Genomic DNA, 288,358 nt, shown 5'->3' on the forward strand with positions numbered 1-288,358 from the left:
TAAGTGCCAATTTTTTATCTTCTTCACGATCTTTCCAAAGAAAATTTCTTAGTTTGAATTCAAATTTTAAGAGGGAACTTTTGGAAAGAGGAAGGCAGGACAAATGAAAGGTAGGAATACTAGAAAGAACCAATCTAATTCTAGTGGCCTTTCCTACCTTTGAGAGCCATTTGTCTTTCCAACTTCCTATCCTAGAGTCCAACTTGTTGAGTGTGTCAAGCCAAACCTTACTAGTTTTTGAACCTTTTTCTAAAGTGATACCCAGGTATTTACAAGGAAACTGACCTTTTTTGTAGCCCATAATCTTACAAATTTGGTCTTCCATTACTGTATTCATGTTTAAAAAATAGATCTCCAATTTGTGTTCATTCACTTTTTGACCTGAAGTGTCCATGTATGATTCAATGATAGCTTTAAATCCTAAAGCCTTCGCCACTATACTTTTACCAAGCAAAATTGTGTCATCAGCATATTGTTGATGTGTGATATTAGAAATGTTCCTAGAGATAGTAATACCAAAGATTCTCTAATTATAATAAGCATCAGATATAGCTCTCCTGAAAGCTTCCGCCATTATGATAAAGAGGGAAGGGGATAACAGGTCCCCTTGTCTAATGCCCCTAGAAATTTCAAAAAAACCTTCAAGTGTCCCATTGATAAGAATGGAGATTTTGGGAGAGGAAATAAATTTAACTATGAGATTAATCCATTGATGAGAAAATCCCAAGGCTTCAAGAACTTTACAGAGGAAACACCAATCAACCATATCATATGCTTGTTGTATATCCAATTTCATAAACATACAAGCCTCTTTATTTTTTGAATCAGAATGAATGGTTTCTTGAATTATAAGAATACCATCGAAAATAGAACACCTCGGGACAAAGCTAGTTTGTTCCTCTTAGATTAACTTTGGTAGGAAACTCTTAAGCCTATTAGCTAGAATCTTGGAGAAGATCTTATAGACCGTACTACATAAAGCAATAGGCCTAAAATCCCCAGGAGTCTTGGGGTCATTCTTTTTAGGAATCAAAGAGAGAAAAGAATAATTGATTTTCAAAAGCAAAGCTCCATCGTTCCTTGATGCTTCAATGGCTTTCCACATATCTACCCCGATAATATCCCAACACTTCTAAAAGAAGAAGGCCTAAAAACTATCAAGACCGGGAGATTTATCCAGATCCATTTTAAAAACAACCAATTTCACTTCTTCAAAAGTAATGGGTTTGTTTAGAGCCTTATTATCTTCATAAGAAATTAATTTTGGGATAAATCTAAGCATCTTTGCTTGAGCCACTCTATTAGATCCTTTGTAATTATTTAAAACATTTTGGAAATGTGTCACAAAGGTATTCACAATATCATTAGGCTTCTTAGCTTTTGTACTCAAATCATTATTGATACTCATTATTTTATTCTTAGACCTATTGTAGAGGGTGGAATTGTGAAAAAAAATTGTGTTCTAATCCCCTTCATCTAACCATTTTTTGCATGATTTTTGTCTCTAGAAAATATCTTCTTTGGATAAAATGTCCTCCTATCTAGCGAGTAGTTCTTTTTGTAACAAAAAACTCTTGTTTTTCATACCTTTCATAATAATTTCTAGATTTAGACTCCTTAACTTGTCTTCTATTTCTATTTTTTCTTTAAAGATGTTATTAAAATGATCATTATTCCATCTTAGGATCCTATCTTTTAGCATTTTCATTTTAGAAACAAAAAAAAACATCTTGGAGCCTTCAAACTTGTCTTTCACCCACCCTTCTTTAATATTCTTGATAAAATTAGGGTCTTGGAACCAAATTTTTTCACATTTAAATGGGTTCCTAGATGGTTTTAATGGCTCACTAAATTTGAATCAGACTAGGAAGTGGTCAGATCCAACAATTGGCAAAATGGACGATTCAAAATTTACATTATAATTATCTACATCGCCTATAATAAAAAACCTATCTAGTTTTTCAGCAATGAACGCAAAATCTTTCCTTCTATTATTCCATGTAAAATTCTCATTGTTGATTGGAGTATCTATCATATTATGCTTGTCAAACCATACTTTAAAATCCAATGACAATTGAGAAAGATATTGGATACTACCAACTTTCTCTTCTAGATTCAGAATAGTGTTAAAATCACCTCCTACTAAAAAGGTTTTATCTTGAAAACTATAAATGAAAGAGTTGATCTCATCCCAGACAGTTTTTTCCCCATCTAACTAGTTGGACTATAAACATTAATAAGAATGAAGTTCAAATTCTATTTAAGACTCTGAACACTAACACTCATCCAGTTGTTGCTACAATTTAAAAAGTTAATGCCTACCTTCCTAGAGTTCCAAATTAATCCTAGCCCACCTGATGCACCTACAGACTCTTGAAACATGGAATCCCAAATACCTAGCATCTATTTAATTTTAGACCTTCTTCCTTATTTAATTTTGTTTCCTGAATTAAAATAATCTTTGATTCAAAGGTTTTAAGATTTTGCTTTAGCAACCTTTTTTGCTAGGAACATTTAAGCCCCTAGCATTCCACGTAGTAATCTTTATGATTATTTGGGAAGGCCCTTCCCCTTCCCATTATTCAAAAGTTGATCTATTTTTTTCTGTTCTTTGCTAAGCCCTACTTCCCTGAGTTCCTTCAACAATTTCCTACCTCTTTTACCTTTTACTCTGCCACAATTAGGGGAGTTCAGACCTTCTTGATTCATCTAAATCCCTAAATGTTCTAAATCATTTTCTACATTTTGGATAATAGGAGTCTTATTAACAATATATCCTTCTAATTCTTTAGATTCAAGTTCTCTTATGATTTGATTGATTGTTTTTAACCTATCTCCACCTTCTAAATGTAAAGCTCCCCTGTTATCTTCTCCAATCCCTTTATCTTTATGCTCTGTCACTGTTATATTTTCACTTATCTATAATTGACCCTTGGTATTATCCTCCAATTCTATATTGAGAAGATCTCTTTTTAAGTCTTCAGCTATATAGTCATTACCACCTAATTTCAAGATTCTCTGGATTAACTCTTCTTTTTGAGTCTCTGTACTACTATCAATATTTTCAAAGCAGAATACCTGGACTAACTCATCAGCTAGCTATTATAAGTTCTCATCTTCTAATTTTAATGACTCTATTATTAGATCCATATGGCTATCCTTATTTAAAAAATTCTCTACCTCTTTTGATAGGGTTTCATCTATCCTCTTTATGTTGGTGCTCTTATCTGTTAGATTGCTTACTGTAGTGAAAAGAGAACTTACAGTAGCAAATGGAGTTTGCCAAAACTTAGTTTTTTTGATAGATACCTCTTTGCTGGGATTTGTGTCTCTATCTTCTATATCCCATGTTGAGTCATGTTCCATATGAATGTCTTCCTTCTTACATTTGATAGATCCATCTCTATCTGCACTTAATTCAAAAAGCAAATCATTCTCCAACTTCTCTATAGTGTCTTTTTCTGGAATTCATGATGCCTTGTTTGTATTTGAAGCTAAAACCTCTTTGTTTGGGTCTTCCATTCCCTTTAGACTTAACTGAATATCTATAGTACTATTAGGAGTAGATTTTTTGTCTTGCTATTCATTGTCCAAAGGACTTGAAGAATTTAATCACCTAGCATTGGAGGTTGATTGTTCTTGAATCCTTTTGGTCTCTATCTCATTGAATATCATGTCGTTACCTTCATCAGATAACATATTTTGCCCTGAATTACTCTTCTTGATTTTTTGCTTTCTTTTAAATTTTTGTTTAGTTGTTTCATCCTTAATCTATGTCAAATCAGAATTCTTTTTGTGTTCAACCACTATAATAGATCTAATTCTTACCTTTACTTCAGTGTTGTTCTTATTTTTTTCATCATCATCCTTATCAATACTGCGAAGATCATTTTCGGTCTCATACTATGAAGATGTGATCATATCCAAGGATCTAATTCTCAATCTTTTCCCTTAACTTCTAATCTTAGGAAACATAATCTAAAAATATGAAGTGAAAGGTAAAGATTCAAATCTAGTTTTCCTTTTGCCCTCTAGTTTAATAATTTCTAATATATCCCCTTCGAATCATTGCAAATTAAGATCATAAGCTATCTTTTTTGTCATTATTTTCTTATGCATCTGAATTGGATGATTCAACTTTGATCTAATAAGCAATTTCACATTATTGTAATACTGAAAAGAAGCATCTAGTCCTATGAGCTCTCCTATCACAGACCCTATCAATCTGAGGATCTCAATTTGATTCAACTCGGGTGGTACGGACTAAATATTGAACCAAATTGGGCAACTAATATCTAACCCCCCCATCTTAAAATTTGGACTCCATTCAATGAATTTGACAACATGACCATTAAAGAAACATTTAGAGACACTAATGAATTCTTTCTTAATAAATTCATTTTTACAATGTAAATATATGGATTTATCCAAAAAATAAGAAATACTTACCTAGTTACCGTAGATTTCTTGTAACCAATTTGAAAGAACAAGCAAGTCTTCCTTAGGGCCATTCCATACTGCAAAAATTCCCACTTTCTAACGTTCACACCGAGTGCTTTCAAATGCTTCATTTTGAATAAAGATGGAATTATCTTTGCATACAAGAGATGCCTTGGAGTCTAGATTTCCCTTAGGGTTTGATGGATTCACATGATTTTTTGGTGTTTAAAACTACTAAACAACCAAAAGTCCAATACCAAAGTGATAATACTCACATAACCTAAGGATCGGCTACTTCTTATTAACAATTAAATGTACAAACCAGTTGGACCCAACTTCAACAAAACCAAGAATGGTCTTCTACTCTTTAGGCTCTACAAAACCAAGGTGGGTATACCTAAGGGATGATTGCAGTGCTAACTGATGAATGAAAATTATCTTAGTTTTATTCTAATTCTCATCTTTTATCTTCAAATACATACACGGTCCATCCAATTCTTTAATATTTTCATGTTTATATACATCCCTCATAAGCAGATCTGGTCATAATTCTCCTAGGGTTTACAAATGTTTCTGGAAATAGCAGTTACCTAAGACTTAGAAACTAGATATAAATGAGTGGTGACCATCATTTATAACTTTGAACAAAATGGAATGAAAATGATTTTGATTTTATAATTGATTTGATATGTAATGGTAGAATTTAATCTCTCTCACTTTTGACTTATGTGACTAATGCCTTATCCATTGGGCAAAAGAGTGACTATTGGTGGGAGATCTAATTCAAATAACTTGTAAATGAATCTATCAATTGTAATCACCCATTTCCATTCTTATGAACTATCTATTTCATAAACTTATAAACTCTACTGATCTACTGAAGCATTTACTTAATTCCTTGAATTAAAAGCAACCACAGAACCAATATACAACCCATCTAGACTGTATTCAATCAATTAAACCTTATTCAAATGACTTCAAAGTAAACAACTCATAAAATGGAGACAGAAATTGGTGACACAAATCTAATGCAAATACCCCTTCGTATTATCCTTTTAGATGACTAATACAATGACCAATAGAAACTCAATGAAAAGCCCAAAATATCTTGTTGATTCTGTCATTTCTATATAGTATCAGAGAGTACACAACTGAAAGTAAACTCAAAACAACTACATACTACTGGATTGACTGTACTTTTTTTCTTGAGAGAAACAAAATTTTACAAGCCATTCGGACCCTTCACAATGCCTTGAAAACTCATTTATATAAGCATGAGTTGCAACAAGAAAAGGGCAATTGCGACGGACAGGTGTCCTTTAACAACAAGAAATACAACAATCATTTTCCAAAATATCTTTGAATCATAACAACTGGACAACTGGAGCATCAAATCTTTACTTTTGTCTTTTTCTTCAACTATCCCCTATTGGCAAAGTCTTTATCTTTGTAATTGCCTCCCATACAATGACTTCTCTCTTTGTTGGCCATTCACATGCTTTGGTTGTTGTCATCTCACCAATAGAATTTTGCCACCTGGCATTTGTAACTATTTTCCCTTCTATTATGAATTTATTCATTTCATTTTCAACTTTGAACAAATTATCAATGAGTTCATTAAAAAAAAATCATCAGTGTTACCTTCAAAAATAGATTTTAGTTGTGGAAAATTCACAATATGGTCAAAAGAACTGGACCACTCATTCTAATCTTTCACTTGGCCATCAGAGTTAAGGATTGAAAGAATTAAAGAATAAAACCTATTGATCAACACTTTCATCTTATTTTGAATAATTGTTGATTTCCCTGTAAAGAATTGCAGAAATCCTTTACTTTGTCCATACTCTCTTTGATAGGAATGACCTTATCAGGAAGGTCTGGCTTCTTGGCTAACAGAGGTATTAATCTATCAAAAAATTGCATGTAAGGTCCTCATTGCTAGAAAACAGGGTCAAGCCACCCTATAGCTTCCTTACATATTTGTTCAGCAGCCTGTAAGTTGGTGAATGCATTATGTGCATCTTGAGAGATTCTCTTCAAGATGCTTATTCTATGATTTAACATATTTAGCATTACACTCTTCTTCGTTGCAGTATCAGATTGGGGAACCTCTACTTCCACACTCACCATAGGCACTAGTACTATCACCCCTATGGGTATATCTTCTGTTTGGGCTTCTACTTCCACAATGTGCCTCTCCTCTTCCACATCTCATTGTGCATGCTCTGCCTCTATTGCAATTTTGAGTTGGTCTTTCAGGGATGCCACTTCTGCTTCTAGGCTTTGGATCTTTCCCTCGAACTCTTCTATTTTTTTTTTTTGCACATAGTTGGTCTTCAACTCTTCCTCATATAGCTTTCTAATATCTAGACACTCATTATATGCAGCAACAAGCCTATCTTCAATTTGATCCAATTTGCCTCATTCATGAGTGCAAAGTGTTTAACTAGGCCAGATATCTCCTTGCTAGTGGTGTTGTCCAGTGTCCAGACAATCATGTTGCCCTGAGTATTCTCCTTTATATCTATCATTCTGGATTTCTTGGTGTTAGGGGCAACACTCCATACTGCTAGGGTCTTTGTGTCTATACTGAATCCTAACCCTCTCTTCAGGCCTTCACTACTGCTAGCTTCATAGCTAATTGCCTTATCTTGCCTTCTCATTTGGTCAAGAACAAAGGCTCTTTCAATGTCCCATCCTGGCACTAAAATCATGCCACTCCTATGAACCAACTCCTTGGCTTCTGCAGGGGTCATTTTCTCATTGTTTGGATCATATGCCAACAGCTTATCCACCAATTCCTTATTCTTCTTAGGATCCTTTTGGCATGAGGCTCAATGTGAGCTCATTTTGCTTAATCTTATGCAAAAAACTTTTAAATTCATATGATTTAATAAAATCATCATCCTCCATGAATTTCTCAAATTGGATGAGTCTATCATCCAATCTAGAGGCCACAATCTGGAAATCAGTTGAGGCTCTTCCTACCTCTATAGCCCTTTGCTGCAAGTAATTTTGCCTGATATCAGCAAAATATTGATCATTTCCTAGTATGACCTGCAAGGCTCTACTCACTACCCTCTCTGGGATATGCATGGTTTTCTATCTTTTATTTTGTTTGGCCACCCATATGGAAGATGATGGTTGTTCTTCTTCAACATTTATTTCTAGCTGAACATTAGGCTTAGGGGATTCTATGTTTACTGTTGCCTCCTCTCCCTTTGGCTCATTTGGCATTTGGGCCATGATATGGTCAAAGTTTTCAACCATTTTTCTCAAATTTTTAGGATAAGGGATATCAATGTAAAAAGCCTTGAAATCTAGGTTAGTCCTCTTCAAGGCATCCTCTACTTTCCTTATTTCACAATACTTTCCTAGAAACTCATCAGCCTCCCCCATTGCTACTATATTAGCAATTAAGTCTTCTACAAGGATTGGTTTTCTAGGAGGAAAAATGTAACCCCTAATGGCTTTCACCTCATTTGTTATATAGTTCTCTGGGTCATACATTCTATAAGGTTCAGTAGCAAACTTATACTAACCTAGGTACTCACTTAATTCTTCATAGGCATTCTTCCCAATTACAAAATCTCCTACCTTAAAACTTCTAGAAACAAATGTAGGTTTGTGAGAGAAGGAGGAATCATTTCTTTGCTCATTAATAAAATTGCCAAAAGAATTCAACAATAGCTAATCTAGGAGAAAGATATTTAGGCAATAAATGGGGTGGTTGTGGGCATGCATAAACTCTCATCAATGTGCACTCCTGAAACAAAAATATATCACCCCAATTGTGATCTAATTTCATTTTCTCATCTAAAAAGGAAGGTCTAAGTAATTGTTTCAAAACATTGGGGGCCCTAAAGAAGGTATGATATACCATCCTCATGATAACAGAACTAAACAAATTGAAAAATATATTTGCATTTGAATAATGAAAGTTCTTATCCCAAATGCAAGTCCATAATTGTACAACCAACTCACAAATTCATCAGAAGTTTGATCAATGAAATCTTGACTAATGTAGCCAATGTTCTTGTACAGGATCAGGTGCATGAGCAATGAATAATGGTGGAATTTTAAGTCCTTCAATTCTCCCTTCTTAGCATTCACAATTTGATGGTGCATGCTATCCATGATGAATCCCACATAATCATATTCTTTGTTGTGGAAAGGGTCTTGTATATCACATGCTATCAGAAATAGTGATCCATATACACAATCCTCTGCCCCATCACTTCCCAGAACTTTATGTAATCCATACACTGTATTCTTGAAGTAGTTTTAAAATCTACTCAATGGCAAGTGATCCTCTACTTTCTTTGGAATCTGCCCTACCTTTTTGACATTGTAAAGGATGTGGGGTAACATCACATGGTTTAGATAGTAAGTTTTATTCCTCCCAAATTTACCTTGTAAATCACCAATATCAATAGGCACATCCATCTACCACCCTTCCAAACCAAAAGCTTCTATGAAAGAAGTCCTTTCAAGTGTGCACAAAATACTTCCATTGTGCCTATGGAATGACCTTGTGACTAGATTGTAAGAATTTATCAAAGCCTTTAACAGGTCCACATCAACAAATATCTCAGGGAATATCAATTTTGCCATATTCATGTTCCATGGGTTGCACACTAGTATATTCTCAGTTTTGTTTTGGTTGAAGACATGGTCATTTGCTAAAATTGCATTGGATGATCCTGGAAGAATTTTTAACCAGTCCTCTGTATGTTTTTTTGGCTTTTGGACCCTTGACTTCTTCTCTATTTTTGTTGCACCCTTCTTCTTCTTCCCTTCTACTGTAACCTCTATGACATCATCACCTTCATCTTCAACTTCTACTTCTTCCACAGGAACCTCTTCAACTTCCATGTTAGCCATTTTTCTGCAAATCTTTATCTCGACTTCTCACAACAATAACACAGAAATTCACAAAGCTATGGATGCTTAGAGAATTTTTTGAACAAAAAGCACAAACTCTTCAAAATGGAAAATACTCTAATTGTTCAGTCAAATCTTTATAGTTTAAACATGAAATCTACCAGCTTTAATAAATTCTGCATGCATGAGTTTTAATACCACCTTTCTAGGTTGTCAGCAGAGAATATCAACTATGTAATTCAATCCTAGAGTACCTTTTTGTGTTTTATTTTACTTGGCCATGGTGAATTTTTCCTTTCTTCTTAATTGGCATGACACCTTAGCTGCTCTCTTTTTCAAATTTGGTCTCTCACTTTTACGCTGAGTCAAAACCCTTTAATCTTCGTAACCCTGGGGATACAACTAGCAAACCTTTACATTTGTTTGATGATGCTTCAGAAAACTCCAAACATAGAAGCGTTAGGGTTCTTTAAGCACGGCTTTGAAATTTATTTTATTTTCTTACACGACCCCTTTTACTATAAAATCTCAAACCCTCTCAACATGCCTCTCTGTGCTTATGCTTCAACACATCTTGTACCAATGTAAAGCATTCATTACACTTTTATTTACCTTTTACTCTCCTACACACGCTTTAATTTTCAAAGCATCGTAATACTTCACAAATCCATCCTCTAGTCATACACTTGAAGCTTTCCCCATAGCATCATAATTCCCTTTGCCTTTTCTTTATTTTTCTTTATGCCCACATGGGTTACCTTATTCTCGTAGCATCAGGAACCCTTTACAATCCACCTCCCACTCTTTCATTTCATCCCCTTCATAGCTACATAAAAACACTCATCTTATTCCCCATTTACCTTTTACGCTTATATGGTGAACAAATCTCGTATCCATAGAGAAGGAGATGAAATACCTCTTCGTCCACATGGTATAATTAGAAACATAAGAGTGTAATGAATTTTTTTCCTTTTCAACAAATCAATGACCCAAATCAGATCTTACAAAAAGAAAAGAAACATCACTATTGATTTAAGCACATACGAAAAGAATGACTTAAGTTATCCTCCATGTAGGTCGGGCCCATTTGACATATGCAATGTGTCACAACTTGATTTGTTCTTCTTAGGGCCCAAGTGGCACTTCATCAAGTCCCACAACACATGTCCCTTTGTATGACATCATTTTATGGTTGCTCGCAAGCCAGAACAACGAAGGCTCCTAGGAGAAATCAAAACTTATTTCGCTCTTATGAGTCTCCCTTACACGTAGAATTGTAAAAACCACTTTATGTCTTCTCATGAGATGTCCTTTACGCCATCATAGGCCTTTATGCTCTTATGAAATTCAATGAAATATAAGTGCATGAACCAAAGCGATCCACCATTTCGCTCGTCTGCTCAGTTCGTCAATCATATCCCCATAAAACAACTGACATGGTCACCTTTTAAAAACATATTATGCTCATACACTCAAAAGGAAAATGTATGATTGGAAATACCTAAATGAATTGCTTTCGCTAATATGGTTTAACTCATCCCATAGAATCGTAAGACAAACTTACAAAATATAAAAAGCCTTTACGCTTCTCCACCCGAGGATCAATCGCATGATCGAAAAACTTGAAAGCGGACCGCTCCGCTATTACAAGATACACAACTGCATACCCGTAAACTATGAATTCCTTTACACCCTTACGCTAATCAGGAGAATGTATCCACAAAGATAGAAGCAAAAAAGAACTTCGCTCTTATGGGAAGCCCGAACATTGTAAGACTGTAAAAGAGAGGAACTTAGGCATTTTGCAAACCCTTTCAAAAATTTGAAATAACCTAGGGTTTTAAACACTTAAGGCATTTTAATGACTGTGCTGATGAAAAACCTTGAGAATTTAATAAAAAAATTATATTATAAGGATCAGGGCATGACTAGGGTAACACAAAATTTTGAAAATTTATAAAAGAGAAACCTTGATCTGCAATACACAGGGATCACATGATTTTTCACACATTTTTTGAAACTTCTTTGCACTGTGAAAAATTAGACCATCATGATCCTCTACTATGGATCACTTATGACAAGGAATATAGGTGGTCGGAGAAAGGATATGACACTCATTCACACTAGACCAATTGGAACGAAATGGGGTTGCAGACAACCTATCAAATTCTAATGTATGTTGAAGTTGCTTCCCGTAGGGTTGAGCATATTTTATCAGATGGAAAACCCTAAATTGGTTTTCCAAACTATCAATATTAAAAATCGGTTGCGGACGAAAGGTACCTCTAGAATCTATTGAGGATTTGGCTTGGGAAGTCTTTGACAAGGCTCTCCTTCCATTAAATTCTACTTGGTGTGAATTCAGTTCACAGAGATGCTAGTTTTCTTGTAATTTTTCCAAAATGGAAAACTTGTTTGTAGTTGTCACCGCATACTCTGTGTGTGGGGAAACTTTGAAGCCTATGGAAGACTGGAAGATGCCTAATTCTTTGTTCCTGCTTACAGTATAATGCGATGAATTAGGGTTTCTTCTATTATTTTGTTTGCCAAATTTATGCTTTGCTTTTTTCATGCGATTGTTGAGTTTTGCCATTTTTCTGGTAAAATTATTTATAGAGTTGATATACATGTATACATTTTATTTTATTTTAATAATTATATATGTACCATAGAAGCGTGTAATGCTCTCTCGATATCACTCAAGTTTGAATCATGCAAGAAGACTTCATTAAATGATATTCATTATTAATCAAACCTAATTAAACTAGATTTAATTAAATTAATTACTAATAATAAAATAAACAACTATATCAACATTCGATAATTATTTATTAAATTATTAAATATTAGTAAAAATTATTAATAAATAATAATTTCAATTAATTACTTTTTAAATTTAATAACGTCAAATACTATATTAAATTAAATACAATTAAAATTTGATAACATAAATAATAGTAAAAAAAACCTTTTTTAAAAAAATGCAATTGATTAAGCGTTTTAGGCCCACACGACTGACCTCAAAGATTGCTGCCACATGTAGCTCAGCTACCGTCGTAGATAGCAGTACTTTGTACTATTGTTGCATACAACAATGTTGCTACGCATAGCAAACTATCTACTGCCATAAATAGGGAAGGATGGTGGGTGGGGGGTTGGTGGCCCCGCCCACCCAAAACTTAATATATATATATTTTTTTAATTTATTTTTAATTTATTTTTATTTTTATTTCATATTAATAAAAATTGTTTTAAAAACATTTCCCCACCCAAAACATTATATATATATATATATATATATATATATATATATATATATATATTCTAGCAATAATTTAAAATTTCCATTTAATTCAAAACACTTCCCTGTTTAATTTTCACTTTTTAAATATACCTGTATGAGGATTCTAATGATATTTCAATCACCCCATATACAGAAAAAACCCACATGCATACCCGAAATGTCAAATTACAATATTGAAATATTCGTTACAAAGAAATTCAAATATACAATTCACAGTCACAAAGAAAACTAAAAACAGGGAAATAACGTAAATAACTATGTGAATCATAACACAAGAATCTACCTGGATTCTTATGCTAAAATCACAAACACCCAAAAGATTTGTGAGAGAAATTTCTTCTCTCAAAACCTTCTCCCTGAAAATTCCTTCTCTAAAATTTGCAGTCCCTCAAAAATGAACCCTCAATCGGTGATAAGGAGTTCTCTCCTAAATTCATGACACTAATTGTTCGATCACCTGAGAAGACTCCTTGCTCACCACTTTTAACTCTTTATTAGCTTTCTTTTTATGTTTTCATGTACACTTTATGCAATTATCTTTATTTAAATTCACTTGACTTCTCTTTTTAATTAATTTATTAAATTTTAATCTAATGCATACTTTATGAAATCTTAAAATTATTTAATAAATTAATATCTTTTCCATTCTGTAATTTATTTTTGAAGCGTTAATTGATAAAATATTTATTAAGTAATAATAATATTTAACATTTATTTAAAAATGATCTCCTAAATATATTATTATTAAATTAAATAAATATTATTACGCTCTAAAATTAAACTTATAATTTTATCTTTAAATTTAATTCTTTTTATTCAATTAATTTCCCAATTAATTAAATATAATTAAATATTAAAAATATCATAATAATTTTTCATTAAATTAAATCATTTAATTTGACTTAATTAATAGAAAAATCACCAAAGACCTATAGGAAAAAATATGAAAACCCATCATAGAAAAACACATACAAGAACAAACTAAAGGGTTATAACCACGAATTTATGTCATACAACGCATTTGAAAGGTAATCAACTCATAAACTTGTCCTAATTTTCTAGGACAATTGGTTTAATGGTTTAGGACTTGGACTCAAGAATTTATCTCCCCTCTCTTACCATTGAGATAATGCGATAGGGTACACTCATCTTGGCAATTTAGAGAAGTTGATACTCGATAGCTGCAATTTGCATAAAATCCACACATGTTCAAACACACATATACTAAGCTAAATAGGCAATGGCAGCAAGTGGTGCATCATGTAGATCCCAACTAGTAGGTGACTACGACTCCCTTCCTTAACCACATCAAAAATGTCATACATAAAGAAAATATACATGTACACCATACACATGCAGTATGGGGTAAGTATCCATAAGAAAACATGTATAATAATCAATCTAATTAATCGTCATCAATAACATAAATTGCAAATTGATGATATTATGAATAATATGGAGGATGGCACTAGTGCGAGAAGTTGTGACTAGAGAGGCTAGGGCCTACGTGCCCTAAGCCTGCTCTTTTTCAACATTTTCTTCCTTGCATTTGGGGATGCAGCTTCCTTGTTGTTAATGGTGGAGGGTCGTCACTATAGGGAGTGGTGGGGGGAGTGCTTGCGATAGTGTTTGGGGGTTTCTGGGTGGATGATTAGGGATTTGGGCCAGCTGGGGATGGGCTTGGAGAGTGTGGTCTCCACTCTATGGTTGTGTTTGGTGCAGGGCAGTGTGTTGGTGTCCATAGGTAAGGGGCTTTGGCTTAGAGATAGGGTTTTTTGGGTCTGGACAAGGGGCAATCAAAGATCCTTGCATCTCAGACTTTATCTGCTAATATGGAGATGGTTGATTCCTCCATAATGATGCGGGTGGGGGCTAAGGGCCAAACTGACAATCTCCCATCTGGGGTGAACGCTTCATCATCAAAGGCTTTTTTCCATATTAAGAAGATGAATGGGCATTTGGAGTGATCTGATGGTCGACCAATATTGGTTATTCAACTAGAGCATATTTTAGAGGATGTAGAATACTGGGGCAAGCATGTGCTCATGTGTCTCTATCTTTCTCTTCCTATGTTGGAATCATGGGCGCATTGGATTTGGAATCCTGAAGGATATGGAGATTCTTCTGGCAGTGAACAACTATTTTATGGTTATATTTTCAAATATGACAGATAGGAACAAGATGTTTGAAGGTGGTCCATATTTCTTTAACCAGGTTGGACTTTTTATCAAACCTTGGCACATCGAGTTTAACTCTGCTAAGGAGATTCCCTCTCAAGTCCCAGTCTAGGTTCGTCTTCCACGACTACCTCTAGAATTTTGGAGAGAGGATATTCTTCACTCGATCTTTATTTTTCTTGGGAAACTGGTAGGGTCAGCCACACAAACTCAAGATCGAAAGGTAATTTCATATGCATGAATTTTTGTAGAGGTTGATCTTAATAATCCGCTACCTAATTCTATGGAAATTTGCTTAGGCTCTAACTCATGGATTCAACAGTTGGCCTATGAGACTTTATCTTTTAGATGCAGGATATGCTGTGAGTATGGGCACTTACAACGAAAGTGCCCACAAAATAATTTTTCTCAACCATTGGCTTCTACTGAGCCAACGCCTAAGGATGATAAGGGTAAGGCTCCTATGCCAAAAGGGTCTATAGACAAGGAGGGTTTTACCCCAGTTAAGTCGCGCAATAAAGGAAAGGGGCAGAAGAGAACTTGGATGGACAGACAAAATGATGACACTTTTAATAGATTTAATGTTCTAGATAATTTGGTACAAGAGGAAGGCATACCAGCTAAGCTACCCTCGAGAGATGGTTCTCTTTAGGGGCCCCAGGTGGGGGAGGTTAGCAATCTAGCCTAGGTACCAGAAGAGGAACAAGGTCAACCAATTCCTTTGGATGAATTGGATCAAGAGAAAAATTGTGATGTCCCTGGAGGGTCACATCCTAGGGACACCCCAAATATCATAGCTTCTACTCTCACTAGCCAAAAAGGGATGCCAGACATCACAAAAGGTTCTAAAGTTGCACTTCTTTAGGCTTATAGCAAAAGCCCTTTAAGAAAGGGCCCTCAAAGAAGTCTACTAAGAGTGGAAGGAAGACTAATCAGGAGAAAGTTAAGATGATGGTAGAGACTTTAGTTGAGGCATGGTTTTTGAAGCCCATTGACTCCCACTTCTCACAATCTTCCAAATGATTATTCTCTCCTCAAATGTGAGGGGGTTGAATAACATCCCTAGACAAAAGGTTGTTTGTAGATTGATAGATTATCATTCTCCAGATATTATTTTCATTCAAGAAACTAAGCTTATAGTTGATGAATTGGATAATTGCGAGCCAAATTTGTGGCCCCATGGTAGCTGGCAAGGAGTGGGTGCTCAAGGTAGCTCGGGTGGACTTTCCTATCTCTGGAATCCTAGGAAGGTGACTCCTCTATAGTGGATTTCAAGTAGGTCCTCTATCTCTTTGATGCTTCCCACTTTGAGATGGGAGAAAGGTGCATGTTCTCCAATACCTATGCTCCTAATGCTTTGGTGGGTAAAGCTCTTGTGTCATCACATATCACATTTGTTCACTCCTCAGATCCTTTCCTCCCTTGGAATTTAGCTAGAGACTTTAATATTGTTACTAGTTTAGAGGAAAAGAGAGGTGGGATTGCTTGATTGGACCCTTCTTCAAGTATGCTTAGAGATAATATTGGTTATTTGAACCTCATTGATGTTAAACCTAGCTCTGGTACATTCACCTGCAATAACAGAAGGAGTGGGACAGAGGCCATTTCGAAAAGGCTAGATAGGTTCCTAGTTTCTTATTTTTGGATGGATATCAGATGGTCTACCAGATAAAAAATTCTTGATTGGAGAGGCTCTAACCACTGGCCTGTTAAGCTCTTTGTCACTCCTTTTAAGGCTTCTAAAAATCCCTCTTTCAAGTTTTAGCTGATATGGTTGAGGCATCCCTCTCTGTAGGATTTTATGGTAGCCTAGTGGCATGAAGGAAAGCCTCCTCATGGAACCTCCATGTTCTCCTTTGAGAAGAGGCTTCAGCATGTGAAATTTAGGCTTTAAAAATGGAATAAATAGTGCTTTAGGAATCTTAAAGACCAATTGAGGGCGGCCCAGGCTAGGCTGGATAGTGTCACTTGCCAGATCAGGGACCAAGGAATGACTCTAGATTTAATTTTTGTAGATTCCTTAGCTCTAAGGGTATTAGAGGAATGGGAGCTTCAGGAGGAAATATTTTGGAAGCAAAAGTCTTGTGTGGATCGGTTGTAGGAGGGAGACAAAAACATTGCTTTCTTCTATAACATAGTTAAAGCTTGCAGGTCTGGAAATTCTATCTCTTCTCTCGTTTATGCTTTTGGAGATCAACTCTCTTCCAAAGAGGTGATTTCTCTAGAGGCCATTAGATACTTTTCTCAACTATTCTCTAAGGAGGAACCTTGTTCATTGGTGGAGACAAGGACTATTTTAGATTGCATTCCCCAACTTGTTTTTAGCAATATGAACATGAATCTATTAAAAGGCCTATTTTTCTTGAAGAGCTAGAGAAGGTGGTTTTTGGTATGAAGAAAGGTAAATCCCTGGGTTTGAATGATTTTCCAATTGAATTCTCCAAGAATTTTGGGAGATTATTAAATTTGATCTTCTTGAAGTAGTCCAGAAATCACATCATAACAAACAAATGCTCAAGTCTTTGAATGCTACCTTCTTGGTTCTCATTCCCAAGATTGATGGGCCTAATAGTTTGGATCAATTCAGACTTATTGCTTTATGCAATGTCACTTACAAAATTATCACCAAATTGATTGCTGAAAGGCTCAAGACTTATTTGCCTACTTTGATATCTGAGGAACAAGGAGGCTTTGTTGGTGGTAGACAGATTCTTGATGGGGTGGTTATTGCTTCAGAGGCTATCCACTCTATGACCACGTTTAAGGAAAAGGCTATGTTTATTGAGCTAGATTTAGCAAAAGCATACAACTAGGTTAGTTGGGAGTTCTTGGGTCGTGTGCTTCTAGCTTTTGGATTTGATATGGAATGGGTTGATTGGATTCTCAGTTGTGTGACTTCCCCATCTTTTTCGATTCTTATTAATGGAGAACCTACTGAGCTATTATCTTCTTCTTGGGAACTCTGATAGGGGGATCCTCTCTCCCCATATCTCTTTATCATTATGGTAGAGAGCTTAGGTAGATTTTTAAAATTTCAAGCCGAGTAGGGGCATGTCCAAGGGTGGAAGTGGCACAATAATATTCCAGCGTACACACACCTCCAATTTGTGGATGATACTAGACTGATGGGCTTGGCTACTATAAATGAGGCAAGAAATTTTAGAATGATTTAAGACACTTATTTGAAAGCTTTTGGGCAGAAAATTAATGAAGGTAAGTCATCTATTTATTTCTTTAATACTCCATAGCCGATCCAACTCAAGATTGCCAAGATTCTCAATTTTCAAATTGGCTCTCTTCCTTTGATTTATCTTAGAGTCCCCTTAGCTTTGGGGACTCAACTGAAGGAATATTGGCAAGATCTTTTGGACAAATTTTGTAGCAAGGTGAGCCATTGGATTCATAGGTAGCTCTCTTCCCTTGGGAGAGTTATCCTCCTCAAGACCATGATTTAGGTTCTTCTCATTTACAGGTGTCTTGTGCAAGCTCCTCCCATTAGGGTTATGAAAGAATTTGATGCTCTATCTCGACAATTCCTTTGGTCGGGCAATCTTCTCTCTTCTAAATGGAGCTTAGCCAAATGGGACATGGTTTGCTTCCCAAAGTTTGTTGGGGGGTATGGGCCTTAAATGTATGGTTGTTAGCATCAAGGCTCTAGCTGCTAAGTTATACTAGAGGTGGTACAAGAATCAAGATCAGATTGGGCTAAGATTCTGGCCCAAAAGTACTTTCTGGGAGTGGAGTATCAAGATATTCCTAGATTGGTTCTAGATGAAAAGGGATCCTTTATTTGGGATACTCTTAAAAGGGGAGCTCTTCTTATCAAGGAAGACCTTTTTTGGATATGTAATGAGGGATTGAGTAAAATATTTTGGCAAGACTTTTGGGATGACCATCCTCCCATTCTTTCCAGTTACCCCCACTTCCAGCCTCTTTGTTAGATTTTTATTGTTGTGGGATGGACCAAAGTGGCTCACTTCGAGACTATCAAATGCTGTGGATCGATGAATGTGGCTTGTTGGAAGGATCCATGTGAATGGCCTCTAGGGGGTTCCTTGGAGATTCAGGATGAGTTGGATAGTCTCCTCTCTAATAGGTTGTGCAGCTCCTCTAAGGACGAAGACATCCTTGCTTAAGGTCCATGTCCTAAAGACAAGTTTAGTGTGGCCCAAGGCTATGCTTGGTTGGATAATCAATGTCATGGAATAAATTAAGTTCCCTGGTGGAAGAAGGTTTGGAATAAATTCTCTTGGCCAAAGTGTAATTTTTTCTTATGGTGGGATAACCTTCAGAGAAGAGGGTTTTAGGGCCCTTCTCTCTATTATCTTGGTATGTTGAATGGAGAGAATGTTTCTCACTTATTCTTCTCATGCCCTCTCTCTAGAGAAATCAAGGATAAGTGGTGGGAGGTGTGGTGTCATGGGTGCATTCATTTTGAATTTCTTATTGAATTTTAGGATAGCCTTGGTAGACCTCTGGCAAAAAAAACATTCCTCTAGGTGGCTTGGGCTATAGGACCTACATTTATTCTTTGGAATCTTTGGTTGGAACATAATCACAAGATTTTTTGTAACTCTAGTTTGGGAGTCACTAAACTGTGGCAAATGATTCTGAGTAGACTCCAAGAAACTATCTATGCCAAGTGTGATATGATTGAACCTATGGATCCTGGTGACTACAATATAGTCCAGAATTTGGGACTGGTGGACAAAGGATTGGGATGCACAAGTGGTAAGAGATCTCAGCCGCTCAAGAGAAAAGTTTGTAGGGTGGGGAGATAGAAACCGCCACCAATGGATATCCTTAAAGTTAATACTGATGGATCTTTTCGCGAGAACCTTGGGCAAGTAGGTGTGGGGGGGATTGGGAGAGGTATAGATGGTAATGTTATCTTTATGTTCTCTATTTACAAAGGAGTTCATTCCAATAACCTGATGGAGGCCCTAGCCATTAAGATAGCTATTAAGTGGGGATGCTCTTTAGGTTAGATGAAGATGTTGTGTGAGTCAGATTCTCAGATTGTTGTGGATATGATAAATAACCAGAGTGTGGATGATGTTAAATGGCAATTAGCCTCTATTATTAGAGAGATTCTTCATCTAAGCATCTTTTTGGATTGGATCTCTTTCTGTCATATTCTTAGGGAATGGAATAGAGTGGTTGATGTTTTGGCAAAATGGGCATCAAAGAAAGGAGATGGTTGGGATATTTCAGGAAGGGATGAACTTCCTACAAAGTATATTGGGACTTTTGAATAGTTAGTTGAAAAGGATAGAATTTAATTGTTCTTATGTTTGTGTTTGGTTGTTTTGAGCCTGAGGCCTTCTGTAATTTTGGCTTTGATTGAATAAATTTTTATCCCTTTTTCCAAAAAAAAGTTAAAAACTAACATAAATCACTGTAATAATCATCATGCATATATGAAGTAAATAGTGCCAAGTAGCCTCATCATAAAATCAACTGAATATGAAACAATATTTGATAATCTCAAAATAATGCTACTAATCATCAAGCATAAAAATGGCCTAAAAGAGTTCAAAAATGATAACAAAATGTAAACTAGAGGTAGGCATTATAGATATAATCACCCTTAAGACAAACCTCCACAGCTTCTTAATTGATGTAGGTTCATAGTAGGCACTAGTCTCCACTAATTCCTTCAATCTCCTTAGCGTCCTTTACAAAGTCTTTCACCAGATTTAGGGATATTTTCTTATCCCTATAGAATTTTATGCCTTGATTAGGAGAGCCAATGACCTCGACTATGATCCCTTCATTGACTTGGAAGTCGATACCATCAATTTTCATCTTCCTTCTTTCCATGACTTAACCATAAGGTCAATAATCTTTGAATCCTAGCCATGAAGTTTTTCAATGAAGGATGAGATGTCGCCTTTCCTCCCTCCAGCTCACTTCGATACCTCTCCCCTACCATTATGTTACAGAAAGAAGAATCAAAACTTTGTGTTCTCCAAGCACTATGAGCCAAAAACTATTATTTCTCACAAAAAATGTAATTGCCTCCTTCTTCGATAAAGTAATAGTAATAGTAATTACCAATCACCTAGAAAATCACCCATAAAGCATGCCACAAAGCTGCCCAATTATGATACCTCTAAATTGGCCCGTGCCAATCTTTCATCACTTCAAAAGTTTGATTGACAATATTAACTTCCATAATTACACTTTATGTTACCCATCCTCCCCTAGATTCTCTCAATCTCAATTAAAATTTTAGCGACCAAACCCCTCAACACTAGGCCATCTATGTGATGTGTCCCTCCTTACTACCCCATTAGCCATCTAGTTAGCAACCACATTTCCCTCAAGGTAAACATGTGACACACAGACCCTTTCGAAGGAAAGTAGATAATTTTTTGTTTCCTTCATCATATTCTTAATACTCCATGATGGAAGGTGTTCACCCCTTAGACATTCAATAATATTATTTGAATTACCCTCCAACTATAGGCTTTTGAACTGCCACTATTAATGATTACTTTGCAACACTTTTCTTCAGCCTTACATCTGGTCTTGAAAAGAATTTTCCTCGAAACAATTTCTCCATCTAGTTGCTCATTCCAAAAAGTTCTTCTAACCATCAGGTTCTCTCCTTTCTCAAATTCATTAGGTGTGTCAATAGCTTCTTCTTGAATCAAAGCACTTATGCTACTACTTCTTGTCTTCTTACTATAAAATTTACATTTGAAAGCTATGTCCTTCTTCTCCACACTTAAAACAAGTACCTTTAAACCAATATATATATTCTCTTTTACCAATATCATTATTCCTAGAGTAACTAGAATAATTACCTCCAGTGTAATTATCTTTTCCTTTTCTTCCACCATCTTCTTTCCATTCAAATTTTCCTTTGTCATTAGGTGTATTTATTACCAATTTAACATACCTCCTAAATTGCTATGTTACGCTTACCTTTATACTGTGCTAGGTGTTTTAAGTTGGTAAGTATACATATTATAGAATAAATGGATGCAGAAAGTAAAGTACAAAGATAAATAAACAAGAAAAATTGATCATTTTTATACAAGTACCAAAATAATACAATTTATTGAGATATTCAAAACTATTTTGATAAGGTACAAAGTGTTCAAATTTAAAAAGTACTTAATACAATGCACTTAGATACCACACAAGCATTCTCAACTCCTAACATAATATCTGAATAAACACACTATATAAACAAAAAAGTACTAAAAAGATAAGGGGAAAGGCCTCCATTTCTTAAATGGAAGGATCATCGATATAAATGTTGAAGAAGGTTTGAGCCCACATCTCCATCTGGGAATAGACCTACAAAAATGTAAAAGAGGAGGGTCAGTTCATACAAATTGAGCAATGAAAATCATTTCGATTATCTCTACACTACTTAGTGTTCCTACAATGTAATCATTTAGAAAATTGTAGTAAAAGATGTGAAGGCAAGAGAAATATCTGAAATAAAAGCAAATTTTATACTAATAAATTTGTTTCATGTGCAGATACAGGCATGAAGTTTGGCGTTGTTGAAGAATCTTGCATAAATTACATGAATGAAGCTTTTCAACTAAGATTTTTAGAGGTGAAGACTAAAGGACTGAGGAGACTATCAAAGGGACAGGCATAAATTACAAGTGTGAAACCTTTTGGTCAAATCATGTAGAGGCAAAGACTAAAGACATGGGGAAACTGTTCATGGGGCATACATAAGTTACAATGAGACCTTCTAGTTGAACCATAGCAGAAGATTGAACACATGAGGAGATTGTCAAAGGGACATACATAAATTATAGGTATGAAAGCTTTTAGTTGAATCATGGAGAGCACATGGAATTCTTAGTCTAAAAGTTGAGGGAATAGCAGCAAGTATCTTAGAACAGAGATGGTTTTAACTACAGAGAAGATAACATTCAGAAATAACAAAATAATCAATATAGGTAGCAAGCTACAAGTGGACTCAAGGATTGATTAGCAAGGTTGTAAAGACATGAATGTGAATATGAAAATAAAAGTGCAAAGGATAAACATAGAGTGAACTGGTGATGTTAGAGAACACAAAGGAAAAATCTATTGACGAAACTAAAAGCATGTTGCAGCAACCATTTCAATTGCAAGCTATATGGTTCCAATTTAGGATTTTTTGTATTTTTATGGAAAATAATGCTTTATTTCTTGAAAGATCTAATCTGTATTTTTATGGAAAATAATGCTTTATTTCTTAAAACATCTATTTGGACATGGAAAATGTCTTCATCAAGTAATCGTATAGCAAAGCAAAATGATGTTGAGACTGCATGAATATCAACAAGATTGTAAAACAACAAACATATTCCAACTTGAAGAGGAATAGCAAATCATGATGCAATTAACAAGAGCTTCAATCAATTACAGTGGTGGAAGATAAAAAGCAATATTACTAGAGCAAATTGTAAAAAACTCCAAAATTACAGTAGCTTGGTAAGAAAAGTCTCATCTTTAGTAAGGAAAAATCAAGATAAAAGTGGGAAAAAGATGCAACAAAGAAAGCTTTAGAATGTATTAATGTTTCTCTTCATAGAAACAAAATGCAGGCCTAAGTTTTTTACATCAGATACAGAAGACTTTTTAAAGCAATTATGACATAAAGAACAACAAGATGTAAATATTCATGCCATAAAAAATGTTCAGCTATAGTAGCCATGGCATCTAAAGTAATAACAATAACAAATAACTTACATCATAGTCATGGCACAGAATGGAGGTAAAAGAGATTACATAAAATACTGGTGATCACCCATGTCTGAAGTAATAATAACCCAACAAGAAACCCATGAAACTCTTGACTAGTGTAAATGGAGCCATGAACAAAATGGGAGCCACAAGAAGATAAAACATGGTGTTCAATATAATAGCAAGGAAATAATCCTTAACATTATAACCAGTCACGACTTTGAGAGTCACATAATAACATGAGGAAACCTACAAAATACCAGACGTCTAGCTCACGACTAGTGTAAATGGAGCTGTGAATGAAATGAAGAACCAGTAGATATGACATCCAGCAAGAACTCATGAAATGCAAACAAATCGCCCATGACATCCAAAGCCTCAACCACAAAAGGGAGTGAAAGAACTCATGAGGTAAACACAGAGCACTCATGGCAAATACACCAGACATTTAGCCACGACAAGAAGAGGAGAAAGCATGGAGAAATAACCCTTATGACATCCAAGAGCCATGAAATGGAGTCACAACAATAACACTTACAGTAGAAATAAAGGTTCACGACTCACACCATGAAGAAACCTGATGAAACTCAAAAAATGTAGCATGAAAGCCATGACTTGAACACAAGTAGATGTCCATCCAACCGAAATCGAGCAAAACAAGGAGAAATTGAAGGTAAAAGGAGTAGAACTTCCTCATGTTGGCTAGGATTTAAAACCCTTCTTCTCCTTCCCAAAAAAATGCATCGAATGAATGAAACCAAAATAATGACTTCCATCAATACTTTTTTTTGCATTGATCAAATTAAGTTTGATTTGATAGACTTTTGGGTCCATATGTAAAGTAAGTGTGTGAAACATTTTATTAACTTATATACGTATTGAATGAAGATATATATATATATATATAGAATGCTTTATTATACCCCACTTTTACCATATTTACCAATATTAATATGTTTAAAATTTAGTAAAATAAATGGCATTGATTATTAAACACATGAATATTGATAAATCTAATAAAATAAGAATATTTGTATAAACATTGTAAAATTAATATATCAAATGGCTATAATTATAAAGCCTTTGTTATTATTAATTATTATAAAAGGGGGAAAGAAGAAATTGAAGCAATACAAAGTTGGAAGTTTATTTTAAGATCTAAAGTGATATTTAGTTAAGTCTTTCAATAAAGGAAAAGAGTTCTATTTTTAGCATAAATAGACCATTTGAGTTAACTAAATGTTACATAAAGTTCATTCTTAGTTAAGGGTAGTTTGAGATTTCCATGATGGAGCACTTTACTCCTATTTTTGGCGATATATGGATCAATTAAGGCCAATTTTGCATGTACCTCATTATGGGAACCTATTTTAAGCATACTTTACATATTTTTGATGAGTTTCACATGCCATTTTTTAGTTTAATTTTGAAATCTAAGTTAGGGTTTTATGCATGATTTTGAGGAGTTGGAGGCAGTTTTCCAATTATCTATCAGTTGGACAGGTGGTTGAGATTAGTTTTCAGGGGGTTCTTCATAGTTTGGATAAGTTTTGACTTATTTTTTCTATGCATGATTTTGAAATACAAATTAGGGTTTTGAGCTCTATTTATTGTACATTCACCTCATTATGAGGATCTTCTTTCGGATTTAGATTTTTGCACATTGCAAATTTTGAGTTGATTGTAAGAGCAATTTGTAGCAGAGGTTTTTCAGCATTGGTTATACAAATTCAATAGTTCCTTCTCATTGATTCCTATACAATATTGTGGATTCTTTACTTTTATGTTGTGTTTGTCCTTCATTTAAGTTATATTCCTTATTACATGTTGGAAACTTGATACATGTGATTGTAGGTCTTTATTTGTGTCCTCATTCTTTTTTGCAAAAAATTGGTAAAGCCTAGATTTTCCTTTCAAAGCAGAAGATTCTGGGTCCTTGCATAGAATCACTTTTGTAGTTGCATATTTGTCTGAGTATTGTGAATCATTATTTCTTGGGTAATTTGTGTTGATTCGATTAAAGTTACATACAAAATTATTAGTTTTTCACCTCATTTAGGTTAGTATTCATTATTTTTCATTCACTTCTCATCCTTTTTCCTTCTTACAATTTAGTTTTTAGGTGATCACTATTTAGGAACCAACCTAGCTTCCAGAGATTCATCTCTCATTTTAGGACAACCCACAACCAGAGAGAGTTTCTATGTTTCAACAGGATAGCTAGATTCTACATCTTGTTATAGGTGCAATCTTGGTTGACAACCATTTTTTGGCATGCCCAATGGGACCTCGAACTGCTTCACAGTTCTCTGAATTATAAGATTTTACTATTGTTTTGATGTGGACAACAATATTCTAGCCTTTTTGACGGTATTTTATCAACACCTGGCAACTCAGTTTTAAAGGTTTATTGCAGATACAGTTGTAGTTTTGGTGATTCTCTTAATGATAAGAACTCCCAAAAGATCAATAAGAGGAAGAAGAACACCATTGGTTTCAAAAGGAAGATTTGCTTCATTGTCTAGATCAAATTTTTCTAAATTTGAAAATCTTATAATTGAAGATCAACCAAATAATTATGAGGAATCTGAGATAGTTATTGAAGATGTTAGTTTTCCTGAAGATTTTAGTGTTCTTGACAATTTTGAATCTAAATTGCCCATTTTTTAGGAACTACCAAGAGATAATTTGTTTTTGCAACACCTGCAAGTGGTACTACAACTACTATTCAAAGTGTGAAAACATATCAACAAAAGGTAAATTAGCCTAACCAACCTTTATTGCCACTTATAGTACAACAACAAGTACCACCAATTCATCAAATAGCCTTAAATTTGTCATTTGTAGCTTTTAATGTGTAGCCCTTTACAAATTGTTGCTCACCATGATATTCCACCAGCAACATTAAAAAGTGTGCCATATTTTATTGGTGAAAATCATGTTTCAGTAGTGGAACATATTAGGGATATAGCTACTCTTTGTGGGTTGCATCAAGTTCAACATGAGGATGTGGCCATAAAGTTATTAGCAGCCTCTTTTAGAGGAAAAGCATTCATTTGGTTCTAAAGTTTAGCGATAAATTCAATTACTTCATGGGATGCATTGGGAAGCTTATTAATCAACAAGTTTGAAGATAAGTTTGATAATCTCTCCTTGGTTGAACAGTTGACTACCATCAAAAGGCATCCTAATGAGCACATTTCTGATTTTAACTTTCATTTTCAGCAAACTTGGGACAGAATTCTAGCATCTTTTAAACCTTCTAATGATTATGCATTATTATTTTACTTGAAGGATTTTAACAGTGATATTTCAATTATGATACAATCTATGGGAGGGCGTACTTTTCCTAATGCATAGCTTGATACAAGCTGACGAGTTACCTCCTAGGCCTCCAATGCCTTATTTTACATAAATACAACCAATTGTACCATCGTTATCTGTCATTCAACCTATGTGAGCATTACTAGCATTTAATGTGCAAGTTGCAGTTGAAGAACATATTACTACAACTCCTATCAGAGAGTTAAAAGAGCAAAATTTGGACTTAATGGAGAAAAGAGACAGTATGATGCAAACTTTGCAGACTTATGGAAATGAAATAATGAATTTGAAAATGCAACAAGGTTAATACAATAGGCCTAATCAAGCTTCCTATCAACAAAAATAAGCAATCCAATCAAGCTTCAGGATCAAACTAGCAAAGGCAAGCTCAAGGACAACAAAGAAACGATGGTCAAATAGCTAATCAACCCTACAATTATGCAACACCAAGTACTTCTAAAGAATTCGTAGTTGTTCCTCAAAACAACTATGCACATGATGAGGAGTGGTGCAATGCTTATAACGCTGGTCATTTTTGGCTTGATTGTGCACATGCATTTGACGCAAGAAGACAAGATGTTCTTAAATGGTAGGAAATAACTACTCAATGAGAAGTTCATCATGATCAAGTGCAGAAAAAAGGTAACCCAGATGTTACTCTAATGAATTTTAATGAAGATGAAGCTATTATAGTAGTAAAGTTTGATCCAAAGCAAGTTTAGAGACCTATATCAGCGAGCATAAGGTCAAAGACCTAGGCTACAAATGTTCAACAACAAGTTGATAAGGCAAAAAAACAATAGGTTAAGACGAATAATACCCAATTAGGACCTTCAAATGTGCAAAAGACACAATATGTGCCAAAAGGACAACAAGGACAGCAAGTGCAAGTGCAAAAGGTAAGTTTACAACCATCACAATAGCAAAAGAAGTCTATTGTACCAAACCATCAATCCAAGGTTAGTACAAAAAATTTCAATATCGTTGAGCATTTGAAGAAGACTCGTGTTTTTATTTCCATGTGGGACATTTTACCACTCCTAGGTCAAAAGGATATGCTACAAGAAGCATTACAGTCACTTACCTTGGCTGATGATGCTTTAGCATAGAAAACTCCTAGAGTTCTAATGGATGCGAATGTTAATACATCACAACAACCATCCAGGCTAGTTAAACCACCACCTTTTTACATTACAGTCATAATAGGCAAGTACCTTGTTCATAATTGCATGATAGATTCAAGTGCTACTAGCTCAGTTATGCCAAAGAAAATTGTTGATTAGCTAGGCCTTAAATATGAAACACTTGAAAAGGGGTTAGTTCAACTAGACAGGATAGCTATTGAGGCAATTGGAGTTATAAGGAACATGGATTTGACCTTGTATTTTTGTCCTAGTTTTTCAGTCTCTATGGATATTTATATCATTGACTTACCTCCCTATTTTTTCATATGTTTATCACGTGATTTCACTGCCAAAAGGAGGTTATATATTTGTAGTTTGGTCTCATATGCTTTTCTGCACTAGGTATGGCACTAAGATCACAATCCCATTTGAACCTATTGCTAAGGATTGCATTGAACATAATATTGTTACTACTAAAATGAGACGGCAGCTATTCTATTTGATCAAGAGGAAATTAATGTTATTCATGAGTCCAAAATGTAGATAGACAATATTCTTGATATATTATTGGATGATTGGGCTGCTAAAAATGTTGAATTTACAGAAGAACAGGTTGAAGAGCCAAGTTTGGGCAATTATGTCATTCATGAAACTACTAATTTTCTGCCAAATATCATGAAGGGTGCGGATTTAAGCATAGAACAACAAGGTAATGCTATTTGGAAACTATTTTTTGATGGTTCACATAGCAAAACAGGCACAGGAGGAGTTTGTATGATGATTTCACTAGCAAATGAAAAGTATTATGCTTCTTTCAAATTTACTTTCAGTTGTACTAATAATGTTTTTGAATATGAAGTTCTTGTGAATGGATTAAAATGGGCCATAAAGTGAGGTATCAGTTGTCTACAAGTTTTTAGTGATTCTAAATTGATTGTTAACCAAGTTAGAGGCATCCATGCAACCAAAAATGATTTGTTGAAAAGTTATAAGCACATTGTGTGGGATTTAATTGAAGGTTTTGAAACATTTAATTTGTAATTTGTACCTAGAAATCAGAATAAACATGGTGATAGACTTGCTGCAATTGGTGCACAATATGATATACCATCTAAAATCAGTAAAAATAAAGGAAATACTCATGTGAAAGTTATTATTAGACCTATTGTACCAAATAATGTTGAAATTTGGCAAGTTTTTGAATCTGATTAGCATATTGTTAATTTTTTAAGAGAAGAAGCTGATTTTTCTCAGCCTAACCAGCAAAAATTATAGGATCAATATGATTATTAGATTATTTAATTAAGGACAAATAAGATTCCTAAATGTTTAGTAACTTTAGAATCTATTTTTAATACTGATGTTCAGTTTAAGAAAGATAAATCTAGCTTGCAGATCAAGGAAGAACACTATGAGGAAATTGAAGTTACAAAGGATAAAAAGCTTAAACTTGGAAAGGTATGTACTCTTGAAGAGTGTCAAACTTTTGTTAATTTATGTCATGAATTCCATGATATTATTTCTTGGAATTATTTAAATTTGAAGCAAATTGATCCTAATATTGCTCAACATGCCATTGAACTGGACCCTAGTGCAAAACTAGTTAGACAAAAAGAGAGGCCAATAAATCCCAAAGTTAGAGCCTCTTATGATCAAAGAATTGAATAAATTAATAGGGAGCAATATTATATTCCATATTAAGCATACTTCTTGGATTTCAACTTTGGTTCTAGTTAGAAAGAAAAATGGAGAGATCAGATTGTGTGTTGATTTCAGTGTTTTAAATAGAGCTTCATTGAAGGATATACATTCTTTACCTTCAATGGAACAAATCTTACAAGTTGTTTTAGGTTCAAAAAAATTTTCATTGGTGGATGGTTTCTCTGGTTATAACCAGATTTTGGTCAAGGAAAAGGATAGATTTAAAGCAACATTTACTACTAAATGGGGAACTATGGCTTATTAGAAGATACCATTTGATTTGTCAAATGTAGGTGCAACCTTCTAGAAAGTAATGGATATGGCTTCCTAAACTTAATGTATAGGTCTATGCTTGTTTATCTTGATGACATTATTATTTTTTCAAAGAATGTAGCAGATCATTTTCAGCACTTAAGGGTGATATTTGAGAGCTGCAGGGAATATGGTATTTCTTTGAATCCAAAGAAGAGTGTTTTTTTTGTTCATGAAGGTAAAATATTAGGATTCATTGTTTCTAAAGAAGGTATTACCATTGAAACTAAAAGAGTAAGTGTGATTCTCGCTCTACCACTTCCAGCTCATAAAAAATGGCTTCAAAGTTTCCTAGGTAGAATTAACTTTGTGATGAGATTCATTCTGAATATTGCTGAAATATTAATGTCATTAATAGTTATGCTAAGAAAAGGTATGGTTTTCAACTAGACAAAAGAAGGAAAATGTAGTTTTGAGTTGATAAAAGAAGCATTAACTACTGCTCCTACATTATTAAATCCATATTTTTCAAAATATTTCATACTATATGCCTATGGAAATATTAATTCCATTATTGCCATGTTTGTACAGCAGAATGATGAAGGTTTCGAATAGCCATTAGAATTTTTTAGTTAAGGGCTTAAAGAATATGGACTGCATTATACGTTTGTTGAGAAACATGTTCTTGTTGTTATAAGAAGTTTGAAAAAGTTCAGACATATTCTTTCAAATAATAAAATCAAGTTGATGGTTGCTACCCCTTTTGTTAAAGATTTCCTGCTAAACAAAGATCTGAACACTATAATAGCAAGTTGGATCACAAAAGCAATGGAATATGACATTGAAATCAATGTAACTAAGTTGGTAAGAGGCAAAGGTTTATGTGAGCAACTTGCTGGAAATGAAGATAATAACTTAATTAGTGATGATGATGTTGTTTTGGCCTTACTAGATGATGAACAACCTATTGTCCACAATATTCAGAATGATTGGGTGGACGATATGATAAAATTCTTGCAAAGATAATGTTGTCTTGAAGATTTGGAAAGGTCAAAATGAAGGTATTATAGATTGCAAATCATTCCTTACCGTTTAATGAATGGTATTTTATTTAAGAAAGATTTGCAAGGTGTGTTGCTAAGATGTATTAAACTAAATCAGATTGTCCATATTTTACATCGATTTCATGAAGGGTCAATTGGAGGTCACTTCTCACCAAGAGCTACAGCTCTTAAAGTGATGAAGGTAGGCTATTATTGGCCAAGTGTATTTAAGGATGCACATTTTTGGGTAAGAAAGTGTAGGCAATGTTCAATTTTTCTCGGTAAAGAGAAATTAGCAACACTTCCCTTACAGTCTATTCAGGTGGACCAGCCATTTATGAAATGGGGTCTAGACTTTATTGGTGTCATCAACCCACCATCAAGTGTAGGTCATAATTGGGTATTGACAGCCACTGATTATTTTACAAAGTGGATTGAAGCGATGGCTCTTAGAGATGCAAATGAAACTGTTGTTTTAAATTTATATGAAGATTTAGTTTGCAGATTTGGCATACCAGATTTGATTATTTTAGATATCACACTTGCATTCACATGAAATAAAATTGTAGAATGGGCTATCAAAAAGAGTGTGTATCTGAATACTTCATCAAATTACTACCCATAGGGTAATGGGCAAGCTGAATCCACTAACAAGAACCTAATTTGTATTATAAAGAAGACATTAGAAGGGAATCAATATTCTTGGCATGAAAAGTGGAAATCAACATTGTGGGTTGATAGGATAACTCCTAAAAGATCAACTAATATGTCTTCTTATACGTTGGTTTATGGTAAACTTATACATTGGTTTATGGTAAAGAAGCTAGATTACCTATCTTAGTTGAGTTACCGGCATTAGATTTTATGCATCAGTTAGACATGATTGATGAAGAGCCTATGAATGTAAGGTTGGCTCAACTCATTGAATTAGAAGAGAAAAGAAGGGGTGCTTTGCAAAAGATTAAGCATCATCAAGCTAAAATGAAAAAGATTTTTGATAAGAAAGCATCTCCTAAAAATTTCTAGCTAGGAGACATATTATTAAAATGGGATGAATTGAAAGTAGACCTAGGAAGCATACAAAATTCGATGTCATCTGAGCTGGTCCATGTATCATAACGAGTAGTACACCACACAATGCTTTCCATATATATACACTTGAAGGAGAGGAGTTGAGAATCATGGTTAATGGGATTCACCTCAAGCAATGCTTTTGAGGTATTTTTTAGATTTCAAGAAGTGCCTTCACACAATAGAGTAGAGGTGTGATTTAGTTTTTAGGTTTCAATATGTGTTGTTTCAACACATTCATATTCAAGTTTTGGTATGTTAGTTGTTAGTTGTTAGTTGTTAGTAACAAAACTGAAAACTACAACAAATTATTATCAATCTGCCATTAATGCATGAGGTACATATCACACAAAGCATGAAATAGATTATGATGCCTTGAATCATACATACTCCATGGGTTTATAATAGGTTCATGATGACATGGTATAGTTTTCAACCATTCAGTTATAAGGAAACAGAGAACATTCATGCATATTGCTAGTACAAATTCTTTTGAAACACTCTTAGAAAAACAAGTACTAATTCTAATTTTTGAATTATAGTTGACTTGAATAGTATCTTGTGGCACAATAGTAATATGATGTATTGTTCATCATCATATTAGACTGATATACCATTGTATAAAAACATAAAAATACCTAAAAATTAGGAGGTATGGTTACTCCAAGACAACTGGCATATCACCTTAATACAATAATAAACAACACACTAGACTGTTGTTATGGCACAATAAAGAGATCATAAAATGAAACCATATACATCTCTTTGTTGTGATACACCTACATCATGGTTATCAAAATGAATAGCTATGGGATTCTATGGTAGCTTACAAATTTGGTTCAATTTTCAGTTTTAGTTTGGTGTGGCGAGGTGTGTTTATTTCAGCAAGTGTGTTTCAGTTTGATAGTTTGACAGTTTTATAAATTTTTGAGAAGTTTCAGTTTTTTTTTTTTTTGGGTTAATGCTAAAGATAACTCTATGCCCAATGGATTTGCGTATGGCAGTTGGTTTATTACTATTTAGCAGGCAAACACCTTTGAGAGGTTGGCAAAAATGTTACCAATTTAGCATACCTCCTAAATTTCTATGTTATGCTTGCCTTTGTAGTGTGCTAGGTGTTTTAAGTTGTTGAGTATACATATTACAGAATGAAGTGGATGCAAAATGTAAAGTATAGAGATCAATAAACAAGAAAAATTGATCATTTTTATACAAGTACCAAAATAGTACATTTTATTGAGATATTTAGAATTGTTTCGATAAGGTATAAAGTGTTCAAATTTAAACGGTACTTAATACAATGCTTTCAGATACCACACACATATTCTCAAATCCTAACATAATATTTGAATAAACACACTATATAAATAGAAAATTATTGAAAAGATAAGGGGAAAGGCCATCATTCCTTAAATGGAAGGATTGTTGATCTGAATGTTGAACAAGGTTTGAGCCTGGATCTCCATCTTGGAATAGACTTGAAAAAATGTAAAAGAGGAGGGCCAATTCATACAAACTGAGCAATGGAAACCATTCTTGTTATCTCTAGACTGCTTAGTGTTCCTACAATGTAATTATTCAAACAACTACAGTAAAATATGTGAAGGCAAGAGAGATATCTGAAAGCAAAACATGTTTTATTCTAATAATTTTGTTTCATGTGTAGATAAAGGTGTGAAGTTTGAGGTTGTTGAAGGATCTTGCATAAATTACATGCATGAAGCTTTTTGACTAAGATTTGTAGAGGTGAAGACTGAAGGACTAAGGAGACTATTGAAGGGACACACATAAATTACAAGCATGAAACCTTCTAATCAAATCATATAGAGGTGAAGACTAAAGACATGGGGAGACCGTTGAGGGGGCATACATAAATTACAAGTATGGGACCTTCTAGTTGAACCATAGAAGAAGATTGAAGACATGAGGAGATTGTCAAAGGAACATACATAAATTATAGGTATGAAACCTTTTAGTTGAATCATGGAGAACACATGGAATTCTTAGTCTACAAGCTGAGGGAATAGCAACAAGAATCTTAGAATAGAGACAATTTCAACAACAAAGAAGACAACATTTAGAAATAATAAAATAAGCAAAATAGGCAGCAAGCTACAGGTGGACCCAAGGATTGATCAGCAAGGTTGTAAAGACATGAATGTGAACATGAAAATAAAAGTGCAAAATATAAACACAAAGTTATCTAGTGACGGTAGAAAACATGGAGGAGAAATCTATTGATGAGACTAAAAGCATATTGCAACAACCATTTCAATTGCAAGCTACATGGTTCCAATTTAGGATTTTTTGTATTTTTATAGAAAATAATGCTTTATTTCTTGAAAGATCTTATTTGTATTTTTATGGAAAATAATGCTTTATTTCTTGAAAGATATAATTTGTAGATCTATTTGGACATGGAAAATGTCTTCATCAAGTAATCATACAACAAAGCAAAATGATGTTGAGACTGCATGAATATCACAAAGATTGTAAAACAACAAATATATTCCAACTTGAAGAGGAATAGAAAATCATGATGCAATTAACAAGAGCTTCAATCAATTATAGTGGTGGAAGATAAAAGCAACATTACTAGAGCAAATTGTAAAAAAACTACAAAATTGCAATAGCTTGGTAAAGAAAGTGTCATTCTTAAGTAAGGAAAAATCAAGATAAAAGTGGGAAAAGGAGATGCAACAAAGGAAGCTCAAGAATATATTAGCATTTTCTACATCAAATATAGAAGACTTTTTAAAGAAATCATGACATGGAGAACAAAAAAATGTAAATACTCATGCCATGAAAAATATTCAGCTACAATAGTCATGGCATCTGAAGTAATAACAACAAAAAATAACTTGCATCGCAGTCATGGCACAGAATGGAGGTAAAAGAACTTACATAAAATACCAGTGATCACCCACATCTTAAGTAATAATAGCCTAGCAAGAAACCCATGAAACTCATGAATAGTGTAAATGAAGCCATGAACGAAATCAGAGCCACAAGAAGATAAAACATGGTGTCCAATATAATAGCAAGGAAATAATCATCAACATTATAACTAGTCACGACTTTGAGAGTCACATAATAATGTGAGGAAACCCATGTAATACTAGACGTCTAGCTCACGGCTAATGTAAATGGAGTTGTGAACAAAATGGAGAACCAACAGATATGGCATCCAACAAGAACTCATGAAATGCAAAAAAATCACCCATGGCATCCAAAGCCTCAACCACAAAAGGGAGTGAAAGAACTCATCAGGTAAACATAGAGCACTCATGGAAAATACACTAGACATCCAGCCACAACAAGAAGAGGAGAAAGCATGGAGAAATAACCCTTATAGTGTCCAAGAGCCATGAAATGGAGTCACGATAGTAACACTTATAGCGAAATAAAGGTTCACGGCTCACACCTTGAAGAAACCCATTTAAACTCACAAAATGTAGCATGAAAGCCAAGACCTGAACACAAGCAAACGTCCATCCAACCCAAATCAAGTAGAACAAGGAAAAATTGAAGGAAAAAGGGGCGGAACTTCCTCATGGTGGCTAGGGTTTAAAACCCTTCTTCTCCTTCCCAAAAAAATGCATCGACTGAATGAAACCAAAATAATGACTTCCATCAATACCTGTTTTGCATTGGTCAAATTAAGTTTGATTTGATATACTTTCGGGTCCTTATGTAAAGTAAGTGTATGAAACATTTTATTAACTTTTATACATATTAAATGAAGATTTCTATTTTTATCATTTAATATATATATAAATTTATAAAATGCTTTATTAGACCCCCCTTTTACCATATTTATCAACATTAATATGTTTAAAATCTAGTAAAATAAATGGCATTGATTATTAAACACATTAATATTGATAAATATAATAAAAGAAGAATATTTGTATAAATATTGTAAAATTAATATATCAAATGGTTATAATTATAAAGCCTTTGTTATTATTAATTATTATAACAGGGGGAAAGAAGAAATTGAAGCAATACAAAGCTGGAAGTTTATTTTAAGATCTGAAGTGATATTTAGTTAAGTCTTTTAGTAAAGGTAAAGAGTTCTACTTTTAGCAGAGATAGATAGTTTGAGTTAACTAACCGTTACATAAGGTTCATTCTTAGTTAAGGGAAATTTGAGTTTTCCATGCAGTGATGGAGCACTTTAGTGCTATGTTTGGCAATATATGGAGTAGTTAAGGCCAGTTTTGCATGTAGTTCATTAAGGGAGCTTGTTTTATGCATACTTTCCATATTTTTGATGAGTTTCACATGCCATATTTTTAGGTTGATTTTGAAATCTGAGTTAGGGTTTTATGCATGATTTTAAGGAGTTGGGGGCAGTTTTCCAATTATCTATCAGTTGGACAGATGGTTGAGATTATTTTTCAGGGGGTTCTTCATAGTTTGGATCAGTTTTGACTTATTTTTTCTTTGCATGATTTTGAAATCTGAATTAGGGTTTTTAGCTCTATTTATTGTACATTCACCTCATTATGAGGATCTTCTTTCGGATTTAGATTTTTGCACATTACAAATTTTGAGTTGATTGTAAGAGAAATTTGTAGAGAGGTTTTTCAACATTGGTTATACAGATTCAACAATTCCTTCTCATTAATTCTCATGCAATATTGTGGATTCTTTACTTTTATGTTGTGTTTGTCCTTCATTTAAGTTATATTCCTTATTGCATGTTAGAAACTTGATACGTGTGATTGCAGGTCTTTGTTTGTGTCCTCATTCTTTTTTGCATAAAATTGGTAAAGCCTAGGTTTTCCTTTCAAAGCAGAAGATTTTGGGTCCTTGCATAGATTCACTTTTTTAGTTGCATGTTTGTCTAAGTATTGTGAATCATTGGATCTTGGGTAATTTGTGTTGATTTGATTAAACTTACATACGAAATCATCAATGTATCACCTCATTTAGGTTAGTATTTACTATTTTTCATTCACTTCTCATCCTTTTTCCACATACAATTTAATTTTTAGGTGATCATTATTTAGGAATTGACCTAGCTTTCGGATATTCATCTCTCGTTTTAGGACAACCACCACCCAAGAGAGTTTCTATGTTTCATCAGGATGACTAGATTCTACATCTTGCTATAGGCATAATCTTAATCGACAATAATATTATCAGATTTGCTACTTTCTCCATAAGATCTACCTCTACTTCATTGAAATCTTCTTCATCTTTCCCTTTGTCTATGTTCTTATTTCTTTGCCAACTTTTCTTCATCCTTCAAGGCATACACCTATGCTTCCTCAACACTTCCCATCTTAAGAAAAATGATTTCATCTTGTATTGAAGTTTTGAATCCATTCAAGTATCTTGCAACCTTTGCAACCTCATCATCAACATGTCTAAATGTAATGTCCAAATTATAGACTTTTCAGTATAATCTTTCACAATCATGTTATTTTGTCTCAAATTTGTCATTCTTCTCAACAAATTAAATTGAGATTCAATGAGAATGAATTTCTTTTTCAACTTACCAACCATTTTCATCCAAATCTTGATCTTTTTTTTTCCCTCTTCCCCTTATCTATCATTTTGCAAGTGTTCCCACCAAAAGATGCATGTCCTTTCAACTTTGTAGTTTCTATCTTCACCTTTCTATCTTTAGGGATACTTTCATAGTCAAAGTACTTCTCAATCTTAGAGATCCAATCCAACAAAGCATCATTATCAAGATTTCTATCGTAGGTAGAAAGTTCAAAATTAGGCCTTGAATTTTCTCTTGCCAAAGCTTTAAAGAGCCCTTCTTGTCTTATTGTTCTTCAAGTTTAGGTTTAGGTGTTGTTGCTTCTTCTTCATCACTAACATCCTCAAGAGCCACTTCTCTTCTCTAGGTTGTTTCAACAACTTCAAGTCTAGTTGTAATATGTCTTAACATGTCCATAATAGCATTGTCCAAATTTCCTCCACCTCAAACCATTTTGACAATAGTTCCTACAAGAATTATAACCATCTACAAGTTATAGGTCAGAAACAAAGTTTTCCACGCTGCGACCAATCCAATCAAGGTTCTCCACAATCCCAAAACTTTGCAAAGAAAGACACTAGGCTCTAATACCACCTGATGTAAGGTAGGAGCAAAAGAAATCCACTCCCAAGAAACCATTTCAAAGAGTTACACGCAAAAGTCAAATAATATAGAGAAACCAAAAGAAATTATAGAGATATCAATGAAGAGGTGATGAGATAGTCTTCATTCAACATGTCAGGCATAAGGCCTACTTGGTTGCAGCCATATACTTTCAATTTACAACCTAAAAGCTTAGAAGTTTGGAATTAGAGAGCCAAATCTTTTCCATTTTCTTCTATCCAACTTCATTCTACTTTTCCTAATACTAGATTTCTAATTATATAAACAACAAGGCCACAAGTTGGTTTATCAGACAATTTATTACAAAATATAGATCTTGTCCCAAAGGAGAAATCAAAGACCTTAAAATTTAGCAAATTAACTTTCAAGGGGATAAAGATAGGTCCACATGATACAAGAAGCCTATCCTAAGGCCGTAGAAAGCCTCAATGCCAAATAAAACCTTGTCAAAGCCAAACTTGCACACTATTGAGCTATTAGGAAATAAGAATGCCTCAAACGAGGAAGATAACACTCATATATGATGAAATTATATTTTTCAAGATTATGTACATGATCCATCGTAGGTCCTAACTAAATAAATAACTACATGGAAAAGAAAATATGAACAACAAAGGTCATTCCTCAAACAGTAGACATGAACAACAAACAAGAAATATTTTTCAGTTGATTCAAGATTGCCAAAGTACCCAAGATGCTCATGCATCAACACAACTTTCTCCTTCATTCAATGATTCTAACTTCACCCATATGTCATGAAAAGTCTCCAATTCCATGATATTTATATATTCTAGATCTAATAAGGCATTGTAGAAGGATTCAATGGCTCTCACGTTATTTGAAATTATTTTTTCACATCAACACTAGGCTTAGATATATTAGTAGGAGGCTTGTAATTCTATTTTTTAACTTTCCAAAATTTAATTCCAATGTAGATCAAATGAGTAATCATTCTTCCTTTCTATAATTAATATTTGGTTTCATCAAACTTCAAGTTGTCCTTCTTAAAGGGTGTCATCATAGATTTCCTCAAGAAGTCAAGCTTCCAAAAGAGGACCACCCTTTTATACCAATGGTTAGGAATAAAAAGGAAAAAATTACAACTAAGAGGGTGGGGGTGGGTGGGTGAATTAGTTTTGTAATAATACTTGATCCATAAAATCATTTACCACCAAAACATCTAAGTTTAGAAACATAAGCATTAAAGGTAAAGAAAACAATAACACCATAACACATAAGGCTAGGTCTTTTTACATTAAAACTCTGTTAGGGGAAAAATAATAGTGGGGATTAAACCCATTGGGTAATGTACAAGCACATAAACCATGTTAAAGGTACAATAAGAATACACATGATTTTAGAATTACTACCTAGAGCTCACTGCTCAAAGAAATACAATTGATAAACAACCCTAAGAGTACAACAAGGGAAACATACCTAAAATGGACAACAATCCACTAAATTATTAATTGACTAATATCATCTCTAATATGACAATATAGATCTAATGAAGTACAAAAAATCTCCATCTCAATAGATTCCACTCATACTTATTCTCTTAATCGCATATATAACATGCTCACACACCTTTGCATCTCATGTACTCATTGCACCATCCTTCACATCTAAATACAAAATGTTTTCATCCTTTTATACAACACATCAACATAAAATTGAGTTGGCCAAGCTTTATATCATAACCACAATTTAATATGTCATAATAACCAACAGTATTCAAGATATGTCCATTAGGACATAGCTAAGACATAAATAAATAATCTCCAACATGCTTAGATCATGGCATGATCTATACATCCAAATAGACACCCTAACCAACCAAGTCATCCAAGAATAAATCAACAGACTTCATCAAATCTTCCAAATCTAATTACAAAAACTAATGTGAACTAGTAACATGAATATGAAAACATTAAGAAACAATAATAAGAATCATTGAATATCACAACAAAAACATCTCTGTCTTTGAATGTATGAACAACATTGTACTGTTCGTGCTGAACATCACTCAGGCAATCTTTGTCATAAAATAAATATGGCTTTAATGTAAAATCATGAACTAATTCATTCAAGGACACACATATAAGTCTTAAGCATATCATTAGGTTAGAAATAATAAATATCACATAACTAATCCAGACAGACCCAAATACATCAACACTGTCATTACTAGAATAACCATAAAATGCATATAACTAAAAAATTAATTAACTCACTATAACTCAAACAAATCTCAACATCAATAACTTTAATCCAACAATGATAATATATAAACATTCTTGAATCCATTGAAAATTGCACATAATTAATAATATATAAATCATACCAATTTGATCTCTCTACAAAATAAACTGCCAATATTGTCAAAAGAAAAAAAATTGATACCAATGACAAAACATTGATGCCAAAACATATGATGAAATTTCCTCTACAAAAAAACCCAACAACATCTAAAAAAAGAGGCTATCCATTCTATTAGACAAGAAAAAAATCAAACATGTGATGATTAAGCTAGATATCAGCAAAGCTTATAAAATAGTGGATTGACATTTTCTATGAAGGGAAATGGAAAGGTTTGGCTTCTTAGAGGAATGCATTTAATTAATTAGTTGGTAAATATCTTATCCTAGATTTTCCATCTTAGTAAATGGTTCATTGCATAGTTTCTTTGAAGATATTAATGGTCTCATACAAGGAGATACCATCTCTCCCATTTAATTTGTTACCAAGGCTAATGTTATCTAATTTTTACCTTGTAGGCTCAATCAGGATGATATGCTTCATAGGGTTGCATTCAATGAGAAATATAAGTGTAATTACATGAAGTAAAAATGGATAAGCAAGAAAAGCACATTTTGTAGGGAATCTACAAAATGAAGAATGAAGAAATTTGAAGTTATCAGTTGCTATAGGAAGTGTACAATCTTACTAGTTGTTGATTTTGACTATTACAACACTTTGCACTAGTGGTACAAATATATATAGATACTTGAATATGAATATCATATTCAAATGAAAGGTATCTAATTTTTCTTTCATTTAAATAAAGTTTGAGGAATTTTTATGAAGAAATGAAAGAGTTATGTTCATATTAGTGACAATACTTTGCCCATAATTTTTTCTAAGCTTGCAATTAAAAAATTAAAAATTTGGTACGACCACATATGGACTCATATGACCCTATAAATTGGTGAGGAGTTAGATATTGATTTAGAAATAAATGTTGTTGTTTTTAGAATTTTTTTGTATGGATGTTTAAGTTGTCACATAATCTATTTTCTAAAAACTATCCTATTAAAATGAATGTTGAAGCATATTTTAAATGTCTAAATATTATAAAAAAATTAAATAAACTGATATTTTATAAATCATTTTATTTAAATGTCATATTCAAATGCAAATTTGGGAAGTTAGCAACATAAAGTATGCAAGTTTAGAAGGGGGCTTTTTTATTTTTCCATTTGCATTTAATGTGAGTTACATTTAAATGGATGATATTCCTATGAATAATTCCATTTAAACATATTTTTGAAATGCAAAAAATGAGGGAATTATTTGATTTGATTATTCCCAAGTCATGGAAGCTTGGTGATTAGTTTTCTTTGTTGTATTCACCTATCAATTGATTTGAGGGGGATTTTAGATTTTAAATTTTAGCATGATCCACAGAGATGACAAATTATACCTAACAGTTGGTTTGAGGGAAATAATGGTTATGCTTCTATTTTGAGGAGATGATGCATTTGTGGGTTTCAAACCCTGTTATATCCCATTCTTGAGCATTCTTTGAAGTTAGCTCTTACATTCTACCTCCTTGCGAGTTCTTGAATTCTACCTCCTTGGAGAGATAGCGTTGTGTAGCTCATTCCTTTTGTAATGTAGTTTTAAGCATTTTGGCTCCTTCTAAATAATATGAAGCAGTGATCCTTTTTGATCTTATCTATCTTTTCCTTGTCTTTTACAAGTTTTACTTCTAAATTATTATGATCTTTAGGGTCCTTTACAAATTCTCAAATAGTTTTGACGCATGCAAGAGTGGATTTTTTTATTTTAAGTAGTGTGACTTGTGTGCTATAAAGTTTAAAGATTATGAATATAAGTTCCTTTTCTTGCTAATCAACACCTTTTTACATTACATGCATCAAAATTCAATAATGTCAATTAGTGAAAGGCTATTGTATAGTTTTTTTAGTTGTTATTTTTCCCTTAAAAGCTATATTACCTTCATAACATTGGTGAATCACCTTAGGTTAAGTTCAAGTTCATGTAGTGTTTACTCTCTCTCCCCTTTTCCTACAAAATTCAAGTTTCAAGAGGTGATTCAAGGGAAGTTGACCCTTTTATACCAGAGGTTGATCCTTAACATGGCATACCCATAGGCCAAGGATCATCCCATGTTTCACTAGATTGTTAGAAGTTACTTTTCAACACAAGGTTGCAATCTAAGTGACAATGACTAAATCATTAGATATGTATATAAAAAAAGATGAAAGATGAAAGGGTTTCTAAGGGCAGAATAATGGTAGAGAATATTACATTGTCGTACTTCCAATTTTTAGGTGACACAAACCTCTTTGTGGAAGAAAACTTGAAGGAAGTAGAAGCCATCAAAGATGTTCTATCTAGAGAAGCATCAAGTTATATTCTAAAATTGTCAAAATCATAAGTTTGTTTTTTTAATGTTGGTGAAATTAAAAGAGGATATCAGACCTTTTGAGATTTTCCTTTTTAAATTTACTTACTAAATTTCTAGGAGCTCCATTGATTGATGGGAAATGTAGAATAAAGTATTAGGAGAATGCATTACTAATTACAAGGGTTGAATTTTACCATGGAAAAATTGATGATTGACACTTGTAGTTAAGTTCATAATCATAAAGCTATCTTTTCAACAGTCCCTATATTTGTCATGTCATGTTTTAAATAAATGCAAAAATGATTGATATAGTTAGAATGAATGACATAGAAATTTTTGTGGGAAGGTAGACACAAGATAATCTAAGTACCCTTGATTAGATGAGATAGGGTCTATCTTTCAAAAAATGGAGGAGTTGGATTGCATAAAATGGTGAAACAAAAAATAGCATCGCATGCAAAATTAATCTAAAAAATTGTAAAGGAAGAGAAGCTATATACCATAATTATACATAAAAAACACTTGGATTCTATAGAGCCCTAGCGAATCCTCACCATGGCATATGCATGAAGAAGATCGACAATATGGAAATTCATGTGTAGCAATAAAGAGTTAATTGCAAGTCACACCTCTTGAAAAGTTTGTTATGGGGAAATAACAAGGATGTAGATAAACTCATGGAATGAAGAAGTAGCTCTCATTATTTTGTTGGATCATCTACACTAGATTCCAATGATTGAAGAAACAATGGGTTCAAAAGTAATAGGTTCTCTTATAAGGGTCTTGGGAAATATCTGTGTGGATTGGAGAGCACTAGAGGATAGTGGTACATTGGAGGAATATATGATTTCTATAAGGGGAATTCTAGAAGAAAGGAATATTATCATTTCAAATAAATAAGACACCATTATTTAGATAGTAACAAAGTGGGAGTATGTTTGATAAGATTGAGATACAGTTTGCAATCAACCATTAATACAAATAATAATACATTATGGATGAGAAATTTTTTGCTTGCATAAATACAATCTCCCAAAGGTAGGGATACTTATATGTGAAACCCTTCAGGAAAGGATTTTAACTGGGCATAGACTACATAAATTATAAACCCAAGGATCATCCAAGTGTCCTCTATGCTTGAAGGATAATAAAACAATAAATCATCTACCTTTGAATTGTTCAATTTTAGTTAGAATTCAAGATAGGTTCTTTAATTCCTTGGGGGCAGAGTTTTGCCAGACAACACGATCGATTAGAAATCCTTAAAAGTTGGCTAAGTGGGGACAAAAAGAGCACTTGGAGTGATGTTTCGATTGTTTCTGTAGCCATCCTAGTATGAAATATTTAGAATGAACATAATAAGAAAGTGTTTCAAAAAAAAATTTAAAAATATTGGTGATTTGTTTCTCGTACTAGAAGTAGGCATTCATGAAGTAGCCAATTCAAAACAATTGTCTAATAAAAGATTATGCTTCACTTCATGGAGTGCAAACTTTTGAAGTAGATGAGGAAAATTGAAAAACCCATCATCATTAACTCCTATTAATAACCTTAAAATAAAAGGATTAAAATAGGTTCTACCCAATAAAGGTAGATCCAAACTACATTTTGATGGGACAAATCAAAAGAACCCAAGAGTAGCAAGAGAAAGATGTACTATTGGAGATGACTTTGGAAGATGTGCATGAGTAATGATAATTCAAATAGAACAATGTGACAAATAAAGAAGCAAAATTTGAAGTACTTGTTAAAGGCTTACGTTTATGTCTCCAAAAATAAATTAGAAACATTGATGTGGAAGGGAACTCCTTGATATGCATCTACGTGGTAAATAAATACTTTGTACGTAGTTAGAGGCTATAAAAGTGGTTATTTATAACAAAGTGTATATTGGGAAGGTTGGAAAACTTCTCCTTCTCACATATTTACAAGGAAATAAATAGAGAAGCAAATATTTTGGCAAATAAATGAGTAGAATTTAATGCTCTAGAGATTATTTGGTTGAGCTTAGATATTGAGGAGGACATAGGAGATAATTATTAGAAGAGACTGTGAGGAAATAAACAATTAGTTGTAGAGATTTAGAAGTGTAAGATAATAGAGGAAAGTGGTTCTCTAAAACAAAAATGGCATATGAGGGGACATATTTGCAGAGAAATGCACAAAAAAAGGATGCTTGGCACAATGAGAGCCAAGTGCATATCTATGCTAAAAGGATTTGAGATGAGTTAGGGTGGATTTGAGCCAACCTCAAGAAATGTTAAAGATGTAATATCCCCATCATAAAATAAATTATTAATCAAATCTTTGTTAATGGGCCGATTGATGTAAAATATCTCAGACCCATTTTAGTTTTGTTTCCATAAGTAAGTGTAGTTGTCGGCTTTTTTTTTACACCCTCAAAAAGTTTTCTCGAGGGGTATTTAAGCACGACTTGTAAGTAGTCGTACACATGCAATTTTGGATTATTTTCTCTATACTACAAATTCCTATTGGAGTTCTCTGTTGTTCACCATTTCAAAAGTGAAAGACCTTCCCTATTTGGCTTTTCAGTTTTGGTGGGCTTCAACCCTCACCCTATTATGTTATGCATTAATTTCTTAGATCTGACAAATCTACTTACCATCTTTGTTATAGATTCATTTATATATATAGCTATATATCTTTGAGTTCCATTTCTCTGGCATTAATTGTTTGGCAAATACATGTTCTAATATCTCATTGTAACTCATTCTGCATTCATCATGTGGCTCTTGCACACCCTGTGGCATAATAGAACATACCATACGGCCTCCAAGAAGCAACCGTACAACCTCTAGAAGCAACCGTACAACCTACAAGAAGTAACTATACAATCTCCAAGAAGCGATCGTACGACCTCCAAGTAGAAATTGTATGACCTCCAAAAGCAATCGTATGACCTCCCAGTAGAAAACGTACAACCTCCAAGTAAAAATCATACAACCTCCATAAGTAATAGTACAACCTCCAAGTAGAAACCATACGACCTCCAGAAGCAATCATACAATCTCCAAGAAGCAATCATACAACCTCCAAGTAACTGTACAACTACTAGTAGGTACCATTATTCTGGTGTACACCCAGAATGGGACATTATAGTCATATTAGAGCTTTGATCCTACTAGCCTATGGACAGTAAATGAGAGTTTATTGCCAGAAGAGAAGAATAACCCATTCAGTTGATAGAATGGTTGTTGAACTGGAACCCACAACTGTTGAACTTGTGGCACTACTGAGAGAACTTGCAAGGAATTAGGAACAGATCAATGATACTCAATGATTCATGGAAGAAACTCTCAAGAAGTTGGTAGACAATAAAATATCTGGTGAACAAAATGGTCACAATGCAGAATTTGTGTCAGGTAAAGAAAACCCTCATCCAACATGCTCTTGACCTTCCATGTCATCTTGTCCACCATGGATGGAAGCATCACATAGAGGGAAATAAATGACCTTTGAAGAAATACAAGAACAATTGAGGGAAGATTGGAAGAATGTGAATTTGGAGAAAGATATATACTACAAAAATTATGCAGATCTAAGAATGATATACTCGAGAGGTAGAAACAAAGGATATTTTAATGATGATCTTAGGAGGAAGTTTAACACAGTAAATTTTTCTCCATTTGACAGATCTGGATCCATATCTATGCAAGCGTGGGTAATTAAGGTCGATACTTACTTCTAGCTTAATCACATGCCAGAAGAAGAAGCAATTAAATTTGTGACATTACACTTGGAGGGAGTAGCACATGAATGGTGGCATAACAACACCATCACGCTAAGGCATGATCAAATAAATACATATGTAGAATTCACTGAGAGATTGATAGATCAATTTGATGGTAGAGATCCAAAACTCAATTTCAAAGATTTGGCACAACTGAGGCAAACAAGTACATTGCAAAATTTTAGAAACTCTTTGTTTTTATCATGCACATTTCTAAAAGAAGATGGATAGTGCTCTTCATGGATGAATTGACATAACCACTAGACGGTTGGGTAAAGGGGTTCAATCCTGCCACCCTATTGGAGGCCATTAAGAAGGCATAGAGTATGGCATCATCATCAGCATCATCCTCTTGAAGTTACATTCCAAACCATCGGTATTTTTGAGGGACAAAGATAACAAACCTCTACCCAGGAAGTCGTCATTGGACGAAGCTACCAAATAAGAGCTTTGAAGGAAGAAACTATGTTTCAACTGCAAGGGACCTTGGGAATTTGGCCATATATGCCTCGAAAAAGGAAATATCCACTGCATTGAGGTCGTGTCTAATGATGAGGATGAATAAGAAGAAATACCCTCCGAAGATAACCAACATCATGACAACACCAACATGGTTAGTTTGAATCATACGAAAAGAATTACAACATCGGTATGGTGCAGAGGAACTATCGCCCCCTAGTCAATAGCTCGAGGTGCACAATATTTCCTATACGGGGAACCCTACAAGGACAAAGGGTTATGGTGATGCTCGATAGAAGAGCCACTCTAAACTTCATAAACTCATCTCTGGTAAAGCGAAGAGGTCTACCTACAGAGACACATGTAGGATTCCAGGTCAAGATTGTTGGAGGGACTCTTCTACCCTACACACACCTTGTTCCTTAGCTAAGTATCACAATGGTGAATCACACAATGACTGAGGATTTCTTCATAGTGGACCTTGATGATATGGAGGTTATTCTGGGCATACAGTGGATGGAGACACTAGATGAATACACTTAGAGCTTCAGACAGATGGACTTCACATTTGTTATCAATGGAAGAAGGTTGCTCTCCATGGAATAACAAATGAGGGTTCAAAGGAAGTTTTTGTACATGTGATGGAGGCAATTTTTTGGTGTGATGATGTTGCTTGGGCTACACATTGTTTTGTCTTGGCAAAACTTATCAAAGGGCAACAAATACTTCCCTAGGATGACGATCTTGAGAATATTTTGAGTGAACATGATAAAGTTTTTATAGACATTCCTCCTGGCATACCACCTCATTGAGGGTTTGAACATACTATCGAGTTGGAAGCTAGAGTCAAGAAGGTCATAACCACACCCTACCGCCATCCCAATAAATTCAATAAGAGATCAAAAAGTTGATTCAAGAACTATTGGAGAAAGGATGGATCTGTCCTAGTTCTATCCCCTTCGTGTCATCAATGGTATTGGTCAAAAAGAATGACGATACTATGCACATGTGTGTGGGCTACCGTGCATTGACCAAAAAACAATAAAGAATAGATATCCCATTCTAAGGATAGATGAGTTGTTGGATGAATTACATGGCACAATCTATTTTTTCAAAAATAGATTTTTTTTTTGGATACAATTAGATCTGCATGAGGGAAGAAGATGTGGAAAAGATGGCCTTTTGTTGTCACTATGGGTATTATGAGTTCTTGGTCATGCCGTTTAGATTAACGAATGAACCTGCTACATTCTAATCATGCATGAATCACATCTTCAACAAATAATTGCATAAATACTTACTAACATTTTTTGATAATATTCTTAATTATAGCAGGACATGGGAAGAGCACTTGAAGCATTTGTATGAAGTCCTAAGGGTCATGAAGGATCCGTCTTTGTTTGCCAAACAATCCAATTGTGAATTTAGTATGAAAAAATATTGTACCTAGGGCATGTTGTTAGCAAACATGGAGTTCAAGTTCATTAGGAGAAGATTCAGGCTATCCTTGATTGGCCTCCCCCAAAATCACTCATGGAATTGCGAGGATTTTTCAGACTGTGTAGTTATTACCAGAGGTTTGTTAAAGGATTCTCTCAGCTTAGCACACCCTTAAAAAATCTGAAAAGGGTTCTTTCTAGTGGAATGAAAGGTTGCAACTCACTTTTGATAAGTTGAAAGAGACAATGAGCACTTGTCTCATACTTGCATTACCTGATTTCACTCGACTTTTCATTCTAGAGTGTGATGCATTCAAAGAAGGCATTATTGTAGTACTGATGCAAGATGAACACAACATAGCCTATGAGAGTAGGAAGCTTATGAAAACAATACACTTATATTCCATTTATGACAAAGAGATGTTAGCCATCGTACATGCACTAACCAAGTTTCGATAGTATCTGGTGGGTGCCAAGTTTATCGTTCATACGAACCACAATAGCTTGAGATATTTTCTAGAGCAATGAGACTTGAATGAGAGACAACAAAATGGGTAAGCAAGGTTCAGGCTTTTGATTTTGACATTGAATATGTGAAAGGAAAAAATAATGTGGTTATAGATGCTTTATCCAAGAAACCTGCCATCAGCTTACTAACCCAAATTTTAGCTAACTAGAAAGCACATTTATTGGTAGAATATTCAAAAAATACATTCTCCTATGAGCTAATGGATGGTAACACCCAAGATGATTGGTACATAGTGGTGGATGACATCATTTACTATAAGAATCATATATATTTAGTGTCAGAGTCCAAATTGAAGTAGAAAATCTTGAAGGAGGTACACAACTCACCCTTGGCTAGACACCCAGGTTTCCTCAAAACTTATAGACATCTTAGGGAGAGGTTTTCATGGAAAGGTCTTAAGGAGATGTATTGCAGTATGAAGAGAGTGTGCGATCTGCCAGTAAAACAAATTTGAACATACTCTACCCACTAGGTTACTGCAACCTCTACCAGTTCCAAAAATTTATGGATTTCATAACTAGACTTCCCAAGGTGAATGGAAAGGATTGTATCTTCATGGTGGTTGATAGATTGACAAAGTACACACATTTATTCACCATCCCCTTAGATTTTCAGGCCACACAAGTTGCCAATATATTTTTTAGAGAAGTCTTTCATTTGCACGGGTTACCCCGAAACATTGTCAGTGATTAGGATGGGAGATTTATCAGTATCTTCTGGACAAAATTATTCTAGTTAGCAGGGACAAAATTGTCACCAAGTACTAGTTAGCACCCTCAGACAGATGGACAAACAAAGATTGTGAACAATTGGCTTGAAGGATATGTTTAGAAATATGTTTTGGCACAACAATGGGTGTGGGTCAAATGGATACACATAGGGGAATATTGTTACAATACCACATACCGCATGTCCATTGGGATGACACCATTCAAAGCTCTATATGGGTACGAGCTACTTTCCTTCATCAACATAGTTCTAGGAGATAGTTGCACACCAAGGGCGAGGGACTGGCTTAAGGAGGGATAAGGCATCCTAAAATACGTAAAGGAAAACTTACAACGAGCACATAATCAACAAAAGATGTACATTGATAGACACTAAATAGAGAGGAGTTTCAAAGTAGGAGACTTGGTCTACCTTAAGCTCTAGCCATACTTACAATCCTCATTGAAGGAAAAGGGAAAAGAAAAATTGAAGCCACAATTTTATGGTCCTTATTGTGTAGTTCGCAACATCAGTGAAGTCACCTATGAGCTAGAACTTCTGGAGGGGAGCCGTATTCATAACATTTTTCATGTTTCCTGCTTGAAGAAACTCATGGAACAAAACATAACGGTAGCTATAGACCTACCACTGCTCAATGAAGAAGGAAAGCACATATTGGAACTAGTTGAGATTATTGAAGTACGTGAGAAGACCCTATGAAATCGAATGATGAAGGAATAGTTGGCATGCTGGAAACACTTGCTGTTGGATGATGCAACCTGGAAAGGCAAGCACATTCTACAACATCCGACATAATGTTTTCTTAAGGACAAGCAAAATTTGGGACATGAGGACTGTAATATTCTCATCATAAAATAGATTATTAATCAAGTCTTTGTTAATGGGCCGATTGATGTAAAATATCTCAGACCCATTTTAGTTTTGTTTCCATAGGTAAGTGTAGTTGTTGAATATATTTGTACACCCTAAGAAAGTTTTCCCAATAAGTATTTAAGAACAACTTGTAGGTAGTTGTAGGTATGTAATTTTGGATTATTTTCTCTTTACTGCAAATTTGTGTTGGAGTTCTCTATTGTTCGCCATTTTGGAAGTGAACGATCTTCCCTATTTGGCTTTTTGGTTTTGGTGGGCTTCAACCCTCACCCTATTATGTTTTGCATTACTTGCTTGAATCTGGCAAATCCGTGCACCATCTTTGTTATAGATTCATATATATATATATATCTTTGGGTTCCATTGCCCTAGCATTAATTGTTTGGCAAATACATGTTCTAGCATCTTGTCATAACTCATTCTGCATTCACTGTGTGGCTCTTGCGAACCTTGTGGCATAATAGAACATATCGTATGACCTTTAGAAGCAACCATACGACCTCTAGGAAGTGATCGTACAAACCCCAAAAACAACCATACAACCTTCAAGTAGAAATCGTACGACCTACAGAAGCAATCGTACAACCTCCAAGAAGCAACCATATAACCTCCAAGAAACAACCATACAACTACTAGCAGGTACTATTATTTTGGCATACACCTAGAACAAAACATTACAAAAGAGATAATTAGGGAGTACAAGCTTAGTATGAGGAATTAGCTATTTTGAATCTACGCTTCAAATCTAGGCCAATAAATGCTTCAAAAAATGGGCAAGAGGTTTTTGGAAGAATAAGGAAGAGACCATGATGTTTGAAGCATTTGGTTGTTTGTGCATAGGAGCGTAGAGTCCACTATGTGAAAAAGTAGATTCAAGATTAGAGAGGATTACACATTATATGCCACAAACCAAATAATAAATGATAGTTTGAGTGACTTTCAAAAGAATGATGGGGATATTTTTAAGGCTTTTTTTATACCCTAATGTGTAAGAATTGGGCTCTCATTTGATCAATTAATATATAAGGAAGGGATTTTTTGCTCCAACCTTATGGCCATATGTGACATACAAGATTTTTGAGTTAGGAATCTTGAGGTTTTCCTATCTGTATTTTTGGAATCTATTTAGAGGAAGTGAGGGATTCAAAGGAGCAACCAATTAGACAAAACAAAGAAAAGACCATTCCAAAGATGGAGTTCCAGGACATGGCAAGGAAAAATTTCTTTGGGGAACTTTATAGATTGATACACACCAATGACTCTCCCTTTAGTTGGACAATGAAGCAAGGTTTTTGATGAATCTATGCAGGTGAATTGGTTATTTTTGCAACAAACATGTTTGATGCTCTTGGTTTATAATTTGAGCACTACTAATTGTAAGGATATAATTCTTAGGGATGTAGCGACAATGTTTGTTGTAATACAATAAGCACAATCCAAAGATGTGAAAGAATATTCATTTGTATATATTTTTAGAAATTAATAGAGGGCTCTACCCCCATAACAATGAAAAAACTCATCTACTCTCACCATAATTATGTATTGAAGAAAGAAGACATTATCTTCCTATGTAATGTCACAATTCAGATTATAAAATATAAATTTTATTTTTCTATTAGCATGGTTTTAGATTGGTCTTTAAATTTAAAAATATACAAATTATTATCTAATTTAATCTTTACTATACTTAAAATCTACTATAGAGATTAATTCTATTTTGTCAATTGAAAACATTAATATGTAATTAATAATAAATTTACAAATTATAATGGAATATGATCTTTAGTCGATAGACTTTTACATCGGGGCAACCTACGCTGGGAAAGTCTGATGCAACCAGAAAATAGGGGTTTCTCGGCATAGCGATAGTAAAAAAACAATTGTTAGTTACTGCAAAAAAGTCTTCCAGTCGACGTTTTCATGTATATTTTTACCTAGGGCGGTGGATGAAGATTATAATACAACTGTTAGATAAAAAATTGCAATGCCTATTAATCTCCACTCCACACCTATTAATGTTGTGTCATGTCATGGTTAACCCTCCTTGCATTCACCACCATTCTCAATCCCACGTCTACAATAATTTAAAAATAAATTAAAAAATTGGAATTACTCCTTATCTCATGCTTTCATCAAGATGCATATAATTATTTGTATACCCCTCTCTCCATTACAACAAGTTTAAGTATGAAAAGATCATGGCACAGAAGAAACAATACCTAATTAAGCAAAATATCCCAACATGAGAACTTATTCTTTCCTTGACAGACTCTTAGAAAAACAATATCGGTTTATTCATCAATGGGATTGTAGCATACTGACTTTTAGCCGATAGGCTATTTACTACGAGATCCTCGACCAAGAAATGTCCTATACAAATCGTAATAAAAATGTGGTGCCAGGAAATGATCAGAAATGTGTTTCAGAGTGTTTTCACGACGTGTGTTTTCCATGGGAAATCCTACCACTATGCTGATTGTAGATGCCCACTCTGTTTGTAGAGGACGGATGCCACGAAGCTGCTTGACCATGCCATTCTACATATGTGGTTCTTGTCATCTTCGGCTAATGACAACTGGGTAAGGAGATTAACATTGAGACTACTCTAAGATTTATATGGTATATGTAGCTTCAACTCAAAATGCTACGAGATTCATTACTGTCATCTCACTAGAGCTAATTTTGGGTGATGGTTTCTTCACAGTTCACAGGTATATTGGGGTTTTGAAAAATGAGGTCAAATGCATGCATTAACTTTGGGAAGCACATGATGATTTTGGGGAGAAGGAAAAGAATGAAAAAGATAGACAGAAAATACATGGTAATAACTACAATAGAGATCAGTAAGTGCAATCTCAACTTCCATCCTCTATACGATCCCCTGAACACAAGAATGAGCAACAAAATGTGTTGGCTGCCAAGCTAAGAAATAGTATTTTAGAACCAATCACGTATTTAAAGAGACCTCAAGTTTTTGCATTGCTAGTTATGCTTGTAGGGGCGACAGAAATGGATCTCCTTTGGGAAAAATATAATGATGCAAGCCAGGGATCACTATCTGAAAGGAAGGACCATGGTGGAGATCTCCAAGAAATTATGGATTCTGATGTAGAGGACTTGTGGGAAGCCTCATAGGTTTGTTGTCTTCAAGCATTGAAATTTTTTGAAGGAAAAATGCCTCTAAGAAAACCCAGCTTGAAGAAAATATCTAAGGCCTTGAAAAAGCTTGGTCTCCTACAGCATTTTAGAGCCATAAAACCTCTTGATTCTAAGTTAAAAGGTAAGAATTCTTTTATTTTATTTTATTTTCAAAAATCAAAAACATGCTTGACAATTGTCAAGTGAATTTGGATTTAGCTCACATAACATATGCGATTAATTGAAAATCTGATATGAGTTTGTGTAGCATCATCTTTTGATCTGTATTTCTATTAATGTAAACTCCTCTTGGAGAAATATTGTGAAACAGAATAAGTTGCCTACAAAGTTACCTTTGGTTTGGGCAAAGTGTACAATAGTTAGGGACTTCTTTGAGACCTCATACTTTTGCATCATGACTTTTAGTGTGGGGATGCAGCTTAGTTGAGTCCTTTTAATTGGTTTTGTAAATACAAAGCTGCAAACATTAGGAGTTCAGTTGAGTTCTTTCAATCAGTTACCTCATTCAAGTTGCAAACTATGTCTGTATAAGATTATTAAATCAAACTATACAATATGCTCATCTGCAATAATAAGTAGAGCTTGATGTATTTTTCAGGAAACTTGGATTTAGCACGTTTTGAATTCTTGAAAATGCTATATATTTGACCCAATCCTCATTGTTTGTAAGAGACTGGATGCAGGGCAAGATCAAACAATCCTTAAGATCAATTGAAATCAACCTTAGAAAAGCTGAAAATGTTCATCCTGATAAGCCTCTCCATGCTTGGCATAACTCACAACTTCAGTTCCTTGTCTGTTCAGTTGATTGTCTTTCTAGTAATAATTGTAGCCTCTCCATTATTTTGGTTTTTCATTGTTGATAAAGTCTGTTTAAATGCTTGAACTAGAAATTGCTGCCATGATCAATATTTAACACACTCTCATTATGCCCTATGTCATTTAAAAGCATCCTATTTGCTTATCCTTATTTTCATGAATGATAACCAACCACATTACTCAATTAGAACCTTAAATTTTTCTTTCTCTAATTTGTTATGAGAAAATAACTTTATATTGTATTTTTTTGGGTAATATGACAGGCTTGGGAAAGCTTTGAGATTCACTAGTTCAAAATGCTGATCTTAAAGTTCAAATTCATTTCTAAAAGCTCTTTTTTTTCGAAATACTAAGGACTGTGGAACCATCAAATCTTGGAAAACTATTTATGCCTATCTTGTTATTTTCAATGTGCTTCTGTATATATATTTGTATTAAATAAAGCATACTGTGTTTCTATTATTCTGTCTTGGCTATGAATAAATAGAAATGTTCTTGGCATGTTCTTATGTCTTTGCTAAGTTTATTGTCTATAAAGAATGTGAATTTATGAAAATAAATTATTTATGTAAGCTTGTAAGTTGTAAATTAATAACACATTTAACTATAAGATTAGAATCAAGATTGTGATGTCATGAATTGACGTAACTCTTGAACCTTCGGGGTACAAGTGCTAGTTTATTTTCTTCCTTATATTATATGATATATCAATCAATACAATAAAAAAATTTAGCATCATTGTTCTTTTCTCAAATTTCTCACATTTGTTTTTAATTAATCTATATTATTTTGGAGTACTTCCATAGTACATATTTCTTCCCAACATTTCACGATGTCCATTAGAAAACAAAATTTAAATGTATTCAATTGATATGATTATTAATTTGCACTACATTTTAATCTCTACCCAATAATTTTCACTAGATTTTAACCTTAAACTCTATAACACCTTCTACTAATTATATTGTACTATATTCTAAATTATGAATACAAACCCTAATCCTATTAAAAAATTCAAACAAGATAAACAAAGAGAAAATTATAATGAAAACCAAATTGAAATAAATTTTATAATATTACTATTTATCAGTGGTATTTATTGATTAGTTAAATGTTACAATTTTAAAATGAAATATCTCTAATCTTTCAATAAGTTGTACACATAAAATAAAATAGTTTTAATTATTCGGATTCTATTTTTTAAATATTAAAATATTTGATTTTAAATATAGCTATAATTCAAAAGAGATAGAATAATATATTATGAATAAATTCATTTATTGTAATTAGTGTAGTATTCTTAATGTTCCTTTCACAATACTTTAATAGTTTCTATTATCCCAAGTTTTAATGAGATTAAAAAAAACTTTAATTATATTATAAATAATTTCTAAATCATAATATTAAAAATTGAATATATTTGAAATGAGAAACCATGAAAATTTAGAAAATATTAGATGTTATAGATAAAAAATTATTGTTCAACAACATTAACAATATGAGTAATTTTATTTAATATGACAAAATTATATTTTGATAGTATTTCAACAATCTTTAAAAGCTAATTTGTAAGTTTTAAATTAAGTTGTATCTGTCCAACCTCATAATTACATCTATAGATGTAATAATGAGGTAGTAAAGGTACGCCTTCAGCGTAATAAATACAACTTAATTTAAAACTTACAAATTAGTTTTTAATTACATCTATGGTTGAAAATGTCCAATATGAAATGAAGACGATTGAAAACATCCCAACCATTCCTAGATATATTTAGTTTTTAAAAATCTGTAATAATCGTGGCTTATTTTCTCCTCCTTTTCGACAACATGTTGATTTTATGTCACGGTTTTGCCTCCCATGGATTAGTTGTTCACAGGTTTCATTAATACATATCGGTTGCCATGGAATTTATAGGACTTCTAAACGCTTTTAACAGTGATTGTTCGTTATTGCACTTTGAGTGGAAAATGGAAAAAAAAAGTTGAAATCAAATCATAATACAAATTTGTTGATATAATGACATTTTAAAGCTATTTTGCTCTCTGCTTTTAATAAGAATTCTGAATTTACTCTAAATTTTATTTTATTTATAAATTTTAAAATAATAATTAAAATTTTTAATTAGTCATTATTTATAAATAATATTTTGAAGTTTTATATTATTTTATGTATAAATAAAAAGTTTGATTGATAGAAAAATGTTCTCAAATGTTTTGGTACAATAGTTTTTAGAACAAAGTTATTAGAATTTTTTTATTAAAACAATTTACTTATTAAAATTAATCTATAATAATATATTATTAAATTTTATTTATTTACAATTATTTATTGTTAAGGTTATGGTTTATGTTATTGTTCGGTTTATGATTAGGTTTTATATAAAGGTTAGTGTTATGGTTAGAGTGGAAGTTTTCATTAGAATTGTAATTTAGGATTAGTATTAAAATTATGGTTATGATCATGGTTAGGGTTAAAATTTATATAATTGTGTATCATGGTTAGAATTAAGATTATGTTTAAAAGACCAGGGTCAAGGATAAGGTTCAAGTTAGATTTATAGTTAGTTTTATGGTTAAAGTATTTTCCTTCGAATTATGGTTATGATCATGATTTAGATTTATACCATGTTAGAATTTTGTTTAGATTTTGAGTTACAATAGTTAAAGGTTCATTTAGAGTTAAGTAGATGCATAACTCTTTCTTTAATCTTCAACATACCTATTGTACTCTAAGGTATTGCTAGTTTTTATTACTATTTTAAATTGTATTCAATAATCTATTAGGGATATTATTTGCACTAATATAAATATTAATTGTTCTAATATAGACATCAATTGCTTCAATATCATTAGAAAGCTCATAGGAATGAAAAATGTACTCTGCAATGGCTCTATGAATTGCTAAGCTTTAAAGTTGTCATCTATCTTTATATGTGTATGTTATAGTTAATTTTAGAATTTTCAATAATGATTCTACAAACAAATAATAATTGGTATTGTTAAATGTGAAGTATATTTGCCTTTAACAAACAACCATCTATTCTAACTAACAAACAAAATTTTCAAATAAGACACCTTATTCACCTATCGGCTATATCTTGCACCCATACTTGGTGCAAGGGCTAGTTATTATTATTAGTTCCTGCCTTTTGCAGGATACTATTGTTTTCATTCAATTCACATTCAATTTAATTTTTCAATTTAACTGACCAATCAATTCATAGGATTTAAAAGATTAAAAGAAACTTCAAATGTTTATATCTTTTTCTAATTTTTCATTATTTTATAAATCACATTTTTCATTCATTCTATTCAACTATTCTATTTTTGACAATGAAAAAATTCAATTGTCTTCAACAAAAATAGAAATATTTTTCTAACAAATCTATTATGTATTAATGAATGCATTAATTACAACTTTATCTTTTTCACATTTGTGACAAGTGGATTAATTTTTTTAAAAAACAATCATTTTTATCTTCCACCTCACAAATGAATGTCTAATCAATATTAATTATCACTATCTATTTTTCTTACCGAATTCAAATATAGAGTTAAATATTTAATATTTATTATTTTAAATATATTTATTATTAGTTTTACATTGATGTTTATTTTTGTAATTTGTAAAATGTTATTTTTTTAAGTTTACACTATATTATATTTTACTAGCTACTATTTTCCAATCTTACATTGATATTAATAAAATAATAATAATAAATATATTAATAGTTAATTATAATTTGTTTTAGCAAATACTTATATAATTAAATTAATTTAAATTCAATATTATTTTATAATTTTAAAACATATATTATATGAAATTTAGATATCATTGCTATTTAACTTTGAAAAACATATATCAAGCTTTGACACTTTTGTATAATTATTATTGAAATGGCATTGTTATTATTAAATGTTGAATATTCTAGCACTATTAAAGTAATAATTATAAGACTTAATTTTTTTACATATGAGACAACTCATAATTAAATAATGATCTATAATTTAGTCATGAGTAAATCGATCATACGAATTCTATTACATCATTTTTATAAGCTAAAATTATTATTATGTTATTACGATCATAATTATTTTTCTTTGATTTGTTGATCTTAGATTTATATGATTTAAGTCAAAAAACATATTTATTATTTAAATATTTTTTAAAATAACATAAAAAATTCTATTTTCCATCTACAATAAATTATCAAAGTTTTAATTTATTTAGTGTAATGTCAAAATTTACAAATTATAAATTTTATCATTAAATGTACAACTTCACAAACTTCACTCACCTCCTACTCCACAATCCACCACACTAATAACTTTATACTTAAAATCGACTATTATAAATATCACGCAAAGAAGATTGAAAAACAAAACCATTGTGATGTAATATCAGGATTTAACTATGTGATTTTTGAGTCAAACTCGATGACCCATGTTTCATGAGTAGTGATTCAACATGAATCCATCTCTCATGAGAATAAATGGAACACTTAGCACTCATTGGATCTAGGTGATGCTTACAGGGGTGAAGCACCGGGACTTCCCGGGAGGTCACCCATCCCAGTACTACTCCAGCCTGAGCGCGCTTAACTACGAAGTTTCCTCCACAGTTAAACCCAAAGCTTGCAACCCCATTTGCAAAACCTTCACCAAGTGTTGTGCCTTATGAATTTGATAAAACCATTTCAATACATATTCGAACCTCATGAATTTGATAAATTCTAATATGATTTAATTTTAAAAATTTGAGTACTGCAGAGCATTAAATCCATCGAAACAATATACTTCTGCGTTTAGTTATAAATATCACGCAAAGAAGATGAGAAAAAAACCATTTCAATACCTATTCGAACCTCATGAATTTGATAAATTCTAGTATGATTTAATTAAAAAAATTTGGGTACTGTAGAGTATTAAATCTATCGGAACAATATACTTCTGCGTTTAGCATCTTAATGTGAAGCAATGACGGAGAAAAAAAGGAAACTTGTCAACGTTAAAATCCGACCATGGGGAGGATAATTCATAGGTGGAGCACCAACACGGAACGGTCTATTTCTACCTCAATGTCTATGATGCCTGGTTTATTTAAGACCGTTGGTAATAATGCCCTACTGCTTCTCTGCCAATAAAGAAATTGTTCAGAAGAGCAGGATCTTTGTTTTTACTCACAGAACTATACAATTGGCTTCAAAACTGAACAGAATCGGACAAATCCTCTTCAGAAGTCGCGCAGACTCTCGAGCGAGATCTTGTGTCTTTTTAAATACCCGCCCGAAGTTATTTTTAGCTCAGCCCCTTATACAAACCAAAATTTGGAAATGGGTATCAAGAAGCAGGCACTTATTAGTAGCAGGAACATGCTAATTATTTTGTTCCTTATATCTGTAACAGCCTGGTGTGTGACAGGAGAAGCCGAAAAAGTATTAGTGGAACTCTACTACGAGTCCCTATGCCCCTACAGTGCAAATTTCGTAGTTAATTACCTCGACAAGTTCTTTACAGATGGGCTTATTGATATTGTTGACCTGAAACTTTACCCTTATGGCAATGCAAAGATTGGCCCCAATGAAACTATCAGTTGCCAGGTATGCTTTTACTTTTTTGAAACTGTCATAATTGAATAGACTTGAATTTTTTTCCCTCTTACGTGCCTGCCTTTTTATCTGATTATAATGACGGATGAGTTATACAGATTGGGTATCTTCACCATTTCACTTTTAACAAACTTAGTTATGCTACAGAAGTTTGTTTTAGAAAGTTCACTCTGATAATCTTGTCAGTTGAGTGTATAAATAACCTGAATTAGGTGGAATTAATATATAGCCGCAAACCATTCATGGGAAGAGAGTGTTTCAGTGACCTGCGGTCGGTGGAGCTTATGAATAACTTTTAATTGTCGATGAGAAGAGAGTGCATAAATGACCTGAAGACAGTGGATCAGCAAATGGCCTCGAATTGATGAGTAGAGCGGAGCAGCTGTCGAGCACGTAGTTTTCCATGGATCAGAGGGTTTTGAAGCACATGCCTTGGGGAGGGGTTTTTGTCATGTTAAAGCTAATTTTTAATCGAGAATTCATTCGAAGCCAATTCCTCTCTATATCCACTAAGCCATATTAACAGTGAGACCAATTTCAGCTTGGGGCATGCCCAATGGATGTTGAGTCTGTTATCGCTATATAGGGAGGACGCTTGAATCAGGATAATAGGAAGTTACAATGTACCTTTTTAAAATGTGGGTGTTTAGTGATGTGCAGAAAATGATTCTTGTTACAACAGATACGGTTCGAACATGGTTTTATAGCGGTTGGACTTGATAAATAACTAAATTATAACAATGACTGACACTGTTTCATGATGGATGAGTCACTGGACATAATCATTACTTCATTAAAGGATCTTCATGTTGGGAAGTGGTACATTACGATCCTCACCAAATGGTGACAAAAGAGAAATAGAGATTTTTTATTATGCCCTAGGTATAAAACATGAATCTTGAGTGTTGGACAGCTACTACAAAAAGGCTATAGAGTTCTGAAGGAAAATGGAGAGTGCATCATTTTGAGAAATATGGGAGTTCTTAAACAAGATTGCAGCAATCCAAATGACAAATGATCGGATATTTTCTCTATGGAGTTGTTTTCTCACTAATGTTTGTAGCTTCTCCTTCCATGCACATGAAAAGTACAAGTTGTACAACAACACCTCAACAAGCAGCCTTCGAGAGTGTCATCAAAAGCCCTTCTAGGCTCTGGCATCTAAGCTATGCAGACTTAAGTTATTTTGGACTTCAACTTTTCTCCAAGACCAATATGACCAATGAGATTGTAGGAGAGAGCACTAATTGTTGCTGTTCCTGGGATCGATTGATGGAAGAAACTCTCACACATTCGAATCCAGAAATAGCAACAGTTAGCATTATGGATTGTGGAAATCAAATATCATTAATTAAGAGAGACCATGTTTAGCCGGGAGAATATATTTTCATTTCATATTAAAAACTTATAAAAAATGTTTACAAATTGATTACCAAATATTACGAAAAGCTAGCTTGCTGATGTGCATGCTCTTTTTGGAGCTTCTCTGTAATGCTCTCTTCAAGATGTAAGGTATCCTCTATCTGGAGCTGCTGTGTACGCTTCCTTGTAGTAACTGCTGCTTTATTTTGTCTTCTGTATACTCTTATACCAAAAAACTGAGAACTTTCTTATGTTTTCTTTTTGTTTCTTTTGGGTTCCATCTACTAACAACAATATCCCCCAAAGGACATTCTTACTGCTCAAAATCAAATGTGTGCATCAAGAACAGAGTCTTTCAAAAGAAATGAAGTTTTTCATGTGCTTGCTCTTATGCTGAATATTCTTTGGTGGACCACCTAAGCTTGCTTTTCTCCGCACTTAAAGTGACATGAACTTCTTCAATTTTGGTTGCTATGCTTTTCTTGCCTTCAATTTGCTTCTCCTTCTATCAAGAATGAAGTTTTGGATGCAACTTCCAACAATTATTTTTAGTATGGCCATGAATTTTACAATGCTTTCAATGATTTAATGGATACTTCTTTGCATAGTCTGGATTAGCATGACTCCAATACTTCTTTTTTACAGAACTTCGTACCCACATAATTCTTATAAGACCAATGATCATTGTTGTTCTTAGATATTGAAGGCATTCAGCCTTGACCGCTGCATCATCCATTGAATTGGGCTCAAGAAGATATATTTGTATTTACAAATATGTGTGCAAAGATCCCATGCACATTTTGTTTTTTCAATAATCTCCCATGTACTTGATAAGCAAATCAGGGGCCCTTGTAGAAGAATCCTATCAATTAATCTCTAAATTTTTTGGTGTGCTCCTGCACAGTTTGTAATGTCCCCTTCTCAAAGGCTGTCCTTTCTTCATTTGAATTATTTTGTCCTTGATCAGTGTATCGTCCATTGAATTGGGCTCAAGAAGGTTTATTTGTCTTTTCAAATATGTGTGCAAAGCTCCCATGCACTTTTTGTTTTTTCAGGAACCTCCCATGTACTTGATAAGCAAGTCAGGGGCCCCTGTAGAAGAAACCTATGAGTTAAGTTTAAATTTTCTGGTGTACTTCTGTACAGTCTGTGATGCCCCCTTTTAAGCTTAATCAGCAAGGTTGCATGGGTACTCGTACCCACACCCCTGGTACTCGTACCCACGTACCCAAGTACCGGGTACACGTATCCCACGTACTGGGTACTCGGTGGAGAGCATCATAGCTAAGGACCTTGATTAAGATTCTGATTTTTTTTTTTTGGTTTTTTGTTTTTGTATTAGCTTGTTGTTTATCAAACTTAATTCAATACCAAATCAGTTTGAAACTTTGATACTCATTAACAATAAACTTTATCACTGTTCAAGTTAAAAGTTTATCATTTGCAATATGTCATTGTCATATGGTTTAGGATCTTCTTGTTCATGTTTAAAGTCTGCCTTCTTTGTTATGCATCTAAGCATTTATCATGTATTATTATTTCAAACATATAGCAAATCTGAAACTGAAAACAGTACATTACATTTGCAAACTTTATCACTGTTCTTGTTTTGAAAAACCATCGTCATGACTCATAAAATCAGATTTTTTATAAATATAAAAGTGTAATTTTTAAGTTTGACATACCCAAGTACCTCCATCCCCAATTATGAAAAATACTTTAAACATTCAGCAATAGCATATATATATATATTTGACTTATGGCTTATATTTTCAAATTTCTTGTTTTGAATGCTCAATGTCATGACTCATGACAGATATTTTGATTTTTATATTTTCTATAAAATATTAATTATATAGAAAAAATTAGGCTTACACACGTACCCCCGTCCCCTATTTTGAAAAATATGCGTACCCGTACCCGCTCCCGTACCCGTTCCCGTTCCCGTACCCACGTACCCATGCAACCTTGTTAATCAGTTTAAGAACAATCAGCCTACTTTTCTAAGTTTTCTTACAGGCTAGTTAGTCAGCAAGGGAGAATTCCAAACTTCTTGGAGAGCACAGGATTGGTCAAGCAGTGGTTATAACTTATGCTCATGGCAGCAAGTTCAAATGGTCTTGGTGACCCCTATGATGCTTTGAGAATGCAATGCAACCTTTTGAGAGCTCTCCAAACTTTTTGTAGAAGCAAGCTATTTTTAGAGAATCACAAAGTACTTTTTAGTCGGCAAGGGAGAATTCCAAACTTCTTGGAGAGCACAGGATTGGTCAAGCAGTGGTTATAACTTATGCTCATGACAGCAAGTTCAAATGGTCTTGGTAAGCCCTATGATACTTTGAGAATGCAATGAAACCTTTTGGGAGCTCTCCAAACTTTTTGTAGAAGCATGATATTTTAAGAGAATCACAAAGTGCTTTTTTCATCCTACGTTTTTAGTGACATTATGGCATATTGGTATATCATATTTGTCTCATTATGATGCTTTTCACAGCTTAGTTGATTTATTTTTATTATTTTCCTTTTAGAATGTTATGAAAGAAGGTCTACAGCTGATTGTTGAAGTTAGCCTTTTTATTGTATTTGTTTCTACTTCACAAAAAACCTTTGTTCATCTTCAATTTTATTGAGAATGAAAATCCTCTTGAAAATAATGGTTTCAGCGACAAAACTGCCCCTAGTTGGTTTGGGTAGCTTTATACATAGATCACATTTAAGTCTGCAAGGGTCCGTTTGGCTGCAAGAGTTGACGAATGCAACATTCATCTATACTGGAATAAGCTCTCTTCTGGTATTCGTGCATTCTTAAAATAAGTTTTGGAATATCATTCGGACCTGTTTGGTTGACCCGGAAGAGGAGTCGAAAGATGCATATTCTATGTTTGGTTGCAACAATTGAAATAGGAATTGGAATAAGTTTTGTTTTAAAATTTTAATAATTAAATTATATTTTTTAGTTTGGTAATATTTTAAATGAACAAGATTTTTTATTTATAAAAATTGGCTTTTCTATTAATTTTTTAAAAGTCAAATTATTTTAATTAGCCTTTATTTTATTTTTTAAATTGACTTTATAAGTGAAAGATATACCACAACCTTTGAAATTCATCGAAATTGAAAGGCCATATTATATTGCATATTATAAATTTAATTCTAAATTAAATCAAATTATTCTAGTATGTATAAGATCAAAACTAAAATCAGTTTATTTTTAAATATATTAAAGAAAAGAAAAAATACAAATAAGTTGAGATCTTTAATATGATATTTAAATGATCTTTTAGCATAGTTTTAATTATAAGACTAAACACATGATTTATCTGTAAAGATAATTTTATGAAAGTTTAGAAAAGATATCAAATCTGATATTAGTCTTTTTTGTCATTTGAAAAAACACACTAAATTTTAAATAATGTTGACCTGGATTATATTTTATGATGAATGGAGAAAATACTCCCAAAAATGCATTTGAGTGGCAAAATACAATCAAACAACAAAGTCACGGACCCAACAACCCATCAAATTGGGTTTATTAAAAATTGGAATAAGAATAAGCTATTCTTATTCTACATTATTTTAGGAATTCCTCTATGCTCATTTTGGGATCAAATTAGGATAGACGAATTCTAATTCCAATTTTGTATTTTGCAAACAAACGTCAAATTGGCAAACACGGTTATTTAGATTTTCCTATTCCCACCCAATTCCTATAACCAAACAGGGCCTAGGTGAAGTGTTATTTTCAGTTGTTTAAGATGGAGGTATTTTGATGTTCTTGATGGGTTCAGTTTCACAAAATGTCACTGATGTTGAATGTGTGTGAGTCATTCAACCTCTGGGAAGTGTTTGGAGTTGTGAGTGGACCATATTATATGAGCTTGCTAGCTATACTTTTCCAACAGGTCATATTACTTGAAGTTCTTATATGGTGGGGATTTATATGCCCTCTTATGTTACTGCTTGATGTTCAAAAAGATATTTAAGGGCCATACCTTGTTAATACCAATTGTACTTGCTTGGAAGGGGCACGTGAAGGAGTTGAACTGAAGCATTGCCATTTTCATTTTGTATTTTGGGTTTGGTGGCGCTTGTTGTGAGGTTTTCACACCATCGCCCCTTTACAAATGGGGTCCCGCTCTTTTTTGCTTTAGTAGTAGGAGTGGCGGTCTTAGTTGGTCTTGGTAGCAATTTTCATGTCTTTGAGCTGAAGAGATAAGGTTGAGCAATTTTGGCCTATTGGAGTCAAGTTTGCGAGGATATGAGCGAGAGATGGGGTAAACTAGTCAAAGATATGGAGTTGAGACCAAGAGATTTGTGATGAAATGAATTATAATTATTAGAAAGTCCTTGTAGAAGTTTCAAATTCACCTTAGAAAGTCAGGAAAGGTTGTGGGAGGTAACACTGCTGAAGGAGTGCTGAATCCTGAAATTTGGCCAAGTCTAGATTTTTCAAAAACTATTCAAATCTAGAATCTTTATTATAACTCCTATGAAGTTGAAACCTATTTCAAAAATTGTGATAATATTTATATTAATTTAAATGTTATATTTTATATAAATCCTACCACCCTTTGAACTGAAAAATGGTTGTGTAGACAAGGTGCAAAGAGAAATTCCTTTGGGCATGGTGGATTTGACCAACTTCAAAGGAGAATCAATTTCGCTGACCCCCTCAATATTCCACCCCTTGCAAAAGCGAGCTCCAAGTCCAAGTTAATGAGAAAACTTGAGAAGTTGTCAAAGAGGAAATTCCTTTGGGCATGGCGGATTGCGCTGGCTTCAAAGGAATCCAAATTCCTCTGACATGCTAAATTTATGCCCTCCTTTGGTCGCTTTAAATTTCTCCTCCCCCTCAAACTTGCACTTAGGTGAGTTTTTAAGGAGTTCAATGAGCAAGTGGCATTGTTTTGAGATCAAAGTGTGGAAAGAAAGGTGAGAATCAGGGTGAAAAAAAGTAGAGAAATGCATGAAATCATACTTGATCGGGCTAAATTCAGATTGAAAGAATCATCAATATTACCTTAGAAATGTAATGAAGAGTTAGATTGCTATGAAAAGAGAGCTTGAGGGCAAGGTAAATGAATTCGAAGCTGCATAAAGAAGTGAGGAAAATGCATGTCCAAGAGGAAAATTCCATTGAGCATGGGGTAATCCACCAGTTCTAGATGAATTAAAATTCCTCTCACACCTCTAATACTGCCCTCAAGTTTGGCCTTGAAAGGGCATCCTATGGGTGAGACAATTTCATTTTGGCATAAAGGCTGTGATTTTGAGGTGGGATCAAGGTCGTTGGACAAAATAGAAGTGATTGAAATACGAGGGAGAGAAAATTCGTCTCCACCTCCTAATTTTTGCCTCCATATTGGAGACAATTAAAGGCAGAGGTGAAGGCATAATGGAGGAAAAATCACTAAGGACAGAAGCCAGTAGTTGGAGAGTTCACGGAGTGCAAGTGAGATGGTTGAAAGGGCCAAGAAGAAAATTTGTCAAGGCAAGGCAGAATCTGCCTGGTCTTGAGGAATCTAAATTCCTCTCAATACCTCTATTTCTGCCTTGACCTTAGATTGACAAAAATCATGGATGCAGCCCCAAACTTCATGAAATGGAGAGTAATGAACTTGAAAATTATAGAGGATGTCAAGGCATTGGCGAGTTCTTATGTGGAGTTTGCAAATTTGAGAAGTTTGAAGTGAAACAATTAAAAATTCTTCCCCATGTCTCCTTGTCTGCCTTGCATGAAACATAGTCAAACTCAACCAAATTCCTTAAAACTGCAGATGAATGGGGAGACAATGAATCAATGAAGAATTCCAGAAGGAGAAGTTTGAGGTAAGAAGCTGAAACAAAGTGCAAGAGGTGTTTCCTCTAGGCATGGAGGGATCTACCAATTCTCGAGGAATCCAAATTCCTTGCCCAGGCCCAAATTTTGCCCATAAAAGAAGTTTATTAAATGTAAATTTGAGGCCCTTAAACTTTAACAAAACACTATTTGAGGGCAATCTGATCCTAAGAATGAGAAATCAAGATTAATTGGGCTGAGTTTCTTGAGGTGGAAATTGAGTTGAAGTGAGGAATCAAAATTCCTCTCTACCCCTTGATTTCTGCTTTGTGTATTTATGGCATGAAAGCATGATTTGAGGCCACCAAAATTGAGAGGTGATCAATGAAATGGAGGACTTAAGTGATCGGGCAGGCTTTATGAAATATTGAGTATGGAGGAAAAATGAGAGACAAGAGGAAAATTCCTCTTAAGAGTAGTGGATTCTGCCACCCTTAGAGGAATCCATTTTCTTGTTCATGCCCAAAATTCCACTCCTTTATAAAGAAGGTAGGGATGAAGGACTAACTTGTTGTAACATATGAATTTTCATTACAAATTTTAATCTCATATCAATATAATTTTATAAGTAACTGATTCCGTTTCACATGACAATGATTTCTACCAACTGATTATAACTAAAAGAAACTCTAATTGTATTTCATATTCAGCTGATTTCATGAGAAACAAAAGGAACTATTTATGCATTGCTAACAATTTATCTACTTCTAACATATTCAATTGAAAATAAAATAATGGATAATTATATAAACTAAAATGCTTACTCAACATAAAAGTAAATGTTTTCTCCATCTAGAAATTAAAATATCTATCTATTCATCTAAGGATTAAAGGTAAAAGAAACATACAACAAATATGAAAGAGTCCATTCATCTCATTGTCCAAGCCTCGGCATTGGTGAGAGGAGAAGCATTGACATAGGCTTAACCTCCCAACCGTGGACCATTACTTATCCCCACTCATCCTAAATTAATAGAACGACCCTCCCTACCTTGGGGTCGGGCTTGGGATGTTTATAAGCCCAGCATCTGAGTAATCAGGTGGGTTGAGTGGCCCAACAGTTATTCTCCAAGATAATTGGAGCATCTGGACAAACAACAAAGATCACATGTTCGGCATATCTGCCTAATCTCTACCCTGGTAAAGGATTTCAAGTTGGGTCTACAAACCCGATCTCCACCACTTGACTTGACAACATATTACATAACCGGAACATGCATGAGCTATTATAGTTTTTAGCATAATATTTATTTGATATGTTTCCATTCCTATTTGTGTAGACTCTCTACACCTCCTCACTATTTTAGGCTACCATGCCGGTGATTCCTAGGTGCTTGCGAGTTTGTATCCATTGCTTTTGCTTTACACCTCTTCACCTATAATGGCAACATTGCCGGTGAATTCCTTGGTGTTCGGATTACATGATATCATTTTCATCTCTGTGTGATATAAATGGGTGTAATAAATTCTGAGCTGAGATAATTGTTTACACATGATTGATACACTATCATGATTAAGTAACATCAATGATATAAATTGACAGATTCCATATTCTAAAATCTATATAATATCCCCTTGAATTCGGTTTGAAATAAATAGGCATCAATGTTATGGATTCTATACATCAAGGGCACAAAGGATACATGACTGGTGCGATAATATGAAAAGAAATACACACAAGTTTCGGTGGTATATGAATTTGGTTTTTGTGTTCTACATGAAACTCGATAGACTTAGCATTATGAAGGAATACAAAAGGAAAAACGTGGTTCGACAGTAATCTTACGTGACACTTCTGTTATATTTCGGAATGCTTTGAGGTTGGGAGAATGGATTGCGCTACTTTTTCTGATTCCCTTGGACAAGTAACGTGAAGGTGATATGGAGAAGAACGAGAGAGCAGTAATTTCAGTCGGAATTAATCTCAGTCATTAGAGATCCACCAATAGCAAAGAGGAAGAATGAAGAGAGTGTGCTGTGATATGATTATGAGACTCTATAAAAAAATAGAAAAGCTTGACTCTACGACTTCCTTTAGTTACAAGAATCCATTCGAATGCTATTCAAAACGATTAAAGAGAAGGAGGGAAAGAAAATAAAGAAAATAAGAAGTTAAAGAGTTATTATTATGCATCCTTATCTACGTTCATGTGTATGTATTGATAAGGTGGCATCATTAGATTATAATTTATAATGTATTGGTGTCACCTTATTTTTATATACATATGTTCGTATTTGAGAGTGTATAATAATGATTAAATAATAAATTCATTGATAATTCTTTAAAGGTATGAATTATGTTTAATTTATATTATTTATTATGATGTTCCTTTTGTAGCTCATGCGGTTCCACCATGTAACATGTCAAATCCTAATAACCTTGTCAAGGTAGTTTTAGGTCAAACCTGTCGAATCTGATGACTGGACCATTCGACCATCCCTTTCCGATGACTCCATTTAGCAATGCTTCCTCTCTTTTCAGTCTTCTTTCTGCAATCACTCAAACAAACATTCTTGCCAAGACGTTAATTCAAGATATGTTAATTGCTAATTCAAAACCATTGCCGATCATCTAGTGACCGTTAGAGATTTCATCAACGTCTAAATAACTAACTCATTTCACATGGTCATGAAAATATCTCATTATCAGTTGATACAACATATATAATTCAACTAACTCATTTCACATGATTAGGAAGAAATAAATTGATACAATGGCTATAATTAACTAACTCACTTTACATGATCAGGAAGAAATAAATTGATACAATGGCTATAATTAACTAACTCACTTCACATGATCAGGAAGAAATAAATTGATGCAACGGCTATAATTAACTAACTCTCTTTACATGATAGTAATTTGTTAATCCAACGACTATGATCAAAATAAAATAAAAATTTAGGGCAAAAATTTGGGATGTAACATACCCACCCCCTTAGATTTTTCATCTTGCTCGATGAAAATAATAGCAAATTTAAGTAGTACTTAATCAGTTATATGAAAAGAAAAGAAATATTCAGTTTTCAATCTTAGAGAAAAGGTAGGGATATCTTCGAAAAATATCATGTTAATCCTCTTAGGTGGCATTATCTTTAGCATATTGGTCCCACTGGACCTTGCACTGCATTACTTCTCGATTTCGTAAGTGTAGCTTATGTATCTCGAGTATTCTGAGCGGTCTTACCTCTACCACTCCTGGTTCTCACACTTGCAGTAATTTCCAATCAATCATATGTTTATGGTAGGTAATATACTTTTTAAGATATGACACATGGAAGACGTCATGCATCCTGACAAGGGCTGGTGGTAAAGCAATCTTGTAAGCCACTAGGTTAACAACCTCCAAAACTTCAAAGGGTCCTACATATCTCGGGGCTAACTTAGCATTCTTGCCAAATTTGATAGTACTTTTCTGAGGCTTAACCCTTAATAACACTTTGTCCCCTATTGAGAATTCTCTGGGTGCTCTTTTGGCATCAGCATAACTCTTCTGTCTTTCGTTTGCTTCCTTTAACCTTTGATGAATCTGGAGTACTTGTTCCTCCATCTCCTGAAGCATTTCAGGCCTGACAATGATTCTATCTTTCAATCGATTCCAACTCACTGGAGTTCTGCACTTACGACCATACAAAGCCTCAAAAGGAGCCATTCTTATGGTGGACTGATAAGAGTTATTATATGCAAATTTTACTAGGGGTAAGTATGTTTCCCATTGGTACTGTCGGTCCATACAGTATACTCTTAGGAGATCTTCTAATACTTGATTTACTCGTTCTGTTTGACCATCAGTCTTAGGATGATAGGCTGAACTAACATTCAATTTGGTACCCAATGTTGTAAATAATGTTTGCCAGAATCTGGAAGTTATCCTAGCATCCCTAATTGAAATAATTTTCTCCGGAATTCCGTGCAACCCGAAGATTTCTTTTATGAACTTATGGGCAATTTTGGGTGCTTCATCAGATAAATTCCCTGGTATGAAATGAGCAACCTTAGTCAATCTGTTAACCACGACCAAAATAGTATTGTGTCGATTTCGGGTCATAGGTAACCTTTGTACAAAATCCATGGATATTACCTGCCATTTCCACTGGGGTACTTCATTTGGGTGTAACAGACCTGCTGGGTACCGATGTTCTACCTTTACTCTTTGGCATTCCAAACATCCTGCTACAAACTTGATTATCTCCCTTTTCATCCCTTTCCAGAAATATAAAGGTTTTATATCAGAGAACATTTTCGTTACTCTCGGATGTCCTGAATATGGAGCTAAGTGAAATTCTCCTAAAATTTGTCTTCAGAGTTCAGGGTCGTTGGGTACATAGATTTTGTGGTGGTATCTTAATAATCCATCCTCCTCTAGGCTAAACTTTGAATACTTAGGATCTTGCGGATCTCTGATAAGAGCCAAGCTGATTTCTATGTAAAACTCATCATGCTCCAGGTGTTGTAAAATTTGATCCCTCAACTTGAAGTTTACAGTAGTTATCGCCGAGATGTGCCTTCTTCGCCTTAGGGCATCTGCCACCTTGTTTTCCTTACCTTTAATGTAACTTATGTCGAACTCATAATTTGCTAAGAATTCTAGCCATCTTCTTTGTCTAGCATTAAGATTCTGTTGGGTGAAAATATACTTCAAACTATGGTGATCAGACCTAAGCTCAAAAGGTTTCCCAATTAAGTGATGTCTCCACATTTGTAAGGCATGGACAATTGCTGCTAAATCAAGATCATGAGGTGCATAATTTTTTTCATAATTTTTCAACTTTCTAGACTCATAAGCAATGACTTGTTCATCCTATATTAACACACCACCTAATCCTTCCTCAGATGCATCTGTTATAACTACGAATTGTTTTTGTGGATCAGGTACCCTCAGAATAGGTGCAATAGACAATTTTTCTTTCAGAAACTCGAAGGCTGACTGACACTTCAATGTCCAAATGAATTTCTTTCCCTTTCTTTGAAGTGAAGTGATCAGATAGGCTATCCTTGAAAAATTCTTGACAAACTTTCTATAGAACCCAACTAATACCATAAAGCTCCTAACTTCGGATAAATTTCTAGGTATGGGCCATTCCTTAATCGCTTTAATCTTAGATGGATCCACTGCTATACCCTGAGCTGATACAATGTGCCTTAGATACTGAATTTCCTTTTGGTAAAAAGCACACTTAGATAGTTTCCCATATAGCTTGTGTTCTCTTAGCCTTTGCAGAACTATTTCTAAGTGCCTTTGATGTTCTTCTTCGTTCTTAAAGTATATTAAAATGTCATCTATATAGACTAATACAAACTTGTCCAGACAATCCTAAAATATACTATTCATTAAATTCATGAAAGCTGCTGGGGCATTGGTTAACCCGAAAGGCAATACTATAAACTCATAATGTCCATACTTGGTTTTGAATGCAGTTTTATGTATATCCTCATCTTTGATTCGCAGCTGATGATATCCTGACCTTAAATCAATTTTTGAAAATATAGTCATACCCTTCATTTGGTTAAAAACATCATCTATCCTCAGCAATGGGTACCAATTTTCGATGGTGACTTTATTAAGCATCTTGTAATTTATACATAGTCTCATTGTTCCATCCTTCTTCCTTACAAACAACACTGGGGCTCCTCATGGTGAGACACTAGGTCGAATCATCTTCTTATCTAGCATATTCTGTAGTTGGATCTGTAACTCCATTAACTCTGTGGTTGTCATTCTCTATGGAGCTCGGGATATGGGTTCTGCTCCTAGTATCAAGTCTATGGTAAAATCAAATGCTCAGGAAGGGGGTAATCCAAGAAGTTCCTCAGGAAACACATCTTGGTAATTCTTCAAATAGGGGTATTTTTCTTCGAAGGATTCTTTTAACTTTTGCTTGATTTTCTTATCTTCATAAATGTAGTCATCCCCATATGTGGTTGTTTTAAATTCCCTTGTATCTTGAATCCTAACTGCGAAAATATCACAACCTTTCCTCCCATATCTCTTAAGTTGCATTGCAAAAATCTGTTTTGATCTAATTTCGTGCTTAATCCTTGAAATGCTTGTGGGTCTGCCTTGATCATCCACACAGTTTACAGTTTTGGCAAGACAATCTACTTTGGCCTTATGTTCATTGAGCCAATTAATTCCTATGATAATGTCGTATGACCCTAGCAGTGCTACATATAAGTTTAATTCCGTTGAGAAGTTTAGAAAGTCAACCTAAGCTTCAAATAGGCATTGCTCCACCTTAGCCCTTGACTGGTTTGCATACTTGACTGTCCATGGTTTTGCCATAAAATTAGATCTTTTCGGGAATCTACCTAATAGCCCAGGTGATATAAAACATTTTGATGCTCCAATATCAATTAATATGGACACAGGGTTCCCATAAATCTTACCCGGAGTTTCAATAGGGCCTATCTGTTGTTCTGCTTGTCTGTTATCCAGGATTGCATGAATCCTTTGCTGAAAGGCTTGTTGTTGCTACGACAGAGGTGGTCATTGTGGCTGGCTAATGTTGGGTTTAATGGGGCACTGTTTCATAAAATGGTCCCCTCCATAGTTAAAACATCCTCTTGGTGGTCCCTTCTTCTCATTATTCCAGTTGTTCTTATTCGTATAATAATTTCTTTTGACATCCATTGCTCAATTGCTTTTTAATTCAGATTTTTTATTCTTATAGTCCTTAAATTGCCTTTTTTGAGGTCCGAAGTCAGCACCATCCGAATTCCATATAGTTTTTCTTTTGTTGTCTTGGATGGAGTCATTCTTTCTAATCTTGTGTTCTTGCCGAACAGCCTTCTCTAGGGCTTCTTCCATGGTTCAAGGAGCGAGAACATCAATAGCTCCTCCTATCCTATTGTTCAACCCCATGATGACTTTTCTCACCTTCAGATTAGTGTCTTGTTGATAAGGTGCAACGTATTTAAGCAATCGTGTGAACCTCTCCCAGTACTTATGTACTGACATGTCTCCTTGTTTTAAGTTCTGAAAATCTAGAAGCTTTTGATCATAAAAGGTTTGAGGCAGCCAATGTTTCCAAAATATTTTCATAAATTTTTCCCAGGTGATTTTAGTGGTTCTAATGTTTTGCTCGACCATGGTATTTCCCCACTAGGTTGCAGCTTCTCCGGTGAAATGATATATTCCCCAAACTGCTTTAGAGGTCTTAGAGAAATTCCTAATCTCAAAATATTGTTCCATCTCGGTTAACCATTCTTCTGCTTCTTCTCCGGACTCAAAAGTAGAGAACTTAGGTGGTTTTATTTTCTTTATGTCCGCTGATAAATCAGCTACTATTTCTTTCTTCTTTTGTTTTTCCGATTTTTTGGTAGAGGGAGTTTTGTTATGTTCAGAGATTTTTGTCTCTGCAATAAGAGTTGGTGTGGTTTGTACTTCCTCACGGTTCTACCTTATCTGGGATGCCATTTCACTCATCCTTTTTTCCATGGTTTCTAACTTTAATTGAGTTTCTTGCAAGATTTGGAGTAGCAGTGCATTAGAAGATTGAGGGTTCTCGCGTATTATATTTTGATTTACAATATTCTCGTTGCTGTTCATTTTTATGTTTAAGATTCTCACCTGTTAATTTGCAATTGTGTCAATTATGTAGAAGAAGAAATCTAATAAAGAAAAAGTCTTACAACACATGTTTTCAAATAACTTAACTTCATTGCTTCACTAAGCAATCTTATTTACAAAATTTTCCTCTATTGAGGAAGTTTACATTCACATAATAATTAATCTTGCTTTACAACACTACATTTTGGTTTAGACTGGTACATATCTCGCACCATCCATGATCTATGAAACTGTAAAAGAGAATTGCTTTGCTGAGCATTCCAGCTTTGTATTAGCTTGTTTCTATATGCTGCTTTGTTAGCAGGAGTCCACCTGACTCTTTCCTTCTTCATCCGCTGAATTGCCTGATTGAGGGTTTCATTATCTCGGGGTACAAAACAACAGGTTTAGTCATATCTAGTCATGTTTCTAATGAGATAAAGAAAGATGGGGTGCCGAGTTTTCTTGCGGGGTGTTTTATGTACTAACACCTGTAGTCAATTCAGATTTCTATCAAGTATCAAGGTAGGGTGCCCTAGGTTCAGTGTTGAACCCAATGCTTTGATATCATATTAACATACAATTTTTCACTACAAATTTTAATCTCATATCAATCTAATTTTATAAGTAACCGGTTCCATTTCACATGACAGTGATTTCTACCAACTGATTATAACTGAAAGAAACTCTAACTGTATTTCATATTCAGCTGATTTCACGAGAAACAAAAGGAAATATTTATGCATTGCTAACAATTTATCTACTTCTAACATTTTCAATTGAAAATAAAATAGCAGATAATTATATCAACTGAAATGCTTACTCAACATAAAAGTAAATGTTTTCTCCATCTATAAATTAAAATATCTATCTATTCATCTAAGGATTAAAGGTAAAAGAAACATGCAACAAATATGAAAGAGTCCATTCATCTCGTTGTCCAAGCCTCAGCATTGGTGAGAGGAGAAGCATTGACATAGGCTTAACCTCCCAACCGTGGATGTAATGGACACTCTTGGATGTCCCAGCTAACTAAACCAAATTGCTGAAAGGAATTATGTCAAACAGTTTGCATTCAACTTCTTAAAACCCCTTATAACTCCGGAAATCAAACGTTTATTTGTTTGTTGTGTTTCATGCATGGAATTGGTATCATACAACATAAACAAGAAAGGAACTACAATAATATGCAAAGTGGAATGAACTGCTGCTAATAAAATGTTATTTTCAGCATTCATAAAACCAAATACATGGCAGATTTATCAACTCACTAATTACTTCAGCAATATTGTCATAATACTCCAGCCCGTGCTTACGAACTTGCTGCTGCAATACTTTGTCCTTCAATCAGTCCACTACTTTCGTAATACCATTCCCTCAAAGCGGCATAAGCGTCGGACAAGTAGTGAAGAAGATATGAGCAAAATACCAAATCTGCCTGTAGCCGGAAATGCAACTAAACTGCCTGATAATGAAGCCAAAAACAAAGAATTCCAAAGGCCAAACCCCAAGGGAATGACGTCTAGAATGTTACAAGAGAGGATAGACGTCCTCAAATGCCAAGAACTGAGCTGCAACTCACATACCAATTTCTTCTCATATTCAACCTGTCTAATGAAGCCACAAATGCTTCCTTTTATTCTATTCCCACGGGTCCGCTCAACTCATATGGGCAATGTGGGATAAAAGATGTGTAATATAAAACATATATTAAAATACCCCTTATGTCTCCTTTGAGTACACATCACCATAAAATAAATATTAAAGTAACACTTTAATATTTTACAATTAAATTAGACATTACTTTAATAAAACTTCAGGCATTAAAATGTATTAGCAATCGGACTCCGAATAATGCGAGTGATAGCTCATCGGAAAGCTCTCACCGAGGAGTATCGAATCCAATCACCAAAATTGACCTGCACTGTGTCCTGCCGACTTACTAAAAATAGTAAGTATGCCTGAAACTGAGTAAATCAACTTCGTTTTGGCCCAAACTGGAAATGACTAGGCCAAAACACTCCAAGATCCCATTAAACCCTTCGTTAGCCCTCAGGACCATGTAGAACAAGGCTAACACACACACACTTGGTCAACTGCTAAAATGGGGACATTACAGTGGACCATTACTTATCCTCACTCATCCTAAATTAATAGAACGACCCTCCCTACCTCGGGGTCGGGCTTGGAATGTTCATAAGCCCAGCATCTGAGTAATCAGGTGGGTTGAGTGTCCCAACAGTTATTCTCCAAAATAATTGGAGCATTTGGACAAACAACAAAGATCACATGTTCAGCATATCTGCCTAATCTCTACCCTGGCCAAGGATTTCAAGTTGGGTCTACAAACCTGATCTCCACCACTCGACTTGACAACATATTACATAACTGGAACATGCATGAACTATTATAGTTTTTAGCATAATATTAATTTGATTTGATTCCATTCCTATTTGTGCAGACTCTCTACACCTCCTCACCATTTCAGGCTACCATGCCGATGATTCCTAGGTGCTCGCAAGTTTGTGTCCACTGCTTTTGCTTTACACCTCTTCACCTATAATGACAACATTGCTAGTGAATTCCTTGGTGTTCGGATTACATGATATCATTTTCATCTTTGTGTGATATAAATGAGTGTAATAAATTCTGAGCTGAGATAATTGTTTACACATGATTGATACACTATCATGATTAGTTAACATCAATGATATAAATTGACAGATTCCATATTCTAAAATCTATATAATATCTCCTTGAATTTGGTCTAAAATAAATAGGCATCAGCATTATGGATTCTATGCATCAAGGGCACAAAGGATACACGATTGGTGCGATAATATGGAAAGAAATACACACAAGTTTCGATGGTATATGAATTTGGTTTTTGTGTTCTACATGAAACCCGACAGACTTAGCATTATGAAGGAATACAAAAGGAAAAATGTGGTTCGGCAGTAATCTTGCGTGACACTTTTGTTATATTTCGGAATGCTTTGAGGTCGAGAGAATGGACTCCGCTACTTGTTCTGATTCCTGTGGACAAGGAACGTGAAGGTGATATGGAGAAGTATGAAAGAGTAGTAATTTCAGTCGGAATTCGATAGCAAAGAGGAAGAATGAAGAGAGTGTGCTGTGATATGATTATGAGACTCTATAAAAGAAAAGAAAAGCTTGACTCTACAACTTCCTTCAGTTACAAGAATCCATTCGAATGCTATTCAAAACGATTAAAGAGGAGGAGGGAAAGAAAAGAAAGAAGATAAGAAGTTAAAGAGTTATTATTATTATTATGCATCCTTATCTACGTTCATGTGTATGTATTGATAAGGTGGCATCATTAGATTATAATTTATAATGTATTGGTGTCACCTTATTTTTATATACATATGTTCATATTTGAGAGTGTATAATAATGATCAAATAATAAATTCATTGATAATTCTTTAAAGGTATGAATTTTCTTTAATCTATATTATTTAGTATAATGTTCCTTTTATAGCTCATGCGGTTCCACCATGTAACATGTTGTCAAATCTTAATAACCTTTCCAAGGTAGTTTTAGGTCAAACTTGTCGAATCTGATGACTGGACCATTTGACCATCCCCTTCTGATGACCCCGTTTAGCAATGCTTCCCCTCTCTTCAGTCTTCTTCCTGCAATCACTCAAACAAACATTCTTGCCAAGACGTTAATTCAAGATATGTTAATTGCTAATTCAAAACGATTGCCAATCATCTAGTGATTGTTAGAGATTTCATCAACGTCTAAATAACTAACTCATTTCACATGGTCATGAAAATATCTCATTATTAGTTGATACAACATATATAATTCAACTAACTCATTTCACATCTATGTTACCTGGAAACATGTTTCCACCTCTAAGACTCAGGTTTCGGAAACGGGAATGGTTTCGGGGACGGGCGGACGGCTGGAAACGTTTCCAAGCCGTCCCCACCTAGATAGGAAAATCGGAAACGCTTCTCCGAAACACAGGAAACGGTCAACGAGTTTCGGAAACTTGTTGACTGTCCTGGGGACTGCATTTTCATTTCCTAGAGGTTTCCGGGACTTCTAAAAAAGTTCCCGATTTTTACCACAAAAATTAAATAAGCCACCTACGGACCTCGCAACTTCAAATATATTAAAAAATAAAACTTTTAATGTTTTTTATATAGACTTAGGTTTGTTAATATAATAATAACTCAATGTTTTCATTTCCTATCTTAATGTTTTATTATATATAATCATAACTTTGCGTCAATTATTATATATAATCATAACCTTGCATCCATTTATAATAATATAACTGTATACTTCTGTTGTTACATGATCCATTATCGCCATGGATATCATACAAATCTCTTTATCTTTTATGGTTTAATTTATATTATAGATCTAGTTTAATTTAAAAGTTTAATTGTTTAAGTCTTAATTTTTTAATGTTTTCATTTTGTTGAAAGTTGATGTTTTTTATTGTCTCATTTGATTCATTTCATGACTTACTAATGGTATTGTAAGTACTTAGATGATGATTGAAAGTGATTATTTGAATTTTCTTAGATAATTGAAAATGATGCTATTTAGAATTTTGATTTTCTATGATGACTCAATTAGATGCTAATTGCTATGCCCTATGATCATTGATGAATAAAATTGATAATTTTTAACTATGTTGCTGTGATGAATGTAGAATTGATGAATATTTTTGAAAATTCAGATATATATATATATATATATAGCCGTCCCTTGCCATCCCCTATTCCTGCAAAAAAAAATCGTCCTGGAAATCCGTTTCCCCGTCCCCGTCCCCTTGTCCCGGAAACTTGGGGTAACATAGTTTCACATGATTAGGAAGAAATAAATTGTTACAATGGTTATAATTAACTAACTCACTTAACATGATCAGGAAGAAATAAATTGATACAATGGCTATAATTAACTAACTCACTTCACATGATCAGGAAGAAATGAATTGATGCAACGGCTATAATTAACTAATTCTCTTTACATGAGAATAATTCATTAATCCAACGGCTATGATCAACATAAAATAAAAATTTAGAGCAAAAATTTGGGATGTAACACTTGTGTAGAATGATAACGTGTTTTTGCTTCTCAAAATGATGATTAAAAATTAAAAATTGAGGGAAGGCAAATGAGGAAGATGTTTGAAGGTGTGAAATTAGATTGAAATGATAACAAGAGGATTCCAAATTCCTCTCACATGTTCCAATTCCGCCCATGAGCAAGCAGCTCGATCAAAGGCATCAAATAGTGATTTGAATAATAAACAAGACATCCATTGAATCCCTTAATCATGTCAGCCTCAAGAGGTGATAAAAAAGGTTTAAATTAAATGATTTTATTGGCTCAAGGAAGCCAAGTCAGCCTAAATTGGAGACACGCCTCTTCATAATGTCCAATGCCTATATCAAGGAGGAGAGGTGAGCCTGTAATTCTTCTCGTAAGGCAATGATCTGTCATAAGGAGAAGAGAGAGAAGAAATATATTCTCTTGAAGAAATAGATATTCTAGACAGCTAAGAGCTGACCTCTTGCAAAAATCTGAGATAAGGAGGGTGGAAAGAATAAAATCTGGGTATATTATATTGTAAAATTTCATTTGTGTTGTGGATTTCAGTATAATTTGATTTCAAAATTTGTAGGAAGAAAAACCTTGGGCTTAATGAAGATCCATTATGCCTCCTTGTTTTGATATTGATACAATTATATTTCATGCAAGTTCTCATATTTCCTTGATTTTGTTTGTTTCCTATCAATTTTATGAGCTTAATAAAATGTTTACTTTTATTTTCAAGGTAAATCGTTCAACCTAAAGCTAGGAGAGCAGGGAGATGGTGGTAGGTCAAGCTCAAAACTTCAAGTGGATGCTACAAGGCCATGCTCAAGGACTTTAAATAAGAAGGAAGTGCAAATCAAATGATCAAAATTCAAATTCTAAGGCAAGATCAAGATAGAGTCAAGAAAGCAAAGAACAAGAAATAAAAAGCAAAGAAAATTTTCGCAAAGGATCTAGCTACATGAAGACTTCACCACTTCAAGGCATCAAAAGGGACATCAAGTTTACAATTACAATCAAGTTCAAATCATGGGAATGAGAAAGTTTCGAGGAAAGATGGAGAAGATTCGAGGAGATAAAGCAATTTGGGAATAGGCCATCACAATTGAAGGCTTGATAATGTTGAGTATCAAGAGATATTTTTCCATCATCTAAGAAATTGATCAAGTCTAAAAGATAAGAATGGTGAAGTCGCGCCTACTTCTTTTCTTCAACCAATTAAGAAATTCGAATTGCACATGTTTCAATCATATTATTTCGAGTGCACAACTTTCTCATTGACTCTCAAAACTTAAAAGCATTGTAATTTTCTTATTGGCCAACAGGGTGTTATTTTCACGTAATTGATTGATAGGGTGGTAACCCTAATTAAGGTTTCTAGTATCTTTAATTGATCTTAGTCCTTCATTGTAATTGAATATATAAAAGGCCAAGGCCTTTCTTCTGTAAAGGGTTAGACATTAGAGAAGCTAGCTAGTAGTAGAAGTAGAGTAGGAGAGGAAACTTGATGAAATTGTTGCCATAATGCTATCAAAGTAATTGATGATTCATTGTTGGTCTTCATGGTGGATTACTTAATGTTGCTTTGAGATGCTGCATGGTTTCTTCAATTCCTCACTTAGATTAGATTTCATTTCATGTTTAGTAGAAATAGAAGTAGATGAATGAACGATATTGTTGAATGGTGATTAATGGTTAAGTTAGTGTCCATAACTATTAGTACTTGCTGATAGTAAGTAATGGTACAAGGTTAGATTTGGGCCTAAATTGCAAGTGTTTAACTTGTACATGAGATGTTCACTTAGATTGCGCCTTCATAGGGTATGCATTTGCATGAATATTGACAATATCTGTAGAAGATAGCATCCTCCTCTACCTAGTTGACACTGCGAAGAGAGGACTGGTTAGAGGCTGGCTTAATGTTGCTTTAAGGTGTTGCATGGTTTCTTCAATTCCTCACTTAGATTAGATTTCATTTCATGTTTAGTAGAAATAGAAGTAGATGAATGAACGATACTGTTGAATGGTGATTAATGGTGAAGTTAGTGTCCATAATTATTGGTACTTGCTGATAGTAAGTAATGATACAAGGTTAGATTTGGGCCTAAATTGCAAGTGTTTAACTTGTACATGAGATGTTCACTTAGATTGCACCTTCATAGGGTATGCATTTGCATGAATATTGACAATATCCACAGAAGATAGCATCCTCCTCTACCTAGTTGACACTACAAAGAAAGGACTGGTTAGAGGCTTACCCCATCATCAACATTATCTTGCATTTTCAGATTTAGATAGTTGATTTGGTTCAAAGTAATTGAAGATTTAAAAGTCAAGTTGGTATCCATTGAATGAACAACATAAGTCCCTTTGTGAGAACCAACATATCACATCATAAAATTGAGTGAAAGTCCACAATAAGAAGGAACCTTGAAGTTGTCTTATTTGATTATACAATTCATCTCCATTTTTAGCATACGAGCATTCCTATTCAAGAGAGAGCTGGAGATTTTGGTATTTCATTTTGGATTACTAAGTATCTGATTCTGTATGTTTTAGTGGAACAAAACTCACACCAACAAAACCCAACCTTAGAAAATCTAAATAGTCATATTTGAGGTTTTTGTTTTTTTGAAGTGGACAAGCATGTGAGTTAATAAGCTCAAATAGGTGTTGTACTCGGTTTTATAGAAGTCTATCAAACCTACATACAGTTTATCAGTCTGGTAACGTGCATTTTGTGGCATGAAATGAACATTTAAGTGTAAATGAGACTTATATATGGACATTTACCTCTGTATACCTCAAGTTATATTTCATGTATATAGTTTTAAGATGTTTGAGATGGGTTTCGGATCTTTGGGAGTAACAGTGCAAGTTCTTGTTTGTGGAGGATCTCATAATTTTTTAGAAAAACAAAAAAAATCAGTAATCAGTATTATTCAAGTGTACTCTTTGCATGTTCAGCTCTGACTTGGCAGTTTATTAGTAAAACCAAGTTCTATCAGAGTTGCACCAACGTTCAATATCATTCATACTAGGTATTATGTTGTTTCATAGTTAAGCTGATTTATTCATGTTATTTGGTTCACTTTGGGGTTGTTGCCGTGGACTTAGTTCATGTTCAACATTTTATGTGAGCATATCACCAATTAATCTTTTATAGGATGTTTGTAATGCATTTGATCCAATCTTGTAATTGTTATACTCACACTTATCACCGAACAAATGGAGGCTACTGCGTTTTGTGATAACACTTTGTTGAACAAGTGTGAAATGTTTGCGCTTTGTAATTGCACTTTGCTGAATAAGTGAGAGGTGCTTGTGCTTTGTAATTGCACTCGGTTGAATAAGTGAGAAGTACATGTGTAGTGTAATTGTACTCTGTTGAAAAAAAAGAAGCATAGTAAAAAGATTTGCCAAAGTTGACAAGTCCTGAGGTGACTGGGTAAAAACAAGTTATGGGGACTGGGGACATGGGTACTTGGTGGTTCTTCGAGAATTACTCAACCCAATGAGTCTCGTAGGGTAGACTCGACCACAATTGGAGGATGTTTACCGTATGGATTAATTAAGCAACGCACACTGAAAACCGATACGAACACTGAACAACAATAGCAGAACTTCTATTATTATTCGCATATGCCAACAGTACATTATGCTTTTCTCATATGATATGATAATGATAAGATGCTTACAATGCTTCCCGAAGGGGTTATAAATACTTTCCGACGAACCTTCCCGAAGGTACCCGAAGGTATCCGTCGACTAAGTACATTATACCCGTTACAAACTATTCACCGTCGGCTACATAACAAGAACTTTCCCGAAGGAACCCGTCGGCCGATACAAAGAACTTTCCCGAAGGAACCCGTCGGCCGATACAAAGAACTTTCCCGAAGGAACCCGTCGGCCGATACACAATTTCTACCGACGACATCATCCCCCCCAAAAAGAAAAGTCGTCTCCTGACGACTAGCAAAATTACGAGACAATCCATACTAAAGAAGAGAAGAAATACTAGAGAGAAGGAGGAGTCCCAGAAGAGTGTAGTTGACGACGCAACTCATACACCTGGTCAGTCCGGAGGCGCAGATCTGTCTGAATCTGTGAATTAACTTCTACGGCCTCCTTCAGGAGAAGCGCAGCATCCATAGCTTGTCTCTTGGCCAACTGTAAGGCATGCTCTGCTGCCTCTTTATCCCGGATAGCTGCGTCCTTCTCCTGTACCACTGTAGCCATATCCTTCAAGAATTTTGCCCGCTCTGCTACCCAGGCTGCCTGCTGGTCGGCAAAATCAGTGGCTAACTTTTCTCTGGCCTCTTTTTCAACTGCGAGGGATCTCTGAGCTGCAACACTGTCTGCGGCCCTATCCGCCTCCGCACGCTGCCGTGCATAGTAAACTTCTTTGTACAGTCCCACGATCTCATGTGCCAGCTTCATCATTGGAGTGTCACTCGGTCCCAGCTCTGGTTCAGTGGCCCAGTCTGCCAACATCTCGGGTGTCTCAATGGTCGGCCACCCTCTATCTCCAAAACAAGTTTGAAATCGTTCAGGACAAATCCTATGAATATACGTTCGAATTAAATGCCACTCCCTTCGCCGAGTGAGAGCCTGAATGGCCACATCATGCCCCTTCTTCAATGCAGACTTCATGGTCCTGAGGTAGTCCCTGCACCTATCCTCATCCGACCCATAATCCTCCTTGGCGAAGTCCTCGAATGACCACTCGGAGTCACTATTGTCTCCCTTATCGGCGGGAGTCACGCCCACATCTGGTGCCACCTCTGCTGCTGTTGGTGCAATCCCGGCATGTGGCGTTTCCTCCTCCTGAGACTGGGGCTGTGAAAGAGGTGTTACTTCAGAATAGCTGGGAGACTGAATGGATGGGCCACGCTTGTTAGGGACGAGTTGGAACTGCTGCCTCAGAAAAATACTGGCTCTATCCATAACCTCTGGCTGTGCTGGATCCGTACAGTTCTGTGCTCCTCCATCTGATACGTTCTCTACTGGGGGTATCTGGGTTTCTGCTGACGGTGCTACTGTAACAACTGCTGCTGGCTGACTTAGGGCAGACGCCCCGGGTGGTGCTACCGGGAGAGCTTCAGGAGCTGACGAAGTCTCACGGTCTACAGGTGCGGCCAGGTGGGCGAAGCCGACCGCAAATCCTGCCCCTGGTCGGACAGGAGAAGGCCGTACCCCATGTTGCCATGGTACGGCTAGTGTAGCTGCCTGGTGGGATCCTGCAGTCATCAATATCGGTTGCCGAGTTTGTCCAAACGTTGGAATGTGAGCGATGTGCAGACCCCGAGGTGTCAATGCGGGAGTCATAGGGACTGTAGTACGCGGAAAAAGCAAGGGAGTAGCCGTGACGATCTGAACCTCTTCATCATCCTCGCCCTCCCCCTCGTCTTCTTCCATACTGTCTTGCTCAGAAGATGTCTCCTGTCGGCCACTATCACTATCTCCTGCCCTGTCTACCCGTGGCCTCTTTTGACCTGCTGAACCCTTCTGCCCAGGGATTGTGTCCAAGTGCTTCCATTGCATGATAGGAGGTTCTCCTGGAACCAATGGTCCAGACTTCGCCTCTAACTCTTCTGATGGAATCACCCGTGCTATAGCATCCAAAAATAGACCAATGGCGTAATGAGGCATATAGAATGTCTTGTGCTGGAGAGTCATGAATTCATGCATTCGCTCAGCTAGTACAGACGCCCAATTATACACTTTTCCAGTCATTATGCCGTTCATCATAGATACTTGCGGAAATGTAATATCCGATGCCCTAGAGGATCCCGTAAGCCTGCTTTTAACCAAGTCCATTAAACATCGCCATGGCCCTTCTTGAATGTCAGTTTTCTTTAAACCCCTTCCCTTGGATGTCTCGGCTAATGCCGCCTGTTCTGCTTCAGTCAAATCCCCACAAACTAACCTGATTAAAAATAGCTTCCCATCCTTTGGAATTTTTTTCGGCTGAATCTTTCTGCCCTGCTGCCCTGGAATGCCAAAAACCCGTGTGAAATCTGTTGCTTTGAATGATACTACTAAGTTCCGTCCCAGATACTGAAATGTGCTTCTGCAAGAGGTTCTGTCATATGTTTCAATCATGGTACGCAGATACCCTTCATAATCTCGAATGCAAAAAACAGGCATCTGAATGGCCCATTCCACCTGCGCTTTTCTGATGCTTGCTTTAACCGGATGGTCCTCAGGGGTTTCTTGCCACCATTTCCGGCAATCTGTGCCATTTAATCCCTCAAATTGTATAGTCTGTGGTGTGACTTCTGCTGCTGGAGGTGCTACCGGCTTACGCTTCTCCTTGTTGCTACTCGAACCCATATTCAATTTGCCTGTACCTGCCATGCTCCTCCTGGCTTCCTCAAGTCTGGCCTGCGCTAATTGTTTTTTCCACTGCCGTTTACCTGCAGACTCCATTATCTCTTTGTAATGGTCTCCCCAAATCCGTACAGTGAGAAATGAGGCCGTACGGTGAAGAGGTCCTTCAAAAATATGTATGGCAAATCCCCATCCGTACACGCAGGAAAAAATCTGCTCAAGGTAGAAGTTGGAAGAAAAATAAATAAAATAAGAAGCCGTACCTCCCAAATCCGTACCAAAGTTTCCCTCCTCAAGTCCGTACGGTGGTTGGTTTCATTACCTGCCTGTGAAAAATGCAGAATCCCTTCAGTTCCTCTCTTCCTGAAAGCCGTACACCACAGACTGTATTTCTAATGAAATCCGCACTGCCTGAAAATTGTTCAAACTGTGGAAATGCCCGTGCATACAAAAGTTATAAACCGTACAGTGCAAGAGAAGTCCGTACGGTGAGAATTAAGGCGTTTTGTGAACCGTACTTCACTTTAGGAAATCCGTACGGTTTCTTAAAAACCGTACCATTCCCCAGCTTTTAGAAACCGTACGTCTTTCACACTTGTGTTCCTCTGGAAAATCCGCATGATGCCAAAAACCGTACGGTCTCTTTTAATCCACCAGAAATCCGTACGGTAAGAAATCCGTACGGTACCTTTTAAAATCCGTACTCCCTTCAAGCAATCCGTACGGTACCTTTTAAAACCCGTACTCCCTTCAAGACAGAACTCTCAGATTCAGACAGATCTCCATATCAGGACAGAGCAGGTGTATACGTTACGTCGCCAGCAACACACTTCTGGGACGCCTCCCTCTCTGTAGTTCTTTCTGTAGTATGTAAGTTGTCTCCTAGTTTTGTCAGTCGTCAGGAGACGACTTTTCTTTTTGGGGGGGATGGTGTTAGCCGACTAGATGGTTCTGGCAGTATTTTGCATTCTGTAGCCGACGGTCCGGCGGTGTTCTGTAGCCGACGGTCCGGCGGTAAATAGTTTGTAACGGATAAAATAATTGTGGCCAACGGACTCCTTCGGGAAGGTTCGGCAGTAGTATTTATATCCCGTCTGGGATCATTGTAAATCATCATTCATCTACTATTGCGAATATACTACTGCTGTTCGTGTTCTATTGTCTGTATGCATTCATCATCTCTGTCTTTACGCTAAACAGAGGAAAAAGTTAAAAAAGATAATAAAAGAATTGTGAAGTTTTAATTTGATATTTTAGTTACTTAAAAAAAACTTGCAACCTTTTAATCTAATTTGGTTTATGATATGACCATCTAAGATTTACAAAAAAACATATAAGAATGGTGTGCCGTGAAGGTCCATGTGGTTTTTCTCTTTGTTTATCTTTGTTGGTGAGGGCTCTGCTCCTTGACCCTGCCTTGTATTGCAACAAGGAATGTGCTAGGGGCATCACCCTTGAGCTTGTGAGAGGTGCTGCTCCTTAATTCCATTGGGGCCATTGCTCCTAAATTGTCACAAGGGGCACTACCCCTTGACTCCATTGTTGTCATTGCTCCCAAAACTCCATTAAATTACAAGTCTAACCATGTTGTAGACTAATGATGAATTATGATCAATAGTCTAGAAAATACATATCCCCACTTACAAATCTTGGTATCTTCATAGTTAAAGCCTCAGTCAAGGATAATCTTGTTCCTTACATTGGACAACTTGTTTAGAATACACGGATTTCCGTAGGAAAAGTTGACATACCAAGTCATTGTACTGCTGAATACAAGTCATGTCATTGTTGGCAAGAAATGCTATTTTACAAGAAATGGTAAATGGTTGTGGTTTATTTTGACCTTAGCTAGGGTATTGTTACTTAATTTTAACACATGTTAAATTTCAGTTGTAATCAATGATCAAACGAAATTAAAGTACACATTATTCTTGCATTCAACTCATGTTTTAACTGCTAAATCATATTTCATTCAGAGTGAAAGAATAGAGAAGAATGCCTTTGTATTATAAATCATGATAGATACAATTGATATTTACAAAACTGAAATGAAATTAATGCTGAAAGTAAATCTTCCAACACAATGGACCGTGAGAATTGCCCCTAGACTGATGATACATAGTCCTTCTCTATGGAAATGCATAACATGAAAACAAGAAGAACAGAGTAAGAGAGGGTCATAGGGCACTAGTCATTGCATGTAATGACTGGTTGTTATGCATTGCTCCACTTCCATCTGTTCGCTACCTCAGATCACGTGGCCCCCCAAGCCTCCAAATCCTGCATTCATAAGAAAAGGTGTTAGATCCAGCAGATCTAAGCAATGATGAAGTGTCTCTCCTCATATATAACCATTCATACAACTGTCATGCTATGCATCTCCATAAAATAAAAACATCTACCAACAGAAACAGAAGCGAACGATCGCAGCAAATGTTTTATTACTAATATGTTTGTTTACTGTGCAGCGTCCTATCTCTAACAGGTACGCGGATATAACCGTAGGCTCCCACGAGGGTTATTAAGCCTGGCATACCCCATTAGAGACGCGACCTATAAAGCTGATCGGAACAAGTACAGTAAAGTATTAAAGGGACATTGTATTCTTTACGTGAAACCTTTTGCTTTTGATGTTGCCAAGCAACAAATGCTACAACAGTCTCAATACCAAAGAGGTGAAACATCAAAGGAACAAGTCATTTTTAGGTTTGAAACATTTGGTCCCAGATAAAATAACAAAGAAAATCTGCAACCCAGTTACAAAGATGATGGCATCGCAATTGAATATCTACCGCTGACTTTTCAGACTTAATAGGAACTTCAAAGTGAAAAATGATGTTCAGAATCAGCAAGATGAGTTGCTACAAGGGTGGTGTAAAAAGAAATGATTTTCAAACAATCAAGTGAAAGGAATAAAGTTCTTACAGCAACTACAGTGGTAGAGGAAAAGGCAATGTGATTGAGACTAATTGCAACAAATCCCAAATTACAATAGTGCCAGTTTTAAAATAGAAGCAATATTCCTGCAAAGGACTAGGTTTCAATGGATTTTAGGGATCATACTGGTGAAGATGAAAAGTGAACAGAATGATTAGAGCTGGAAAGAGATCATATTTTCCTACAGCAGAGCATCAAGAAGTTTCAAAAGATAGTCACCAAGAAGAAACAAAACAGCAGCAGAAATATTTTCAACTTTCATCTACAGGAGAAGTAGTATAAATGGTGAAAGCCTTCAGCAATCAAAGTTTTAAAAGATATCAAATCAGAGCAAGAGAGAAATGCAGTTGCAAAGAATAACAGATGAAACCCTTGTGATGTTTTAACATCATAGGATCTACATGTTTGTGTATTACTTGTGGCCCTTTTTTCCTTTTGTTATAGGAAGGAATGAGGGTTTCTATGTGCCAATGTCATTTTTTAGAAAAAATCAGAATTTTTTTTATATATGCATACATGGAAAAATACAAAAAATGACATACTCAGATTTTTGGGTTCAGTCTAAAAATATCTGAAAATAGAAACCCAAATTAATCACATTGAAATCCCCAACAAGTGGCAAAATGAAAGACAATAGAAGGAGCCCGCATTTTCTTGAAAGTTTCTCATGACATTTGACTTGAAAAATTGCTAACAGTATAGGATATTAGCTAGATACATGAAAGGAATAAACAGTGAGCAAAGAATGTGAGTTTTTCGGTCAGAACAATAGTAGCAGATTTTGAAGCAAAATGCAAATAGCTATATCCATGAATATAAAAATGAAAGAAAGCATATGCTTTTATCATGTCAAATCTATAGAAAATATGCAAACCCAGATGAAGACTCTATTGTATATCTCATAATTTTTTCATAACTATAAAATCTAGCGAAAATGACATAGAAAAATCAAGATGATGGAAACTGTAGGAGTCATAGACCAGAAAACCGTAAAGCAAGCAAGAAGGATCCGTATTTGTCTTTGTAAAGCTACCAAATATAAGGCCAATTTTTCTCTATAAATGGCGGCCAAAATAACAGAAGGAAATCTCCAAGTTTCATAGTCAAAAGAAAGTAACTTACAGCTCGAAAAAGAAAAAAATCCTTGCTGCATGGAGAGAGTAAGCTCCAGTTATAATAGTTATAATGGATGATGCAGCAAAATGAAGTCATGTTTGCCAAGAAAAAATGCTGAAAATCCTCCAACACATTCAACCCTCCAACACACTCATGGCAAGTGCCATAGCAGGAAAACGGCATCAACCCAGCAAGCACCTGGTCATGAAAGCCAAGGAAAAAATGCAGAAGAGCCCCATATGTCACGGCTACAATAGCAGCAAGTAATGGTGTTGGAGAATATAAGAAAATGAAACCATGATTGATCCAACAGAAAACTAGTCATGACAGAGCAAGGAGCAAAAGAGAATGCCATAAAATGCAGATAGAAGGCCCTGCAAATTTCCAGATCTTCCCATCATGGTGTGGCTAGGGTTTCACAACCTTATTCCTGACTTGCTCCTTCAAAGCAAAATCCAGACTTTTCGAATGATCAAATGACTTATGAATTTTGTTTTTGGCACTCTATTCATTTCTCAATCAGATTGTAATATCATTTCGGGTCCACACATAGGTTTTGGTGGAAGAATAATATTTGTGTTACATAGTTTTATAACTTATTCATTTAAAGTTATGTATTATGCGTATGAATATATTGTTATTTTGTTGAGAATATGTTGAAATGTAATTGTAATTATATTAATTGGTGTTCTATAAACCAATGATTTAATAATAAAGTTCTTTAATCAACAAAATAGTGAATAGAAGGTAACTCAAGTCATTATAGGAGTTTGTTTAGCGATTATTGCCCAAGTTTGTGGATTTTGAATTTTAATTCGAATTTGGATGTTGAAGTCTTCTTGTGGGATGGGTTAGTGCTAGCTCTTTGTGACTTCTAAGTGTCCTAGTTATCATTTTGAGACTCAGTCTTAGGGATGACTTTTGAGTTATTTTTGGAGAAATTTCTGGAGATTTTTGAGTTGTCATTGAGTGATCATCATGGAGACTTGGTAGAGGAACAGTTTGGAGGCCATTTGGCATGTTTCTCTAGTTACTAGACTTCCTTTTAGAGCAGTTTTATCTGATATCCGATCCTGATTCCCTATTTTTGAGGAGAGACGGTTGAGTCTTGAGGTTGTTATATACTTCTCTTTCATTTGGAGAAAGGGTTCAGTTTTTGGAAACCAGAGCCTTTGTCATTTTTAGGCATTGTGTTAATTTTTTTACTGTATCAGATTTATAACAGGTATTTTTAGAGACTGACGATTTATACAACATATTTGGGATCTATTTCTGGACTTGAATGTTTTGATAGCGATTGATGTTATTTTCTTGTGTTTCTTATTAGAAACCTTAAGATCATGTCTCATTCTACACCTTTTATGATTTGAAGCACTATGCACAGGTCATGGGTTATATCAAGTGTTTGAAGATATTGATTGTGATTAATTCCTTTTAATATTTTTAGGATTCTGAATTTTCCTATGAAATACTTATGTGCAAAGTATACAATCAGGAATTGTATCTGTTTAGAATGCTGCAAATTGTCAGATTGTGCTTGGAAAGATATTAGTAACAGTCAAATTAATTGGTGTATCACCTCATATTTCTGCATTTCATATGTTTTCCATTATAAGTTCTTTCTTCATCCCTTTTCCACCAAGTTTTATGGTTTTCATGAGGATAGGTGAAATCATCAAGTCAATCATATAGGAGCCGGCCTAAAACTCTAAGATTCAATTAGGTCATAGGATACCCACAACCTCCGATTGATTCCATGTTGCTCCTAAATTGCTAAAGTTTTAGGACCTTGGCGTAGGGTGCATAAATTTTGGAGTTAACAGCTACAAAAGATGCAGACTTGAATGCTTCAAGAAAACTTTAATAATAAATCTCACTTGAATATGGCTACACTATCATCTAGGACCTATCTCAAATGTTAGCATATGTCTTGTCGTAATGTTGGGATGAGTATGCAAGCTCCTCTTAGTCATATACATATTTTTAATTTCAACTATGGAGAAGGAAATTTTTCATCTGTGGAGAAGGGAAACTTTTGACCTTGAGATTGATAAAGTCCTAATGGATGAATCAGCCCTTACACCACCTCACTTGATTAATGCTTTGGTGGGCTAGGGAGATCAATTAACTTAATTAAGATTTAAGCATTAATTTGAATGCAAAATATTGAAAATCGTTATGCTATTGAAAGTAAAAATTATTTAGTCTATTGGAAACAAAAGAGCTATTGATCAAGCCCATCTAGTAGGTTCCATTAGCTCACTATCCTATATGTCTACACAAAGGTAAGGCTAGACCGTGGATTTAGGACACTAGTGTTGTGTGTGTCTTGTATGGACAAAGTATAGAGACCAAAAACCAATACATGAACAATAAATACACTAACAAAATTAAAATTACAATAAACAGAAATGATAGAAAGAAGATTAAGAGATAGTATTTACTACTTTAGAGAAAAGAAAGAGAGAAAAAGATCTTACAACCTAGAGATAGAATAATTCCAAGAAGCTACACCATTCCTTTCTTCAAACTTGTGGATACCCAACAACCAAGCTATGATATATGATATAAATGATAATGAATAAAGAGAGAGAATGTCCAAGATACTTTGCTATGCTAATCAAATGAGAGAAAAAGAGTGTGAGGTCACTCCCCTAAACCAAGACCATAGTGCTTGGCGAATTGAAGGTGACAATGAGTTTGTGACTGATAGAAGATGACAGACCAACGATGTGCGATGACCAAGTTGCAAAGAGGTTGTGACAGCTGTTCAATTGATCAAGGGAGCCAAGAGTGTCCAAGAAGTTGTTTTGAATGACTAAGAGAGGTAAAATGAAGAAAAAGCGAGAGTTCAAACTAAGTTGAAGGATTCTTGACATTGGTGGCCTGCTAAGAGAGGCATTTTAATTTTAGAAACAACAGTTGTAATGTTCCAACAACCACCTCCAATTTGTAAATTTGTATGATGGGTGCACACTGTGTGGACATCTCTATGTTTTACACATCCTAAACCAAATAGGCCACATGGGCAACAATTGAGACAAGGGATATGAAAGGTAAACAAGATGAAATGGAGGCTTAGGTGGAAATGTGATTTTCTACTAAAGTGAAGGTAATATGTGATAAAGAATTCCATGGAGTGCAATTTACAACATTACATCTTGCCCCCACTTTTGTGAGCATAGTATTAGTGGAACACAAGCTAAAGTAAAGACCGATTTTAGCGAGACATGAAGGGGAAGCAAAGTCTTCTATCCACGCATGGTTATTCCTAGGGAAAAGGCCTCAACCTTTGCGAAATTGTGCTAAGTTGCATTGTAACATGCACACTGCAAACAAACATGTTAGTTGAAAGAGAGTTGATAAAAGTGACCAATTATAGATTGTGAGATAGTGATTACTAAGATTATGCCGGTATAAGTAGCTTGTTGTGTCATGCTAGATAGCCATATGATAGGGTGGTTTTTGATTGTATTGGTACAAGTGGCAATTTGTGTTATGCTACATATTTTGAAAGTGGTTTGGCCTCTAGGAAGGCAGATGCAATAGAGGGTAGATTGTTCCCAATGAAGGCAAATGCAATACAATTTTTTTTTTTGGGAAATGCAAATGATATAGATATAACAATCTGTCCCTTGGCTGTCCCGTAAAATGAATTAAAATAATGTTTGAGTTTTGATAATTTGTTTGACTTCGACTCTCATGTGAACTCTCAATTTAAATTATTTAACACAAATGTTATATGTTAGGTTTCTATAATTATATAAGCTTGCTTTATCCATGTTTACAATTTGCCCTATTTTTTATATAGTTGTCCCCACTGCTTTCCCTTGCTCTAGGAAAAAAATTCCATCCCGAAAACCTACTTCCTCCTCCCCTTGTCTTGAAAACTTGGGTTAACATAAGTTGGAACAGATTTTCGATGACGAATCTTATGCACGGGGCCCTAGTCAAACTTTCTCATTAAGGTTGGAGGAGATACCATCTTGTCCACTATAGCAAGTTTGAGGTTCTATTGATGTGAGTTCTATGCCACCACAATATGCACAATTGAATGCCTAGTATTCCAAATGAAACACCAAATCTTCAACTCTCTTGAATAAGGAAGCACATTTGCTAAACAATCTATTTGGATTGTGTGATCAAATGAGACCACCCCAAGATTCTTTCTTATTGTCGACATTCACTCAATTTTAACGTTGTGATATGCTTGGTATCACAAAGGGACTTAAGCTATTTAATCAATTTATATCAATTGCTTCAACTCTTCCAATCAAACAAATCACAAAGAATAAGGGGTTTAAAAAGCTATATTACTCCTAGAATGCCAATGATGATGAATGCCTTTGTGAGTCTACTAGACTTAATTTAGCCACTGACACCAACCAAGCTAGTTTTATTTCCTAAGGAAGATGTAAAATGTTCAAACTATCACCATCTCATTAAGAGCATCCATCGATGCATATCCATGTGCAAGTAATAATTGAAGTAAAGCTCATAAATATGTCATTCGATCACATGAGGAAAACTTATAATCAACAAGCAGCTAGTGATTTGGTCTAAGTGAGTTCACCAAAGATGCATTCAAAATATCTTCCATTCAACTAAACACTAACTTTAAACAACATGATATAAAATCCTACTCTAAGTGAGGAAATTTAGAAACCATGCAATACTACAAAGTAACACAAGTAATCCATGATGCAGAGTGCAACAGTGGAAGGTTTAGTCCAAGTGCAACTACTCTCAAATCACCAAGTCTTCACCAAGACCTCAAAGTGTATCAATCACCTCTTACTGACTGCCTGACACCTTTTTCAACCTCAAAGTACAACAATCTAGTCCTCAAACACACCTTTCCAATTTCAATGCAAGTTTTCCCAACCTATTCCCAAATAGGGCTACAAGGTTAAAAACTGGAAACTTCTGTATCTACCACAGCAACACACACAATACTTGATCCAAGGATGGAATTAGGAAGTGTTTATGAACCCAAACAATATCCCTCAAGACCAAATTCTAATCTACTCCAACACTCCACTAATCTGCCCAAGTACACAGACCTAATAGGGCCCCTATAGGCTTGGTTTTCAAAGGAAGACCAATGAAATGGGTACATAGACAAGAAATAAGTCTTCAGGACTCTGAGGGGTAATCAGTACACTGCTAATCCACCTTTTATTTGACTACTTTCCTTCACTTATAACTCCAGCAATCAAATTTCTTCAAATTTAGACCAAATACATACAAATATTTGGCCTAGGGCTTGCAAGCATAAATAGCTCCCTTTGGTTTTCCTGCTTCTACTTCTAGAATATGAAAGTACATTCCTAGGGCTTCCATTTTCACTGGGTTTTGTGCCATTTGAACCGTACAGTCATGATCTATATGCCCATTTGCACAAAACCCTGCTGAACTTAGGGTTTCTGGGCAGTTTAGAAAGAAAATGCAATAACTTTTGATAGGAATCACCAAATGAGATCAAACCAAGTGCATTAGACAGGTAACTCCACCAAGTTGCTCTTCAGACCATTAAACCACCCTTCCCAATCCGTATGGCATGTGGGAAATTGAAAATACAGCAGATTTGAGCCAAAAAACCAGTAAACTTTATTGATAGCAGCAAATTTCCGTACATCTACCAACCTGTTCTGCTGGGAAGGTTGGATCACATATTTATAGACATGTTTAACTGATCAACTGCCTAGGGAACAGTTGCGATGGGTTCAAACTCCCTTATTGGCATTTTTGCAATTTTTAAGCAAAGTTGCTTAGCAACTTTTGAAAATTGCATAGCAACTTTTTGTTGCATTAGCAATTTTTATTGAAAATAACTACCTAGAGCCTCTAGACTATCCTAGGACCCCTATTAACTTCATTTAAGGTGTTTCCACCTATTTCCTAACTACTAAATGCCCTATAGGCCTTGAGAGCTCAAGGTTTATAGAATTGCCAAATTAGCCTCATGTTAAGTGTCATTGATGTCAAATAGACTCTTTTCTAGATGAATATCAAACCATGAAATGATTATCTCGTACATACCTATGTGAATCTGAATACTCTGTTCTTCACATTACCGTTCTGTATAAGACTCACAGCAAGCTTTGTATCTAAACAAATATGCGGTGGCTGGAAGATATCTTGTTGATATTATACATTGTGTTGCATATCAGGTGATAGAACAATGTTATACAGACTGGTTATGAATGAAGAACTTACAACAACTGTGTGACGCCTCGCTTCGACCTTTCGCAGCCTTAGTTATTAATCATTTTGATACTCACGACTCGAGATGTCGAGACATTATCTGATACTTAGAACATATTATATTATTTCATGTAATGTGATGTTACTTTCAGATATATTGATGTTTGTCATTTAATGTTTTATGTATATGTATGTTGATGAAATCGGTAAATGTACGATTGATATTTTGATTTAAGAGATTTTTTTAATGGCTAAGAATTAAGTAGGATGAAAGAAACCCTGATTGATGTATGTTTCAATTTATGTGAATTTTTGATACGTATATATGTACATGTGATTTTCGGGACTACTGATGTGTGCAATGAGTGTGCGGATATTTTAGTCGAGGAAACCGACGGAAGAACAGAACTGATCTCTATGTGCTAATTTTGGAAACCTTCTTGTTCGTAATTCATGTATTGTACTGTGAGATGTATGTATGTATCTTTCTGTGTTCAGTAAATGTTAATGTTCGTAACTATGTTCTGTTAGTGTCGCTTGACACTCGTGAATTGTTTGTGCTCCTCAGCGTGCTAGTTAGGGTTAGCTGTGTAACCCATGGACCTAAGTCGGTTTAAGTTAGTTTCAGTTTGCTAATTGGTTCTTAATTGAGGTTTGTCATCCCTAATCCAGATTAGTGCTTAATCTGCTTTTTAGAGTTGTTAGTGGGTCCTAATTATTTCTTAGCTTTTGTTTGGCTCTAAACCTTTTTCCTAAGGCTTAAAACATGATATAATTATATCCAAAGGGTATGGGTATGGGTTAGGGGTCTTTTCCAACCCCTAAGCCCCTTTTATTGACTTTTGAGGTCACTCAAAAAGTCTCTTTTTGCCTTTGTGTGAAAATTGACCATGGTTATCTTGAGTTACCTCACCTCATCTCCACTTAGGGTTTAATCATAGTGTAGGTTGAGTTAGGAGTTTCTAGAATTTGCCAGTGGGTGGAAGTAGTTATTGCTCCTTTTGGGTGGTTGAGTTGGAGGCTTATTTAGAGGCCTTCATTGGACTAGTTGAGGGGGTTACCCAATCTCTACATTTAGAGAGGAGATTTTTGAAGATTGAAGCAAGGAAAGGGAAGCTCTACTCAAACTTGTTCATTGCCATTACCTCTTTGTGAAGGTTGGAATTCTTATCTCCCTTGTTCAGATTTCATTCTTGATTCATGGTTATGCTACCTTGTTGTTGTTTCAATGTTTGTATGTTTGTGGGTATGTTGGGAAGCTTTGAAAACCATGTTATTTTTGGATTATTTCCTTTCATGTTTATGTTTGCAATTTTGAGGTTTTTCTTGCATGGGTGTTTTGGTATTACTCACCCTTGGAGAGGGCAGAAGTGACCAATTTTGGGAAAGGTCTGTTTAGTCGGACTCCAACCAGTGTAGAGTCTTTTCTTAGGATGAGAAGAGGGAGAAAGGGTAGGGTGTTATGGGCCCCTACCTGTCAGCACAAACCTTGTATGATTATGGTATGTTGAAATGGAAGAACGGAAGTTCTTGGTATATAGCCCCGATTGGGCATCTGCTTGGTGTTGTGCTTGACTTCTCCTGGTTGGAAGAATCCACCTTTCCCTAGTGTTGATTCATTGTGAATCCCTGTGTGTAAACCATGTATGAATATGTATGTTTGATTGTCTCTTGGGTATGCTTGGTTGTCACCCGATCAGATTTTGTTCCCTCCAAGGTACTAGAAATATGATGCAGAAATTGTTATGAAACCCTTGATGAGGGTCATGAAGAAAATCCAATTAAAATTGTTGTAATTTAGGATTGAAATCCTATGTAAGTTGTATTTCAAACTTTATTGGATTGGCAACGAAGCCGAGTTTTCTTCCTGATTCTTTCCCAGCTGAGCCCTTGAATCAGGTTGTTAATAAAATAAGTGATTGAGTAATTTTTGCTTCTCTTGGAGTTTTCGTATTTTATTTCGTCATATGAATGTATATCAAAGATAAGATGAAATGAGGATGTTCAATTATGCAAGTTTTCAATTTGAAAATGTATGGTAATCTCCTTTGAGTTTGATATGGTTTAGTTCATGATTGATTGTGTTGGAAGTAAATTTGCAAGAACTTTGTGTGTTAGATACTCCCTTCAAATGAATAGAACATCATCATTCTGATCTCCTTATTTTCTCAATTGCCTTAAGATTAGTTTAGTCACTATGTTATTCAATTTGTGCTCCATCAGTTATAATAGATGGTTAAATGAATATCTAGATGATTGTTCCTTGTAATGTGGGTATCATTGAAATGCATAGCATTTGGGGTTCATGAAAATTATTAACCAGGAACTCATAAGAGGTTTAAGTAGATTTTGATGATCTTGCAATAGTTGTTTTGTTGAGTATGTTGTATAATAGATGATTAGTTAATATTATTAATCATTAGAACACCAACCCTTTAAGACTCCGTAGTAAGACTCAAACCAATCAAGTAAGTTTCAAATTGCATGTAAAAAGGCCTGTAGTAGCACATTTTCATTCTGGAAATTGTATGGCAAACACAAAATTTAGTTGATACTATTACAGACTAATAAAATAATAGACTCAATGAAATAAAAACCAATACTTTATAAAAATCTTTACATCCAAGCTACTAATGTCTTTTCTTACCATATAACTCAATAATCTTAAGGGCTGCAACACAAAGAAGACTCAAAAAAAAACCATAAGCCTGTAGATGCACATAACTCTCCGGAAAATATATGAACAAAAGCAAAAAACCCCTCTCCAATTATAGACAATTAAATTATTCACATCACAATAAAATAAAATAAAACCTATAACCAAATTCAATTCATTATGACAAGGATATCATAAACTTTCCTTAGGAGGGCGGCCAGGGTATTAAGAGGTGTCAGAATTTGTCTTTAGAAAGAATAGAATAAATCTTAAACCATCACTTTAATGATGTGAAGTGGTCACATCTTACTCCATGCTCCTAGGTCGAATGGAGAGTATCTTACAAAAGTTTGCTCAAGTCAATATGGTGACATCACCTTGGGATCACATCAAACCTTCTCCTTACTTTGGCATTCACAACTTTCAAACTCACAAAAGAAAGTAGTTGGGGTTGACGTCAGCAGTCCCCACTACCTTTTCCCCCCTCTTCTTTTCATTGAGCGCTCACCTTATATTTTTCATGGAGGCTAATGTTTTGGGGGGGGACAGATCTTGTTGAAAGGACCTTTGTTCTGACGCCATTATCCTAAGTCTTCCCTTTTAAGCTAGCCCTACCACCTTTCTTGCATGTGGGAAGACACGCAGATCTCTTGTGCAGCGCGCCCAACCTTGGGGAGCGCCCAACTTGGGGTCAGGTCAACTTGGCTAGTGGCCAAGTGGAGAGGGTTAGGTGGAGGGTTAGAGCTTTAGGAGTTGGGGTATTTGTTTATTGATTGGTTAGTTAGTTGTGTCATGTTAGTTAGTATTTAGAGATAAGTTGTTTTATATCAGTTAGTATTTAAAGTTAGAATTAGTTTTAAGGTTTAGTTAGAATTGGTTTAGATTAGTTTTAGTTATGTGCTAGTTAGCCTATGTTAATATAGTCAAATGATAAATTGTTAGTTTTAAATTTTATTAAGTGATTTAGTAAAATTCTTTATTAGGAATAGTATTTATTTTTGTTTGTTAGTTATTGTTTGTTATTTGTTAAATATTAATAACTCTAGTTAATTGATTAATACGCTTGTTTTAATGTTTATTGTTTTAAAGATATATGTTAATTCAAAGAGTTTTAGTTTAAAATTTAGTTTAGTTTAGTTGCTTGTATTTTGTTAGTGTTAGTTAGGAGATTAGTTTGGTTGCTTTTAAAAAGTATTAAATTTAGAAAGTTTCTTTTAATAATTTAACATCTATAGTAGATATAATGTTAATTAAGAAATGGTTATAATAAGAAATCAATTAGTCTTAATTTAAAAATTATAGGTGTAAATTAGTTTCGATTTCGGTTCATTCAATTGTTAGATATTATGGATGTAATCGTTAATTTAGATTTGTTTTCTTTTAATTAATTTTTTAAAAATATATTTAGTTTTGGGTATTGAAGTAAGTCTGAATTTTTGAGTACTAATTGGTTTTAGATTTAAGGTTATTGTCTATCTAAAAATGTCAACGTTATTTGCTTAGTTGTTTCATTAAACTAATTTTGTAGTCATCTACATCTTTTTTTTTAAAACAACTTGTACTATAATGTTGTATAAGAAATGTAAGAACATAAGTTTATCGATATCAATCTTATAACAAAAGTTTCAAATCTTAACGATGTAATCGTCCTCATGTTTATAATCTTAAGATGTAAAGTAAGAGAACCTGTACTAAAACTATTATCAATCATTTCAAACTTAGAGCATGTTTAATTATTAATCATTATTCAAAAAAAAAAAAAAAAAAAGTTTGTGTTTTTGCCCTCGTAGTTTGGGCATGACAAACTGGTGCATCGTAGTTGGATAGCAAAAGATACATTGGCAGCCTCATGAATATTTAAAAATAAACCTTGTGTGATAATCATTCTTCAAAATGTTTGACAAAGAACTACAGGAAACAAATTTTGTTTAGAATTGCCAATAAATATATTCACAAGGCACTGCAGATGTAATTTTATTTGGTCACGTAAAAGAAAGTAATAAAAGACAAGGTTCAGAAAGGACAAAAGACAAAACTGGGAAAAGACAAAATTGGGAAAGGACAAAAGAAGTTTGTCTTAATATTTACTAGTATGAGTTGTGGCAGCCCGATGATAATAAAATAGTCCTATTAAAGTTTTGGTGAGACAAAAAAATTATTGAAATGGTGCATCGGTTTATTATTGGTGACGTGTTCCATATTAATATATTTAATGTTTGGTTAGAGGACAGTTTTATTACAAAGCAAAGGAAGTTGGAACAAATTTCAACTAAATCATCCTCTATATATATTTCGTATTATTGTGTCCATTGAGGATGGTAGAAAACAGAATATGTTTTGAAGAAGAAGCCAATTACATGAACAGAAAAGGTATTGAGAGTATATATTATTAGAAGAGCATATAGATGAAAACAAGTTTCTGAGATTGTATAAAATCAGAGAAGCAGATACATCAGGAACAGAGATCAACACAGAAGTTCAAAAGAAGATTTGTGACAATGTACAAGGGCAGGTATATTTGATTTAGTTGTATGTTGAAATTTCACACGTCACAGGATTTGAAAATTTTATGTTGAGATTTTAAAGAAAATGTCTGTGAAACAATTGTTCCTGGTTTGACAGTTATCAAAATGTTTTGATGTTCAGTAAAGTGATATCAGATCAAAGCCAAACTTTCAGAAATTCAATTCAATCTTTGTATAGAGATAACATAATGTTTTAAAGCAAATTGGATTGTGTTTTGGATTCTAATTTGTCAACGAGTTGGATACTCATACAGATTAGGTGGGTGCTCAGTTTAAAAGAGTTGTAGCTCTGAAAAAGGGGTTGTTGCTCCTAAGGGTTGAAGCCCTTGAAGTTGTATTTGAAGAAAGATTGGTGAGACTGGATTAGGACAGTAGCTCCTAGCAGTCTGGGTGTTGGTGGTTTTTCCCGAGTTGGGTTTCCACGTTATATCTTCTGTAATCTTCTTGTGGATTGTGTTTATTTGATTATTGTTGTTGATATTATGGTACACTGATGAAATATTTAACACAAGTTTAGCAATAAATTAAATTGACAAAATATTTCAGTATAATCCTAATTCACCCCCCCCTCTTAGGATTATTATTGTGTTCTGCACCTCAAGCCTTTACAAATGGGCTTATAGCAACATAAAACTATTCCTATCTTTCTAAAACCTTATTGTCTTCCTCATGAGTCCTTTAGGAAGGTGGTGTAGTGTAGGATCCTTGAAGTGCCTTGTGGAATGCCTTGTGATGCCTTGAGTGCCCTACACCATGCTACCCTCTTCTAAAGAACTCAAGTTGCTTGAGTTGGGATTGCATCAAGCTGATAACCTGTTCTTTCAATGTCTGCTTGACTCATCCATGTTGCATCTTCAGTCGGTGCATTTTTCCATTTGACCAAATATGAGTAATAGGTACCCCTCCTGGTTTGTTTTGAAATCCTCTTGTCCAATATGCATTCTATTTGTGGTTTGGTGGTCTTTGGTAACTGAGATACATCTGCATTGTTAGATTGACCTGTTCCTGCATCAAAATCATTAGTAGGAGGCTTATAAGCATAAAGATCAGAAACATTAAAGATCGGAGAGAGTCCTATATCAGGTGGAAGGTCTATTTTATAGGCATTATTGCCACATTTCTTTAGAATCTTGAAAGGGCCTGCTTTCTTCATCATGAGTTTTGTATATTGACCCTTTGGCAGCATCTCCTTTTTAAGGTGTATCATAACTGTGTCTCCCATGTTAAATTTCAAATCTCTTCTTTTCCTATTTGCATGTTCTTTGTATTTTGCTGCTGTATGCTGCAATCTGTCCATTACTTGGTCTTGAATGTCTTTCATGACTTGGGCAAAGTCTTCTGCCTGTGCACTCTTCCTCTCCATGTCATTGATGTTTCTAAGTTCCAAAACTCCTCGTGGGTGGCTTCCATAAACAATTTGGAAGGGAGTCATACCAGTACTTCTATTTAAGGAATCATTATAGGAATATTCTACCTGTGGAAGGACTGTATCCCATGATTCTCCATGTTGCTGAGTCAAACATGTTAACAAGTTGCCTAGGGACCTGTTTATAACCTCAGTTTGCCCATCTGATTGTGGCTGATAGGCAGATGAAAAGTTCAAATTGGTTCCTAGCTTTTTCCATAGTGTTCTCCAAAAATGACCTAGGAACTTAGGATCCCTATCAGACACAATAGACATAGGTAGGCCATGCAATCTAACCACTTCTTTATAGAACAACCTTGCTATATGAGATGCATCATGTGTTGTCCTACAAGGAATAAAGTGGGCCATCTTTGAGAACCGGTCAACTACTACAAAAATGCTATCATGTCTTGCATTGGTTCTTGGGAGGCCTAGTACAAAATCCATGCTGATGGAATCCCAAGGTTTACAAGGTATTGGCAAAGGATTGTATAGTCTTGCATTAGAAGTATGCCCTTTTGCTTTTTGACAAATTAGACAATTATCCACAAACTTCCTAACATCTGATTGCATTTTAGGCCAATGATAAAATCTTTTTACCTGTTCAAGGGTCTTATCTATTCCAAAGTGCTCTGACATGCTTTCACAATGCTTTTCTTTGATGATGTTCTCTCTACAAGATCCCCTTGGCACACAAAGCTGTCCTCCTTTAAACAAAAGTCCTTGAATTAGGTACTCTGCAAATTCAGTATGGTATTTGTCCCCAATTTCTTGGTATGTTTGATATATCTCCTTGAAATCTTCATCTTTAGCATACATATCCTTCATAAGTGAAATACCCACACTTTCAAGTTCAATATTTTGAACCATAAGATGTCTCCTACTAAGGGCATCTGCCACCTTGTTTACTGTCCCCATTTTGTGCTTAATTGAGAAGGTATATGCCTGCATGAATTCCATCCACTTGATATGCTTTTGACTGAGTTTGTCCTGCCTGTTCAAGAAACTTAAAGCCTGATTGTCAGTAAACATAATGAATTCCTTTGGTAGTAAATAGTGTCTCCACCTTTTAAGTGATTGTACCATTGCATATAATTCAAGATCATAGATTGAATACTTTTGTTTTGCATCATTTAGTTTCTCACTACAAAAGGCCACAGGCCTACCTTCCTGACTCAAGACTCCCCCTATGGCTTTAGTACTGGCATCACATTCCACTATGAATATCTTGTTGAAATTAGGGAACCTTAGGATGGGTGCTTGTGCTATCTTTTGTTTAAGTATCTCAAATGCTTCTGCTGCTTCCTTGGTCCAAACAAATTGACATTTTCTCCCTCCTTTTATAGTGTCTATTATAGGTGCATAGACCCCATTGAAATTTTTAACAAATTTTCTATAGAAGTTACAAAGTCCATGGAAACTCTTGACCTTTGATGGATTCTTTGGAGGTGGCCAATTAAGAATGGCTTCTATTTTGGATGGATCCATTTTAAGACAGCTTCTAGAAATGACAAAACCCAAAAATATGAGTTCTTCTTTCATGAAAGTGCACTTTTCAAGATTTATCTTGAGTCCTTCCTCGTGTAACCTCTTTAAGACTTGGTCTATGTGCCATAAGTGTTCTTCTTTGTCTTTACTAAAGATTAGGATGTCATCAAGATAGGCAACCACAAATTTGTTTAGAAAGGGCTTGAGGACCTCATTCATGAGCCTCATAAAGGTACTAGGTGCATTTGATAGCCCAAATGGCATTACAAGCCATTCATAAAGCCCCTCTATGGTTTTAAAGGCTGTTTTCCATTCATCCCCCTCTCTTATCCTGATTTGATGATATCCACTTTTCAAGTCCACCTTAGAGTAATAGTTTGCTCCACCTAGGCAATCCAAAAGGTCTTCCATTCTTAACATTGGGAATCTATATCTTATAGTAGTCTTGTTGATTGCCCTAGAGTTTGTACAAAGTCTCCAAGTGCCTTCCTTTTTGGGTGTTAGTACTGCAGGAACAGCACAAGGACTTACACTCTTTCTAATCAGCCCTTTAGACAACAAGTCTTCAATCTGCCTTGCAATTTCTGCATTTTGTTCCGGGGTCAGTTTGTATGTAGCCTTGTTAGGCAATGTTGCACCAGGGATAAGGTCAATACAATGGCTAACTTCTCTTTTAGGTGGCTAGGAGGTTGGAATACTGTCTGCAACTATCCCATGATACTTTTCTAGAAGAGCCCTAACCTCCTTAGGACCAACATCTTCCCACCATTGTCCCTTCTTGGGTTTGTCTTTGGGTTTCACTAAAATCTCCTTTTTAGGCCTGGTTATTATGGCAAAACATGGGGTATCCTTCTCCCTTAAGGTCTGCATGAACTCCTTCTCCCCTACCAAGGCAACATTACCAACTACATGGTCCAATTTCCCATCATCAAGTAAGGGTTTCATGGTATAATTTATGCCTCCTTTGGTTATAGTACACACATTGGTTTCCCCATCATGTTTGGCTTTAACATCATATTGCCATGGTCTCCCTAGTAGGTGGCAAGCATCCATATCTGTGACATCACAAAGGATTTTGTCTACATATTCTCCCAGGGTGAATTCTACCCATACTTGTTCATTGACAAGGGTTTGCTTCTCTTTAGTAAGCCAAGATGCTTTATAGGGATAAGGATGTGGTATCTTTTGCAATTTTAATTTATCAAGCATCTCCCTAGATGCTATATTATTTGTTGATCCAGAATCCACAATTAATTTGCATACCTTGCCTTTGACTTTGCAAGTTGTCTGGAATAGGGCCTTCCTTTGTGGTGGTTCCATGGGGCTGGGCACCTTCAAGAGTGTTCTTTGCAGCATTAGGCATTCACCAGTTTCAGGATCTCAAGTCTGGAAGAAGTGGAATGATAGGAGGATATGCTTTGACCATCTTCTTCTTCTTGCAGCAACTGGACTCTCCTATCTCCCTGCCTAGGATTGTCTCCAAGCTTTTAAGGGCATCTAAAGGACTGATGTCCTGTTTGATTGCATGTAAAACACTTTCCAGTGAACACATTGCCTCCCCTTCCTCTATCATTTCCACCTCCTCTACCGTTATTAGGCCTCCTTCCTCTAAAAGTGCCCTTGTTTCTGAACTCATTTTTAGTATTTTGGTTCTTTCCATCTTCTTTGGAATGATTATTCTTCCCTTGAAACCTTCCTCCTCTTCCTCTGAAATTATTTCCTCTCCCTCTATTGAAACTAGATTCTCCTTTCCTCTTTTGCTTTTCTTCAATCTTCAAGGCTAGATTAAAACATTGATGGACTGAATCAATAGCAATTAGAGTTAGTTCATCTTGAATACTGTATTTCAAACCATTTATATACCTTGCCAACTTTTGTTTGTTGGTCTCATACACCTTTGCCCTAAGAGTCAAATTGTGAAACTCTTGGGTATAGGTGCTAACATCCATATTTTTTTGTTTGAGATTATGCAACTTCTGATGTATTAGGACCTCATAATCCTCAGGGATGAATTGCTTCCTGATCTCTGGCTTCATCCTCTTCCATGTGCTGATCTGATCCTTTCCCTTATCCTCTCTTTCACTTTGTAAAAAGTTCCACCAAGGGTAGGGCCCTTAAGTTTTGCCTTTGCTTATTTGAACCTTTGACTTGCAGGGACCTGATCACGTTCAAAATGGTTGTCTAATGCTTCCAACCAATCCATTCACTCATCTGGATTCAGTTTGCCATGAAAAGTAGGCAAGTCTCCTCCTTTCACCCCTACTCTTTCCAAGGCTTGCAAGAGTGGTCTCTGATCCAATGGGATCTCTTCCTCATAGGGCTCTCTTTCAACTTCCTTTTCCTCAGACTCATCATTATCTCCTTTTGTCATCTTACCCTTGAGTTTCTCCAATACCCTTTTCATGTTTCTATTCTCTTCCCTTACTGCTCTACTCTCTGCCATCTGCTCCTTTACAAGTTTGGCCAACTCAACATTTGTGATCCTCAGAGGGATCTCCCTTTCTCCTTCTTCCCCTTCAGACATATTGCCTATATCTACATTCCTCAAGATCTAAACTGCTCTGATACCACCTGATGTAGAGTGCAACAGTGGAAGGTTTAGTCCAAGTGCAACTACTCTCAAATCACCAAGTCTTCAGCAAGACCTCAAAGTGTATCAATCACCTCTTACTGACTGCACCACGTCTTTTTCAACCTCAAAGGACAACAATCTAGTCCTCAAACACACTTTTCCAATTTCAATGCAAGTTTTCCCAACCTATTCCCAAATAGGGCTACAAGGTTAAAAACCGGAAACTGCTGTATCTACCACAGCAACACACACAATACTTGATCCAACGATGGAATCAGGAAGTGTTTATGAACCCAAACAATATCCCTCAAGACCAAATTCTAATCTACTCCAGCACTCCACTAATCTGCCCAAGTACATAGACCTAATAGGGCCCCTATAGGTTTGGTTTTCCAAGGAAGACCAATGAAATGGGTACATAGACAAGAAATAAGTCTTCAGGACTCTGAGGGGTAATCAGTACACTGCTAATCCACCTTTTATTTGACTACATTCCTTCACTTATAACTCCAGCAATCAAATTTCTTCAAATTTAGACCAAATACATACAAATATTTGGCCTAGGGCTTGCAAGCATAAATATCTCCCTTTGGTTTTCCATCTCCTACTTCTAGAATATGAAAGTACATTCCCAGGGCTTCCATTTTCACTGGGTTTTGTGCCATTTGAACTGTACAGTCATGATCTATATGCCCATTTGCACAAAACCCTGCTGAACTTAGGGTTTCTGGGCAGTTTAGAAAGAAAATGCAATAACTTTTGATAGGAATCACCAAATGAGATCAAACCAAGTGCATTAGACAGGTAACTCCACCAAGTTGCTCTTTAGACCATTAAACCACCCTTCCCAATCCGTACAGCACGTGGGAAATTGAAAATACAGCAGATTTGAGCCAGAAAACCAGTAAACTTTATTGATATCAGCAAATTTCTGTACATCTACCAGCCTGTTCTGCTGGGAAGGTTGGATCACATATTTATAGACATGTTTAACTGATCAACTGCCTAGGGAACAGTTGCAATTGGTTCAAACTCCCGTATTAGCATTTTTGCAATTTTTAAGCAAAGTTGCTTAGCAACTTTTTGTTGCATTAGCAATTTTTATTGAAAATAACTACCTAGAGCCTCTAGACTATCCTAGGACCCCTATTAACTTCATTTAAGGTGTTTCCACCTATTTCCTAACTACTAAATGCCCTATAGGCCTTGAGAGCTCAAGGTTTATAGAATTACCAAATGAGCCTCAAGCCTTTACAAATGGGCTTATAACAACATAAAACTATTCCTATCTTTCTAAAACCTTGTTGTCTTTCTCATGAGTCCTTTAGGAAGGTGGTGTAGTGCAGGATCCTTTAAGTGCCTTGTGGAATGCCTTGTGATGCCTTGAGTGCCGTGCACCAATCCACCATGAAGATCAATTATGAATTAACAATTACTTTGATAGCATTATGGAAACAATTTCTCCAAGTCTATCCCTTAGCTAATCTAATCTAATGAGTTACAAATGAGAGGGCTTTGGTTTTTTATAGTTGTTCAAATATAATGGATGGCCAAGATCGATTCAAGATCAAGGGCCAAGATTATGTCAATACTTACCTAATCTAACCAATAACTACAAGCATTGAATGCTTTCTCAATTACAATAGAGTGCCATCATGTGGGCAAGTAGGAAATATTTATTCCTTCAAAGTGCCAATAAGAAAATAGGTTAGGTATAACCACTAGATAAAGGGCACAAATTGATGGACCAATGAGAAAATCCCACACTGGCTTTCAAGAAATCTTCCTTTAGAAGATAATTTTCTTTTCTCCCTTCCCTTTCTAGAAAATTCAATAAATCTGGAAATAATATTATTGAGCCCTCCCACTAGGACACTTTACATGATTTGATTGGTTGAAGCATGTGGTGCCACCTCAACATGCTTATCCTATCGACTTGATAGTATCTTTTTGGTGATGAGAAAACATCTCTTGATATTCAACATTTCTCAAGCTTTTAATTGTGACAGCTTTTCATATTTGTACATTCTCTCCATTTCTTGGAAATCTTCCCATTGGATTTGTTTATGACCTTGCACTTGTACTTAAATTCTAGATGTGTCCAATTCATCTTGATGTCTTGGCATTAAAACTCCTGCATTTGAATATTGAGTTTGCATCTTCATCCTTGAACTGTTCTCTTAGCTGCATTTAATGACTTGCTTCTTGTTGATACTTGGAATCTTCATTTGAACTTGTTTGAAATCATGCCCATGCTTCTGAAAATCATGCTTGTTTGCCACCCTCTTAAATTCTAGCCTCCACCTTGCATTTACCTTGCAAAACAAGATAAGTTGTCATATATATATATATATATATATATATATATATATATCATTTCAACTCACCTTAACTTATAAAAATAAAATTCATTCACCTAGCTTATTCACAATTTAGAATCTCAAATAATTTTCGTGAAGTCCAATTCAAATTGCAACTGGAATTTCAAATGGAAAACTCTCTAAAATGTCAACTTTCAGAAATTCATCATGACTAACTGAAAGTTAAAATTCTTTCATTTCATGCCCAAACATTGATTTCTCATTATTGAATTTGCTTCCCATTAACTAAAAGTCAACTGCATTCATGAACTAAAGCCTCGGATTTGTTCTAATTTTTGAGACCTGATTGAACTTCAATGATACTGAAAAATGAGATTTCTGGGTTGTAAAATGCCCAGATCTGCAATATATACGCCTAATCTTTTTGATTGGATAAGATTTAAATGGTCTTCAAGTTGCGCAGCTTTATGAGTATTTCAAATTTGCTTCCAAATGAACTTTCTTAGAGCTTGAATTTCTGAAATTTATTGGGCTGCTATGGGATAAACTTGCTATGCTCTGCATGTACAATTTGATATTGGGAAGTCGATTTGAGTTGGGTGTTTGAATTCAATCCAACAGCCAACTTAAATACCTTTAGGTGCTGAAAAGACGTATCTCTTCAATAAGCCTTGGACTTGGATAGAAAAAATGAAATTAATAAAAATTTCCTCATTAAAGCGCAGCCTTTTTCATTAAGTTTGTCCCTTATATTAAATTTCATTGCCCTTGCATATTAAGAAACTTGCACTCCATTGGGGATTGAAATGGTTACAAGTTTCATTTTTTCGATATTGCCACTTGAATCAGATTGCCTTGCATTTAATTTTAGCCTCCTTTTCATTAAAATCAGACCATTATATTATTGATTCTATGTAATTCATTAAATCTCAAATCACACCTCCTTGTAATTAAGTTGTGGTTTTTAAATAAACTCAATTCTTCATTATCATTTAATTCACCATGCGTTCCCTTCGAAGTATCTCATTTTTCCTTTTTTCATGAAATTTGCAACCATTGGCATTTGACTCCAGCCCCATTTGCAAATTTGAGCTTCTAATAAATTCTCAAATTTTCAACATCTTGGTTATTGAAATTGATCATGAAATAAGGCATCTGACCTTGGAGTGGAAATCATCATTTAGTCAGGCAAATGCTAGGTGGAAACTTACACTGACTTATGCAAACTTAGAATTCAGAAGTGGAAATCGAACTATACTTGGGCAAAACCACTATGAATGAAGTCGAAACCATCACTAAGTTAGGCAAAGCCATTAGACGTCAAATGGATTGCAAAATTGAGCTTCCAATAAAATTCACAAATTTTGAACATCTTGGTTAATTTTGATGAAGGTTTGGTTGAAATTGATCATTAAACAAGGCATCCAACCTTGGACTGGAAATCATCATCGAGTTAGGAAAATGCTAGGTGGAAACTCACACCAACTTAGGATCCAAAAGTGGAAATATAACTCTATAATTGGGCAAAATCACTAGGAATGAAGTGGAAACCGCCACTAAGTCAGGCAAAACTATTAGACATCAAGTGGAAACCACCTTTGACTTGGGCAAATTTAAAACTGATTTAGTGGAAATGTAAGGCCACTTGGGTGAAATATACAATTGCTTTGTGGAAATGCTCACCGACTTAGGAAAAGTGTTGTGAATGATAAGTGGGAAACATTGTCCAATCAGGCAAACTTGAAAATGTAAAATGGATATCAGACCTGACTTAGCCAAGTGCATTCAATGTGAAGTGGAAATGAGTCCTGACTTAGCCGAACTTGTAAAATCGCAAGTGGAAATTAAGACCAAACTAGGAGGCTGGTCGAAGATTTAGCATCAATGAGGTGCGTGCCTAATAAGAGGGTGGAAATCAAGACAAAGTAAGGTGCATGAACAATGGTCAAGATCAGAATTTTGGCATGAATAAGGCATGGCGGAATAGTTATATAAAATATACCATTCAAGTTAATATAACTTATACTTTAAGCTATATTTTATATAAATTTTTTCAAGATGTTTGAGAGTTGTTTCAGATTCACAAGAGCTGTGATGGAGATTTTAGCTTTTTGGAAATTCTTAAAAGATTCCAGACTTGCACAAATTTCAAGAGTTAGCACACTTCCATCAATGTTCTTTGTCAAGTTACAATTCCATCTCTTCTTGCTTTGCGTCTTTCACTCTATCCTTTTACACCTTTTTTTACAAATCTTCGAATTTTTTTTAGACTGAGGTTCAGACTTGTGAGCAAGGCTGCCTAATAGGGGCACATGCAAAAAGCATATGAGCAAATCAGCCCAGCTATGGCAACCATGAAGAATTTTCTCTACCCAATACGGGAGCATGATTTTATAGGTTGAAATCTCTTTGGCTAAGAACCAAAGACTAAAAGAGTATCCATTCTGCCAAATTGTTGGGGGCACAATCCTGATCTCATGCCTATGATGTCAGAGTCTTGCACTAAGCAAGAGTTGATCCTTAGTGGACTCATTTGGAACCATTCAATCTCTTGACATATAATTCCATATCCTTGACTAGCCTAACCTAGCTTTCATGTATATCCCTGGTTGACTTAGACTTCCTAGTGTTCCAAAGTTGCTCAAACTTGACTCTTAGACTTAGAGACTTGAACATTGTCAGTGAACTAAGACTACCTAGGATAACTATCCTACTGCCAAGCAAAAAGAGGGTGTCCTCATCTACAATGGAGTGATGGTGTGAAAACCTCACAATAGGACCTCGAGAAAGCTAGGATGAGAATCGAAAGATGGCGCAGGCTTGACAAACATGACTGCTCTAGATGTCATCTGTGCATGCAACATGCTAATTGTTTTTGGAAATCAAGGGATATCAGGTAGAAAGGTGATGAACGGGAGGCTTTAGGGAGAGAGAGATGAAGATTGTAAGAACCCTCACTAGTTTTGCCCTGTTTTTCTGTTACAATTTTGGATGTTTGACATTTTGTCAAATGTTCTGATGTCTTGTATTATTTTCAATGCCCAATAATGAAGAACATGTCGAAATGTGAGACTAAATGCATAAAAGGTAAACATCAAGTTTCTCAATGTCTAATGTAGGTCTGATACAATTACATCGGCAGACTAATGTCTCAAATTTAAAGTTTATTACAAATCAAAATGGACATATGCATACCCAGAAGCAAGAATAGAAGCTCAGTGTTTAGAAGAAGGCCTGATAATCCCAAATGGTGACCAAAATGACTGATAACAACAAAAAATGTTATCTTAAGATCTGATCTAGAGTGTTTGACCTTCAAACCATAGCTGAGCAATCATGAAATTACTTCAGCCCATAAAATCTTGTCAAATCTTCTTGAAAATGATGCCAAAATAATGCTATAGTTGTGCCATGATCAAAAAATCAATTTCTTGCTACTACCCTCATCGTCACTGCCATCTTTGCGGAAGGCTCGTCGTCTTTAGAATCAAAGGAACTAGTCTTCTTCTTCTTCTTTGTCTTGTGCTCACTTTCGAGATTCAATGCTCTGTTATAGGGTTCCGTGTATGACGACGGCGGCACAATTTTCATTTTCTTCTACAGGTTAGGGCGTAGACCTTCCACAAACCACCTTTTTTGAAGTCCATCCGCCGGCTTATTCTCCATTTTGTTTATCAGATCTTTTAATTTCCTGGCATAAACGCAGACAGTTTCGTTCTTTCCTTGCTTGGTATTGAAGATCTCTGCTACAATTTCATTATCGTCCCGCAACAGTTGAAATTCGGCCAGAAACTCTTTTTTAATGTTATTCCAACTGTCCAGCTTCTGTGGATCTGTACTAGTAAACTAGTCAATTGCCACACCCCGTAGGGTTGCCGAAAATTGTCTCATCCAGTCGTCTTCATCAGTTATGCCATTTGCCCTCCGGATCGTTTCTCATGTTTTACAGTGCCGGATGGGATCAGCCGTACCATCGCCATCAAACTTCGGCAATTTCTCTTTTGGTAACGCCATCATGATTGGTGTCTGTAAACAAGCGTTGCTCGGTCCTGCGACACTGGCAGATTGCACTCCCACACCGGCGGACTTCACTCCCACACCAGCGGATTGGTATCCCACACCGACAGACTCAACTGCTGCGAACTTTGGTGAAGAAGGGTTTTCTGAAGTCGTCCCCTCCGGAAGTATATCTCGGACGAAGAGTTCACTCCACGCTCTTGCTCCGTCGGCACTTTGAGCCGTGCGAGTCAATGCTCTGCCGTCTAGATTCTCTTCCCTCGGCGAACATACATTCAAAAAGTCCTCCCGTGCTTCTTCCACCAATTCCACCCGTTGTCGAGTCTCCTCCAACAATGCCTCCACACTCCTGTTTCCGTCAGCAATCCTCTGGAATCTCTGTCGGCGTTCGGCTTGCTATGCCAGAATTAAATTCTCTTGCGTAGTACGGATTCCATCTTTTCCCTTGACCTTATTCCGATCCTTGTTAAGCTGATTTGGCATTAATCTTCATTCCTCCCACCTTCCAGGTTCATAAGGCAACGACGCCAAATGTTTACTGTACTGGTAAAGAAATCAACGCATATAGACAATGGAACATAATAGCAGAGTTATATTCGCATATGTCAGACATTACATTATGCTTGATAAGATGAATCGATCTTAGAAGATGCTTTATAATGATCCCAGACGGGATATAAATACTATTCGCCGAACCTTCTCGAAGGAGTTCGTCGGCCACAAACATTATGTCTGCTACAAACTATTTACCCATCGGCTACAGAAACACTGCCGGGACCATCCAGTCGGCTGACATGTGTGACCTTCAAACCATAGCTGAGCAATCATGAAATTACTTCAGCCCATAAACTCTTGTCAAATCTTCTTGAAAATGATGCCAAAATAATGCTATAGTTGTTCCATGATCAAAAAATCAATCATCATCAATTTTCGTCAAACCCTTCAAAGAGATTTCCAATTGAAACCTCCAAAACTAATAGTGACTGTAGTATTGAATTTTGGACGAGTCCATACCAAACATGAATTTGGATTTCCATCCGAATCACTAAGAAACTCCAAGGGTTTTTCATCATCAAATTTCCTGCATTAAAAGTGTAACATACCATTTTTTACGAAGCTGAAAGTAGAGAACATATTCTAAGATTACAACTGAATATCATAATGGAATGACATAAACTTAATTGAAAAACCATTACATCATACAAAAATGAAACTATTAACTGAATTTAAAAATCAGAATTTTAAGCAACGACTAAATCCATTTCATATGAAGGACGACTAATGTAACTTCCATAACTAACTTCTACGATTACATTTTAAAAGAAACTAATTAATTTAAGTTAATTCACAATTATACATTTCAAAGTAACATAAAAGTATGTACAAGCAAAAGATTTAGAATTCATACATGTACTGAAATAATTGTCAATGTGTTGTGCAAGCCTCGACATTTGGCGAAGAGGAGAATCATTGTCATAGGCTTAACCTCCCAACCGTGGACCTTAACATATTCCCCACACAATCTCTTATGAGAAAGGCCCTCCCTACCTTGGGTTAGGCTTGGGGCACCATAGTCTTGCTATCCGAGCATTTCGGGGTTAGAGTGTCAGCTAAGTAGTAGACAAGGCTAAGGAATTCCTTCATCATCAACCTTCCTTCTGTCAGCTAGCACTCCTGACCTCTAGTAATTAATTGTGGTAAGCATGCCTCTAATCTACCTTGGCCAAGGATTTAGATGGGCAAATGAACAACCCAATCACCACCGCTCGACTTGACAATTGAATAAACTTTGGACATTCATGAGCTAACTTGGACTAAACAATTTTCCCTTTTTTAAATGTTCATGTACTTTAGACACTGATTAATAGTTTATTCTTCTTTGTAGGAATACCTCTCCTCTTCACCCATTTACACTCTTTGCTGGTCTTGGGTGCATCTTAGGAGATTGCTGGTAATTATGAGATCCTTATCAATCAGATTTTGTGTATACCATTTTGATTCTTATCATAGCTGGTATATAGCAAATACTAGTGTATAAGTCAGATAAATACTTTATGCCAAGATAGTCCTTATACAGACGTACAATATTATGCATTAAACAATCATTGAGTGTTCAGTCCCAAGGGAACTATATCAGATCAGTGTCTACAGGTATGCACCCAATATGCATAGATAAGAAACTAGTTGTAAATTCTTAGTAGATGGGCAGGCGTGGTGCTTATTAGAAATTCTTAGTACTTTTGAGCCTTGGTTACAAACTAGATACGTAACCAAGCTTGTGATCATGATATTCCTTCATTCAGCGGTGATTTAAAAAAAGGTTTGCATTGAAAAAGGCATAGAATAAAATAAGAAAAGACTTGCGAAAATGGTTTCATGACCTGAGGAAACAATTCAATTTGTTGACGTGATCCTGAGGCAACAACTCCACGCAATAATACTTTCACCAGCATGGCCCAACACCCCAGATCAAGTATGGTATTATGTTCCGGAATACAAACGAAAAGAAGAGAAAGATACTTTAGTTCAAAGTAATCGTATGACAAGAAGAAAGTGAATGAATGAATGATCCTTCAGCCGTGCTAAAAGAAAATAAAGCCTCCCATGCTTCTGGTTACAAGAAAGAGCTTGATATCGGTTACAAGAACTTTATAATTTCAAATTTAAAAGATTGATGTTGATAAGGTGGCAAATGCTCGTCGATATGGGGTGATAATAAAAATATAAAGATTATACTTTCTCATGGTTTAAAGCATATATATATATATATATATATATATATATATATATATATATATATATATATATATATATATATATATATAATGTTATCATGCTATCAAATTCTACCTATAATTGCACATACATATACATATATCTACAGATGTGTGTAATTTTGAGAGTACGTATAATTCTTTTTTATTATATTCTCTCTAAGTACGCACGCATATATGTATATATACATGTTAGTGCAATTCATAGATATTACCAGAATATCATGGTGGTATTATATATATATATGTGTGTATGTATGTATGTATATGTATATGTAAAGTTACAATGTTGACCACTTCCATAGTCTCAACATAAAAGAGAGGTAATAGTTCTTCTCATGATATTAAATGTTTAATGTTTTCTCTTGTTTTAAGAACCAATCAAGCAGCTCATGACTGTCCAAGGTGTACTCTATTGCCTAGCCATTAAATCCTTCACCAAGGTAGTTAGAACCCATATCTGATGGTCTGACGATGGACTAAATTGGTGCCTCATTCCTTGAATCTTGTTTAGCAATGCCTCCCCCCCTTTGTCTGATCCTGCAACCGAAAATGCATATTTCCACAATAATAACATGTTCCTCTATTTAAATTGAAATATCAAGAAACACATTAAGTGATAACTGTCACATTGGCTAACCACCACTAACATTTATCTTAAAATATAATCATTTATTTTTAGTCGAAATAGCAATAATCAACTAACAAGTCATTTACACATGAATCAATTCGGTTAATCATAACTTCCATTTCACAAGATCATGATATCTGAGAGTTTTTAACTAATCATTACACTGGTTATAATATTATTTTAAAAGATAAAAAATTTGGGATGTAACAAAAAGCCAAATACCCAAATTTCTTAGAGAGAAATGAAATAAACCAAGTATATCAAATGACTTCCTCAAATCCCATTTTATAACCCTTGTTTGAAGTTTCCATAAACCCTATTTAAAACTACTACTTTTAATAATTTAATATTCAACTTGCATATGGGAAATAAATAATAATAATAAAGTGACTTGTCATATAATTTCTTCATTAATATAAAGTTACTTTAATATCCATATACCTCCATATGTTGGCACCCCATTTGACATAATTATTAAATACCTTATGGTATTAATATTTTAAATGCACACTTGACCCCATCTATCTCATTTAATCATAAAGTTAATTTAATTAATTATATTAAAGTCAATGCTAGATTAGATTTTAATTAATTAAATTAAATCATTAAAGTCCATTAAATCCCAAATGTTAAACCAGCAATTGATCCTGTTGACTTTTTGGATATAAATGTGGCGCCCTCTGTGACCACCTAGGTGACTTACCATAAATAGTATGAACCCAAAAGTCGATTGATTTACTAAAAATAGTGTGTATAAATGGAGCCTGAAAGAGATTTGGAGGGAAAACCACAAATAAACTGATGCATTAAGATGGAAAGTACTAAACTCGACACCCATAATCATACTCAAAGGCCCCACATTAGCCACTAGGACCTTAGAAGCCAATGCAGGCTTCTTGGCCTAGAGACAAAGGTGGATAGTAGAGGGAAGGTGAGCATAAGCTAGCTGAAAGCTACTCCCAGGTAGCTTGCCCGCATTAGGGCACTTCCAACAACATTTGTAGACTCAAACGACTAAAAATGCCTTTTTTGTTGGTTTTTGCCACCTAAAATACTTATTTAGCATTTGGGGAAAAGACTTTTTCAACCTATTTTTTTCCTCCTAAACCCTAAAATAGTCCTAAAAGAGGCCATTCAACCACTCTTGATCTCATTTTATTTGTAGGTAGACCCTTTTTTCATTTGGTCTCCATTTTGGCATTTTGAAGGCAACGTGATTATTTCAAAGAGAATCAGTCGAAGGGCAAGAGATAGCTTCCACAAATGTGTTTTAAGCATATAAGGCAAGCATTTGATCCCATTCTTGAGTTCTTTAATGATTGTTTTTGAGATTTGGATGAATTTTTTCAAGTTTGTGAAGAAAATTGTCAAGTTTTTTTTTTTTTTTTTTGTTCTTTCTTGAAATAAAGAAATAGAGAAACAAGTTTAGCTATCTAGTTTAGTAGTTTCCTATCATTTTTGGCATTTGTATGTTTGATGTTCATACATTTTTTTAAAATTTTAACTTATTTAATTTCTTATTATAGGCATATCAATCAATTAGATTGTATTGTGCAAGAATGGCCGCCACTAATAATCAAAGTTCAGTGGGAGGGCTCAGAGCCAATAGTTGGATCTCCTTTATGGAGACATACCACAAGAATCTCACAGGGTTTCAGAGGTGACTCATAGCTGGAAGTGTAATAATTGTCAAAGTAAAAATGGCAAACCATCCAATAGCTCATATTCCCGGGTCAACTTCATTTTATGGGTCTAGTTGGTAAAGGATTTGCAATGTGCAAAGGCACAAATGGGAAGGGGTTGCCTAATGCACCAATAGTTTCATTTGTAAAAGAACTATAAGCTGTTGATACGTTGATAAAAAGATCAAAACAAAGTTTTTATCAACCTTCATCCTCAAAGAAAACAATGCAATTACCCATGGAACCAATTGTATCCTCTAAACACCCATTCGACTTCCTTTCGACTTGGTGAGATCACCATATTGGTATTACGATAATAGATAAGCTTCTATTATTAGTTAATGTTTATTTATTTGTAATCTATTGTAAATATTTGAATGTTTCTAATATTAGTTAGTCTGTAGTTATCTGTTAGCTTTCTTTTAGTTGACTAGAATGTTTCTATTATTTACAATCGTTTCCTAAGGAAACATCATTTTACTCTTTTGTATCTATTGACCTCTCGGCCTCTATTAATATCAAGCAAATATTTTATCAATTACTTTGTAATATGGTATTAGAGCCAATACGTCAAATTTTTTCAAAATTTTTTAGCAAATACTTTCGAAAGAAATTATAAAGTTTTCAAAATTATTTCAAAGGTTTTCTCTACAACCCATCTAGTGTTATCGTTTTGTTTGAGAAATTCATACAAATGTGAGTTTCGGCTAGGGTTTGAGTATCTGCAAATCTTGCCCATTCAAAAAATACGAAGGTCATTTTTCCTACTTGCGACTGGCAAAAATTGTTTCTTTGCAAAAAATTGCGTGCTTTATTCGACCACAGTCTGGTCATTTTTTTCTTAGTTCGAATGACCTCTATTGGTGTTGATTTTTTTGAGTATTTGAGCTCGCGTCAGACTTGTTTTTTATTTAGATCTAAAGGAAGCCTACTGCATTTTTCCTTTTTCTCTTCTCTTCATATTGCTGCGACCTTCATCCAACATTGGTCGCTTGTTAAATCTGCCATTTTTCAACCCAGATTCTGTAATTTTTTGCCTAAATGTGCCTTTTGTTGGTTGGCTAGGGTTTTTGTTCAAAAACCCTAATTTTTGGGCTCGAAATTTTATTTTGATTATAGATTCTTGGTGGCTCATTCGAGAACTCAATTGGGTTGTCGTCTATTTTTCTGGGTGCCTTGATTTTTCGTGCCAGCGGATCCAGCAAATGACAACATATTCTTTCTAGTTTTTTAGAGCTCCCTTTTGGGTACCCCTTTAAATTTTCCGAGTCTTCCATTTTTCATGCTTTTTCATTGAAAAACGTGTTAAGACATCTTTGACTAAAATTTTGCTCGAGAGCAATTCAAAATTCAATGGTCAGAATTATGGTACTTGGAAGCAGTGGATAATAGCAATTTTTAAATATCGAAATATTGATCAGATTGTTCTGGGTGTTATATAGCGTCCGACTGCCCCTGGTACTGATCAAGATACACGGGATCTGAATAATCAAGAGGCAGTGATGCTTCTCAAATTATTTTAGATGATGATCAAATCTCTCAGATTCCATCCGGCAAGACAGCTACCGAGTTATGGGCACATCTCAAAAATCTTCATGAGACTTCTAACAAAAGTAGAGCTTTCTTCTCGAAGAACACTATGTTTTCTATTAAAATGGATGAGCGAACATTGCTCCAGGCTCACCTAAATAGGATTTAGGAAATCCATGATCAGTTGCTTGCCATTGGTCGTAGGATGTAGGAAGAGGACATTGTGGTTATCACTCTCTGGAGTTTACCCAAATCCTACAAGTATTTTATCGAGACTCAAGTTCTCAACATCACGTCTTCTGGTGTTGATCTGAAGTTCATCGATCTCTGCACACTTCTGCTTCAGCAAGATTGGTGGAAACAACAGTTCGGTAGCAGTTTTAGCTCCATGTCCGCACAGCAAGCCTTTGTTGCTAAATCCTATTAGAAGGATAAAGACAAGTCTTAGTAGTCTTCTCAGCATAAGTTCTTTGCTCTAGATTCAGAAGGCTCCCAAAAGAAGAACATTCAATGCAACTATTGCCACAAGTTTGGTCACATGAAGGTTGAATGTCAGAAACGCTTAGCTGCCCAATCTAAGCAATCAGGTTCACAACCCAAAGCGAACAGTGCAGAGCACACTGAGCAGACAGAATCTGCTTTTACACCTTCATGGCTAAAGGACCTCTAGATCATGTGACATCATTTGTCCGGTACATTGATTTAGGGGCCTCTTGTCATTTCACCCACTGTAGAGACTGGGATTCTGTTATTTTGGTGGTAGAGAAGAGTACACCGTTGTTATCAAAAACAACATTCAGATTTAGTCCGTTGGGAGGAATCTCATTTTCCTTGATGTGTACGATGTTCCAGGGATGAAACTGAATTACTCCCAGTCAGTCAGTTGCTGCGACATTCTCCACAATTGGATGTCACCTTCAGTTCACATCAGTGTACCATCATTGATAGGGCGACTTAGTTTATTGTTGTAGTGGGTCTTGAGGATCATGGTCTTTTCCGACTTACTGATTCTGGTGGTTCTCGAGACTTAGCTACGGCCGCTCGATTTTCTTTTATTAGCACACTTTGGCATCAACGGTATGGGCACTTAAATGTGCTTTATTTCTCGAAGCTTGCTTGAGTAGAGCTTGTCCTCTGTTTGCTAGAGATTCAAATTGAGCAACTTGGAGTTTGTGATGCATGCCAGGCTAGGAAACAACATTGCACACTTTTCACCAGTGGTGATTCATGGTGAGTTTCTTAGGTACTTCAACTTGTTCATGCCGACATCTGCGGCCCTATGGCCACTCTTTTTGTTCTTGGGTCTAGGTATTTATTGTTGTTTGTTGATGATTTCAATAGAAAAATGTGGGTATATTTTCTTAAAAAAGAAATCAAATGCATTTCCTGTATTTTAGAAGTTTAAACCTTTAGTTGAAAAAGAGTCTAGGAAATCTATTATTACTCTTAGGTTAGACAATGGGGGGAATTTTGTTGTAATGAATTCTCTAGCTTCTTGGATACTCATGGCATCAAACGCCAGGTAACCACACCCCACACACCACAACAGAACAATGTAGTTGAACGTTGAAACAAAACAATCACTGAGATGGCTCGATCCATTCTCAAACACAGATATGTTCCAAAGAAGTTCGGGGCAAAAGCAGTTAACACTGTAGTTTATCTTTTGAATTGGTCACCATAGTGGCGGTCAAGGGTACGACTTTGGAAGAGGCCTGGTCAGGTCATAAGCCGAGAATTAGTCACCTAAAAGTTTCTGGTTCCCTTGCTTTTGTTTGGATCCCTAATGCGTCATGCACCAAGTTGGATGCCAAGAGTCAGAAACTTATGCTTGCTCGATATAGTAGCCTTCACAAAGCCTACCACTTGATCAATATTGAGACATGTTTTCTTTTGTACAGTCGTGATATAGTCTTTGATGAGCAACAAGGACCATTCATGTCTGTTTCTTCTATTCCTGATCCCACAGATTAGCTCATGAAGGCTCATGATTTGGGAGTTAGGCTTCCATTAGGTCCACTTGATGGGAGGGCTCCAATAGCTCCTGCAGCTGTAGTTATAGTAGTGATCCTTGTACAAACACCGCTAGCTTCTCCTGCAAGATCACCCAGATTTGTAGATGCTTCACCTAAGTTTGATCCATATTCTTCAGATGAGGACCCTGATCATAGAGCATCTCTTGATACAAATGTTGGTCATTCTCCTCTCCGCTCTAAGTAGTGGGCCAAGACACTTGCTGATCTTCATGATGATGAGCTCTCTGATGGGAGAATTGGTTGGAAAAAGAGAAAACCTACAGTCTGTTAACTTTGCTCTCATGGCCAACATTCACAGTGTGTTTGAACCTCAAACATATTCCGAGGCTGAAGAATCCTAGAGTGGGAACAGGTGATGACATTTGAACACTAGAGCTTGGTGAAGAGTAACACCTGGGTTCTTTCTGATCTTCCACTAGGGAAAAAAATCCATTAACTGCAAATGGGTTTACAAAATCAAATACAAATCTAATGGTACTTTGGATAAGCACAAAGCTCTTCTTCTTAGCATCAGGGTATTGATTATAAGGAGACCTTTGCCCCTACTGCAAAGATGAGCACAATCAGATTAGTTCTAGTCATAACAGTATAGTTTGGCTGGAAGGTCCATCAAATGGACGTCAAGAGTGCTTTCCTGAATGGTAATCTCCACGAAGAGGTCTACATGATGTAGCCTCCTAGTTTCAAGGTTGCCGGTAAAGAACATCAGGTTCTTAGATTAGTGAAAGCTCTCTATGGCTTGAAGTAGGCCACTAAGGTATGATACATGAAAATTGATAAGTACCTCAGTGATTGAGGCTTCTAGAGGAGTTCTTCAGACTCAAATTTGTACATCAAGATTACTGACAGTGACATTATTCTTCTGGTTATTTATGTTGATGATTTGATCATCACTCGTTGTTAGACATTTTTGATTTAGGGAATCAAACAAAACTTATTCCAATCTTTTGATATGACTGACCTTGGGCTCATGCATTATTGCCTAGGTGTTGATGTTTGGCAACAGTCTTCTGGTATATTCAGCTCTTAGTCCAAAAATGTGCAAGGGCCCTGTTAGACAAATTCCATATGCAGGATTGCAAGTCTGCATTTACACTCATGGAGAAAGGTCTTAAGTTATCAGCCAATTTTGATTCTCCTCATGTTGATGATACTACATACAGACAACTAGTAGGAAGCCTCATTGACCTCTTTGCTACTAGGCCTGATATCAACTTTGTAGTCAGCTACATCTCACGCTTTATGACAGCCCCCAAGGCTGATCATTGGATGACAACAAAGCGTGTGCTTTGTTATGTGAAGGGAACTTCAGATTATGGACTTCTTTACTCTCAGAGTTCTAATCCTAGACTCAGTGGGTTCACAGATTCAAATTGGGCAGATAAAAAATCAACTTCTGGATATGTGTGCTTAGTTAGGGATCCGGTGCCATCACACGGGCCTTTAAGAAGCAGCAGGTAGTTTCTCTCTCCTCCAGCGGGGCTTAATACAAAAGAACAGTTAAGGTAGGTTGTGAAGTTGTTTGGCTTCGTCGAATGCTTGGGGATATGTAGATGTCACCAACAGGATCGACCGCTTTGTTTGTTGATAATGAAGGCATTATCAAGTTAGCACAAAATCTAGTCTTTTATGAATGAATCAAGCATGTGGATGCTCATTGTCACTACATACGGCAACTGGTTGAAGACGAGAGAATAGACTTGCAATATGTTCCTACAACGGACCCTATCATTAGATTTCACAGACCCTATCATGAGTACGCTCAACTTTTCTTATTTAGATCAGCCCTGTTTGGGGGATGTCTATGATGACAAGGATACAATGGTAGAGAAGGTAAAACTTTCTATACAATCACATGAAAATGACCCCACAAAATGTGAAGCCTTATGAAATTAACTAGAAACAATCATTCATCATTCTTTGGAAAAGATGAGTAGCCCGTTGCACCTCCTTGGATATGTCTTATCTGCAAGGTACTATAGCGAGGAAGTACTTGGTATGCTTGATAGAGTAGCGGCATATGTGGATGAAAAAAAGTTGCTAGTAGTGGGTATTACAAAGCTTTTGCAAGACTCTTCCTAGATGATGACATTCACAAAAAAAGTTAGGACAAAACTTGGCTTATTTTCTTCAGGAGCATAACTTAGTCCACTTCCAATAAAAGACTGATGTGACATGAGAGCTATCACATGGTGGTACCTCTATGGTCAACCATTTAAGAATCTACAACCTCTTGCAATCAAAATCCTCTCACAAGTAAGTTTTATTTGTTTTTTGTTTTTATGTGTTACTTTAATAATTAATTTGGTAATTGTGAACATGGTCTAGGTTGTTAGTTCTACTATTGAACGAAATTGAAGTACGTACTCCTTTATCCACTCAGTGAAGCGTAACCGGTTGGGCTCAAAAAAAGCTGAAGACTTGGTTTACATTTGTACCAACTCATGTTGTTTGTCTCGTAAGGAGGATGACTAAATGGAAGGGGCAGCCAAGCTTTGGGATGTAGAACTTGAGTGTGCAAACTTGGACGCAATGATTCAAGGTCTTACTACAATTACGGATGATGATGCTAATAACATCATAACACATGGTGCATCTAGCGCAAGTGGAACTGTTTTTGGTTCAAATGATCTTGAACTAGCAACAATTGAAGGAGTTGGAGACGATGAGGAATTTTTTGTGAATTCATATGATTCGAATTCAGATTGATGAATATTGAATCATGAACTATATTTGGATTTCATAATTGTGATGATTTGCTGATTTGCATTAGAATCATGAACATACACCTATATGATATGGTTTATAATCTTATTGAATATTTGAATTTCAATTTGAAAATGTATTGATGAAGTTACAAGTATCATACTATCGAATGTTTTAAATTTGTATATTTCTTTCATTTCTTAGCATATTCATAGTATGTATATTTTTCTGAATATATGTATATATATATATACACACACACCCATGCATCTATACACATCTGCAACACCCCAAAAAAATCACACATTTGTGCACCGGCTTCTTGCATCCGCCTCCAAATTGCTAATGAAAATTAGGACCATTGATATTAGGATAACCTCTGAAAATAACTAATGCTTAAGAAGGTACAACAATTGGGACATCGTGCAATTGACAAGAGTTGATCTTGGGTGGGCTCATTTGGAACCATTCAATCTCCTATTTTTTAATTCCACATTGTTGACTAGTTTGACCTAGTTCTTACTCGTACTTATGATTGACTTGACTCCCTACTGTGCCAAAGTTTCTCAAACTCGACTCTTAGCTGTAGAGACTTGAAAATTGCCATTGAACTGATTACCTAGGACAACTATCCTACTGCTAAGCAAAAAACGCGGGGTCACCATTTGCATTGGGGTAGTGGTGTGAACTCCTCACAACGGGACCTTGGAAAAGCTAGGATGAGAATCAACAGATGGTGTGGGCATGACGAACATGGCTGCAGTAGATGCCACTTGTGCACCAACATGTAAGAAATGAAGACTGTAAGAACCCTTATTAATTCTGCATTGTTTCTTTTTTCAATTTTGGACATTTGTCATTTTGTCAAACACTTCACATGCAAGATCTGATTTCTGATTTCTTGTTTTGTTTTCAATGCCCACTAATAAAGAATAGGTAGAAACACAAATACTAAATGCATAAAACATAGGCATCAAGTTTCTTAATGAAAGTTCAATTTATTAGCATTAGATTAGGCCTAATATAGGTCTGATGCAATTACAATAACAGACTAATGTCTCGTATTTGAAATTTATTACAAATCAAAATGACAACATGCACACCCAAAAGCAAGGATAGAAGACCATTTTTTTAGGTATGACTATCTCAAATGGTGATCAAAATGACTGATAACAACAACAGATGTTCTTTGAAGATCTGATCAAAAGCGCTGACCTTCAAACCCTAGTTAAGCAATCATAACTTACTCCAGTCCATAAAATCTAGTCAAAGCTTCCCCAAAAATGATAACAAAAGAATGCCATAGTTGTGCCATGATTAAAAGTACAATCATCGTTAATTCCTATCATACCCTCTAAAGAGATTTCCAATTGAAACCTTCAACAATTTGAGAATGAGTTTAGTGGTGAATTCTAGATGAATCTGGATCAAAGATGGATTTGGATTTTCGTCCAAACCATCGAGAAACTAAGGGTTTTTTAATCCTTAAATTTCTTGTATTGAAAGCCAAACTCCCAATTTGCTTAGAGAGAAAAATGAAATAAACCAAGTATATCAAATGACTTCCTCAAATCCCTTTTTATAATCCTCTTATGAAGTTTTTGGAAACCCTCTTTAAAATTCCCACTTTTAATAATTTGATATTTAACTTGCATATTTGAAATAATAATAAAGTGATTCACTATATATTTTCTTTATTAATATAAAGTCACTTTAATATCCATATACCTCCATATTTTGGTGCCCCATCTGTCATAATAATTAAATACCTTATGGTACTAATATATTAAATGCACACTTGACCCATTATATCCTGTTAATTTTAAAGATATTTAATTTAATTAGTTATATTAGGGTTGATGCTATATTAGACTTTAATTAATCAAATTAAATCATTATATTCCATTAAATGCCAATCGTCAAACCAACAACTAATCGTATTGACTTTTTGGATATAACTGTAGCGCCCTTTGACTATCACTTACCATATATAGTATGGACCCAAATGTCAAGTGATCTCTTAAAAATACTATGTATAAATAGAGCCTGAAAGAGTTTTGTAAGGCAAACCACAAATAAATTGATGTACTAAGATGGAGAGTACTGAAATAGCCACGCAAAGGGTCAGCTAAATAACCCAAAATCAATGTCAAAGGCCTCCCTAATCACGACATTAGCCTACTCAAACCATCTCTGAAAATAACTGATGCTTAAGAAGGCACGAAAATGGGGACATTACAAAGAACTAGACCCTCATAGAGTGAGGTCCACAAGTAACCCCCAAGGAAGTGAGAAGATAAATAGAGGATGAAGTAGGTGATGATAATAATGTAGTAGTAGGTACAGATGCAAGCAATGTAGACACAGGGACCAGTGACTCACTCTCTACGTTTTCAAAGGCTCATGCTCTGATGCCCTTTTGCATTGTCTACGTTTGCACAGGCACATAAATTGGTTCCATCTCAGGTTTGCTCCAAGATGAGAAGCCTACGAAGCTTTGGTAGCATCATGATGCCGATATCAACATAGACAAAGGCCCCACCAATGAGGAAGGAGGTGCTATTGGTGTGACAATTATAGACTTAGTATTGCGTACCCTTTCCCATTTTTCTCTAGGACTAGTCAAAGGAACAAGGACACATGGAGGCTAGGGGATAAGTGTTAGGAGAGAAGAGCATGTCATAATCTCCTCCCCCTACCATTGACGATAGGGCAATAAATACCCACAAGGATGGGAAGCTCAAACAAAGGGTGAGCCTTGGACTTGTGTAGCACGAGTGTTATAAGAGAAAATATAGGAGCAAGAGGCACTGTTGGAGATTAGGAAGTCTTCTATAGTACATGGATGTTTTCCTTGAGGAACATGCTTTGTCTTTAGACCCCAGTGAAGAGGAAATGAAAGTCAAAGCATGTTGCAAAGCAATGGTATGTTAAGATGGAGGAATGAAGATGGGAGGGACCAGTAACGCTACAAATCTACAGAAAGTTCCCTAGTCTTATCCTTGTTATGAGCATTGAACAATAGATGCTATCGGGGAAGCATGCGCCCTAATGATCTAGGGGAAAGCTCCAAAGGGATACCAAGGAATAAAATATAGTATTCTAAGAAAGTATGCATGACACTAATGTAGGAAATTCTAAGCATTTATGAGCCATTGAGAGGATCACTGCCATGGAGGCTAGCTAAGAGATACTGAGCTTTACTCAAAATAGTTGACTTGGGAATAATGAGACAAGTTGCAGACACTACCTTGGGTCCCTCAAGGCCATCAAGGTAGTAGACTCCAAAGGGGCAAGGGGTAGCCCATTGTGAGTGTGGATGGTGTCCTTACACTCATCGTATCTTGTGCAATGCAACCTATTAATGAGGAGGACCACCAAAATAATGTTATCGACTTTGCACGTGGGATCAACCATAATTCATCGTACAACATTTACAGTAATTTGTGTAGGGATGTATAGGGAAGAAGGCTCTCTACAGCAAGGGTTATTAGAGGTGTAAATGACATGTCCATATTATGTGTCCCATGGTTAGGGGCGAGATAGGAGTGCTAGTCACCATGTTTAGAAATAGGCTATCATTTAATGTAGGGGGAGAAGATGCAAAAAATGTTAAATTTGCTTGACATCGAGCTCACTAAAATGTGGAGAGAAGATAAGAAGATAAGATAAGATAATGATATTAATGTCCAACAAGAGACCAACAAAGGTCTATGGGACTGAAAGATACAACAATACAAAGAAGATAAATAATCAGCAGGAGCACTCAACGACGTCCAAGGAAAAAAGCACTAAAAAAGGGGAAACAACTAGAAGAAAGAGAGGAGGAGGATCAGTCCTTTCTCGGTACAAAGAAATCCCGTACAAAGGGATAAGGTCCATGATGAGCAAGGGTTTGGGCTCGACTCTGTATTTGCCTCTGTGTAGCAGTGGGGATAGGGTGCTGTTGTAGAAGGAATCCATGCTGAGTTTTGACTGATTTGGTGTGTCCGAAGATGGGCAGATGCAGTCATTTCCTACCCTTGGAAGTGGGCATGGATGGAAAGAAGTCAGCGATGAGCTGATCCAAGGTCTGGTTTTGAGGGAACAAGAGCTCTAAAGTGTGATCTCTAAGGTGGGAGGTCTCTCGGAGGTAGAGCGCTAAACACCGCTGGTCCGAGTAACTGAGAAAAGTTGAGAGGGATCTGCAATCTCTGAATAGGCAATGGAATCTACCTCTGTAGATGGGACACCTGGATAAAATGGGTCTCTATTTCTGTCTCAGATATGGTGCAAAGGTGGCACACCCATTCCTCTCTGGTCAAGTGGTGATCAGTCTCGCAACGAAGTCGGTGGGATCTGACTCTAAAAGAACCCAAGGCGATGTGAAGGGCATGACAACAACAATGACTCAAGTAAGAGGGGTGAACAATAATACCATCACGGATCTCCAAAAAGTGCTTCTAGTAGGTGGTCATCGGAGGGTGTAAACTGCTAGGAGGGCTGATCCAAGTCGTGGAGATGTACTACCTATAAATGTCAAGTCTGACATGTCCATTCAGCTCTTGTTGTGAGGGGAGGTGGGTGAGAGCATCCAAAGAGAACTGGTATTGTGGAAGATAGTCGATGTCAATCCCGATTGAGCTCAGTAAGATAGTGGCTTGGGTATACCAAGAGCGAGCCCTAGCCATCCAACTTGATCTAGCAATGTCCCTTGAGGAGCAGTAAGCAAGGTACGAGTATTTGTGTCAGACCTTAGTTGAGTCCGTGAAGCCTCTGAGACAGTGAATGAACCAAATCAAGTCAAAAATGACGCTCAGCCAGAAAGGGTGAGCCCCAAGCTCAACCACGACAATACTGTGTGGAGTGTAATAGTGGTAATGGATAATCTGGCGGAGGAGAAGTGTCTGCACTCGCTTGATCGAGGCCCAGTTAGAGTCGAGAAGAGGCGGTCCCCAAACCACTGCACCATATAGAATTGTGGGTCTAACCAGAGAGTCCAAGAGAGAAATCTTGGACTTAGTGTTCTAGAAGTGGTGCCGAAAGCATTGTCTCTCAAGGAGTGCGAGGGAGCCCATGCCCTTGGCCACTTTAGGAAGGTGGGCCAGTCTCATGCTAAAATGGGGACTGGAGAATTTGACCCTCAGATAAGTGTATGAAGAGGTGATCTCAATCTGCTGACCTTAGAAGCTGAAGTAGAGATGTGAAGTCTTCAAAAAATTGAAGGCCATAACTCGAGTCTTGCTCAAGTTCACCGTCAGCTGGCACTAATCACAAAACGAGGCCAGTCCATCAATAAGCCTCTGGAGCCCCTCCTGAGAGGAGGCCAGAAGGACTACATGGAAGCCAGAAGGACTACATCATCTGCAAACAAGAGAATGGAGATTAGAACTTGGTGCAAGTAACAACCGTCCTCGGGGAGCAAAGCCTCATGGAGGCAGGACTCTAGCTCATCAATATAGATGCTGAATAATGTAGGGGAGAGTGGAAAGCCCTGCTTCACGCCAATAGTGCTGTGTATCATATCTGAAAATCCCTCTAGAGTCCTGAATCTGCCAACCCCTGTCTCATAAAGTCTCATAATTTCTGTCACTAGAATATCTGGAGTGCCAATATCTTTGAGTCTTTGAAAGAGAGCCCCTAGAGGCACCGAGTCAAATGCCTTATAGAAGTCTACAAAATAGTAGTAAGCTTTTACAAAACGGTGTCGGGCCTCCTCAATGATAGCCCGCAAGGTCAAGATGTGATCCATAGTCTGATAGTCTACATGGAATCCAACCTATCCCCTAGTACGACACCATTTCCTATCAAGCTGTTTGGTAAGAATAATGTTCAGAATCGTGGCATAAAGCTTGGCAAAAATATGCTCGATCATGATGCCTCCTATAGTTGTCAGGGTCAGAAGCTAGCCCGCATTTAAGAATCGGATAAATCACATGCCTCGACCAAGAAGTAGGAAAACCAGTACACACTACCATGTTGAAGAGCACTAGGAGGATGGGGCACAAAATCAGAATACCAAGCTTGAAAAGCTCATCCTTAAAACTGTCTTCATTGACTGCTTTGTTGCATCTCATGAGTCTGATGGCCTTGCTAGCTGTGGAGGGAGTAAAAAGATGGAAGTGGGTGGGGGAGGTGGGTTGGGTGGGTCGCTAGCCAAGGATATCATAGAGAATGGAGGCATGTGAAAATAGGGAGTGCCAATCAAGGGTGGAAGGTGGGGGAGGATGACAGGAGAAAAAAGTGTGCCAAAAGGATTTCGGGTCATAGGTGAGGATATCGCAGAGGGATCTACATTGAGACGCTACAAACACATACTTCTTGTGATGGATAAGGTGACGATACAAGGATCGCAGTTGAGTGTACGAGGGGTAGTGGGTAGCAAAGGAGGCACGCAAGGAGCGATGGAAAGATTTGCAGTCAGTGTTGAACTAAAGATTCATAGGACAAGATTTACGACTAGCATGGCCGAGGGGGGAAGGAGGCGCGGTGGGTGATGGAGAGGAGGGTAGACTCCTAGATACCATCAATAACCAGGTCAAATAAGGATGAGACTTGGGAGGGATCATTGAAACGGTCTACGGGGAGCAACCGTTTGAGGTGGAGGGTGAAGAGGTAGTTGTTGTCATTAGAGAAGTGAAAGGTGGTACACGGGCATCGGGATAAGGGTGGAGGGTGGAGCTGGGGTAGAGGTGGGGGGGCGGGGGGGTGAAGCAGACACAAAGGCTAAGTATAGAGTGATCAGCCAAGGGGCGAGTGATGGTGATGGAAGCAAAGTAACGTGAATTGGAATCGGCACGGTCAAATCGAATTGTGAATCGGGGGTGAATTGCCGGTGAATCGGCGATGAATCGGCAAATTTGAAAAAACCTTTTAAATGTAAAGATTTTAACAATTTAAGACTTATTTCATGCACCCTTTATTGAATATAACTTAAAAACACTATAACATCATCAAATAGAATCTAACATACATAAACATGAAACATAAAATCCATCACATACGTAACTATGTTATCATTATGTACTAAAATGTAAATTGTATGCTAGCTGAAGTAAATAAAAATCAAATGATCATAATGATTCAAATCATAGAATCAGTAAGATGAAATCATGAAGATCTATAAGACATCAAATCATAAATGTATGTATAAAATTTAAATCTAAGATGAAGATCCATGAAAGTTTGAAACATATGTCTATCAGTGATTCAGTATCACTATCAATATCTATACAGTGTAAACAAAATATAAAAACAAGGCTCCAGCTCAAGCCTCATCATCCTCATCATCATCCTCTAGCTCTGTTGTAGCCTCAACTTTAGCCTCTGAGTATCCAGTTTGCCTATGAGAAAGGCGTGTAAGGTAGGTCCTAGAGGACCGCCGAGCCATGTCCCCTGCATGGGCAATGGGCTCATGAATAACATCGCTAGGGCCTGCGTCTGTGCGTGCACGTGTGCGTCTACCAATGCCTAAACGTGCTCTAGCTGCCTCCTCTGCCTTGGCCACAGCCTCAGCCTCTACATCCACCTGGTCAACACACGCGCAGTCTTTCTTAGTGAAGACTGGGTCCACGGTCTTTGTGATCCACTTTGATTCTGGATCAATCTCCTCCAGAATGATCAGAGAGGAGTCAGCGCCCAAAATCTGTCTGATCCTAAGACGCAGGTTGTAATGAACAAAGACAAGATCATTCAACCTCTGCACTGTCAACCTGTTTCTCCTCTTTGAGTGGATGTGCTCGAACATGGACCAACTGCGCTCACATTTAGAAGCGCTGCTCGGCTGACTCAGAATGCGGATGGCAATTTTTTGAAGGTTTGGGGTTGTGGCCCCAAACATTTGCCACCATCTATCTGAAATAAGGAAAAAACAAAAACAATTAGTCTCATTTACAAATTACAACTCTAAAATTAATGCATTATATAATAAAGTTTAGAATCTAGATTCATGAACATTGAATATATTATTTAATTTTTACCTGGCTGTAGTGTTGTTTGAGCATTTATGGCCATTCCGCCAGAGAAAAGTGGCCCCTCCTTATTGTTGAACTGGTCTAGCTCAACAATCGCAGCAACGCTATTTTCATCGCTACTCAATCTTTGAATCACTGTGTATAAGCCAGTGAGAACCTCCCCATCCGCCTTGAACTCAGGACGGAAACGAAATGCCGGATTCAGATAGTAAGCTGTTGCGTGGATGGGTCGATGGAGCTGATTCTGCCATCTTCTATCGATGATGTCCCAAATAGGGCCATACCTCTCCTGCACTCCTGCATATTGGGCTCTGATGGCCTCCTTGGCCCTATCCATGCCCTCATAAATGTAGCCCATAGAGGGCTTCTCCCCATCAGCAGTTCGTAGCAAAGCTACAAGGGGCTCAGTGACCTACATATAAAGTAAAACAAAAAATTTGAGTCAAAACTTAAATATAAAATAATATAACTTAAAGTAAAAGCAAAATACTAAATGTTAAATTGCAATAATTTTACCTTAACGATTTCTCTAGCAGGTTTTGTAAAAACCATCCTCATCAAATATGCAATCCGCCACATCTAACCCTACATTGGTCGTAGCATAGGAAGAGAAAATCCACTCCTGCCCAACAAACATACTCTTCAATCCATCCCTTGATGTCAACAAGGACTGCAAGGTGATGAAATTCGAGGCAAACCTCGTGATACCTAGGCGAGCTAACTCCTTGCCTTTTGTGTACTTCCTCATTGTGCTAAGGACAAATGCATGATTATAAATGAATTTGCATATGTTTTTTGCCCTTTCCACACATGACTTGACAAACTCAAGTTTGCCAATTTCCTCCAACATGAGGTCAATGCAGTGTGCCGCACAAGGGGACCAAAATATGGTGGGGTGGCTCTCCATCAAAAGTTTACCTACAACAATTTTAAGTCAATTAGAAACTCAAATTTCAAAATTCAAATAAATTTATTTTCAAAACTTGAAAAGTTAAAAGTTTACCTGCTGCAACATAATTTGCTGCATTATCCGTCACCACCTGGATCACATTTTGTTCCCCCACCTCTGCTATAACTTCCTCAATAGCCTCACATAAATATGTGGCATTTTTCACATGTGTGGAAGCATCAATGGATTTTATGAACATGGTATATCCTACAAGTAACAAAACAACGAATTATAATATTAAATGGATCATTAACGAATTAGCATTCAACAAATCAAAATTTACAATTATGTATGTAGGAAAGTAGAATGATCAATCACCTCCACAGGATACAAGAAAATTGAGGAGTGTTCTATTCCTCCTATCGGTCCAACCATCAGTCATGATGGTGCAACCCTTTGCAATCCATTCCTTTCGGTTCTCCTCGAGGTCAACCCTCATGTCCTCTACCATCTCATCCAGGAGGTATCCGCTCAATTCAGCCTCAGTTGGGGCTTTAAACCCTGGACCACAAATAGCAACCGCATCTATCATATTCTGCCAATAAGGAGCCCTGTCAAAAATAAAAGTTTAGATGTCAAAGGCTCAAATTATAAAACAAGTAGATATAATTAAAGTTTTACTTTTACTTTTAATTTTAACTTTAAAGAAAACAAAGAAAAAAGAATCAATTACCTGGCTGCAATAAATGGAATGTTGCAAAAGTACCAAAATTTGCATATCTCCTTTCTAGCAGCATCGTGAATCTCCTTGTTCAAACCCATGCCCTCAAGCATGGGTTGGGAACTAGGAGTAGTGTGGGGCACAAAGTAACTATCCATTTTGTTTTTCCACACTCTAGGCTACAATAGGTTGGTGTGGGACTCTGTCTCAGTATGTGACCGACTAGCACTAGCACTAGCACTAGCATGAGCAGAAGAACTAGGATAAAAAGGAGGCCTAGAAGAACCCTCTCCAACACAACCTACGGATGCGGACGCTGATGCAGATGTAGATGTCGATGCGGTTGCGGATGCAGGAACATGGGAGCCAATACCCCTTAACCCTTCAACTTGCATTTTCCTATTTGCTTTGTCTTTTTCAATTTTTTCTAATGCCATTAAGCAAGTGCGTTTTGCCTCAGGAGTTTGGTGAGTGCAAACTGTAACATCGTGTCCCGGTATAGCAGCAATGTGGAATTTCAATCTATAAATACCCCCGAAAGTTATTTTTTCTTTACAAAACATGCATTTTGTTTGATATTTGGTTCTTCCAGGAAACTCTTCATTATATTTCCAACATTCATCTTTTTTACCCATTGGAATTTGCGAAAAACGAGAGCAAAGGCTGCTGCAATAATTTTTTTAATGTAAAATATCAAAGTTTGAAGCTAATAAAAATTAGAAAACAACAAACCCTAGCTTGCAATTTAGTAAAAGTAAAGAACATTCAAGATTTACACTAAAATTCTTGAAAACTATAGAAATTTAACAAAAAACGCATAATACACTAAAAATTTAACAAAAAATGCATAATACACTAACATGCAATAAAAAAATAAGCACTTACCTCTTGCAAATGAGTTGAGGAGTGTTGATATTGTCTCCTTAATGCTCCCAAAGCAATTGATGGGCTCCCCAAATGGCTTGCTGATCTCTTTGGTGCTCTTCTTGCCGGTTGGAAACCTATGGCTTTTCTTTTCTCTTCTTCTCTCTCACTTTTCCCCTCTTCTACTCATGCTTAACAAATAGAAGGCCCTTTAGGGTTATAACAAAGAGAATAGGTCAAAAACAAAGTGAAAAAAACAAGTGATTTTAAAAAAAATTTCAACTTCCCTTTTTACATGCCACAGGCGATTCATACCCGATTTTTACAGGCGATTTTGGCGATTTTTACATGAATCACCTGAATCGGCGATTCAAGCGATTCATGGCCTAGAAATCAGCGATACCGATACATGATGCAAAAAAATTCGCCTAGCATGAATCTGGTCGCGGAATTGCCAATTCAGGCGATTTTTGGGCGATTCTCATTACTATGGATGGAAGCGATAATAGAAGTAGGCGCAAGAATGTAGTCTATTACACTCGTGCCACCACAATGGGGCCCGTAAGTGAAGGACTCTAAGCCCAGAAAGCAAGAGAGTCCGTTCACGATCAACAGGTCAGGAGACTCGCAGAATTAGAGGAGATGGTGACCATAGCGAGAAAGAGGCCCAAGGCTGTTTGAAGAGTGGCGCTGAAAACCCATGCTAGTTGGATCCAACTCCCTAGTACAAATTGAATCAGAAACACAGTTGTGCTAAGGGGTTTGAAGATCTCCGGTCCAAGCCTTAAAGTCTCCCAAGATGATGTCGCCCAAGGTAGAAAACTTCGAGATGCACTCATGTAAGTCAGAGAAGGGATCCCCATTGATAGGACTATGGATAGCGTATGGCGAGGTGGTCGGTAGGAAGTAGCATACTGCAATGAAGATATCTCTGGGAGGCCTCACGAAATGACTAACCTAGATCTGGATCCACATAAATCTAGCTAAGGTATCAGAGTAGATAATCGAAGTGGCATTGAAGAGGTCATCTCTAATCAAGCAAGCAACACCACCTGAACCACAGGCGCCCCCTAGAAGCACGAACCTCTTCCCTACAGATAGAGAGCCATCGAAACCTGTCAAACCCTAGGAGAGGGCGAACCAGACTCTTGTGAGTGTCCGTGACAACAAGAATATCCGCTGAACCCACCGCATCAACAAACAGATTCGGTAATGACCAAAGAGTACCATTACCATTCCAGTAGTTGACATGGAGGGAGCCAGAGGAGGTACCTCCTCCATGCGACTGTTGGCAGGACCATTGTTTGGCCAGAAGAGTCGGTCTCGGGTCCCATTTGATGGCGGGGAGTTATGAATAATAGCTCTGAGGTTACGTATCACCACCCATTTATCGACACGCCTCGCCTCCATAACCAAATTCCTTGAATGTCGCAATTAGACGACTTGTGCTCTCGTGAGGTCCTCATCTAAGATCTTCATCAGAAGAGGGAATAACTTCCTCTTTGACTTGAGGACCCGTAATCTGTTGGAATGTGAGGTGAATCTTAGAAAGAAGGTACCATCCCTCCCACCCAACATCTGTCCAAAGAAATATTAGAAATACCAAGCTGGTCAATGAGAAAGGACTGTCCAACTGTCATGGGGTCTGTAGTAATCGTAGGGAGGCCTCGTACTCTGAGGTTAAGCTCATGGGCCTGCCTCCAACGTTCCTTGGTAATCTGCCCCTAAACGATCTTTTCCACACCAATAAGAGGATTCGATATGGGATTCGTGCAGATAGAAGCCCAAGATTGCTCTGCTATTTTACGAAAGTGTCAAGGTCTCCTAGCTGATCGATGACTGTGTCAAAGTGTTTTTTGATGTCTACTGTTCGGATAAGAGAGTGACAAAAAGAGCGGAGATGGCAGATGAGTTGGATTTGACCTGAAGCTTGATTGCCGCGATGGTCTTAGTGAGTTCGAGAACAGTTTCTCTTAAACCCCGATTATTTGCTTTTGCCTTCAACATCCTATCGAAAAGTCTTTGATATGTAAGCAGGGGTGTTGGAGTATTGGCTGTCGGGATCACAAGTACAGTACCAGGGGAAGGCTTGGTAGTTCCCATTGGATAGTAACTGTGGTATCAGCCAGAATGAAAGAGTGCAAAGTGTAAAATGCAAGCCATAGTGGCACGTTGCAACCATCCAAGCCACAAGTATTTGTACATGCAACATAAACCTCTACAGACACCTGTCCTTAGTGGGGGGAAGTCATGTGATGGCACTGATAGAGCAGGGAGCGGTGATCGCGAGCAGTCGAGCAGTGATCGTGAGAAGGAACTAGCTAAGGTTTCATCCACATTTGATCATTGGCATTAAAAACTCTCATTGATCCCAAAAAAATCCATGGTACTTGTAATGTTGTAAGTTGCACTCTGTGTAATTCTTAATTACATGCCTTCACTTTAGCTGAAAATTGAATTTCCACCAAACCTTCCATTTCATCCATTTGCCTTGTCATCTCCCTTGTTTGAATCGCTGACCACATGGCATGTTTGTGAATGATGTGTGCGCAACATGGAGATGTCCGCATAGCATGCACTCATCTCGTGAATCTACAAGCAAGGGTGATCATCGAGATGTTATACTTGTTATTTCTAGCAATGTAACACCAGCAGACCATCAATGTTGGGAACCCTTCTACTTGGTTTAAACTCTCAATTTTGCTTCATTTTCACTCTCTTGATCATTCAAATCAAATTCTTGGGTATTCTTGGCTCTCGTGATCATTCAAACAACTCTAACAACCTCTTTGCAACTCGTTGGTCATCTCGTACTGTTGCTCTGCCATCTTTCATCACTTACACACTCTTTTTCCTCTTCTCCACCAAATCCGAACTTCTTGGTTTCGAAGGAGAGTGACCTCACACACATTGACATTCATTTGACTATCATTTCATAGTTCTTGGGCATTCTCTCTCTTTATTCATTGTTGTTTATCGTTTATTGGTTTATCATTTTATTTTATTGTATCTTGGCTAATTATGGAGGTGGGAACACCAAAATAGGGGTCTAACTTCAAAAAGCCTCTAAAACAAACAGCCCAACACTTTTTTGTCCCCATGCATGCAGGTTTGAAGAGAGGAATGGTGTAGCTTCTTGGGATTCTTCTACCTTGGGGTTGTAAGATCTTTTTCCTCCTTTTTGCTTTAAAATAGTAGATTTCATCTCTTAATCTACTTTCTATCATTTAGGTTTATTGTATTGTTAATTTTGCTAGCGTAGTTATTGTTCTTGTACTTTATGGTGCTTGGTCTCTATACTTTGCCCATACATCTATTTCTGTCTCTGTTGTCATATCTATGCTATACACCATCTGCCATTGTAATTGCATTCTACTCTTCCAGCTATACACTTTCTCCTATATCATATAGATCCTCCGTTTGGACGACGATCCATAAATCATCTATTATACCGAGCCAAATTGTCGCCCTTAGCATCAACGTTGTTTGTAATCTCTTGTTTGGGGCTGGGTACTAGTGTTGCTCAGGATTGTTAGAAGTTTTTACAGAGCGAGCACATAGTCAAGCCATGAACTCCTCCTTGTTTTCTTTTTATGCATTATACACTGGTACTTGGATAAGAAGGCAGCGCTATCTTTATGAAAGCCATGATTTGGAAATGATATCAAGTTTTGTTTATTTTTTCCTCTTCTTCTTCACTTGTGTAGAATGTCCATATACTCCAGACCAAGCCAAGAATTATGGCATAAGCATAGTGACACTCAATTCTAGAATTTCAATTAGTGGAAGTAAAGCCAAGAAGTGGAAAGACTTATATAGGGGTATTTGAAATATACATTTAGAGATAAGTGGCAACACCCTTTTGATGTTTAATCAGAGTTACAAGAATTTGTCTTTTCTTTTTGTGATGCCATAGGCCAGATTTTGGTAGAGTATAATGGCTGTAACTATATTTAGTGATCATTTATGCTTATGTATCCACCCAAAAATTCATCCAAGAGACCATTATGGTTGAGATGAAGGGTTTATTTTTGAGAGCTATTGAATCGTGGAATGTCCCTGCATGATAAGAGAAGAAAATTAGTAACTAATAAACAAGTAGTGTTTGAAGCAATCCAACCAAACCGTCTTCTCGTGTGATCTAAGGGTATGATTCTTGTTGTCAAGCCAATCGTGGAATGACATTCTATCACTAGGATGTTCCATGCCTAATCCCGGGTAGGGAGGGCCTTTCCTAGTTGAGATTGTGTGGGGATAATTAAGGGTCCGCAGTTGGTAGGTCAAGCCCTTGACAATGCTTCTCCTCTCCACCAAGTGCCAAGACTTGCACAAGATAGAGTTAAGATCTGCATCCGATATCTCCCAATAATGGGTATTTTACTTTTATGAATATGGAATCTCAAGTTGAAGGCATGTTAGTTATTCCCTTTAATGCTTAGAAATCGGTTTTCCTTCCCAATGTATTAGGAAATCAGTTAACTCAGTTGATTTTTCAACTGAATATGAAATGTAACTCTTGAATGAGATAGGCTTAGTTGATGGTTGTTATAATTGTCCTTGAAAGATTCCCAATTCTAGTGACTGTGGAAATTACCATTTGTTTCAAAATCTGAATCTTTGACTAGCGTTTGTTACCATTGAGTGAACTTAGTTGAATTCTGAATTCTTTTTTCTTTTCCTTGTTTTTTTTTCCAGTTTTTGGGGTTTTTTGGAAATAAAATAATTGCATAACAAATAGGAAATAAATAGCACTTTAAAAATGTAAACTCATGCTGTAAATTTTATCATTTCTGAATTCTGAAATAACACATACCTGAACCAACCAGCAACCTAATATATTAACTTCAAAGAGATAGTCACCAATATACAATACTGTCTTAAACAGGGATCAACACCAACTACAGGGAGATGCTTCGATAATGATTCAACCCTACAGAATTTGCTGCAATGAACAGTTCAATGCCAAAGGAAAACTATGGCGTCCATTGGTGAAGAAAAGACCTTCTCCAACCCCCACGTGAGTTGTTGCAATGAAATGCCTGTTGCCAAAAGCTGATCGCCCAACTGCAAGTGCCCTGCTCCACTCTAATGATAATGCCAAGGTAAATCAACCACTTCCTTTGTCAATCGGAATGCAATGAAATAAAACTCCAATCACCAAGACCTGCTGAGGTTTGTGTCCCAATAGTCTAGACTTGATGGTTTCGTCGCAAGCCACAATATCACTCTTCCAGAGCAATTTCACAACTCATAATTTTCAAATGCCAAGAGATGATCAACAATTAGGTCTTCATCTCCTTATAACTCCTCCCAAGTGCAAATCAAACCCTAAATGAAATTCACACCTTGCACTTTTAAATAAAATATAATAAAATAACATTTCCCTAATTAAGGTGTCCATGCTATAGGAAAAACATTACTTTATTAAAATTTCACAGCTCAAGGCATCGAAAAGTCTCTGGATAGTGAAAATTGTGTATAATAATTTGAGACCTTTCCAATGAGCTATAACACATAGGCATACCTGAACAAATGAAGCAAATATCCCCTTTTTACTCCAAAATGGCTATATAAATCAAAGTAACAAGAATCGGAATCGGATCGGAATCGGCAAGGCCGAATCGAATCGTGAATCGGCAATGAATCGGCAATGAATCGACAAATTTGAAAAAACCCTTTAAATTTAAAGATTTTAACAATTTAAAACTTATTTCATGCACCCTTTATTGAATATAACTTAAACACACTATAACATCATCAAATAGAAGTTAAAACTTAACATACATAAACATGGAACATAAAATCCATCACATATGTAACTATGTTATCTAAAATGTAAATTGTAGGCTAGCTGAAGTAAATAGAAATCAAATGATCACAATGATTTAAATCATAGAATGTATGTAAGATGATCCATAAGACATCAAATCATAAATGTATGTAAGAATCTAAGATGAAGATCCATGAAAGTTTGAAACATATGTCTATCAATGATTCAGTATCAATATCTGTAAACAAAATATAAAAACAAGGCTCCAGCTCAAGCCTCAGACTCATAGTCATCATCATCATCCTCAACATCATCCTGAAGCTCGGCTGCAGCCTCAGCCTCAGCCTCTGAGTATCCAGTCTGCCTAGTAGCAAGGCGTCTAATGTAGGTCCTAGAGGACTGCCGAGCCATATCTCCCGCATGTAAGATGGGCTCATGAACGTCGCTAGGGCCTGTGCCTGTGCGTGCACGCGTGCGTCTACCAATGCCTGAAGAACGTGCTCTAGCTGCCTCAGCCTCTATATCCACCTGGTCAACCCACACACGGTCTTCCCCAGTGAAGACTGGATCCACAACCTCTGTGAGCCACTCTGATTCTGGATCAATCTCCTCTAGAATGATCAGAGAGGAGTCAGTGCCCAAAATCTGTCTGATCCTAAGACGGAGGTTGTAATGAACAAAGACAATATCATTCAACTTCTGCACTGTCAACCTGTTTCTCCTCTTCGAATGGATGTGCTCGAACATGGACCAACTGCGCTCACATCCAGAAGCGCTGCTTGGCTGACTCAGAATACGAATGGCAATTTTTTGAAGTTTTGGGGTTGTGGCCCCAAACATTTGCCACCATCTATCTGCAATAAGGGAAAAATTGAAAATAGAAACAATTAGTCTCATTTACAAATTACAAGTTAACTCTAAAATTACATAATCAACTTTAAGATTAGAATCTAGATTCATGAACATTGAATATATTATTTAATTTTTACCTGGCTGTAGTGTTGTCTGAGCATTTATGGCCATCCTGCTAGAGAAAAGTGGCCCCTCTTTATTGTTGAACTGGTCTAGCTCAACAATCGCAGCAACGCTATTTTCATCGCTACTCAACCTCTGAATCACTGTGTATAAGCCAGTGAGAACCTCCGCATCCGCCTTGAACTCAGGACGGAAACGATATGCCGGATTCAGAAAGTAAGCTGCTGCATGGATGGGTCGATGGAGTTGATTCTGCCATCTCCTATCGATGATGTCCCAAATAGGGCCATACCTCTCCTGCACTCCTGCATATTGGGCTCTGATGGCCTCCTTGGCCCTATCCATGCCCTCAGAAATGTAGCCCATAGAGGGCTTCTCCCCATCAGCAGTTCGTAGCAAAGCTACAAGGGGCTCAGTGACCTACATATAAAGTAAAACAAAAAACTTGAGTCAAAACTTAAATATAAAATAATATAACTTAAAGTAAAAGTAAAATACTAAATGTTAAATTGCAATAAATTTACCTGCAGGATTTCTCTAGCGGGTTTCCAAAAACCATCCTCATCAAATATGCAATCCGCCACATCTATCCCTACAGTGGTCGTAGCATAGGAAGAGGAAATCCACTCCCGCCCAACAAACATGCTCCTCAATTCATCTCTTGATGTCAACAAGGACTGCAAGGTGATGAAATTCGAGGCAAACCTCGTGATACCTGGGCGAGCTAACTCTTCCTTCTGTGTACTTCCTCATTGTGCTAAGGACAAATGAATGATTATAAATGAATTTGCATATGTTTTTTGCCCTTTCCACACATGACTTGACAAACTCAAGTTTGCCAATTTCCTCCAACATGAGGTCAATGCAATGTGCCGCACAAGGGGACCAAAATATGGTGGGGTGCCTCTCCATCAAAAGTTTACCTACAACAATTTTAAGTCAATTAGAAATTCAAATTTCAAAATTCAAATAAATTTATTTTTAAAACTTGAAAAGTTAAAAGTTTACCTGCAGCAACATAACTTGCTGCATTATCCGTCACCACCTGGATCACATTTTGTTCTCCCACCTCTGCTATGACTTCCTCAATAGCCTCACATAAGTATGTGGCATTTTTTACATGTGCGGAAGCATCAATGGATTTGATGAACATGGTATATCCTACAAGTAACAAAACAACGAATTAGAATATTAAAATTAAATGGATCATCAACAAATTAGCATTCAACAAATCAAAATTTACAATTATGTATGTAGGAAAGTAGAATGATCAATTACCTCCACAGGATACAAGAAAATTGAGGAGTGTTCTATTCCTCCTATCTGTCCAACCATCAGTCATGATGGTGCAACCCTTTGCAATCCACTCCTTTCGGTTCTCCTCGAGCTCAGCCCTCATGTCGTCTACCATCTCATCCAAGAGGTATCCGCTCAACTCAGCCTCAGTTGGGGCTTTAAACCCCGGACCACAAATAGCAACCGCGTCTATCATGTTCTGCCAATAAGGAGCCCTGTCACAAATAAAAATTTAGATGTCAAAGACTCAAATTATAAAACAAGTAAATATAATTAAAGTTTTACTTTTACTTTTAATTTTAACTTTAAAGAAAACAACGAAAAAAGAATCAATTACCTGGCTGCAATAAATGGAATGTTGCAAAAGTACCAAAATTTGCATATCTCCTTTCTGGCAGCATCATGAATTTCCTTGTTCAAACCCATGCCCTCAAGCGTGGGTTGGGAACCAGGAGTAGTGCGGGGCACAAAGTAACTATCCATTCTGTTTTTCCGCACTCTAGGCTGCAATAGGTTGGTGTGGGACTTTGTCTCAGTATGTGACCGACTAGCACCAGCACGAGCAGAAGAACTAGGATAAAAAGGAGGCCTAGAAGAACCCTCTCCAACACAACCTACAGATGCAGAAGCTGATGCAGATGCAGATGTGGATGCGGCTGCAGATGCGGATGCGGGAACATGGGAGCCAATACCCCTTAACCCTTCAAGTTGCATTTTCCTATTGGCTTTGTCTTTTTCAATTTTTTCTAATGCCATTAAGCAAGTGCGTTTTGCCTCAGGAGTTTGGTGAGTGCAAATTGTAACATCGTGTCCAGGTATAGCAGCAATGTGGTATTTCAATCTATAAATACCCCCAGAAGTTATTTTTTCTTTACAAAAAATACATTTTGTTTGATATTTGGTTCTTCCAGGAAACTCTTCGTTATATTTCCAACATTCATCTTTTCTACCCATTGCGAATTTGCAAAAAATGAAAGCAAAGGCTGCTGCAATAAAAATTTATATGTAAAATATCAAAGTTTGAAGCTAATAAAAGCTACAAAACAACAAACCCTAGTTTGCAACTTAGTAAAAATAAAGAACATTCAAGATCTAAACTAAAAATCTTGAAAACTATAAAAATTTAACAAAAAATGCATAATACACTAACATGCAAAAAAAAAAAGAGCACTTACCTCTTGCAAATGAGTTGAGGAGTGTTGAGATTGGCTCCCTAATGCTCCCAATGCAATTGATGGCCTCCCCAAATGGATTGCTGATCTCTTTTGTGCTTTTTCTTCTTGCCGGTTAGAAACCTATGGCTTTTCTTTTCTCTTCTTCTCTCTCACTTTTCCTCTTTTCTACTCATGTTAAATAAATAGAAGGCCCTTTAGGGTTATAACAAAGAGAAATGGTCAAAAACAAAGTAAAAAAACCAAGCAATTTTTTCAAATTTTACAACTCTATACTTTATTGGCCGCGGGCGATTCCTGCCGATTTTTCTAGGCGATTCATGCGATTTTTTGCCTGAATCGCCTGAATCGCCGATTCAGGCGATTCACTTGAAGAAATCGGCAATGGCGATTTTCGACTCCAAAAAAATCGCCATTGCTGAATCTAATCGCCGAATCGCCGATTCAGGCGATTTTATGGCGATTCTCGTTACTCTGATATAAGTAGCCTTATTTTAATTTATTTATAGCTAACTTAAGAAATATTTAAAAATATTAAAATATTTCCTATATAGCCTATAATAGCCCAAAATAACCAACCAATCATGAATCTAACCTTGTCACTTGTCTGTGACTAATGCTGGATAAAATGTGTCAACTGATAGTCCCTAAATTTTAGGGATGCTCCTAAAAAATAGGAAACTCATCTTGTCATCCTAAAACTAAAACCAGGAATTGGTCCCAAGAAACCTCATAACTGGAAATTACCACATCCTCCTAAATTTTAGGGAAACCTCCTAAAATCAAGAAACTATACCAAACTGGCCCAAAACTGTCTGAAATGGCATGTTCGACCATTGAATCCCCTGTGTGAGTCTCTGTCCAACATTGCTAGCCAACGACACTCCCATGATAGGCAAACTCCCATGATAGGCTAACTCCCATGACTTTGATGGTCAAACTAAGGAGGGACATGACAATCCTTCATTCATTTGAATATAAAATGAGCATATCTTTTATTGACATTTAATTGTCCTAATTAGCAATGGGAAAAAAAGGATGTCACAGTGGTTTTTTTGCCCTAAATGGTATTGGTTATTACGATACAAGTATAAGTTTTTGTGCCCTAAGTGATGTATGTGGACTAACTTGGGTTTTATAGATGTTGCCCTAGGCGGATTCTGGTTTCAGAATTTAGGGTATTGCAAACTTAAAATCTTCAGTTTAGTTCTATTTGATTATGCCTTAATTGTAATCAAGATTATTAATTAATTATATGGATAGAACTAAATTTTAAATAGCAATGTGTTTATAGACATGGCAATGTAATTACGAGATGAAGATCTTGTTTACTAAATTGATTGTTAATGTTTAAGCACTTGTTTTGATTGAATACTCCTTCAATTGATAGTTAAGGTGATTTAGTTATTTGGTTATAATTGTTGATCTCTTTTCATATGAACATGTAAGATAACTATTTTAATTGCCTTCTCAAGCTCATGAATATGGAAATGTAACTATGTTCATTGATATGATAGTTGCGTTGGGAGGTTGGTGCCTCTGTCCCATCCTGGTGAAGGTACCATTCAACATAGACCGATGGATTTGTGACATGTGCTTAACCACCTCTTGCGGATCCTTGTCTTTGGCTGTTGTGACGTTCATTGATAGCTTGAGCTTTTGGTGCGACGGCAACAGTGATTCCAACAAGTGGTATCAGAGCGCTGGGTTACAGGTTCAAATCCTGTGGGTCATGCTGGGGGGAATTGTTGGGAGGTTGGTGCCTCCATCCCCTCTAGGTGGAGGTACTGTTCAACATAGACCAATGAATTTGTGACATGTGCTTAATTGCCTCCCATGGATCCTTGTCTCTAGCTGTTGTGACGTTAATTGATAGCTCGAGCTTTTCATGTAACAACAATGATGATTCCAACAAGTTAGCTCGGAAAAGGGGATGTTACGAGTTGGGTAGAGAGATTTGGGCTTTTAACAATTCCATTAATATTTTCTATTTGGTGATAGTTTGAGACATTTAGCATAACTATCTCACAAAAATAATTACATGATTATTTGTTTTTGATCTTTGCAAAATTATTCTTGTGTTCATCATATCTATGAATCTCAGAATAAACGTCCAAATCTTAAGCTATGAATTCCATGTTTCAACATTTATTTCACCATCATAAGGATTCATCTTTTTCTTTCAATTTAAAGTTAAGGTAGGTATAGAGGATGCATGTTTCTTACCCTTTGTGGAGATGCTAGCTTTAGTTTTCGTTGGTAGGGGCTACTTCTCCATTTCAGCCTTTCCCTCTATTTCTTCAGCCTTTTTTGAGTTTGCATTTGGGCTTCTTGCAGCCAAATTATCTAATTGAATGGTTGAAACCTAGGATAGGCCCCATCAAATCGACTTTTTATTCATCATTTGGGCTTGAGAAATCGACACGTTTTCCATAGACTTCTAATGTAGGAATTACTACTCACGTGTCATCAAAATCCCCTGCCATGGCAACTTGAGCTAGTCCTCACTTGCACAAAATCTACGTATTTATTAAAGCTCCCTCTTCTTTGGGTCCTTCCTTGCCAAGTGAGTATCATGCAATTACTATCCTGCAAGTGGAACTACGACATTGATATCAAATATGATATCTGAAACTACTCTAATAAAGTAATTCTGTAATGTCCCCTCTTAGGTTGACTTTGAATTCAGGGCACTAGCTTGAATTGTTCATTCTTATTTTTATTTTTATTCTTGATTTCATTATAATCTTATGTACTACTACTTGAAGGTCAATGATATATCAATGCCATTGGGTGTCTGATGTAGATGATTGAATTTGTAATTTAGATGATTAGTGCTTGAAAAATAAATTTATACTTAATGATCCTTATGATTCGTGATATGTAATACAAAATGACCTTTGATGGTTGCCCTTGCAATTATATTTCTATACTGGATGTGAATAATAATATACTATTTAAAGATTGATCATATCAACCTAGATTTGATGTTTAATACTGATCCAGATGTGATAGATATAAGAAATGTTTCATCTCCAAAAATTCATCTTTCACTCATGTATGTAAAAGTAATGGTACACTTGTCGGCATAGCTCAGACCTTAGTTCCCTTATATACACTTTCTTACTAGTATCCATGTATCCACTCAGTCATACCTATTCAAAAATGAGTCACAGCTTGTGGTGAACCAATTCTTTAATTTAATATTCTTTACAATATCTTAATGTAGTTGTCTCTATATTTTGGTGATTTATCTTTTTAAACATCTGTTGCCCCTGTCTGGGTATTCCCTTATGAGAATACTATTTGGCAGATTCATTTGTTTGAACTGATTCATTATGGCGGATTATTCTCTATATATTTATCTTGCAGATGTCTAGTATTCCTTTGAAACTGATCATACCCTTGACATCAGATTTTGAATTGGATATATTTATGCTCGTAATAATTGTTGGTACTGCCAATAGAGAGTATTATTGGATATACTTTTATATAGACCACTCTCTGACTGGGATCTGATTTTCTTTAACTTCTCTTTGTCAATCTATTTTGCCTTATCCCTATTCGTTGCTTGTTGCTCCTCTTAGATTGGTATCCTATATGCTTCTCTCACTTCTTTGATTCCTGATTGAAGTCCTTTATTTTGTAAGTTCTTCTCTGTTCCTCCCTGTATATTGACACTGACTGTATATTCCGTACTTGTGGAGTTTCCTGAATAAAATAATAGATTGGACGTTCTGAATGCCACTCCAATCCACATGAATGTTACTGTTGTATGCCATATGCTATGGTGATAATATCAAATGTTGGATAATCCTGTGCCAAAGAAGGTTAGAAAGCAAGTGCTGAAGGTGGATTGATATTTTTAGTTTTGATTGGATGTAAATTGATAGTGAGTCCTATTCAATATAATATAACCATGCTATAAAAAAACTACAGAGAGAGAAGTATTGTTGACGACTTCTGCTCTGTCCAAACCCTTGACTTTCTTCCTATTCGCTGATTGCTTGGCTTGTTCGCTCTCCCTATCTCTACTCCTATTCTGCGTTAATATTCATTACTCTCTCTGCAATAATTCTTTATTAATAATGGAGGTGGTTGTTCCAGATTTGATTCAATATGAGAAATGTTCTCCATCATATAGTCTGCACTCTGCTATTTCTCTTGCTTGTGTAAGACTCCTCTGCTTCCTTTGTTATTAATTCCTTTCAATGCCCGAATGCTATAAGACTCACCTCCTTTCGTCTTCAGTCTGCCACTCCAGTCCTGTGTTTTTCTTCCCCTTCGTTAATACCATCACTCGTTTAATATATGCCTGAAAGTGAATAGTCACAACTATTGATATTAATTTAATGTATTTATATTTTAATATTGGTTTGTTATTACAATTAAATATGCTTATATTTCAATAAATATAATTGTATGATATGATTTATTTATATTATTTAATCAAATATGATAATTAATATATTTATAATATATTTCAGTAGTATAATTTCATTTATTCATTTATAAGATATTATATTATTATATTAATTTAATATATTATGTTTGATTGATAATATTGGTTATATTATAATTTATATTTGTCTATATATATATATATTCTCAAGATTATTATTATTAAACTCTATTCTAGAATTGAGGAACATTATAGTCCACCCTTCCCAAAATTGCTTGTCCTCAAGCAATGCATTATTTTCTCCTTGTGATTTTCTATGGCCCTGTCACAACAATTTCATTTTGGGATTAGATAGCTATACATAAATATTTTGATGATCGCAAGATTCAATTTAAACTACTAAGAATGAAAAAGAAGGAGCTTATCTTAATTTGTTGTTGCGCTTGTGATTCTCCTTTTGGTAGGTGTTGCTTCCTTTATGGATAAGTAAGTCTTCAAAGATGTAGAGTCTTTGTCTTAATTTCTTTCTAAAACATTCATTAGAATGTTCTCTTAACTTTAACACTTACTGAGAATGCCCTTGATCCAACCTTGACAAAATGTCCTTAATCTTAACTCTTGCTAAGAATGTTCATGTTGCTCAATACTCCTTAAGAATGTCCCTAATTCTTGGCATTCACTAAGAAACATATACTAGAATATATGAAAACATAAGCATACACTATATATATATATATATATATATATATATATATAGTGTATGAAGACACGATGTAGACACAAAGTATACACATTGATGCATGAAGACATGATGCAGACACGAAGCATACACATGTTAGACCTGCATCACATGTTAGTACTTCAAAACCCATGATAAGAATATTATTCAATCTTGTAAGTCATTAAAAATATAAGATCCTAATTCCCAATTTAAACCCTTCTTAAGGAGAAGTTGTGATCAGATGCTTAGCTCCTGGGGGAGTGCTTCCTGGGGCTCTAATTAATAGAACAACTCTCCACTAAGCACCATCTTCTCATGATGCTTCTCTTTAAGACCTTATGCATAATCAATCTTGATATATCCATCCTTCCTAGGAGGGAGTTCTTCCTCATCCTAGGCCTTATGGATACCCACTCTAGCTGTATCCATCCTTACATATGCATATGATTTTCCTTAACAATATGTACTGCCCTTCAGAGAATACTCGATTCCCTGCCTCACTTCCTTAAGAATATTCAATTATAGAATATCTTGTGAAGTCATTGAGAGACGTTCACTTTCTTCCTTAATTCCATACGAGGAATTATAACATTCAATTTAGAATGTCATTACTTTAATCTTTATTTCTGATTATATGAAATCAATGCCAGTCTAAATGATGATCATCTATAGCCTTGTCGCAACTGCTCTCCGCACATATTTATGTCATCTAAAATAAATGGTTATCCTTATTATTGCTTACCCTCTGGTCTATCTCTTCAGTTTTATTGGATATTTCTCTTCTTGTTCGCTGACTATACATATCTTTTTTCCATTCTTCTTCCACATATCTTTGATGACAATTTTTGTTCATATATGCTGATCATTTTATTATTATTCACCCTACAGGATGGCAAGATCATGCTCTAATACCACTGTAATGCCCCCTCTTAGTTTGTCTATGAATTCAGGGCACTAGCTTGAATTGTTCATTCTTATTTTTATTTTTATTCTTGATTTCATTATAATCTTATGTACTACTACTTGAAGGTCGATATATCAATGCCATTGGATATCTGATGTAGATGATTGAATTTGTAACTTAGATGATTAGTTCTTGAAAAATAAATTTATACTTAATGACCCTTATGATTCCTGATATGTAATACAAAATGACCTTTGATGGTTGCCCTTGCAATTATATTTCTAAACTGGATGTGAATAATAATATACTATTTAAAGATTGATTATATCAACCTAGATTTGATGTTTAATACTGATCCAGATGTGATAGATATAAGAAATGTTTCATCTCCAAAAATTCATCTTTCACTCATGTATGTAAAAGTAATGGTACACTTGTCAGCATAGCTCAGACCTTAGTTCCCTTATATACACTTTCTTACTATTATCCATGTATCCACTCAGTCATACCTATTCAAAAATGAGTCACAGCTTGTGGTGAACCAATTCTTTAATTTAATATTCTTTACAATATCTTAATGTAGTTGTCTCTATATTTTGGTGATTTATCTTTTTGAACATCTGTTGTCCCTGTCTGGGTATTCCCTTATGAGAATACTATTTGGCAGATTCATTTGTTTGAACTGATTCATTATGGCGAATTATTCTCTATATATTTATCTTGCAGATGTCTAGTATTCCTTTGAAACTGATCATACCCTTGACATCAGATTCTGAATTGGATATATTTATGCTCGTAATAATTGTTGGTGCCGCCAATAAAGAGTATTATTGGATATACTTTTATATAGACCACTCTCTGACTGGGATCTGATTTTCTTTAACTTCTCTTTGTCAATCTATTTTGCCTCATCCCTATTCACTGCTTATTGCTCCTCTTAGATTGGTATCCTATATACTTCTCTCACTTCTTTGATTCCTGATTGAAGTCCTTTATTTTGTAAGTTCTTCTCCGTTCCTCCCTGTATATTGACACTGACTGTATATACCGTACTTGTGGAGTTTCCTGAATAAAATAATAGGTTGGACGTTCTGAATGCCACTCCAATCCACATGAATGTTACTGTTGTATGCCATATGCTATGGTGATAATATCAAATTTTGGATGATCCCGTGCCAAAGAAGGTTAGAAAGCAAATGCTGAAGGTGGATTGATATTTTTAGTTTTGATTTGATGTAAATTGATAGTGAGTCCTATTCAATATAATATAACCATGCTATAAAAAAACCACAGAGAGAGAAGTATCGTTGACGATTTCTGCTCTGTCCAAACCCTTGACTTTCTTCCTATTCGCTGATTGCTTGGCTTGTTCGCTCTCCCTATCTCTACTCCTATTCTGCATTAATATTCATTACTCTCTCTGCAATAATTCTTTATTAATAATGGAGGTGGTTGTTCCAGATTTGATTCAATATGAGAAATGTTCTCGATCATATAGTCTGCGCTCTGCTATTTCTCTTGCTTGTGTAAGACTCCTCTGCTTCCTTTGTTATTAATTCCTTTCAATGCCCGAATGCTATAAGACTCACCTTCTTTCGTCTTCAGTCTGCCACTCCAGTCCTCTGTTTTTCTTCCCCTTCGTTAATACCATCACTCGTTTAATATATGCCTGAAAGTGAATAGTCACAACTATTGATATTAATTCAATGTATTTATATTTTAATATTGGTTTGTTATTACATTAAAATATGCTTATATTTCAATAAATATAATTGTATGAAATGATTTATTTATATTATTTAATCAAATATGATAATCAATATATTTATAATATATTTCAATTGTATAATTTCATTTATTCATTTATAAGATATTATATTATTATATTAATATAATATATTATGTTTGATTGATAATATTGGTTATATTATAATTTATATTTGTCTATTAATATATATATATATTCTCAAGATTATTATTATTAAATTCTATTCTAGAATTGAGGAACATTACAAATTCACCAATTGAAAGCTTACAAAATTGTTGCTTAGATAGAAAATATGATCTCTAAAACTACTCTAGTAAAATTAATTCTTAACTTACAACTCAAATATTATCATGCTTTCGAATAACTTCAAAAGAGTAATTCTCTAAAGTGTTGCAACTTGCAAGATCTGATGAGAACCTAAGTTAGCAGTTTAGCCCTGAATCTTGATTCCCATGCAATCTTGATCATGGTTTTGCTCGGATGCTCGATCAGAATCTTGCCAAAACCCATGCAAAATCCGCAATAATCCAATGCTGTGGGTGTCTTAAAAGGGGCCTCACATGCCATTTTTTATTTTACCTTTAACCAAAAATGCATATAACCCTAATTTCGATCAATAAAGCATGCATTTGGTCACCTTATGATAATTCATTCATCTCTCAAGTATTTTTCACCATTTTTGCTTTTGTTCAATGCACATTTTTCTTCAAAGGTAAACACTATGGATTACTGAGACCCGCATCAAAGACTTAAGAATTGTTGGGGAAGGTAGATTTAGTGGTCAAAGGCAAGTGAATCTTCATTTTGTCCAATTTTATAACGATCTTTTTAAAGCTTTTTATAATTTTTTATTTATTTCTCAAGTTTTTAAAGAGGTTTTCAAAGTACCTTTTTATACTTTGTATGCATATTAAAGGGTTAGACTACTGATTTATTTTTTCAATAAATTTTTGTTGCAATAATTTGTTGAGTTTTGTTTTCCATTTGAGGTCCATTGTAGAGTCAAATAAAATGGCTGAAAGTGGAAGTGGAAACTCTAGTATAGTTGCTAAGGAAAACCCTTTTAAAATTGATGCACATTCACTGCTTTGGTGTTACACAATAATGTCTAAGGTTGTGCCTGGTGGTGGAAGTTATATTTGGAGATGTAACCATTACAATGTAGAGTATTCAAGCTCATACTATCTAGTGATACCTCACTTCATTCCCAACTTTGGAAAAGGAATGAAACCTTGTGCGAGGGCAGTTGGGAATGGGCTGTTAACTCATTTAATTCTATAATATCTTAGAAAACATGACAAAGCTGATAGGAGAAGTAATAGAGGAAAGATAGTAACTAGTCCATCCCCAACCTAGACAGGCTCGAGAAGACCTCCTAGTGGCTTAGGAAAATTTGCTGGTCTGCATCCTTTCTCGCCAATTCCACCACTTTCTTAACCACAAAATGTTCCATGGAAAAGAGGCCCATTGGATATGGTTTTCCCAAAGTGAAATTAGTGAGATTTCTGATCAAAATATTGCTCCTTTCTTATATGTGAATGGGCTTCCATTCAATCTTGTTAGATCACCTTATTGGCAGGAGATGGCGACTACCCTTTGCAAGACACCTCTTGATTATAATTGGGTATGAAAAGGTTCTTGTCAAAGGAAAAAGCCTTGGTGGAGACAAAATTGAGATTGATCAAGGATACATGGGTGGAAACAGGTGTGTCCATCATTTTTGATAGATGGAAACATTGCAAGAATGGGCCTTTGATCAATGTTATAACAGTGTCATCTAAAGGGACGATGTTCTTGAAGGTAGTGGATTGTGAGGGGCAAGTGAAAGATGCAAGTTTCGTTGCCAATTTTCTTATGGAATCAATTGAGATGGAGGGCCTAGGCTATTGTCGGTAAAATCTATATTGTAGCTGACGGGTAGAATAGTATCTGAACGGGCGCGTGACGGTTGAGTCACCTCTTCGGGAAGGTATATGTGCATTGTCCGAAATGGACTTTGGATCATCATTGTAATCATTGTATTCGGATTGTAAGCATTAAGTGCATATTGCATATATGAATAAAGTATTTTTTTTGTGTTATATCTTGCTATACTACATGTGTTAAGTATCCTTTACCCTATACGGTAAACATTTGGCGCTGTTGCCAGACGAACTTGGAACAAAGGAATGTTATGAAGATTAATGCCGAATTTTCTTAACAAGGATAGGAACAAGGTAAAAGACGAGGATGAAATACGTACAACACAAGAAGTTTTAATTTGAGCACATTAGGTAGAGCGCAGGTAGAAGCTTCAGCAGATTGCCGACGGGCACTAAAAGGGTGAAGAGGCACAAATGGAAGGAGTGCACTCACCTAGTAGGGCGAGGAGTGCCGAGGAATTGCTGGAGGAGACTCAACAACGATTAAATTTGGTGGAAGAAACAAGGGAGGAGTTTCTTAACCTGTATACGCTAAGGGTAGAGTATCCGAACAGAAGGGAAGCAACTCGCATGGCTCGAAGTGCCGAGGGAGCACAAGCGTGGAGTGAACTCTTCGTTCTTGATACACTGGATGAACGAATACAGGTGAAGAATTGAACAACTTCACTTAAAGAAGACCTTTCACTAGGCAATGCAATTATTGGAAGTAGCACGGTTGTCTGAAGCAGTGCGACTGTGTAGAACAGTGCAGGTGCTCAGAATTGCGCGGGCGCTTAGAATAGCGGGGGTAGACAAGTACCTAAGAATCAAAAGAAAGTAGTGATGGTAGGTCCCAAAGAAAAATCACCGAAGTTTAATGGTGATGGTACGACAGATCCAATTAGACGTGCGAAACCATATGGATAGCAAATGGCGTGACGGATGAGGACGATTGGGTCAGATAGTTCCCAGCAACCCTACGGGGTGTGGCAATTGATTGGTTTTCGGACGCTAACCCTTAGAAACTGACTACATGGGCGGACGTTAGAAAAGAGTTCATACCAGAGTTTTGATTGCTACGGGACGATAATGGAATAGTAGCGGAGATATATAGCACCAAGCAAGGAAAGAATGAAACAATCCGGGCCTATGCTAGAGGGCTGAAAGAGTTGGTTGGGAAGATGGAAAGTCAATTGGTGGACAGTTTGAAGAAATGATGGTTTGTGGGGGGTTTACGACCGACTCTGAAAAAGAAGATGAAGATTGTGCCACCCGCGTCGTACGCCAATGCATATAATCGTGCAATGGATTTGGAAAGTGAATAGAAGATAAGTAAGAAGAAAAAGCATAAATCATCAGATTCAGACGATTTGTCATCCGAAAGTAGCAGTAGTGACGAATAACCGAACAAGAAAGTTCGAGCATTACAGAAAGATATGCTCATAATGATGAAAGAATTTAAGAATTTGAAAAAGAATCTAGACACAGTGAAGGGAGAACTATGGTGCACAAACTGTAAAGAGGATGGCCATACAAAGGGCTCATGCCCGAAGAAACAATTTTGTGACATTTGCCAGGTTGCAGGACATTCCCTAAAGGAGTGCCCATTTAACATGAAATCAAAAGGACACTAGTAGGTGTTATTAATGCAGGAAGTGTCTACCGGAAATAACACAAGCAACAATGCAACTTCGGGAGGATATTGCAACAATAATAGACGCGGAAGGGGTGGCAATAATAACAACAATAACAATGGAGGCTAGAGTCAAATACAGTACGACTTGAGTGGACGGCCGATGATACAATGCCGTGCGTGCAATCTTTGGGGCCACTTCATTAGAGACTGTACTACAAAGGAGATGCCATAGCTACTATGCAGATGGTGTGCTCCGGGGGACCACGAAGATTCAAAATGCCCAAAGCAAGGGGTAAATCTATTAAGCATTGAAACATGTGAGGAGAAGGTATTGGCAGTCATACGTGAGCAAGCAGACGAAGCAAAATACCTTGATGCAGAAGAAGAGGAGAGGTTACAAAAAGCACGAACAAAACTGGAAAGGTAGATGAAAACAAGGAAATCACAAGTAAAAGACACTGTTGAAACTTCGGAAAGGAACTTAGTGGAATAGAACATGATAAGGCAGATAATGCAAACAGAAGTTCCTATTAAATTAAATGACCTTCTCACGATGCCATAGTTGCGAACGACTATTATGAATATGACACTGCTCTTGAGAGTGACGGAGGAAACAGGAAGGGATAGTAATGGAACAACGGCAGCAGACCCGATGCTAGTGGCACTTATGGTAGGAAGGCATTCGGTAGTAGTTGAGATGGGCATTTTGGGCACTGTACTGACAGATACAATTGTAGACGGAGGATTAGGCATGAACGTGCTACCAAAAGATATTTGGAAAAAGCTAGGACAACCCATGCTGTGGCCACCTACATTCCATTTTTCCACAGCAGATCAACATGGGATAAAACCATTGGGAACTTTGATGGCACAACCAGTAACGATTGGGACGCAACTATTTTTACTAGATTTTGTGGTCATCCCACTGAAAAGAAGAGGGTACGACGCTATCCTTGGATGGGGTTGGTTGGTGCAAGCAAAGGCAAAACATGATTGGAAACAGAACACCCTATCCATGGAATGTGGAGGCAGAAGATTCATAATTGACTTGCGTACACAAATGGTAGGGGAAGAGGCAACGTCGTTAGACTCATAAGGTGAAGGCGAGAGTGATGACAAAGGAAAAAAGAGAATGGAATCGGATGAGGAAGGAGTCCTGGTGGTTGGAAAGTGGATCGAAGGATGACGATCTGGATTTTATAAATGGTCTATTTCACTGGGAGATGGAGGATTACGAGCTCTTTCCAAGCTATAATATGTTAAGGGTCAACGAAGGCGAGAAATGAGAGAAAAATGAATGTCGGAAGGAATACAGAGAAGCGGAAGAAGGAAAGGCGGTTACGGTGGAAGTTGAAGGGAAGAACATACCGTATGAACCTAGCAAAAGGAAAGATTTCACTGTACGGTACATGGTGAATAGACTGTGTAGAAAGAAAATGTTACAACGCACCATAGATTTAGTAGAAAGGTTCCAGCAGCAAGGAAAACACATCATACGGTCGGCACATGAAAGAAAGAGGGAGGGCTTAGTAAAAACTTCAGTAGTATGGAGTGAAGGTTCTAAATTCAAGAATACAATTAGTAATGACAATGAGTGGCAACCGACGAAATTCATGGTACCAAGTTCGAGGATTGCAATTGAAAACAAGCTTGGAGATATGGAAAGTCTAAGGGAGGGATGGTGTAATTTAAATAAATTTGATGAGCGATGAATGCAGGCACAATGGGTCACGAAGGTTATATAGAACAGGCATAAGGCATGACACGACAAGCACTTGAAGTTGAATATATTTCAATTGGGAGAACTAGTGCTAAGGTATAATGGGCACAACAAGATCAGACCAGGCAAATTTAAAATAAAGTGGGTCGAATAATATAAAATCCGTGAAGTGGGCGATAACAAAGCAGTAAAATTATGGACCCTCGACGGGAAGTACCTGATGCAGTGAATGGGTCGAAGTTAAAAACTTATGATGAAAGAAATTACGCACCTCCGTAGACGAACAATTGAGAAACAGTATAAAAGCAATAAATAATGTATATATGTAAGATAACTAAATGTAGATAAAATACAAAGTTGAACAGGTTTTCAAAGTGTGGGTACAGAAGTAATAAAGAAATAAAAGACAATAATAAAGTAATAAGAGATCGGATTATTAAAATAAATGAGTATGGAAGAGAGAAATGAAGAATGAGATTATTAATTGGAGTAGTCAATTAATGGACCATACAGCCTAGAAATAGAAGGGAATTAGAACCGTACGACCATTGGAGGGAGGAATAATTGACCGTACGACTCGGGGAGAGAGGAATCAAGCATAAATTCACTATCGTACGGCCAAGAGATAATACCGTACGATGAGAAATTATAGGCAAAAGATTGTTAAAACTACACTGTACGGATTGAGGAAGTGAAATCTAGAATACTATATGAGGTAAGGCCAAGGAGGGAAATTAGCATCGCACAGTGACTTTGGAGAATGCCATACGGCCCATTTAGAACACTGTGTGACCCATCAAAGCACTTATAAAAGGCAGGAAGTACGACATTGGGAAAGCATCAATACATCGTATGGACAAGAGAGGATGGAAGGGGCACCATACAACTAGGTGAAAGCAGAGAAAAGTGAACCGTACGGCTGCACCATTGCCAGGAGTATGGCCATCATCAGACGAAAATGTATGGCCTTGGAGGTGGACACTGCACGGCTTTGGAGGTGGACACCATACGGCTGGCACATGGGTACACCATACGGTAAGAAAGGAAAGCAGGAAAAGTAGATCGAGTAGACCACCGTAAGGACACAAAAGAAGGGTGATACGAAGTTCTAAAAAAATAAAATAAAAAAAATGACGACAAATCAAAACAGTTCAGAATGAATAACATATGGTACTGAAGGGAAGGGAAAGACATGAAAAGGTAGTAAAACAAAGCGGTTGGCTGAAAGAGTATAGAATCAGAATAAAATCACAAAAATGGGGTGTTCCATGGACTTTTGTCAGTGCAGTTATTAGTTGTGGGAAGTGTGACCAGTTGATGAGACCTGGAGCTACTGCAGGCATAGAGTGTCTGTGCCAGAGGTGGAGAGAGCACTAGAGAAAGCCTTTTGAGAAGGGTGTTACGCTTTTAGGCACTCGGAGTAGGTGTTGGATGTGAGGCTGTATTGGTGGATGCATAGAGAGCTTGAGAGGAGCTGATCATCTAGTTGGAGGCAGTAGAGCGACACTTGGCTTAGCGTACCTAGGCATTGGAAGTAGAGAAGGCAGCACGGGTAGCTATCAAGGTCAACTTAGCTAAGGAAATAGTATTGTTTTAGCAAAGGCTATAGATGCAACGTGTTTTGGAGACCTGTTTGGTGCAGGCACAGGACGAATGTGAAAGTGGTGTGACGGAAAAAGATCTATCCTGTTACAGTTAGTGTATTATATTTTGTTAATCTGTCTTAGATATTTTGTAATTGTTGTCCGGAGATGACTTTTCTTTTGGGGGGGATGATGTTGTCGGTAAAATCTATATTGTAGCCGACGGGTAGAATAGTATTCGAACAGGCATGTGACAGTTGAGTCACCCCTTTGGGAAGGTGTATGTGCATCGTTCGAAATGGACTTTGGATCATCGTTGTAATCATTGTATTCGGATTGTAAGCATTAAGTGCATATTGCATATATGAATAAAGTATCTATTCTATGTTATATCTTGCTATACTACATGCGTTGAGTATCCTTTACCCTGTACGGTAAACATGGGCCTACAGATGTTGTACATGCCATAAAGGACAATGCTAAGAATTGTAGGGTAGATGGAGCTATAGTAGAGGCCACATATCATCACATTTTGTGGACACCATGTACAATCCACTCACTCAATTTTTTTCATGTAAAAGATTGACACTCAAATTGAATGGGTCAATAAAATTTACATAGAGGCTGAGAAGATTCCAATGTTTGTAACCAATCATCATGACACAATCCATATTCAAGACCTTTGCATTGGAGATGTTGGAGGTAAATCAAGTTTGTTTTTATATTTTATTTTTAAGTTTTTAATTTTAATTTCTTTTATAGTTTAACTTGATAAATGACATGTATGTTTTATGCCATTATTGGTTGCTGAAATACAATTTGTGTCTCACACAATCGTCTTGAGATGACTTGTGAAGGTGCGAGAGGCCTTGAGTGCTATGGTTATCAATACTTTGTGCAGTGTATGGAGGCAATCAAACACAAAAAGAGCCCAAAAAGTAAAAGTATTTATCCTAGATGATGAATGGTGGGATCGTGCGGAATATGTTCTTGAATTCATTGAGCCCATCATGATCATGATTAGGTTTGTTTAGTCACCCATGTTTGGGGAAAATTATGATGGCATGGACATGATGGTCGAGCACATAAAAACAATAATAGTGGGCAAGGAGCATACAGATACATTTTTCAAAGTTGTGGAAAAAATTATTGTTGATCATTGAAATAAGATGACGACCCCCTTACATCTCTTGGCATATGCTTTGTCTCCAAGCTTTCATAGCCAAGAGATGGTTTCACAACCAAACAGGTGGCTCCATATAGAGATGCAAAGGTTGCTGTTGGTTAGAAGGCTGCATTTACAAAGATTTACGATGATAGTGAAACTCAATATTGTCCTCATTGAGTTTGGCTAAATTTGTATCTTCGAATTATCATGACACTACTGCTCTTCATACTCAATATAGGATGGATGCTAATGAATGGTGGTATGTACATGTTCGATGCATCATTTTCTTGCAGCCTCTTGCAATTATAGTTCTCTCCCGAGTATGTATCTTTTTCTAATTTTTTTATTGTTATTCATTTGATCAATAATGCTATCAAATTAAATACTAAATGTATATGCTGTATGCTAACTCAATAGGTTGCAAGTTTTTCATATGAGAAGAATTAGAGTACAAACTCCATCCACACGCTTAAGTGCAATCGTTTGGGTGCCAAAAAAGTAGAGGATTTGGTCTTCATACACTCAACCTTTGCCTATTGTCACATAAGAAAACAAGGGTGTGATAAGGAATTGGGATCCCATCCCGGAGTGTGCTGATTTAGATGCCACAGTTGCACAACATGCCCAATTCTCTGTAGATGAATAAGAGGCAAATGTTCCACATGACATGAATATATTAAGTGGCACGACTATTGGTTTGAATGAAGTTGAAGTGGAACCAAATGTTGATCTTGATTCCTAAGAAGATAATGAAGATGAATTTGGATTTTAACTATGAAATATGAGTATTAATTTAAATTTTCATTGTGTAGTGACGTTTTGGGACTTTTGCAAAGTATGAATATGATATATGAGGTATTTTATTTATAGTTTCATTGGCAATTATGGATTTATGTGTATCGCACTTCTAACATATTATTTCTATATGTTTGAAGCTTTGAACCAATGATGAATGAACATTGAGAATGTTAAATGTATGAATCTATGAATATATATGCATATATATATATATTCTTTGAAAATATCTATATATACCTGTAGTACTAGAACCCACCCAATTTTTGTTTTTGATGGATCTGGGAATTGAAATCCAAACCCAAGTCTGAATCAGAACTAGGATTGGCAACTTAGATGAAAACTTCCAGAGTTGCATGATATTCTTAAACACATGAAAGGAAGCATTTGTGACACTACCATTGATACAAGTTGTCACAAGATCTATGTTGGATAGACCCAGTTTGGGATAGCTCCAACATAGGAATGAGTTTTGTAAGTTTGTATTGACCTCAATCATGGAAGAAACCAAGGGGCTATGGCTGCAATAGAGAAAAGAACAAGTCAATTCTTTCCACGGAACTTCTTCTCAACTTTCCAGTATGTTTTACACATTTTCTTCTCAGCTTCTCTAATTTTGAACTGCTTACAATAAATAAGAATAATAAGAGAAATGACCCAAGGGGACACTGCTGACTACATTTGCCTCACCTTTTTTCTCTGCATCCACTTGGGACTCTGGGAGTGCCTTCAACATACCAATAAATGAAGGACTTTTTAATGTCACTATCTATGACTACAACACTTTATAAAGTTACAACTTTAATAAGTATCAGCAAGTACAGATCCTTCTGGATCATGCAGTGATTTTATCAATAAAACATGAATCATCGTGTGCTTTTCCAAGTTTATTTTCTTCTTGCAACATGCAAGCTTTTGTTAATGGCTTGTGTTTTATTATGCTTTGCTGTCCCAATTCCTTGGATGAATCTTAATCTTATGATCACTCATGGGTCAATAATTAGCCCGTAGCCTCTGATGTCTCTAGACTGCCTGCCAGCCGATCCACTGCCATTAATAAATTTTGTATGAGAGATGTATATAGGATCTTCTCCTTTATGCATCTAAAGTAAAAATTATAATTAGGAGTTGCACAGTCAATGCATTAAGTCAGGAGGGAGAATCATTTGACACATTTTTGTTTTTTTGGTGTTCATGTTTAATTGCTCAAGTTCACTTGTCTGCGGTTGGTAGTTGCTTTCTGGGAGTGGTCATATTTTAGGAATGAGAGGACTACATATATTTTTGCCATGAACTTTTTGTTTTCTTTGATAAATTCATTTCTCCTTAATATTGGAAGGCATTGTTTGACAGTTTTTAATTCCAACAATTTGTCTCAACCAACAAAAGAGAAAACAATTTTTACACCTTCAATCTGCTTTGAGACCTATATATGACCTTGCACTGTAAAATTCAATGAATTTGTCTTATAAGTCTTTCTTTTCTTAATTGAAAAATTTGAGCCTCCCCTTTCTCTTGGGCTCATGGATAATTGATCTTCGAGACACAGTCAAGGACTGTGTAAGATTTCTTCCAAATTTGACCAATGCTTTATTCCTTAAGGTTTTGGGATTTTACTTATAGTGAGAATACATCATTGAAGTTCTTTGTGAATCAAGCAACTTCAATAGTAGGATGAAACTTGAAGTGCTTTAGAATTTTACATCTTGATGGTGCTCATTAATTGGATGCCTCTTTGGCCTAATTATATTTGTTTGTAACTCTGCTGGAAGAATGTGCAACTATCTAGAAGGAAACAATGCCCAAATTTGGGATATTACAAGTTTTGTTCCCTACAGCTTTTTAATTTGTTTTTTGGTAGATTAGATTTATATTTTTAATGTATATCTTACATTCAGGCTTATGTTTTAATTCATGTGCAGCATGGTCCGTATGAGTGTGTGCTCAATACCGTTGAAGCATGTGCAATTGATGCATGGCCTAATTTGGTGAGGACTATCTTTTCTGAAGTGTTTTTTATTCATCTCTTTAAATTTCATAGTTTTTGTCTTTGAAATGTGCTCTATCTAAACAAATGTATGCATATCTTCAAGCATCTTCAAGGAATATCTTACCATGTGTCTTTTCAATACATTGCTTGTATTAATCAGTTTTGTTATTTTTTTAAATTGGTAATTGTGGATTCCGTTGTTAATGATTCAAAGCTTGACAAGTCTTAGTATCAATCAAGTCCAAACTTGCAAAAGAATCAGATACATATAACTCAGAAACTTTACATATCAAAACAAACTTTATAACACTGAATTCTAGTTGTGAAGATGAGGTGACTTACTAATAAAACGCAGATGAAACATAACATCATTAAACTCTACATGCTGGGACTAATTTAGAATCAGCAGAAACATAGTGCTCACTTAAATTCTAATCACAGTGAGATAAATTTATAAGTTACCATAGGAGACCTTTCAAATATTAAGAAGATATTACATTATTACAGCAATGATGATTAGAGAAAGCCTTTAAAGGATGTGATGACAGAATTTATTAAATGCAGTTATGTAATGTCCCTTGATCCTTTTGGCTGAAATTCACAATCTCCTGACTAATAGTACTTAAGAGATATTCACAATTTGACACTCTTTACAAAAATGCTACTCTTGAAGTCTTTCAGAGATCTGCCTTACTCAAAAAGGTTTTTCTTTCTATCCATAAAGAGTTTGATTATTTCTTTATAAGGCTGTGAATGATGATTTGGTCTACCTCTTGTTTTCCTAACAGTAATTGTCTTTATTAGAATTGGATATCGTTTGGCTTTCATTTATGTCTTGATGATACCCTTAGCTAAAATTGACTATATATCTCAATTCTAAGAATTATTATTCTTGGTATAAGATTGAATTTTGTATTTCAATTCTGAATATTATTAGCCTCTGTATATAATGACTGAGAATTTAGACTTTTGTCTATTCTTACAGTTGCAATCGAACTGTATCTGCCTGCAACTCTAAATGGAGAATAACATATGGTGTTGCTTTCACACTAGATATCGATTCTAGAAAAAATGGGAATTCATATTTGATCTTGACACTAGTTCTTCAATTGCTTGGGCTGATTGATTCGATGCTCTAAATGAGTAATGATCTATGGTCAAATATTGTGTGGTCTAGTCTGCTTGTCCTTTATCCCACTCTTCTATCTTTTCAAAATATGATGGGAGTGTAGACTACTGTGTTCCGATTGACCATCGCCTTGTGATGAGATGCTGCTCACTGACTTACGTCCGTATGCCTATCCTTTCCGCTTACATTGACTGCCTTCCTCTTGACTTATAGTTCGATGGTTACAATTCTAAAGAGATGTCCTGATGTATATACTCCTATCTTCCTTGCAGCTTTAAATCTCTGCGACTTACTTTGTTTGACTTGTCTTCGTTCCTCGCTGACTTGCCCCTGGCTATTTGAATATGAGTTTCTTATCAAGCGTGGGAGTTATTCCTTTGAATAGCTTGTTCTATCACCTTAATTGATCTCCTAGATTCGATACTGGACATTGTCGCGTATGCTCTTGCCTTGGTAGCTGGATGCGTATCTCTGTCTAGTTGACGCAGTATTAATCAATGAAGTCTTTGGCTGACGAATAGAGAATAGGCCATCAGGAAATCTGCAAATGGATGAGAAAGAGAAGATAAGTCTTTTCCTTCAGTCATCCCTGGTGAAGAGAGATCGAATGCCCTCTTATACTTGCAGATGAATACGATGCATCCAAGAGACATATCGATTCACGATGCACCTCTCCGTAACGTATGGATTTGTTTATACAAATCACATGCGTATGGTTTAGCATCTATGTTAACTATCCATTCATATTAGGATCCATGTGTTGTTCTATATATGAATATGGGTTGTATATTGTAATTCTCTTTCTTTCCAAACTTGTAATTGACATTATTATATACTAATATTATATTATAATTAGATTATATTTGTACTATAGTTAAATATTTGATATGTAATATTATATCAGTAATTAATTAAGTATTATTATTTTAATTTTATATTTACTATTTATTTATTATATTTCAATATTTCTTATTATTAAATTCTATTTGAGGAGGAGGGGACATTACAAGTTGTTATTAGTTAAATAGATGATCCTACTGATAAATACAAAACCAAAGGCTTCCCTATCCTTGGGGCGAAGGAGTACTAAAATAATAGGTGTTTAAATTATACATACACATGTACTGCAAGGATGCATTCTTATAATTTTTAAGAAAAATAAAATTCAAATTTTTATGAATGAGTATTATAGTGAACCACTAATTAAGTGTTGATTTTTAATTTTATATAGTGGTACAAGTATGAATAGGCACCAGCATATAGCACAACGGTAACTTTTGAGCCTCTCATGTGGAAGGTCTTGGGTTCGAGTTTACTCAAGCTTAATACATAATAATAATTAATTACAATAAATAATAATAATTAATCTAGGCTTCAGCCTATTACCTATAAAAAATAAATAAAAATGGTACAAGTATAAATTAATTGCTTAGTTGTTTGAGTATTGAAAGATCCCAAATTTACCTTAAGCTCTGAGCAGTAATATTCTTCATGACATTATGTCTGGACTCTTGCACATGGCAAAGTAAAGAATGTCTCAAGTATTAAAGCTTGATTGGAAACTAATTTCATAGAGATCGAAAATGAGAAAACACAAATATATGTCAAATAAGCTTTAAATAAAAAAAACACACATCAACTAGATGTACTATCCCTGCCCAATTTCTAAAACCAGACAAGCAGAAAAGAAAATGGTGTGGTGTAGGTGTGGCAGGCCTAGGACACCTTTATTCTAGTCATTAGGAGAAAACAATGATTGGAGTTAGCAAGAATAATAAAGCAATAAGTTCATTAGACAAATAGTTCTGTCGATATCTTGAGAAAACTCCTTGTATTATCTTTATAGATGAGGTTGATAGTATACACAGCCAAGCAAGATTATTAGCAAAGTGTATGACCTAGTAATTAATATTCTAAGACCTGGAAATAGACTCTCAGTCTGATATGGAAGTAAACCATCTAAGGAAAGATATTCGTAGCCCCACAGACGTTCCTTATAACAATTAGATTAGTATTACTGAGGGAAGAAGAAATTGAGAATCGCTGCCCAAGGAAGAGATCAAATACAACCTAAAGATTAAACTAGTAATCATGCAACCGAATCATGTGAGTAAGGCACAGGCTAGATAGGAGTAGATCTAAATAGGGTAAGGTATGGAAGGGTCATTCACTTCTGATTTAGCCAAATAGGCAAATACTCGAAAAGGGGATTCAAATAGATGGACAGGGAATTAGAAGTCTTACAATCAATCAATAATACTCCCTATCCGATCTCCTATGAATACTTTCCTGTAGTCTATATAATTTATCTTCCAATATTTTCTGTTTGTTTGTATCAATACCATTCCGTACTTTTGGATGGTGGTTTGATTCTCCTTTATACTATATCTTCTCAGCAGTCATGCCTCTAGGGAACGAGGAGTCACATTTTGACCATAATTAATTTATTTGTCACTTCTCAATCTTCCTTGTTAATGTTGAATGTTGTTTAGACTGAATTGCTGGTATTAGCTATTGTGCTTATCATTACTCTGAATAGGTACCAATTTTTGTAATCATGTCATATAGTTTCTCAATATCCATACTAAACTGTAACTGCATCCTCACTGATAATGATGAACACTCATACTGACATATCAAGGAAGATTGCTTTCATATTAATTACTTGCATTGCTATTGACCAACATAATATGATGTTATCAACAGTTCTCCACTAATCTGCAGTGATACATGGTGTTGCTGGTTTAATGTCTTTTTACCCTTTCACCATTCTGAACAAACGATAGCCTTACACTGATCTCTTATGCTTTTCCTTCTGCCAGGAATATGGCATTGATAGAAAAGGATGCTGTTGTGCAGTCCACAGACTATACAGACATTGAACCTCCATTAGTGTCATTGTTCGATTAGTATTAATAGTTGATTATTATTCATTATTATAGTTAAATGTTGTTTAGACCGAATTTCTGGTATTAGCTATTGTGCATATCAGTACTCTTAATAGGTACCAATTTTTGTAATCGTGTCGTATATTTTCTCAATCCCCATACCAAACTGTAATTACATCCTCACCAATAATGATGAACACTCATACTGACATATCAAGGAAGATTGCTTTGATATTAATTACTTACATTGCTATTGACCAACATAATATGATATTATCAACGGTTCTCTACTAATCCGCAGTGATACATGGTGTTGCTGGTTCAATGTCTTTTTACCCTTTCACCATTCTGAACAGAATGATAGTCTTACATTGATCATCTTATACTTTTCAGGGCCATATCTGTAATGTCCCCCATCTTTTAGATCCTCAATGGAGTTCTTAGCTTTTCATTCTCCGAAGGCTAAGTGGAGAAATAAATTAAATTAAAGTCAATAAATAAATAAATCTAAAAGTGATTTTATATTTAATTAATTTAATTTTCTAGAAGCACAACTAATTATTGTATTGGAAAGGGGGAAGCTTTTAGAGAGGGCATTTTCTAAAAGTATAATTAATTATTGTATTGGAAATGGGGAAGCTTCTAGAGAGTGCAATTAAATAATATTTTATTTCCTTCTAGAAGGGTGAAAGAAAAGAATAAATAGAGGCGAGAGCTTCATTGTTAGGGATCTGATTATTGTCAATTGCATTTGATATGAACTTGGGAGAAGGAACTAAGGGTTTCTGATTTCAATTAGCCATTGGAGAGCATCAATTCTTCAGTGTTGCAACCATTTGAGGTGGTGAAATATCCACTAAATTTGGCATTCAGGAGAGCTTCATTGTGGAGTTGCATTTGTGCTTAAAGTTAAGGAATAACCCAAGGGTTGATAGAATAGTGAAGGACTAATGAGTGCAAAGCTGAAGATTCATCTTTGGCAGTCATTAGTAATTTTTTTTTCCTTGTTGCTACAGTACACATGAATAGTGCCGCACTATAGTATTTATGCTTGATTCTGGTTGCAACTGTCATCTCTCCGTGGGCATCGCTATTATCAGGTTCCTCTTGCAACTATTAGTAGTTAGTATTCTAATCTTAGGCATATAATTTTGTTGTTGTAAGCAATTATTCATAATCAGATTTGGCATTACTGTAGTCATTATTGCTTAGTTACCGATTCGTGCCAAGAATCCGATTCGGGCACGGGATCCGATCCGTGGATTTGGGGATTTTTTTTTTTCCAATTATGATTCGTGGAGGATTCGTGCATATATATATATATATATATATATATATATATGCATTATAATGATCTTGCATTAGGACGCTTGTTCAAATACAAATTCATTTGCAGTGGTTCCCAAATGTTGAAGACAGCAAGTGCTGTCTGACTCAGCACCAATGGGAAGATGAAGATCAATAAGGTTAACATACCTGCTAAAAAAATTCTTCCAGAAACGACTGGACAAAGCCTTTGACAGTCCTTCCAGCCATTACAGTCAACAGTACCAGTAACACCAGCAGCTGCTGTCAGTCTATGTCAACGGTCCTGCCTTCTCTTTCCAGAATGAAAGTCACATTGATACCATATTGAAAGTGCTTTGTGTCAGTGTTTGGAGTCGACACAAAATTGACTGCTAAAAGAGGTGTTGGTGGTTGAAAATGTTGGCAGGCTAAAATATGAAACTACAATTCCCACTTTTTTGCAAATTTTTTTTGACCTTGTCGTGGATTCACACGGATCCGCGCGTGGATCCTTGAGGATCCGGGCAGGATCCTTAATCCAGGGATCCTGACGGATCCACAGGCAGGATTAAGGATCCTGCCCGGATCCTCAAGGATCCATACGCAGATCCGGATCCGAATCGGACCCGAATCCGGATCCGAGGGTTAAGGCACGAATCCGGTAACTAGGCATTATTGTAAGCCCATTTGTCTTGGCAAATTCATAGCAACATTGTACATAGGAATGAATTCAATAAAGGAGATATATGTTGCATACCATTTGTTTGACGAAATGTCCATTTAATAGCATATATGATCAGCATAATAATGGTATGCCAATTGTTTGTCAAAATGTCGGTTGTAGGTATGCATTCCATATCTAGTCTCCATGTATATGCATTGAAAATACCCAAAATAATTGCACTTGCATATTAGTTCATTGTAAGAGGTATTGTGATATCATTTGTGAACATTCTAAATTTCTTAGCATTATTCAAACTATATCAAACAATCTGAAACACAAAAAAATCAGAAAAGAGAAAGACAACATACAAGTGTTTGACAATATTCCTTGAGCTAAAATCAGTTAGTTTGGGCAAGGGATATTACATTGGTATTAGAGCTTGCATGCATAGTGTTTGACAAAATGTCAAACAATTGAACAAGAGAAGAATTTGGTGTTTCACGAAGTTATAACCGGTTGGGGTTATTACAATATCTTAGACCAGCTCATCACTGCCCTTTTCTCCCCTTTGTGTCCACCATGGGGCTTGAAAAGGCCAAGCAATATAACTCATTCTAGATCGATCAAACACTGCACCGGTCTTTCCAAGTAGCGACACTCCTACAACGGTTCTCAGCGACGATCTAAGACTTTGGATCGTCCACGGTTATATCCCTCTATGACTGATTTCTTTGTAACAAGGAAGGATCCTTAATCCTTACCTTGGTTTTTCTTTGGTTTTGTGTCTTGCTTTGTTGCTTCTTAGTCACCGTTTGGTGCTCCTGCTTTGGCCGACCCTTTTTTTTGTATGCTCAATCCCATAAACCCTTGTGGTTTTTCATTGGACATTATTATTATCTTATCTTATATTATCTCCCAGGAATATGACATTGATAGAAAAGGATACTATTGTGTAGTCCATAGACTACACAGACATTGAACCTCAATTAGTGTCATTGTTCGATTAGTATTCATATGCAACATTAGTGTATAATATTATATGATATTTATATTATAGTAACTACATGTTATATTATAAATTTTATATGATATTATTGTATTAATAATAAGTTTATTATTATTAATTTATTTCTTTATATTTGAATTATTATAATTTATGCATGAAAATATTATTAATTATTTGTAACATTATTACATTATATTATTAATTTTTTTAAAAATATTATTATTTATTCACTAAAGTCATCTTTAAAATTATAAATTAAATTATATTTCGGTGGGAACATTATAGTCCACCTTGCCTCGAATTGCTTTCCCTCAAGCAATGTTGAATTAATGTGAGCCGCTTCTTCTGTGCAACCCTAATCCAGTTCTTATGTTCACTCGTATTTATCTCTTTCTTGCACATAAGACACACTTGCAGATACAAAGTATGCATGTGAATGTATGATGGCATAAAACATGCATGAAGCATATACTTGAATGCACGAAGACAAGAAGCATACGCGATGTATACACCTTAATACATGTAGACACGAAGCAAAAATGAAGCAAACACAAAGTATACACATAAATGCATGAAGACAAAAAGAAAACATGAGTTTTACACATGATAAACATTTTGTTGGATTCCTCGCTACAGTTTCAGTTGGAAACAAGCCAACGTTAGGAAACATTTATCTCCCTACTATGCTCTCGAGTCTTGACTATAGGTCCTCCAACAAGGTGAACACAATTCAGCGTATAATTTCAAAATATGATCATACTATATAGAGATCGAGTCATGATAAGTTTGACTAAGGTCCTCTCGTACTAAGCCGAAGAGCGAGACTTTCTCCCTTGATCTCGCTGACAGGCTTTAAAAATCCCTTAGCATCTTTCCTTTAACTAGTATTACAATAGGGTGCCCTAGCAGTTCTCCCTTTATTGCAAAGCAATAGTGTGCCCTCATAGTGGTTCTCCCTTAACTACTATTACAAGAGGGTGCCTTAAAGATTCTCCTTGACTGCAAACTCCATAGGAAAGGTACTTGCAATAGGGTGCCCTAGCAATTCTCCCTTAATCACAAACTAGTAGGGTACCCTTATAGTGGTTCTTCCTTAACTACTATTGCAAGAGGGTGCCCTTGCGATTCTCCCTTAATTGAAAACTTGGTTGGAAAGGTACTTGCAATAGAGTGCCCTAGAAGTTCTCTCTTATTTGCAGAGTAGTATGTTGTGATGTGGAGCCTAATCAATCTCAAATGTTTATTTGATGTAGTTTCCTCTAGATTATTTCTATGGGGGTTTGAGGGCAACGCCCTTGGTGCGCTCCCTGTCATAGTACAGAGTGGGGTTGAGGGGCAACAACCTCGTAGGGGTTTTCAGGGGCAGTGCCCTCAAAGCCAAAAATGAATTGACTATTGTAAAGGCATCGATTGTTATTTTTCTATTGGACGACTTATTCTAGCCCTAATTTTGTAAGCGGCAAAAAGCCTGTATAAAATGGCTTAAGGTTAGGGATTTCATAATGTATGATGAGATTGTAGCTTCTTGTAGCGGTATCGAGTTGTAAGGGATTGCAGATTGTAATCACTGGATAATAATAATATTGGACTTCTTGTTGGTGGACGTAGCCCAAGGATTGGGTGAACCATGTTAAATTTTTGTGTCTTGTGTTCTCTTTTGTGCGATTTGTTATTTTCTGATATTGGTTATATTTGCATGTAATTGTTATTTCTATCTGTGGTTAATCTTGACACAGTTGGGTGCCCTCATAGTTGTTTTCTCTCAATTGATGCTACAATAGGATGTTCCAGCGATTCTCCCTTAGTTGCAACACTTTTTCCTTTTTAATTAATTCATTTCTTGAATGTTTTAAATAATAATCTAAATTACATTGTAGAGTACATATATAGTTTAATCATTATTATATTACCAATTAAGACAAATTTCCAAATTGTTGTTACAACTAGGGTTGAACCTCCTTGAAGGTCCATTGGCTTGTTCTTCTTTTTATTGATTGAATATTGTTGAGGTTTCCTTGATCATATTTCATTTTATTAGGTGGTATTCCTTCTGTTTCTATGTCAAGTATTGATTCTATTCTATTGACTTGACTGCTTTTCTCAAACTTACGCCCTGATTCCCATGATTTTTCGCATTTGAAACATAACTTTTTCATTCTTAAGTCTTCTTGTTTTTGAGATTTCTCATCTTGGTATAAGTGTCTGTATTCAAAGTTTTCATTGCAGTTGAAGCATTTTTCGCTTTGGAATTCTTACTTATGCTTATCATCCTTACCATGGAATTGTCTAGTATGGTTGCTAGAGGGTCTATTGCTTGTTGATGAGGATATTGTAACAACCCCAACAAGTTATAACTTTGTCAAACACACAGTCTTCTCTAATTCACTTGTTTGGCATTTCATCAAACACTTTGCAAGCAAGAGATATATTGCATATCTAAATTCTTTTTGCTTTCTAAATGCCAAACTTTAATAAATATGCTTGCAAAGAACACACCAAACATCTAACAATGAAGATGCAATTGTTTTTGTATAACACTGATTACAAATAGGAAAATATGCATCTACATCAATAAGACATCAGGGCAAAAAAATTCTGATATAAATCAGATTACTACAGATTTTACAAACCCTACCAATGCCCTAAATATCTACTCTCGAACAATGCAAAATGTAGTAGATAAAAACCTGGAATTGCTCCAAAAATATGAATTTTCCTGTAGCAAATCACTGTAGCAGCGGTACTGTAGCAGTATCCAACATATTCCTTACTCCACAAATCTGACCCTTGGCCACAAATTTGGCACAATGAAAAGATTGATTAACAGTTGCAACCCCTCGGAAGATATTTCACCACCTTAGTTATGCAACTCAACGGGAGTGTTTGTTCCCAACGATCAATGTAGCAACTACAGAGACCATTGGCTCCACAAGTTATCCAGAAGAGTAGATGACAACACATTCGATGATCAACAATGAGGCTGCCCTCCCTATTTGTTCTTTTCCTCCAATAGATGGACCTCCTTCTAGAAGAAATAAAATAATATTTAATTCCTCCTAGAAGATTCTTTTAATTTATTTAATTAACTTTGGTTACTTTTAATTAAATTAATTAATTATAAAGTCACCTTTTAATTTTAATTTATTTAATGACTTTATAAGAAACTAATTCAATCAATTTCTTCTTATTCCTTCACTTAGCCTTTAAAGAATGTAAAGGCTAAGAACTCCATTAAGAGGTTTAAAAAATGGGGAAAATTATACATACTAAATTTAAAACTATTTCAAAGGCATCTTTGAGAGTTGTTGGTTTTAAAGAACTCACCAACCCTTTTAGTGATTCTTTTAATCCCTCTATGAATAGATAAGTAAGTCGATCATTGTCTACTCTTGTCACTTGTATTGAGATTCTCTGGAACTCATCAATATAACTCTTGACTGTCCATTGTTTCTTAATTTGTGTCTACCTCTTAAAATCCTCTTGGGGGTGTCTTCTATCAAATCTTCTAATAAGCCTTTGCACAAATTCTTCATAGGAGTTAACGTTCTAATGGTCCTGGGTATGGATTCCATGATACCATCATTCATGTAGTATGCCTTCCAAGTGGAGGATAGAAAACATATTGCATCTTCCTCTATCATCGGACTAGAGTGAGGTAAGTGTTCAATGTCTGCAGCCAATCATACGAGGTGATTTTTCGGGTCCCATCAAAATTTGGAAGGGATACTTTGTTTACTTTGTGTTTTAAATCCTTATTTGTGTTTTGCCTTGCCCTTTTTTGTCCTTGTTTTTGGCCCTCACAAAATTCCCTAAATATAAGATCTTTGATTTCTGGTTTTAAACTACCACAGGCCCTTGCATTCTCCACGACGCTATTGGTGGATTGTTCAATTCCTTTTTCTCCTCTCAATGGCTCTTCTTTTGGTAGGAAAGGGGGTTTGGTACCCTAGAGGATGAGAACCCATTATGGTTCTCAATGATTAGAGCTTATGTCCTGCCCATTATTGAAATTATTTCTAAGACTATCAATTAAGTTCCCCATGATTTGTAGTGCTTGGAGGAGCGCTTGGTTTGTTTAATTTGTGTAATAACCCTGCCTGGTTATAGCTTCAAATAACATCTATTTCCCTTTAATAATGGTTTGGCATTATGTCAAACACTTGGCAATATATTCTGATTCCAGTTTGAACTACTAAATGTTTAAGTGATTGTTCCACTGTTAGTGACATCATAAGATAACAATTTATTTCATTCATTTCCAACTCTCCAAACTTAATACCAATTCAGAATAAAATGAGAAGGCAATTTTATTTAACATTAGCCGTCTTGCACAAAATGCACTACGGAAAATAAACAGAGCATATACTGAAAGCAGTCTCAAATGAAGTAATTCCAATCATTCAATGTTTATTTGGGAACTACAGTGAAAGCAATCAAGTCTGGACTGGAATTCTGAACCTGGTAATTGACTGTAGCAGCAAAGGATTTAAAACTGGACCCCCGGAAAGCAATCGCGGCACATACAGGATGAATGCCAGACTCCCAACATGAAATATGAACCAAAAAATTATTCGTACCTTCTGCCAGTATGACCACAGGGTATCAAACAGCAAGCTACTGATCTTATTACAGATCACAGCTTCAGATAACTGCTACTGTTGTTTCTTATACAGCGTCTAGCCTCCAAAACTCCAACCAAATGCCCAGATATTCCCCACACAGGCCAGAAAAACACTGCCGTCCCTCCAAATTCTGATTGCAGGTAAAATGGATGGCTGCAGATCCACAAAAAATGAACCACAGGCACTGGGAAAGTCACATATAGCCTCCCTGAATGGCATCTCAGCCTTGGCAATTGGTTGCAGGCGTCTATGGTGCCAAAAAGTGGCCTTCTTGGTGGAAATGGTAGTCTGAAATGCACAGATCGAATCTTCAGAATGCAGATGCAAGTTGATGAAGGAAAACTCTAATTGATCTCTTCCCAACTTTAAATACCATCTCCAGCAGTTAACTTATCCTTAGCAGCAGTAGGAGAATCGGCAAAGTACTCAAAACTTGATCCACAATACCTCAGTTGTGGGATCAATGCACAATTTAGAACCAAACCCTTATACTTCAGCAAGGGCAGAAGAAACAAAACTTCAGGAATGTCACAAAGACAACAAGCAAATAGATAATCGAATAATCGGACGCTTTTCCTTTCACAATGAGCCCATATTTATAATCTCCCAAAACCACTCGTTTCTCAAACGAAACTCCACTCAGGAAGCTTCACCAACACAACTGTTAGTGAATAGTTTTTCCCTGCCATAAGTGAGTTAAACTTTACAGAGAAAATACCAGATTAACACCAAGTGTTTGAGTTCCCACAAAACAATATGGGACTCTCTGCTTAATATTGCTTTCCAATATTATTAGGTGCAGCTACCATATGAAAGATATTCGTTAATTTCTCTTTATGAGGGAATATCTTTTCATGAGTATTTTTACTAGAAAATACTTAAAAGGTTATAACAACCAATTCATCAATATGAAGAGGATATGCAGTTTGAAAAACCATTCGAATTTAATAACAACAATCATCCACATGATCATTTATTAAAATGAAATCTAACTATGACTTTCACTTTCTTCCCTTAGTTTCTTTTTACTGCAAAATAAGATCATATTCATGATAAGTAAAGAGCACTTTCACATGTAACCCATTTCCACAAGAAAATAAATCACAGTTTGAACAGAAAATAGTGTCTATCTAAAAAAGCTCCAATCATAAAACTAGCATATTTTTATAATCCTTATCATGAAAATCTTAGAGCTCAAAAGCATAGATACTAATAAAAAATAGTTCTATCTTGTATCTACTGAGAGATGACCCTTTCTTGTAGCCAGTTATTATATATATATCCTTCTAGGAACCATGATCCAAAATTACCCCACTAGGAGTTAATAGTTTTTAGTTACTTAATTGTGCTAATTGCTAAAGCATGATAAAGTAAAGAAACTAAAAATATGGCAATCTTTGCCAACTAGGCGGCTCCAGGTGTCATAAGATCCTAAGATTTCTCCATAGCAGCAGCAACAAGTTTTGCTGATTTCCAGCTCTCGTATGCAGCAGTGAAGGCAGAGATAACTGATTGATGCAGCACACAAAGATATGCAATCCTCTAGTCCTTTTTTTCCTTACGAAGTTTGCCAATCTTCACTTCATGCATTTCCAGGTGTTTCTGATTAATTATTAGCATGGCTTCCACGTGAGCTATGTTGGACAAATCCTACTTTGTTGTCGTTTTCTTTTCTTTCACCTCCAGGAACTTCTTTTGTAGGTCTTTGATAATCTCTTCAGTGGGAGTGATTGGATCTTTTCCCTCTTTAGCCCATTGTTTACGAAACCATTTTAGGTCACCTTGGATGATGTCATCAATGTCGTCAAGCCCACTAAGCAGATCTTTGATTTTTGAAACTCTTTGTATGATAGCTTCATTCCTCCATTCAATGCAATCTTTAATCACATAGAGGGTTTTGTCATCCAACCTTGTCATCGACTGTTTTGCTTCTGTAAACCATATTCTTGCACTTCGTTCATCTACGAAACCTTTTTGACCCAGTTAGCCTTTTCTTTCTCATGAACATCAACATTTGCTTCTATCTTTCTAATCATGTTAGCAGTTTCCTTTTGGGCTTCATTCAGGAGATTTATTTGCTTTACTGTCTCATCTTGGACAAACTAAATCCATTGTTCGAATGTTTTGGCAACTGCTTTGCTCCTATGTAGAGTGTCTAAAAATTGCTGGTTAACTGGAAACTTAACATCAATGATGGAAGACATCTCGTTAAGCGGCTTTGGTTTTGGATGTAGGATAGTGTTGATGTACGGGGCCATACTCTTCATTGTTTCTTTCATATCCTACTTGCCTTTAGCATCCTTCCAGAGTCTGTTGGCAATTTTCTTGTTGGAGACTTCAAATATCTTCATATCATCTGCCCTGCTCCTTTTTCTAAGGTCCACCTTTGATTCTTGGTAATCCTGAGGGGTTATCTCATCCTCGTCTTTGTGTTGAGATGGTTTGGCGATCTCTGCCAACCAATGCTCTGTATCTTTATCGAAATCAAGCCTAGATTTAGTTTTTGCTTTCTTGGCTTTGGATGATTTACCTAGGCATTTGCTCACTAGGTCATCGATGGGCAAGGATAATGGCACTATGCTTCGCTTCTTCACAACCGAGGTCTAGCCATTTTGGTGCTATGGGACTCTTTTTCAGGCGTAGTGAAAGTATTGGTAAGGGCAAGGGCATCCATGAGGACACTTGCATCTTCAACTGAGATTTGCTGACTTTTTGTGTAAAAACCCATGCTGGTCATCAACTAATAAACACTGGAATTTTCTTAAAAATTCAGTGTTTGGCATTTCGTCAAACACTTGGCAGGCTCCACAGATATCATTGAATATATGAATTTTATTTATTTTTAAATTTTGAAATCAAACCAAAGAATGCAATTAGTGCTTATAATACCCAATTCAATTTGGTCACAAGGAATTCTCATAGATGAAAGCCAATTTTTTGATAATATTTTGGAATGACAAGTGTTCCACATTTAACTTCAGAATTCTATGAGTTTTATTGGCCAATGAAAAATGGCTGCATTTAAAAATATGTGCATAAACTGAATTCAATAATAATGGAACCTGACTATTAATCACATGCGATAGCTTGGCGACTCCAAATGGACTTTCAACCACACTAGCCTGGAAAAGATGAAATCAGCACAATACCAAATCGCAGAGTTTTCAAAATGCCACAGCTGCTTGCCAAATTGTTAGCCGACCAATCCAAACAGTATACATTAGGTTTGTGATAAATTGTAGGGCACATACATGAAATTGCAGACCACAGATTTCAGTTGCAGGCCTTCTATGGCAGATCGTAGGTCCAATATAACCACATGCAATCCCTCCAAATGTCATCTCAAACTCAATAGGCCCCTCCAACAAGATCACTGTTTCAATATTCATGATTTGCAGATATAATTTGCACCCACTTTATGCAAATGCAGCCGTCCCAATACCAGTTACCTCTGTATAAGCTAAATCGCTGCAAGTAGGGAAAATGACCTCTCCAAACGCACAGTAAACAATCTCAAATGCGATCTCTAGTGCCAAAACAAACCTCAGTCAATGAATTACTTCCAATTCGATCGACTACCAATGTGAACACATTCCACCTTAGACATAGTGAGAATAATTGGCAAATTACTTTATAGCAGCAACAGTTTGCAAGCTATCCTTCAAGGCAATTCTCAGAATTCTTAGAAACTTCTCATAGTTGATCCAATACAAACTCTAGCAAATAATCTTCTTTCAAGTTACACCATAGAATGAATCTCTCCTTAGGTACATCGAGCACAGTAAGGAGAATTGGTAAAGTACTTAGAACTTGATCCACAATACCTCAGCTGTGGAATCAATGCACAACTCAGAGCCAAACCCTTATACCTCAGCAAAGGATTTGAAAATCAGAACCTCAGAAAAAGCTACAAATGCAACAAAAGCAAAAAAATATTCATGGGTGCTTTTCTCAACAAATGGGCTTGTATTTATAACCTCCAAATTCCCTTTTGTTGCCAAAATGTAACTCCACTCAAGAAGCTTCACCACCCAACATTAATTAGAAGCTTCCTTTAGATTCTCTCACTTGACTTGGCTTAACTAATTAATAAATGGTACTAACTCAACTCTCAACTTAAGTGAAATTATAATGTTAAATTATAACTTTATAATAAGCCATTTAATAATTAATAATAATTTGGCCACTAAAAATATAATAACTCTCAAAATACTCATCATTTAAATATGCCATCTGAAATAGGAGTCATACCTATTATTTCTCTATGTGACCAAATACACTTTCAAAAAATAAAAGGGGTCCATCTCGATCAACACCAACTTACCACAAATAGTAAGTACACAAAACTAAGCCCAAACGAAGTCCGATCTGAGCCAAACGAAGACCAACCTGTAGCTTACTGAAATGTGGAGAAGATAAGACCCTCCCAAGCCAAGCCACTGCCACAGAAGACCTTCTATCCACAATAATTAGCCTACAAGGATCACAATAATAGGCTAATCCTCAAAACTCCAATGTTGGGAAAAAGGGGACATTACATTCCGCCATGCTTGAAATATTGTTATTAGGGATCTGCTCTGTTCTGGGTTCGGCTTCAGGGGAATCCAACTCTATTAGAGCTTCTCCTCCTTTAGGACTGTGTCCACCCTTTTTCTTCTAGTGCTTGAACGAGTTGTTCTTTTGACAGCTTCTGCCTTAGGCTGAACTTCAACTTTGGCAATGGTTGATTTGGCTTCAACTTCTTGTTTACCTGCAATAGAATCATTTACGCCATGGTCAGAGGAAATGATTAGTTTTTGAGGGGACTTCTTTTCTTTAGACTTTGAACGTTTTTTTGATGATTTGATGATGGTTTCCTGGTCTTTCTTCTTCTTAAGCCATTCCTTTGTTCTTCTAAGCACATCTGCTGTTTGGGAATGCAAATCATCTTCCTCCCTCTTGCTTCAGTCTAATTCAGGAATTGGGAAACATTCAATTTGTTCAATATACTAGGGGTCTACTATCTCCTCTTTTTCATCATCTTTTAGCTCACCAGTGTCTAGGTTGATTTTGAAGGTTTTTAGTTGATCTAAGGTCTTTCTTGACCATAACCTTTTTCTGACCTCTAATTCATTAGAGCAGTTGGCCCAGTAATCCTCTAAATGAGGGATATGCTTGAAAGTGGATGCAACCTTGAGATTCTCTTTAGCAAATCTTACATAGTCAAAACCTTTCTTGGAGATATAAGGTTTGAAACAGAGGTTAGACATGTCCACCTTTACCATCAAAGTGTGTTTGAGGTTTGGGCATCTATAATGACCTAGTTCTATAGGGAAGAGTATTGTAGACGTCTTCTTAGTGTTCTCAGACAAATTTTCAACAATGATTAGTTGCCTGCATATCTCCAATAGAACAACATTGTCTAAACAATAACAAGGTAGCTTGAGGGGCTCACCATTAAAGGCACTGACTCTGAGATAAGTAAATTTGGGAAACTGGATGTAATAGCAACCATAGGTTTCAATTGATTGCATAGATTTTTTTGAAAGTCTGCAATTTTCCTTTCCCCAGAGTTCAAACACCAACTCCCAAAAACATATCATTGATCCTCCTAAATTCTTGAGAGGGATTTCTGGCTTGTAAGTGTTTATAGCATTGATATATTGTCATATCTTCTGTCCATGGTTCCTGAGGAAGACCTTCCCACTCTTTTTTTTTGATGAGGGTTCAGACCAGCGAAGAGGCATGAAGCCTGCGAGCTACCAACCAGCGAAGGCCACCACATAGATGATTTAGGGACCCGATATGGGCCCACTCGTTCCTAAAACCTCTTTGGCTTAGAGCCAAGGACTGAGGGGTATCCATGCCGTCAAAATCACCCAGGGCATGATCTCAACCTCATCCCTTATGATGTCGGAGCCTTGCATTCAGCAAGACGTGATCCATGGTGGGCTCTTTGTGAGCCATTCAACTTCACCAGTAGACCAAGGGCCTATTGACTCTTTCTTTCCCATTCTTTGGAAACAACTAGAATGTAAATAAGGAAAGATGACATGAAGAAGGGGCGGAGTTAGCTAAACTCAGAAGCCCTTTATACAACATCTCTACTATTAAGTCAACACAATCACTAAATTTCTTACCTCCTACAATTTTCTGGATGAAGAAGTACATCCAGTCCTCCTAGTGCAAAGCATGCTCGTTCCCTTTTTACTTTATTCAAGAGGAAATTTTTTTAATAAAATGCTCAATAGTTAGTGGCTTGGGCAATCTTAATCCTCCCGATGCTAGTTTTGAGAGCCAACTTTGCACTACCACGGAGTTGTAATCTTTCTTATTCTTTTTGTATAGCCACTTTGGTTCTTCAAAAGTCCAAGGCTCGTAAGGCTTCTTCAAGGCTTGTAAGGCTCCTTCTGGGGAATTTTTAGAGCTGACCTAATAGTTACCTTGTTAATTCTTGCCAAGATTTCTCTAAATTACTCCTACTCAGTCCTTACCAGCTTGTTGCTCCAGACTCCAGAATAGCAAGTCAAGACACTAGGCAGGAGAATGAGTAGTTAAGGTGCAAGTTTTGAGAAAGATCATGAATAGATATGGTAATGTGAAATCATCAATACACCCGTGCGAGGATTTATTTGACAGGACATTTTAGTCTTTTTCAGTAAATTGCTCTTGTCAAATCGGCACACGATCTCACACTTGAGTGATGTTAGCTGGCCATTGCACTCCCTCCAATAATGACTCGTACTTTAACACGTGCCTTCCATCTATCATTGTTATCATGCTTTCAACATCTGATCCTGTCATGGTGTACGGCTTTTAAAACTTTGTGCTTAAATATTTTTAGAAAAACCCTTCCAAAGAAAACGAGGTAAACTTGTCAGAAAATGGGAAGTTGATGTTGAACTTGAAGTTGAATCTAACAAGTTCAACTTCGACTTCAACTTGACACATTGGTGGACTAACCATTGGAGGTTCATAACAAAGAATTATTAGCTTTGAAGCCTTCCCACACAGCTTCAACTTGAACTTGAACTTGAACTGAGCAATGATAGTTCAAGTTCAAGTTCAACTTGACAAAACCAAGACACATAAAATAAGAAGGGTAATAATGAGTGTAAAAACAACATTAATTAGAAGCTTCCATATGATTCTTTTACTTTTATAACTAATTAAATAATTGGCCCCTTCCAATGATAACTCAACCCTCAACTTAAGTGAAATTATAACTTTATAATAAGCTATTTAATGAATGAAAAATTAATAATAATTTGGCCACAAAAAATGTAATAACTCCCAAAATACTCTTCATTTAAATATGCCATTTGAAATAGGGGTTTCACCTATTATTTCTCCTTGTGACCAAATGCACTTTGCAAAAATAGAAAGGATCTATCTCAATCAACACCTGACTTACCACAAATAGTAAGTACACTAAATCAAGCCCAAACAAAGTCCACTTTGAGCCAAGCGAATACCACCCCGTTACTTATTGAATAGTGGAGAAGACAAGACCCTCTCAAGCCAAGCCACTGCCTCAGAAGACCCTCTATCCACAATAATTAGCTTACGAGGATCACAATAATAGGCTAGTCCCTCAAACCCCGATGCTGGCAAAAATGGGGACATTACAATCCTCCCTCCTTGAGATTGCTCATCCTCAAGCAATCTGACAACATAGTGAACTCCAACCTCCATCTAGATCCCAAATGAAGAAGTATGTGAGTTCCTTGTCAACATTGATCTAATTGGATACCACTAACATCATTAGGATTGATGTAGAGCTTATAGCCAAAAGTACCGATGCACTCTCCAAATACCAACTTTTCTTAAAGGTTGTAGACTGATCAAAGGGGCTTCTAACAAAGGTATACTCTACCCTGCAAGTGGACTCCACTCTGCATGCCCAACCCTCAAACCTAGGGTTCTCATTAAACTTAGATCAATCACAACTTCTTAGGGACTCCCTTCCTTCAATAGGCCTAATAAGGGAAACTCTTCCTAGATGGGTTTAGAACTCAACACTCCCAATAGGAAAGGCTTCTATGGACCAAATCCATCAAGAAACTCCCAACTTTGAAGTTCTAAAACACCCAACAACTGATTTGCACAATTGTTACCAGCATTCCTAATAGGGCTAATTCTAGCTTTCTTGGTCAAACTCCCAAACTTTGCAAAGGACCAAACTATCTTCTCACCTTTTTGGACACCCCTTAACCTCCTTTTAGAGATTCCAAAAGAGTAAACTCTGGCTCTGTTCCAGCACCAACACCCACATTGAGTCACAGACCTAATTGGCCAGATTAGGCTGGGTTAACAAAGGAAGTGTAAGCAAATGGGTTCACAGACCTGACTCCACCCTTTGGAACTCTTCTTCACATCCAAACAATCCTCTTGCACCCTTCACCTGGGTCAAATCAATTGGTTTGGAAGCTTGAACCTTCTTTCTTCTTCAAATCTAGACTAGACATATGGCAATGTTCAATCTAGGGCTTGTTGGTAAAAATAGGAAACCTACACCTACAGTTCTGAATCTCTGCCATCCTAAAGTACTCTCTCCTAAGTTGCATTCCCCAAAGTGGCATTGAAATCCCATGGTGGAATTGCAAGTTAAGAGGCCATCTTGAAGAAATCCTCAGATTTAGGGTAAATCTGACCAGCCTCTACAAAAACTGATATAACTTTTTCTGTAGATAAGATAAAGACTTCAAACTAAATGCAATGAAACACTGATTGAATCCTCTATCCAACCATGTCAGACTTTCACTCCTACCAATCCGTACAGGCCGTATAGAAATGAAAAAACAGAGAAAAAGGCAGAAATTCTGAGTTTTATTTAGTGCTTGCTGTTCAACTCTCCGTACAATGGGTTTCTCCTCTTGTGGAAACCTTAAATAGATGTCCTCCAATGGTCACAACCACTTTTTGAATGGTTGTGAAGACCGTACAACTTCCTTACAGTTTGACAACTTATTTTGCAAAAATTGCTGTTTAGCAACTTTTCTTGCATTTTTGCAATTTTTGATCTTTTGACAACTTTTATCCTAATTGCCCAGCTATGCTTCTAAATCATGTCAAATGACTACTAAGGTACCTAAAACCTCCTAGGGAACTACAAATTCCTTATTCCCTTCTAAAACAACCTAGATTGACGAAAAATGACCTTTGCTTCAAATGACATCCAGGTTTATAATGGTACCAAGGATTCATTTGACCTTACATGTGGTCTTGACTCTAAAAGTCCTTCAAGATTACATCATTTAACCTATTTCTATGCAACTTTGTCTTGGTGCCCTGTACCAAGGACCAACAACATAGCACTCATAACTTGTGTTGATGATGTAGGATTAGGATATCACCAGAAGACAACTCTATAGGAAATCTTAGCATACTCTTCTTCTCAGTCACCACCCACATAATATATATGGATTGGAATCTTGATCATCAACTCCCACAAAAGATGTAGCTATAGGAGAACTTGGTGCAACAAGGGGTTCTTTGCAGATGTCAACAAATACATGCATCCCAACAATACCTATAACTACAATGGATGTAATTACATCCTCATCAGAATCCATGGCTATAAGAACATGACTAACTGTGGCTATAGGAAATTGAGCCGTGTCTTCAGATGGTGAAAATCGAGCCCAACTTCACTCAGGTGGGTGATCAACGTCATTCTCAAAAAGATTGTCATAGGACAATGCTATGTCCATGTCGAACATAAGATTGTCTGCAAAGTGAACATCAACATTGTGCTGATCAGTAGTATAACATAACTCTGTCTCTACATCACTCACTTCATCATCAATAATGTGTACTATCACTAGAGCACACATCTACAACCGCATGCATATTGCTAAACTCCTCGGTAGATGGCTCAACTGACACAGAAGTGACTGCTGATATGACAGTATCCTTGCACTCTCCTACCTCCACTATCATTGCATTGCCACCAAGCGCACAATCTTGGAGGCTCATGTCAACAATTGTATCACCTGACCCAACCTGACATGAATTCCTATCATACTCCACATTTCCCATCATACTCTACATTCACCATGTCCAACTCATGCGGTCTCTCATAAGAAATTTTTTGCACATTTGTAGCCACCAATGTATCATCACATTTCACTCTTCGAAAAAGTGATATCACTCTCTACTCAAATGTTGGATTTGAAATCAGTTACTCATCTGTTTGTGATTTTGGTTCAACTCATTTACTAACGCATTCAACTGTTTCAGAATACAAGACTATATCACAAGTTCTTCCCTAGGTGGTGAAGTATGCCCTCTGCGGGTGTCTACTCAGAATGAATCTCCAATCACCATCTATAACTACTAAATGCCAACCCAACAAATGCTATCAACTCTTGAACAAATTACTTATCAAATAATTTTGAGCCTAATTCATGCACGTTGGTAGGAAACCGCTCTGATACCACTGTAATAACCCTGCTTGGTTATAGCTTCAAATAACATCAATTTCCCTTTAATAATGGTTTGACATTATGTCAAATTCTTGGTGTAATAACCCCAACCGGTTATAACTTCGTCAAATACCACATTTTTTTATAATTCAGTTGTTTGACATTTCATCAAACACTTTGCAAGCAAGCTCTGATACCACTCTAATAACCCCAACCGGTTATAGATTAAACAAAACATCAATTTCTTTCATTACTCAACAATTTAGCATTTTGTCAAACACTTGGCAATCATTCCCTAGTATGGCTGAAACAATGATCTTATTTTTTGTTTAGAATGTAATTGGGAATTTTTAAGAATCTTCAAATCTTCTAATGGGTTAAATTCATATAACCAGATGCAATGCCAATTCCTTACTTATTAATTTTTAAACTTCACATTCATATCGACATTAACAAGATGATGAGCTGTTGAATGAAAGTTCTCTTCAATTATTGTCTTTACATAGATTGTAATTATTAAACACCATACAACTATGTGTGAACCTGGAAATGATTGTCACTATTAGCCTCGAGCTTCTGCACCAATTTGCAGGTCTGCATGTATTGCTACAACAGTCCCAAAATGATGCCAAACAATGAATGTGCTGCCTTCAACAGCAGTGATGTAAACATCCAAAATTCTGAAGAATCTAACAGCCACTTGTAGAGGAACTATGCATTAATTGGGTACAGAATTTGCAGACCACTGATAATGCCGAACAGTATATTGGGTGCCAAAATCTTATGCTAGCAGCATCTACAAACTGGTTCAAATGCCCAGACATAATGTGGACAAATATCAACAGCAGTATCATAAACTCCTCCCCATTCTCCTCCCAAAATGTCAATGCCAAGGCAAGGGTATGCTGTAACAGTAATTCCTTGCTGCCATACTCTGTGACCATAGACTCCCAAATATGCAGATATGAATAGGCTGCACACTAATATATAAATGTTAAGAATGTTAGCATTGAGTGTATCACATCTGCTGTTTAATATAAGTGACTGACAATATACACGCACACACACACACACACACACACACACATTACAATCTGTCACCACATTTTCTAATACAGAAATATTGTTTCATATTTGTTATTCTTCTTAATATGACTATCAATATTCAGATTGAATGGTTATTCCACAATCGATTAAGTTAAATGGCATTATATACAATCCCGATCAATATCAGGTGTCATTACTGATCAGTGTTAATATTATATACTCACACCGATTGATTGGGAGTCTGCTTTGGTAAATGTTTGTTAAAAGGACTTGACATCGGTTGTGATAAACATTAATTAGTTTTAGTTATGAACAGATTAAGTTGTATTATATATATATAGAGGCATGACCACGTAGGGTCATGCCCCTACTTGGTTATGTTTTGATGTGTATATATACTAGGTTTATTTCTCATCTGCAGATCATATCAATGACATTGGCATATAGATCTCAGACTGAAACCAGAATACAAGTTCACAGATTATATCAGATTAAGAAAATCAAGCAATCATATAAAGAACAAATAGGTCTGTCAAACAAAGGAAATCAAACTCAAATATCATTGCTCAGTCTCCACCAATCAAGATCTATAAAAATTTACATGGTATCAGAGCCTAATTGGTAGAGAGACTATCAAACTGATTTTTTGAATAAATAAAAGGGACAATATGTCAAATAATGTAAGAGTAGAGGACAAACTCGAAGGAGCAGCAAATTTCTTTTCTTGGAAAATTCAAATTACTACAATTCTTGAATAATTAGAATTAGAATCGTTTATTGAATCAAGCATTTCGATTTTTGAAGATGATGCATGAAAAGCTACTTGGAAAAGATGAAATAATAAAGCCGGAAAAAGCATTTTGGATTTCGTAAAAGATCATATTCTTCCATCCATATCAAACCAAACAAAGGTATTTGAAGTATTCAAGACAATTAAGGATACGTTTGAAATCAACAACCCAAGTAGATTGATTACACTAAAAAATCAACTAATGAATACTAAAATGAGTAAAGGAGAAACAATCTCATCATACTTTTGAAAGATCTCCGAAATTAAAAATCATCTAAATTCTATTGGAAGCAAAGTAGAAGATCAAGAACTATTGATGATAGCACTTAGAGGATTGCCCTTATCATGGGAAGCGTTCATCCAAGTAATCAACAGATCTTGTATACCACCTTTTGATCAATTAAAGAATGATTGCACATTAGAAGAATCAAGACTAATCTCTAGAGGGATCATATTAAATCAAGAGGGAGAGAATCAAGCTCTTTTCTTAGTTTCAAATTACAAAGGGAAAAAGAGAAAATTTAAAAGAAAGAAATATGACAAAAGCAAAGAGAATAATAATTACAAAAGAGAATAATAATTACAAAAGAAACGACTTCTCCAAAGTTAAATGTTATAAGTGGGAGAAACTCGGACATACTTTTAGAAACTGTCCAGAAAGGGAAAACATCTTAGCTTCTTTAGCCAAAACAAAGAAAGACTATTATTCTACTCTACCTTATCAAGTGAGATGAACTCAGATGAAATTCTTTGGATAATAGATAGCAGTGCTTCCTGACATATAATAGGATTCAAAGAAAAATTTGAAACCTTTGAAAATTGCCTTTCAGAAGGAGTCAAGACAACTCCACCCATCTAGTCAAAGAAATTGGGACCTTTTTTATACAACTAAGAACTTGAGCCATACTAAAATTAAAAGATGTTCTATTTGTACCAGGCATAAAAGAAATCTAATTTCAATTTCTGGATTAGTTGATGAAGGATTTCAACTCACCTTCAATGAAGACAAGGTCCTGTACTGGCCTAAAAACTCTAATCTAAAAAATGCTATCACCATAGGGACAAGAGATGGGACCTTATAAAAACTATGCAACATTAAAAAACAAGCTCTTAATCATGAAGTGACAAATTCTAATGAAGTTTGGCATAGAAGACTTGGACATATTGGATTTAGTTCACTTCCAAGTATAGGAAATATCACCTTTAGAACACTGAGCCTAAATTCTAAGCACATAGGTATCTATAAAGGATGTGCCCTAGGAAAGAACATAAAAAACCTTTTCCTCCTATTGAACACAAGTCTAAATCAGTTCTATAACTAGTCCCTTCTGCTTTATGTGGGCCCATGCCAACATTTTCTCTAGGAGGTTACTCTCACTACATAGTATTCATTGATGATTATTCTAGAAAATGATGATTAGATTCTAATGTTAAGAAAATGCTATTCTCCGTGACCATACCTTCTCCCATGATCCTGTCTTCTTCTGCGACCCTGCCTTCTCTCATGACCAATGATCATGCCCTCTCCTGTGCTTGTGGCCGTCGCTAGTTCTCCCATAACCATTCTACTGGTGTTCGAGCTCCTTCTTGCCAACAGCTGTGTGCCCTCTTCTGTCTCGCTTGAGCTTGGGTTTCTATTCTTTTCTTTTCTTTTCAACTGTGGTGGATGTTGCAGGGATTTTTGACCATTTTGCATGGGCCTCTTCTTACGTTTCTGTGTTTGTTTACTGGTTTCGCGTGGAGCTTGTTTGTTTTATTTCAGGGGTTTCTTCATCTTCTGCCCTCATGTTCGCAATCCTTTGTCTGCTATTCTTTGTGTGGGTCTTTCTCATCCGACAGCTCTGCTTACTTGATCATCTCATATTCAGATGAGTTTGTTTGTCTTTTGTGACCTTGCTTTGCTTTGCATGCATACTGTTAGCACATCAGCTTTGTGTCTTCTTTGGTTTGCTAGTGTGTAGACCTTGTCTATGGCATACAAACATCCTTTGTGTTTTGTCTGACACGTTTAGTCTCAAGGGTCTATCGGTTGTTGTAACATGACCACAGGTGATAGCAGTCTGGTACTGACTCAACCTCTGACCTATCAGAGGTTATGTGATCGTGTGAATAAGCTTGAGGTAGACAACACTTTGCTTAGAGAATAGGTCGCTGCTTTGACAGAAGAAATTTTAGAGCTCAAACAGTCTACATGTAGTATCCTCCCCTATTTTTGCCCAAATAAAGAAACTTGCAAGCTACTTTATGATATCAATTAATTTTCTTAATAACTCAACATAGCATTTTTGTCAAACACTTGGCACACATACTACAATATATAGGAAAATCTGAAACTTCTTATTTGCTAATTAAATATTGATTTTTGCCATGTAAATGTGCTCATACAATTGTTTAACATGCTGCGACAAATATCAATCTCGTATTCAACGACTACAATGCAAAAGCATAAAAATTTGAGAGAAGAAACTTGGAATTAGTTGCTGTAGTATTTTTGCAGATGTAGTTGGCAGCCTTCCAAACCCCCAAATCAGCAAGAATAAACAATAAACTTGTTGCAAATACTGTTCACGCACTGTAGCAAATTCACTATTCATGCGCACTGTAGCAACCACTATTCACGCGCATTGTAGCAAAACACTATTCATCCGCACTGTAGCAAAACACTATTCACACGCACTGTAGAAAAACACTATTCATCCGTACTGTAGCAAAACACTAAATGAAACCTAGTGTTTTTGGAAACACCGTTAATCCTCCTGATTGTGTCTTTCAACAACAACGAGAATGCTAGCAAAGAGGGATTCCGTCCTCCAAGCCCGATAATTAGATATCCAACAACATAACATTAATCTTCATCCAAGCATACTAAAAAGAAGCTCTTCCATTTCTTTTATAGTGTTCTCACAAGAGCTCAATCCTTCGTTTTCTCAATGTGGGATAAAACATAACTTTCTTTATGTAATTTATGTCTCCAATGTGTTATAAAATAAAGGGGACTCTTTTAATTTAAATATTTCCCACAAACTATAGTCTATGCATTAATAAAGTTAAATATTTAAATTTAACTTTATAAAATAGCTTTATCAATGCATAACAAATCTTATCAATGATAAACAAGTCTTCTTGTCGATTTTATACAATTACCATCGACATACTGCTGCCACTGGATGTCTGACTATGTCCAAGATGACTTACTATAAATAGTGAGTATGCCCCAAGTTGCCTCAAAACCCCTCAAAAAGACTTGCAACTGAAACTATCTAGGCCAAATGGCCTCTAAGTCCCTTTAATGTCCTGGTTAGCCTACGGGACCATGGGGAAATAGGCTAACAACAACATCATGCTATGAATGCTAAAAAGGGGACATTACACTACAGAACTAAATACCTTGCATATCAAACACTTTTCTGATACTTTCATCTCTGAAATTGTAGGCTTAAAATCCAATTTAGAGTCCATTATTGAACAACTGGATGGGCTGGAAAAAATCAAGGAACAACAAACCGAAATGGCCACCGTACACTCCTCTACTTGTTGAAACCAAATAGAAGGTGAAATCATTGGCCTCGCTCTGCACCAACACTGACACTACTGCACCCCAACTGAGCCTAGACAAGATTGTCCAAGGAAAGATTGATGATGAGTGCGTGCGACGCGCATATGAGCTCAACTTGTGTGTTTGTGGTCTTTCACTCACTTCTGACCCTCTTGCTGCTGGACACTCTTTTCTCACTGACCAGCTTGGTATCTCCGATATTACTCTAGATAAGTGTTGGTTTGGCCCATGTGATGCCTTTCATCAGGTTTTTCTCTTGTTTTGATAGGCTTCGTGCTCTTAGAGCGAAGAGAAATTTGTTCTCTCTTCCCTCTAAATTTTATCTTGATGAAGATCTCACGAAGGCACAAGTTATAGAGCTGAAACATGCTCGGGGAATTGTGGTAGATGCTAGGTGAGCTTGTAAAAACCCTTGGTTTACCTCTCCAAGTCTTAATGAACAAATTCCTCTTTTCCTTTGTTTTAGTTCTTAAAAACTATATTTCAGAATATATCTTAACAGAAAGGAGAACTCTAGGGTCATAAAAGACAACTCCAAAATTACATTGGATTTTAATTTCAAGAAAATCAAATGTTTTTGAGCAAACTTTTATTCAAAATTACAATGCTTAAATGAACCTGATTGCTGTATGTGATTGCAGGAACCACCAATCAGCAAATAATGTCCATAATGTATCCACGTGGCTTCAATATTTAGCGGCAACTACCTCTTAACTCCTAACGCCAGTAGAAACCCCAACGTCCAATGTTAAGTTAGATGAATTCCGGTCCCAGTAGTAACGTTAGCAAAAGTAATTGACATTGAAAATTGCTGATTTCAAAAGTGACTTAGCATTTTCAAAGCATTATTGTATGAAAAATGAGTACATGTAAATGCAACATGTAACGGGAGATAGAGGGTGAAATGAGATGCAAACATGAGTGAAGGATACACTTCACATGTATGTGCGAATGAAGGTCAAGATGGAAAGCATGGAAAGATGCGGAAACATGTATTCACTCATGTAAGCGCAAATACATATGAAGAGATGGAAATGGAAAATGGAAGTGAGATAATGAGTTTTATAGTCACTTTTGGGAAAAAGGAGAAGTCAAAGTACATGGGAGGCGAAAATGATGTCTTTTTTGACTTTTTAAAATGTGACTTTTAATCAAAATTAGACTTTTTAGATGCAATTACACGTAAGACATTTCATGTAATCGTATCGTGCGAATGGAAGCAAAAGGCGAGATGGGTGAAAATGAAAGTGGAAAATGAAATTACATGCATATGTGGATGGCGAATGGGTTGAAAAACATTTAATCACATTTTGTTGAGTGAGAGATGAAGTGTTGTGACATGGAAATGGAATGTGGAAGATGACGATGCTTTCGTATGTAATGAAGCAAGAACAAGTTCTTGGAAAAGAACTTGTAATATTTCCAAGTGGAGAAAACTGGCAAGCAAGTACAAAACACAGAACACAAAAGAAACGACGTATCTTCAGAAAATAACTTAAACATGCCAAGATGCAATGCACTTCAAAGTTCAAATTTGAAATTGGGACTTGGGAAAGAACCAAAAACATGAAAATGAATAAAAACTTCATATTTAAAGGAAAAATGCACTTTCCATGGCAAAGACTTTCACAAATGGAAACCATCAATTAATTTCATGCATAAAATCAGCAAGATAAGCATGAATTAAATGACAAGGAAGAAGAAGTCTACTTACATGAAGATTAAGTGCCAAAAATGAAGGCAAAAGATGCTCCAATGTTTGAAAAATTCTTCAAAAATGGTAAGACCTTTTCCAACTTTGCAAATTTGAATGGGAGAGGGCAGCAAACAAGGAGTTCTTGTTAGAAGATGCCAAAATGTGCCCTAAAAACACTCCAAGATCCAATGTTTTTGAATGTTCATGCTTGCAAGATTTTTTGGTAAAAAACGTTTTTCTTCATGTTGTAAGATCAAAACGTTTGATCATTAAACATCAAAATGTGAACTACAATGCAATGTAATCCCCAAAATATGCCAAATCGATTTGGTTGGGAGGAAAAACATGTATTAAAAATCGATTTTTTTGCAAATTTCTTCAAAAACATGATCCATTATGAAGCTTTCAAAAACGTTTTTGAGGTAAATGTATCCATTTTAGAAGTAAGGAAACTCATTGCCATCCAAGAACGTCTCCAATGGAACAAATCCCATGCAAATCCATTGAGAAAAGCTCAAGTTATGAGCAAAAATGGAGGTATTTGGAGTTTTCTTCAAAAACGTGCCCTAGGGTTGAGCTCCAAAAACAAATTTCAGCATGTTAAATCCATTCTTGATGCAAAGAAAATCATTGCCAAGTAAAAACGCCTTCAAGGGAGAAGATTTCATGCAAATCCACCAAGTAAATCTCAACTTATGAGCAAAATCAGGTTCTTGGGGAGTGTTAGCCGACTGGATGGTTCCGGCGGTATTTTGTATTCTGTAGCCGACGGTGTTTTGTATTCTGTAACCGACGGTCCGGCGGTTTTTCGGTATTCTGTAGCCGACGGTCCGGCAGTGTTTCTGTATTTTGTAGCCGACGTCGTCGGTAAATAATTTGTAGCGGATAGAATAATTGTGGCCGACAGACCCCTTCGGGAAGGTTCGGCGGTAGTATTTATATCCCGTTTGGGATCTTTGTAAAGCATCATTCATCTACTATTGTGAATATCATTCTGCTGTTCATGTTCATTGTCTGTATGTGTTCATTTTCTTTGCCTGTACGGTAAACAGGGAGTAGATGCATGCATTCTTTCAAAATCGGACTTTTTGGAGGGCACAACACATTTTAAAACATGCTTATGATCAAAATCGGACCTTTTGGAGTGCATAGCATGTTTTAAAATATGCAACAAGTGAAAATCAAACCTTTTTGGGTGCATAGCATGTTTTATAATATGCTCCAAGTTAAAATTGGACCTTTTGGAGGAGAATGCATATTTTAAAATGCCTTTTAGATGTTTAGACGTAAAAACTTCACTTTTCATGTCATAGCATAAACAAGGTCCACTTATGATGAACTTTTGATGTAATGACATCGAAAAGGTCTGCCGAAGTAAACTTTATATGCAATGGCATGTAAAAAGTCCACTTTTGATGGATTTTACATGTTATTGCATATAAAATGTCCACTTATGAAGTCTTCAAGTTATTTAATTCACTTAAAATTATAAAAATGTTACAAAATGGGTCATAAACAATATTTATTTATCATATTATAAAATATAATACATAAACATCATTTTAAAGTAACAGTTAAATAAGCATTTGATTTTTAAAACCAAAAATTAAAATGAAACTATATAGTTATATAGTTACTTTATGTGAAAAATTAAAAAGTAACTCAACTTAAAATTATAACATAAAGTGCATTATAGTCACTTGAAGTTATAAATTTAAAGTAAAAGTAACTTAAAAACATAACAAAAAGTGAATATAATGTTATATTTTTTAAAAAGTGAATGTCAAATAAAAAATATAACATTATATTTTTAATTCGTGCTGTTGCACCTAAACTGTTCACTTTTGAGGCACTAAAATGGACATAACTCTTGATTGAAAACTCTGATTGACCTCTAGGTTAGACCGAAACAAAGGGAAAAATGAAAAGCATGACATGAGCAAAACCAAAAGATTAAAAACAAGCAAACACAAACTCAAAAGAAAAGAACGGATGATGAAGGCTTCAAAAATCAAGCAATGGCTTGATAGAAAGGAAAATGAAAAAGACTTGACAAAGGCTTTCAGTAAAATGATTTGATATATGAATTGAAATGGATTGATCGATCAACATTAAGCAATTGAATATCAAATTCAAGCTTAGAGAAACGCAAAACTAGCTTGAAAAAGTTTCGTGCTATTACCAACATTTTGTGGTGACAAAATGTAGGACAACATGACAACCATGCCACCGTTGGGATGAGTATTTGAATTTTTATTCAAATTTTGATTTTTGAATGTTACTATTGGGTATGTAATATGTTACTATGTTGAATGTTTAATGATTCTAGTTCATGTTGAAATTTTTCTTTATTTGAGTATTGTTATCGTTTCATAACTAGCATTTCAAGTTCTATACGTATACTATACAACACCCGTACCTACCCCCATCCACCACTTGCCACCATCCCTTGGCCGTCCCCTTGCCATCTTGAAAATGAGGCCCATTTTCCCCCCATCCTGGAAACTCGTCCCAACCTCCCCTTGTCCCGACATACTCCAGTACTAGGGTTACACTGTTTTTTTCTATTCCACATCATCATTCATTTTTTATTATTATTTTCTTTCTGATCATTTTTCTTCTTTGATAACTGATGATTTGCAATTTTGATCACTGCTGGAACTTCATTCTCTGTGCTGACTCGATTGTCTGGTTATTGCCGCCCCTCTTCTCCAGCTTTTTCCCAACTTATATATTTATATTTATATATTGTTGGAAAGGTCATGTCCTCTCTCAGATTCATAAACTGGAATTACATGCTATGTGCCTCTTTAAATGCTAGAAGAAAATATTTTAATTAATCATGTATGCACCACTTTGACAACTTAATTCATTCCAAAATCTTATTATTGATATCATATATAATAATATTGGATTATGTATTATTACATTTACTTATTATTTATATTATTTACTAAATTATATACATGCATATAAATAAAGCTTAATTTGACTTTTATCAAATCAATTATATATATTATTTTTCTATAATATTCTATTATCTTAATTAGTATATAAATTTATATAGTTAAATGAATAATAAATTATATTGTATTTTATTTATTCATTTTATTATCATTTATTATCAAACTTCATTGAAGGAAAATAGGGGACATGAGAACAAGATATTTAATTACATATCAGATAAGACCGTTTCGTTCTTGTATTTCCAATTTGAGCAGATATCACGAATCTTTAAAACCCTAGGCATTGTAAAAAAAGAAATCCATACGTATAGATATAACAAAATTATGTACAAATCTATGTAATAAATAAGATGAACCTAAGGTATTTGTATAAGGGGATATTATGCTAGACATAAACTTCAAATAGTTTTTAGTATAAAAAGTGGAAAATGTGTAAATAACCTAGATTCCAAAATCTAGTTATTGGTCAATCTATTCCAGCTAACTGGTCTGCTCAGCGTTGCAGAGTTGAAGGTTATGTTGCATTTTTTTTTTTTCAGTTTTTCTCAAACATACTCGAATTAATTTCACATCAAAATGCAATGCATACTTCATTCCAATTATTACATAAAACCTTTTAAAGTCAGGAGTTTTGATGTGAAAGCTTTCCCACAATATATCAGCACATAAGCAATTGCATTACAATACTAAATAAATGGAAAGATAATGTATTTCAGTTGATTATTGAAAATAAAAAATTAATACATAAAACCTCTTGAAGTTAGGAGTTTTGATGTGAAAACTTTCCCACAATATATCAGCACATAAGCAATTGCATTACAATACTAAATTAATGGAACGAAAATGTATTTCAGTTCATTCTTTTTTTAGCACATGAGCAGATATCACGAATCTTTACAACCGTAGCATTGTAAGAAATGAAATCCATACATATAGATATAACATAATTATGTACAAATCCATGTTAGAATAACAGGTTTGTTTCAGTATTGATTATAATAAATAAGATGAACCTAAGGTATTTGTATAAGGGGATATTATACCAGACATAAACTTCAAATAGTTTTAAGTATCAAAAAGCGGGAAATGTGTAAATAACCTAGATTCCAAATGGATGGAGATTGATATTAAATCTAGCTATGGGTCAGTGTATTCCAACTAAATGGTCTGCTCAGTGTTGCAGAGTTGAAGGTTATGTTGCATTTTTTTTTCAGTTTTTCTCAAAAATACTCAAATTAATTTCACATCAAAATGCAATTCACACTCCATTCCAATTATTACATAAAATCTTTTGAAGTTAGGAGTTTTGATGTGGAAACTTTCCCACAATATATCAGTACATAAACAATTGCATTACAATACTAAATTAATGGAAAGAAAATGTATTTCAGTTGATTATTGAAAATAAAAAAATTAAAATGTTAATGTCAAAATGATCATATGAAATAAGTGCTCAGGAAGATTACTAGTATGGTTGAACTTGTTGACTAGATTATGGAGCTAAATCCAACAAGGCTCATTTTTACTCTTATACTTTGGAGCTGGGTATGGATTAATCTTTCAAGCTTCACAAGTTGTCCTCTCCATTTATGTGTATAGGCGTTCCATTGCAATGAAACAAATACAGCATTATAACAATGAGAAAATAGTCAAGCAACTAGCATAAACAAGACTCACATAAATGACACAAGTATATTCTAGAGAAATTTGCTGGAGGTGAAAACTCAGCAAATTAGAATCCATCCTCCATGTCTCAACTAAACAAGCAAGCTTAAAACTCAAAAACTTTAATGGATCCTTCAATCTCATTGCAGTACAACAATCAACACATACAATGAAGTAGCTGCTCATTACTCTCAGAAAATCTATTTAAAGAATTCACGACACTTCCTATGCTCAGCTGCAAATAGGCATTACAACTCTAGATGTTTGTAGACCTGAATGTGTCTATATATTATGCTTATATTGTGTTATTATACTGAAGTATACTACTCAATTGTAACAGAAAAATATTCTTGCTTAAGATGCATCCTTCTTGTATACATCTGCATCTCCACCATCCAATTTGATAGTCATTGTGATTTGAATCAGGGCAAAGAAGAAATAAAGATGATTCCACCAATTTTACAAAAAAACGTGGCACTAAAACATAAAGAAAAAACAATACCAACACACCACTGGTCAATACAAGAATGAATAAATTAAATTATACCAAGACAGATTAGTAACAATTAGAATATTTGTTTTTTGAAAGATACTTGATAAGTAAAGAGGGAATGTGCTGCCCTCAAGTCCCCTTACCTAGTCTGTAAGGCATAAATCCCTCAATAAGCATGAGACACTCAGAAGAGACTTAGGACTTTATGGTTATACTGGCATATTTAGCATATGCGATGTGCTTTCGTTAGGTTGAACTTATTATATGGCTTGGAAAAATGACCTTTTAACTATAATTTTAATGTCTAGTCCAATTTCTGAGATGGCCAAAACTGGTGCCAGCAGATCCCAAATACCATTTCATCTCTATAGTTGGGCTTTTGAAAGAATTCATTTATTTTTTGGGTGGGGAAATTGGGTGATTGTGGCTGTTTGGAATTCTTTTTTTGTGCAGATTCCTATGTTGCCAAATGTGTCTATTTCATCTTCTTGTGGTTGGTGAATTCAATAGCTTCCAAATTTGCCTCTTATGTCTAACATTTCAGAATTGAAGTGACAAAGGGTTCTCTGAGGATTAAGATCATCCTCCTTTTCATTGATATGGACTATGTCAATATTTTCTTTTTCTACAGCCCTATAGTTGTATGGAATTCATCAAGTCAAAGGCAATTTTTCATTTGAACTGTGATTATTATGATCTGTTGTTGGATAAGTTGCCTTCCAGATAACCTCAGCACATTTAATATTGTTGCTTATGTTTTTCTGTTAAGCCACAAATATTCCTCACTACCTTTTTCCTAAAGATGCAAAGACAATAAATACTTGTGAAGACCATAAATCTCAGCAAAAATATTCAAGAACTAAGATGTTATACAACAATACAATGTAATTGCAAGGGGACCTTATATCAAAGGGCTCCAAAAATTATAGTCAAGAAATTTCTATATAACATTTCATATACAATTCTATTCTTGAAGTTCTTGTTTGAAATAGGTGATAATGCACCTTGTCCATGGCTGTGTTTGTTCATTCAGCTTATTATTCATCATTTGGTTCATTACGTTGTTCAATGAAGAATCTCAACCACATGTTTTAACTACACAAAGTTAACCTTTTCACAAACCCACAAGAAATTTAGCTATCAGTAATGCCTTACATAATTAGCAACTAAAAATAGCATATAGGAGTAGTGAGATGCCATACTTCTGTTTGCATATAACACTTCCAAATGTAGATTATAATATTAACAGGTTCAAAATATTTACAATAACAAAGTTCCCTCTTTATATGTGTACATGCATTAATATGTTTAGAGTCTTTAGACTATTCCAAGCATAGGAACTGTCACCAATCAAGCCGGTCACTTTTCTCTTAGATTATTCTGAGCATTGAAACCGTCTCAAATAAGCCAGTCACTTTTAATTCCTTCTTAAGCCCCACACACACATTCACATGACTAAATATTGTTTTTACTTGTGGCCAAGATAGATGCCAATTTGGAATATTAATGAACCCTTGGAGAAGATCAGAAGGAAATTCCTTACCTTTAAATTACATTCTATTCAAATTTTGTGCTCCTATGTTTTGGCATCAGATAAAGCTCGGGATCAACCAAAACTTTCCTACTTTCTGGTTAGTGGGCAAGGTTCAATTTCTTGTAAGGGAGAGAGGATTGGGCAGAGGGGTAGTGTGGAGGGATATAATGACAGAGACAATCCACTCTTTTAGGAGCAGCCCAGGTTAAGTTCACCCCAAGATAAATATGGAAATATGGGTCCAATTTAATTTTTGTGAGTGAATTGAACCTGGGGTATCCCTAGTAGAGTATCCTCCTTACCATTAGATCACTTCTCAATTAGCCTCCCCTTCTCTTGAGTGTGTCCATGTAATGCACACAATTGAACTTGGGTCAACCCTAAGAGAATCAAGCCTTTAAAGCACACATGTATGGACACACACACACATGCAGCTTTCAGACATATCCACAAATGACATCATGATCATAACATGCGCCATGGGCACATATTGATAGCATACTTGTGACTTATAGTTTTAGCCAACCGATGGACTACCTGACTACAATAAGGCAATTTCAAATATAATAAATAATGGTAGCTATTAAATATGGTCAAGAACATTTTTTTATCATCTCTGCTTATAAAATATTTTTACTCGTGCAGAACCAGCATTTTCCATTCATTTCCTGTATTGAAAGCTTTGTGTTGGCACATGAAGCAACTGGGTGGAAAACATGTTTTGAAAAGACCAGCTTGGATCCGAAGGTTATCAAAGATTGTATTGAAAGTGGATATGGGAAAAAGGTATGCATTTTCTTTTGAAATTTGACATGATTCTTTTTATCTCAAATAATCATATATAACTATAGCATATGTTTTTCATTTTGATGGAAGATTATTAAAGTCAATCCTTTTGATGAATGAAATTATGTATTTTTCCATAATTTCTCTTCTGCAAATCATGCATAGAAAGGACAGCATAGAGTTGCTAACTTTATGCTCACTCAAATGCATTTTACACTGCCAATATGCTCTAAATTGCAAAATAATTTCGCTAAAAGCAAAGCTCTATCTTTGGACATTAAATCTTATAACTCTGGAATATCTTTAATAGAGCATTTTTCTTACATTTTCCAAGTATTCCTTTTTCCGTGAAGACATTTTCTAATCTGAATTTTAATTATTTATTAGATTTTGTATTCAGGTAAACTTCTCAACCAAATGAAATCCCACTAAAATAAAAAATGAAACAACACAATGGAATTATTGGCAGTGCATTTTATTGTTTTACAATATTCAATTATAACTGTGTAATAATTACATGACACTGTTTCATTTTTCTTTTACTTCATTAGGTTTCATAAAGGAATTAGTATTTCCTTAGGGCCTGGACTCATTTAATCAAATAAAATTTCACAGTTTGCAGTAATCAAAATAAATATGTGGACATAGTAAATTAGAAGAACTATTATTCTTTATAGTGTAGTTCTAAGCATATATCTGTGCTAAAACATTATAGCGTTGGTCAGAATTCAAGGATAACCTGGCAAACTCTATGCAGATGTGTATGTATGTATGTGTACCATTTCATCATATGAACTGGTATACATGCATACACATACTTAGACAACAAATTATCTTGCCATAAAATTCATTAGAATCATCCTTGCATTAACTGATCAACCTAAGTATGAAAATCTGAGCAGTCAGATTATTGTTATCTTGGATCAGACTGTACATCCCTGATCTACATCAATCATATGTGCATCAAGATGGATTGTGTGATATGATCCACTACAATAATCAGATCAGAGGATATGAATGAACTGTTTAGCATGTAATCAATGCCCAATAACCATTGGGTGCATTTGCAAAAGGCACAATGGTTAATCCACAAACAATCGGGTTTGTTTATTAATTAGAATTTGCCTTCGTGTCTCTTTGAACAGACATTTGCCTGAACAGTCACATCCATTCCTCCTTATGTCTTTTGATGGCACTATATATGTTGAGTGATCTCAAAGAGGAGATCATCGAAAACAATAAATGAACTCTCTTTCTCCAGATCGTGATTACAAAGAAGATCTATACATATAGATATTCAGATTTATATTACTGAGATCACATTGACAAAAGGAAGATAAACTCCATGCACTTGCAATTTCATAGTTGGAACCATAGTTGGAAAACTCGCCAAATGCAAAAACTCGCCAAGCCCCCCAAAAGTTTAATCGGGAAAAACTCGGAGATTTAAAAAAAAAACTCGGGAAAAACTCGGGAACCTAAAAAACCGCTGAAATTTAATTAAAAATACATTTATTTTGCAAAATTTAATGAGAAGATGCATCTAATAAGTTAATTAAAGACAATACAAAAGAAAGAAACAAAGTTTAGATATATATAAATGCATAATGCGTACAAAATTGCATTCTCATGCAGAATGCTCATGGTAGGAAGCAAAATAGTAAATTACTAAATAGTTTCAATCTGTCAAACTAGAAGTAAATACTAAAAGTCTAAATACATCAATACAATGTGACAATGCCAATCACATCTTCCTCTTTCCACTTGCACTAGCAGGAAAGCGAGGGGGTCTAGTCCTAGAAGAAGTGCCCCGCACTGGGATAGGGCGTGAGCTGCGTGACTGTGAACTCTGTGGCTGTGCCCCCTCGCTCGACGTCCCTACTGACTGGCTCGGCGTCCTAGAAGAGGATGCATCTCCTCCTAATGGTAATGTCTGATCCTCGCCTGAATCATCATCATCCTCGTCCTCATCCTCAATGTCATCCATAGTGAACTGAAAATCAGTGTCAACCTCCCCCTCCATGGCCTGCCTCTCCAAATCAGCGATCTCATCTGGTGTAAAAAATGGACTTGGCTCCTGTGCTGTCCAATCAGAATAAGGATCTATCTCATCTAGATCAAGCGGACCAGGTAGTTCTAAGAGCTGTGACTTTTTTATGCGCAACTTAAGATTATAGTGCACATAAACAAGGTCATTAAGCCGTTTTTGAGTCATTCTGTTTCTTTTCTTTGTATGGATGGACTCAAATAAGCTCCAATTGCGCTCACAATGGGATGAGCTACAAGGTTGGGATAGGACTCTGAGAGCAAATTTCCTTAAATTGGGGGTATTGCCACCCCAACTTGCCCACCAAGCATCTGCAAAACAAAATTTAAAAAGTTATAAAGCAATAAAAAACAAAATCAGAAGCACAACTTATCAATTAGCAAAAGTTTTAAAGTTTGACGCTTTACCTGGTGCTTGAGTAGATCTTGCTCTCTTTGCTAGCATAGAAGAGAACAAAGGACCCCTTGATTCCACATAGATTTGTTGTTCGGTCACAATAAGGTCTCTCTCCTCTTCACTTGATATCATTCTCTCAATGCATTTAGAGAGACCTTCCATGACCTCTCCATTAGGATCTGAGTAGGAATCATCAGCCCTAAAACAAATAGAAAATGATATCAAGTCTTACTACACAACCTTAAAAAGTAAAGTAAAATAAAAACTTATTAAAATCCCAACTTCAAGGACAATCAATTATCATAGTACCTGAATTTGGGATTGAGGAAGTAGCCTGCTGCATGAATAGGTTGGTGGAGCATATTGTTCCACCTCCTATCAATTATTTCCCAAATGGGGTCAAATCTGAGACTGTCCCCGTGATAGTAACTTCTAACAGCCTCTTTTGCCCTATCCATGGCCTCATAAAGACCTCCCATTGGGGATTGCTGCCCATCACATGTGCGCAAGACTAGAACCAGGGGCAGAGACATCTACATTTGAAATTTGAAAAATACAAATTAGTTAATAACATAGTAAGTTATGAATTGAAAATGAAATTTGAATAAACTAAAAATATAATGAAGTTACCTCCACAATCTCCTTAGCCTTTGCAAAAAAGCTATCATCAAAGACTATTCGTGCCACAGCTTCTCCTTCGGGCTTCTTTGAGTAAGGTGAAGCAACCCAATCAGCACACACAAACATTTGCTTCAAAGCCAATATGTGGTCAAGAATACTTTGCAACGTCAAGAAGACCGTTGCAAACCTTGTCATAGCAGGTCTCATCAAATCTTTGCCTTTAGTGGCTTTTCTCATCAAACTGAGAACCCATGCGTGATTATAGATATATTTCGTGACTCGCCTAGCATCTTCCACAACTGGACTCACCCAATCAAGTTTTCCTATGTCCTCCAAAAGAAGGTCAAGGACATGTGCTGCACAAGGTGACCAAAAAAGTGTGGGATGCCTCTCTTGGAGGATTCTACCTAAAAGATTAGCAAAAAATCAATAATCAGTAACAAACTTTCCATATTTAGTATTTACAAATTACATCAAATCTAAATTGAATAATACCATAGCATTACATTCATGATTCATATTGATTCAAATATAAAAAATTAAATCTACCTGCTGCCACATATGCTGCTGCATTATCTGTGATTATTTGCACCACATTCTCTATTCCCACCTCCATGACAACATTCTCCAACATTAAAGCCAATGTGGCTGCATTTTTCACTTTGTTGGAGGCATCGACAGATTTCCAAAACACCACATCATCTTTGCAAGCAATCAAGAAGTTAATAATGGTTCTACTTCTTCCATCTGTCCACCCATCAGATAAAATGGTGCAGCCATACTTCTTCCACTCTTTCTTTTGGTCTTCTATCAACAATCTTGCCCTACCAACCGCTTTGTCAAGCAACCTACAAAATTTAAGTGTAATATTAAATAAAGTGTAAGTGTTAGTAAAAAATTAGGAAATAAGTTATAACAATTAAGATTTAAAATATAACAATGAACTAAAGTGAATCTCAATTATTTACAATTACTAAATAGTAAAATACTAACCTTCCACTCATATCCTTGCGATTAGGCGGCTTGTACCCTTTGCCTGATATTGTCATTGCATTCACCATATTGACCCAATAGGGACTATCAGCGGCATTCATTGAGATATTGTTGAAAAACCAAAAATCAGCTGCTGCAATATCAGTTTGCTCATGCACCTCCTTAAACCATGCAGTGCCCTCTAATGATGGCTGTGCTCCAGGTGTGTTCCTGGGCACAAAATAACCACCTATCCCTGATGGGGATCTGGATGGTGATGATGAAGAAGTAGGAGATGTAGAAGAAGTGGAACCGGTAAAAGAGAAATTTTGTTTGCGGATCCGTGGGCCATAAAGAGATCCTGGTATGTTCTCAAGTGCTTCTTCTTCCTCTTGCATATCAAAAGGAGCTCCTTCAGATTCAGCTATGGCTGCCCTCATAGCTATTTTTGCCCTCTCCCTATTCAATTTTTTCTCTTCAGCAGCTGCAAGTAGGGCATGGATGAATCTTCTTTCTTCATCAGTTACCTTGAGACAAGGATTTGAGTCATGTTTCTTTATGCCTGCAAGGTGGTATTTGAGGCGGTTTATGCCTCCAGAAATAATTCTCTCACAGGGAATGCATATCACCTTCCCAATATCATTTGGATTTGGAGCTTCATAGGCATACCGCCATGCCTTATCTCTTGCATTTTTAGGCCGAGTGCCTATATATCCAGATGAGCATGGTGTTTGTGGCCACTCTTCTTGTGGGTTTGTCATTTTTTTAATGGTTGACCGCTGCCCTACACATAAATATATAGAGAAATGAATAAACAAAGTTAGAACTTAGAAGCTAGGGTTTCAAATGATTCAAACTTCAAACTTGAACCATATCCTTAGCAAACAACAAACTTCAACCATATCCTTAGAAGCTAGGGTTTCAAATGATTCAAAATGATTTTAAATGATTTGAAAACATTTACAAAAAACAACAAAAACAAAAGAACATTTGTTATAAAACTATAAAAAGTTTTCAAACTATGATAAGATGAACATACCTGGAAAGAAATTTGTCTTCTAAAATCGTTAGAATCCTCTACAATCCACTCAAATCCGCCTTGAATCACTTGCAATCAGCCAAGAATGCCTCCAAACCTTCTTCTCTTCACTCCTCAAGGTTCTAAACAATGCAAATACAAGAAAGAATGAGAAAAAACACACTCATTGCCGCTTAAATCCTCACAGGCCGCGTTCACCAGTAAACCGCGAGTTTTTAGGAAAAACTCGCCGAGTTTTTGCCGACTACTCGCCGATTACTCGGCGAGTTTTTACCAGTTTGCCGAGTTTTTAAATCGGCGAGTTAACTGGTTAAAAACTCGCCGAGCTAGGAAACTCGGCGAGTTTTCCATCTATGGTTGGAACACTCGCTGAGTACTCGGCGAGTTTCAAACACTTGCTGAGTTTTTAAGCTCGGCAAGTTTTTCGCCGTTTAACTCGTAGGTTAAAAAAACTCGCCTGGAATGCAAAAAATCGTCGATTAATCACTGATTTTTAAGGAAAAACTTGCAGTTTCTGTAGCCCGAGGGCTGTGATGGCTTAATAGGGCAAAAACTCATTTTTTTCATTGTTTGTTGCATTTGTGTTCTCTAGAGCCTTGAGGTGTAGAGAGAAGAAGGTTTGGAGGCATTCTTAGCTGATTGCAAGTGATTCAAGGCGGATTTGAGTGGATTTTAGAGGATTCTAACCGGTTTTAGAAGATAAATCTCTTTCCAGGTATGTTCCTTTTATCATAGTTTGAAAACTTTTTGTAATTTTAACAAATGTTCTATTGTTTTTGTTGTTGTTTGTAAATGAGTTCAAATCATTTAAAAGCATTTTAACTCTATTTTTGAATCATTTGAAAGCCATTCAGCTCTATGTTTCACAATTTTTTGGAGGAATATGTAAGATTTTCTAAAAACAAACCCTAGTTGTTCTAACTTTGATTATTCATTTTTCTATAAATTTATGTGTAGGGCAGCGGTCAAGCATTAAAAAAACATGACAAACCCACAAGAAGAGTGGCCACAAACACTATGCCCATTTGGATATATAGACACTCAGCCTAAAAATGTAAGAGATAAGCCATGGTGGTATGCCTATAAAGCTCCAAATGATGTTGGGAAGGTTATATGCATTCCATGTGAGAGACTTATTTCTGGAGGCACAAATTGCTTCAAATACCACCTTGCAGGCATAAAGAAACATGATTCAAATCCTTGTCTCAAGGTAACTGAAGAAGAAAAGAGATTCATCAATGCCCTACTTGTAGCTGCTGACGAGAAAAAATTGAATAGGGAGAGGGCAAAATTAGCTATGAGGGAAGCCTTAGTTGAATCTCAAGGAGCTCCTTTTGATATGCAAGAAGAAGAAGCACTTGAGAACATACTAGGATCTCTTCGTGGCCCATAGATCCGCAAACAAAATGCCTCTTTTGCCGGTTCCACTTCTTCTACATTTCCTAGTTCTTCATCACCATCCGCATTAGGGATAGGGAGTTATTTTGTGCCCAAGAACACAACTAGATCACAACTATCATTAGAGGGCATTGGATGGTTCAAGGAGGTGCATGAGCAAACTGATATTGTAGCAAATGATTTTTGGTTTTTCAACAATATCTCAATGTATGCAGCTGATAGTCCTATTGGTTGAATTTGGTGAATGCAATTTCAATAACGTGCAAAGGGTACAAGCCGACTACTCGCAAAGATATGAGTGAAAGGTTAATATTTTACTATTTAGTAATTGTAAATAATTGTGATTCACTTCAGTTCACTGTTATATTTTAAATCTTAATTGTTATTTCCTATTTTTTACTAGCACTTTATTACACCTAAATTTTGTAGGTTGCTAGACCATGCAGTTGGTAGGGCAAGAATATTGATAGAAGACCAAAAGAAAGAGTTGAAGAAGTATGACTGCACCATTTTATCTGATGGGTGGACAGATGGAAGAAGTAGAACTATTATTAATTTCTTGGTTGCTTGCAAAGATGATGTGGTGTTTTGGAAATCTGTTGATGCCTTCAAGAAAGTGAAAAATGCATAGACATTGGCTTTAATGTTGGAGAATGTTGTCATGGAGGTAGGAGTAGAGAATGTGGTGCAAATAATCACAGATAATGCAGCAACGTGTGGCAACAGGTAAATTTAATTTTTTAATGTTCAATATGAATCATGAATGTAATGCTATGGTATTATTCAATTTAGATTTGATGTAAATACGGAAGTTTGTAACTAATTATTGATTTTTTACTAATCTTTTAGATAGAATCCTGCAAGAGAGGCATCCCACATTTTTTTGGTCACCTTGTGCAGCACATGTCCTTGACCTTCTTTTGGAGGATATAGGAAAACTTGATTGGGTGAGTCTAGTTGTGGAAGATGCTAGGCAAGTCACCAAATATATCTATAATCATCCATGGGTTCTCAGTTTGATGAGAAAGACCACTAAAGGCAAAGATTTGGTGAGACCTGCTATGAGAAGGTTTGCAATGGTGTTCTTGAGATTGCAAAGTATTCTTGACCACATATTGGCTCTGAAACAAATGTTTGTGTGTGCTGATTGGGTTGCTTCATCGTACGCAAAGAATCCTGAAGGAGAGGTTGTGGCATGGATAGTCTTTGATGATAGTTTTTTTGCAAAGGCTAAGGAGATTGTGGAGGTAACTTCAAGAATCAAAACATTATATTTTTAGTTGATTCAAGTTTCATTATTAATTCATAACTTACTATGTTATTAACTAATTTGTATTTTTCAAATTTCAAATGTAGATGTCTATGCCCTTGGTTAGAGTCTTGTGCATATGTGATGGGCAACAATCCCCAATGGGAGGTCTTTATGAGGCCATGGATAGGGCCAAAGAGGCTATTAGAAATTACTATCATGGGGACAAACTCAAATTTGACCCCATTTGGGAAATAATTGATAGGGTTTGGAACAATATGCTCCACCAACCCATTCATGCAGCAGGCTACTTCCTCAACCCCAAATTCAGGTACTATGATTGTCTTTGAAGTTGAGATTTTACTAAGACTTTATTTTACTTTACTTTTTAAGGTTGTATAGTAAGACTTGATATCATTTTCTATTTGTTTTAGGGTTGATGATTCCTACTCAGATCCTAATAGAGAGGTCATGGAAGGTCTCTCTAAATGCATTGAGAGAATGATATCCAATGAAGTGGAGAGAGACCTTGTTGTGACCAAACAACAAGTCTATGTGGAATTGAGGGGTAATTTGTTCTCTTCTATGCTAGCAAAGAGAGCAAGATCTACTCAAGCACTAGGTAAAGTGTCAAACTAAAACTTTTGCAAATTGATAAGTTGTGTTTCTGATTATCTTTTTTCATTGCTTTATAACTTTTTATATTTTGTTTTGTAGATTCTTGGTGGGCAAGTTGGGGTGGCAATACCACCAATTTAAAGAATTTCACTCTCAGAGTCCTATGCCAACCTTGTAGCTCATCCCATTGTGAGCGCAATTGGAGCTTATTTGAGTCCATCCACACAAAGAAAAGAATCAGAATGACTAAAAAATAGCTTAATGACCTTGTTTATGTACACTATAATCTTAAGTTGCGCATAAAAAGGGTAAGCACTACTCGGTCTACTTGATCTGGAAGAGATAGATCCTTATTTTGATTGGACAACACAGGAGCCAGGTCCATTGTTTTCACAAAATGAGATCGCTAATTTGGAGAGGCAGGCCATGGAGGGGGATGCTAGAACTAATTTTCATTTCACAATGGATGACATTGAGGACGAGGACGATGATGATTCAAGCTCAAAGGACGAGGCATTACCAGTGCCACATATAGGAGGAGATACATCCTCTTCCAGGACAGCAAGCTAGTCAGTAGGGATGTCGAGCGAGGAGGCACAACCACAAAGTTCACAGTCATGCAACACATGCCCTATCCCAGTGCGGGGCACTTCTTCGAGGACTAGACCCCCTCGCTTTCCTGCTAGTGCAGCTAGAAAGAGGAAGATGTGATTGTATTGATGTATTTAGATTTTTAGTATTTACTTCTGGTTTGATAGATTGAAACTATTTACTATTTTGCTTCCTGCCATGAGCATTCCGCATGAGAATGCAATTTTGTACCCACTATGCATTTATTTATATCTAAACTCTGCTTGTTTCTTTTGTGTTCTCTTTAATTAACTTATTAGATGCATCTTTTTATTAAATTTTGCAAAATAAATGTATTTTTAATTAAATTTCAGTGGTTTTTTTAGGTTCCCAAGTTTTTTTTAAATCACCAAGCTTTTCCCAATTAAACTTTTGGGGGGCCTGGTGAGTTTTCCAACTATATGCGATTTTACAACACAAACAAGTTAGTAATCTTTTCTCTTCGTATTGTCAAATATATCACAGTCTGACAGTCTGATCATAAGTTTAAATTACATGGTATCAAAGCTAGTTTAAAGCATATCCAAAATTAAACTTGAGAAATCAGATGATTCATTGTAATAACCCTGGCCTGGCTATAACTACAATGAATGCTAATCTTAGTCAATAATCAAGTCTTTGCCATTTCATCAAACACTTTACAACCAACTTTAATATCAATGCTAACTCTATTATCAGATAAAGAGGCAATTATTGAACTTGCATGGCAACTCGAAGAGAGGATATTAAATTGACGATTTTTCCACTAATATCAATACTAACAGCTCTTGAAGCGCTACACTCAACTCTTAATATGTATATTCAAAGTATGCATTCATCTGCTGCAATATTACTAGAACAATCACATACAACAATAAAACTATTTCTGATTGGGAATTTTAATCGCAGCTTGTATCTTATTAAGCCAAAGAATATTTACAAAATATGAACCTATATAAATCAGCAATCAATTAATTTGCAGAATGGCGACTTGAATAGGATCACCATGAGCAACCCAGATCTACAACAATCAATCACCAATGCCAGTAATAAGGCTCAGCAGTTCCAGCTCCAAATGCCAATGTAATTGTCATTAATTTCAGCAGCCCCCTCACGCCACCAAATCAGGCACTCATGACAGGAATAATGCTGACCAGTATTCAGCCAAGCTGATGCCCTAACTTTGATGCAATTAGGTGCCCATCCAAGCTAATGTGACGCCAAAGTTGCAGGTTTCCTCATGCCAAAGACTGATGCAAATACCCTCAATCCTCTTCTTGTAGTATCAAAACGCTGCTCCCTAGGATATAATTGGCAGCCACAAATGCCCAGATCAAATCGCTATAATGCAAATACAATTTTGCTAATTTTTGGGATCGTTTCTGCAAATGTAGAATCATAGCCATTGTTATTGATGATTTCCAAATGCAAATTTGGATCTCATATAAATATGAGAGGAGACATGTCTCATGAAAAGACATGTCTCTATGATTAATCATCGCTAGTTAACAAATTTAATGGAATTACAGAGCCAATTCACTATCATGTTTGCCGACCTTTGTATTATCAAAAGAGATTACATTTATAGTTTTCAGTCATCTCTGAGTTCTGGCAGAGGAACAATCATTCATTAGAAAGAAAATAAGAATAAAACATGAAAACACCTAATCTACATTATAAAATAGACATGTGGCATCTTCCCATTGATGATTCTGAATCCATGGCACTTCTGAATTACACATGGTGACTATTTATCTTCATGCTGTCACAAGAATCTTGTGGAAATCTTCTTTTTCTTCATGTCCTGCTGTTTGGTGCCAAGTCTACATAATTCATATTCCAACGGTTTGAATTCTCATTGCCGATCTTGAATCAATGATCACGATTAAAACATAATAAACCTTCTTATTTTTCTTTATAATTTCTTTTGTGGGTCCCTCTGTGTACACATGTCCAGTGCTCGCTTTCCCACATCAGTTATCCTTTACGCATCTTTGAAAAATGAGTGTGTCGTTGAGCTTTTGAAATCTGATGACATGTCACAGCTTCGCAACTATCATTCATATGATCATTGACTTCGGTCTGACTTTGTTGCTCCTTCACAACCTTCTTTAAGAGTTGACATCAACACCTTGTGATCTCGTGCCTAGTGGTCGTCTCTAGCATTTCGCAGCTTTGCAACTTTATCTCCCTCGGGTTTTTGCATCCCCATGAAGAGGTTTGATCTCTCGCCCAGAATGCCCCCCCCACCACCAACTATATCAAACCACCCACTATGACGACCCAGTAAGGGTGTAGGATCTAGCTCCCCCACCAAATATATCAAACCACCCACCACCTCCCACCCGGGCCCAGGATCTATATAGATGTTGCGATCACTTCTTTTATGCTTTGTTGCTCCTTTGCAACCTCTCGCACTAACTTGGCACTTAATGCTGCGACAATGCAATGACTAGTTCCAGGTTGACCTTGACTTTGTTTTCGCAGCCTCGCAACTTTAAAAGTAACTGCCATTTTAGACCTCTGATGTTGCGATGACTGCGCGAATTAACTTCCGATGCTTCTCGCATCTTCACAACATGAAATTGAACGTTTGGCTAATTGCGTGTGATGTTGTGCTATTTTTAAACTTAACAGTTCATGTTCATTCCTTGCAACATTGCGACCTTGACTTCGAGTTAATGTTATTCCCTTGTGACCTTGCGAGTATTGGTTTTTTGTAGCTTCGCCATGTCAACTTTGGGTTACCTTAAATCACTTGTGAACATTTGGCGAGCGTTGATCTTTATGATTTGACGACTGAGATTAGAAGACCTTAACTCTTTTTTTTGCTTTGCGATGTGGGTCCATCTACTCCACATGTCATATGCTCGCTTCCCGCATTAGCTAAACCTCAGGCATCTTTGAAAAGCGGGAATATGCCAAACGTTGATATGATTTTGATCAACTATTAGAAATCCATCTCTGAGTGTGCCTATATAATTCCATCTTAAAACACCCGCCATTGATTTGATCTTCATCTAACGATCTGGACTTCACCTCTGAGCCATTTGATTTGTCAACTTTGCAAGGTAGATGCGCAGATTTAATACAAGCCATTGATTGAATTTGAAAATGAGTCATGCCACCTTTGTTTGGGTTCTTTCAGCATTTTTGATATCTTATCTACTTCTCCTGCATTCAGTTCATCTTCTCTGATTTCTATGATGTTCCTGTGATCTGCACCTTGGTCTTGAGCTTTGATCTTGATGTTTTCAGTCACCATCTACTCTGAATGTAGTGTAATATCTCTTTTGAATGTATCCTGCCTTCACCATTAAATACTTGATCATAGAGTTAGGGTTTCTGAACAACATTCTTCTCATCTGAGGAATGCATGACAAACCCTCCAAAACCTAATCACCTATCCTTGGACTAGTGCATTGCTTGCATGATTTCCTGCATTGGCTAGCTCAAAGGAATGATGAAAAGAAAAGTCATCCTATGGGTACTCTAGACTCAGACTCAACACATTGACACATTAGATTTGACTCAAACCTAAAGCAAAAGGAATGAACTGCAAAGAGGGCAACACAACCTAAATTATTTTGGTAATGTACTTTCATTGGTTGTTAACGTCTCTTATTCTGCTGTTCTCATGTGACAATATTAGGTAAGGAGTTGCTGCCCTTGGTTATCCAGTCAAATAAAATGATCCTTGAGTATTATTTCACTTGCATAGGCGATAATAATATCTCGCGTTGACCAAGGGCTCTTCAAGACGTGCTCAAAAGTTTTGATAGATAAGTTTGCTTGGTCTGTGGAGATAGTCCAACAAGGGGTTTTGTGCTTGATCTGCTTAGTGATTGCGCATGATGCCCTCTTAATGAAATCCAATTGGATTGGAGGGTCAAGTTTGGGCAGGCTCGTGTGTGGTAGAGGTCGCCTCTTTGCTTAGTGTCAAGGTCTTGCAAATGTGATGCATGGATGATGGAATTGCAAGTGTCGAGACCAAATCACCTCCCATGGATTTGTGATGGGAATGTCAATGTGGACAATGAGACGAGCTTGGTCTACTAATGCCACTATGGGATGAAATTTGATTAAAAAATGGCATTATCAAATTGTGGACTTGATAGGGGGCTAGTAAGTATATGTAGGTCAAGTCTCTCATTACTCTATGCAGTGTGACGATGGTATGGCATCTGAAAACCAATAATAACTCATTTGCATTGATTGGTGTCATTGTGTCAGCAAATGTAGTATTTCCATGGTTGCACATGATGATTGGATTGTGGCATTCCTTACCATGATACGTGACATGCGATAAGGACTGGTTTTCTAATAGACTTCTCCAAACTGAGTTTAGAGAACATCAAATCTGCTAAAAAAATTAGCAACGTCAGCTACATCATGTCCTAGTATTAAGTGTTAAGGCAAAAACACAATCAAGGAGGCCATTATGTACAGGTTGCGGAGATGTACTTCCATGAAAAATTTATCATCGTTGTCGAGTCCCTTGATTTTGAGAAATGATGTGAAATATTTACATGGGAACCACCACCCCCAAACAAATGTGAACTTGACGTATTATAGTCTGCATCTTAAGTTGTCATTCTGTACATGAAATGGCCATTGAATTTGGCTTTATGTTTATCAATTACGCTTGCTCGAAAGGATCTAAATCCTTTTTAACAGATCTATCTCCTAGACAGTACGTACATTTTTTCTTTGTTACATTTGCAGTTAGCTCTGATACCATGTTAATTTCTGGGATCGTTTTTTCAAATGTAGAGTCATAGCCATTGTTATTAATGATTTCCAAATGCAGATTTGGATCTTATATAAATATGAGTAGAGACATGTCTCATGAAGAGACATGTCTCTATGATTAATTATCACTAGTTATCATATTTAATAGTAATATAAATAACCATATATATATATATATATTTATCTTAAAGATGATTTACCATCAACAAGGTATCTCATGATAAAATCAATCTAATAGAACCTACAACCTTAACAAATTTGATATAATAAATTCCAATGGATCTCTTTACAATCTGCAGACAATCTCGAGCAAGCAAACTCTCCTTAAATCAGACAATTACCATAGAATAAATCCCTCCTTTAGACACAGTTAAGACAGTAAGGAGTGATGGCAGATTGCTATACAACAACATTTTGCAATACAATCTTTAGAACTACTTTCAGCTTTAGACCCTTATACCTCAGCAAGGGGACAAACTTCAGAAACTCATAAAAGCCACAAAGGCAACAAAATCAAATATATATTCAAGTGTGTTTTTCTCAACAAATGAGCTTGCATTTATAACCTCCAGATTCTTTTTTGTTGGCAAAATGTAACTTTTCTCAAGAAGCTTCACCACACCACATTAATTAGAAGCTTCCCTTAGATTCTTCCACTTGACTTGGCTTATCTAATTAATAAATGACTCTTTCTAATGATGACTCATCTCTCAAGTGAAATTATAACTTTATAATAAGCCATTTAATTATTTAATATAATTTGGCCACTAAAAATATAATTAACTTCCAAAATACTCATCATTTAAATATGTCGTCTGAAATAGGAGTCATACCTATTATTTCTCCATGTGACCAAATGCACTTTCCAAAAATAGAAAGGGTCCATCTCAATCAACACCTGACTTACCACAAATAGTAAGTACACAAAACTAAGCCCAAACGAAGTCCAATCTGAGCCAAACGAAGACCAACCGGTAGCTTACTGAATTGTGGAGAAGACAAGACCCTTCCAAGCCAAGCCACTACCACAGAAAACCCTCTATTCACAATAATTAGCCTACGAGGATCTCAATAATAGGCTAATCTTTCAAATTTTGATGCCGACAAAAATGGGGACATTACATTCACCTGATATTGCATATACATTAAATTCTTCAAAATGACAACAGTAATCAGATTTGAGGATTTCCTTGAAGGAGTGAAGACCTATACAACAAATTGCTCAAGCACTATGGCTCCATCAATCAAGTGGCCAAACAAAATCTCTACAATAGTGAGCCTCCACTATGGATTCAGAAAAGTGACTTTCAACGCAAGCATCTTAATTTAGATGTGGTGGGTATTGACTTATACTAGTGCTTAATCTTCACACTGAAAAGTGTGGCATACATTGAGCAGCCTGTAAAGTGTTATATGTATAAAGAGTTAATCCATGATGGTCGTATGTAGTCAATGCTTCCTAAAATTGTTGGAACTATATATTTTATGAACGAAATTGATTTATTGCTTGTGATCACTGCATTAATCACTAACATGAGATCGCCATTCGTTAGATATTCGTAAGGATATGGCGGGGATTTCTCGAACGTTGCAATGTACCTTAAATATGAAGCCAGAGGGAGGGTTGTGATAGTTGCATAAGAGATCAAAGCACAGAGAGCTTCGAAGCCATACCTCTGTGTATTATAGAGGCATTGTGGGAGCACTTGTTTATGACATTAGTCGTTGTCAAAACATCCAAAAATACATATCTTTGGAGCCGATGAAAGATCATATTTTTGCGACCACTAGATAGGCATATGAGTAAGCTTGAATACAAATGAGTATTTTTCCGCTGAGATCTATTGTATAGGGAGTTGTGATCTACAATGTGGAACAACACATGGGAGAGCTTGGCTCCTCTTCCAAGGCATCCAAAGACCACTAGAATTAATTACGTTTGGAATCACTCTCCAGAGAAAAGCTGAAGAATAATAAATATTTGTATGTGAACCATATCTTATTTAATAAAGGATGTGAATAAATATTTAGGAAAAGTTCATATTTAATTGAGCTTTAATGTAAATATTGAAGTAGAGATTTGAATGATATGTGGCAAGTATAAACAAAGCTTGTACTGCTTGAGATTGGGATAATGGAACAAGGCATAGACTAGACCCATTTAAAGTTTTGTTTAAGGAGTCGATTAAATATAACGTCGTAGATTATTAATTTTAAGTTTCTTGGCTTGGTCATTGTGGGTCCATCCCACATCTGCAAAACATTTCTAAGGAAATAATACCTAACATGCATCGTGGAAACAATATTGAGGATGTCTTTTCTTCATTACAGCAAAAAAGATTGTAGAGAAGTTGAATGTTTCTTACTCTGCTAGGATTGATGTTAACTATTATGTGTATGGTTCCCCAAATTAAATATGGGTGACTTATGATAAAATGTCACAAATTGATATTGAGAAGCTTCCTTTTTGTTCGCAAGGCATGCACTACAATTGTGAAACTGGAGTAGAGATTCACGGTTATATTGCTCAAAGCGGAATTAGATATTCAACAGAATTTGGATGCTGGTGAGGAAGCACTTCAATCAAACTTCAGAAAAGGAGTCAGAGAAATTTGATGAAGAAAAGAGCATCGAAGATAGTTCTGTTAATAGTTGTTGAAATAATCCTTATTGTTAGCCATCATTATTGTAAGTCGAGACATATCTTGAGGAGAAAGAGTCTATATAGATTGTGATCAGTTTCTATAAGACTAAGAATTTTACATTCTGGGGGCAATAATAATCAATGTTCTATTCCCATTGTTTGACAAATGCTTATATTGAGACATTTTCAGATTTGATGAATATGGACCCTTATTGGAAGCAACTTCTATCAAGGATGTTGACGTACGGATAAGTATTCATTAATCTTGAGTTAATGTACGGTTGTCTCTCTATCATTTGCATTTCTATATATACTATATAAAGAGCTATTTGCCTTGATCTTTTCATTTGTCTTTGGGGATGCTCTTGTAGGAAAATGGTACATTAGGCATGCTACCAAACATTGTGGAGGGATTGATCTCATGTCCTGGATCATGCTAGATAAATGATTGGGATCATGTAAGAAGTATAACTTTGTGGTAGATGAAGCATCTAGAGGATTTGTTTAAATTGAACATCAAGGATTATATTGGTTCAGAGGGAGTTTGATAATCTACCAAAGGAAACCTTAGACAAGGAGGTCAGAAGATTGATGCATTTACTTGGAGCTGTAGATAGTAGCCACACTATCATAAATGTTGGTATCACCAACCTTGGGAATAAATCCATAGTTTATTATATTGACTCATGTTACTGTGAAATTAAAAAAGTACATTTGTGTACAAGAAACTACTCCTACAAATAATGTTGTGATTAGAACAAAGAGTGTTGCTAGAAGATCTGTCAAGTGGATATTTGATCATAGTGATTCAGAGGGAGTAGATCATGGAGATGGTTTCTAGAAAAAGGTACATTATCACTAAAGAATGAACGACTGATGTTATCACCAAGTCTCATACTAAAGTAAAGTTTTTACATTTGGAGGTCAGCTTGGAGTTGTGAAAAATGAAGCCCTTGCTAAGAGGGAGTCTTGGCATTAGTGATTTCTTGAAATGTACTTTCTTTTCTGTGAGAGAGAAGCTTAAAATGGAACCCTTTTTCCACCCTCTAGGAGTAGTTGTGATAGATCTGCCCTCTAATATGGTTCATGATGGATGTCATGTATGTGACGCCATGACAACTCTTTTGTCATATGTGTGACTCTATGACTTTATGGGCCTCCTATGTACATTACTGAAAGGTGATGATATTTCTAATAATGTACATTTGTATTAAACATTGTAAGGTGACAATTTTACAATGTTTATTATCATGCTGACTTGATATTCATGGAAATGTCTTGATAGTTAATATCTCTTGGACTTATTGATAGATATCATGCTGACTTGATATTGGTTGTGTATCAATATGTTCTTAATGAGATAATCATGGTGGATATTATGTGACGTAATATTCGTGGATATGCCATGACATGTTATGGTAGACATCATGCAACATGATGTCAGTGCACATACCATAACTAGGATATACAAATATCATGTGACTTGATGTTTTGTATACTACTTGATATCACGAGTTAGGTGATATCTAAACCAGTTCATACTTAGTTATCTTACCTAGCTAAGAGGGAGTGTTAAAACATGATAGCGTCGGTCAGAATTCAAGGATAAGCTGACAAACTTTATGCATATGTGTAGGTATGTATTTATACCAATTCATCATATGAATTGGTATACAATGTACATGCATACACATACTTAGACAATGAATTATCTTGCCATAAAATTTATTAGGATCATCCTTGCATTAACTGATCAAGCTAAGTATGAAAATCTGAGCAATCAGATTATTGTTATCTTGGATCAGACTGTACATCCCTGATCTATATCGATCATATGTGCATCAGGATGGATTGTGTGATATGATCCACTACGTTGATCAGATCGGAGGATATGCATGACCTATTTAGCATGTATCATGCCCAATAATCATCGGGTGCATTTGCAAAAGGCACAATGGTCAATCCACTAACAATCGGGTATGTTTATTAATTAGAATTTGCCTTAATGTCTCTTCAAAGAGACATTTGCCTCAACAGTCACATCCATTCCTCCTTATGTCTTTTGATGGCACTATATATGTTGACTGATCACAAAGAAGAGATCATCGAAAATAATAATCTCTCTCTCTCTCTCTCTCTCTCTCTCCAGATTGTGATTACTGAGCATATATATATATATATATATATATTCAGATTTATATTACTGAGATCACATTGACAAAAGGAAGATAAACTCCAAGCACTTGTGATTTTCATCTGCAAGACAACACAAACAAGTTAGTAATCTGGTCTCTTTGTATTGTCAAATCTATCACAGTCTGACAGTCTGATCGTAAGTTTAATTTTCATTTACGATCTGTTTATTTTTTAATGCATTGACAAAAGTTAATGTTCTCCTATGTTCATTTGATATGTATAATTTCTTATTTTATAAACATCAGCGGAGGAGATATTTGGATCTAATAAGTTTATAACAACATTTTGACTTGTTGAATCGGTTACTACATTGATATTCTATTAGTAGTTTTAAAATAGTTGAGAGAATCAGGAAAATCCTGCCTATCAATGTCTCGCGGTTTATTTGTCAAAAAACTCTTCAAAACTTTGGCCATGGCTGCATATGTTGATTGTGCTTAAAATAAGCTTATTTCTCATGTTATGTTTTCTAAGCATTTTTGAGCATATGCGATGAAGGTTTGTGTAGTTTGGAAGCCTTTATTTGCCCTTGGATATGGGGGTATGTTCTTTGTTTACCGCATAAGTTAATTAAGAAACGCACACAGACAAAGAATACGAACATGAACAACAACCAGCAGAACTCTTACTATTATTTGCATATACCCACAGTACATTATACTTCGATGGTATGATGGTAAAATGAATACAATGCTTCCCGAAGGGTTTATAAATACTTTCCCGAAGGAGTCCGTCGGCCACATACATGTTGTTACATAAAAACCTTTCCGAAGGGATTCGTCGGCTGATACACAATTTCCTTCCCGAAGGAACCCGTCGGCTGATACACAATTTCCTTTCCGAAGGGACCTGTTGGCCGATACACAATTTCTATTGACGACATCATCATCCCCCCCAAAAAGAAAAGTCGTCTCCTGACGACTACAGAACAAAACTCAAACAACTAATACAACAATATTGATCTGCTATATCACTTTCACATTCATCCTGTTGCATCTATAGCCTTTGCTAACACAATACTGACTCTTCAAGCTGACCTTGATAGCCACCTGTGCTGCTTTCTCGACTTCGAACTCCTCGGTACCCTGAGCCAAGTGTCGTTGCATTACGTCCAACTGGATGATCAGCTCCTCCCGAGCTCTCTACGCATCCACCAAGACAGCCTCACGGCCAACACCTACTCTTAGTGCCTCTGGTACACAGACACTCCATGCTTGCAGCAGCTCTAATTCTTCTCAACTGGTTAGACTCCCACGACTGATATCCGCAATGACTAGGGGTCCAGGGGGCAATGCCCCCGGCAGGGTCGAGGGGCAGCACCCCTCGCCGCCAAGACCAAATTAGCACTCTAAAACCCACACAAAATTGCACGGAACACACCATTTCTGTCATTTTCTGCCAATTCTACACTCTTTCTGGCAATCGCTGATGCTTCCCCTTCCCTATGGCATCATCTGATACTCATTTTGAGCATTCTTGATTTGTCGACGTTTTTTTTTTTTTTTATATAGAAAACCTCCTGTCACCCTTCTGTGCTGCCAAATAGCAAGTAGAAGCCGTACACCAAAACCCCACTCTTCAAAATTTATAATCTTGCAATCCAAATCCGTACACATGATATGTTTGGAAAATCCGTACAATCACCTTGCATTCCCAACTGCAATTTTCGTACGCTGCTTTCGTTTAAAAATCCGTACAGAAAAATGGCTCTAAAATCCGTATGCTTAATATATTTGCTTGAAAATCCGTTCGAAACACATTAAGAAACGCACACAGACAAAGAATACGAACATGAACAGCAACCAACAAAACTCTTGCTATTATTCGCATATGCCCACAGTACATTATACTTCGATGGTATGATGATAAGATGAATACAATGCTTCCCGAAGGGGTTATAAATACTTTCCGAAGAACTTTCCCGAAGGAGTCCGTCGGCCACATACATGTCGTTACATAAAAACCTTTCCGAAGGGATCTGTCGGCTGATACACAATTTCCTTCCCGAAGGAACCCGTCGGCTGATACACAATTTCTTTTTCGAAGGGACCCGTCGGCAGATACACAATTTCTTTTTCGAAGGGACCCGTCGGCAGATACACAATTTCTACCGACGACATTCTTCTTGCTTTTTGTTTATATTCTCTCTCTTTCTTTCTGAGGGGCATGTTATTTTTAGACGCCCTGTGCTGGTAGCATCTATCAGATTATTCTAGTCATCTTGACTGATTTTTGTTTACCATACAAGGTAAATGGATACTAATTGCATTAAGGTATTGGAATGTAGCACATAATAGGATATTTTATTCATATAATATGCAAACAACGATTACAATGATGATGATGTTCCAATAGTCCATTCAGACGATGTACATATACTTTCCCGAAGGGGTGACTCAACCGTGATGCACCCTTTTGATACAACTCTACCCATTGGCTATAATATTTTTTACCGACAACATGATCCCCCCAAAAAGTAAAGTCGTCTCCAGACGACAAAATAGAGACACAACAAAACTCAAACTAAACACAACTATTTACATCAAGATTTAGACATTAAGAATAGGGATGCGTCCTTGTTGTAGTAGACGTCTGTGCTTTATGCTCATCCATCTCTGCTTGTAGCTCACGCACTCTTCCTGTCCATACCTTCAAATCTGCTTCAGCCTCCATCTGAATCTCCAAGGCTGATTGCATCATTTCAACAATCTTTCTAAGCTCCCTCTCCTTCATTGCCACCTGCTCCTCTGCTACCACCTGCTATAGTTGACTCTGTTGGGCCAAAATTGCTGTCCTCGCAGATTCCTAGGCTGCTCTCTCCAACTCCCAAACTGCTTTCTCTGTAGCCAGTTCTGCCTTCATCATTGCTACCTTGGCAACTGACTCGTCTCAAGCCCTCTTTGCCATTGCCTGGTCTGTGTGGCTCCTCTGAAGGGCATAATAAGCATCCCTGTGTATTTGGACTATCTCCTTAGTTAGAGCCTTTATGTGGCTCTCCATACCCATCTCTCTCATAGTGGCCCAATCTTGGCGCATCTCCGCAATCTCTACACTCGGCCATCCACGCTCCTCAAAACAAACTGTAAAGGCCACTAGACATCCCACCCACATGAAGGATATGACATTCTCCAGCTCCTTTACCACTGAATCCAAGGCATGTGTCTATGCAGAGGCCACCACTTGGCAAGCCTGAGTTGCTACATTAGTGAGGAATGTCTCCATAATCTCTCCCATTGCTGTTTCTAGCCCCACTAGAAGCTATTGTTGGGCACCCATGGCCGTGTCCATTGCTTCCGGAATTTGCTCAACAGTGCTATGTGGTATCCCATCGGTCCGTGTAGGGTGACCCTCCTCCACTTGAGTTTGCATGCCTACAGGATCTTTTTTCGGGGCTACTACTTGCACAGGTGTGAGAATGCTTGTCGCTTGTGGTGCTGGCGTGCGGTTAAACCTCGAACTCAAGTATGTGCTCAATCTCTGAGCTCTATTCTCTTTCTCTGGCTCCTCAAGCGTTGCTAGCAATGCTGCATCTATCGTTACCACTGAGCCTGAGCCCACTACATCCAAATGAACATCGGGTGTCCTCAAACCCTCGCCTACCGGCATCTTCATTTATAGAGTGTAATTTTTTCTGTTTATAGATGTCTGTTTTTTTGAGTTCACAACACCGATATTAAATGGGAAAAACTTGTTCATAAAGGGTGATTACAAGCCTTGTGCTTTTCATATGGATGATCATGCAACTTAAACAAAAATCTGGAGAGGATTTTCATTGTTTGGGTCACATAGTATGGCGGTAATTTATTTGATGTCATCAATTTTTCACATAATGTTAGTTTATAAAATGTATTTACTATTTACTTAATCATCATTTTATTTAACAGTGACATGAAATAAGAGCAGTTCTTAATTCTTTAGAGCGGCATGGAATTGTTTATCAAATAGTTATGAATAGTGCCATATAATCACATCCTTAGTAATGTTGGAATGTTCTATCTAATAATGTTGTTACATAAAGTCCTTTAACATGATAACAATTAGAACTTCATTGTTCATTAAACAAAGTCCTCTGTTATGTGCTGTATTATCTATTCCAGTTAATTTTAAATATTATTGTGTCCCATCTATTGATAAATTACTATTATATCTAAAGTTTTTAGTATTGAAACTAACTTAGTATTTCATGAAACTGAATGGTTTTATAATTTATTTCAAAAATTCATCAAAATTTGCCAAGCTGTTCACAGTTCTTTCTTTAAAAACATCTGATCGTGGTTGATCATTGCTTCTATTGTTGTAGGTATTTCAAATACTCTTAGGGTTTACACTGAAAGATCAAAGAACCCAAATTAGTCATTTTTATCACTAAAAGCTGATTTTTTGTGCTTACAGTTGGAGCTGAAGTATGCAGAAGAGACAAACAGTCTGGAGCCACCACATCAATATGTGCCATGGGTTGTATTGAATGGTCAGCCGCTATATGAGGTTCTTTCTTTCTTCCCATGCATATCAGAATTGAGAGGCAAAGAGAAACATACGCTTGTGTGAAAGTGTAACATGATATTCTATTAATGTCTGCAGGAATTTGGCAAATACTGATAATGCATAACTCATTACATCAATGAATGTCTTTGATCACAAGGTTAAATACTCTACAAAGATAATGTAGGAATAACTAGTAGTCTTTCTGTCTTCTGTTTTTAAGCCGCAACTATTTTATTATTTAATTTATGATCATAAAGAGAAATCCTTTGATTGAATAAGTCATGGTTACAACTACTCATGAATCTCCCATAACATAAAAGATTCTGATTTCACATTATAACAATACAGACTGCCTTCTCCTTCAAGCATGTTGTTTTGAGGACATTTTATTCCATGGTCTTTTAAGCAATATTATATGCTAATCATCCCTTCAAATCCATTCTTTAGTTTGGATTTTATCAAAGAAAAGAACCTGTCTTCCCCCTTCTATTGAAGGACTATGGTTTGTTATCACTAATTATTCAATTCTAGGCACACCTCCAAAGTCCCTTGTTCAAGTGAACCTATAGCTATAAGACTCAATTTTCCTTGGATATCTTTGGCTTATTTTTGCTAATGTTAGTTCAATTACATGTCCATCTACAAGAAAAAATAGTAAGCTTGCTAGTCATGGCACATGAAAGTTAGATGTTAAAAACCATAGCTTAAAACTCTTTGTTACTTTCCATGAAATATCTAATCCATAGATACAGTTCATTTGATGGGAAAATGATTGACAATTGGTTAGAGAAGAACCATTCCACCAGTACTCACGAGATATGAATAATAGTCCTTTTTCACACAATGATGTGTCTGGGACATAATTTCTTCCTTTGCTCAAGTCCATCTGAATTTTATTTGTCTCTTTAAAATTGTTGTTGCTTTATCAGCAAATTAAATGCACATACAAAAGTGATAATGAAGAGTTGACTCAAAAAATTTATTGAAAGTATAACCCAATACATCCGCTTATTGCTCTCCATGTCTTCTTGATAGGGATATTTCATTTTCCACAACAGTATCTGCCCTTTGTGATTAAATGTATACCAAGAATAAAGTCATCTAGAAGGTAACTGTGACATTCTCTTGATCAGACTCTTCATTGTCAGCAACATCCAATTTGCTGATGGGAAAAATCCAACTTACCTGTCACAGACCGCAGCAATTTTTCTGTTTCCAACTAAAAATTCTAGAGGATAGCATCTTCATAAGCTTCAGTTTGATGCATAAGAAAATGATCCTGGGATAATATGTTCATTAACCTAGAATTGACCCCTTTCACATGCAATATCATTAGAAGAGTTTTGAATGGGTTGACTACAATCCTATGGGGAGAGCCAAGTTGCCCTAGATTGAGACCTGTTTTGCTAGTGGTTTATTAGTGATTGATGATTGATCAGTTATGTGGAATGAACTAGGCTGAAGAAGGCTAATGTACAGGAGATTAATAGTTTGCATGAAACAAAAATAAAAGTGTAGAAGAGAGTAGCAATTCTGCAAATGAAGTGTAGAAAGGAACCTGTGACTGTAATCTAGAGCTAACTGGGCTGGGTAGAAATATTCTGCGCTAGTGTCCAAAGGCTATTGTAATGTGTGTTGATGCTGGAGATTACTTGAGAGGAATCTAGGTTGCTGTCCGAAAAAACTCGAGTCAAATGAGTAGGAGACCAGCACTAGATGATATAGGCCTAGACTCTTCATCCTTGTCTTCTTTGTCTATCTGTGTCATTGTCATAATTCAAAACCTTCAGATATACACCTACACACGCGAAAGAGAGGAAAATATTATGCAATACAAAGGGCTTGCCTAATTCAAACCCCATATTGGTGTTCCCACCTCCACAACAATAATGATAAGAGGAATAACAACTGTGTGTTCTCAAGGGAGCAAAGGCAAACAAATAACATAAACAACAACAGTTACTTTAGGCATAAAACCCTTGCTCGAATTCCGTACAAGGTGTTGACAATGTCCTGCAAATGTTAGTATCCAATCATGCTAACAATAATAAGAAAACAATAAAACTTTTTTTTGATGTAGCATCCTTAGATTGCTTATCTTCATTGACCTTGACTGATTGCCAGGTTGATCATTAGAGTGCTTAGATATTTCTATTGATGTCCAACTAGAGACCACAAAATGGGTCAATGGGACTACTGGGAATACAACAAGAGATGAAACTGGAGCAAGGGAACCAAACTGTGCCCAAGGAAACAAGAAACAAAGCAGTTTAACAAACAACACAAGGAAAATGAGAGCCACAGGGATGGGGTGGAGCACAAGAGGGACCACCCCACACCTAAGAAGGCAAAACCCTAGAAAAGAACTTGCAAACCGAGGGGTAGGACAAAGAACAATGAGTGGCCCTAGAATGTCTCTAAGTTGTGAAGGACAGTTGCTGCTAGGGGGTCCTGGAAGATGTGTATCGTTGCTGAAGGAGCTTTTGCAGGGCCTAACCAATCTGGAAAAATCTGGTAGGAGGGGGGAGAGATCAAGCTGACGCTTAGTACCCTGATCCAAGGGGAGACTTGTGAAGAAGGAAGTGATAAGCCTAGAAGAGGGTGAGTGTGACTGTGTAGGAGCCTAAAGTTGAAGCATGTGGTGTTGAAGTCTGGTAGCCTCCTAAATGTAGAGGGCAAGACACTGTTGATCCATGTATTTGAAGATGGTGAAGAGATCTTGAGACTCCCTGAAAAAGGCAGTAGAATCTCCCCCTAATCTCATAGTAGATAGGGCGACCGAAAATGAAATGATCCTCGATCTCTAGCTCTCCGATACTGTAGACGAGGAAAACCCTGTGCTTTCTCTGTAATTGATGATTTATCTAAATGCGAAGCTGATTAGAACCCACTTTGAAGGAACCAATAAAAGTCCTGAGGGAATGTGACCAATGATGAGATAGGTACGGGGGATAAACAATGATCCCATTGCAGGTCTCAAGAAAGTGCACTGCATAAAATGCCATCTTAGGGATAAGGTCTCCATTGAGGTTTAGCTAGATACTATTGATGAACTGTATGTAACTGTTGGTTGTAACAAATCTGTTTAGCTCCTTCCATGGGGGAGGAGGTAGGGTCCCCCAAAAGAGTATTGGAAAAGAGGAAGATGAGCAATCTCGATACCTATGGTGTAAAGTAAATATAGATCAATTTGGAGGAGATTGAACTTAATATACTTGCAAAGTAATTTACTATGGTATGAATCTGATATAATTTTGTATTCTTCTTTTTGAGAGACTGCTGTTATGATAATAGCAAATATAAAACTTCTATTATTTGCAACCTGTGAGAGGGATGTATTCAGATTTAATTCTTAAGACTGAGAGTATTCATTGCCTTGTATTGATGATAATCTGCAGTCTTATATGAGAAAGAAAGGGCATTCCCATGCAAGGGCATGGCCCTACGTGGTAATGCCTTTTGCCTTCCAAGTTTACTTAAGAAACTGCCAATTACAATAACCAAACAGTAGTTACCAAAGACTGCTGATAGTCAAGATATGATCAGTGATATTATGAACTGATACTATTTTGAACACCAATTCTTGTTTGAACAGTATTTCATTCAATTGGAATATATAATGATGATCAGTGTTTACCGTATTGGGTAAATAGTTTAATGCATACAAACAATAGACAAGAACATGTAACACAGCAGTACTCCTTTTATTATTTGCATATATGCTGAAGAGATTACATAGTGCTTCCAATGATGATTACAATAATGATCTGAACCAAAGAACCTTCCCAAAGGGGCCCGTCGGCTACATAACAATTATTGACTATATATAGGGTAAATAATTTAATGCATATAGACAATAGACAAGAACATGTAACACAACAGTACTCCTTTTATTATTTGCATATATGCCGAAGAGATTACATAATGCTTCCAATGATGATTACAATAATGATCCAAAGTTGTACATATACCATTCCGAAGAACCTTCCCAAAGGGGCCCATCGGCTACATAACAATTACCGACTATATGCTAATCTACCCGTCAGCTGTTTTATAATTTTACCGACATCATCCCCCCAAAAGAGAAGTCGTCTTTCGATGACAATTACAAAATATCCGAGATAGATTAACAAAACAGGATACATTAACTAACTATAACAAGATAGATATGTTTCCATCACACCACTTTCACATTTGTTCTGTGCTTGCTTCAAACTGGTCTCCAAAATATGTTGCATTTGCAGCCTTTGCTAACACAATATTGTTTCCTTAGTTGACCTTGATAGCCACCCATGCCGCTTTCTTTGCTTCCAACTCTTGGGTACACTGAGCCAAGTGTCGTTGAGCTGCCTTCAACTAGATGATCAGCTCCTCCAGAGCTCTCCATGCATCCGCCAAGACAGCTTCACGTCCAACACCTACTTCAAGTACCTCAAAGCGTATCACCCCTCTCGAAAGGGTTACTTTGTTGTTCTTTCCACCTCTGGTACACAGACACTGTATGCTTGCAGCAGCTCCAGGTCTCATCAACTAGTCACACTTCCCATGACAGATAACTACACCGACTGGGGGTCTAGGGGGCATCACCCCCAGCGGGGTCATGGGGCAATGCCCTAGGTGCGCTCCTTGTTGCGATACAGGGTGGGGTCAAGGGGCAGTGCCCTTGCCGCCAAGACCAAATTAACACTCTCAATCCACACAAAACTCCATGGAACACACCATTTTTGTGATTTTCTTCCAATCCCACACTTTTTCTAGCAACTGCTTATGTTTTACTACCTGTTCATGTCTTTCTCTTCCCTTGGGCATCATGCGTTATTCATTCTGAACATTTTTTATTTGTTGTCTTTTTTTTCTTTCTTTTTTCTTTCTCCTCTTTTGACTGCTTCCTTTTGCCTTCTCTTCTGACTGCTTCCTTCTGCTGATCTATGATGGTATTATTTGCAGAGGCCACACAGATAATACTTGTAGGTGCCTACTCCCTCCTCTTCGGTCACTTGGAAGATGTTTGCAAAACCCAAACCAAAATAGCTTTCCCAAGACGACGACCTTTGCCTGTGCATGCCCGTACAGTGGTAGTGCCGTTCATTACCTGTTATGCGTGATTGTAGGATAGTGGCAATGTATTTGATTTCCTGTATTGCATGACCATATGGTGAAGAGGTGTACAGTTGAGGACGCTTGTACGATGTGTTATTCATGTGCTCTTTTGTCCTGCACCATACAGTATTGATGCCTGTACAATATCTTATGTGTCCGTACGGTGGCCACAAACCGGTGTATTTGTTTTACTGTACAATGTATGTGAGAAGCTTAGGTGCACATACGGTCTGATTATTGTTGCCTGGAGTTGCCGTACGACAATTATATCCTCTGTCTCTACTTTACTCACTGTACTATGTCTTCCTCTTGATGTCTGTATGATCTCTGGTTGTTCCATATAGTTTTTATAAATTACTAGCTTGGGTAAGAAGAAGGCCATACGGTGAAATCCACTATCCACACATTGTACGGGATCTTTTGTTAACTCCTCCTGTGATGTGTTTATTGTACGGTCATGGTGAGGTACATAAAAGGCCTACGCCCCTTGGATTTTTAAATATTAATATTTTTTCCCTTTACCATACGGTGAATATGATCTTGTGGCCTTATGGTGACTAAAGTCTTGCTATCGTACGGTGAAATAAAAGGATGACCGTACGGTGTTAATATGTTTACCATACAGCCATGAGTAGCACTTTAAAAGACCATACGATGACTTGCAATAACCTTTTTTTTTCTGGTGGCTTTTTTTTCCAATTTTTTTTTTTATTGTTGCTCCTCATTATTTGTCAATGGGGGAACGGTTCTCATATGATATATTTTCAACTTGGAACAGTTCACTGCTTTTGGAATTTCTTTCCTATTCAATGTCCATAGCTTTATTGCTCCGTTATTGCTCACTTCGTATGGTCTAACCCATTTGACTTTAAACCTCCTCAGTTTGATTTCGTTCTGTCCGCTATACTTCAACACTAGCTGTCCCGGTTAAAACTTGTTTAGCTTTAGGTGTTTATCATGTCACGCTTTGCGCCTATTCTATGTCACCTCTATGGCCCATTGTGCCCGCAATCGTCACTCATCAAGTTTATTTAAGTTACATGATCTCTCCCTCAGGCTTTCCATATCTTCAAGCTTGTTCTCGAAACTTGGTACCATGAATTCTGTTGGCTGCCACTCCTTGCCGTCAATAGCTGTATTCTTGATTTTAGAACCTTCACTCCATATTGCTGAAGTTTTTATTAAGCCCTTCCTCTTTTTTTCATGTGCAGACCATACGATGTGTTTTCCTTGCTGCCGGCACCTTTTTACTATATCTGTGGTTCGACGTAACATTTTCTTTCGATGCAATCCGTTTATTGTGTACCGTACGGTGGAATCTTTCCTTTTTCTGGGTTCGTATTGTATGTTTTTCCCTTCAGCTTTTGTCGTGACTGCCTTTCCTTCTTTCGCTTCTCTGTATTCTTTCGAACATTCATTTCCCTCTTCTTTCTCACCTTCATCGACCCTTAACATATTACAGCTCGGAAAGAGCTCGTAATCCTCCATCTACTAATGGAAAAGGCTGTCACCAAATCCGAATCATCGTCCGTCGATCCACCTTCCAACTGTAGGACTCCTTCCTCATTGGGTTCCAATCACTGCTTTCCTTCATCCTCTTCTTCGAAATCAGATGATATGGCTTCTTCACCCACCATTTTTGTGTGTAAATCAATAATGAATCGTCATCCCCTGCTTTCCATTGATAGTGTATTCTTCTTCTAGTCATGCTTAACCCTTGCTTGTACAAGCCATCCCCGGCCCAAAATGGAGTCATATCCTCTCCTTTTCAATGGGATGATGACAAAATCGAGTAGGAATGATTGTGTTCCAATAGTCACTGGTTGTGCCATCAGGATCCTGAGAGGTTTAACGTCGTTTTGGTCCGCTATTAATAATTGGAACACAGGTGGCCACAATGTTAGCTATTCCAACTTCTTCCAGGTATCTTCTGGTAAGACGTTTACCCTTGAACCTCCGTCCACAATTATGTCTGAAAGGACCGTTCCTAATATACCCATCTCTACGACTGCCAAATACCATCCGGATGTGAGCGCTAGCAGCATTGGGTCCGCTGTACTTGCTACTCTTTCCTTCTCCCTTTCGTGTTCTCCTGGTAATTTAGCAGTTGGAGTGATGTTTGTGAGTGCCGATCGAAGTTGAGGCATTGTGAGCAGCAGATCGTTTATTTTGACTGGTACTTAAGTTTGTAATATCTGTTGTATGATGTTTTGTTTTGCGCAACTCCTTGTTGAGGTACTGGTAGTGTCCTTCAAATGTGATTTCTCTGCCTATTTTGCTTTCTCAATTTCCGCTTGCTCTTCTTCCAATCTCTTCTTTTCTTCTGTGGAGTCGAGGTACAGTTTTGCTTGTTTACAGGTGATTGCTAAGACTTCTTCGTCTGTTCCAATGCTGATCAGGTTCACTCCTGATTTTGGGCACTTGGCATCTTTATGATCTCCAAGACTACACACATCGGCATAACAACTTTGGTGTATTCGTTGATGTACAGTTTCGTGCAATGTGGCCCCACAAATTGCATGCTCGGCATTGAACCATCGGGCGGCCGTTTGCATCGTATTGAATTCTGGTGCAGCCCCCATTATTAATGTTGGTATTGTTGTTTGGCCCTCTTCTGTTATTTCTGTACCCACTCGAAGTGGCACCATCATTGCTGGTGTTTCCGTTCCCTTTTGACACGGAAGCCTCTCGTGTCAAGAGCACTTGTTGAGGTCCTCTTGTTTTCATATTGAAGGGGCATTCTTTTGTGGAATGTCCCATAACTTGGCAGATCTCACAGAACTGGTTCTTCGGACAAGATCCTTTCGTGTGACCTTCTGTCTTGCATTCTGTGCACCATAGCTCGTTTCTGTTCGTCTCTTTTTGCATATTCTTAAATTCCTTCATCATTCTGATCATATCCTTCTGGAGAGCTCGAACCTTCTTATTGCCTTTTTCGTCACCACTGCTATCTTCTTTCGAAGACGTGTCAGTTGAGTCAGATGAGCTACTTTTCATCTTCTTTTTCGTTTTCTGTTCAATATCTAAGTCCATCGCTTGATTGTATGCTTCGGTGTATGATGATGGCATCACAATCTTCATTTTCTTCCTTAACTCCGTGCATAGTCCTTCAATGAACCATTGCTTTTTCAGCTCATCTGCTAGCTTACTTTCCATTTTATTTATTAATTCTTTTAGTTTTCTGGCATATACACGGACTGTTTCATTTTTTCCTTGCTTTGTGGTGTAGATTTCTACTACGATCTCATTGTCGTCTCGTAGCAATTGAAATTCGGTGATAAACTCCTTTTTAACTCCAGCCTATGTAGTTAATTTCTACTGCATCAACAAACCAATCAATTGCTACACCAGCCTATGGGGATCGGCATCAGCAAACCAATCAACTGCTACACCCCTTAGGGTTGCTGGAAATTGTCGTACCCATTCATCTGTGTTGGTTATGCCATTCGCCGTCCAAATTGTTTTGCATGTTTTACAATGTTTGATTGGATCCATTGTTCCATAACCATCAAACTTTGGCAATTTTTCCTTTGGTCCAACCATTACTATCCGAGTTGGAGGTACTTGTTGTGTACCCGCACTGTTTTGCACACCCATGTAACTGTAAGTCCCTCTAAAGAATGATCCTGGTACCTATTACTAACTAATGAATTTTCAGATATATTCTTTAAGGTCTGATATGAAAAATCAGATTTGTTGTGGCCTTCATCAACATCACATAAGTCATCTGTATACCTTATATCTTGAGTGTTTACACAAGAGGACTCCATATGACCATCTTTCACACTTGGAGTGTGTGCTATCTCCTATATGGGCTCACCATTTGATGCTGTTGTAAAAATTAGAGCTATTAGAGCTCACATTCCATGCAATCCTAAAAAGTGGTACTCCCATCATGAGTGTCAATGCTCAAGGACACATCAACAATTTCCTTCACACCTGTCCTGTAATCAATGCCATCCATAGGACAACTGTCATAAAAACCTGAACTGTTATCCATGCTGAAAACAATTTCTTGGATGGTGCTAATGTCTGCTTCCTCATCAATTCTCACCTTCCTACCACTATACACCATTTTCCTATCACTGCGTGAACCAACTTTTCTCGCCAATAAGTCGCAAGCTATCCTGTGATATTGTTTCTTCGCATAACCAGCCATACCATGCAGCTTTGGATGGAAATCCATAAAATGGGTGAAAGATAAATTTTGTTAACATATTGAGGAAGAGTGTTATATTCCTCAGACATGCTAAGCTCTACTTTCCTCATGTCACCCATTATATCTTGTGGTGTTACATTCTTTGGACTTCTATGTTTAAGTAATCTCTTGATTATTTCCATGATTGAAACAATTGCAAGAATGTTGATCACTCAAATATCAATTGTGTGATCATTATAAAAATTTTCCCTACCCCGATAGGATAGTAGGAAACTGCTCTGATACCACTATAAGAACCCTTGCTGGTTTTTACTCTAAGAAACACCAAATTGCTTTATATTCAGATATTTGACAATTTGCCAAACGCTTTGCATGCAAGCCCAGTCTCTCTGTCTTTTATTTTCAGATTGTTTTTGCTTGCTTGAAATTGGTTCAAATAAAGCGTAGATGCTAGCAAATGATTATTAAGTAATCCAGGCAAAGAACTAAGATACAAATGCAATACTTTTTTACCATTTGAATGCATACATATAATCTCTACATGTAAAATGTGCATCTACAGCCAATAGACATTTTCAAAAACACTTAACATGCATCCTTTCAATTCCCAAATGCAAATCTCTTTATTCTTTCACTGTTGAAATATATACAAGGCAATATGAAATATGATACATGAGTAATTTTTTGAAATAACTATATAAGAAACCTATGTATGCCGACATGTACACTTGATATCCGATAATGATGGAATTGCCTCTAGTGACCTGAGATTGACACCAAGGTTCATAATTGCTGGGAACTGGCACTCAAAGACAACACATGCCTTGAAACATTAAATTGCAGCCCCTACAATTTACATCGCTGCTGCTAGAAAAATGACCCAATGAATAATGGCAGATTGTTGTGGGGTTAACTGCAGCCTATAGACAATTGCTGCAATCTGATGGTACTAAGTCGGTCCAACCTTTGCAAGTTTGTAGAGATTTTTAATATAGATTTTTCAGCACCAAAATTCCAATTAATTCTTCAAATTGCTGCATGAAACTCTTCCTCAAATTGATCGCAACTGTAGTACAATTATGGTCTCTGAACAAAACCATCACAAATTAATGCACTAGTATCTTTCAACCAATTCAAAGTTCAACAACTTAGAAGAATTTCCAATTCTTCCAGCCTTGAAATGTTGAAATCCTTGGCTTCAATGTTCATCACAAACTCATAAAACATAAGTAACATATTGTAAAAGAGCTCATGCGAATCTATTATAACTTTAATGGGAGAACTCACATACTTTTCCAGCCAATGTGGGATAAATAGATATACGTTTTCCCTTTAATACTTCATTGACTCCAATACTTTAAGCTTAAGCTTCCATGAATTAATTGAATAAATAGCCCCTTTCATTGATGACTCAACCCTCAACTTAAGTGAAATTATAAAGTCAAATTATAACTTTATATTTTATGATAAGCCATTTAATGTTTAAATAATAATTTGGCCACTTAAATAATAATAATCCCAAAATACTTATCCTTTAAATATGTCATCAGAAATACTAGTCATACCTATTAAAAGGTCCCTCTCAATCATCACTAGACTTACTAGAGATAGTAAGTACATGAAATGAAGGCCAAAGGAAGTCCAATTTGAGCCAAACAAAGACCAAACTGGAACATACTGAATTGTGGAGAAGACAAGACCCTCTCATAATTGAGCCTATGCCTCAGAAGTTCCTCTATCTACAATTATTAGCCTATGAAGGACACAATAATAGGCTAACAACTCGTCCTCTGACATTGGCTGAAAAGGGGACATTGCAGTCTTCGTTACCCTCTGATAAGTCAAAATCGAGTCCGGGAACCACCCATTCAAAGAGGTGCTCTAGACCCAACAACATATCCTCCTTCACCAATGTCTTCAATATTTATTTGGTCACTTCTACATCCTTGGTTAATTCAAGTGCTCAAGCCAGAATATTGCTGATGATGTCTATGTTAATATGTTATCTATGTTTGGCATTAACAAACTCCTCCCCCAACAACTGTAGTTTTGCCTTCAACACCCCTTTATTCTTGCATTTAAACAATCTTTTTAGTCCTTGCAATTTCACCTCCCCCAAAAATGCCTTTTGTTGCAATAGTATTAGGAGACTGAAGGTAGCCTTCATCTTTGCTACAACACCAAGAGCTGAGACATGCATTTACCATTTTTTGTCTTAAAAAAGAAATCACTACCTTTAAAAGTCATCAACACTTGCCCCCCTCCCATCACACACTTAATGTCATTAATTGAACCTATAGCCTTCCTTCTCCCTCATTAGTTGATCAAACATTTGTAATGTTGCAATTATTTTCAGGTGCAAAGTGAAGATTTCAAAAATCCTCCTTACGTGCTTTGCCTATTGCAAATGTCAGCGACCATTTGGAGAATATATTTGCCACCTCGTTACCTTGCCTTTTAACATGGGAAATTTTAAACCTTTCAAAATATGATAGGTCATTTTGAATTGCATTAATGAACTTCTGTATATGCCATGCTTGAAATGAACCCACCATAATTGCCTTTACAACAACATATTTGTACTGTCTTCAGTTCTCTTTGTTTCAATAATCAAAATATTACCTTCACTATCTCTAGCTACACAACTGATTCCCGTTCGTCTTGGGTTACCTTTTGAGGCCCCATCAAAATTTATTTTTATCCATCCTTCCTCAGGTTTGTTCCATTTAACTTTTACTTCTTGCTACTAACTGGATGCACCCAACTCTGGCCCATTAATGGGCCTATTAATATTACAAATTGATCAGTATTATATTATCAATATTAATTTTTTTATATTACAATATATTATTTTTCATTCAGTATATTACTATATTGATTCATCAATAGATAATATTATACTATACTACGTATTGAATTCTTTTATTGCTATTTTTAATAGTATAGTTAATTTAATAATAAATTATGTTATAGTATAAGTTTTTTATTACTTATTAATTAGTTTTTATTATTGAAAGGGGACATTACATTGATTCAATTTGGTCAACGTTGTTACCTGTTTGTGTGAGTAGTAAATACCCACAAGTGAATTAATTTATCCTTGAGTGAGATGCTGGATCCTACTGATCACTCCTAAAATGTGGTGGTTCTCTTCTATTCATTGTATTTCCAACCCAGGACGGAATACATTCTGGTGTCTGCAAAAGAAACGGGAAGCATAAGAAGTGAAGGAATGGCAGAAGCAATGGTGAGGGGCAGGTCTACAAATTCCTTTAACTAGTATCGAGCTATGTCAGTGATAGAGTTGTATAAGTAACTTTGTTCATCCCCAATTCTCTCTGCCAATCAAGATTCTGGGTTTGATGGAGTGTATGCACCAATCAATTTGGTGGGTTTAGAGTTAACTATTCTTCTAGGTCCCCATTGTAGTTGGAGCACTGGCAGATTTTAGCTAAATAAAACCTTCTGTGTCTTTCTAAATTCTTTCCCATTCTCATTTAGCAAGTGTCAGGTTTCTGCACTATTTGTATCCATTTGTATTCATTGATGTCTTTATCAATGTTTCTCTAACTCTCTATCTATCTATTTTTGTCCATATCTATATATGCCCGTGTTATTAAGTATGAATAAGACAGAAAATGCCTCGAAACCTTTTTGAGTGGTGGGGTCTCTTTAAGCATTTTGAGCTTTATTTATTTTCTGATGCATGGTGTGATTCTTGGTGGGACAGTGGCAGGTAAAAACTCTTTTCATTAGAGCAAGGAAGGTTTTCTTCTCCTTTCTTTTACCTGTGTGATTTTCTATTGAATGTATTAGTGGACTTCCCATAGCAGCCCTTTTGAAAAGAATTTATAAAGATCACTACCTTTTCGTTATTATTGCTTAAAAAAGACTTAAAGTGATGTCTACATCATCAGATGCTTGGCATATCCAGGTAGATTGACGTCCATAGCCTCAGCAAACTAGTAATGTAGCATTCACTTTAGTCTATGGAAATTGAGTTACAGATGAATGAAGTTGTTCATCCTCATAAACCTTATATTCTGTTATTTGTTTTACTGGAATCACTTTTTCAAGGCTGGTTCCTTGATTTTAAGATTAACGACTAATGCCTGTCATTCTTTGTTTCCAGGACTATGAGAATGTAGAAGAATACATATGCAAAGCATATGAAGGAACTCTGCCTCAGGCTTGTGGAAGTCTCTTGGAAAGCCAGTTTTCAGCAAATGGAGGAGGAAAAGGGAAAGGTAATAGGTTTTGCATGAAGGATACTCTTTTAAGCTCAATTTAGATTTCTTAATTGTGAAATGAGAAGGCTATATGTTACATTTGCCTTCCTCTTTACAAGAAGGCTTTTTTCCCTTTTCCACATCTCAAACAATTTTAATTTGATCGGATGTTTTTATGCTTCATATTCTTGCTGTAATTGAAAATGGGAAGGATTGTTATTTGTACCTGAACAAGAAACTATACATGGAGACTCTAATTTAAATTATGTTTGTTCCTTTTTCATGCTTTGGATAACCCGGTGCAAAATTTCTCCAGTCAAGAAAGATATATAACTAAATTTTAGAGAACTGCCAATTTAAGATCCCATTGTTCAACTTAATTCTACTTAGCCATGTTGTTTTGAGTTTCAATATATAAATTTAAAGGATTTAAGTTATATAAGAGAAAACCCTATAACATAGATTGTTCTGCAACATGCTGTGTCTGACAAAGGTGAAGATAAAACTTCAAGTTGTTTGAAGGTAAATACCAAACTGCAAACCTTATAGGCAGAGCTTTTACCAAACTTTAAGAGAGTCCTTTTGTTAAGGTTCATTTATCTCTCTTTGTTTCTTTCACCACATATTGTGTATATTTATTTTATCTGTAATTTCTTTTTCTTTCCGTGCCATGTCAAATGCTCATCTCCTCTCTTTGAGCTTTCTCTGGCTCATCATTATCAGCACTTCTCTCTATATTAAATTTTTTAATCCTATTTACATTTATTAAAGTTTAGGCTTAGGCCTTTGGTCAAAAAATAAATAAAAATTTACAGGACAGAAAAAATATCAACAAAAGTGTTGGCTTTGTTTATTGTGGCATGAAACAACAAACCTTGCGATCCTTATAATTTTAAAATATGTTGTAGGACAACCAATCTTTGTCACCAACTTATAAAAGATGTTGAAGGTTCAATATATAATAACTATGTAAAGGGGAAATAACATTTTTTGTTCGAATTGTTTACGCCAATCATTTATAAGATGCTCACATAAGCAAAAATCAACCTAAATTAATTAGTTAAAATAATAGGTGTGGATTATTTTGTAATTAATGCTAAAATAGGAAATCAAATGTGAAGTGGATAGAGATAGGCATTTCGATAAATAACGATGAATGATTTTGGTGAAGATTTTTGAAATTCAACTATATCTAGTCTAAGATAAGATAATATTATTAATGTCCAACAAAAGACTACAACGAGGGTCTATGGGACTAGAAGCTTACACCAAGAAAATAACAAACAAATGGAGCACCAAATGGTGTCCACGAAAGAGCAAGTACAACAAAAGAAGAAGAAAACATGAGACATCACGGAAAAGATTAGGTATCCATCCTTGTAGGGAGAAAGTCCAACAACGACTGATTAGTGTGACTACTAGAGGCCCTATGATGAAGCTAAGTGCTACGAGTGCTACGAGAGGAGTGTCATTGGTGAAGAGGTCCCCTGCGGGGTCTCACAGATCTGGTATGGCCCATATTAGGGAAACTGTACAGACGCTTCACACCCCATACTGGAGTAAAGGGCGAGAAGAAGGTCGTAATAAGTTGTGTCTGGGCTCGACTCCTGAGAAATGAAAGTTGTAAAGTATGATCATGAAGCTGCGAGGACTCACAGAGATAGAGCGCAATGCAACGCTGATTGATGTACCTAAAAAAATCTAAGAGGGATCTGCAATCTCTAAACAGAAAGTAAAATCTCCCTCTAATCTCGTAGTATATGAGGCATCTGAAAAGAAAATGAGTCTTAGATTCAGTCTCAGCAAAGGTACAAAGTGTGCATGCCCAATCCTCTCTAGCAATATGGTGATCGACCTGGATCCGGAGTCTGTGCGAGCCCACCCTGAAGGAGCCAAGGGAGATACACAGGGCGTGTGTCCAATATCTGTGTAAGTAATTAGGGCGAACAATAATCCTATCCTAAATATTTAAGAAGTGCTCAACATAGAAAGCCATCCTCGGACGTAGTCCCCCTGGAGGATCCACCCAGGTTTGTATGATATACTGCTTGTAGATGTCAAGTCTGACATGCTCGTTCAACTCATGCCGAGAGGGGAGTAGATGGGCAGGGGCGTCTAATGAAAATTGGTATGGAGGGAGACGGTTGATGTCGATCCCAATTGAACTTAGCAGAATAGTAGCTTGAGCATACCAACATCGGGCTCTAGTAGCTAGATCAAAGTCTGCAATAGTAACTGAGGAGAAATAGGCTAAATAAGGGTATCTGTGTTGGCCTTCAATTGACTCTGCAAAACCATGAAGACGGTGGAGAAACCGAGTCTAGAAATGGCATCTCTATTTGTGTGCCACCTTGGGTTTCACATAGGCATTATGCTCCATCTTGGGTTGTGTTTGTGCATGTGAATTACTTGTGTTCACAAATGTCCTCGACATACAAATTGAATTGCAAGGGATTAAGTTCTCTTAGGTCAACCTCTAGAAAAGGAGTAACTCTATGGTCTTGCAATGATTAATAATAATATGCTTAAATTGTGCAAATTCTCTTAGGATGAATATTGATCTAAATTTTAAATTGTCTAGGAAAAATCCTCTTTTGTGAAGAATGAGACTAAAAAATTGTGCAAATATAAAACAAAATGGTAAATCAAATGCATAGCTGAAGTGAAAGGCTTTAGAAGATGTGTTATAGTCCTAGAAAGAAATGAAAAGGATACAATAAATATCTAGAAAGATCGTAACTAGGCATGAAGATTCTTGCGATCAAAATGATAGAACATTTTAAATAGTTTTCCCATGCCTATACCTACCACTACATGCAGATATATATGATGTATTATGTTAGAATTGCAAAACAAGAAATGAAGTAACAATTTATTATGAATTGTTGACCTTGCAACTATCTTCTTGGTTGCACTCCTTGATTGTTGACTTGTTACATAGTCGAAGTCATCTACATATAGATCTACTATACTCATCAAGTGTCTTGTACGAAGTTGTGCATAGAATGCATGGTGAACAATGCACGAGAACATCAAAATAGCACAATGCCCATGTGTGTTGTGAATAAAAAGGTGAGACACAATGTTTTAGAAGTTTGCATGACTATTCTTAAATCATTTTCTCTTTCTTGAAGTGATAGCCACTATCACAATTTTAGTATGATATAAAGTACAACTACAATTGTTATGGTGCAAAGTATGATATGTTGAGGGGTGCTACAAGTTGAGACCTAAGATAAGGGCCATGCATTATCAAACTATGAAAATTAGTTGCACTTAGTGCTTGCCTTGTTTACATTTTTTCATTGACTTATTCTTTGATCCAAGTTAGACTCTATGTATGGCTTATCACGCAACTAGTCATAAGTCATTCTTTTGGTATTGACATTCTTATCATGCATTCAGTTGATATTATATTCTTTCGTTCATATGGTATCACTAGTTGATGTGGATGGTAGGGTATACTTGCATTTCAGTGATGATTACACATGAATGATGACTTTGTGATGATTGGATAAATTTATATTTGTAAATGATATTTTGACTATATTGATATGGTGATGATTTCATGGTGCTCGTTGATTTCCCAATGATTTGGTGAAATCTGATATTATCACTTGTGTTGTATTGATTTGGTTTAGGGAAATTGTTATATGCTTTTTGTTGTTATTTATGAAAATTGTTGTATTTAATAGTAATCAATGATTGTTGTTGTAATTTAAGTAGATGAGATTATTATTGACTATTTAGATGATGGTTATATGTAAAAGGTGTGATGTCCTAACATTCAAATACATGGAAATGATTACGTTGTTAAAATTCCATTTTCAACAACTTATGCTATTCGACAATTATATATGTGCTTCAACTATGTGTATGGATAGGTACACTTGATGTTTGAATATATCAGTGATAAAAGGTAGAAAACATTGACTTAACCTAACTTTATAGATATAATGTGCCTATATTATACCCAACTGTGGTTAGCTAGAGTTGGTCATATGACCATTCATGTTACCTAGTATAGTTATTGCTCCTATTCTTTGGTGAGAATCACCCATGTGATTATCGCATGATAATGTTTGATTGCCCTTTCATATTATTATAGACTAGTAACATGTATTTGTGCTTGACCAATACTTGTAATATTTAAGCATTAAAAGAAAATATTGATTAAATCTAGTTAAAAGTATTGTTTGATAGTTTATTATTATTATTATTGCCAAATATGATGTATGCATACAAAATTTAATTGGGATTTAATGATTTATTTGGCCTTGGATTTCAAAAGTTGAGTGTTAAAAGGTGAAACATTAACCTTAGAATGGGCCTTTGTAGCAACAACTTCAACATTCGTAGAAGCTAGTTGCACTTGACTTTTAGGCTGCGCCTTGCTCGCCACAAGTTGGTTTCTTGGTATTATTTGAACATTAGGAACCTTGTGATGGTTAGTAGTAACATTTGAAGGGCCAACATTGGTAGGACTAGACTCACTTTGCTTTCCTCCTAAAGCTATTTTTGCTAATACAAAAGCATAAAAAAATTGTTGCTCAACATCTATGACTCTTTTTACTTGTTTTATCTTCAATAAAGAGATCAACTTGATTCATACTAGAAAAAAACTTCATCTTTCCAATAAAAAAGTGTTGCCTCTTATTGTTGACCTTCCTATTGCTGCAAAAAGGCTTCTTCAGAAGTACTTGCTTGCAAACTTGGAGTGTTCTAAACAATTAGAACCTAATTTAACACTATTTGTGTTCACACTCTAATTCTATTGTTGATTGCATGGAAAACATCATTCATAGTCCTATGCTAGGTACAAACTCTTTTGGAGAGCTAGCAATATTGTGATTATAAGGTTGATAAGGCCTTGTACTAAGAATTGGTGTTTGCCTTGAATATTTGACTAACAAAAAGGCCTATTATTCTAAATATGTTGGTGGTTTGAAAAGGGGGTTGGTTTGGTCTATAGTCCTAACTCTTTTGTTTCTTTAGGTGGGCAATTTCATTCCAAAAGTTTGCAACAACCCCTCAATACTTGTAACTCAAAAGACTAAACTAGAAGAGCGTTTGTTTGTTGGACTAGGTATTGGGCATTGCTAATTGAGCTGTAACTAGGATTACAACGAAGGAGGCTTCTTAGAAAGGTGTTACTAGCCAAACTATGAGAAATATTTGCATGTGAGGCCTTGGGGCTATTTGACTAGCTTGTATGACGTGGTTTCCAAGTATTATAGCTATGTCATAAACACTTGGATGTATAACACCTTTAAAGATTGAAATATAACAAATATATGACTATTGAAAGCCCTCAAATAATATAAAAAAAAATGATTAGGAGAGGGTCTTATAGTTTGAGGAATTCTTGCCCATGTCTTCTAAAAACATAAGTTAAAATCCACGATTTGCTCATGAGGAGTCCTTTTAATTTGTAGATAGTTTCCACCAAGGACAAATGATCAGATTCGTCTTCAGTACAATGTAAATTTTAGCATCCAGGTGGTCCTATTTGGTGATTGAATTCACCCTCAACCTTTGAAACCATTGCAAGGCTTTTCCCCTAAATAATGTTGCTACTAATCTTGGTGTAACTTTGATGAAAGGCACTCCCAGGTTATTAACACACACACACACACACACACACACACACACACACACACACAAAAATAAATAAAGACACACATAGACACATACACAGACACACGCACACACACACGCACACGCCCATGCGCACACACGTACACACACGCACACACGCACACGCACACACACACACACGCGCGCGCGCGCGCGCACACACACACACACACACACACCAGATTGACTTGATTATTGTTTTATCTCGACCAAATTGTCCAGCTAACCCTCCACTATTCTTCTCTTTGATAAGGTTCTTCCTCATGGAACTCATGAAATGCACAACTGACTACTTTTGAACAACATACTATCATGGATTATAATTAAAATCCAACCATTTAGTCATGTTTAGATTAACAAGATTTTTGCAAGCTCTTTAGGCTTCACCAAAATTAGGATCCTCAAGGTATAAACTTTTGAATTGAACCCAACAACCTCAATCTGCATCTCTTTCAACAATTTTTTTCTCTTGTTGATGGCATCTACAACCCTATTAGACTTGACGCTTTTGTGGTTCAAAACATAAGTGTAACTCTACAAAAATTCGACCCATTTCAAATGTCTCTAATTCAACTTTCTTTGACTATTCAAATATTACAAAGTGTGACGATCAATTTATTAAAAAAAAAAAAAAATCTTTGAAAAAAGATGATGTCCGATTTTCCTCAATACTTTCTTGGTCATAAACAAAACATTTTCCTTTGACATCATTTAACTTTTCACTAAAATAAGAATTGAGTTTACCTTCTTGACTTGATATAGCTAAATGACATTACTAGTAGCATCACAATCTACTTGAAATACGTTCTTAAAATATGGAAGTGATAGTATAATTTGTTCTATATCTTTTATTTTCAATAACTCAACACTTTGTTGCTCTTGTAGTCCACTTAAACTCTTTTTTGTCCCCTCATTGTTTTAGTTAACAATTTATATATATTATTGAAATTTTTGCTAAACTTTTTGTAAAACCTAGCTGAACCATGAAAAGATCTTACCTCACCAACACTACTTAGAGTAGGCCATTCAAGGATCACCTTCAACTTCTTTGGGCCCATCTTAAGACTATATGAGAGAACTACAACCCTAGATACACTATCTCCTTCACAAAACTGCGCTTCCTTAAATTAATCAATTTCTCTTCCATTAACTTCTCAAAGACCCTTCAAATATGTATTATGCTTCAAATATTTTGAAATATCACCCAAATAAACAATGAAAAACTTAACCATAAATTCTTTCAGTACTTTATTCATGAGTCATATGCATGTTCTTAGTGTATTAGTTAGCCCAAAGGGCATGACTAATTGTTCGTATGAGCCCTCCTTTGTCTTGAAGGTTATCTTTGTTGGGCAGATATTTTGCAACTGGCAGTTTTGGGAAAAATCTAGTCGCAAAATAGGATGACCAGCTACCGCGTGTGAGATAGAGCCTCTCCTACTTTAAAGGGAAAGCTCTCGCATCTCACCATTTCTTGGATCAACTCAAGGTAAGCAAGAAGTTGAGAGACTTTGTAAGGGGTCTTACCAATATCCTTTCCTCTTAACTTTTAGGAAAGAATCCACTTACCTATGGAGTGAGTAATGGGTAGGGTGGGATCTCTAGCTATACTTCTATCTAAAAGATGAAAATGGTGATACTAATAAACCAACACTAACTCAAAGGCTGCTTGAAAGTGTATCGATTTTGCTCTGAGTTCGGTCATAATTCTATATGTATAAGCTTTACTATTGGGGCACAAAGACTTCTAGAAGTAAAGATATCCTTATTATTTTGTGAATCAAGGAGGAGATACAAGCTACAAACAAAGCTTCTAGTTTATATATCTCTACAATTATTCCTAGTCAAAGCTCCGGCTCCAATTGCTTCTTAACTCTTTTTACACTCAATTATCAAGAACACAAAATCACATGAATCAAAGATAGCATATACAAATCATAGACAAAACTTTTAATTCGCATAAGTAACAATTGCACTCAATCAAAGTTTAGTTTCAATTGCTCCTTTGTATTCACTTTTCTATCAAAATAGTGCTACGCAATCAAAGTTGTGCTTGCGCAGTTTCTCCAAAGCTCTCTTGCATGCAAAATAAAGAAGATTTTACAATAAGGGAACACTCCTTTATATAGCCACATGAGTTGAGAAAAAGATGGAGGAAAATGTGGGAGCAACTCAACCAACTTTGACCAATCTAACTAGAAGATAAATTATTGGATTACATGCAAGTACACATGCAATTCGCATTACATTTAATTACATGATTCCATGCAATGCATCCTCTTAGATCTATAAACAAAAAAACAAAAATAACAATCTCAAAAATTGTTCTTTAGTACCTTGAATTTGATGATAACATCACACACTGTAGGAAGATCATAAATCTCCATTGTCTTTGATATTGCCTCTATTCTTACTACATATGCATATGTTGATTGCACAACCTTGGAATTTGCCACCAGAGAATCTTGCAAGTGTTTTGCCAAAAAATTATACGAGGCAAATTTGTTCATTGCGAGAGAACCAAAAGCGTTAGAATCTAAATCAGCATTGACCCTGATTGTATATTTTGAAGTCATCCTTTCAATTGTAATCAGATTACTATGTTCATCAAGAATTTGACATCTCATTTGTTCTAAGTCACATGTGATTCCTGTTTCTGTTGCTTGGCAATCTCCATGGGTTGCCTGTGACTTTGTTATCAATTTTCTCAGTGTTTCTTCTTTGTAGCCCATAAGTCCTTGATATCTAAAAAACATTTCACAGGATGGGAGAAAGCCACATTTAACCATGGCATCTAGATCAAACTTAGCAATTGCGTCCAAGTCATTAAGAATTCCTTTCAAATCATAAGCTTCTTGAGTCAAGGAAGAAATCAAATCTTATTCCATTTCATCCATGCCTTTAATATGCCTAAGGACTTTAACTGTATCTATAATAGCTTGGACTCCTTTAGAAATGACTTGTCATACCAAAGACTTGGTAGCTTGAACTATCATTTTCTCCCTAGACGTCAAAGACACAACAACAACATTTTGAGAAGATTGTTGTCAAATAACTTCATTTAAGCAAGCAACCTCTTGTTTGAACTGATTTTTCTTTTCCCATAATTCATGGTTGCTCTTTGATATATTGGCAAGTGCATCTTGAGTATCTTGTAAGAAACTCAATTGTGACTACTTTTCGATCTCTACCTTGGTGAACTTGTAATAAGAATAGGTAAGCTTTTCAATATAGTTTTGTCCTGAGGGCTCATCAACTTCTACAAACTTGGTTTTCTCTAAATCAACTAAGATCCTTGAAACAATCTTATCTTTTAACGATTTGGACAGTTTTCTTAATAGGAAGTTTGTATGGGGGTACAACCACCTTCCTTCTCTTCTTTGTGATCCTGCTTAACCATGCATGCAAGATGAAACTTTTATTTGTGGAAGCAGGCACAATGAAGACCTTTGGCATTAATCCCGATTGTACCTCCATTGTAACTAAGCAAGATTCAGTTTGCACAATTGAATTCATAGGTACATGACAAGAGGACTCTATCACGAACAACTCAAAACCTGTTAAGGATGTATGAAGTTGAGAAACTTGACCCTTTGTGAGGGTTGGAAAATCCTCGAACACATTCCCCAAATGTTCATATTGTTCATTTGTTTAAATGGGGTGAGTTGTTGAAGATATAGGAATAACCAATGTATTGACTTCTGAAGTCGAGATGGATGGTGTGAAAATAGTGGAAAATGAATTCACATCAACATCTATCTCATCCAGAAAAGGTGCACCTACATGGATTGGTTCATGAATTTGTGCAAGTCTTGGGGGAGATATGATCATAACTTCTCCTTCTTCCTCCTCATCTTCTTCATCAAGTTATTCGTTTGATTCTTCCTCTAACTCTTCCTTTGACTTTTGAACTGGTTCAGGGGTCTCAAATGATTCAAGTCCTTTCCCACCCTTCAACTTGAATTTGAGAGATTTCTTCGCATGAGAAGAAGAACCATCTTTACCCATGATTTCCAATTGTTGCTTCCTTCCAAGAGGACCAAAACTTCCACAATCTAAACCCAATTTCAGATTAACCCTTTTTAGGCCTTTAATTTTCAACCACTTCTTGGTGTTTGCCAAAATGGATTGAAATCTATCAAGGATAGATGTACCTTCCTTCTATTGTCATTGAGTAGGGAAAGGGCATTGTTTATCAAAACCAACTTGATGATATTCTGGATCAAGAATATGGCCATCACCTTCAATTTGAAAATCATACTGGATCTCAAGCATCTTAAGATCAATGATCTGCTACAAAGTCAATTTGCAGTAGTCCATTTTTATTATATCCAATTTTGTTCGCATGTCGATCCAAACATGTTCTATATGATGAACATGTGTAAAGGCCCTCTTAATATGAGAATCCATTTCTCTGTAATCAAAGTCAAATATGGGTTTGAATCTCTTCATTGTGATCAACTAAAGTTCTGCTTCCATAGTTTTTCTTTGTGTACATAAATGATCATATAATTACCAATTACCAGGGGTTTGACAGTACCAAAACTTGGCCTATGCAAAGCATATTGATTAGATTGAACTTCCATGAGTTGTCTGGCCAATTCCATTAAAATGATCCTATTAGCATACCTAGGTAAGGTATATGGCTCTCCTTTAAAGTACCTAACCCTCAAGTAAGTAAAATTTGGAAACTGGATGAAGATACAACTGTACTGATTTACCTTCTCCCAAGCATCATCAGATTCCCTTTTAACAAACAATTGTCTATCAAAAAGACATCGAAAATGTCCAAAGAAAGCATCCTGAACTCTTCTGTAATGGTACTTACTATTAATCAAAGCAATCTAATCATAGTAATCCCAAATTAGAATTTGATTAGAATTTGAAGACGACCTCCATTGGTCGAGAGCCTAGAAAAAGATCCCAAGGTAGCAACACTATAAACAAGTTTGGAATTCATGTAGAAAGGTACATACATTGAGAAACTACTAATAAAGTGCCGTGTTGATTAGTTCTCCCCAAAAGATACATTCCTTATTATCCATGATCTAGAAAATGAACTTATACATCCATGTTTCAAAGTCATTAGAATCATTGAGACCGCACATCCTGTTGAGAAGGATAATAAGGTCTTTGTAGTCCAGCTTGAAGTTAGATTTGTGAATGGTTTTTGGCCATCTCGAGAAGTTGTTTCTCTTGGAATCCAATCAATATAGATTTACATATTTCTAATAATTTCTCTTATTCTCATTCCATATCTCCAAAGATGACTCTTTTGTCATATCTATGCATTGCATTCTACGACACTCTGAAAATATGCTCAATAACCCTCTGGATGAAGGCTTACAATAACATTGCCCGTCTTTGACTTTGGACTGAAATGTTTTGCACATCCTAGAACAAACCTTGGTTCCAAGGCAACCATGGGAAATGTAGACACCAAGTGAATATGACTCATTTTGATACGTTTCATTTCATGACTAACATGAGCTTCTACCTTTCGTAGGAAATCTGCCATGTCTACATGTCCGATATTTATATGTGACACATTGCCAAGAATAGACGTGATGTGAGATTGAGTTGCATGAGCCAACTCTTTATCAAATTGGTATTTCATTTTGCCTTTAGAATTTGACGGTGAGGGCATCTCTTGTGCTTGCACTCGACACAAAAATTCCTAAATGTGAACACATCATCAGAGGATTTTGCCATAAAGGTTGATTCAGAGTATGGTTCAGACACTTCAAGGATCCAATGAGATGATCTCAAAACGAGACATCATGCATATGCAGAAGATGGAAAACGATTCATGAACTACGAAAGAAAAGAGATGGATATGCTTTGAAACATGAAAGTGGAACGCAAGGGAATGTGGGTGAATGTAAACTCTTGACTTTTAAAAAGTGACTTGGGCTTTCAAGATGTCATTGCATAGAAAGTGGATTACATGTATATGCAACATGTAATGAGGAACTAAAAGTGATATGACTTGTGAATGCAAATGGAGGATGAGCATACATGTAAGTGTGTGTGAAGGATGAGATGAAATGCATTATGGCATGGAAAGCAGAATTACATGTATTTTTCTCATGAAGTGCAATTGCATATGGAAGAAATGGATAACATGTGCCTTGAGAAAATGAGGTGAAGTGAGCTCTTATAGACGCCGTTGAGGAAAGGTAAAGTCCAAGTACATAAGAATGCATGCACACGACATTTTTTGACCTTTTAAAGGCGACTTTTAGTCAAAAATGGGTTCTCAAGATGAAATTACATGTAAAGGAATTCTCATGTAATCATGACATGCGATTGAGTGCAGAGAGTGAGATGAGTGAAAATGGAAATAGAGAATGAGAGTACATGTATGTGCGGATGATGAATGGAAATACATGTAATTGTATGTGAAGAATGGGATGCAAAGTGTTATGACATGGGAAGATGGAGGTGGAATAAAAAGATTCTTTTGTACTTGGGAAAGAACTTGCAACTTCTTCAAAATGAAGAAAAAACGAAATGCAAACAAGCAAAAAAAAAAAACACAATAGAAAAATGTACCTTTGGCAAAAGAATTAAACATGTCAATAAGCAAAGCTACTTCAATGCAAATTTGAATTTGGAGTTTGGAAAAAAACCAATAACATGAAAATAAAATATTTTATCATTTTTAAAGGGAAAATGCACTTTTCGTGGCATCTAAATCAACAAGTGTAAAGCATCAAGCTAAAACATGCATAAAATCAACAAGATAAGCATGCATTAATTAGCAAGAAGGAAAATGTCCAGTTACTCATGGGAAATGTAGATACAAAGTGAATATGACTCATTTTGATACATTTCATTTCATGACTAACATGAGCTCTACCCTTCGTAGGAAATCCGCCATGTCTACATGTCCGATCTTTATATCTGACACATTGCCAAGAATAGACGTGATGTGAGATTTAGTTGCATGAGCCAACTCTTTATCAAATTGGTATTTCATGTTGCCTTTAGAATTTGACAGTGAGGGCATCTCTTGTGCTTGCATTGTGACACAAAAATTCCTAAATGTGAACACATCATCAGAGGATATTGCCATAAAGGTTGATTTGGAGTATGGTTCAGACACTTCAAGGATCCAATGAGATGATCTCAAAAAGAGACATCATGCATATGCAAGAGATGGAAAACAGTTCATGAATTATAAAAGAAAAGAGATGGATATGCTTTGAAACATGAAAGTGGAACGCAAGGGAATAGAGAGATTTAAGGATTCCAAGGAAAAGTGTGTTCTTGGAGGGCAAATGCATGCTCTTGAAAGAAAGACTTTGGTGTGATTGCATGTTTTAAATATGCATCCAAGACTAAAATGCACCTTTTAGGTGCAATTGCATATTTTAAAAATATGCATTTTGACCAAAAATGAGTTTTTGAAATGCATATACATCTCCCAAAGGAAAAACACACCTTTTAGGTGCAATGACATATTTGAAGAACATGCAATCAATGGAAAACACACCTATTTGGTGTCTTTGCATATAACATGCATGTCTCAACGTTTTTATGATGTTACATGTTTTTTATGCACTTACATGCATCCCCTTTCAAAATCACACCTTTTAGGTGCAATTGCATTTTTTTATGAAATATGCTTGTAGACATGTTGAACACAAGTGATGAATTAAGCACATGTTACTTTGATTTTTGATGAAATATTTACTTAAATGGGCCATACATAATAGTCACACTATCATATTAAAAATATAATGTGCAAATATCATTTTAAAAGTAATATCTGCTAGAGCATTTGATTTAAAATAAAAAATTTAAATCAAACTATATAGTAATATAGTTAAGTGAAAAATAAAACGACAACTCAACTTAAAAATATAACATAAAGTGCACTATAGTTACTTTAAGTGGAAAATAAAAATGATAAATTAACTTAAAAACATAACATAAAGTGAATTTAAGTTATATTTTTCAAAAAGTGAATGTCAAAATAAAAATATAATATGATTTTTTAATTCATGCAGTTGCATAAGGTCCACTTTTTGGGCACTAAATTGGTCATATCTTTTTATTGCCAACTCCGATTAAGCCCTAAGATAGATCAAATCGAAGGGAAAATTGAAAGCAATTACTTGACCAAAACTAAGTGACTAAAAACCAGCAAACACACAGTCAAAAATGAAGAAAAAAACATTGAAGGCCTAAAAAATCAAGCATAGGTTCGACAAACAGAAAAATAAGAAGACTAGACGAAAACCTTCAATAAAAGAATTTGTTATGTGAATTAGAGTTAATTGATTGATCAATATTAACCAATTGAATGCCAAATTTAACCCAAATAAAAGAAAAACAAGTTTGAAAAAGTTTCGTATTCTTACTTACATTTTGTGATGACAAAATACAAGACAACAATCTTCAATTAATCTCCTTCTCTAATATAGATTTGTTGACTTTAGATCTATCATTGTGAAGTATACAACTCCACTCAAATAATCCATGTTGCCATCCATCCTTGGTAAGGGAAATCTATAATTGATGGTAGTCTTATTGTTAGTTCAAGAATTTGTGCATATGCTCTATCCACTATTCTTTTTTGGTGCTAGTACTACTGGTACAATACATTTAACTCAAACTTTCTCAAATCATCCCCTTCTATAACAAATCTTGCACTTTCCTGTTCAACTCTCCACGCTTTATTGGAGTCATTGTATGTGATACCTTATTTGGAAAACTAGCTCCTGGAATCAAGTCCTTTTGGTGACTAAAATCTCTCATTGGTGACAATCCATCATGTATATTATCAAATACAATATCTTGAAACTCATCCAACAAATCTGCAACATTTGTAGGTACATCTTTTACTCTCTCTTTATCAACTTTTGAAATTAAAGAAAAAGATATATGCTCATGCTTCATGGCTTCAATAAACTTCTTTCCATCAACTAAACAAATTCTTGCATTACTACACACTTTTTCTAATGTTTCCTTTAATGGCTCCAGCTTGTGTCAGACCCCAACATTTGTCATAGAATAAGTATTTTCGTACACATTATGTTATGCATGATGATCGATTTGTCATGGTTTCCCTAACCATAGATGAAAAAAATCCATAGATACAATATTGCACAACACCTCATCATGATAGTTTCAATCTTGAACTTTACCAAAGACTGTTCTTTGGCTAAAGCCTTATGATTCTTTTGCAACCAAGCAATTAGGTAGGGACTTAATGGCTTCCTTCTTTCTAACTTCAATTTACTAACCATTTCCTTTGAATAAGGGCAACAGCTCCCCTCGGAGCCAGGGCCACATGAGGAGCATCAACCAAATCAGAAATAACATCATTTAAAGGAGGGAAAATAGAATTAACCACCACCGTAGGGGAAACAACATAAGAATCCCCCAAATCCTTACCAGCCATGGTAGAAGAACCACCACCACATGCAATAGCTCCCCCCGGAGCCAGGGCCACATGAAAAGAATCAACCAAATTAGAAATAACATCATTCGAAGGAAGAACAAGGGTATCAACCACCACTGTAGGGGAAACATGTGGAACAACAATAGAATCCGCCTCTAGAGAATCCTAAGAAGAATCACCCAACCCACCGCCAATAGAGGGAGCTTTCAGAACAGTGTAGTGATCGTCCAAAACCCCTTTCCACCAAGAAGGTGACTTATTTGATCTAACCTTTCTAGAGGAGCATATCGCTGCAAGGTGGCCAGTCTTTTGGCATTTCCGACATCTAAATGGGATGCCCTCATAATCAAGTTGATTCCAAGAGCCGCTGGGACAGACCAATTTAATCATTTCTGGAAGCCCCTTAAAAACATCTATGTCCACAAGGATGCGTGCATACATCATCTGAAACACATTGCAAGATGCAAAGTCAACCAAAAAAATATCCCCTAGGGCCTCCCCTATGGCCTCTAGAACTGAATCCAACCATAAGCGAAGGGAAAGGCTAGGCAACCTTACCCATAGAGGAATCTTGTTAAAGGATTCAATAGACAGATCAAAATTCACATACCAAGATTTAGCCATCAAGGGGAACCTCTCCTCCCAAGAGAAACCACACCTTAGGATGGCATTTCGATCCTCCATAGAAGCAAATTTCACAATGAAAAATCCCTTTGCCACAGGGAAAATCTGGACACTGTCTAAAACTAAAGGCACCCAAAATTTGGAAATCTAGGCATGCAGATCCGAAAGAGAGGGCCAGAAACCCCTAAAATGAAAGATGGCAGAAGTAGAGGAGTAGTCCTCCACTTGAGCATAAATCTCATCAACAATATCAGAGTCAAGAATAATCACAGGGTTACTATAATAGGCACAACAACATGGGTCCCTGGACACACAACCTAGCCACCAAGACCAGCCTCATAGGCAGCCACATCAACATAGGAAATGGCCGAATTGCCTACAACTCCTGGGGAATGAATATCCCCGCCAAGAGTAGGAGAAGCCCTAGCTTGAAAAGTAGCAATAGCCACAACAGAAACCCCATCAAGACCAGAAGCTGGAGCTGTTGTCATAAAGCTAGACGCATGAGCCAAATCCAGATGCAAGAGTTGGACGCGGGAGCTAAAGTCGAATGTAGAAGCTGGATGTAGGAGTCAGATGTGGGAGAAAAATTTACTATTTTAGGGAATTAATCATTTAATTAATTAATCCTATTTCCTCATGTTAATAATTTTTTTTCTATTGCTCAAGTTCATTGTGATAATTTAGCAAGGCTCTTTTCATGACTAGGACCTTTCCTCTTTCAAAATCTTTAGAATATGATGACTTGACATCTTCACCTACATGTACAACTTGTACGTTGTTGTTTGGTCTTCTATTTGTTATCCCTTGATGTTGGGGAAACTCATGACTTTTATGTCCTCCATAATGGAAACATGTCCCACAAAAACCTCCTCTTCTTGGTCCTTTGCCTCTTCCTTTTCCTCTCTGATCTATGTTATTTTGGTCACAAGAATGATAGAAATTATTCCCCTTCTAATAATAAGTCCTACTCATGTCATCATTCTTTTTTTGATCTTCATTTTGACTTCCATAAGATCATCTACTAGAGTTTTCCGCCATGACCACTTCCACTCTGTCTGCTTTCAAACTTTTTATTTAGTTTTTTTACTGCCTCTAAAGAAAATTAATATGCTTCTCTTATCATTATCAAATTTTCTTCAATACTTGGTCTCAACCCTTTTATATAATGGGCAACCTTGTCTTTGTTTGGTTCAAAATGTTTTGTTCCAATAGAGACTCAAAACAACTCTTTTGTATATTCCCAAACGTACCATTTTACTTTCTTCAACCCTAAATTTTCATTAGAAAATCAAGCTTATCATCAACAAGAATGAACCACCTCTTCAATTTCTCTACCATTTGATCCCATCTTGTTATCTTTTGTTCCGTCTTCCATTTTTTTCCAACTGAACTCATTTTCACCAAATCTTATAATAGCTTTTCAGCATAGTCTTTGTGAATTTGACGTTCTAAAGAATCTTCTACCTCTTCATGCTTTAATTACTCTTCCACATCATTAATCCAATTGATCAATTCTTTGGGATTAACATTTTTAGAAAATATGAAAACCTCATTTTTTAGCCTCTTTCTAATCTTGAATCAACCCTTAAAAACGTAATCTCCTTAGGGTCTCCAATAGCTTCTTAGTTTTCCTTAGTCTGTCCTTCCTCTTCAAATTTATCTTCACTTTCATCTCTTTCCCTAACATTATCTCCTCTATGCAACTCCTCTTGTACAATGCTTGCACTTGTCTTTGCGGGGTTCTAAAATGCTCATTTGTCACACCTACTCTTCCACCACAATCTCTTTATGGAGTCATTTTTCAGAATCATCTATCAAACCCACAAACATAGTCTTAGTAAAAATTGCCTCACGTTGTGTGATTTGTCTACTTCAAAATGTTTTGTTCCGATAAGGACTCTAGAACTTTGTTATATATTCCTAAGCAAATATTTTTTCTTGCTTCAACCTTGAAATTTCTTTAGCAAATCAAGCTTATCATTGACACAAATGAATTGTCTTTTTAATGTTTGCACCATCTAGTCGCATCTTGTTACCTTTTTGTTTCCTCTTCCATTTTTTTCCAACTGAACCCATTTCCACCAAATCTTATAATGACTTTTCATCTTGGTCTTTGAAAATTTGACCCTCTCAAGAATCTTCTACCTCATCATGCTTGAAGTACTCTTTCACATCATTGATCCAATCAATCAATTCTTCGGGATTAACATTTTTACAAAATGTGAAAACCCTCAATTTTTAGCCTCTTTCTAATCTTGGAGTCAACCCTTGAAAACCTAATCTACTTAGGGTCTCCAACCACTTCTTGGTCTTCTTTAGTCTGTCCTTCCTCTTCAAATTGATATTCACCTTCATCTTTTTCCCTAATATTGGCTCCTCTGTGCAACTCCTCTTGTGCAATGCTTGCACTTGTCTCTGTAGGGCTCTAAAACCCTCATCTGTCACACCTACAAATCTTCCACCACAATTCCTTCATAGACACATTTTTTAGAATCAACTCTCAAACCCACAACAATATTCTTGGTGAAAATTGCCTCACTTTGGGTGATTTGTCTTCGTCACCTTCAAAAACTTTTTCTTTGATGCCACCTGATGAAGGACACTCCTCTTTTTAATGCAAACACACACAATTGAGTAGAGAAATAAACAAAAAATTGCAAGAAGTGAACAATTGCTAGAATAGAAAACTTGATTACTATTATTTTCAATGATATAATATTAAAATATTTAGAAATATACACCATATACACCATCAAAAAAACCTTAGATAACCCTACAACCTTCTTATACAGAGGAATTTCAATTGCCCTTGAAGGTTCTAGAAATTCTAACCTTGAACTTTGAGCCCGATCATCCCTAAAGTATTATTATTTTTCCTTTCTTACATTGGAATAGGCCACAATGAATATTTGGAACTCAAGATTGTTTGAGGAATTTTATTTTTCTATTCTATGTAGTGCTACTTCTGGAGGATTAATTTACTATCATAACCACATTTTAAAAATTACAATTAGTGCTCTTCAACAATGACTAGTAAAGCTCTTTATTAGGAGACCTTCAGAACTGAGTTCAAGGATTTTTACCCTTCAACCAAAATAAAAAATTTCAATATCCTCAAAACCATACTCGAATCTTGCAGTGAAACTTTACTGACATGTTGATATAACCAAAGTCAACCTCCTAGGAAGAAATTAGAATATTTTGATCTAAAATTAACACCTTAGAAAAAATAGTAAATTTCCAATAATTGTAACTTTTAAAATATAGCCTCGCAAAAAAATAGATAATATTTTGGGGTGATGTAATATTTCCCTTACACCCAGGAGGCTTTTGCATCAAACTTACCTTCCATTATATGGTGCAAAAGACAAAAGTTAGCCACATCCTTTATATGATCAATTGTGATGGTTTGATCCTCACCTATAAAACATGGTAAATTCTTCAAGGAAACTAATGAAATGTCATCATTTGAGCCAAATTCAACGCGTTGTCTTGATTGAATGCAACAAAAAAGGTTGGTTCCTAGGTTGATCCAAAAGAATTGGTAGGAATTGACTTCTTTGGGAAGTAAAAGATGAAACAACAATATAGGGAATTATAGTAATAACAATAGAAATAATTGTTGAAGCAATATTAGTTTGAGCAATGATATTACTTACTATAGGAAGGGTAGACTTGGTTCTCCTTGAATAAAGATCCATGAATCCTTGGAAGAACAGTATAAACTCTTAAGGCATTGTATTAAGAGATGGTCTTTGACCTTGATTATTTGGTTGGTAAAAATGCCTATTATTCTAATTTTTCTATGTGAGGGTTGAAAGGGGGGTTGGTTTGGTCTATAAGTTTGACCTTACTGCTTCTTCAAGTGGACAATATCATTTCCAACTATCTTCCACAATACCTTAATCCCTTGTAACTCAATAGATTGAAATAGAAGAGCATAGTTTTGACTGTTTGACTGGGTATAGGGTATTGATAATTATGGTGCAGTTGAGATTACAAGTAAAGAGGTTTCTTGCAAAGGTGTTACTAGCTAAGCTATGAGAAATATTTGAATGGGAGGCCTTGGGAAATTTGACTATCCTGTATGAGGTTGTTCTCAACTCTTATAACTATGTGATAAGCACTTGGTAGTGTAACACCTTCCATAGATTAAATCATAACAAATAGGTTACTATTGAAAGCCCTCAAATAATACAAGAAAATATGATAACTAGAGGGTCTGCCACTTAGAGGAACTCTCTCTCATGTCTTCTTAAAAAAAGTTAAAATTCATGATTTTCTCATGAGAATCCCTTTTAATTGTATAAAATTTCCTCACTAAGGGAAAATGATCAATTTTTTAATAAAAAATGTAAAGTTCAACACCCATTTTGTTCTTATTGGTGTTTGAATTTTCACTCAACCTTCTAACACATTGCAAGGTTTTTCCCTTGAATGATGTTTCTACTAATCTCACTACAATTTTGTCTTCTTTTATATGGTGCAAAGCACAAAGGTTAGACACATCCTTTATTTGTTCAACTAGGATGATTTGATCCTTACCTATAAAATATGGTGCATTCTTCAAGGCAACTATAAGAATGTTATTATGTTGAGCCAAATTGTGTTTGTTATCTTGATTGAATATTGCAACAAAATTGGTTGGTTCTTAGGTTGAGCCATAAGAATCAATAAAACTTGACTTCTTGGGGTACTAAAATATGAAACGATATGATGAATAATAATAATAACAAGAGCATCAATAGTTGAAATAGTTGTTGTTGGAACAACAATATGAACTCTTAATTTAGGAAGGGGAGACTTGGTTTTCCTTGAATAAACAAAGGTTTTTTTAGGTCTCTTAGTTACTCTTCCTCTTGTTCTAGGTGTGGACATTATCAAGTACTCAAAAGATGAAGAGTGTCTTCTTGTTTTTACTCGTCTCATAATTTGTAATGCACTAATTTTTCTCTCCAAAGTAGCAGAGTCGTCAAGTGTGTGATATTTATGCCTCTTGAAGAGTAAAGTTACTTTTGTATACACCAAGTAACAATAAGAAATTATAGAAATAGATTGTAAATCAATCCCATGTCCCACTAGACATGCTAAAAATAATATCACCTAAATAGTGCAACCCTTGTAAACACAACCTACTAGTGAAACATTGGAAATCTTCCCAAATAGTGGGCTCAACTAAGCAAACGTCTAGAGTAAGGTGGTTCTTCTTGATATATATATATATATATATATATATATATATATATATATATATATATATATATATATATATATATATATTATTATTATTGAAATAGTTCTTCTTGATAGTTCACTTAAAAACTAACTTGAACTAAGAAATTTCAAAGAAAATATTAAGGAAGTAACATTGACATGAAATTTAATTCCTAAAAGGTGATGCCTCAAAATGCTTGACTAAACATGCATGGCGTGACCTTACACACAATTTGATCCACAACAAGGCTCTCAAATGCACAATTGAGATATGCATACTCTTCTACATTGTTATTTTATATCAAGGATATGAAAAACACAATCCTAACACGAAGAATGTTATCTCTTATCAACTTAAAATTGTTTTCTTCACCAATACAACTTTTAACTTGCAAATATACATATACTTCTACACAAAGCTGCTTCAAATAAGACACAATGATATGGCAAAAAAAGATTTCACAATAAATTGCACCTATCACTTAACACAAGCAATATTAGTAAACTGAGAAGGAAAGCCATTTTTAGTGATCTCTAGAAAGTGAAACTTTGCTATACATTTCAATAAATGAGTCACAAAACTCTATCAACTGTTATAAATAAAATAAACAGAAGGTAAGAACTAACTTCATAATGAAGTTTGAATGACAGCTAAGCCTTCTCCAAAAGAATTGCATGAAATTGGAAACCTCAACATCTTTGGTGCATCCACTCAAAAAGCCCATTTTTAGCTCATTAAGAGACTAAAAAAAGACTCCAAAGAGATTAAATGGTCAATCCTTGACCCTTTTATCCACAAAGGCACCAAAAAATACTCTAACTTCCCCTAAATTGACTCCCAACAACCCTATATACTCTCTACATGTTTGCAACTCCCTTGTCTCTTTAGAACTACTCATGACTCCTAGTTTCATCCATTTAACCCAACAATAAATGCTTATTTTATTTAATTTATGCATTGTAACAATATTAATAAAGCGAGTAATAATTGGATCATTTTAATAATATTTTCTTACATTTTAAATAGATGTAAAATAATAAAAGAAACATTATATACATGTATATAAACTACATATGACAAATCAATATTAGTAATAAAGAGAGATTTCAAAAAATGCCCAAGGCAAATCAATGAGGACTAGGGTAAAAAGAAACCATCAAACAAAACACATTATTTCATCATTTTCTTTTGATACTCTAAGGCACCACTAAGAGATTGTTGAAAATAATTATTCAATTGTATGTTGTCTTTGATGTTACACAAAATGTCAAGTCTTCATCGAATAGTTTGTGTTAGCAGAGATCACTTGGGCATCAAAGGCAGTTTCATGTGTATGCCAAGCATTCCAGTTATAACCAAGCACAGAACTAGTGTGTTCACTAAGTTCACTTGGTTACCAAAGGAAAGACAACACATAACTAGTGTTAATTGAGTTTAGTCGATTACAAAAGGAAAGTCAACTCAAAGTTAGTATTGACCATGTTGAATCTGTTAATGAAGGATTTTCCTATGTTGACCGAGTACTCAATTTAGCATTAGCCGACTGACATCATATTGAGTCTGCTAGATTTATTGGTTTATTCAAGCTGACTTAAGGGATGAAAGTTGTTTGCTTAAAAGTGTATTCAAGCCGACTTGACAAGGTAAATCATATAAATATAAGGTCAAGTTGAGGATTGAATGTGTGGGCATGTGGAAGGGAAGAATATAAATAAAGGAAACAAATTTGAAGGATAACAAAGTATCCAGAGTTGACCGAGCTGCAAAGATAAACCTGATGAAGAAGGATAAAGTATTCAAGCTAGAAATGAGATATGAATCAACAAAGTCAATTGCATCAACAATTAGGTCAAGCCATTGTTATTCTCTAATAATTGTAGCAGTGAATCAAATCTCTTAACAGAGTTAGCCTAACAAGTATTTTGTAAATGCTCTATCAAGGCGACATTTCTAGATTGAAGTGTCTGAAGACCTTTAACAAGGCCACTCCTAACAGGGTGAATTAAATCCTCTAATAGGATCACACCTAACAATGTGTTTTGTAACCTTTAAGAGGTTTGGCTCCTAACAAGGCTCACTTAGGAAGAGTGAAAAAAAGTAACTATTTGCAATTTGCAATTTTCCCAAATTGCGTTTCCATGTTAAATCTTGGTCCCTTGTGTTCATTCCTTTATGCTTCTACTACTAAGTTGATTAAGGTTAATCACATTAAATATCTCAAGATTTGTTTTTTTTGTGTTAACCAAGTGACAATAACTATTTTGTGTTAACCGAGTGATCATGTGTTCAACGAGTTAAAACATTTTATTTAGTTTTAGCAAGGTTTTGGTTTTATATTGTATACATTTTAAGTGATCTTGGATTTGTTGATGTGGTAACTGATTCACCCCTCCCCTCTCAATTTCTAATTTATTTTCAACAATTGGTATTAGAGATTTTGGTGCTTGTAGATAAGGTCTCACTAACCTAAGCTAAAGATCAAGATGTCCTACAAAAGAGAGATTCCCAAGTTGAACAGAGATAACTTCAAAGCATGACAGGAACTCATGAAGCTACATTTGGCAACTATTGGAGATACAATCCTGAGAGATGTAAAGAACAAGTATGTAGCACCTACTGGACCTTTAACTGTGGATTAGATTGTGGAAAAGAAGAATCATAGCATAATGATGATTGACATTGCCTCTACTCTCAATTATGTCAAATTTGATGAAGTCAAAGAATTTGCTACTGCTCATGAAATATGGATCAAGCTGAAAGATATCTATGGAGGAGATGACAATGTAAGGAGAGCTAAGGCAAAAAGTCTAAGAGCTCAATTTGATCAGATGAAGATGAGAGAAGATGAGAACATTGCACAATATAGTGAAAGAATCAAAGCAAGTGTGAGTGCAATTAGAGCCCCAGGAAGAATAATTTATGATGTGACAGTGGTCAGCAAGATACTTGGAACTCTTTTTCCTATCTATGCAATTACAGTTTCAGCTATTCAAGAAATGATATGTAATCCCAAGAATGATATAACTTTGGGTGCACTAGAGGGAAGATTGTGAGCCTTTGAGTTAGATAACTTTGATAACTATCACTAGTAAATTTTGACCCAAATTTTGATGAAATTTGGTCGAAATTTTGACTCATGTTGGTTAAAGTTGCAACCAAGTAGTTCGTCGCAATTTTTGTCGTCAAAATTTTGACCGAACCTCCAATTGGTCAAAATTTTGACCAAATATTTGGTCAAAAAGAGTGCAATGTGGATGAGCCTAATTGGTCATCAACCAAATCTTGGTGGAAAACATTCAGGAATTGGTCAAAATTTTGACCAATTCTTGGTGGAAAACCTCCAAGCATTGGTCAAAATATCGACCAATTCTAGTCTATCCCACGACCAAGATGCCATGGTCATGACCAAAGGGTTGGTCAAAATTTTGACTAGTTCTTGGTGGAAAACCTCTAAGTATTGGTCAAAATTTTGACCTATTTTGGTCTATCCCATGACTAGGATGCCATGGTCACGACCAAAGAGTTGGTCGAAATGTCAACCAATTTTTGGTGGAAAACCTTCAAGAGTTAGTCAAAATTTTGACCAATATGATTTGTTTTTAAAAAAATACAGTGGGTTGCTATGGATATTGATTGCCATCATAATATGTATGAGTTGCATCAGCAAGTGAATCCAAAAGAAGTTATTGTTGGATGGTGATTCTTTGTAGGGAAAGAATCCGATTCGCAGAGGTAGGGGCTACTGTGGCAGCCACATCCAACAACGGACCAAAAGTTTGGTTAGACAGAGCAAATCTATTGGCACCATCAACAACCACGGATGAATCCTTAAGAGCAATGTCTGAATCCATGAGCCATTAGGGGCATCACGTTTGATCTTCTCAGGGAAGCCCTTCAAATAATCAACCACCACGAGGATGCAAGCGTAAGTGGTATGCAAAATATTAGATGATTTAGAATTGCACCATTTGGAAGTCACCAATGACATCTCCCATAGCTTCTAGAACTGAATCTAGCCAACAGGTGAAGGGGAAGATTCAGGAGCTTGACCCAAAGATGCATATGAGAAAAATATTCAGATGTAGGGTAAATTTGGATAGATTCATTCAATGAGTCCTAGTCATTAATGTTAATATTAGAATGTATTAGAGAACAAAAACCCCAGACCACCAAGAAGGTCTTTTTCTTTGATTTCCTCAATTCTGTAGGACAGTGCACAACAATAAGTCTTGTCCTAGAGCAGACCCTACAATGGAAAGAAATTTCTTCATAGTCTAGAGTCTGCATTCCTTCATGCTTCCGGTCATTATTGGTGCTCACTCCCCTCATTGGGCTTATCCTCATGCCAAGGTTCATATCTTGATTGGCTTGCACTACGAGGATGAGTTCCCATCTCATCCTCACTGATTGTGGAAGGACCAAGATGGTAACCCCACCACACCAAACAAAGCTAAGAAGTCGAAGAAACAATGAACAACCTCATAATAGAGGGGTAACCTGTAGAGGTAGTAGTGGTAGTAGGAGGGTGTCAATGGTGTTGTTGTCTCTAGTGATGTCTCATACCGGTAGAGGGAGTGGAGTTGGATCTCTAGGATATCATTGACATACGCATGAAAGGCGAGCCCAAGTGCTTACAGAACTTACTTTTATAGCTTGCACAAATTAATTAATAAAAGCACTACTCATAAAAGATGGGTCAAATCTGGTGCTTCACCTCTATGATCATCACCTAGATCCAACAATTGCTAAGTGTTCCATTTATCTTATGAGAGTTGGGTTCATGTGAGCCACTACTCATGAAACATGAGTCAATGAGTTTGACTCAAAAAACTACAAAGCTGAATCTTGATAGTAATATCATAATAAATAAATAATACTAATGCAATAGATTGATCAATATATAATATGTCTACAAAACTTACACTTGCAAGCTAGTAGCTTTCACAAAGTCAATTAGTAAAAGTACTACTCATCAAAGATGGGTCATGTCTGGGTGCTTTAGCTCTGTGAGCATCACCTAGATCCAATAATTGCAAGTGTTCCATTTATTCTCATGAAAGATGGTTTTGTGTGAACCAATACTTGTGAAGCATTGGGTCAACTGAGTTCAACTCAAAAACCACATAGTTGAATCTAGATAGCAATATCACAATAAACTAATAATTTATAATTAATAGAAATGTAATAACAATATATATATATACATACATACATACACATATATATATGTGTGTGTGTGTATACATACATACATACATACATATATGTATGCATGTATGTATTATATATACATACATACATACATACATAGATATATATATATATGTATATATATGTATGTATGTAAGTAAATGTATGTATACATACATATATATATATATATATATATATATATGTATGTATGTATGTATGTATGTATACATATATATATATATATATATATATATATATATATATATATATATATGTATGTATGTATACATATATATATATATATATATATATATATATATATATATATATATATGTATGTATGTATGTATGTATGTATGTATATACATATATGTATACATACATACATACATATATAGATATATAGATATGTATATATATATATATTTATGTGTATATATATATGTATATATATACATACATATGTATATATAGATATATAGATATGTATATATATATGTATGTGTATATATATGTATATATATATGTGTGTATATATATATATACATATATATGTATGTATATATATATGTGTATATATATATACATATATATACACATACATATATATATATGTATGTATGTATATATATGTATATATATATATATATACATACATACATATCTGTATGTACATATACATATATATACATACATATACATATATATACATACATATATATATGTATATATACATACATATACATATATATACACACACACATATATATATATATATACATATATATATGTATGTATGTATGTATGTATGTATGTATATATCTATTTTTCACATAATATGATCTGAAACATCGATAAGGAAAGGCATATTTACAAAAGTAAGTATATAATAGACTAATGAATTTTTTTTATAACTTATCTTTGTAGGAGTCTTTAAAGCCCTGCCCATTACAAAACTTCTGGTGTACCCACTCAAATATCTGCAAGAAAATCCAATTTTATCCTAATTAGCTTAGCTATCATATGGAAACAAATACAGAGACATGAAGGTAATGGAAATAGGTGCATGATGTGAACAAACTCCATGCTAAGAGAGTGAAGTGAAGTGAGGAAATGAGAAAGTGTAGTTACCTTCATTGTTGAGTGACTGAAATAAGTTTTTTGGTCTTTGCCTCACTCTTCCTCTCCCCGTTGGAGTAGTTGCTAGAAAAACAATTCAATGTTTTGAGATGGCGAGTAGAACTATGTAGAGGGGGTCATCAAATCAATCTTTTAGAAACATAGGCATCCTTGTGTCTTACGCACCATATTTTATTATTCTCAAGTTTCATTTGAGACAATACCCATGTTGTTCATTTTTGTGTCTTTCATTCTCTAACTAGAAAAGATGGGAAGATGAAGTGATCATAGTTTGGATTGCAATCACTAAAAGTTGGGTCGTCAAATTAATCTTTTAGAAACATAGGCATTCTCTTGTCTTACATACCAGATTTTATTATTCTCAAGTTGCATTTGAGACAACACCCACGTTGTTCATTGTTGTGTCTTTCATTCTCTTATGTGAGTACACTTATTTTCACACCAAATGCAGTTGAATATGTCGATTGGATAGAGTCTCTAAATACATATTAGCCAATGAAATAGGAAATCTTCAATAGTAGAAATAAACCTTTGTTACCTAAAGCAAGCTGTTCATAATACAGAGGCCAGACTTTTGGATGGATGGGTGTGCACCATAATTTTTTTTCTAGCATTCAGGCTTCACTACCATCTATCAGTAATTCTAGTGGGATAAAACCCAAAATAGCCATCTAAAGACTTCAATGAATATTCTCTACAATCACACATTGAAACATCACCTAAAATCTTTAAATGATACAAAGATTTGACCTTGATACATATCGACAATATTGTAATAAGACAACAACATTTTGGCTTTGTAAATATTGAACAAACAACCAACTCTATCATCTTGGACCGGACAATTCAATTGCATGAAGATTATCTGTAGAGTCTACAATCCATTCTAAGTTTCTATTAGGAACAAGCTCTATTTCTTGCCTACACACAACTTCCACCTTTTGCCACTCTTCCCATTTCTCTACTAAGCCATCTCCTTCCAACATGCGTACCACTTTAGACATCTTTGGTCTATCCATTGGTGACCCTTGTGTGTAAAGTAGCGTGACTTGAATAAGTTGTTCTACGTCTGCCTCAACATAATTGTTCTGGAGGTCAGGATCAACCAACATATCAAGTCTTCTCTCTCTTAACAAGCCTTTGACCTATTCAATAATCAACAAAATGTCAGTGATGGATTTAATCCACCAAGGACATAAATACCAAATTTATGTATCTTAGATAACCAATCCATTAAGATGTGTAGTTTATAAAAAGCTCAACTCTCCTTCCAATTCACATTATAAATCAAAAATGCAAAAATTCCAACAATTTTAGACCTGGATAAAAATTCTACATGAATATCTTGGAATAGATATAAAGAGACCGTAGTAACACATGCATTGACAATGCAAATGTTAGATTTGATTTGATAGAATCTTCTGCTAACAAAAACCATGAATAGTGCTTTCCCAACAAATAAATGAGCATGTTGTGCATAATCATTTAAACAAAAACCTAAACAGAAATGCAACCAACACATAGTATGCAATCATTAAAGTGCTTACCACAATCAAGCTATAAGATGTCTTAGAAAATAAATGGGCTTTGTGTGCACATTATTCTAAACAAAAATTGAGAAGTCGCCTCATAAATGAAATGCAACTATCAAAATGTCACATTTAAAAAATGATATTCTTTCCATGCTTCAAATGATTGGTGACAATGTCAACAATATTTATATTATAGTAAATAGAGTTTCTAAATACCAATCTATGAAATATCATGGTAGTAGATGGTATAAATAAAGTTAAGTACTTGATGGAAGCAAGTCAGGGAGTGAAAAAACATCAAACATAGAGAAATTTCCAAGAAGCGTAAAAAAGTAACCTATTTGAAAGTAAAATTGTTTTTAGAAAGACAAGGTTTCATCCAAATTTTGGGAGGTTGCAATTGCAAGCTAGTCGGCAAGTGGAATAAAAAAGTAACCTATCTGAAAAGTAATATTGTTTCCAAGAGTACAAGGTTTTACTTAGATTTTGGGAGGTTGCAATAGTTGCTACTAATGATATCTATTCATATTTAATTCTTAAAATGTTTTCTTAAGGAGAAATGTTGGATATGAACTGTTGTATATAGTTTGATCAACTTAAGCACTATAATTATATACAGATTACTTCTTGATAAGGTTCTATTAGTTAATTAGTTATTTAATAGAATCCAAGTGTTGATTGTCCCTGTGTTGTCATAACCTTTCCACATTCCATTAACTACTTACAAGAATGCTTCAAGAAGAAACTGCATATTTTTTGTTTCAACGTTTCAAATTGCACTTACCAAACAATCATCAAAAAGAGGAAAAGTAAACAAAATTATAATATTGATTGTCCCTGTGTTGCTATGCTTATACACTATAGTAGCATGTTTCCACTTTTAATAGATTCATTCTAATAATTTTTAAATGACAAGTCTTTGTCAAGACTCAAAGCTTTAATAGTTACTTTGGAGGTCTAAATTGTGTTGAGGCTTTTTACAGGCTGTAATATTTTTTGGGAATTTGCAATATTGTAATGTTTTTTTTTATTTAGAAGTAAGTCCATTGTTAAGGATTTTTTTTTGCGTCATTAGAGATATCAAAAATTAAGTTGTGTTTTCAAAATGGTATGGCATTTGAATGATCAACACCAAGCATCACAAGAAGGGGCTAGTTGGAAGAAAGATGTTTAGGCCATACAAAAGCACTTGTTTTGATAATATACAAAATTACTTTAATACAACAACAAATTTGAAGAGAATAATGATTGCAGAGAGTACACCTTGACAACCAACATTATATTACAAAATCCAAATTTCAGATTTTTATTCTATAGCACATGTAGCAAATGAATCTTCTCCAATGATTGCACACAAAGTGCCACAAGACAGAGAAAAGATACTACTTGAATAACAACACAAAAGTTGAAGAAATCAAGCATCAGGACCATGGTAATACTTTAGAAGCATGCATTGTGTTCTATGATTCATGATTTAAGTGTCCATTAATTTTCAATACAAGGGGCTTGAGAGTTGAGATCTGCCACAATTGACATGACTGGCCACTTGAGACAATTCAACTTAATCAAATTTGTGAGAATTTGAGATATGCTCAAGCAGTTTATGATACTAAAATTTAAGGCTTGAATATCAAGTCTAAAAGCACTAACAGATTGACTGCCACATATTTTTTTAATTAAGCTGTCTTCCACATACATGTATTCAAAATTAAAATAAAATTTTGAATGCCATCGTGTTTAGTTTGAATAAAGATAAGGGAAAAAATAAAACACCAGTTCTGAACATGAAAAAATGATTTTTTTCGTTAATGCTATTACACTAGACCTAAGCACACTGATCATTATATAGGTTAATTTTCTAAATGGAATTGTCCAACTTGCAGTCCCTTAATGTATTTTATCTAATATGATAACAATACTTGTGTATATGGGTGAAAATACTGCAAAAAAATTTAAAATATGCAAGATGTAATCAATACAAGAACTTTTAAAGTGTGATTGATCAAATAGACATTTGTCAAGTGCAAGGATATGCAAAAAGTACCGATCTGTCAAATTATATAAATTTCCCTCCAAAACAATGCCAGAATTTGTGAAATCTATGCAAGACAACATAAAGGACCAAAATTCGATACTTACATGCATCTTACCTTTTTGTGAAATCCCAAAATCAACACTGCTTGCTCATTACAACATTCTTCCTCTTCATCATAATTCTCATGCATTGCTTTCAACCACTCTTTGTATTCCTTATCCAGTTGATTATTTGACAGTTGCTTACCATCTCTCTCTATGTCAACATGCATTGAAAGAGAACCACACCAAACATAATAATGTTCATCTTAAGAAAGTTTTTGTTGCAAAACTCTAAAATCACAAAAATGAAACACCTACTAATGTAATAAACAAGTAAAAAGATCTAAAAAATAAATTTAATTTCTTATAGTAAGCTACCTACTTGGAGAGTTACCATCAGGCTTGTTGCCAAGGTTTCTTAATGCAATAGTGAATCGGTTCTTGTGGACAAGGTTAGTCTGCAAAAGGAAAATACCAATAATCATTGAGATACGGTAAAGTTATGTGTTGAAAAGTTGTTATCCATTAAAAAAAAAGCAATAACCAAAGTAATGTTTGTGAGGTCTTATGGTTGCTGAAAAGAGCCTGCAATCTAGATCCAATAGGCCATGCATTTTTAAGTGCAAGGAGATATACATTATAAAATAATTTTAATTGCAAACCTAGCTAAATTGGGACATTGTGAATCAAATATGTGCATAGTTTTGGAATTTGAACCCATCAATTCCATTATGCCTATGCCTTAAAATATGGTAGGAGATATTGACATGTATTAAGTTTTATAAATATAAAAAAGAAGAAGAGAAAATTCTAAATTAGCATTCGTTTGAGGTTTCTAAATTAAAGTACAAAAATTCTCTCTAATTACATGAGTCATTATTAGACTGCAAAGATCAACATGAATAATTTTGGATTCAAAAGATGATACACAACTTACATTTGTCAAATGACTATATTTTAATTATACATTTTATAATACAGATGTCAATTAAAAGATGTGTGAACATCTTTATATTTTGACAACTTCCTGTGTTATAACAACAGGTTATAGAAGTTGTTCACTTTTGTTAGGCTTAAGCAAAATTGTGGCACTAGCTTAAGTTAAACTTCCTACTAATGCCTGATGTCAATTTTTCCTTCTCGCATGCAAACACCATCAAAATAGGTTAAAAAGGGATCCTAATTCATTCTTGAGGCAAAAAGACAATATGGATCAACCTCATCCAACACCATGAGGCTTGTCCAACCTCATCCAATACCCTCCCCAAAGAGTCTCTCGGTTTCAATGAAGGCAACAATGAAAGGAGCAGTTCTATTTCCTAGGTCATTTGTTATGATTTTAACTCTATCAAAATGGCAAACACCTACATAGTTGTAGGTGGTGCTTAGAGCAATGTCAATAGCTTTGCCTCTTGCCATACCTTTGCTTTGAAAAAATAATTCACAAGTAGTAACGTAGTCATGACATGATCAACACTTATTACTTTATAGTCACAACCATTAGTACTATATTGAACTGTCACAACAATTGAAACATGATGTGCTACTAGATCATTTCCACTACTACCACATCGAAAATAATCAATTCAATATGTACCTACTAAAGCAATCTATGAGCTAACTTGATCTCATTAGAGATAGGAAATTGTGATTTTGACAAGTAAAATATTCTAAGAACAGAAAAGCTACTAAGGAACTGAATTTATTGTTCCCATGGATGGAGTTAACTACAATATCAAAAAGTACTCAGAGCAACTGCAATATCAACAAGTATTCAGAGCACTGACCTGTACATTTATTAACCCACTAACCCTTTGTTGATCATATAGGATCCTCTTACTCTATTTAATGTCAACCAATGGTTTTCTTCATTGGCTTCCTTTTTATCACTTTGATTGGAGTTTGTTCTTTGACCAAAAATAAATGTATATAAAGACAAAATAAATTGATAGGAAGAAACAAATAAACAAAATAAGTTCATTTGCATGTACATTGATGAACATAGCAATCATGATTATTGCAATTCTTCAATAATTAACATTCTTCTTCACAAGTTTGTTCTTTAATCTTAGTTGAGAATTTCTTAGGCCCTACTAGTTGCACCAGCTATGAAATCTCAAGTTGTTGGTGATTCTATACCATGCACTTATATCATGAAGAACAATGCTCGTGACATTAGGAAGTAAGTAACGTTGATTCCAAAATTGCCGATGACAGAAAAGTATGTCTGAAGAAAGCAAGGATCTGCTAAAACCAAGTGAGATGAAATAAAAGGTTGGACAAGCCTCATGGTGTTGGATGAGGTTGTGGCCTATCCAAGATAATAAGGATCTTTTATGAAAATAGGTTAAAAAGGGATCCTAAGTCAAACCCTTGGAGACTTGGCCTATTGAAAGGTCATTGTTTCCAATGTGTTTGTTGATGTTGATACTATTTAAGCTATAGCTAGTAATTACAAATTTGAAACAATGAGTGTGAGAAGAATAGATAGGAATTATTTATTAGTCATCAATAAATCCTATATGTAGGAATGCTTTGGGTTAAATACTCAAGCCTTGACAAAATTTGATAGGGAGTAGTTTCTGTTGGACTATGAAATAAAGGTGAAAAGTATAGGTTTTAGGGAAACAAATTATTTTATGAGGAGAGAAAATAATAATATGTTGGTTATGCTTGACAAAAAAGGCCCATATCTAACCAATAATTTCATGTATTTTTACTGAAAGACCTACTATGGATGAGCATATGTATGTAGAGAATATTATAGGGAAAATATGACACTCAATATACTTTGCAATGAGGACCCAATAACCTAACTAGTGTTTTGATTTTGACATTTTTGCTGAAATTGAAATGATTTTGTATAAGAGGATGATGCATTGGAAGAAAAATACAAGTTTGAATAATTACGCTATGTTATGCCAGTTATTTTTCTTCAAAATAGTGTTATCTTCTATCACTCAATGAGATTAACCATGTCAGAGGGAAGTGGAGCAAGGTTACCAATTCAACTCTACTATAGAACTTGAGACACACATAGTAAAGGTCATAATTATGGGATGTTCCATGAATCTTTGATGTAAGTGTTCCAAGGGTTGCTTGCAATGTTCCTCAAGAGACCTAGGTTGTCTCTTCTAGGCACCTATCCACCTAGGTCCTTGATTTTTTTAGGTGATTAACTAACACCAATCCAAACTCCTCTCCAAGAGTTTGATCCTTTATGCTTACCCTTAGAAGACTAACACTCTGTTTTTAGTACTCTTCTCCACACTCAGAAAGATCCAAGTGCAACTTGCTTTCTAACTACTTTCCCCATTGCAGGGTCATCCAACATCATGAGATCACTTCATTTGCTTCCACTTGTGACCATTTGGAAAGATATTTAGACCTCTTCCTTAACGATTTCAAGATTTTGCCTCAAAGAAGCCTATTTAGGCCTAATTCAATTAGCCCTTGGAATCTACTAATTCCTCTTTCTTGCAAAAACTCTCCAAACAACCTCATAAATAAAAATCTAGATTCAAACACCCTTTTGGATTTTATAAAATATTTTTTAAGTCTTGAAACCCCAAGTTGTCCGTAAAGGTGATTCCTATTATATAGGGAAAATTGGACTAAAAGACCTATTTCCTAGGACTAGACCACAAACTTGTTTAGAAACTCAACTAAATGGTTTGGTAAGCCCTTAGCTTCCAGGATATGTCAAGATAGTAATAGCTCCTTCCTAAAAATGTACTTGTTCTGTACAGTACTTCTATCCCCTGCATGAAATCATTGATTCAACATTGTCAAACCACTAACCAGACCTTCCTAGCTCATGTAGGGCTTGACATTTAAACTAGTAGTACGACTCCCCTGGACTCCTAGATTTATAAAAAACATGTATAGAGGCCCACTTGAAGATTCAACCACTTATTTAGAGTTCCCATGGTTGAATCTCATGTGGGAGCCATTTTTCCTAAATCTGCCTAAGACCAACATATTGTTACTAACCTAAAACAATTTACTAAGCACACTAAACCTAATCTAAACCCTTAACTTATCAAAAGTCTCCTAATGCATTGTAGAACACATTCCAATCATTGTATCAATACAGTTAATGGATTAAGGTGGTACTATTCACACAAAAACTCAAAATGTTATTGTAACACAGTCTAGAATTCTATTCCTCACACCAAAATGATAAAAAGTAACTTCTCTCCTTTCTAGATTCGAGCCTTGGCTAACATATGATGCTATCTCCATCATTCTAGGGCCTATTAGTTGAGCATAACTTCCCATAACTTAGGGAATCCAAAGTTTCCCATGTTGCATGCAAATGTTGTCATGACAACTTTTTAGCAACATTTGGCATCTTTGCACTTATGCTTCTACCCTTGTTTCTAGAACCTCTAACCTCCATGTCTCGAGGATCTAAAGCCTTTTAAGGCTATAATAGCATTTCTAAAACCATTAATAACTCTAACATCTAAGACACCTTAAAGACTCAATCTCCCTAACTCCTAACATTATGAAATGTAAAAACAACTAATAAAGGATGTTAGTGTGACCTTAGTCCTAATGACTAACTCACCTAGAAAAAATTGCAAATGACCTTCTAAGGTGCAAAACAAACTAACTTATGCTCTTGACTTGGCTAGAGTCAAGTAGGTTTTCTAGGTGTGCTCCTACACCAATCTCAACATGAATCTTTATATGCCATAATTATAGTAAAGATACTCCGTAATCTTTGTATGCATGTGATGGTAGAAAGGTGAAAGAAAAGGATCTTGGATTGATCCTAACTTGAGCCAAGAATCACCATCAAGGTCATAGAAGTGATCTAGTAAGCACCTATAAAGAACTAGGAAGTAAGGAAGCAAGCCTTGTTGTTACATCAATGATGCAAAATTTTGATAATGGAGAACATGACCTTTTTTGGCTAGACTGTTAGGGAGGATACACAACAATAGAAAAAAAAAGCCAACTTTTAAATCTCTAGTACCTTCTTTGAAGCAAGGTGGGGAAAACTTGTCAAAAATTACATTGAGATTGTGGATGGGGGCATTGCGAAAGTATGGAGAAGAAGTCTCTAGAAAACATCAATATCACAGACAGAGAAAAAGAGGAGTTGATCAAAATCTTAGGATCTAAAAAATGTCACATTTCATCCAAGGCAGGATAAACTGGTTTTGGATGGCTCGAAGAATGGAAACTAGAACACTAAGGAGGGCTATAATTACCTAATTAGAAAACAAATAAGACCAAAGAAAAACATCTAATTGTGATTGTATTGGGATAAAAAGTGCTTACCTAAGGCAGGATTGTTCTCATGGCTAGCACTACAAAATAAAATCCTCATGACTGATACATTTAGAGAAAAAGGATATGTAGGTCCAAGAAGGTGCCCTTTTTGTGAAAAAGATGAAGAAAATGCGAACCACATATTATTAACCTGCAAATACTCTCACCGACATTGGAGATGGTTACATGACCAACTTGGATGGAACTCAACAATACCAAGGTCAATCCTAAGCATGTTTCAAGCTTGGACTATTTCAAATAAGGACTACTTGTATGGTTGCTTTTGGATTATAAAACCATCTATTGTCATATGGGAGTTATGGTAGGAGAGAAATAGATGCATTTAAAAAAAAAAAAGAATAGGATAGAAACAATTTACTGACAAGATGGAGGTTGCTATTATCAAGATTATGAATAATTAAATATTGAATATGCAAAAAGTGGCAGAAAAGATGACTTACTGGGATGAGAAGATGAGAGGTAGATGGATTGGGTTTAAAATTCTTTGGTATGTTAGTTTGAGTTTCACTTGGTTTTGAGAATACTTTAATATTCTCTACTTAACAAGGCCAACCATGTGAAGGTGGAAGTTCATTTGGCCTCACCCCTTTCCCCCTAATATCAATCTAAATTACCCATTATCATCTAATTATATACTTCATTCATTCATTCATCCATTTATAAACTATAACATTCAATCAATACAATCACATAACATTTATTACTATGATATAAAATTCATTAATACACTATGCTAATCAAGACTTCATTAACACATAATAATATTCATTAGCATGAAACTAAAATCAATATTAATATGCAACATTCATAGATAATTACTCAAACCAAAGTTCTTTCATTATCCAAAAAAGTTTAATCAAAGAGCATTTTTAAAAATTTATTTCTTCTTTTTGTTTTTCTTAGATTAGTTAAGAAAAACACTGATAAGAGCATTAGTATCTTCCTCATTCCCCTCCTCCTGTGGCATATGTAATGTCAAATTATGGTGCCCCCCTGTTTCGAGGAGCATGACATTGTTGGAGTAAAGGGAGCTTTGTTGCAAGAACAAGTAAATGGGTTAAATTGGCATACTCTTTCTTTTATTAATTGTTACAAGAATTAAATTAAGTAATACAACATAGCATGCATTTTTCTTACCTGACAATGCCACATCATGTACATTACCATTTTGATCCACCAACATGTCAACATACTGAACACTTGGAATATGCTCCACTCCTTCACCATGATGTTCAACATGGTCTAAAATATTCAAAAAAAGGTTACACGTCAAATTGCAATTGAAGATTTTAAATTGTATTCATAATTGCTTGATTAATTTCTAATATAAAATTAATACCTCCACCACTATAATGCACATCATGGCCTTCATTACGAGTAGGTTCTGTGATAGGATATGAAGGATGTAGTGAAATGTTATGCACATTGTTATGTAGTCAATTTATGTTCAAAACTAACACCAAAAAAAAAAAAATTCAACTATTCAATTTGATTTACTTTTCATCTAATGAATTTACTCGTGTCTCATTTGGTGCATCAGATTCTTGGGTATGACTTTTAGATTCTTGGCATAGGTGTGTAGCCACAACTTTATAGCCTTCCTTCAAGGCAATTTTTTATCTTCATCTGTGGGCTCTACATTGAATTTTGTGCCCTGTATTTTTTTTCTTAATATCATTAGTTTTGCATGTATGGTTTGACTAAACAAAATTGTTTGCAACATTATATTAAAAAAATTATATAAAATTTCATTGTTACTACTTACAAGTTGAGACTAAAGATTCATATAGCCACTAGAGCCAAGTCTGTGTTGGCCAACCTTTTCTAGTCTCGCTTTTGTATCCACTGATGTGTCCTACAGTCTATGAACAATTTGAAACATGTTAGATTATATATTTACAAAGATCACTAATTAGTGCATGATTACATTCTACTTAATACTATCATGACATACCTTCTTTTTCCCTATTTTGGTTCATTCCTTTATTATCACGTGGCTTTTTCCTCTTCACATCTTCTATTATTTCGTTTCACTCCATCGGTGGAATCATAGGAGGAGGATCGTACTTTGCATTCTCCTTTAGACCCCTTCTATATTGGTCCCTCATAGTCTTTATATGTCTTGATGCTCTTTGAGAAGTAAGGTAGTGTCAAAAATGTTTTTTTCCAAAAAGTTCTTCAAAAGATGTGATCACTTGATTTTTTAATTTAGGAATTCATTCCACCTTTTAAAAATAAATAAAATTGTTAGATCAATAACTTTAATATAGTAAAATAAATGGAAGACAATTATATGAAATTGCGTACCTTTTACGTATGGTGGGTCCAAATAGCCTTAATGTCATATCAAAAAGATGATCAAAGAAAACATTATTTCCTACAAAAACATAAAAGGGATTATTAGTCCAAAATGAGTTATGTATAAGTAATCTAAAATTACACTTTAAATAATAATAATTTTAAAGCACCTGGAAGCTTTCATAATTTTAATGGAAACATAGTTTTCTTATTCAGCAACAATGTCTCTCCAAATGAACCAGTACTAGTTATACAGATTTCTCTAAGAAATGGATCAACTTTAGTAGTACTAGTCTGTATTGCTCTATCAATTGAAAGTCTATCTATTAGTGCACAAAATAGGTACATAAGTATAAAATATACCTAACAAAAAAAACTATGCATGATTAGCACATTACAAAATAAAGTAAAACAAGGTTTTGCCAGTTGTAGTGGGAATATATGAGGATGTTTGCATGGTTCTTGTTACCAACAATGCACTTGGCAATATCAAACCACAGACTGAAGGAGGTGTCCACACTTCATCATGAGCTGAAGAATACAATATTGTTAGCAAAGACATTTGCAATGGATAAAGATCAAATGGGATACTAGCTAGAAGCATCCAAAAATAAAAGTTAAGTGTTAGAATGTTGATGAAAACAAATAGTGTTGCACCAATTTCACTTTCAAAATTAGATGTCCTATTTCAACACTTAGTAATTGCCTTAAATAAACTCAATGGTGTAATAATACTATAATTTTTAGTAAAATTGTAAAGATAAAGTGTTACTTACACGGAGGTTGTGTGCCACAACCCTCACCATGTTCACCACACAGTGTCACAAATGTCACATATTGCCATAGAAGAACACATAATATTTTAGATCATGATCCATAAGCTACTATAAAATATAAACATCTATTGAACTTCTATTATTGCTTGAGGTTAATTATTGATTTCAAAGAAATGACTCTACGACCCAATTCTTCTTTCAGTGCCTCTTTATCCTCACTTGTGTCACCTTCGATAATGTTAACAATTTCATCATTGTATCTTTGTTTGAGTTATTGGGCCGTGAACATATGGTCATCACTAAGGGCAATGTCATGTAGAAATGACGCTCATATTTCAGATTGCATTTGATCTGCTGTCATTTTAGCTTTTCCACATCATTTGTGACATCAATATTAGTAAAAGTTCATTAAAATAACTCCAAAGCCATAAAGAAAAGAACATAATATCATTACATATGTTTCTATATAATTTGAACAATTACAATAATTAAGGTTTACCTTCACTGAAAAAGGTGTGTGAGATGGTGCATCCTTGCCTGTGGGTGGTGGTCTATCCATGTCGCCCTGTGAAAAAGATTAATAATTCTTAGCAATCAGAAAGGAAATGAAAGTATTTGTTATGTTGTACGTACTGTTTATATATGCACATATGGTTTTCAAAAAAAAATTTGGTGTAACTAATGTGTATATTTGCAAAATTCAATATCAGTAAAATTCTATCCAAATAACTCCAAAGCCATAAAGAAAAAAATAATAATACGACATTTGTTTCTATATAATTTGAACAATTAGAATAATCAAGATTTACCTTCTCTTAAGAAAGTGCGTGAGATGGTGCATCCCTGCCTGTGGGTGGTGGTCTATCCATGTTGCCCTGTGAAAATGATTAGTAATTCTTAGCAATCAACAACAAAATGAAAGTAATAGACTTACCAAAAAAAATATTAATAATAGAGTAGATTGTATATTGGAGTCAATATTAATTGGAGGCAATTAGTTTAAATGCTATACTTACCAGTCTCATGATAGGGAATTTTTTTTGTATCTATATGATTCAAATTGTAATCTATCAAAAGCTCATCCCCTGCACTTATTGGTTTTATTGCACATACAAAAACATGATTTCTCTTGCATGCCTTGAATATACAATTCACCAACTTATTTGTTGACATAGGTTGAGAACTATTTATAAATCTTGCAATATTCCCTATTGCTTTTAGCCTTCCATCAATATACATAGCGAACATTTTACTTTAATAATTTTCTTTGCATTGTATATAATTTGGTGATAATGCATACCTACACATACTTTTTTTATATTGCACAATCTGCATCCAATTGTTGTAATTGTAACAAGGTCCTACATACTCCATTAATTCAACAACTGTATTGTAATAGACCTTTATGCCATCTATGGAAAATAGGCCCAAACCATGTAATGAAGATGGAGCTATGCAATATATCTTTTCATTAACTAAAAAATTAGTGTTAACTGGAGGTAGTTCCTTGGGTACCCATTCTTTCTAAAGATCTATGTACCTTAAGGGAACCTTTCTCTCCCCTTCGCTCTCATTTTCATAAGAACATGACCCCCCTCAACAAGAAAAAATTGCATTTTTTTGTTGAATTTTCTTCTAGTCTTTTGACCTCTAGTTGATCTTCCTATTTGAGACCTACTAGATGTCTCACTTTTGTCTTCTGTTCCTACATTTTCCTCACTCAAGGAAGATAGATCTAACAAATACCTATTTGGTGATACTTGCAATCCATAAAATGAGAGACACACTAGGAAAAAAGTTGAGACTGACAGTAAAGAGAAGATATGCAAATAAAAAATTATATCTATTGACATATACCTGTCGATCCATGTGATTATGCAAGATCTTAGCCAAGGCATTGAATAGCCTGTGTATGTAAATCATTTATCTTAAGTTAGCCAAAAATTTGGTCTAATTAATGTGTATATCTAAAAAAATATTGGACATGTTGTACTTAATATTTATATCTGCACATATGGTTTTGAAAGAAAAATTTGGTCACCTCATTTATCAAATTCACTCATATTGTAATGAATGAAATATTTTCTTCTTACAATGCTCTATAAACTACAAATTACATAAAAGACAAAAATTACATGATGCGTTCATCAAAATCAAACAAATTTCTATAAATAAAAATCATGACCACATCATACTTGACATTGATCAATCATACCTCAACAACCATTTCATTGATCATCATCTCCATCCATATCATCATCATCACCATCATTGTACTTGTCACTATGATCATCGTTGTAACCACCATCTTCATCACCATCATCATCATCATCTTCATCACTATTATCATGACCATCATTGCTATGATCATCACCGTCTTCATCAGCATGATCATGATTGTCATCATCATTACGATTATCATCAGCATGACCAGAATCATCATCATCATCTTCTTCATTATCCTTGTGTAACAGTTGTTTGTGATAATCATTTACTTCATCTTCTGATTCTTTAGCATCTTCTTCTTCCATCACATTATACTTTATCGACCTTACTCTTGGATCATGTCTAACAACAAATGACCAACCTAATTTGTGTGGAATGCCAAAGTAAACCACTTACATTGACTTGGAAGAACATAGGGCTCATCTCCAACTGACTCAAATGACCTTGTATTAATCATTGCAAATTCACTATCATGTTCAAGAACAATCCTATCAGGATCATTTCAATTCAGTCGTAGCTTGCACCATTTGATGACAAATCTAATTAATTTGAATGAATTAAAGTCACACTCAAGTATATCATGCAAAATGGCATAGTATCGATTTTTAGATTGTTGAGGATGTATGTCATTTCTAGATGAAATATTGGTGATTGTGAAGACTGCACTTCTCTTGGAATCATAAGTTTTCTTCATTTCGTCTGACTTTTTAGTGCAAAATTTATGACTATGGTAATAAATATCAATTATTCAAACATGTCAAGGTTATTTGCATCGATCTATGAGTTGATATTAAACTTATGACTCATGATTAGTAATCTTTTGCCTACCTTTGTATCTCTTAAGCCATATACTAGATCAAGTACCATTGACGTAACATTAAGATCTTCATTATGATGAGCTTTTTCAACCAACAATGCAACATCGTCCCATGTTAATGAGTAACCATTTTCTTGGGATTGTTGAATCTATACTATCATCCAATCAAAGATTGTTTGCAATATACAAATATAGTGCATCTTACTCATAACCAACTATAAAGAAAACAACTAGATCAGTTAAAAACAACTTATATTGATGATAGATAAGAATTAATTAACTACAAAAAATAACTTATAATTACCTCTCACTCTCCTCAATCTACCTTTTCCCATTAGGTACTCCCCTTCAAATTTGTTAATAAAGTTGGGATCCCAAATGTGATCTACATGGATATTTGCTGCAAACTTTGGAAGATATTCCTTAATGTACACCATGGTCTAGTATATTATATATCCCTCTATCGTATAACCCTTAGGACGTACTCTTTTTTGAACTAATCCCTTCACAAATTTCAAGTGCCTCTCAACCATCTTCATTGACCTAGTTTGTACATGTCCACACAATTCAATCTCCTCAACCTAATGTATGAGGTAGTGTTCTTTAGCATTGAAAAAGGTTGAAGGTAGACACTTATGCATTTTACACATAAGCTATGAAATTTTTCTCTTCTAATATTTTATATCTTTTTTTATCAATTTCTTTAGATGATAACCACTTAAAAAAGATTCAACATGCAAGAACATATAAACAAAATTTTAGATAAAATTATACAATAGATTACATAAAAAGTAAAGCAAGTCATAAATATAATATATGTACAACAAATCTAAGAAAAAAAATTCTCACCTCATGCATTTTTCAAGATCATATATAACTTGTTTAATACTGTTGTAGAACTAGTGTGAGAGGGATAGAGGTAGGACATACTACACTCATTAAAAATAATTATTTCAATATATTATTAAATAATGCAATAGGTAGTACATTCAATTTTACTAATATATCATAAATACAGAACATAATTTACCTTGATGAAGGTATGCCAATCATGTATTTTCAACTTTGGCCCAAAATCACATATCTTTGATATAATAGTGCTTATATTTGTAGCAAATCTTGTGAAATTTTTTTTTTATGACTTCTTTTAATGCATCACTTTGTTTCTCTATTAATAACCAAGGAAGGGCACTCGTATTTATGTGGTCTTTATTGCTATTTGATTCAATGAAATCTTTCAGTGCATAATTGGATTCATGAATGTCAATACAAATTTTGACAATTTTTTCTCTATGACACATTTCATCCAATATTTTCTATAGTATCTCTATTGCATTATTTCTAATATGCACAACATCAAGAAAATGCATTATTTCTAATTTATAGTATGGTAACCTACTAAATTGAGTAGGATAACTTTTCATTGCTCTAAGAAGTTGGTCATTGATGCCTTGACGACCTTCATAAGCATCAATTACATCATTACTAAATATAAGATAATATCAAAATATAAATTTCAAACTTCAGACCACAAATTAGACATTACCTCATTGATTTAGTCGATTGTATTCCAACTTCCATAGATGAGGTGTCATTCTTCGTGGCTTTGATGTTGTCTCTTCTTTCCCATTAAAGAGATGTTTTCAGTGATTTGATACTTATGATTATTATGGAGAAAGTGCCTAAACTTTTCAAACACCTACTTTCTTAAACTTCTTGAATGATGAGATTTCATCTTCGAATTACAAAGTAGACATGCAATTTTTTTCTTTGTTTGAAGACCTAAAAGATCATGTACAATTATCATATGCAACTTAAGTATACAATAATAATGTGTAAGCACTATAACAGACCAATAATATGTGATCTTAACAATATAACATACTGCAAAAAATGAATTATCCTAAGGGCATCATATATTTTTCATACAAGCATTGCATAGAATTGAAATTGTCTTTGTCCTATTGGTCTAGAGATGTTATACACAGTGATGTCATTACATAACTTCAACAACTTGTCAATTAGAGTCTCAATATACACATTTATATCTTTAACTTGGTACTTACCTAGTAATTGAATGAACATAAACATTACATAACTATTATGACCATTTTCATGCACTATTTATAAATTAATTTAGATAACTATTAAATGAAAAAAATACCTAACACAATTATTGACAACATTATGTGCTCCCTCTTTATGGACATCCAAGGAGGAATGTTATTGTTAATAAAAAAAATAGAGCACACCGAGTAAACAGATCTCATTTCTCCAAATGGATTGACATCGCCCACTGCCAATGGAAGCTTGAGATTATGAGGCTCTTCTTTAAATCGTGACCATCTTTCTTCTATCTTTTTAAGTCTAGAACCATCTGTAGGCATTTACGTAATATCATCTTGACTTCTATTGTATGCATGGTAATCCATTAATTGTGCTAAGCTAGTGCACCTGAATAATCATTGAAGACGTGGAATAATGATAATGTACTAAAGAACTTTGTGTGACACTTTTTTTTAATTTGATCTAGTTGATATCTACTAATATGACAATTAGGACATTCTATTACAAATTCATGTTATTTATGATATAGAATGTGATCATTGAGATATGCATATATTGTCTGATACTTCATTCCAATTTGATTCATAATGGTAGATAATTCTTGGTACAAATGAGGCAAAACACTTGATGGTGGTCACAAAAACTTATCAATCAACCTATAACAAAAAATATGTATTTTTAATATAATGAATAGTAATGGTATGCTAATAGTGAAGATGACAAAAATGACATACCTTAGCATACATGACATTGCTACCTTGGATAAATCGTTCATAACCTTCAAGTTTACCAACAACACTATAGCAGAGAGAAGAGTTCTTTGGGAGCCTTCTTATAGGAGCTCATCTGACTTCTCAAGTTATGTATACCAAGACCATCTTCATCATCATTATCAGATGTGCTAGTACCATCATCGTGAGCATCTTCATCATCTATACCAATATCATCTTCTTCAATCATGTCCTCTAGCACATTATCATCTTCTTCTTTGGGAGTGTTATCCTCAGCTTAGATATTCACACTTTCATGCTCTTCCAGTAGGAAATCCACATTCAGTAGTGGACAAAAATTGTAGCCCCCTTCAACGTGACCATGTTGCCTACAATGACTCTAGGTTGTTGTGATTAGAATTCTTTGATTCTTTAAGCCTTTACACTTTTTGCAAGGACAAATACATTTATCAACTTTTCTTTGAAACTGAGACCAAAATGTAGCCATTGTCTCATTATTTTGTTCTGGGTTCATATTGTCAAGTGTGGTCTTTCTTCACAGGAAAATATATCTGCAAAAATATTGTACATGTTGTACTTCATGTTTATATTTGCACATATAGTTTTGAAAGAAAAAATTGATGTAACTAATGTGTATATCTATACAAATAATGGACATGTTATACTTAATGTTTATATCTGCACATATGGTTTTGAAAGAAAAATTCAGTGTAACTAATGTGTATATCTACAAAAATATTGGATATGTTGTATTAATGTTTATATCTGCACGTATGATTTTGAAAGAAAAATTTGATGTAACTAATGTGTATATTTGAAAAAATGTTGGGCATGTTGTACTTAATGTTTATATCTGCACATATGGTTTTGAAATAAAACTTTGGTGTAACTAATGTGTATATCTGCAAAAATATTGGATATGTTGTACTTAATGTTTATATTTACACATATGGTTTTGAAATAAAAATTTGGTTACCTCACTCAAATTCACCCATATTATAGTATCAACAATTTTTGTTGACATAAATTAAACAACTTTTGTTGAGCCTTTCCATTACTCCGTGCTTGCCATAGGTTGGGATTGTTTAATAGGGAAAGTTTGTATTTAGTGTAGAGTAGGCACATAGCAAAGGTGTGATTGTTTATTTCAATAATTCAGTATGATTAATTCATTATGGCAATAGTTTGGCATCCCCTTCGCCATTTTTCTTATTTTAAAAAATATTAAGGATTTGATTGAAGAGAAAATTGAGAAGAAGCTCAAAAAGTGAAATAAGTGTTACCTTTCCTTGGCTAGAAGAAATGAGGTCTTCCAAAAGATATTTTCCTCTTACAATATCTATTCTACTTCTTCCTTGATGCTCAACCATTACTAGTTTTATGTTATACAACAATTTCTGATCTGATGGCAAGGCGGCTTTGAAGGAATATGGTGTGAAATGTGATTGGTGTGCCATGAACGAAAGAAGAGGGGGATTGGGCTTGAAGGATTGTAGAACACGGGTTGACACTTGCTGCTAAATAGATTTTAAAGACACTACGAGTAATGGAACTTGAAAAGTCTTGGTTAGATACAAAATTAGTAGGGCAGTCCCAAGTAGAGGTTCTTGATGGAAGGATTTGCACTTTTGTGACCTCATTACTGGATCCTTTTCCATGATCTGTTTCTAGATTTAATGTTATAAATCCTTAGAAAGGATGGGAGAATGTTAGACAAGATATTATAGAGAATGAGAATATATCAAAAAGTAATAAAATATGTGGGGAAAGTTCTAGTTGATGAAACTTGGTGCATAGAAACATATCACTAGCTTTACTACAAGGGCGCTCAGAAAGAGCATGGTCTAGAAAGTGAATTCAAATTTTGTTGTGAAAAACTATTGGTCTGGGAATAAGTATGTTAGTTTAAACCAAAAAATAATAAGTTGAGGTAAACATGATTTCAATTCAAACCAATTAAATTTTATGAATTGTCGATAGCCATGGGTTATTTATTATTCTTCATTTATTTTAAAGTGAATTGTTATTGTGTATAGGGATAAAAACATTGTCATGAAGTTACTTCTAAAGTTGATGTGTGAAAAAGCATTAGAACTTTAACCAATTACAAAGGGGACACTGTTGTTGAGAGAGGATTCATAGTTTGATAAGAAAGGAAGTTGTAGAATTGCTCAGAGATAATACAAGATGAATCTGCAGGTACTCAAATCAATTCCTCATAATTTGAACATGTATATCATTTATAGTAACATTTATTCAAGCTCCTAGCAAACATTAGAAATCAATTTGGATTCCATGATATTATCTTCATATGTAGATATTGATGTTTATGAACTATTTTACAAATCATAGAGATGAAAACTATACTTGCAGTTTGAGAATTAATAAATTCATCAGAACATAGATTGTAGACATGTTCTAAAAGTATGGAATCTACATATACTCTGGATAATACTAAAACTTGGTTTATTTTCACGGATGTAATTATTAGATATTGAGAACTGAAGGTTGTAATTGACATGTTGTGATAGTATATTGTTTAATTTGCAGACATGACATATTTATTTGGAAGTTGAAGTCTGCTACAGATGTACAAACATTATTATCTAATTTAAATTGTGTCATCAAGAGATGAATTGTTCTATGAAAGTCTTAGTTTTTTCATACTTGTCCAAAAATTGTAAACTTTCTATTATATGGTTTGATGGATTGGTGCTCACATTAAATTTTTCAAGAGATTACAAGTAGGGGTTTACATTTGTAGGAGTTGGTGCTCTTGAATATGAGTTTGGAAATTCACTAGAGTTGAAGCTATAATTGGTTTAGATTTGTGAGGCTAGATTAGGATAGAGTTGAAGCCATAATTTATTTATAATTTTATTGGCACCTATGGATTTAAGGGGAGAACTATTTATTTTAATTTTATTTTTGATAGAATTTTTAATTCTTAAGACCAAATTGTTAATTTATACTATTTATTTTATATTTATAAAAATTTGGTTTAGCTTTGATACCATGAAAGAATTTTTCTAAGACAAGAATGAAATGCCAAGATCTAGAAGCTCAAGAGATAACACAAGAGAGACAAGCTATGATCAAAGGAGAGTAGCTCAATCAGATAATTGGATGAATACATCATAGAAGAGCCTTGTATATAAATGCAATTGATATGTCTAGGAGTCATGCAAAGAGATAAGCAACAACTAAGCACATGTCCACGAAGAGTGGATTATCCTCCATTGTGCATAAATGTATGTGCAACAATAAGAGGATAAGAATGTAAAAGTGTATCTCATAAAGAGATGTAGTAGACAACATGTGCTCAATCGGAGTGCAAACTACTTTGTTGTCTATATGACAACTCATATAAATATGCAAACTCCTAGGTGTCTACATGAAAACTAATATGAAAATGCATTAACCTAAGTAAACTTGAGTAAAGTGTAAATAGAAAATAGTTATTTACACCAACACCCCCTCTTAAGTGCAACTTAGGAAAATTTACTTAAGCTCACAAAACCTAGATAATAATGCAAGATGGGTCCCGACTACTAGGCCATGTTAGATACCCATGTACAAGATGCAAGTGCAAAATATAGATGTAATGCAATCTCTCATAAAGTAGAGAAAGAAGGAGAACCACATGGGAAAAAATCCCCTCCAAAAAGAGAGATAAGTACAGTAAAAGAAAATGAGAGAGAAGAAGACCTTGGGTGAGGAAAATATCACCCCCATAAGAGAGAAGAAGAGGAAGATAGACCAAGTAACCCCCCTGCAATGTAGAATGTACACTTGTGGTAGATGCACAAGACTCAATGTAGAAACTCCTCCATGAGTGTAGAACAACATTCCTCCCCTTAGGAAGAAACAAAACTGAAGGTGTATCAATGAAGCACCTCCCATCTATAGGAAGAAACCTCAAAATGTATGAAATCTCTGAAACCTTCTCAAGTGTCTCATGTCAATACTGAAAGGTGTCTCCTCCAAATCATGTGTACTATGCCACTCTGCTAAAAAAAGACAAATTGGGATCAACTAAGGATGAATTTAGAACATGTATCAAAAACTCAAATATCTCCTCTAAAAATAAAGTGACCTCCTCCACCTATTGTATCAAAGGATCTACCATCATGTCAACCTCGAAAGATTGATCAAGTAGAGAATGAAGATGAGGGTCAACATGCTCCCTTGCAACAATTGAAAAATGATCATCTTCACCAAATAGAAGATGAATGTCACAAATAATGTCTCCCAAATTTGCAATGTAGGACTCCACAAACAAACTATAAATGTATGTCAAGTAGTCATCCCATGGAACTAAGTCTAGAAGACAATTGAATATATTACTGCACTGAATCATGTGAATCTACAACTATGTGAATACAAGAATCATCAGGAACAATAGTATATGGAATATCAATAGGAGAAGAGGCAATGAATGGCTCAAGAACTTGATTACATGTGAGAACACCCAAGTTCAAGTAGCCAAAGTTCTCCTCAAAATTTGAATCAACAATAGAAGTGTGATCAAAATCTGTTGAGAAATCATTGTCATCATCATGAGAAAAATTTGGGAAGTAGTATAGCCTAGATGCATGATCAACCACCCTTGTAGCAATGATCTCTCTAGTCTTTGAATCTCTAGTAAAAACTGAATCAGGTGTGAATTCTACAGTCCTTCTTCTATCTCCATAAGTGAGCTGATAGATGGGAAGAAGATTATGCCTTAGGTGAGGTACACACAATATATCTTTGAAGCATCCCTCCCCCTTATCAATAGTTTCTTTCCCAATCACATTCATGTAAGTATGATTTCCCATCAAAATAGGTAGAGTATGACAATGATCAAATGATGAAAACATAGATTGTGGAGATGCCATATGATGAGAAGCCCCTAAATCTAGAAGCCATCTTCCTAAATCTTGACTTGAAGTAGGTACTAAGGCATTACCTTTTCCCATGTGATCATTTCCTTTATCAAAATCTAAATGTGAAGAAGAGGGTGAATTAGTCATTCTTGAAGGTAGACAAATTTGATTCTTCTTGAGAAGATTCTTGAGTTCATCAATTTCCTTCTTGTAACAATGATGTTCTTCATGTCCATTCTTCTTGCACTATGCACAAGTAACCAACTCCTTCTTGGATGATTTACCCTTACTGTTGGAGTTGTCTTGTGGTGAGGATGTTGAGTGTTCTTTCTCTTATTGTGAATTTTGTTGCCATGATTTTTGCTTCTTTTTAGACCCTTTCTCTTGATTCCCTTTACTAGCCACCAATGCTTTGGACTTTGGAGACTTGAGAATCCCCATACTCATCAAATTCGATTGTTCTACCATCAACATCTCTATGAAGAATTCAAATGAAGGCATGGTATAGGAAGAACCTAAGGTCATCTTATGAGTGTTGAAGCTTGAAACAAATGATGCATACTCTAGAGGAAGTTTTCTCATCAAATTATAGATCAATTTTTCATCCTCTATGATAATCCCACAATCCTTAACCATTGACCTTAGCTCACGTGCTTTGGTGATATAGTCTTGAATTGTGTCAAACTCCTTTGGATCTAATGATATGAGATTTTCATCAAGTTCAAAACCTCTAGCTTTGCCTACTTTTGCATACAAGCTAGCAAACTTATCTCATGCTTCTTTTGCTATTTTACAATTATCAAAATGGAAGATAAGATCTTCATGTACATACTTCCTCAAAGTACCAATAGCAACCTTATTGTTATGATTTGATTCATTTTGTTTATTAGGATCAGATGGTGCAACCATGGTTCCATCAATAACAATTAAACCTTTTTCCATCATTTTACTCAATGCTCTAATTTTCCATGTAGCACAATTATGTGGAGTTAAAAGTGGAAACCTAAGAGAAACCATGATGCAAAATAAAAGAACACGAGAAAGAAAAGTGTAAATACTCAAGACACACCCCTCAAATCACTCAATCAAAGAAACCACCCCCCCTGGATGATTTTGGCACTTTATACTTAATGCATGTACAATTTCCACTTGTCAAAATACACCAAAGTGGACTTCTAATTTTGATGGTTACAACAACAAATATGAAGCTATACCGAACTCAACAAGATAAGACACAAGACCTCTCAAGGATCTAATTAATTACAAGTGCCAATAAGCTAAAATGAGACCAAAATTTGAAAGTACTATGTCTGCTCAAAATTACTCCAAACTGATACCATATCTAGAAAGTAGACAAAAAATATGCACTTTCAAAGAAAATAGCATTTGAATATGTGTCTAGATGAGCTTGAACTAAGCCTTTCAAGTTACAAAAATTGAGATTTGCAATTTTTAGAAAAATTCAGGAACAAAGATTGCAAACAAACTGCAAAATGTGTAGATCATGAAATTCTACCCCAACACAAAAAATTACTTGAAAAAAGAGTTTGTATGAGGGAGATATCACTGTTTGAAAATCACCTCTGTAATTATTTTTCCTAAATCACTGTCGTCGCACCTCCAAAAATAAAATGACTCTAGATTTCACCTTAGATGTTCAATTTTGATAAAACAAAAGTCAATTTAGTGGTTTTCTAACCTTCTGAATGTGATGCGAACATCTGAATTACACCAGCAAGCTCTAATCTTGACCTGCAAAAGAAATCTCTCCAATGGCTATGCAATGAAACTCCTGTGGCTTTGATACCATGTAATAATTTGGTATAGCTCTAATACCATGAAAGAATTTTCCTAAGACAAGAATGAAATGCCATGATCTAGAAGCTCAAGAGATAACACAAGAGAGACAAGCTATAAGCAAAGGAGAATGGATTAATTAGATAATTGGATGAATACATCATAGAAAAGCCTTGTATATAAAGGCAATTGATATGTCTAGGAGTCATGCAAAGAGATAAGCAACAACTATGCACATGTCCACCAAGAGTGGATTATCCTCCATTGTGCATGAATGTATGTGCAACAATGAGAGGATAAGAATGTAAAAGTGTATATCATAAAGAGATGTAGTAGACAACATGTGCTCAATTGGAGTGCAAAGTATTGTGTTGTCTACATGAAAACTCATATAAATATGCAATCTCCTAGGTGTCTAC

General features: G+C 35.6%; 6 protein-coding genes across 6 annotated transcripts; 1 reads left to right on the plus strand and 5 right to left on the minus strand.

The window, feature by feature from the left end:
• The first annotated feature begins 59,690 nt into the window (after positions 1 to 59,690).
• Positions 59,691 to 236,518, plus strand: LOC149549423 (gamma-interferon-responsive lysosomal thiol protein-like). The gene is made up of 5 exons (XM_089792806.1): positions 59,691 to 60,162; positions 163,107 to 163,172; positions 199,569 to 199,709; positions 222,643 to 222,735; positions 236,127 to 236,518. The coding sequence occupies exons 1-5, from the start codon at positions 59,896 to 59,898 to the stop codon at positions 236,283 to 236,285; spliced, it is 726 nt and encodes a 241-aa protein (XP_089648932.1). The 5' UTR covers positions 59,691 to 59,895; the 3' UTR covers positions 236,286 to 236,518.
• On the minus strand, positions 84,029 to 87,080 carry LOC149549424 (uncharacterized). Its single transcript, XM_089793674.1, has 3 exons — positions 86,667 to 87,080; positions 84,776 to 86,557; positions 84,029 to 84,622 (listed from the first exon to the last, which is right to left on the minus strand). Exons 2-3 carry the CDS (start codon positions 86,441 to 86,443, stop codon positions 84,029 to 84,031), a joined length of 2,262 nt encoding a protein of 753 aa, XP_089649800.1. The 5' UTR covers positions 86,444 to 86,557; positions 86,667 to 87,080.
• On the minus strand, positions 130,262 to 134,891 carry LOC149549425 (uncharacterized). The gene is made up of 5 exons (XM_089793675.1): positions 134,522 to 134,891; positions 134,167 to 134,399; positions 133,903 to 134,055; positions 133,539 to 133,817; positions 130,262 to 130,599 (listed from the first exon to the last, which is right to left on the minus strand). The coding sequence occupies exons 1-5, from the start codon at positions 134,665 to 134,667 to the stop codon at positions 130,262 to 130,264; spliced, it is 1,149 nt and encodes a 382-aa protein (XP_089649801.1). The 5' UTR covers positions 134,668 to 134,891.
• LOC149549426 (uncharacterized) lies at positions 141,237 to 142,771 on the minus strand. Its single transcript, XM_089792805.1, has 3 exons — positions 142,643 to 142,771; positions 142,133 to 142,538; positions 141,237 to 141,997 (listed from the first exon to the last, which is right to left on the minus strand). Exons 1-3 carry the CDS (start codon positions 142,760 to 142,762, stop codon positions 141,414 to 141,416), a joined length of 1,110 nt encoding a protein of 369 aa, XP_089648931.1. The 5' UTR covers positions 142,763 to 142,771; the 3' UTR covers positions 141,237 to 141,413.
• Positions 142,773 to 145,737, minus strand: LOC149549427 (uncharacterized). The gene is made up of 4 exons (XM_089793676.1): positions 143,752 to 145,737; positions 143,397 to 143,629; positions 143,127 to 143,279; positions 142,773 to 143,041 (listed from the first exon to the last, which is right to left on the minus strand). The coding sequence occupies exons 1-4, from the start codon at positions 144,366 to 144,368 to the stop codon at positions 142,773 to 142,775; spliced, it is 1,272 nt and encodes a 423-aa protein (XP_089649802.1). The 5' UTR covers positions 144,369 to 145,737.
• Positions 201,281 to 220,950, minus strand: LOC149549428 (uncharacterized). The gene is made up of 7 exons (XM_089793677.1): positions 220,881 to 220,950; positions 203,767 to 204,106; positions 203,323 to 203,621; positions 202,783 to 203,180; positions 202,462 to 202,685; positions 202,164 to 202,351; positions 201,281 to 202,067 (listed from the first exon to the last, which is right to left on the minus strand). The coding sequence occupies exons 1-7, from the start codon at positions 220,948 to 220,950 to the stop codon at positions 201,454 to 201,456; spliced, it is 2,133 nt and encodes a 710-aa protein (XP_089649803.1). The 3' UTR covers positions 201,281 to 201,453.
• Positions 236,519 to 288,358: the final 51,840 nt, after the last annotated feature.

The sequence above is a fragment of the Cupressus sempervirens genome, chromosome 7 (assembly GCF_028749045.1).
Source record: "Cupressus sempervirens isolate cs-2001-9-10 chromosome 7, ASM2874904v1, whole genome shotgun sequence".
Taxonomy (NCBI): domain Eukaryota; kingdom Viridiplantae; phylum Streptophyta; class Pinopsida; order Cupressales; family Cupressaceae; genus Cupressus; species Cupressus sempervirens.

Bases quoted from the DNA above. Each gene is read 5' to 3' on its own strand.
- LOC149549427 (XM_089793676.1), bottom strand. From the start codon at position 144,368: ATGGGTAGAAAAGATGAATGTTGGAAATATAACGAAGAGTTTCCTGGA. The intron at 143,280-143,396 runs GTAATTGATCAT...TGTTACTTGTAG, and splicing joins TTTTCTTGTATCCTGTGGAG to GATATACCATGTTCATCAAA. The intron at 143,042-143,126 runs GTAAACTTTTAA...AAATTGTTGTAG, and splicing joins AGCAAGTTATGTTGCTGCAG to GTAAACTTTTGATGGAGAGG.
- LOC149549428 (XM_089793677.1), bottom strand. From the start codon at position 220,950: ATGATGCAATCAGCCTTGGAGATTCAGATGGAGGCTGAAGCAGATTTG. The intron at 204,107-220,880 runs GTGAGCTACAAG...AGAACATACCAG, and splicing joins GGTATGGACAGGAAGAGTGC to GATCTCTTTATGGCCCACGG. The intron at 202,352-202,461 runs GTACTATGATAA...TATTTGTTTTAG, and splicing joins TTCCTCAATCCCAAATTCAG to GGCTGATGATTCCTACTCAG.
- LOC149549423 (XM_089792806.1), top strand. From the start codon at position 59,896: ATGGGTATCAAGAAGCAGGCACTTATTAGTAGCAGGAACATGCTAATT. The intron at 60,163-163,106 runs GTATGCTTTTAC...ATTCATGTGCAG, and splicing joins ATGAAACTATCAGTTGCCAG to CATGGTCCGTATGAGTGTGT. The intron at 222,736-236,126 runs GTTCTTTCTTTC...CTTTGTTTCCAG, and splicing joins ATGGTCAGCCGCTATATGAG to GACTATGAGAATGTAGAAGA.
- LOC149549424 (XM_089793674.1), bottom strand. From the start codon at position 86,443: ATGGAGTCTGCAGGTAAACGGCAGTGGAAAAAACAATTAGCGCAGGCC. The intron at 84,623-84,775 runs GTGACTCCCGCC...GTGGCCATTCAG, and splicing joins AGGTGGCACCAGATGTGGGC to GCTCTCACTCGGCGAAGGGA.
- LOC149549425 (XM_089793675.1), bottom strand. From the start codon at position 134,667: ATGGATAGTTACTTTGTGCCCCACACTACTCCTAGTTCCCAACCCATG. The intron at 134,400-134,521 runs GTAATTGATTCT...TATTTTTGACAG, and splicing joins ATTCCATTTATTGCAGCCAG to GGCTCCTTATTGGCAGAATA. The intron at 133,818-133,902 runs GTAAACTTTTAA...AAATTGTTGTAG, and splicing joins AGCAAATTATGTTGCAGCAG to GTAAACTTTTGATGGAGAGC.
- LOC149549426 (XM_089792805.1), bottom strand. From the start codon at position 142,762: ATGTTTGTTGGGCGGGAGTGGATTTCCTCTTCCTATGCTACGACCACT. The intron at 142,539-142,642 runs GTAAATTTATTG...CTTTATATGTAG, and splicing joins CCGCTAGAGAAATCCTGCAG to GTCACTGAGCCCCTTGTAGC. The intron at 141,998-142,132 runs GTAAAAATTAAA...CCCTTATTGCAG, and splicing joins TCAGACAACACTACAGCCAG to ATAGATGGTGGCAAATGTTT.